Source organism: Pteropus medius, unplaced genomic scaffold, assembly GCF_902729225.1.
Source record: "Pteropus medius unplaced genomic scaffold, Ma_sr-lr_union100, whole genome shotgun sequence".
Taxonomy (NCBI): Eukaryota; Metazoa; Chordata; class Mammalia; order Chiroptera; family Pteropodidae; genus Pteropus; species Pteropus medius.
In genome coordinates, this window is record NW_024350397.1 from 3,219,964 (window position 1) to 3,490,979 (window position 271,016).

At 35.7% G+C, this 271,016-nt stretch overlaps 2 protein-coding genes, 2 long non-coding RNA genes, 1 other non-coding gene and 1 pseudogene across 12 annotated transcripts; 3 read left to right on the top strand and 3 right to left on the bottom strand.

Annotated features, from left to right (window-relative positions):
• Positions 1-3,407: 3,407 nt before the first annotated feature.
• On the bottom strand, positions 3,408-118,757 carry ARHGAP12 (Rho GTPase activating protein 12). Of its 7 annotated transcripts, XM_039839748.1 has the most exons (19): positions 118,562-118,757; positions 106,441-106,479; positions 104,471-105,225; positions 57,038-57,301; positions 50,705-50,845; positions 49,191-49,271; positions 40,222-40,347; positions 36,894-36,968; positions 29,999-30,060; positions 21,636-21,717; positions 17,600-17,701; positions 14,611-14,709; positions 12,616-12,718; positions 11,102-11,218; positions 9,229-9,327; positions 7,195-7,272; positions 6,958-7,092; positions 6,618-6,720; positions 3,408-5,778 (listed from the first exon to the last, which is right to left on the bottom strand). In XM_039839748.1, the coding sequence occupies exons 3-19, from the start codon at positions 105,146-105,148 to the stop codon at positions 5,604-5,606; spliced, it is 2,520 nt and encodes an 839-aa protein (XP_039695682.1). In that variant the 5' UTR covers positions 105,149-105,225; positions 106,441-106,479; positions 118,562-118,757; the 3' UTR covers positions 3,408-5,603. The 7 variants fall into 7 exon arrangements, with proteins under 7 accessions (XP_039695682.1, XP_039695683.1, XP_039695684.1 ...); XM_039839749.1 differs by lacking the exon at positions 36,894-36,968 and having other exon boundaries at positions 3,413-5,778; positions 118,562-118,717; XM_039839750.1 differs by lacking the exon at positions 50,705-50,845 and having other exon boundaries at positions 3,413-5,778; positions 118,562-118,695.
• A 72-nt stretch (positions 118,758-118,829) lies between these two features.
• On the top strand, positions 118,830-120,838 carry LOC120584119 (uncharacterized). Its single transcript, XR_005647972.1, has 2 exons — positions 118,830-118,946; positions 119,517-120,838. It is a non-coding gene; the product is annotated as an uncharacterized LOC120584119 (long non-coding RNA).
• Positions 120,839-162,129: 41,291 nt separating this feature from the next.
• Positions 162,130-162,238, bottom strand: LOC120584137 (U6 spliceosomal RNA). Its single transcript, XR_005647981.1, has one exon. It is a non-coding gene; the product is annotated as a U6 spliceosomal RNA (small nuclear RNA).
• A 6,172-nt stretch (positions 162,239-168,410) lies between these two features.
• KIF5B (kinesin family member 5B) lies at positions 168,411-205,482 on the bottom strand. Of its 2 annotated transcripts, none has more exons than XM_039839755.1 (26): positions 204,935-205,482; positions 198,114-198,201; positions 192,600-192,673; positions 192,179-192,283; positions 191,617-191,665; positions 191,004-191,059; positions 190,823-190,910; positions 190,535-190,659; positions 189,480-189,584; positions 189,043-189,188; positions 188,190-188,338; positions 187,554-187,747; positions 186,639-186,707; positions 184,769-184,975; positions 184,018-184,161; positions 179,892-180,080; positions 179,147-179,264; positions 178,503-178,564; positions 178,297-178,406; positions 177,399-177,500; positions 176,280-176,340; positions 176,096-176,167; positions 175,821-175,925; positions 174,703-174,919; positions 174,098-174,248; positions 168,411-170,855 (listed from the first exon to the last, which is right to left on the bottom strand). In XM_039839755.1, the coding sequence occupies exons 1-25, from the start codon at positions 205,058-205,060 to the stop codon at positions 174,118-174,120; spliced, it is 2,892 nt and encodes a 963-aa protein (XP_039695689.1). In that variant the 5' UTR covers positions 205,061-205,482; the 3' UTR covers positions 168,411-170,855; positions 174,098-174,117. The 2 variants fall into 2 exon arrangements, with proteins under 2 accessions (XP_039695689.1, XP_039695691.1); XM_039839757.1 differs by having other exon boundaries at positions 179,892-180,077; positions 204,935-205,466.
• LOC120584171 (uncharacterized) lies at positions 184,218-184,336 on the top strand (annotated as a pseudogene).
• On the top strand, positions 205,470-209,086 carry LOC120584121 (uncharacterized). Its single transcript, XR_005647973.1, has 3 exons — positions 205,470-205,786; positions 205,870-207,622; positions 208,944-209,086. It is a non-coding gene; the product is annotated as an uncharacterized LOC120584121 (long non-coding RNA).
• Positions 209,087-271,016: the final 61,930 nt, after the last annotated feature.

Sequence of the window (271,016 nt, forward strand, 5' to 3'; positions counted from 1 at the left end):
AATCTTAAGATATTAATAGAAAGCAATTGCTATCAGTAGCATCTTCTTTAACCAGAACATATGTGTCAACTATGCATCGAAGTACCAACTGTGAAAGAATTTGGCCTGGGACCCTTAACACAAACAATTCTGATGAAATGCTAATTATCGTCTAGTCTATGGATCTATATACTGTGTCCCTACCCACACTTTAGCAAGCAGCTGGTGAAATCATGTGCAGACCTGCTGACATGCTTTGAAAACTACCACCAGCTTTTCTGTATCTTTGGCTAGATTTCAGTTCCCATTTAAAGAATAATTTTGTATGTAGGTTCTTCAAGGTCTCCACTACTTCACATAGGGCATTATTAAAACCAAGATAAATACAACATTGAGCAGCTTGGATCTCAAGGGAAAGCTCTAATAAGAAATGTTTCTTTGTTTAGTTTCTAAAATTAAAGATTTCAGAAAACCTTTCCCACCAGACTGAAAATTTATAAAATCTTGATGTAAAAATACTGTGACATAAACCTCAGAAGTGTTATAGTACAACATTCCTAAATTTCCCAGAGAACAATGTCCACCAAGGCATTTTTAAGCCACAGTTTCGAAGTCATTTCACCAAACTGCAAGCATGTCGATGGAGTGGTACTAAAAGTCAATCACATTTACCACCCTTCTAGCCCCTACAATGGGACAAACATTCAAAGTTTGACAGACCTGTTACAAAAACGTACCTCTCACTTTGCTTTTAAACTCTTCTAGTGTCATGAGCTTGAGATAAGCATGAGAGAGAATTAGCAAATATTATTTAAGGCTTTTGTAGGTCATGTTTTTTTTTAAAGAATTTTGCATTTTATAATTGTTTATTCCTCACAACCAACCTCCTAGAACACTAACTGTCCAGCAGAATTTTCTGTGAGGATGGAAATGTTCTATATCTGCACTATGCAGTATGCTGACCAATAACTCCATGCCACTATTCAACGTATGAAACATGACTATTGTGACTAACAATTCTTAAGTTTTATTTAATCTTAATGAAATTTAAATTGCCACAAGGTTGCTGGCTAGAGTAATGACAGCACAGTTCTAGAACACAAGTGAAAGCAGATATCTATACTAGAGATTAACGTACACAATGGCCTGCTCAGGAATGTTAGTGGGTAGAAATAGAACCACTGAACTCTGATTATTTGCCAGGGGAGGGAGAGGAATGTTGGCTTACTATCTATACAACTACAACTAGGAAAGACCATCAGAAAGCAATACCTATCCCCTCCCAACCTCTGTATTCACAATAGATGTACATGATACATAAAAGAAAATATTTCAATATGCCACATAAAAATTAACTTAGCTTGAAAACAGATGCCCACAATGTTTTTCCTTAAATGATATTATTTGGACATGCCAGAATATGCTTTAAATTGATCACAAACTTTAATTAGAAATAACTAATCAAGATATTTCTTCCTTCAGCTTATCAATCTGTGCCACTAATTGGCCACATGGTCTTAGGCACTCACAATCATTCTGGGCCTCCATAAAGCAGGACTGAGAATGTGAGGGTCCCGAATGGTCCTGTCTTGTTTATCTATCAATGACACTAATTTTACTTGAGTGTCTAAGATTCCCATTTCCCTTGCCTAAATATAAACAACTTCTCAAAATGTGCAAGAGAAAGGAGGCCTTGCATGCTATGCCGAATCTCCACTGGGTACTCTCCATCATGACGTCACAGTAGTTTTGCTATCTCCCTCTGCAAAGGCCCTGCTGATAAGAGCTGCTACAGCATCATTTGTCATTCTGATGTCACTATAGATTTCATCAACATTACAAGGTTCATCACAAGTTTCAATGCTACTTGCAGTGTGAGCCACAACTATTAGAACTATGTGAGAGATTTGGATACCAGCATTAATAATTAAAAATCTTAACCAAAAACTCTCTTTCTGAAAACACCAGGAGAGGGAGTAAAATAAAGAGAGGGGAGGGGTGATGAAAAAAAGTGAGGAACCAGACTTTCTTAAATCCACATCATTGTGGTTAAACGGTTACCTTGTTCTACAAGTGCTATTTATGAGAGCACCATGAAAGTGCTTTTCTCTTTCCTTTTTTTTTTTTTCCTGTGGGAGAAGAGAAGCAATGAAGGAAATGAAAGAGTTCATTTAAGTGCCATATTCACATAAGGCTAATTTGTAAAAGCTCAATCCAGCTGAATATATTTACAGCCACCATTGGTCCACAAAACTTCAGTTGAGAAGACTAATTGAGATTCTCCAGGAGAACTGCCTGTCTTTAGTCGTTACAGAATGTCTCATTAGGCATTCTGTACCTCCTCCTTTTCTAGAATACGAAGTCTGACTCTGCTTGGCCTGGGTTTACAGCTTGTGAATTTCCAATAGATTCTAATACAGCATTATTGTAAGACTTGATTTTGTTTTGTAGCATGCTTTGCCTTTTTTGTTTGTTTCAAACTAAAGTTGCATTTAACAGGACTGTATTAGTTATATTAGAATGCTGTTTTTTAAAAAAACTAAAACTAAAACTTTGTCCACCTCCAGGATTCTACATATACAGGCTAAGGTCCCTATTTAGCATCTTCTCTGGCCTTGGACTAGAGAAGTGCTCTCTATAAAAGAGGATCATTAGAGCTGATGGCTAGAGTTCAGAAACTAGTAAACTCCACAAAATCTTAATTTCTGCCCACTTTCAATTCTCTCTTTAGATGCAATATTTAAGCATCTGACTTTTATTAGACCAGTGAGAGTGTGATGCCTATTTGACTATTTTTATTTTCTTTTTCACTAAAATGACATGTGGTAGGCTCCTCTGTGTTTTTTAAATGCCTAAAGATGTTGGAGAAATTAGTGTCATGGGAAACTACATGTTTACTTTATTTAATTAGAAGCCTCTCCCATGAGCTGGGAAAAATTTCTTGGCACAATTACGGAATAACATTTTTCCTTCTCACTGCTATCTAATGTCTAATATTACAGGCTTACAAAAAAACAAGGGATGAAACTAAAATAGCATAAAAGCCTCCAGGTCTCTGTCCTTACTATCATTGATGAATTTTCATTTGTTTGTAAGCAATAGCGCACATACACTCATTTACATACATATATATGTGTGTCTGTGTATATAACACATCTGCATAAGCCTAAAGTGTGGCTGAATTATTTCATTTGTGCTTTTCTTATGGAAAAAATATCCATAGATATGCATCTATCTAAAAGGTAACATTTTTTCAGAGATATTTCAAAATTAAGCTTTTTCCAGAGTAAAGGGTAAAATTTCTTACTGCTATAAAATTTAAAATAAGTATTTTCCTTCTAATGGAATGTAATAACATATTTGAATATATTTTTTCTTTCGATGTCCAACTACTTTTTTTAATGACTTGTTGAAGTAAATTTAGTAAATGAAATTCCACTGACAATTTATTTCAGCCTTTAATATATTTTCTACTAAAACTCAAGCTGTTGAGACAGGAAAGTATTACTGGTTCTGTTATTACAAAAAACAAGTGAGAAATTTTAATTCACAAAGAATGAAAACACAAGACACTGATCTCACTTTACATACAATATTACAATAAATCGATTAGCTGTAGGCTAATAAAACATTTAAAACTTCACATACACACATATGTACTTTGAAACAAGAAACACAGGACAATTTTAACCTCTGATATGTCCACAACTACTGAGAGAAAGAACATCAGTGATTTGAGTCTGTTTTCCTGGCACATGATCACAATGTAGGCCAGTCCTAAAGCATACTGTATTGCTAAGGATATCTTTAGGCAAATATAAACATTCTCATTTGGGGGCTTTTTCTCCTTGCCAAAATCAATCTGCTTTCCCACAGCTATCGAGTAGCTTGGTTTGTCATCAATTTAACAAGATCACAAGAACAAACAATAGTTTTACCAAAACTCAGCTGCAAGGTTTTTAGACAGATCACACAAAAAAACACTTGTCCCCAAGGAAGGCAACTGTAAATCATAAACGCAATTCTATGAAAAGGAGTCTTGGTTACAGATCATTCGCTTTTGAATGTTGATGAAGAACTAAAAGGGTGGGTGAGGAGGTATTGAAATGGTGGGGAATAGAAATGGTGTGAAATGAGAAAAATATATGTGCCACAGAAAACATTAGATTCAGTTGATTTCTTTAAAAAATGAGGTATAAGACTATGCCAGTAAATGCAAAAACGAAAAATATTAAAAACCAAAATGCACATTTCTAATGGAAAATCTCTAAACCGCTTATAGTTTTCTTTATTCAGATTAGACAATTTCATATACAGCAGTTAATCTAGAAAAATACATTTAAAAAAATCTTCCAACAGACCATGCTCTCTGTAACAAAACCTTCCAAACCCTTTTTTATTATACAAATCAATCTACATTAGTAATGTAAAAAGAAATTCTCAAATTTAGCAATGTCATTTTCCATCTGACATCCATCTAATTTACATAAGGGTTTCCACTATTCATATTGCAGTTAGAATTCTGTAATAAATTTTTTCTAATGTATTCTGTACATATTAAATAATCTAAAAGGCTCCTCTTGTAGTGCATTTACCATTTAGCAAGTCTATTCGGTATTTTTCCAGTACCATTTGCATTACAGTGGTTTGCCTGTAAATGTAATTAAAATCTAAAAGTGCACACAGTTAACTTTCTCAAATAACGACCTATTTCGGGAGGAAACCTAATATTCACGGAAAAGATTACCAATATCATGATTAGAAATGTAGGGTTAGAATGTACTCTGAGGCTATACAACACAATTATATACAAAGCTAAAGGACATTAAGTCTTCGGCCTATATTTACATAAAATAACGTCTGTTTCCACAGGGTCATACCAAGAACTCAGTATGGCACTAGATATAATTAGGATTGTTAGCTAAATCAGTGTAGCACAGACAGCCCCAAAATACCCTGAACTGACCTATGCTAAATTAAACTCCAGTACATCACAGTGTTTTAAGTAATATTAGTGTGCTGCCCAAAAAAGCAACTGAAATATCCAATAAGGATGCTGTGCAACACGGTAAAAGACAGCAAGCCTCCATCAAGGAATTATATGTGAGTTATAAGGAACTTTAGCATTTAGACTGCACTGCATGCAAAAACTCTGAAAAAGAAATAACAGGTTTCAAAATGGATATACTTCATTTTGTTTAAAATGCCCAAGAACGTTTCAAAATAACTAATGGTAAGTAATGTTCTATCAAGTGATGAATCTAACAAATCATGAGAACAAATTCTACATTATCCAGTTTGAGAAAAATGAAGTTTTCTTACCAAATTATCCAGTGTATATGACTGGTTAGAATTGCAAGTTTTGATTTTTACTGAAATTCAGAGTATGAAATGCAAACATTCGGGATAAAATTAATTCAAAATCACACAGTTATATCAACTTGCAACAAAGCAGCAAATATGAGGGCCTAATACACATCTTGACTCTCCCATTTCCAACTGACCCCTCAAAAAAGTGCAAAATCAGAGTCACTGATTGGTCCAAAAATAAAGTACATCATGTATAAAGATTTGAAATCTGATGGAATCCGGCTTCTATTCCATGGTCTTCAGAAAGAAGTCTATCAGCGTCCGAAGATAGAATTTATTTCCAGAAGAATTAATTCTACAATCTGATTTTGGTAGACAGTATGAACTGCGATATTACCAGTTTCTTTCTCTGGCTTTAACAGAGTGGGACCAAAAACAATTGCTATACTCTGATAGGTCATTCGGTTTTTTTCTCCATTTTCTATAACTCTAAGGGGAAAGAACACATTGTTAAAAGAAGAAGTAAAAAATAGGGAAAATTCTTCAAATCGTATTACAAACATAAACAGTTTGCATTTAAAAATGAGAAATAATCCTCATTTTCTGAAGGTACATATGAACTATTTAGCCAAGTAGAATTCAGTTCAAACTCCATATGACACTTTGTTCTGGATAAACACAGCTGGAATGTATAATCACACATACTCTAATAAACTTAAATGTGTGATATTTTAGCTTAGCTTCCAAAATACGACATAGATTTAAATATGAGGTACAATTCAGGTAACAATGATTACTAGATTGTCACTAGATTGACAAGGAAAAAAAAATTCATTAGAGTACAGAGACTGAACTTTCAGTTTTACTCACTCTATTTTTTTTTTTTTAATTTCTTTCATTAGGATCATTTTAGTATTATAGTGATCCTTCTTTCAGGTGGGAAAAAATCAGTTTTTAAGGAGGTTATGTAGTAACCTAGAGCAATGATGGCTTTATTTGAAGGTGATTTAGTAGTCCTCATTTAATAATCAATCTCATGTTCAGATTAATTAACTTTAGCAACAATTTTTGAATATCTACTACATGCTTCCTAGGCATTATATAATTGCTTCACATATAATATTTAATGTATTCTTTGAACTGAGGCTCAAAGGAACTAGCTTTTTAAAGTTACAAAGACAGTAAGTAGCATAGCTGGATCTGAATCTGGGTCTGAGAGACCTGGCCCCATGGGTACTATACGACATCTCATAACTGTGCAGTTCTTTCACTGGGTTTTGTTTTTGTTTTTCCTAATTATTATTTCTCTTTTGTGGTGAGACTCTTACCTTTTGAGATGTCTAAAAAGGATCTGCATTGTATCTTGATTTGGCTTTGGCAACTGTTTGATTAGGTCCTTAACAGCAACAACTCGCTGTCTTGGTTCTTGTTCTGGAAAAAAAAAAAAAGACAATAAATAGAGATTTGCATGAACTGAAAGCAGCGACATATTTTGGAACCCGGTATTTGGTAATATACAGTGACATCTGGTGGTCACATTTATAATTTCTGGAGTAAAACAATCCTTTGGAAAAAAAACTTTAAAAAGATAAAACAGAATGCAGTGACTTAATTTGTACAGAGGATTTTCAACATCTAGAAAAAAACAAAGGAGAATTACATACTTACTGATTGCATTCACAAAATCATTAAAATGATTAAATGTAAAAAGAGGTTCTGGTAATTCTCGAAAGAACATTTTGAGTGCTCCAGTGATGACATGAATATCTTCCCATTTACTATCATTCAAGTCCAGTTTCTCATCTGAAAAACGCCAGGAAGAGGAAATTTTTAAAAATTACTTTAAACAAATTTTAACAGTTATGAGTGATTATTTGGACATAACAATAGGAAATATCATCTTACCATGATTGACTGCAAATCTGAGTTTCTGGATCACTGCAAGGTTGCCACTTACTCTGTATATCCCATCAACATCTAAACCTAGGAGACAAATAATATTATATGTTTAAAGTATTTGTTTCCCTCTTCTAAAGATGCTCATGTTTCAGAATTCTTATTCATTAACTGACTAAATCAAATGGACAAATACCCTTTTCTTCTAAATTGCTTTTTATACATGCTTGGCAGAGAGATACAGGGAGAGGTTCACTCTGAATCTGGTTTAATAAACAGCAACAATTCTACTTTGGTTATCATGTAGACTGCGAATCATCTCAAGGAAATCATCTCATTAAACTTGAAATACTAACAATTTAAGATGAAATTCTGCAAACGCCTGGGGAAAGCTCAAAAAGAAGCCAGTAGATAAAATCAGCCCACCCATTTTTATATGCCATTTTATAAAGTAAATGCATATATTAAAGCACTCCCTTAAAAATGTTTGTCATAAGGAAGGACCCAGTAACCTCATTTCTGGGTATTTATCTGAAGAAACCCAAAACACTACTTCAAAGGGACACGTTCATTGCAGCATTATTTACAACAGCCAAGATATGGAGGCAACTTGGGTGTCCAACAATGGATGAATGGATAAAGACGTGGTACATATATACAATGGAATATTGCTCAGACATAAAAAAATGGAATCTTGCATTTTGCAACAACACGAGTGGACCTACTGGGTACTGTGCTGAGTGAAGTAAGTCGGATAAAGACAAATGCCAAATGATTTCACTTACACATGAAAGCTAAAGAACAAAATAAACAAATAAAACAGAAACAAACTTATAGATACAGAGAACAATCTGATGGTATCCAGATGGGAGGGAGGTTGGGGAGTGGGTAAAAAAGGGGAAAGGATTAAGAAGTACAAATTGGTAGTTACAAAATACTCACGGGGATATAAAGTATAGCATAAGGAATATAGTCAATAATACTGTAATAACTATTTATAGAGTCAGATGGGTACTAGGTATCTCAAAGTGAGCAGTTCATAAGTTATATAAATGTCTAATCACCACGCTGTATACCTGAAACTAATATTGTATGCCAACTGTAACTGAAAAATTGAAAAATTATTTTTAAAAAATAGAACAAAATTATAATAAAATGACAAAACTTTCCAAGGGGGAGGGATGCTTATCATATTAAGTGCTTGTAATAAACAATATAAGCTAGCAACTAAATAATGGTTCTACAAAAATCAATTGATAATTCGATAGTTTATCAGTTTCTTTTATATGTGAAATAGAATCATTTGAAATTCACAAAATTAAGCCTAAAAAATTCAAATATTCATTAAATGATAATGCTATGTACACTTAACAAAGCACATTATCAAATGTGCTACTCATTTAACTTCACATGGTGTCTATTCTCATATTGACAAGAAGAGATGAGAGATCTGTAACTGGCAGAAATTATAAATTATGCAAATATTTTAATGGTATGTTTTTGACTAAATACAGATCAGTTAATGTGATTAATCGAGATGTTAATTTATATAAATCTAGTACAAATATTATAAACGTTTAAATTAACCAAAATAGAAATTAGGTTGTCTTATTTTATAGGAAATGACAGTAGAAGTACTTGATATTTTATAGGTGATTTAATAGTTTTAAAATGTCATCTCATTTATTATAAACAGAAACTACATCTTAGTAAGTTGATACAATTTCCTATTTTCTATACTGTCAAATCATTTCTTAATAAACTCAGTTTCATAATCACCTCCTTCGTTTCAAGCAGATGCCAACTCCAAACGGCTTCAAAGAATACCATATGCTAATCAACCATAAACACTGAACACTTAATAAATAGCTGCAAAGGTCTTCAACTTACAAACGTGTAAGTTTTTTGAAAACAAGATGCTTTTCTTAACATGATGATAAAAAATTTTTGGTTGCATCACTCAAAATCATAAAAATCCTAGGGATGTTGATGGTGAAACAATGGGTCGGTGTACTTAACATTTTTAAAAAATCATTTTCTTACCGTATTCTTCAACATGTTCAATGCATAATTTCACAAATTTTGGCACTGTGCCATTCTCTCTCTGACACAAATTAGCAAGATTGGCTCCAAATACCTGATCTGAAAGAGATTTAGTTTTTAAAATGAACCACGCTGCTAAAATAGAGTTCACAAAATGGCTAAACCATTCATAGTGCAACAGAAAATACTCAGTGCATCCAGAATCACTTACCATGACTTAGCTTTATATGATCTGCACTCTGCCTATCCCTCTAATTTCATTTCAAACAATTTTCCTTCTTTACTAAATTCTATGAACATCCTAACTTACTCTTGTCTGAGAACATTTTTACTTTCTATCCCATTTGCAGAGATCAATATTCCTCTCAAAATTTAGTTCCTTCTCATCACTCCTGGTCTCAGTTAAATGTCCTCTCCATAGAAAAACCTTCTGACCATCCTATCTATGGTAACCCAATTCCAATCACACTATTTTATTACTATGTTAGGTTCTCCATAGTAGTCATCACTCTTTTCAATTAATTTGTCCATGTCTCATTTTTATATAGAAGTTTTATGAGGGCAGGGAGAGACCTTGAAATTCTTGAACACCGGTAGATATTCACAGCACCTAGGCTCAGGCCTAGCACTTAGTAAATACTCAAGTATTTTTTAAACTTATCAAAATAAGCATGTACATGCCCATCAGAGGCAAAGAGCTGATTTCACAAAATATATTTCAAAGGTTGTTCTATTAATCTTTCAACCCAAAAGTTTTGAAATGCCACATTCATGCTAAATATTCAGGAAAACAAGCAAAAATATTTGAAGTGGTAAATAACATCATGAAGTTGCAACAGTTTCTATTTCTCAATGAAAAAGGCTTGTGAATAAATTAGTAGCAGTTTCTAGTCATTTATTTGTTAGGTTTTTTTTTTAAGGTTCTAAACTCAAAATGCTAAATCCACATATATTATCTGGGAGTACTTATTTGTCTATAATTCCTAAGGTTGCTTACTTGACTCAGTTAGCTGAACTCTTCCAAGAAGTTTTAAATATCTTTTTAATGAAACCCATTTAATGAAAACCATTAGATGCTTTGCAAACAGATTTTCTCGGGATCATCTTTGTCAGAAACTTCATAATCACATAGATATATATTTTATATATATAATGAACTTTACCTATATTTTTCCTTACAAACAACTACCATCATTCTGAGTCATGTATTAGAAAATTTTACCTTTGGAATTAAACATGCTTGTAAGAACTAAATGTATATACAAACTGGGAATACCAGGTGCTGTAAGCTTAAAAAAAACAAAAAACAAAAAAACCCCCCCAAAAACGGTATATACAAGTATATGTGATTTTAAAGAATCCTTTCTTATTAAAAAAGATTCTGTTAGTGCATTATGGTGCTTTTATTGAACAAATGTATACACCTTATACTAATTTTCAAATTACTTTAAATGAGAACAGAAGTCAAACAATCAAGGATAAAATTGCTTGTTAAATATTTTTCTTTGTTCTGTTAGTGACTGTTTATTAAAGTTTTTTTCTGATCTGTGCATCTGAAAACTAAAAATCTTTATTGTCATGTTTTCTAAAGATCTGCCACCCATCACATCACATTCATGTAGTTTCTCTGATACAGGGTTTCTAAAAACTTAGTTTGATATTTATGTCTGTTTTAATGCTTTAGAATAAACTCTTCATGTGCATTTTCAAAAAAAATCTATTTTAATTACTGAATTGTAGTTTAATCACTGAACCTGATAACTTTATGAATAATAAATGAGAACATTTTCACTGTTTGAAAATTTTTCAGTTTTTAATTTAAGATGTCCTGCTTCTCTCAAAGCTCGTTATTATATACATCAGGCCCGCCTACCTTTAATGTAACCTTTTTCACGAACAGCTTGCAAAGTGGGGCGCCGTGTAAGAAACTTCTTCAAGTTTTTCTTGGTTTTCTTCTGTTCTGAAGAATCTATGCTAGATACTTTCATGGCTTAAAACAAACAGATAATGAGCATTTCATAACATAAAAACTTTTGAAAAAAGTTTTTCCACTTAGCACTCAAAATATAGTAATCCCATATGTAAAAATCACAGTATAAATTCTAACTTTAATATGGTTTAAGGGTAACATGAGAAGAATCAAACTAACACAGACCCAATTTCAAACTGATAAACCAAACAAAACATTTCATTTTGTCACTAAATACTGACCACAAATTGTACCTTCTTTGATATATGCTCCAAAACATTCTTAAATTATCCTTATAGTAATTATTTCATAAGTGATAGAACTTATTTTGACATCAGTTTTAGAAGGTAAAATGACCACCCAAGGAAAAAAATCATAAAACATAAACTAAAAAATTCCTATCCTTACTGAACTAGGAGTCCGCTGGGGGAATCCACATATATTTATATATCTCCATCAGAATTATTTGTAGTTTAGGCTGTCTCATCATAATTATCTGTACTCTGAGCTAAGAATACTCTCGAATATGTTCTACATTGCCATTAATCCTGATTTTTTTCGATTACAGCAACAAAAATTCAAAAAGTAAATTTCTTGAAAATAACTGTATTTGAAGAAACAATACATTAGTAAAAATTAAATAATAAAATTTTCCAGTGTTTACATTGTTATATGGTGGCAACATCAGTAATAGGCCTAAACTTCACTAGAATACAGGAAAACAAAATAAATGATTTTCTAATCATTCAGTTAATTTGAAGCCAAAAAAATTCTCAGTTGTATGTGGATTTGTTAAAATAGATTTAACAAAATTCAGAGTCATAGCTAATGGCCTATTTAAACAATGTAATTCACAAAGGGCCTGCATTAGACAATACTACTCTTAAATTTGCTAGCTTTAGCTCTGGTCCTATATGTATAAAGGAGATATAAATGGAGATATGAATGCATACAGCTGCACTTGAACAGACATATCCTAGTCCAGAGATGCTGCCTGCTGTCCAGTATGGAACTATGGTACTTATCCCATGACTTCTAACTTCCTAAAGAGTAAGATTCTATCTAGATTCTTAAACAGTAATTATGTATTTTTAAATCAATAAATTTCAGCTTTCTAGAGACCTCAAGAGAAGGGCATTCTAACTTATTTTTGTCTCTTGAAGTATCAAAATATCTCAAAATTAATATGATGTCATAAGGATGCATACAATGAGGTTGAAAAATGACAATGAGTTAACAAAGACAGAGTACTGAAACAATGGGAATGCAAGATTTTATAATTTTCTGTAACATTGGAGATTTCACTCAGGTTTTACATAGTTATTTAAAAGCTAAGAGAATAAGCCCATTCAAACCACTAGCAAAACAGAGAAAGAATAACTTACAACAACTAGCAAAACTGAGAAAGAATAACTTACAACGAAGTTTTTTAGTATCCTTATGGTCCTTTTCTTTATCATGCTTTTCTATTCCTGGTGAATCTGGTATCTCCTCTTCAATTGCTTCGTCAGTTTCTACTGTCTATAATTAGAGATTTCCCAAACATATTATTTTTGATATTACTTTAGATATAAAGCATAATTCTCAGAATGATCAGTAATTGACTCTTCTAAATGATTTTAAGGAACCGATTAGTATACAGTATGTATTATTTAGATATGTGATAAATCACTGAAAATATTCTTTTTTCCCCTTAGGTGGCGTTAATTCTAAATTTACAAAAAGAAAAAATTTCTGATAATTCATAGGATAATAGGTTCACACTGATGATGAGGCAATCTTGCCTCATTCTGATTAACTGCATATGTGACAAGAACATCAGGCTGTAATCTGTGATGACAGAACAGGATGAACCTACATTCTGTGAAACAGTACAAGATAAAGCTAACTAGCTAATGACACATTGGTTTTTCACACCAATGATCTTTTCAAATTATACTTTATGTTTAAAGTTAATCATTACTCACAGACTCATGGATATTAGGAATTGAAAGAAATCCTAGAGCTCATCTACCTAATCATGGTCCCTTTTCCAAATTAGAAAACTGCAGTAAGTTCTCAAGCCAAAAGCGATGCTTTGCCTTTCACATTAAGGTCTTTACTCCACTGAGAATTTATTTTTGTGTATAGTGTAGGGAAAGGTCTATTTTCTTCTTGGCTATCCAGTTGACCCAGCACCATTTACTGAAAAGTTTATTCTTCTTCACTTTTCCACAGTGCTAAATCTGGCATAATGTATTCAAAGGTATGAAGATCTGTTCCACAGGTCTTTGTACCTATCCCGTTAGGGTTACCGCATTATATTAATAGAGCTTTATGAAGTCCTGACATATGATAGAGCAAGTCCTTCCACTTTCTTCTTCAAGACTGTCTTAGATATTCTTAGCCCTTTGCATTTCTATATGAATTTTAGAATAAGCTTCTTAAGTTCCACAAGAAAACCTACCAGGATCCTGAAAGAGAGTTAAAGATCTCAAATCTATAAATTTATAAATCATTTAGGAGAAGATTCTATTTTTACATTATCGAATCTTTTAATCCATGAACATGATATACTTATTTAATTAGGTTTTCTCCCTTGTCTCTCTAAATAAAGTTTTGTAATTTTCTCTGTAAAAGTCTTACACCTCTTGCTACGTTTATTCTTCAGTATCTTTTGCCGCTTTGAAAGTGGTACATATTTTTAAATTTCGTAGTCAATAATAAGTTCCTCTCTTTAATAATAAGCTCCATATAGAAAGGTGTAGCACCTGGCTACATGGTACTATATCTCTAGTGCATAAGCCATGCACCCCTCCTCATATGGTGAGGGGGTAAGAATATAGCCTAAGAAAGTATAGCCCCTAGTTGTTTATCACTCCTCTTGCTAAAACAGCTTCAGAATATAAATCTAAAGTTCTTTTTGGTTGTTATATATACAAGAGGAAATTTACCAGGAATATGAGGGCATGGAAACATCTACCTGACTGGGGAAGAAAGGGGAGCTAGAACACCTGAGAACACCTTGGGAGAGGTTAGAGAGGTGTGGCCAGGAAAGAAAAAGTGCTAATAAAGAAACTATAGCTTCATTCATTTCACGATTTTGCCTAGGACTAGTTTCCATCAAATAGTACTATTTCTAACTCATTCGGTCATCGAATCACTACTACATACTAGGCATAGTTTTACCGTCTCTTCTTCTTGAACCAATGCCTTCTTTTTGGACCAATGCCTCATGTGAAAATTATTTAAAATAATTTAAATATTTACACAGTTAAACATTACTAAATTGACCACTGCCCTTCCTACCTGTCAAAAAATATATTTAAAAATTTTTAAATATAAATTGGAAACTAGATATGCAATAACCAATTAGAAAGCCAAAAACAAAAACCACTCAGAAATAAAAAAAACAACCAAAGTCAAAGACATACCTGATTATTGATAGTAGTACTAAGAACTTTAAACCAATCATTAATAACTGTGTCATTATCAGACTGAATTAGCAATTCTGTTCCTTGACGGGTTTTCAGCTTTAGAGAAAAGGAGGAGGAAAAAGTATGGTTAATCCTTTCAACCAAATAAATGAATATATTTAATTCATAGTCTACAAAACCACCTTCAGAAGATTAGATGCCATATATTATACTGTGTGATAAATGGTTTAAGTACTACACAGCAATGACATAACTTTTATTTTAGTATAAAATAATACCAGCTGAATTATTTTACAAAATATTGTTTTTCTCATAATAAATTCTCAGTGAAAAATCTAATAATTGAAGGTCCCAAACTGCACACGAATGCCATAAAACTTGCTGAAATGTAGCATACATTATCATTAAAAAATATGTTCAAGCATCAAAACAGTATATTTTAAATTAGAATTGAAATATAATTCATCAGTAAGGAAATGAAATTTATGATATTTTTACAGAAATCTGAGAAAGTTTTTTCTCTCTCTGGTTAAAAAATAAATGTAGAAAAAGAATATACAAAGAGTTATTAGACTTTCATTATTTCTTATTTAACAGGCAAATATAATGGCTTAGTACAAAGAGTACAGACAATATATGCCACATTCCTTTGGGGCAGAAATATCACTAAATTTACTAAACATTATTAAAGTGTCAAATCATGAACTAACTCAACAATACTATGCATTATACTATATAGTCTAGGATACTATGCTATACATGTAAGGATACTATACACTACACTATATGAAGGCAATAACCAATTTATGTATAATCTCTGGTTTAAAGTTTCTTACACTTAACTGAGGAAGAATTTTAAAGTAGTTGAAGAAAGGATTCTTCTTATTTTTCTGATTGATAATTGTTTAGAGGAACATATGGCAATGTAACTCAAACAACATTCGGAGACATATGCCTCAAGCATAGTTCCTGAAGTAATGTTTAAAAAAGGTATTCCTCAAAAAATAAATAATCAGTTACGTGATATTAATTTGGGAAATAGTGAATTGAATAAAGTTAAACAAGATTCTCCCCTTCAAGATTTCTCACCGCTTTGATATTCTGGAGTGTGCTGTGATTTTCTAAGAGAGAAATAAAACAGATACTTCTCAGGTGTGTTTGACCACAGAATCCTTTCATTCTGGAATGTTATTGAGACTGCAAGACTAATTCAAGAAACAGTGACTTCCTTTCTTGCATTTCTTTCTAGAGAATGGGTCAAGCCAGTCAACCAACACTGAAGTCAGTGCACATAGACATTCTGTAAAAGGTTCTTAAAGATAAGGAAAAATAGTTTCTCTGCTTGAAAAAAACAAAACAAAACAAAATATGTTAATCATCTAGAGGGGGGAATAATTTATAGATGATGATAACCCAAGGTACACTAAAATAAATGCTATTTTAAAAGCCATGGACGTGGTTTCATAGTGTAGCGGTTAGCACATCTGCTTTACATGCAGAAGGTCCTAGGTTTGCGCCCCAGTGTAGCCACGGTCCATGGTCTACATGCATGCCACTCTGAACAAGCCCGATGTCTGATCTCAGAAACTAAGCAGAGTCGGGCCTGGTTAGTGGAGACCACTTAGGAAGACCAAGTGCTGTAGGCATAAATAAAAATAATTAAAAAAAAATTTTTTTTAATAATAAAAGCCAAAGAAGAAGCATCAGTGTTGTGATAATATTTCTCATGGGTTTTGAACGATAGGTAACATCTGAAAAGCAGAGACTGGCATGGGTCAGTACCCAAGGCAGAATAATAAAGAATGAAAATCATAGAGGGAGGAAAACAACAACTAATCCAATCTGCCTAGACAACAAGATAGGAGACAGGAAAGGACTGAAACAGGCTATAAAGGAAGGTTAGGATCTGGAAGATTGTTTACAATGATAGCCTCAAAAATTCCTCCTATCTCTGTATACACACTCCTCTCCAATGCGACTTTGCTGCTCCTCAATCAACAGGTAGAATCTAGTTCCCCACAACCTTCGATACTTGGCTGGCCTTCTGACTTGCTTTCACCAGCACAATACTGATGTGTGACTTCTAAATCTAGGCCTCAAGAAGTCTTACAGCTTCCACTCTCATCCTCTTGGAACCCTGACACCATCATGTTAAGAAGCCTGGGGCAGCCTCCTTGAAAATAAGAGATCTTGTGCAGAAAGAGGCCTAGCAAACAGCTGGCACCAATACCAGACATATGAACTAGACCATCCAGCCCCAGTCAAGCCACTAGATCAGTGGTCCCCAACCTTTTGGCACCAGGGACTGGTGCTCCTATGTGAATCTAATGCCTGATGATCTGAGGTGAAGCTGAAGTAGTGATGCTAGCTCTGGGGAGTGGCTGCAAATACAGACAAAGCTTTGCTCGCTGGCCCACAGCTCATCTCCCACTGTGCAGCCTGGTTCCTAACAGACCACAGACCGGTACCAGTCCATAGCCTGGGCGTTGGAGACTCCTGCACTAGATGACTGAAGCCTCAAGAATGGTCCCAAGTGAGACCAGAAGAATCACTCAGCTTAGTAAAGGTCAAATTGAGCAAACAAAATGATTCCTTTCTTAAGTTGCTAAATTTTGGGACGGTGTGATATGCAGCAATAAATAACTGATACAAAAGCCCACATGACTATGGAGGGTTTTTAATGACAAAATGAAAGTACTTTTTAACATTAGATTTTGTAGGTAAAGGAAACCACATCCTTTTTGTTGCTGGGGAAAGACAAGATTTGTGGAACAAAGGCTCATATATACAGTTAGAGATCCAATAATTTATACAAATAAAGCCCAGATCTTTATACCAGCTTTTTTCTTAAATTATGATACAAACTGACTTAATGACCAACTTTGCCTTAGTCACACTGAAAGACTATTTCTCAAAATAACTAAAAAAAGAAGATCCAATTACTACAGTTAAGAATATGATTTAAACTTAGAAAAAATTTTATTACCTCAAATACATTCTTTTTGCTGGATTTATCCTTTGGAGCCATCTCAATTGTCGCCCCCTTAAGGTCCACTGTGAACTCTGGTTTGGACTGATTGCTCCCAAACTTCATTTCAGAAAAAAAGGAAAAACCTTTATGTGATATTCATGTCCATGTGTGCATTCAGAAAGAATTAAGACCACTTTATATTATTAACAATAAATCGAACAGATGATTATCTCAAATTCTTCTTCTCTTTCCACATTATAACAATTCCTACTTTAAAACCGAAAAATGTCTTTAAAACATGTATAGTTCATAAATAAGGAAATAAAATGGTTCAACTTCTATCATGAGAAAAATGCAAAATAAAGCCACACTAAAATCTTTTTTCACCCAATATTGTGGCAAAAAACAAAGAAAAGAAAATCGAAAAGTTTGATAAAAAAATGTTGGCAAGGCTATAGAAATAGGCCCTCATATGCAAGTGGGGTATAAACTGTAACTACTCCTAGAGAGGGAAAATTGGTAACTCTACATTTGCAAGTATACAAACACATGTATTCTTTAGCTTAGCAATTCCATTTCTTGGCATTTATCCTAGACTAATATGACTACATAAAATGATGTGTTCAAAAAAAACAGGCAATATTCTTATGTATGTATAAATAGTATCTGTCAGATATCAAGTGCTTTTCTATCTAATAAACATTCCCTAAACCTGATTTTTTGATTTCAAGAATGATTTCCTTATTGACTATTTATGTTGTTAACAACTACCAATAACCTGTAAAACCAGAAAAGTATAAGCCTCATATTCTTTTATTGAGACTTTGTTAGAAATTATAACTAGAACCAGATGCTAGAAAGCCATAGCAATTTAATAAAGAATTGTGAAGAGAATAGGAAGACAGTTAACACGGACGGTTTGAGAAGAGAAAGCACTTAACTAGCTATTATTTTTGTTAACCAGATAAAGATTAGCAAAAAGCAAAAAAATTATGTTAAATGTAGATATGTAGATTTACACTATATCTTGCTATCATTAACTTAAATTTCTGTTTAGTCTGTTAACTAAGAATAGAAAATAGCGTTCCTATGTTACTAACAGATTTAGAGGTTTTAAAATCTTTAAGGGCTGATGAATTATAATCTTAAAAGTCATTAAGATTTGTTATAGGAAATTTCATTTGCTAAAATATTTTCAAGTGAAATTGGGATTGTCACTGGAAATGGATCTTATCACCAACTTTATGATAACTTATTCATAATGTCAGTGACTCTACTAGTAGCTTCACATTTAATAAATGGTCCAACTTCGCCTTTTTTCCATTTCCTTCATCTCTGCAGCTAGCAATGTGGACTTAAATAACGTACTTGTTATAACAAAACAAAATTTAAGATATCATATGGACTTTTTATTAGTAGAAACAAAATTATAAAAATCACAATAAAAATTTTAACTATTCTACAAATTCTTGGCCTTCTTAAGTACTTTTTGTCATTGAAAATACATTTAATTAACCATCAAGCTAGGATGGGCATAGATAAACTTTCTGAGCAAAAATGATGTATCTCAAGTTTTAAAATGTGTACATTATAAAACAAATGCACACATTTAACAAAATGATAAAAATCAATTTGACTTGTTATTATATGCTCTCTATATGGTTCATTATAATCTAAGATACAAATAACCAAATAAGATACAGCAACCAAGTATAAATAGAATAACAAGGCACAGAATGCTAGAAAGATGCATTCAATATAATTGGCAAAATTTTGTTTGTTATTCATTCTTTTTCCAAATCCAGCCTCACTTTTCTCTACCGTAATCATCCCTCCAATGCATTCATGGTAAAGAAAACAGAGTTATTATGGCAAGGGGCATGCAACAAGAACACATACAGTGACAGTTGAAACAGGATCAGATTTTACATATGCGACAGCAGGCCGATGACTGACAGAATTTTTCCAAGAAGAAAGCAGCGAATGCAAGAGCTCAGAGACTGAGCCCTGTTGGCAGAATGACTTGATGGAAAAAGGGAAGAAAATGACGATGTCATAACAATGCACAATGGCAAAATAACACACAAGATAAAAGCATAATGGAACCAAATAAGTCAAAAATATAATTCTACAAGCAGACAGAATGCAAGCAAAGCTACACTTCTAAATACTTTTTTGCTAAGGCCCTAAATTTATCTCAGAATTATCTTCTGACTCTGTTATTACATAAATTTATATTTTATTTCTAAGATGAATGCTTGATAGAACATTATGTATTAAACAGACTTGTCTTAGCCTATACTCACAACAGAAGATGTGGGGGTAATAGAAAGAAGTTACTTCTGGTGCTCTGCCATCTTACTCAGCCTTACTCAGAAATCTCTGCGTTTCCTTGCTTGTGACTTGCTAGGCAATATCCTCTGGTATCCCTTTCTAAGTCCTCTTAGATGTATGGACCTACCATCATCAGCTTGTCTTCCCTTTCTCTTAGGACATTTTTCAAACAGAAACACCCAGGGGGACGACATTCAGCAAAGTCTAGGGACATTTAGTTGTCACAGAGGAGGGATGAATGCTACTACCATCTGCTAAACACCCCGCAATGCATAGGGACAGCCCCTGCACCAAAGAATTATCTGGCCCAAAAAAGTGACTATTTTTAGAAATCTGAAATCATGTACAAATGAATCTGAATAGCTACCAATATTTGTGTGATAATTTAAAAAACTCAAGGAATATGACGAATGTTATCTGAGGAGCATATAATATGTTGTGTTATAACTATGTACATGTTGATCTTCTCCCATTATAAAGTATGCAGACAGGAACCATGTTATTTACCTCTAACCCCCCTCAAGCTTAACACAATGCCCAGAACAAAGCAGGCTTTTTATGTCTGTTGAACAAATGAGGTAAAGTAAGGTAAGAAAAAAGCAAGTACAATTTACATTACTCATATAACAAACCAGCAGATAATATTTTCCAGAAAACTAGCAGAATGTATCTATCCTTAAGGAGGAAAAAAAACGGTTCTCTGGATTTTTGGATAATATCATATCTATGCAAAATTTATTTTATACAATGGAGCTACATGCCACATGTATACATTTCATTTACTCAATTTTAGCTGTCCATGGAATCACAAAATAAACACAAAGCGTGAATGATTTTAAAAAAATAGAACTGTAAATAGTATGGGTGATTTTGTTCAGCATTCCATCAATAAGTATATGCCCTAGAATGAGTATAAAATTTGAACCACTTCATCAAGTAGATCTTTGTATGGGTTTCTGTGCTAAGTGTCAATCTAACTGTTAAAAAACCATACTTTTGTAACATGATCCCTTAACCCATGAACCATCTGAACTCGACTAAAGGAAAAGCAATCTCTTCTAATATCAAAGGAAAAAAAACTGGCTCTGCTAGAGACTGAATTCTAACATAGCATCTCCTAAAGAGATATGCAAGGGCAATTTTTACTATAGAGGATATTTGTCTTTTTGGTTTATAGGACTGCATTAGAATCTCATCCTCAGGTAGGATATATAAGACATATAAACAAGACATATTTTAGCTTCAATAGATCTAGTTGGTGACTAAGCAGAGAAACAAAGCTAGGATTCTTTCAAATCCTATTACAAAGTTAATTAAGAAGTATCTTAATTGGCAATTCTGGAATAGAAAAATTAGGAAACAATCTAAATGTCTATCCTTAGAAGACTGACTGAATAAATTATGGAACATCCATATAATGAAATATTATATGCCCTAAAAAAAATTGAAGAAGACTGTTATGGGTTGAGTGGAGTGATTGCTTCAGTTCAATGGATAAAAAAGAATTTGCTGATTTTAATAATACAATTAATCAAACTTTTATAATTAGCCCTCTTATTTCTCTGATGAGTTGAAAATGCATCTTTTACTAAGAAAATTTCATATATTTTTATTGGCACACTAGCTAGAAGGACTCTGGAATACTTCATAGAATTCAGGCATAATATCATCCACATAATTTAACTGTATAAAGCCTCCAAAGAGAAGAAATACTTACCCAACTTGTGCTACTTCCTTGAGTTTTGGTAAAGAGTAAAGATGAACCCTGCAACACAGCCCAAGAAGACAGCCAGTTCTTTCTATAATGATAAAGATGACAAATGTAAGTTCTATCCAGTTTTTCCAATCAAATTTTAAGGAATAAAAAAGACTTAGTTGTTATCAGTGTTGTCCATAATTTACAGTCATTATTGACATTTAATTGTTTTTATTGGAGAGAGAATGCTAATGGAAATTACAACCATTTTATGGTCCCGACCTGATCATAAAGGCCCCCAAACAAATGAAGTTAGAAATACAAGTTACTGGAATAACTATATACCTAATTATATAGTCAGTTCCATGTTCACATGGGACTAATCCATCACATTTGTGATTGACGGCACTAAAATTTATTTTAAAGTCACAAGAATTGAACACCATAATTGGCAAAGATTCTTACTCACAATTAAAAACTAGACAAACATGCTTATCTTATCCAATTCTTTATAGATACCAATCGTTTTATATTTCTTGGTTATCCTCCGTCCCCTAATGAGTCTAAATCAGGTAAACAGTATATGACCAGGTACATTAGTATATGATTAATTATATATTGATTGACCACTGAAGTTATTAAGATGAGAATTTTATTTTCCTAAATTATAAAATCAACTATTTTATTTTCCTAAATTATAAAAACTCGGAATACAGAAATGTATGAAGGAAAGACCCTATTTCTTCTCCTTCAACCCATAATCCAGAGGTAACTAATGTTTACCATATAAGGGAAGTCAATCGCTGGCAGGCTAAAATGAATGTCAATTATATCTTCTATAGGATTGTATTAAGGCTTACCTTACACCCAAACATGTAGCCAGTTTTATGAAAACTCTATAGGCACTCAAAAGAAAGTTTATTCTCCATTTTCAGAATGTATAATTTAATATTTATCAATCAGACCTACATTATTATATTATTTTTCATGTTTACTTAAACTTCAAGAATTAAGAAAAGTGGAATAAAGTTTACTACTACTCTGTCAACTAATATTTGACAAGAATACTCAATAAATGGTGCTGGAATAATTGAATATTCACACTTAAAATAATAAAACTAGAAGCAATATACATATTTAATGCAATTCCCATTAAAATTACAATGGCATTTTTTTAAAGAAATAGAACAAAAAATTATCAGATTTGTATGGCACTACAGAAGACCCTGAAAAACCAATTCTAAGAAAAAATAACAAAGCTGGAAGTATCACACTCCCTGACTTCAAATTATACTAGAAAGCAACAATAACCAAAACAGCATGGTAATGGCAGAAAAAGACACACAGACCAATGGAACAGGATTGAGAGCCCAGAAATAAACCCACATATATATGGGCAAATAATTTTCAATGGAGCCAAAATCATACAATGGAAAAGAGAAAGCCTCTTCAATAAATGATGCAGGGAAAACTGGAAAGCCACATGCAAAAGAATGAAACCAGACTATTTGTCACCATAAACAAAAATTAACTCAAAATGGATCAAAAGACCTGAAACAATAAAATATCTAGAAGAAAACACGGGCACCAAACTTATGGACCTTGCTCTTAGGATTTTTATGAATTTGACCCAAAGGTAAGGGAAGTAAAAGCAAAAATAAATGAACAGGACTATATCAAACTAAAAAGCTCTGCTCAGCAAAAGAAACCATCAACAAAACAAAAAGGCAACCAAATGGGAGAAGATATCTGCAAACAATACCTCCAATAAGGGGCTAATATGCAAAATATCTTTAAAAAAACTCATAAATCAACAACAAAAATAAACAATCCAATTAAAAACTGGGCAGAGGACCTGGACAGACTCTTCTCCTAAGAAGACATATGTATGGCCGATAGACATTTAAAAAGAAGCTCAACTTCACTAGCCATTAGGGAAATGCAAATTGAAAGCACAAGATACCACCTCATACCTGTCAGAATGGCTATCATCAACAAGACAAGTAATAACAAGTGTTGGAGAGGCTGTGAGGAAAAAAGAATCTTCATACACTACTGGTGGGCATGTAAATTGATACAGCCACTATGGAAAATGGTATAAAGGTCCCTCAAAAAATTAAGAATAGACCTACCATATGACCCAGCAATCCCTCTTCTGGGTATCTAACCGAATATTTTGGAAACATTTATTTGTAAAAATATATGTACTCCTATGTTCACTGCAGCATTATTCACGGTGGCCAAGACATGGAACAACCAAAATGCCCTTCTATAGATGATTAGAAAAAGAGATGGTATATATATACAATGGACTACTACTCAGCCTTAAGAAAAAGAAGAGATACTGTCACTTGCAACGACATGGATGCATCTAGAGAATATCATGCTAAGCAAAAGAAGTCAGGTGAAAAAAAAAACAAGAATCACATGATTTCACTCATATGTGGGATATAAAACAGAAAACAACAAATTAATGAATAAAAAACATCACAGACACAGACAATACTATGGTGGTTACCAGAGGGAAAAGGGGGAAGGGGAAGTATAAGAGAGTAAAGGGGATGAAATATATGGTGATGGAAGGAGACTTGACTTTGGGTGATGAACGCACAATGCAATATACAATTGACGTATTACAGAATTTTATACTTGAAACTTATATAATTTTTATGAACCAATGTCACCCCAATAAATTTAATAAAATTGAATGAAACCAAAATAAATAAACTAAAGAATGAAACTGGATCTTATACCACTCAAAAAAAATTAACTAAAAATAGATTAAAGACTCAAATGTAAGACCTGAAATCATGAAACTCCTAGACGAAAACATATGAATAAAGCTCCCTGATATGGGTCTTGGTAATAATTTTTTGGATATGACACCTAAAGCTCAAGAAACAAAATCGAAAATAAACAAGTGGGACTACATCAAACTAAAAAGCTTCTCTACAGTTAAACAAACCATCAACAGAGTGAAAGGAGAAGCTACAGAATGGGAAAAAATTGCAAACCATATAGATGATACAGTTAATATCCAAAATACAGAAAGAACTCACACAACAGCAAAAAAAAAAAAAACCCAAATAACCCAATTAAAAACTGGACAAAAGACTCAAATAGACATTTCTCCAAAGAAGATACAGGAAAGGCCAAAAGGAACATGAAAAGATGTTCAACATCACTAGCCACTAGAGAAATGCAAATTAAAATCACAATGAGATATCACCTCATACATGTTTGATTGGCCATCATCGATAAGATGACATAACAAATGATGATGAGAAAGAAAAACCTTGCACACTACTGGTGGTACTGTTAACTGGTACAGCCACTACAGAAAACAGTATGGAAGTTCTTCAAAAAATTAAGAATAGAGTTACCATATGACCCAGCAATTCCAATTCTGAGAATAAAGGAAACAAAAACACTAACTCGAAAAGATATCTGAACCCCTATGTTCATACAGCATTATTTACAATAGCTCAGACACGAAAGTAACCTAAGTGTCCACTGATGGATGAATGAATAAAGAAGCTGTGGTATATATATACATAATAGAGTATTACTCCACCATAAAAAATGAGGAAATCCTGCCATTTGTGACAACATGGATGAACCATGAAGGTATTATGCTAAGTGAAATAAGTCAGACATAGAAGGAAAAATACTGTATGATCTCTTATGTGTGGAATCTTAAAAACAAAACAAAACCTCATAGAAAGAGAATAGACTTGAGGTTACCAGAGGCAGAGGGTGGGGAAGGGGAAACTGGATGAAGATGGTCAAAAGGTACAAACTTCCAGTTATAAGTAAGTACTAGGCATGTAATGTACAACATAATGACTGTAGCTAACATGGCTATATGCTATATAAGAAAATTGTTGAGAGTAAATCCCATGAGTTCTCATCACAAAAAGAAAAATTTTTCCATTTTTTCATTCTTTTTTTATTTTATCTGTACAAGATAGATGTTAGCTGAACCTATTATGGTAATCATTTCATAATATATGTAAATCAAACCATCATGCTGTTCACTTATTACAGTGATGTATGTCAATTACTTCCCAATAAAACGGGAATAAAATTTTAAATAAAAAAAAAAATTTACTACTATTTTCTATTTTTCCTTTCATTTCCTGTTGTTTTTGCTTATGGTTGTTCATGCTTACTTATTTGATGAAAGGCTATTCTTAATGACTAATATTCATACTGGATTTATTCTCAGTGCTCCATCATTTTAAAGTACCTATCTTTGTGATGCTTAATGCTTTTATCCTGAATTGAACATGTCTATTAAGATCTCTATTCTTGCTTTACTTTCTAGACCTGTGACATGACTTTTTTTTTTTTAACATTTCTGATCATTTTTTAGATGTCACTTTTGTATTTAGTGGGGTTTTGTTTTGTGCTTCAGTCTGAGCACTTTTTTCTTTCAGTAAATGAGTATGATCCATATACATTTGTTGATACTGATATGACAGATGTTTGGTGCTTGCTCTGTCATTGTCTTGTTATATCTTCGTTTTATTATTTTATTTTGTGTGAATTTCTTAAAATATTTTGGAAGGATTTATTTTTATTTGTAAATTTATTTTATACTCAATGTTCTATTTCTTTAGATAATATCTACTCATTGCCTACACTGAAAAATGCTAAAATACATTTCCACTTTAAGTAAACTTTTAAGTTTAATTTTCAAAATCAAAAAACTATAGAATAAATATATGTGTGAGAACAAGTACTGAATCTTTGAACATTCAATTAATGATAGTTGTCTCAAGAACTGAAGCATTTGTGTCAATGAGCTACAAGCAAAATTAGTCACATTTTTTTCATGGAACCCATTTTTTTTCCTGAAAAAAATACTGATGGGCATACTTTGATTATTTAGACTTGATTATCAGGCAAGTAGACATTTTCTCTGAAATAAGTGAAGATCTCAAAAATAAATCTCTGTCATTCCAAAGAAAATAAATGATAGTAATTGCTGACATTTGATATGCTGGCTATGCAAGCTGGATTCAGAAAAGAAAGATGCATTTCAGATTTAATTGCAAGCATTTGCTGAATGCTGGAGTGCTCCAAAGAATTTCAGGTTAGTCTATGTTTTATAGACTACAGTAAAGCCTTTTGACAGCATAGATCATGGAAAGCTCTGGGTTGCTCTGAAAGGAATGAATGTGCCTCAGCACTGGAATGTCCTGATGTATGACCTGTACTGTGGACAGCAAGCCACTGTCAGGATAGAATATGGAGAGACGAAATGGCTTCTACAGGCAAAGGTGCCTATAGAGGGTGCATTTTATTTCTCTGTTTAATCTGCATGCAGAACATATTATACAAGAAACTGGGCTAGACTCAGAGGAAAGAGTGAAAATTGTTGGAAGAAATATCAATAACAAGATATGCAGATGATGCCATCTTACTGAAGGAAAGTAGCGATGATGTGAAATGACTTCAGATGAAAGTGAAAGAAGAAAGTGCCAAGGCAGGACTGCATTTGAACATCAAGACAAAAACCGTGACTACAGAATACACAACTTTTTAACATAGACAATGAGGACACTAAAATTGTTAAAGATTTTGCTTACCTTGGTTTAGTCATCAATTCAAATGGAGACTGCAGCCAAGAAATCAAGAGAAGGCTGAGACTCAGAAGGGCAGCAACGGAAGAATTAGGACAGATCACTGAGCGCGAAGATGTGTCATTAGAGACCAAGGCTAAAGTCATTCACACCCTCATATTCCCAGTTACTACATACAGATATGAAGGCTGGACGACGATACAGAAGTCTGATAGGAAGAAAATTAATTCATTTGAAATCCTGTGTTGGAGGAGAGCTCTAGGTACCATAAAGTGCCAGAAAGATGAACAAGTGGGTCCTAGAGCAAATTAAGCTTGAAACATCGCTGGAGGCAAAATGACAAAACTGACTCTGTCCTACTTTGGGCACATCATGAGAAGGCAGGGTTCTTTGGAAAAGACAATAATGCTGGGGAAAATAGAAGGCAATAGGAAAAGGGGAAGACTAAATATGAGATGAACTGACTCCATAAAAGAAACACACAGGCAGGAGTCTACAGGAGCTGAGGAGTGCTGTTGAGGACAGGATGTTGTGGACATCCCTCATTCTTGGGGTGGTCAGGAATCAAAGCTGACTCGACAGCACATAACATGCATTTGTTGACAATAAAAGTTAAAGTTTTTAAAAAGAAAGTAAAGTTTGAAAAACGTGGTATAACTGCCACTGTAAGGTTGACAATTTTCCCATACTCAACAACTTTTCTGGTATTACTGATTTGTGATTCTTTGGTATAAAATAAAATGTGTGCACATGACAATCAGCAAACTTAGTAAACCAATATTTTCCAAATGACCTACAAGATGCTATAAAATTATGCCTGGGTAAAGACTCATTCAAAGTGCAACAGAGAACCATGGATTTTAATGTAACAGTAATGAAAGTTCATTGATGGTTTTAAGTCTTCATTGCAACTGAGTTTTGGTGCAGCAGAAACATTCACAGTTACCTGAGAAGGCTATTAAAATATTCTTCCCTTTTCCAAATATATGTAATAGAGGATTTTCTTCACATACTTCAATTAAAATAATATGTCACAACAGACTGCAAGCAGAGATGAGAATCTAGCTATTTTTCATTAAGCCAGATATTAAAGGTTTGTGAAAATGTAAAACAATGCCATGCTTCTCATAGAAAATACAGGAGTATTTCTTCATAAAAATGCTATCTATGTTAACATGTAACAGGTTATTCGTTTTAAAAGTTAATAAATATTCTTAAAAATGAACAAGTTCTTTGCCGTAATCAATGATTTTTAAGAGTTTTTAAAAGGGTCCTCACATCAAAATATTTGAACCACTAATATACTGGAAATTAAGACGATTTTGCTCAACTCTAGCAAATAAATTTGAAGATGATGAATTGGATAGTCTTAAGAAAACATATATCACCAAAAGAAGTAGAAAATCTAAAAGACTAAGTATCATAGTTAAAACAACACTGAAAATAAAATAGCCAAAGAATTATCTGCACTACATTCGTCAAAAGAGAGAAAGAGAAAAATAAGGCCCAACTTTACAAGTAACTTCTACCAAAGAACAGTTTAAAGAACAGATAATTGCAGTATCTGTAAAGCTATTTCAGAGTACTTAAACCTCTTAAGTACTAAAACCTGACAAAGACGGTTCAATTAAAGCAAATCTAAAAAGCTCAACTACATGCATATTTTAAACTTTCTTAAACAATGGACTGATCTCACTTCGACCATAAAAATCATAGCATTTTAGCAGTTTTTAAAAACTGGGGGAAATGTACTTATCTTACAAAGAAAATTTCTTTAATTCATTAGGAGGTACTACACATGAACCAAAAAAGCCAACAACTCAATAGAAAAACAAAGGGTATGAACTGACAATTCAAAAACAACAAGAAATACAAATAGCTTATGATACTCTACCCCCACCCACCACCACACACACACAAAGAAAAGCAAATGAAAATACCATTTTTTCTCTAATCTTTAATAGCAAAGAATGTGACGACATATTGAACTGGCAAAGGCATGGAGAAATCCACTGTTACTGGGAGGTATGGACTGATACAATGCCTTAACGAACATTATGGAAACATAAAATGACCATTGCATCTGCCCTAGCAGTTCTGCTTTTGTAATATTTATTCTACAAGCATATATACATACCTGCAAAATGAGCTATGCAAGGTACTAGGTATAATACTGTTTGTAATAGCAAAAAAAAAAAAAGTAAACATCTTCAATGTCAACAAATAGACAAGCATATTCACATATTAGCAAATAAATAATAAAACTGTGATATAGCAACATGATACGTAACTATGCAGCAGTTAGTTAGAAACAATGTGGCAGCTTTACATGCAATGAAATAGAACCACCTCCAAGTTAAACTGTCAAAAGACTTTAAAAAAATTAATCTACGGACATACAAATATATTGTCTCTAGAGGAAAACATTACATCTCATTAGATTTAACTGGTTACCTCTGGGGAGAGAAACTGGTGGCTGGGTGACTAACTTTTGACTAAATATTTTATGTACCTTTGTTTTTTGCCATGTGCATTTATTACTTATTGAAAAAAAATTTTAATAAAGCTAATGCTTGCTGAAAATCCTCTGCCTTATAACCTAAGTTTAATATCACCTTAATATGTTAAGACAAAGGAAAATTTTCATACATTTCATGACAATCTTACATACATTAGAAAATATAGTTTGAAATTATTATGAACCTTTAAACATTTCTACTAGAATATAATTATATTCAGTTTTTATTTATTTCAATCAATGATACACATCAGAATATTTATAATTTGTGTACTTACCGAACCTTTTTTCCATTTTCAGTAATTTTTGTTACATTTAGTAATCCATATTTCTCTTGACCCTATGGAACAGAGTAATACTAAATATATATCATTCATATAGATAATGAAGTCCAAATTCTTACATGACTGAATCAAAAATGATCTGATACTCTAAAAATTAGCTTAAAAGATTAGTTTATATGTAATGTGTTTAGTTCTTTGGCACATTAAGAAAATAACTTCCTCATACTTCTGTAACTTTTTTTCAGTAATTTTAAAATTAAACACTTCCTCTTCTCCAATCATAGCAGCCCTAAGGTATTTTGCTATCAAAATAGATTTCCATATAAATGCTACAAGTCAGCACTGGAAAAATGATTTATGACTTCCTATTCAGAGAAACTGATACAATGCTACAATGATAAAAACCACAAAAAAATGAATTTACTTTGCTTTTACTTTACAACAATATAGTCTGAAAATTATTTAAGATATTAACCCACTTTGTCAGAATGTAAACATAACTAAGTAGAACAAATGCAGTTACTGGTACATAATAAACTACTTAAAAGTTACAGTACTATGCATGGAACTGGCCTCAATGTGGCATAAAAAATTCAGTATGTGCTTATTAAACATATTATCAGATAGTAAATTGGGCTCTGGACAAACTAGATATATTAGTCAGTTAATGTCAAAAATAGTGACATAGCTTTATCATCAAACCCTATGAATGCAAAAGCCACTGTGCTCAAGTTACATACTACTATCTTATTAAAATCCTTCTAGGTGGAATTAAGGAAACATTTTCTTATTGTTTTAGCTTCCTATATTCAAATGAATTTAATCAAAATGAGTTGGTGCCTATAGTTATCATCAACATTAGTAAGCATTGTATGTACATGACAGAGCAGTCAATTTTACTTCAAACGAAACACACAAACACACAGAAAAAATTATTACCAATTCAGAATTTATTTCTGGTTATTTAACTCACATCTCAGCTATTTTCTCTATGTACTTTAATTACAAAAAAAAAAAAATCTTTCTTGTATGGAATTTAAACATAATATTAAATACCCTCTCATTAATGTCTAAAAGATAATGTTTGAAAGTTTTGTCTGGTCTGATAAAAACACATCTATGGACAAAGCTGACAAACTATTGCTGATCTACATTTTTGGTATACTGGGAACCTGTGACATACTCACATTAAGTTTTACTATAGTTTTTCATAAAGCATAAGTTAGACCTCCTTAGATATGCAAGTCTGATACATCTTATAAGAGCCTTTGTTGCCTCTCAACACAAGCATTAACTACACAATTATAAGTATGTATATGCTGTTCAGTAACAACATTATCCATTTACTATCTTAATTTACTATTCCAAGCAGGGAAGAAAAAAACTTTCAATGATATAGGAACTAAGTAATAACCATACTCTGGGAGGACGGGCACTGATATGTGAGCACAAGAACAGAAAGGTCCAAAAGGAAGAATCAAGCCTACAAAAAATCCCGAGGCTGGAACTGTGTGAGGCAACAAAGCAGAGGCAGGAAGGAAATACAGGTGTCCAAATATAAAGAGATGGCCATAGTGACAAAGAGCCTAAGCCTAAGGATGAGAGAGACACTCTAAATCAGGGATTCTTACCTGAATCAATGGATGGACTGAAACTGGTACGAAATTGTGCATGTATATGCATCATTCAAGGAAAGGGTCCAAAATGTTCACGAAATTCTCACAGAGATCAAGACCCAAGTACTAATGCTCTAAGTATTAAGCAATCTAACTTGAACATAAAATAAGAACAAAATTTGCCATATCAGAAATGTACAAAAAAAAATTACTATACAATGTGATAAGTGCTATGAGAAAGGTAAATCTAACTCGATGGGGAAAAGGAGTACAAGAAGACTTTGGAGACTGACACTTGAGCTAAGAAGAGTTAGCTACATGGAAATAGGCGATGAAAATAACAGACAGCACAAAGGCACAGAAGCGAGAGAGAGCATATCATATATGAAGGCCTTTAACTTCCTCAGAATGTTGGGTGAGGTGAAGAGCAAGTAATGAGGCAGTAGAAAGAATGAAATAAGAAAGGGTATCAGATTGGGATCCACCTAGAATACTATTCTAACAATCATCATAAGTGACGCTGAAGACCTGAGCTAGGGCAATGACAATGAGAATAAAGAGGGCCCAAATTTGAGATTCAGAAGACAGAATGAACAGGGACAAGATGCGAGGGTGAGAGGGAAGATTTGAGGGAAACTCCCAAGTTTGAGCAAATGGGTAATGGTGGTATCTCAGCAAGTTTTTTAGAGAAGCTTTCCTTGACCACTCTTAAGTAGGAGCTTCCCCACCACTCTCATTATTTACTACTACCCCCAGTTTGTTTCCTTCATTGCATTTAATGCAAAGTAAAACTATATATCCATTATTTATTCACTGTCTACTCCATCAGGCTGTACGCTGGGACCATATCTGTTGGGTTCATCAATGTATGACCACAGCATCTAGTATGTAGTTCAATATATATTTGTTGAAGTAATTAACCAACGAATTAGCAGTGCTATCACAAGAAAAAATGTTTTAAAAGCTTTAACTTTCAAACACTAAAGTTTCTGAACCTGACATAACAATGTCAAGTAGGCAGATGAATAATATAGGTTTGGCTCTGCAGGTGAGAGATCTGGGGATAAATTTTAGACAGATCTTTATTTCAAATTACTGGTATACTTTCTCTACTTAATGAAATTCAAAATCAATTAATGTTTTTGTGTTGCTTACTAAAATAACTTCATAAAAATATCTTGTTAAGTCTCGTAAAAAATGCCCACATTCACACATGAATATATCAGTCCAAACATAGTGGATATGCAAAGAAAATTTCATATTGAAAATAAGCAGAGGCCATGCCACCCTGAACACGCCTGATCCCATCTGATCTCGGAAGCTAAGAAGGGTCAGGCCTGGTTAGTACTTGGATGGGAGACCACGTAGGCGCTGTTGGTGTACAAAAAGAAAAAAAAAAGCAGAAATGTTTTAATAAGGATTAGCAAAATATGATTAAAATCTTAATCAAAAAGACTGTAGTAAGATTATCCTATCCTAACAAGGCAAGAAAATAATAAAATGTCATTTCTATGAAGTAATTTCAGAAAACTTCCACAAGTTCATAATCACTTTGCAGGCTCCAGAACTTCTAATCAATTGTGGCATCCACTTAGTAAAACAGGCATTTCCCAATTTAGGCTAACAAATATTATGCATCAAAATCAATACAGTCCATCAAAATCCTATCTTCAGTTAATCATAATTGTTTAATACTAAGATTCCTTTTATACAGAAAAAGTAAACTTGCACAATGATACAGTGTTGAAAAAGAACCAGAAGCTTCCAAAACAGGTAAATCCACAGAGACAGAAGGTAAACTAGTGGTTGACAGTGGAGAGAAGGAAAGAAGATGTGTAGTGATTGCTCAAGGGGTCTGAGTTTCCCTTAAAGGTGATGAGAATGTCCTAAAACTAGGAAGAAAGGGTAGTTGCAAACACTGTAAATATGTTAAATGCCACTGAACTGTGTAGGTTAATTCTATGTTATGTGAATTTTGCAATAAAAATTTAAAAAATCAATTGTTATTAAAAAAATATTAAAATTACATTTAAAAAAAAAAGCTTCAGCATTATTCAACAAAAAAAACTACCAAATTTGTCTACTAATACTTTTGTTAAAGAAAGTGGTAACACGTCCTTTTCTCCAAAATGAGTAATGCATTTTTATACTGTAATTGGAAATACAGGTTGAAAAGTTCAAGTTTCCAAACTGTATATTCTAAAATTTTATTCAGTAATCTGGAACTTTAAAATGCATATTCTCAGAGGCACATTGGGACGAATGGAGAGTAGGTTCTTAAATCGGCCCACAAATTCCTATCTAATCCATACTGCAGTCATACTATAGAGGAATATATTTTAAAAAATGTTTAAATGTATACACTGCCTATTTCCAAAAATGATTTGAAGGGACTATGAAAAATAGCAATAATGTATTTGGAAATGAAACAAAAATGAACATGTTTAAAATTTATATTAAGAAATGGATTTTAAATCTGCTTTGATTAGAAGAGATAGAATGAAAAGATCATGCTAAGTGAACAAGGCCTGTCAAAAGAGACCACATATTTTACATGATTCTATTCATAAGAAATGTTCAGAATAGGAAAATCCAGTGAGACAGAAGGAAGATTACCAGTTGCTTAGGGCTTGGGGGGATCTAGAAATGGGCGATAGCAAATGAGTACAGGGGTTTCTTTCTGAGGCGAGGAAAATATTCTAAAACTGACTGCGATGATGGTTGCACATGCCTGAATATATCAAAAACAACTGAACTGTACACTTTTAAGGGGTGAACTGCATGGTATGTGAGTTACATTTCAAGAAAGCTTTTATAAAAACAAAACAAAGAAGAATTTGGAAAGGTAGATGGTTAATTTGCAGAGATTTTAAGATGACGTCAACAGCTAACACTGATTATCATATCATTTTCATTTCTAAATGTGTGGCTTCCTTTTTCTTACCACTAAGGCTTTATACCAACCAGATTTTAACTCATAAAGAAGGACAAAATATCTCCTTGTCCTGACTGAGTAAGAGTGGGAAAGACAGGCAATACTCAGTGGAACTAGGACAGGAGAGACAAGGGAGCCAAGAGCCAGGGAGGGAGAAGCAGTCAATGGGGGCAAAAACCTCAGTGAGGAGGGCAAGACAGCATGGAAAAGGCGTGTTCCCAGCGGTCCCCATTCCGAGGGAAAGGGGCAGCTGAGTGAAAACAAACTGGTCTCGGGTGGAATTAACAGAGCCGTTTTTTCTTTTTTTCCCACCTGAAGATACATAAAGCATGAAACAGAATGTTGGTGAGGCAGTTCCCTGTTATGGCCATCAGAGGGTACCATGAGTCCAAGATGGTCTACTGCTTCCAAACTCGTCAGAAAATGGCTACTACATGGGGAAAAAATTAGCCAGCAGTCCTTTGTAACTCCATGTGGAACACTTACAAATTCCTAATTCTAAGATTACCTAGTAATTCCCTTTTACCAAAATATACATAATTTATAAAAAGTTTCCTTAGGAATTGTGTATTATCTATACTTAAAATAACTTTAAAAGGCTTTCTGCCTTTTTCTAGATAAACTGATATTGTAGTAACAGCACCTTAGATACATACTCTTGACAAAACCGTTAAAATCATGTTCACTTTTATCTTTACTTAATGTTTATGTACCCAGGACTGTGTTAAATAATGCAAAGATAAAAAGTAGAAATATAGCCCCTATCTACCACTTAGAAGTTTAAAATCTTAGTAGGGAGACGAGGGGTAAATGAGGTAGCTTTCACGCCATTCAATGAAGTAAGTGACCTAGGAGTTCAGAAAAAAAAGATCATTATCATGCTGAGGTTAGTCTGGCAAAGCCTCCTAAAGAGTCAGCATAAGATTTAACTGTAAAGTGTAACTAAGAAAAGCCAAGGACCACTGCAGGGAGGGGAACTGCCTGAGCAATGTCAGAAGGAAATGTGTACAACATGTGACATGAACCATGAAAGACCTGACTAGGTTAGGAAATAGAGAAAGAGTTAGAAAAGTGAATTGCCACATCTGTGGAAATCCTTGGTTCTAAAAAATCGGAAGTATCCTAAATAACAATCTATTATAGTTTTATAAAATAAGGAAAGTTCCTTTTAAAAAGCTTTAAATGCTTCATGTATTCGTTCGACATTTACTGAACAGCTACTATCTGGCACTGCAATAGGTATTGGAGTGAATCTGTTCCTGCTCTAATGAAGCTTTTGTCTTGTGAGGAAGACAAACATTAATAGAGAGTTCAAGGTTCCTAGAAGATATAAGAAATGAAAAGAGTAACTCTATCTTATGTAATCAGATAACATATAATTAAATGCTATGAAGAGGACTGATTATAGGGAAACCTGACCAAACATAAGATTTGAGTAAAATTCTCTGGAAAAGCCAAGTTTGAACTGAGCTCTAATGAACAAAGAGACGTTAATCATGCAAAGATGTGGGAGAGAAATGTTTCAGTGGGCAGAGGAACGACAGTGCAAGGACTTGAAGCTGAAAAGCAGGCTCCTCTGAGGAATGAAAAGAAAGGCAGTGTAGCCAGAGGAAAACAAGCCAGGAGAAAAAGAGTAGGACCAGCAAGTATGAGGTGAGGCTGGAGAAGCAGTCAAGAGCCAGAGCATGCACAATCTCAGAATCCTCATTAAAAATTTCAGTCTTCAGTCTAAAACAAACGGGAAGCCAGTAAAAAAGAAGAGCAAGATAAACAAATTACAAGAAAGACTGGGAGGGACATCAGATATAGAGATCAAGTAAAATTACATCCCAGTTAAGACAGTGTCTGAAGAGAAGTCACTCGAGGGGTTTTCGATTTAGGGGGAACTTAAAGATGAGTTACATTTCTCTAATATTCCTCTAGGATAGACTGGGCACTATTTTATAGCATAGAAAGACAACAGCATCTATGCTCATTAAGGAGGGAGACACTTCTTACCTTTGGATTGGTGTCCTGAGGAAAAAGGGTAAAGTATAATTTGATAGGATTCTGCAGGGATTTTTATATTTGATTTTTAAAACCAAACAAATTCATCATTTACAAATATGGTATAGAAATTAATTACGAAGATACCATATTTTGCACAAAAAGGGGCTTTAAATCAACAAAATCTGGTTTTTAACTTAAACCTATTTTAATTGTGATTATCTTTTTAAACCAATGAGATTTAATAGAAGCCCAAGAAATAATTAAACATTATACTTAGAGAAAATTAATTTATTTGAAATTGATTGAAATAGCTGGACTATATTATACTATTAGCTACTATCATACTAACTGTATCTTGGTGCTTTGATGCAGAGGGAGAAGACTCATTTTCAGGAAAGCAGGGTTTTGAGGCAGGTGGAGATTCCTATAAGAAATAAGTAATGAAAAATGTTACTCTATATAATTATATTTCTCCCTCTTTCTCAGTGGGAGAGCTTAAAAGGAGAGGCTAAGAAATTCCCTAGTTATTTTTCTTTAAGAGTCAGCTCTGAAACTAATAAGGTACTGATTTGAATACTACAGACGTCAGAAACTTTATGAAATATGGCCTATATTATTCCAATTAAATACCACACACAGAATTCCTCAAAGAAAATGATGCATGTTGACTTAAAATCATGATGTTACATCAGCTTGAAACAACCATATTTAAAATAGGTAAAATCTAAAACACTTGTAGATAAAAATGTAATAGTCACCATACTGATTGCTCTTGTTGTGTTAGGTATGAATACCTAGGATTACACAAGGAATAGCCACAGAAATTACTTGGCTACTGACAGAATGAGAACTTTATTTTAGTCAACAGCTATGTAGGAAATTATATTAAATTGCTATGAATATTTGATATTTAAAGTAATTTAAAGCTAACATTCCAATTATTAGAAATAAGCAAGATTTTTTTAAATGCAAAGAAGAAACCTCAAATTAAAAGATTAATATCTCACCAGAAAAAAAAGAGTTTTAATGTCTAATCCCACAAGAATAGGGATAAACCAATAAAGTGCTTTTTTAAAGCAGCTCTGCTTTGTCGATATTGAAGTATAGTGTGTGATTTCTACCACAGATGTTTATAATACATGGAAGATAAGCCTGAAAAAACTGTTTTTTGGTACCAACAGCCAAACTCCATTTAAATTTCTCCATTCCCCTAGATGTTTTGAATAATTTCAGGAAGAGAATTTAAAAAAACATATGCTAATACCTATTATTAAATTTTCCTATAAAACCATAATTTCTATGAACATTCATTTTCACATCTGTATCAGTCTACTTTTCTATGCTTATGAAACCTGAGAATTTATATGAAATCACAACACATAAACTGTTAACACCCATTTACTTAAAAAAAACTTCAGGTTTATATCCCATATAATTTGTAAACAAAGAAACTAATCAGCAGCAAAAGTTTACAGGATAACTCTTGAAGGGACAACCTTCTAAATCAAACATCCTAGGTCTACACTATTAATAGAGAAAATATTACAATCATATCAAACATATCTTTACAAAAAGAAATTACACTTAATGTCCAAATCTGTTTAGCCTCATTTAAGTATTTTTTCCTGACAGCTTCAGATGTTTCAATTTCTTTTCTTTCAACTTCTAAAAGTGTCTAATATTAAAACAGTCTGAGAAAAAAGAGGCACGATCTAATAACCCACAAACTAGAAAATAAGTAAATGAATGAAATGAATGGTAATAATTTATTTTTATAGCATTATCAATCCTACAGAAATAAAAAATACATCAAATTATAAATTATTATAAATGAAAAGCAATTTTACATTTATGCATTTATTTATATTTATAAATGTATATGCATATATAAATATGCATATCTTAAATGACTACAAACGGGGCTACGAATAGCAGGTTTTAGCAAAAATCACATATAGGCAGAAACAAACAGATGTATCATATATATACACACAGACATACACACATCTCCTTCCTCCAAGTTTGTCTGGCAATTCAATTAGGACTTATGTCATCATAACAACTTTTGCTACACAGTCGTGGGTTTCTGTGATTACATTTCAACTTATAAACAGTTTATACCTTCACATTAATAAGTCAGATAGTCTGCTTTTGTATAGTCCCTCTTTCATAGCCTCAAATCTGAAAAAGGTATATACTAGGTGGTGATAATAGAAAAGTTTACTTGGTAAAGCAATTATCTATGATTCCATTTGTAAAGGGTAAGATGTGGGGGTGAGGGGGCGGGAGAGTTCTACCCAAAATAAGTAAATCTCTGGTCTCAAGAAAATCATGTTTTACAACTCTGAAACAATTAGATGAAAAAAGGAAATGTAATAAGAACTTCCTGTGAGTTATTCTAATAATAGACTGAAAATGAATCTCAAGAAAGATTAAAAAGAAATTGTAAATCTACATCAGCAAAATAACAATCTTTTTTGCTTTAGTATGAAAGGCAATAGGGTTGGTTAAACAATGGCTTTTGCATTACAGCATTATATATGCTATTCAGGAGCTTTCTATATACATTGAATTGAAATCTGGTTCTCAAAGTAAAATGAATTTTTCTATTAAAATCTCTAGGAATCTTACCTACTCAGGTTAATCACAATGTTAATATATTTTCAAGCATTCTTCAGTAGCACAGACTGCAGAATTTCAACCTTTTAACATGCCCTCTACATTCAACCATATAATGTCCTTACAAAATCAGAAACCAGTCTACTACTTTCATTCATTGTTCTGTTGGTCCATCTTATAATGTGTGTAGACTGTCTCTACAGATCCACAAAGGTCCACATTTTAATTCAACAAAGACCAACTTTCTAGTCACTTGTAGTACTAAAAACAAACAAAAAACAAACAAAAAAATCTTATTTTGACTGATAGACTGAGGTAATTTATAAAAGAATTTAATCAAGTATCCAAATTTAGAGTTCATTCTGTTTTCACTAACACACCTAAAAATGTAGGAAGCCTGTTAATTATCCAAAAAAAGAAGGCTGAAAGTAAAATAAAAAGTCTCCAATGATGAATATCTTTTTAAAATAATTTATTTTTACCACCACCTTCACATTTTACCATTAGCATGCCTGATGTTCTGATTTCCTACTCCATCCCCCAAATGAAGGCACAATGAAAAGATGTAACTCACAAGAAAGTTAAAAAATGTATGGCTTTTCTATTCTGATGTTTGCATCAAAATCCATCCCCCATATGAAACTGAGAACTTTAATTCTCAGACTGATAAACGAAGCCCTTTGTGCAGAGAGCATCTAGGGAAACAGAGGAGTAGGATTCCAACCTTCCCTGGGAAAGGGACATTAACTGTCTCTACTAGAAAACCTCCTGGAGACTGAAGACAAACAATAACAGATATCTGATTTTAAAACAGGATTATAAAAAAAAAAAAATCTGGCAATTACTAGGCTCAAATGTATCAAGGTATATATACGTCATTAAGCTACAAATAAGCAGGTCCACTGTGCAAAAATCAAAACACTTCAAAACCAAAACCCACTCCAGAACAAACTGATGCCATGACAATAAAACAGGACTCACCAAGGTATGAGATTCAGCTAAGTAGAAAACAATAAAGAACTTGCCAAAACTCAACAGATTTTCTCAAACACTCCTACCTTGTCATTGGTGTCCAGCACAATGGTGCTATGTCTCCACTTTGTTAATACTATTGGTTCTTGCAGCCGCCTGTCCAGGCTCCTACTTTTAATTATTTCTCTTTGTTGTTGGGATGAAGCATTATACTAAAGAAAACAAAGTATACTTCATAAATAATAGAAATGAAACTAGAATCTAAACATGCTGGCTCCCAATGACATATGACGGTAGCAAAGTTCGTCATCTGACACTAACGTGAATTTTCTGGCCTCGGTTTTCTCGACTTTGAACAGCATTGTGGTACAACTGAGAAGATCATAGATTTGGTGTTATCCTTGGCAAAATATTAAATTTCCCTAAGTTTCATGAAATACCTCATTCACAAAGTTGATATAAGGATTAACGAAGCATAAAAATACCAAATATTGCCCTGATAGGTTCTCAATATAAATTATCATAATTTATAAATAGAGATCATTAGAAAATTAATTTTTTAAGGTTCCTAACACTTCTAAAATCCATGTGAATTCAATTTTTGGTTTAGATTTTAAAAGGAATGCTTGTATACACTGTACTAGTATTCTCACATTTAAAGGGTTCTTTTGTTTGTTTTCACTTATAGGCCAAGCCAAACATACTATAGTTTCTCTGAAATGATAAAATATAATCAGGTCAAAAGGTAGACGGCTCCTAGTTCTAAAGACCAACTCTGAATACACCAGTTGTGTACAAAGGATAGGTAATATCCACCAAAAAAATTGCATATAAAATTAAGAACACATTACCAATAAGGCATTAAATCATTTAAATGTTTGAAATGTCAAGCAGATCACCAAACATAAAAATTTGAGAAATGTGAGGTTCAAGAGCTATGCTGCTTTATACGGGCAATTTTAGTGAATTATAATAAAATAACATATCTGTTTTTTAAGGGATACATTCTTCTCCTAAAACCAAACGATACCTAATATATCTATTCTCCCCACCTCTAAAAAGCCCAGTAAATCTTAAAATTTAATGACTTTGATTGTAAGTTTAATAAAAGTACCTTTGGAGATGTTTTAATATTTAAAAAAATCTTCCAACATCTTTCTCCACAATATGCCATTTCTTTTCTCTAAAGTGAGTCCATACAGCACCCTCCTCCTGAAAAAACCTGTCTCCCAAAGCTACTACCTCATTCTTCACAAAAAAAAATTGCCAAAGCCAGGCAATCATATGTGGGTGTTTGTTTTTAATTCACTGTTGCTTAATCTTAAAATTTATCACAGATTAACAAAAGGATCATTTCTAGAAAAAACAAAGATGAAGCTTAAAGGGTACCAAAAGCTTCTATGCTAGAAATCTCTAAGTGAAAAGAGACCAAATTATAAATAGGGCTACTTTTTCCCTTTAATATAATCATTGCTAGCAATAATTAAAATGGATAGTTGTATGAAAGCTTGTATATGAACTTTAATGGATACCTAACCCTAGCCTTTGAGCTTTATAATGATATCTGTTTAAAAATCTTTTCTAAGTGGCAATAAAAATAATGTAAAATTAAACTGGGTAATAATCACAATTTTAACAGTATGTTCATAAAAGCCAATAAAGCATAAATAAAACATAAAATCTAGTGTAGGCAGCAGAAAAAAATAGTGTCGTAATTAAAGAAAGAGAAGAAGATTCTACAGTTGAAACATACACACGCATACCTAGAGTTAAACAAAATAGCTAAAACGTAACATTTTTCTAATCTCTTTAAAAACACCTTCTGTTTTAAAATTCTTAATTGGATTTTTATTTGAATTATTTCAAACATATACAAAAGAATAGAGACTATAATGAAAACCCACCATCAAGCTTTAGCATATCCAATTTAAGACATTTGCTTCAGGTACTTTTAAAAAAAAAAAAATTATAGACATATCAGAGGCCCTCTAAACACAGCTTCCAGATTCCATTCCTCTCCCTCTTCCTCGGCAGTACCAAGTCAATGTTCATCATTCTCATGTATTTTATAATTTGATACATACTTATACATCTATAAATATATATTGTTTTAAATTTTATGTAAATAGAATCATACCACATGCATCATTCTTCACTGCTTTTTTCACTCAACATGTTTTTATTTTAAAAATATATCCACATTGGTGGGTATGCAGCTCTAACCATTTACTTTCACTTCTACATAATACCACAATTTAATCATCTGCCTAATTCATTTAGACATTTCCAAGGTGGTAGTACTAATATGCTCTCCTACCAGAACATGGTGCTTTTCACTGCCCTACTTGGTACTGTTGCACTCACACACATCTGTATATATAAAATAAATGTAGTACACATGTACACTTTTTTTAAAAAATCTATCTGATGGGTAAAATGCTATCTCATTGTTTTAATTCACATTTTCGTGGTTACTTGTAAAACTGAGTATCTTTTCATGTATTTATTTCATGTATCTCCTCTTCTGTTTATTGCTAAGTCATACATTTTTCCTCTTTGCAACTGGGTCATCTTTCTCTTCCTGGTATGTACAGAAAGAACCAGGATGTTCTCTTTATGTTTTGGATTCTAAACCTTTGTAAGCTACGTGAGCTCAATAGACCTTTTCCTAGTCTGTAGCTCATCATTTCCCCTTTATGGTGGTATTTTTTACATTAGAAGACATTTTAATTTTGATATAGTTACATATGTCAATCTTTCCTTTCATAATTTTTTCTTATATAATCTTAAGAAATATTCCTACGCTGAAGTCACAGATATTCTTTGATATATCCTTCTATAGCTTTTAAATTTTTATTATATTTATGTTTCTAACCTACCTGGAATTAATCATTAAATGTGAGGTCAAGATTTGTATTTAGTTTTTTTTTCAAGTGAGTAACCAGTAACCTTAGCAACATTTATTGCACAGTCCATGCTTAACCCATTGATCTGTAATGCCACATCCTAGCTTTCTATTCTGCTCCGGTTTATTTCCCTATACATGTGCCCTTACAACTCTATCTTACTCACCATAGCAGCAACTCTGTCCCTCATATGCCCCTTCACACACAAACACATTCTCCCTACTCAAGAGTATTTTGCTTTTTCATAGACCTTTGTTTGCAAATAAAATTTAGCATGAGTTCCAAAAAGGTGGAGAGGAGAACAGTAAATGGAAATGCAGTAAATTTACAGACTAATGTGGACACATAAAATTAAGTCTCCCAATTCAAGATCATAATGATATACAGTGCCATTTATTAAGGTCTTCTTTTACACCCTTCAATTCTGCTCTGAAATTTTATTTAAGAGCTTACAAACTTTAATAGGCATCTTCTTACTTATAATTCTTACTGTAACTGCTGCTCCTGCTAATATAAAGATTTTTTTCCTATCACAGTATAAACTATTTACTAGAGAAATGAGTAGATTTTATGTTGATTTTATACCCAGCAACTCTGCTGAACTCTCATCAGTTTTGAGTTTATAGATTCTTTTGATTTTCTAATGAAAAAAGTGTTCTCAATTATATTACAGATATCCACTTTCCGAAAGTTCGTATTATGCCACTTCCCTTTTACAAAACACCTACCTTAGTAACTGTTTTCAGCAACCAAAAGAAATCCAAAGAGGATTTTTGCTTTTACAAAAAAAGCTGTCACATGCTCCACCTCATTTCGGCTTATGAAATGTTTCATACTTTCTGAGAGCAGGAGAAACCTGTTATTTCCTTTTCTTATTTTATTGTTGAATAGAAGCAGTGATAGAAAACTTCTAAGCTAGTTCCTAACTCTAATGAGAAAGCTTCTGTAATGAGATTTACTGTAGATTTGGTAACCTTTAGCATGACGTAACATATCGTTATACTTGAAGTGATCTTCTAGAAGCATATAGTTGAGTCATGGTTCTTTATCCATTCTGAAAATCTTAAGAGGTGGGATTAGAACATTTACATTTAATATAATTGTTTACATATTAGGATTAAGTCTGCCATTTTATTATTTGTTTTCTGTTCTGTTTACATTCCTGTTTCTCCTTTCTTGCCAGCCTATGGGCTACTTGAGTGGTTTTTACTACCATATTTTATCTGTACAGATGTTCCCTGACTTACAATGGGGTTAGGTCCCAAAAACACCATCATAAGTTAAATATATCATAAGTCAAAAATGCATTTAATACACTTAACCTGTCGAACATCATAGCTTAGCCCAGCCTACCATAAATGTTCTCAGAAAACACTATCCGAAAAACACTGGCAATACAGTATACTGTAGAATACCAGTTGTTCACCTCATGATTACGTGCATGACTGAGAGCTGTGGCTCACTGCCGCTGTCCAGCATCACGAAAGAGTACTGCATGCATAATCTTTAGCCCAGGAAAAGATCAAATTCAAAATCTGAAGTGTGGTTTTTATTGAATGCCAATCACTTCTGCACCATTGTAAAGTCAAAAAAATCCTAATTTGATTCACTGTAAAACAGTACTGTCTGTAGTCTTTAGTCTATCTCTTGTTACAGTTTTTTAGTGCTTGCTTTAGAGATTACAAGTTACATAATTTATCACAGTCTATCAGTATTTTTTTTGCAACTTCAAGTGACATGTAGAAATCTTACTGACAATTATATCACATTACTCTCCCCTCTTTATGGTATTGTCTTAAATATCTCTGCATACAATAAATGCTATGTTAGAAATGTTATAACTTTTGTTTTAAATGTCAACCATAAATTTTTAAATCCAGGACAAAAGTCTCAGATAATCACCCTTCCCATTATTTCCTCATTCCTGATGTTCCACGTTTTCTTCAGTTATCATTTCCCTTCTAAAGAACTTTCTACAGCAATTCTTTGAGAAAAGAACTGTTGTTGATAAATTTCTTAATTTACTTTCATCTGAAAATGACTTTATTTTACATTCATTCCTAAAGGATAGTTTTGCTGGAGGTATAATTAATTACAGGTTAACAGTTCTTTTCTTTCAGAATTTGAAAAGTGTTCTACCATTTGTCATTTTCACCTATTCATGTTTTGATTTTTCATAATTTCTTTTTCTTTTTAAATAAAAACCTTCATTTAACTCTCTGAACTACTTTATTAAGAAAATTAATTTCATCTGGAGTGAATACAATGAACTAATTCTTAGATTTTTCTCATATCTATAATAGCATTAGAGTCCTTCGAGTGTTTTATTTGGAATTTTGAACAGCACTCATTTTGAGTCAGAGATATTTTATTTGTTTTGTTTTCTCTTAATTCACCCTTTTTTTTCCCCTCCCAACTCTTCCTCCTGTCTAGCAGTTTTGTAATTCCCTTCACCTATATCCAACCGAGGACCAGATATTTATAAACATGTGTGTGTATATAACCTACCTTACTTAGCTATCACATGAACATGTTCCTTCTTTCCAAATTTATAACAAACTTCTTGAGGATAAAGATCATGCCCTAGGCATCTGTATCCATCACAACACCTATACAGTACTGAGCACCAAAAATGTATTCAGAAAATAGCAGTTAAGTTAAATTTCTAATCTGCATTGGGGGCTACAAATCTAACAGACATAAGTCTTATTTAAATCGCTTAAGGTACAGAATTTAATCTTCAATTTTCTTTCCTATACAATAATAATTCATAAAACAGTGGTTCTAGAACATCCTTACCTCCTTGTTCCCACTGTATACAACTCAAACCTCCTCTCCACATACAACTTCTTTGGAAGTACAAGAAACTGCCAAGACCTTCTGATACTTTATCCCAAGTGGCAAATAGTGGCAGAAAATGAGACAATATCACAATGCTGGTTACAGCAGCACCCACTTCCATTGCTGTAGAACTAACTACCCGTTAAGGTTTTGATACAACTCATTCCCTTGCCTCTCTTCTTTCTTTCACCCAGGCATTTCCAGAAGTAGGTTTCCTAATATCTAGCCTATACACCTTCTGACCAAGGAAAGTATAGAAGAAACTCAATAGGAATATTTAGCTATCAGTTAAGTAAAAGTTCCAAATTAGTCCCTACGTAAAGTCATTCTGGAAGCCTCTCCTTTCAGTGGACCCTGACCTAGCAAAAATCACTCAAAAGAAGTTTCATGTTTGATGTCATTACTCCAAAAAATCAAAGTGCTGTGAAGGAAGACAGTGAAACAAAAGATTCCTCTTAACTCAAATGATATTTGAGGTCCTAATAGAAGCTACAATTCAAATTTGTCAAATGGAAAAAGTGTAATACTATGTGTTTAAATTATTTAATTAATATTATAGTAATGAAATATTAGTCTTCTATAGTCTAGATCATTTTCAGTGAAATGAACTTTCAGATTTTTCTTGTTTTAACATCAAAATCATATCTCGTATTTTACAAGCCTACTAGAACCAATTACTGTTATATAATTATCAAAACTGAAAAGTTATATTCCCAAAATATATTCCTATCCTAGCACATAAGATATTACATATTTTGACCATCGCTATCCCTATGATTTTGCCTTTCCAATTTAATCACTAAATATGATTAAATTGTTTTTATACATGGTACCAGTTTTGAAAAGTAATACCTGATGTATTCTTCAACTTCTTTCTGGTACATTTACAAAATAAAAATATTGTTAATCTTACTATGACTACCTCTTTTCTCCTAAAAATTAAAAACAGCTATATTTAGCTTGGAATATTAATTTCTCACTTAAAAGTTTTAATGATACAATTAACTTTGGAAAAGTAAAGTTAGATCATTTCATATATATATATATATATATTTTTTTTTTTTTTTGGAAAATTTAACAAGCAAGCAAACAAAAGAACCCAAATTGCTATGCTATGATTCATAAAATAAGAATACTATAGGTCTCTGAGCACTTGGCACAACTTCAATGTTTAAAGGATAAATAAGGTTTTATCCTCAGAATCAGACCAAAAAGTACAAATTAATAATAATGGAAATTTTAAAAAAACACAAATGTTTTATTAAATTATATTTCATAATTTTAAAGAGCAATAATGTAGAACTTTCAATCCTGATATGTGCGAGGATCAATTTATAGCGTTTTTAAATATATTTTTATTTTGACCTTTCTTCATTCTTGGTACTATTTTATGGTTAACTTTAAATAAAAACACAATGTGACAGTCTACGGCCATGCCAGCCTGAACAAACCCAATCCCATCTGATCTCAGAACCTAAGCAGGGTCGGTCCTGGTTAGTACTTGGATGGGAGACGACCACCACCTAGGAAGACCAGGTGATATAAATTAAAAAAAAAAAAAAAAAAACACAATGTGACAAAACTATGGAAATGATAAAATGAGGAAGGGGGAGGGGGTGAACAGGCAGAGAACAGAGGATTTTTAGGGCAGTGGGTTTATGACATTACAATGATGGATGTAAATCATTACTCTTTTGTCCAAACTTATAGAATGTACAACACCAAGAGTGATCCTTAAGGTAAACTGGACTGGGATGATTATGTGGTGTCAATATTGGTTCATCCTTGGTAAAAATGTATCACTGTGGTGAGTGATGTTGAAAACAGGGAAGGCTACGCATGTGTGGGGGCAGGGGGCATATGAAAAATTTCTATACCTTCCTCTCAATTTTGTTGTAAACCTAAAGTTCTCTAAAAAGATAATCTTTTTAAAAAACCCACAATGTAATAATATCTTCACAATTTCTGCATGTAGAAGATTTTATCATTAAAATATAGAAATTATCTTCATTTACACCAATATGTTAGGCTGCAAATAGTATTTTAAAAAAAACAAACATGTTATCTAAATGTAAATTTTAATATGACTTCTAATCTAGAAAGTATTAATTTAAATAACAAAGTGGTTAAAGATAGAAATTTTTTTTTCCCCTGCTGGACAAAAAAGAAAGTATCAATGTAAAATGCATGATGAAGTGTCAAAATGCTTATTTGAAGATCTGACAAGGATTTTTTAACTACAAGAAACTTCTATGGTTGTACTATCTGATAGTCAAATTAACCAAAAGAACAATATTTCCTTTATCCCTTCTCCCCCTAACCCCCACCAAGTTTTCATTATAGCAACCTGCATTGTTCCTTGAGACCATAACATTTTAAAAGTTGTCAGTTATAACAGAGCTCTTTCATTACTGGCTCAACAGATTCACAAGGCGTGTTCTTAGAAATCAACTATAGGCCACATATCTTATTCTACTGCTATCGAGCCTTATAATTTCATAAAATAATTGGAGGCCAGATAATACTCACATAAAAAAAATCACTAAAAGCACTAGTTTACTAGTGTTTCCTAACCCTCAATTTAGTAACCTTTGATGATTTTTTTCTACATCCATGTATATTTATTTATACTAGTAATACTTTTCTTTAAAATGACTTATTTTGGGGAAAACAAATTTCTTTAAAAACTAAAGTCTGTCTGGTAATTAATATCACAGATATGTCTGCTAATCATAGCTGTTTTCTAAAATATTAAGATAATATACCAATTAAAATTTAAATGTTTGCTCACATATCATTTAAACTCAACCCTGGTATACTTGTCTAAAAATAGATACCCAGTGACAACCTAGAAGATCTTATCACATGCTGCCTATCTCAGCCAATAACCAACTGAATTATAACACATTTACATACAAGAATAAACTTGAATATTGAGATGCTTTTCTTTCTAAGATTAAATATAAGACCAACTTCATGTAGAAAACTCAATATATTCAGAATAAGTAGATATAAGATGGCATTATTGGCAATGAGGGGATGCTTATTTCCAGGAATAACAAAAACACCAATTTCGAGTTAAAGCAAAAGAATTTTTGGATAGGAATAATCAATACTATATAGCAAAGGAAATGCACATTTTAGAAAAATTTAGCCAGTCACAGGATTCTCAAAGGATTCTGAAAGAACGAGTCTTGCTGCTTTTTAGAAGTTGAATAAAATTTTAAAAATAAATCTACTGAAACCATTTTCATATTATTTCACCTACTATTTTTAAATGGTAATTGAGTGTTAAGGTTTATCATTACCTTTGGCAATTCCCATTCCGACCTAGATCCATCGGCACTGTAGTAATATTGTCTACCTTGATCGTCAACATGCTTGAGCCACTATAAAAACAGAACAGGTGTTACTTTTTAATTTAAGTAAAAGTGAGTTTAGGCTTATACAAACACAGATATTAATATTATTCTTATGAGTTTTATTCTACTTGCTCAAGAAAATGGCAAAAAAACAAAATTAGCAACCTTGCATTTTAAGTTTGGTAAGAGTAAATAAACTCATTATTAAATGTAAGTCTATTTTCTCTTTTCTCCAAAGTCAAGAAGCGGTTCAAGCACTACTTAGCATAACAAGAAATAGATAACATAAAGTATACACAGATACATATGCACTGAACTCGGGGTTGAGAAATTAACAAAAGAGGATTTTTCTTCAATCTTTAAGTATTAAAAACTACTGAAAAATTTAAATCAAATTTCATGCAGCCAACACAGCTTACTCAATATGATTTAAATAACAGTAACAACAAAATACTTTACATAACATAATACAGAAACTCTGAGGGGGAAAAAGACCAAATATTGCTCATACAAACATATCATCTTGATTGTAAAATATATGAATACTGCCGTTTCCTTATGTTATAGTATCAAAAAATTAAAGCAGAAATGAGGGATAGAAGCCTACCTCCATTCACTCCCAAGGGCCTATTCTTTAAACCAGCACAACCAACCAGTTACCTTCTCTGATGATACAAGATGTAATACACACATAAAATTTCAATATACATTCTCAAAGTAGTTAATTAATCATAAAATACTAGATTCATGGTTTGTTTGTTTTTTAAATAACCTGGTTATAAAAGGGAGTATAGGAAGTGAAGTGGTATATCATAATGGCATATTGAGAAAACTGTTCCCAAAAATCTATTCTCCAAGAAAAATACAGTCGGCCCTTTGTATCCATGGATTTCACATCCACATATTTAACCAACTGCAGATCAAAAATACTGCCCCCCCCCGCAAAAAAATCCCAGAAAATTCCAAGCAGCAAAACTTGATTTGCCACATACTGAGCACTACACTGATTCCATGAGAATGAAATGATGTGTAAGCACACCCTTCTGAAGCCTGTATGCAAATACTATGCTATTTTATATAAGTGACCATCCTTGGATTATGGTATCTGCAAGGGAAGAGTAGGGGCAGGGGCCTTGGACCAATCTCCCACGGATAGAGGGATGACTGTATAAAGAAGTATGTTTATTGAAGGAGTCTAAACAGAACGATACTCAACAGGTCTACTCTTAAAAAGGTCTGTGGTAAGCAGGTTCTGACACCGTAAAAATCACTGTAATTGTAAGCAGTTTAAAACCATGAATCAATAGTTAGACTGAGTTTTCATGTTGTCAACTGACATGATTACAGAATTACAATGAAGAATACTTCCATGAGTTTTAAAATACTACTAAAATTTCAGTACACAACAATTTTATGAGAGGATTTGGTCAAGAAAACTAGATGAGAAAAAAAGAAGGTACCTTTTCATTAGTATAGTCACTGGTATATAAGGTATGCCCACGGTCATCCAACTCTTCTGACCAACCCCTTGGAGGAGAACCACACTGACTATCTGACTGGCTGTGACAACTGCTGTGGTAGTTTTCTTCTGATGAAAGAAGCTATAAATAGTCAGAAACATAAGGATTTTTCTTCTTTGAATAATATAAATATGCAGCAGTTGAAAATCTAAGAGACTGGCTATAAGTACTAAAATATCTTGACTATATTTGAATATTTAATTTTCAAAACAAATTAGTCTTTTAAATGGTACACTGTAAATGCTGAGGTGAAATTAATAAGTTACTTTATCACATTAATGCAACTCTAGAAAAGTTCACCATAATAAAAATTGAAAACAATGTTTTCAAACTGAGAGATAGAATGCTACCTCTTATTTAATGCTGGTTTTGAACTGAAATCCAGTTTAAAAAGACAGAGGTGCGCATGTGTATACAAGTCTATGTGTAAGCAAAGAAAGTGATGAGGACACTCCAATAGACAGCATCTTTAAAGTTCTCACCTATGTATCACAAGTTCCTAGCCAAATGCCTAGCAAACAGTGCTCAATACAAATATCTTGAACTATTTTTAAAAAGTGTGTGGGAGGCAGCAGGGTAGAAAAGATACTTGCTTTGTAACACTATATTTTATGTTCTAATTTATTGGCAAGTTTCCCTAAAGCACCCAACCAAATGCTTATTAAAGAATTGGAAACTAAACTTCAAAACAAGAAAAAATGAGAAAATTCAGAAACAATACAGAGAGATTAAGAAATTCAGTAAAGAAATAATTTAGGCATGCCTTTACTTAAGAAAGCATGATAAACTTGACATATGAGAGAAACAAATAAAATATTTTTTTATTTAAGAAAATTTTTTATTTTTAAGAAAATTTAACAATTTCTGCTTTTTCAAATGAGAGGCACCATATGCGACTAAGTAGCAATTTGCTGGCAGTACTGGGACTTCATTCATTCCACAAATATTTACTGGGTTAACTCTCACATGCAAATGACCCTCCCAGGGTCACTTTCAGATGAAACAGTTTCTACAATTAAATCTTATTTGATCAGACTATTTTCTACCACCATAATTTGGTCTGAAACACTAAAATGGGTTAGATTCTAAATGTTGTAGAAGACATAAACAGCCTAATATTAATATGTTCACAAAGGCTGACAGAGACAACATTGCAGAAGCCCTGCACAAAGTGAGCTATATGTTTTATATCAGTAATATTTTTTAAAAATGAAAAGCCTAATTTAAAAATCAGGGGTTTGTTTTTATTTAATTGAGACCACTTAAAATGTAAGCTCAGATAAGAGAAGTGTAATAACATCTTTTAGAAATGGAATAAAAAAGGCACTCTAATTAGTTACATTAATTTAAGAAACACTAAATTATTTTCTCATAAATATGACTTTCTATTTGACAAAATGCTCACAATTTCTCAATTTTTGAGCAGTAAAGATGTTCCCTTGTGCCATGAAAAGTAACCTCCAGTATCCTGATATATTTTATTATTCTAATAAACCAGAAGTATCTTTAAGATCTTGATATTTACTGCCAGAAAAAAAAGCCATTTAAGGACAAGTAAATAAAAATTAAGATTATTTTCGGCACACGTTCTCCAAATGTTAACTGCTCTATACTTAGTAACTGCATTCAGCAGGGTATCTGGCTCAGTAACTTGGGGGTATATATTCTACAGCAAATGTAGCCTAGTAGACATATAAGGGGAGTATACAGATGTTCCATTTACAGAAGAATGACAGGCAGACACCAACTGATCATCTGGATAAAAACAGTTTAACATACTACATAAAAAAAATTTTTTTAATCATTAATGAGCAAGAGGTTAGTTAAGAAATACTCAGAGGTCAAAAACTAAGTAGAAGCAAGAATCCAGGAAAAAAAGCAGAATAAAAAGACCAGCTTTCTCCTTAAAAGTATTTGCCCAACTGCAAACTAGAACACTGTTTTCAAGGCCATGCAGTATCGGGGAACAGGACTCAGGACCACCAAAGGCAAGGAGTGTAAAAGGATACTCCACGATACAGAGCTGGGAAACCCAAAGAATTATACCTGAGATTAAACTAGAAAGAACTTTTGTCCCTTTACTCCACACTAAGGAAATCACAGGAATCTTCTCCAATTATCAGGGGTGGGGAAATTCCTATTCACAAGTCCATCTTCATGCAATACAAATTACTACTACCTAACTGACCTGTAAAAACTAAAGCTTAAAATTTAGTTTCAAATGTTCATAGAATACTAGTTTAGGAATTCCTAGGCACTTGGCAAAAACAAAAGCAAGCCCTCTGTGAAGGTGCAAACTTCCAATCCTAGCATTAAAGGCTTCCTTCCTATATATGAATGTTCAAAAGCTATAATCTCACATTAATACACACACACACACACACACACACACGAAATAACATACTAATGACAGTCAGCAGAAAAAGAGATGGCATAATCAGACTCTCAAAGACTTTACATGCTAGAATTATCAAAAATAAAATATAAGACTAAAGAAAGTTATGACAAATAAATGCAATAAACAAGTGGTCCTTCACCGGATCTTTCATTGCAGGAAAAAAACTATAAAGAAGATTACTTGACAAGTAAAAAACACAGAATATTAACTTTATTAAATAATAGACCAGTATTAATTTGTGTGTGTGTAATAAATATATCTGTCACCAAAAATATATGTATTTATATTTACATATATTTATATGTGGTTTTGCTAGAAAACGTATACTTAAAAGAATAAAATAATTATGCTGTCTGCTCCAAATGGTTCAGAGAAAAATTACTGGAGAGTAGAGAGAATGAAGAAAGAAATAAAGCACATGTGGCAAAGTATTAACAATTGGTAGATCTAGATGAAAGGTATCTAGTATATGGATGCTTACTATACTATTCTTTCTAGTTTTTTTGTAGGTTTAAAACATCTCAAATTCATAAGATGAGGAAGTTCCCCTAAACGAAAAATAACACCTTTTTTTAAAATTCAAGGATTGGTTTAATATCAAATAAAAAAAGTAGATGAAGAGAAAAATAGTGAACAGAAGCTACATCTGGAAATTGCTGAGAATAAGCAGAGTGACAGAGATAAAAATTTTAAATATAAGAGAAATCAAGAGACATGACAAAAGAGTGAACGGATTAAACATTCATCTACTCAAAGTTCCAGAATGAGATGCAAGAGAAAATGAGACAGCAGCTATATATAGATAATGGCTAAGAATTTCTCAGAACTGATCAAAGACAGGACTCCTCAAATTCAGGGTTCCCAACAAAGCTCTGGCAGGAAACAGAAACATACCTTCATCTAATCACATCATAGTGAAATTACTGATAGATCTTAAAAGCTACCAGCAAGAAGAGCCAAGCTACCCTTTAAGGAAAGACAATCAGACTGCAAGCTGAATTTTCATCATCAATAATGGAAGCTTGAAAACATGAGAATAAAATCTTCAATAAACTAGGAAAAAAGCAAACAAGTAAACATTCAACTTAGATCTGTATACGTAGTAAAGATATTCTTCAAATCACTCAAAGAATGAAATAAATTTCCAGATGAACAAAAAACTAAGATTCTATCACTAACAGAACCTCACTAAGGAAATTCAAAAGTACTTAAGACAGTAAAGTTAACCAAGATAATCTAATTTGCATAAGAAATGTGATAGAAGGAAGTAGTAAATAGGATTAAAGAGTTACCATATAAAACAACAATATGGGAGCTAAAAACAGAAATAAAAGATAACAATGGTACAACAGCATGCATCGTTCTTGTAGGGCTTTAAGGAGCAAGAAGATACCGATTAACTTTAGACTTTGATAGTATGCATGTTAAAATTTCTAAGGTAGGGTTTCTACACAGCAGCACTATTGACATTTAGGACCAGATAATTTTTTGTTGGGGGAGCTGCCCTGTGTATCACAGGATGCTCACCAGCATCTCTGGCCTCCAACCACTATATGCCAGTGGCACTCTCCCAGCTGTAACAACCAAAAATGTCTCCATATTGTCTAACACCAGGAGGCAAAACTGTCCCCAGTTGAAAACCTTTGTTCTAGGGTAACCATCAAAATAATAAACTTCTAAGTTAAAATGGAAGACTCCACTAAAATAAAAACATTGAGATATGCTTTAAAAGACCTAAACCCACAAGAATAGGAAGAACACAAAAAGAGACAACAGTCACAAAACTCAAGAAGCTTTTTCCAAAGCAGATGAACAAGAAAGCAGAAGCTAAACTGGTAGGGTAAGGAGTAGAGTTGTGGAGGAAAGATGAAATCCAACAAATTTATAGAGCAGATTCTTCAAGTGGCTCAGGAACTGACAGTATTACGTATTCCTGAAACTGGGGGGTGAAGGCAGAGGTATAAAATGAGGACCACAATTGCCAGAAAGCCCTTCCTTCATACCTGGCTGCTAGGTATGCACCCCTGCCTTATCTTAGCAGAAGTACAGGGATTTTTCCCTCTGAAGAGGGATCAGTTAAGACTCTGAGTTAGAAGATAACAAGCACAACTGAGACATGGGTAGCAAACAGAAAGAGGGAAGACTGAGGAATTATGTACAAACTAAATGCCAACTACCAAAACCTTGGCAGCCCTTACTTTGTAGACAGAAGATTTTAAGACTTCTGTGGAAACTCGATTAGTCCAAAAGACCTAATGGTTCTAACATTGGGGACTCCCCAAAAATCAGCAGACCCAGATGCCATAAAGTGAAATTCAAAGTGCCTTGCAATTGTGAGAAAAAAATGATTTCCAACCTAGAATTCTATACTCAGGCAACTAGCAATTAAATATAAGAGCAGAATATAGACATTTTCAAACATGATGTCTCAAGTTACTGGAAGTTGTGCTCCACCCACTTTGGAAACATGTTTTTACACAATTTGTGCAGAGACTAGATACATAAATCTGAGGATCTGATATACAAATCACTCTCATTCATTTATTGAAATTGAAAGCTAAGAAACCTGTCGCTAAAAGTTCCTGTGTCTACTTTAAATTCCTTTATCCTATAATTTAGCCCTTTCCCTAGTTTCCCCAAATTATAACATTTTACTTTATTGTTAATATGCAGGATAATTTATTTTCAAATCTTTCTAAATCTATAATTCAAGTAATTTTCTTAATATTTTTCTTCTAATAGTAACCAGAATCAATTTCTCTCACTATTCAAAATCTTATTCTTAACACTAAAGGTACAAGTTATCACCAACCAAAGCTATAAATAATCAACTGAAAAAGAGGACAAGAAGAGGGGTTATTAACTATGAAAATCTTTTAGATTCTACTAAATACGGGATGTGTTATCTGATTTTTTCATCTCCTCCCTAATTAGAATTGTTTTTATTGTACAAGTCAGCTGCTTTTTATAAGAGCAGGGTATCCTGTGCAGGTGCAGGGCCCCAGTCTATTAAACAGTAGGATTTAAGAGTATTCTAGCAATCCTATCCAAGATTCTCCTGCATATCTAAACAGACCCAAGGAACCTCTACTGAACTCTGAGATGAGTGTTTCTCAAAATATAGCTGGACAATTCACTGCACCACTCTTTAAGAAGTGTGGAAAAAGGTGAAATCAAGGGGGCTGAGGAGAGATACTACGAACACTTGTTAGAGAACAGAATGACATTAAAGCAAAATGTCAGACTTAAGGATGGTCCATGTGTAGCAAAGGAATTATACTTATTTCCCCTACATAAAAATAAAAAGCATGTGATGACATTAAAGAATTAAAAATTAATTAATTAAAATAAATAAATAAGACCAAGATCTCCCCCCCGCAAAAAAGAAAAAACTTAAAATAAAAAGTGATCTTGTACTAACAAAAAATTAAGAAGTATCTTGATGGCTATACCAAACCAATAGAGAAGAGTGCCTGTTTTAATTAGTTAAATGATTTTGTTTTTATGTATCTGGCTAAGTCATATCATATTTTTTTTTCCTTCTTTTTCTAAAAAATGTCACTGCTTGGGCAATAACAACGATTGAATTAGTATTGACTAGCACATTAGCACGTGGGGGAAACCACTGGCACAAAGCAACTTTAATCCAGTTAATTCTGGAGCTGGTAAGCATACTACAAGGTGAGCTATTGTCTACTAGTTATAGAGATTAGGAAGTAACTAGCATTAATATAATAAAACTTAGAAAGAAGATTTTTTCCAAATGTTCTACCATTTCTATACCAAGATACAAACCTATTCATTCCTTTTGTCTTTGAATAACGAAAAGAGAGAATGTTTGGTAACTCACTGGTCGATTCCTTGATTACTCATACCTCTTGATCTCCTGGACTTTGGAAATCTCCTTTGCTGAAGCTTGTATCCCGAGTCCACCGAGGGGGTTTCCAGGTTCTTTCCTGTGTTCCTCTGTTATAGTAATAACAACGCCCTGAACTATCTTTATGAGTTTCCCATTCTCCATTAATCTGAATTGCTGGGCTCCCAGGAAGCGGGGGGAGAGCAGACTGGGATATTTTCAGTTCTTGTAGATTAGCATAGACGGGAGAATCTGGACGTCCTTGATTCGGAGGTGTCGTTGCCTGTGAAAAATTTTGAAGATTCATGTATAAACTGGCATAATCTTTATAAATTAAAATTAAACAAAACATGAAATTTATAAACATAGATACTAACATTCATTTTAAAATACATACAGGTATACGTATCCTTTCTAATGAAGTAACAATTTAAGTTTTAATATTCATATTTTTACTGAAAAAACTTAAAGATTCAAATATACTCCAAAGTGTGATTAATAACTTTCCCTCATCCTGAAAGAATACGTGACTAGAAATAAGGAGTTATGAGTTCTACTCCAAGATCTGGCACTAACAATTTGTATTATATCACTTCATCTCTTTGAAATTAAATTTTTAAATCTCTGTAAATGAGAAAATTAGATTAAACAACCATAGGTCTTCTCTGGCTCTAAAATTCTATGATTTTAGAGAATTTTTAAAATATAAAAAATCTTAGAGGACCTCAGCATTTATACAGAGAATTATCAACTTTTATGTTAGAAGTTCTAATATTAAACTAGAAATATAAATGAAAGATAAAAAAGATATATTACTTCAACTAAGAATTTACTACACCCTATTCCTTCTCAGCAGTCATAAACAAATCATTTAATCTCTTCCTAGTTTTCATATTTGTGAATTTCCTAACAGGGGAAAAATAAGAATGAGCAGTAACTCTGAAATGCATGCTTAATCTTAAACTGCCTTTTTTTTTTTTAATGTCTCACTAGATGTCAGTCAAGAGCAGAACACTCTCCACACAATTTGTATAAAGACACTGTAAACTGTAATAAGTTAGAAGTCTAGTTACTGGGGGGGAAAGCACACATCTGAGAACACCGCTTTATCCTGTGTATTCATATCTGTGTATTTTTCCTTTTACAACAGGGTTTCTCAACCTCAGCACCATTAGCCTTTTGGGACACATCACTCCTTGCTGTGGGAGGCTACCCTGTGCACTGCAGAATGTTTATTAGCTTCTCTGGCCTCTGCTCACTAGACAATAGTGGCATTCCCCTGACTGTGACAACTAAAAAGTCTCCCCACATTGCCAAATGTCCCCTAGGGACAAAACTGTCCCTGATATAGAACCACTGCTTTGCCATATAAAACCTCAGCGTTAATCTATTAAGTCTACAAATTCAATGTAATCTTCAGCATGTAGTATAGTCAGTACACCGTAGTACTTAATGAAATTTGTTGAATGAATGAACAAACATGTGAATCCTTAAAGACTACAAACATATATGCCCAATTAAAAGTAAAATTCAAGGACTTGGAACTGGATACACATGATAAAGTGAGAGGAAACTAGAAAACATCCACATTTCTAGTTTGGAGAAAAAGATGGACAGTTGTATCACCACCCAAGACAGAAATTATCTAAAAATGAATTGAGTGTCAAGTACTCAGTGAGGTGATAATATTACAATTATGAATTTAAAAAGTCTTGAATTCTCAGACCTCATAATATAGTAAAAGTGTAACAAAAAATCATTTCAATGCATAATAGACACAATGCTAGAGCTACACATGAGCTACTATGGGAGCAAAAAAGTAGAGAACTTGAAACAAGTGACTAAGCCTTAGAAATTATATAAAAGTTAGCCAGGTAAAAGCTGGGGATGCAGGAGGCAGCAAGAACAAAAGTTTGGAGAAGAAGAAGAAGAAAAAAGGCATGGTATAGTCAGAGAATGAAGCTGACTCACAGAATAGGTAAAAGGAGCAGCAGGATAAAGATTAAAGGAGAAGCAAAGGACAGAAAGAGACGTTTGCCATGTTAAAAAAGCATAGACTTTACTTAGTACCATTTAGGGAACTAGTGAAGACTTTAAGACAGAAAGTACATTCTGATTTAAAATTTAAAAATAGTACAGATTTTAAAGGGACATAACTAGAGGCCGAGATCAGTTAGGTTAGTACAGACGGTAAAGAAAGCTGCAATAAAATAACAGTAGGAATGGAGAAGCAGGACTGGATTCAAGAAATAATTATAAGGTTAAATTAACATGCAGATTGTATCTTTGTTTATGTGAAGCATATTTTTTGTATGTGTTTTTAATCATACATTAAGTAATGTCAAGATGAAGAATAAGATAAAAAGAGGAGCAAAAAGGAGACCATTTAGAGTGTATTAAGTTAATGGGTCTTTAAAATATTCAGATGAAGATGCTTAGACTGTTATATAGACTGGGAGCTCAGTACAGAAATCAGGGCTAAAAATTAAGTGTAAAAGTCATCACCATATAGGTGGAGCCAGTAACTTACGACAGTACACAATGAGAGGAGGAGAAAAACAGAACCCTGGAGAATACTAAGCAGTTGCTTTACAAATTAAAACTAGAATACAGATACACGATTAGCACAGGGTCTGGTATGGTGATCACTACTGTTGTTATTAAGTATTACTGCAATTAATTAAGGTGCCAGACAAAGTAAGAGAGGATCTAGTAAAGGAGAAGAAAGAAAAGTCAGAAGTAGATGGTGTAACAGGAAAAGACAGTCTTTAAAAGTCAACAAGGAAAATTTCAAAAAAGAGGAAACTTGACGGTACTAACTCAAAGACTTCAATATAAGGACTCTGAAACCAATCACTAGATTCAGCAATTAATAAATAATTAAAAGACTTCAGCTTCTAGCCATGAAGATCCAAAATTACCTTCCTTCTATAAACAACCAGAAAAGTGAATAAAATACAGAAAACAGGTATTTTCAGGCATTGTCCAACAAGCAGCATAGGACTGTGATCCCTGAGAGAAGAAACGAAGGCAGTGGGCCCTGCCACTCCCAGGCTTTTTCCCTAGAGGTAGTTTCCAGAAAGCAGCCCAGGGAGGGGAAGCCCAAGCACAGTCTCGCAAGCTCAGTGAGTGAACAGGACAGAGAAACAGACTTATAGTTATTACTTAAGGAACAAAGTAAACAATACGAGAAATGAAATTAGGTAAATATCAAACATGCAAAAAGGAAAAGGAGAGGGAATGGTCTCTAATTTTTTAAATCAGGGAATCTTCAAACTTTGTTGGTATTCTTCAAAACTGATGTATCAAGAAATCGTGGTGAAAGTATATGCGAAAAAAAGAGATATAACAGTAATTCTAAGAACAATATATAATTTGAAGAAATGTATTGACAATGAATGAATGGGAAAACTTTAATATTTCACATTTTCACTTTCCACTAGTTAAATTTTTCAGTGGATGGTCATTTAAAATGTTGTTCATTTGTTTTTTAGAAACACTTTCTAGTAGACATAACAACTTTCTTTTCAAGTTCCAGTCAAGATGAAGAAGAAATTGCTGTGCTTGCCTCCTCTCATGACCACATCAAAATTACAACTAACTATAGGCAACCATCAAGGAGAACTGCCTGAAGTCTAGCTGAACAGAAAGAAGTCTTATAACTATAGATATATACAAAAGTAGCCACATGAATTTAAAAAGTCTTGAATTCTCAGACCTCATAATATAGTAAAAGTGAGACTGAGACTGGTCCCATGCCCACAAGTGGCAGTTAAAAATCGGGAGGAACACCTCAACTGTAGAAGTCTCCACTGAAAAGCAAGGGTGCCCAGCTTAACATCAGTGCCAAGGAGAGAAGTCCCCATAACTTTTGGCTGTGAAAACCAGCAGAGACTGTGGCTGAGTGAGAAAGAGGGCTGCAGAAGTCCCAGAAAGTCCTCTTAAAGGCAAACACAAACTTATTTACTAACTCACTTGCTCTGAGCTCCAGCACTGAGGCAGCAGACTGAAAGGTGCCAAAAAAGGAAGAGAACTGCCTCGCTTCAGGGCAAAGGCTGGAAGGCTGCTTTCTCCCAGACAGAAATGCTGGCAGAACCCATTGTTCCTTTGTCGCCATTGTTCCTTTGTCAAGTCCGCCCCACTCCCAGGGTACAGACACAGGCAGGCGCCATATCTGAGTCTCAATCAACCTGGGCAACACCATTTGCCCCGCTCTGGTGATTCCCTGAGACCCCGCCCCACCCAACTTGCAGGCCCACCCAAGCCTCTTGGTTCATGCGGCAGACTTTCCTAAAATCTATCAAAGCTTCACAAAACCAAAACAAGCAGCATCTGGCTCAGCATGCTCCATACCTCTTGCCAAGCAGCCCTAAGCCCAGCATTAGCGGCAGCTGGCCTTGGTTTGCAACTTCACCTCCTCCAGGCACCTCCAAGCCCAGCACAAGCGGCAAGATCACTCTGTCACTCATACCAAGTGGCCCTGGGCAGGGCACAGGCAGTGGCTGACCTTGGCCTGGAAGAGAGCCCCTCCCAAGAGGCCCCAGAACTAATATATCTGGTAGCCAAATTCAGATAACATGAGAGCACCACCCAACCACCTCTACAAACGACACACACAAAGGGCAGACTGGGCACTATCAGAATCACACGAAAGTAAATCCTGCTCCCTAGGGTCATCAACTGTATAACAGCTCCTTCACTGTAGACACAGCCACCCTCAGCCTGAGAGTCAACCCCCCCACCCACGCACTGATCTGCAAACAGCAACCAAGGCTCAACCACCATAGGAGGGCACACACAATGCACACAAGGGACACACCTGAAGAGCTGGCTCAGGTAACTGGGGAGACTGCACCACTGGGCCCCACAAGACAACAACTATATAAGTCTACTCTACTAAGACCAGGAAACATAACAGTTTAACCTAATACATAGAAACAAACACAGGGAGCAGCCAAAATGGGAAGACAAAGAAACATGTTCCAAATAAAAGAAAACAAAGTGCCACAAAACAAACAACAACAACAAAAAACTAAATAGACAAGCAATCTACCAGATGCAGAGTTCAAAACACTGGTCATAAGAATGCTCAATGATCTCAGTGAGTACTTCAACAAAAAGATAAAAAACAAAAATGGAGACAGAAAACATAAAGAATCAGTCAGAAATGAAAGATTCAATAAGTGAAATAAAAAAGTACATTAGAAGGAATCAACAGTACATGAGATGAAGCAGAGAACCAAATCGGCAATTTGGAAGATAAGGTAGCAGAAAACACCCAATCAGAATAGAATCTAAAAAATTAAGAACAGTTTAAGGGGCCTCTGGGACAACATCAAGTGTAACAACATTCGCATCATAGCGGTACCAGGAGGAGAAGAGAGCAAGAAATTAAAAACCTACTGGGAGAAATAATGAGAGAAAACTTCCTTAACCTGCCGAAGGAAAAAGACATAAAAGCCCAGGAAGCACAGACAGTCCCAAACAAGATGAATACAGAGACCCATATCTAGACACATCGTAATTAAAATGCCAAAGGTTAAAGACAAAGAGAGAATTTGAAAAGCAACAAGAGAAAAGTATCTAGTTACCTACAAGGGAGCTCCCATAAGATTGTCAGCTGATTTCTCCACAGAAACTTTGCAGGCCAGAAGAGATTGGCAGGAAATATTTGAAGTGATGAAAAAAAAGCAAGGACTTACAACCAAGATTACTCTACTCAGCAAAGCTATCATTTAGAATTGAAGGACAAATAAAGAGCTTTCCAGATAAGAAAAGTTCACCACCACCAAATCAGTATTACAAGAAATGTTAGAGTGACTTCTTTAAGAAAAACAAAAAGTTCAAATATATGAATAACAAAATCGCAATAACTACCTATCTATCAACAATTACTTTAAATGGAGTAAACAATCCAATCAAAGACATAGGGTGGCTGAATGAATAAGAACACAAGACCCTTACATATGATGCCTATAAAAGACTCACTTCAGATCCAAAGACACACAGAAAGTAAAGATATGGAAAAAGATATTTCATGAAAATGCAAACAAACGATAAGCTGGAGTAGCAATACATACTTATATAACACAAAATAACTTTAAAGCAAAGGCTATATCAATAGACAAAGAAGGACCCAGTAATCTCACTTCTGGGTACTTATTGAAACAAACCAAAAACACTACTTCGAAGGGACATGTGCATCCATAGGTTCATTGCAGCATTATTTATAATAGCCAAGATACGGAGGCAACCTGGCTGTCCACCAATGGATAAATGGATAAAGAAGAGGTGGTGTGTGTATATATATATATATATATATATATATATATATATATATATATATATATATATATATATATATATATAGTCAGAAGTACCGTAATATATGTATGATATCATCTGGGTACTGGGTTTACTGGGGTGATCACTTTGTAAGTTATATAAATGTCCAATCACCATGCTGTACAACTGAAACTAATAATATAATATTGTATTGATGCAGAAAAGATCCAAAATTAGACTGGCAAGAAACCAAGCAGCACTTGGAGAGTTGGAGAACTCAAGTTTATTACACCAGCGGTCTCAGAGGAGCTAGCGTTCTGAAGATCTGGGCCTGGAGCTCAGTTGCAACATTCCTTTATGGGCCCTTTCTGACAGGGCTGATTGTTTAATTTGTCCTCAGACCATTACAAAGTGGGAGAAGTTGCTATAGTTGCAGGTAGTTACACTGCGTTACAAAGGGTGGGAGTTGCTATGGGTTACCGGTAGTTACAAAGTGTTACAAAGCGCTGGAAGTTGCTAGGAGGTACAAACAGTTACATTTGTTGCTTAGATCAAACAAAAGGGAAAATGAGTCTTTAGTCAATTTCCAGTACAGCCCATGCAGAAAGCATATTTACAGAAGCAGAGGAGAGCTGATTAGCCTTTTGAATAAAAATTCCTCTTCAGTATGTCAACTGTAACTGAAAAAGGAAAAATAAGGTAATCCTCACAAAATATTTAACACGCACATACAGAACCTTTGTTTTCTTAATTTAACTCCACACTTAAAATCGGCCTAAACTTTCAGTTTCCAAAGTGTGTGGGAAGAGACAGAAGATGACTTGGCATCTCTGGCAAAAAGAAACTGTCTATATTTATTACCAATGGCTCAAATCACTGAGAAAAATTCAATGGAATTACCACTGATTGATCGCTAACAATTTTCCTCAAGAACTCTCGAAAATATAAATTCTTGGTAGGAAAACTACTTAGCATAAAATATCAATCTAATTTTTACATACTTACAAAATATGTTAACTACAATAAGGGATGGTTAAGTGATTAAATACCACTTTCTCTAGTGAACCAAAATGTGTTTAACAAACACTCAATGCTGGTGAAAGTATAATGTAACAACTTTAGTTTACTGTTGGTAATTTTAATTAGTTGAACCTTTTTGGAAAATGGTTTGGCAGTATGTTTCAAAAGCTTTTAGGATCTTGATCAAAGGAGGCAGAGGAATCTCAGATGTAGAAAAAATTTTCCCAGCAAAAATATTCATTCAAATGTTATTTATCAGAAATAGATTAGGAACAATCTAAATATCCAGCAGAGAAATAGTTAATAATGATACACTACTACACAAGCACTGAAAATGCTAATGATTTTTTACTAACACGATAAATTATGAGATTTATGAGAAAAGCAGAATATAAAACTGCTTCTAACTTCCAATTAAATTCCAACTAAAAATTTATAAGTATAAAGAAAAACAAACTAAAACATTATCAGTGTCTTCTGGATAATGGGATTATGTATGATTTTTTTTCTATGTGCTTTATTTTCCAATTTTATTACAATGAGAATTATTACCTTTAGAGTTTGATTAGGATAAGAATCTCGGGCAACTGCCTAGTCCACTGACTCATAAAAGTGACAACAATAGTATTGACGCTATTTAAAATAGTGTTTTTTAAGGGGTGGTAAATGGATCATCTATATCAGATTCATCTAGGGGTGCTTTTAAAATTCTTGGGTCGTATCCCAGAGTTACTGGGAGTGGATGGTAGTGGGGGGTAGTAGGCAAGAATCTGTATTTTTAAGTACCCTATGTAATTTTTATATATACTATTGTTCGGAAGATACTAATAGAACTCTATCTTCCTGGCTGAATAAGTTTGTATTATAAAAAAATACAAACACTTAAAGACCATTCTGAAGTCAATACCACCAGTTGCTTCTTACTCTGCAGATAAGTCAAAGGAAGAAGAGTTAAAATAATCATCCACAAAAAGAAGTATTTCTAATATATAAATCAAATAAAAATGTTTTCTAATATTTATAGGACTTAAGTATTATGCACTTAAATGAACAATCTTGTGCATGAACTGTAACCAACAAAAATAACTAGATTTTTCATACCAAAAAGAAATCTTTAAAAAGAGAAAAAAAAGTTAATTTTATAGGCCATATCTGTCATTAATTAATAACTGAATTGGGACCAGTACCTTTGTACATGACCCAATTTTATATTTAAAAAAAGACTTGGCCTGTTCCACTTTATCTATACATAGACTAAAATAGTCCTCCCACTATCCACAGAAAGGAAAAATTAGGGAATCATATATAAAGAAGGTAGCTTTAAACTTAGCTTGTACTTGAATCCATGCTTTTTCAATATCCAAGATATTAAGATTTGTTTTCTTTTTACTTTTGACATTATGTAGTTCAAAAATTGCTGGCGAAATAAACTTTAGAGAAGGCAGAATACACATTAACTAAAGAGCTACATCTTGTTTCTCAATGAGCATATGCTACACAATACTAATACTTAGGTATCCGCCTTACTATAAATAAAGAATTATATTACTGAATAATTACAGCCAATAATCATACCTTTGATTTAGATTTATGGAAACAAACAGGGGAAAAAAAAAAAAACATTTACCAAAGTATCAAACTCCAAATCAAAATTTAAATTATTTTTAAAGTTCTATTTTAATTCATGCAGGAAAAAGACATTTCTGTGCCTTTGGTAATTTACATGTTTAAATTCTGCCTTACCATAATTGCTAATTATTATAACATTGAGCCAGTTAACAGAATAGAGAAAAAAAGAAGAAAAAACTGTCAATAAGCCAATATTCAGTTGAAAGAGGACTAAAATTTGTTTTATTTTCACTACTGCAAAATTACATATCAATCTTAACTGAAAAGTGTAAGTTTCCAAAAAGCAGTCTTTTCACTTAAAGCCAAATTTTAGGGTAGAAAAACATATGAACCTGGGTTTAATAGTTTTAAGATAGAAAAACTTATAAATTCTAATGTTAACATCTTAATGCATGACTGCATTGAGATTTCAAGCTCTATACCTTAAAGAATACTGATATTTTTCTATAATTTACTTATTTAGCTAATATTTTAGAACTATGAGCTAGGTGGGAGATAAAAAAATAAAAAAGGCAGTTCCTTAAAAAGCTTCTGCACAGCAAAAGAAACCATCAACAAGACAAAGCAGCAACCTTCTGAATGGGAGAAGGCATGTGCAGAGAACACCTCCAATAAGGAATTAATATTCAAAATATACAAAGAACTCATACTACTCAACAATAAAAAAACAAACAATTCAATTAAAAAATGGGCAGAGGATCTGAACAGATTCTTCTCCCAAAAAGACATACAAATGGCCCGCAGACAGATGAAAAGATATTCAACTTCACTCACTGTTAGGGAAATGCAAAGCAAAATCACAATGAGATACACTATCTCACACTCATTAGAATATCTATAATCAGCAGGACAAATAATAACAAGTGTTGAGAGGATATGGGAGAAAAGGCACCCTTACACACTGTTGGTGGGAATGTAAATTGGTACAGTCACTATGGAAAATAGTATGGAGGCTCCTCAAAACACTAAGAAAACAACTACCACATGACCCAGCAATCTTTCTTCTGGGTATCTACTCCAAAAATTTGAAAACATTTATCTGTAAAGATATATGCACACCAGTGTTCACAGAAGCATTATTCATGGTGATAAAGATATGGAAACAACTGAAGTGTCCTTATATAGATGATTGGATAAAAAGATGTAGTACATATATACAATGGAGTATTACTCAGCAATAAGATAAAATACTGTCATTTGTGACAACATGAATCTTAAGATTATCACACTAAGTGAAATAAGCCAGAGAGAAAAAGTTGAGAACCATATGATTTCACTTATATATGAGATATAAAACTGAAAGCAACAAATGAACAAGACAAAGAGAGACTCATGGACAAGAGTTTAGTGGTTATCAGAGGAGAGTGGGGGAGAGAGGGAGGTAGAGAATTGGGTAAAAGGGGTCAAATATATGGTGACGGAAAGAAATTTAACATTGGGTAGTGAACACAATGCAATACACAAATGATGTATTATAGAATTATACATGCAAAACCTGTAATTTTATTAACCAATGTCACCTCCAATAAATTTAACAAAAATAAAGGTAAAAAAAAAAAAGAAAATAGGGCAGTCCTTAAGAGCCAGCAGCCTAGTATAAAGAGGAAGAGACAGGTTAAAAAAAAAAAATTCCAATGGCATGAGCTAAGTGCTACGGAGAGGTGTGAGTGCAGGATGCTCTGGAAGCACAAAAAATGGCACTAAACTGAAAGAAGAGAGTGAGACATATTCAGAAAACGTTCACAGCACAGGTTTAACTGGATCTGTAAAGGAAAGCAGGAGGAAGCCCAGTGAGCCAAGAGAGGTAGTGAAGGGCATTCCAAGCACACTCAAAATCTGTTTTTAGCTGATATAATAAAAGAAATGAAAAGCAGCCTTTCAATAATGAAACATAACTGGTAGCTAAGTGAAGTGAGTATTGCAAAAAGCTTTAACAGATATTATCTTCATGGTAATAAATTCTTTTCCTTACTGGTTTTTTTTTTCCAGGTGATTTTTTATCATTGCAACTCAAGGTTGCTCAACTCCTATAAGATTTGATACCTTTTATTTATATACTGAAACTGCTTTAGCCCTTCATCTTTCATCCTGTTTCTGTCCTCCTCCCCTCCTTTGATCACCCTAGCCAATAACCTGAACATCTCCTTCACACCATCACAGGTCTGTCTGCCTGCTCCCCTGACACAGACAAAAATAAAGCAGGATCCTAGGAAAGCTGTGAGGCCTGCCAAATCCTTATTTGTAGAAAGCCATACACAAGCAGACTATGAAGTCATTTGTGTTACCAACCTGCAATAATAACTGCCAAATGACAGCAATCATTCTAGGTTATATACCAAAATCACTGGTAGCTAAGACTATCTGTACGTAAGAGCTGACAGACACCATAGTGAAAAGCCCTGGGTAAAAGGGTCCAAAACATACATAGTATATACAGTGAAGAAGTTTATCATAGGTTAAAGATTTGCCAACAAAGGAACAAAAGACATTATTATTTCCCCTTCAAAATCAAGCCCATACTTCCCCAGTGTCGTTTTCTATTATAACCTCACAGGCGTGTTCTCCTACAGCCTTACTACTCTGTAGTTCATCGTGGTACTTATAACCCTAGATTTACTTGTCTCCTTTTCCCTCTAGAACTTGATTATCTTTAAGGCATGAATGTTTGCTTTGTTAACTCTTCATATTCAATGCTTAGCATAGCACCTGCACACAGTAATCATTCAATATGTTCCTGAATGAGAATTGCTTTTAGAAGCAATCATGAAATCCATACACTAAAATGAATTCCCTACTCCTGTTTTCACAGTCTCCTTGGGAAATCTTACCTAATTCCACTGCTAAAATAAATTCAATCTTCTCCTCCTCTCCCGCCTCTCCCTCTCTTTCTAACATCGACCTTTCCCTTCTGAATGACAGACACGTATTTTAAAAGACCTACTAGCATGGATCCTCCACTGATATATATACTCTGGCTCAACTTTTTTCTGCAGCACATCATCCTTGCATATTCACAAATTCAAATAACAGCATCATAAGCTACTCAATCAGAACTCAGTCGTCTTGTGTCTCTTCTTTTTACTAAGTTTTACTAATCTTTCTCCTAATATATCTTGAATTTTTTCTGCTCTTATCCCACAATAACCACCTTAGTCTAGGTCCTCTTGCTGAATGATCACTGCCTCCATATCTTCACCTTGTCCAACTGATCCTTCACAGTAACAATAGTTAGTCTCTAAAATCTGATCTTGTTGCTCACCTGCTTAAAAACACCAGCAAACATTTCACTGAATAGAGATAGAAGTTATTCAAATATAACAGCACAGACGTTAAGGCTCTTGATCACTCCAGTCCCAAATAATCTTTTCTACCTCATCTTATTCCCCTTCTCTTTACATTCTTCACTCCAAAACTCCATTATTCACACTTCTACTATTAATGTCATGCTATCCATTCCTCCCAATTACTTTCAAATCTTTTCTTTATCCTTCTATTTGGGATATCCTGCCCCCAAGCAATGACCAGTAATTCACATATAAAACCATAAAGAGCTGGTTCAAAGGTCACTTTCTCCTTAAGATACTCCTCAATTCCTCAACAAAGTCATAGGTTTCCTATGCATCTAGAGCAGCACTAGCAGATATAATGTGAGCCAGGTAACTGCTTTCCCAATCTACAAAATATTTTAATGAAATATAAAGATAAAAAAAGACAGCTGCTAGAAACTAACATTTATTGATGAAACCTCAATTTGTGTTACAAGTATTCAACCAGATATATGTTTGTCCTTGGTCAGTTAAGCTAACAAAATTCTTCAGTAGGACATTATGCTGAGATAGCAAGACTTAGTTACGATTTTATGCTGATGAAGCAACACACAAAGGCCTGGTACACTGCCATTCATTATTACAAATCTCCCTCCCTCGGGACCTGAATGGTAACTGTATGATCAGCATTCAGAGGATGACTAAAGATTACTCTGTCGCTGAAATTTCTAGAGAGTAAAAAGTTTTTGGTACAATTAATTACAAATGGAAAAAAAACAAATGAATCTGTGTATGTTAAAGGCATATACATGCGTAAGTCTAAGGTTAGAAGTTGAGGTTTCTGGCAACAGCAAAAAAATAATAAATTTCAAAAAAGATACAAAATTAATCCATAGTTATGATACACAATTAAACAGTTAATATGCCACCCTTCCTCTCATTTTCTGATAATTATTCCTTTTTTGTTTGTTTCAAAAAAAAATAAGATTCTGAAATAAAACATTTTGAAAAACTTTTATCTAAGGAAAAGAATTTATAAATTGTCACTTCAAATGAACACAACCAAATAAATGGGTTTCTAATTAACCGCATGTACCAATTCATTAACAAGTTTGCATGAGAACACTGTAAAAAGTTGCTTGGATAACCCATTACTGGGTTCATAGGTTTAAAGCATTATTTTCTTAAAGCTATATTGAAAACTTTATACAAAGTACATAAAAAGTATATAATTTTCCATCATTTTAACGGCCACTTTACACTAACAACAAATTCTTAAGCCATGAATTCCTTAAAAGATATTCAAAATAGGTATTTAGACCCATATAGTATGAATCAAATATAAAAATATATCCATACATACATACGAATGAAAAAAAAAATCAAGATTTTATGTAAGTCTCTGTAATTTATTTCATGGAATTACGGCTGGCTGTTTTGTTTTTGTTTGTATGTATTTTCTAACTTATTCTTCAATGAGTATATTTATTCTGAAGTGAGATTATAAAGAAAAAATTTGTGGAGGAGAAAAAACCATTAGTTTTAAACCCAAGTAACAATTCTGAATGCTCTTTACAAACTTCTGCAGCATAAGCTATGGAGACAAGAACACATGATACTCATGGAGGTCAATACTCAAACTTAAGTTTACCCAGGAAATAGAGTAGGCAAGGAGGAAGGGCTGGTTCACGGTCATACATATTTTGGGTTCACTTTAAGTCAGAAATATAATCACTGTGCTTAGAATTGTAATCCTCATGATAAGCCACAATGAGAGTACTAGCTCTCAGTTTCCATTAGCAAGTTCTCCAAATTCCTGATGGATAAAACAGAGTAGAGTAAGGAAAGATCAGATGGGTGAGGTAGAGTAGGAATGTTCTATTATGACAGTCAAAAGTCTAGCACCATTTTGAATGAGCAGCTCATCCTAAAGTTTCATACGCTGATGCTTGTCTAGACACTAGGTAATCATTCTCAGCCCTTCTTTCTTTGCAACCATCACCACCGTCCATCTCCAGAACATTTTCATCTTGCAAAACTGAAACTTTGTACACATCACCCTATAACTCTCCATCTCCCCACTCCCTAGCCCCTGAGGCAACCAACATTCTATTTTCTGATGATATGAACTTGACTCTAGGTGCCTCATATAAGTAAATCATACAATGTTTGTCTTTTTGAGATTGGCTTATTTCATTTAGCATAATGTCCTCAATATTCATCCGTGTTGTAGCATGTATCGGAATGTCCTTCCTTTTTAAGGCTGAAGACGATCCCATTGTACACATCACATTTTGATTATTCATCCTTTGATGGAAACTTAGGATGCTTCCACTTTTTGGCTATTAGAAAGAATGCTGCTATAAACGTGAGCATACAATCGATCTGAGTCCCTACTTTCAATTCTTTCAGGTACTCTGATGATTAATTTTATGTATCAATTTAACTGGGCTAAGGGGATGCCCAGATAGATGGTAAAATATTATTTCTGGGTGTATTTTAAGGCTGTCTCCTGAAGAGATTAGCAAACTGAGTAAAGGAGATTGTCCTTACCAAGAGGGATGGGCACTCTCGAACCCATTAAGGGCCTAAACAGAATAAAAAGGCAGAGGAAGGATGAGTTCACTCTCTCGACCTGAGCTGAGACAGCCATGGTCTCCTGCCCTCAAACATTGGCTCTCCTGGTTCTTAGGTCTTATGACTCAGAGATTTACACCATCGGATCCCCACTCTCCACAGTTCTTAGACCTTTGGACTTGGACTGAATGATGCTACTGGCTGTCCTGGTTCCACAGCTTACAGACAGCAGATTGTGGGATTTCTCAGCTTCCATAACTGCATAAGGCAATTCCTGTAAGTCTCCTCTTACATAAACATCTACATATACCCTATTGGTTCTATGTCTCTGGAGAACCCTGACTAATACAACTCTATAGATAGAATTCTAGTCTTTTGAAACTCCACAAATAAAACTTTACTGTTAGCTCTGAAGGGCATCATTAAAAAAGAACATTGATATTTTACACATTTTTCACTTCTCAACATCATACATGTGCACTGAAGATCATTAATCCAAAAGAAGGGAGAAAACCAGCAGCAATTTAATTTTGTTCCTCTCGATCTCCTCATATATCCCTAATTCCCATGGAGAAAAATATAAAACATCTACTTATATTTCAAAGTGCAGAAAAGAAAATCATCTAATAAACATGCTCCAATTCTATGAAAACTTAGTGCTAGTCAAACTGTAGTCTGTTTTCCAAGATCCTGAGTCTCCTTTTAGGGCCCTTCCAAATTCTCCTTCTCATCAAAACTAGCTCTCGGTTCAGAACTTTTAGAAAAGATTCTTAAATCCAAAAGATGTTTCTCATAAGCCAAATTAACTCCTGACCCTTCTCTAAAGACTCAGAATTTACTCTACCCTGTTGCAAGGCTCAGTTGAGACATGTCAGCTCCCTATGGTTCCAAATTAGTTATTTATATACTTGTTTCTTTTCATCAGGTATCTGAACATTCACAAGAAAAAAAAAAAGGTTTCATTCAGGCATCAGAAATCTCTACATATAAAGCAGACAGATGAGAAAATCTGTGGCACAGATCTAAATTCAGTTAAGATGTATTAACTTCTTGTCTAGGGTGTCCTTTTGAGATACTGCTGCTCTTCAGAATGAGACATATTGAAAGTGGCATAAAGATGCCTGGTTCCTTTTAACAGAAGAAAGTGCTAGCCATAGGAACAAACAAGTCTGGTTATCAGTTTTCTGTCTTCAGATTCTATTTTAGTAAAGACACTAAGAGAAAAACTATTATATTTTAATAACGACATACCACAGAAAGTAACTATTATAAGAGTAGCCATACCACTTTTCTAATTACATTTACTTACTAGAGGAACACTGAGATTTATTAATTCCCATTTAAATCTTTAAATCTGTAGCTGAAAAATTAAAAAGATCACACTCCCACTTTATTATGCCTAAATAATAGCTGGCTATAAAGTTATTATAACTGATAAACAGATTTTTTCCATAACATTTAAATTATGGTAACTAAACTGTCAAAAAATTGACTTTAACTGAAATATGAAATAGATGGTTCTTCTATAAAAACAAAAAGTTCTAATCTCCATATATATGTTAGTAATATACCATCCATATGACATGGGTCCTAACAATGCTTTTCGATAATAAGCATGACAAATCAAGTGAAGGAAAATCTAACATACCAAAGGGAGATGTTTAGCAGATAATAAAAATTTTAAATTATATTTCACTGGCTAGAAAACGGATGTATCAAGCTGCACAAAATGTTAGTATTTAGAAAATGTTTAGTTATATTTCAAAATAAGCTATTTTTCTTTAGTTTACCCATTAATTTTTTGATTTTTTTTAGGGTGACATTGGTTAATAAAATTATGTTTCAAAGTGTACAATTCTATAATACATCATATGTATATTGTACTGTGTGTTCACCACCCAAAGTCAAATCTCCTTCCATCACCATATATTTGACCCTTCTTGACTTTCCACCCTCCCCCTACCCCCGCGCCCACACTTTCTTCTGGTAACCACTAAACTGTTGTCCTTGTCCATAAGTCTGTTTTTTTGTCTTGTTCATTTGTTGCTTTCAGTTTTACATCCCACATATAAGTGAAATCATATGATTCTCAACTTTTTCTGACTTATTTCGCTTAGCTTGATAATCTCCAAGACCCATGTTGTCGCAAATGACAGTATTTCATCTTTTCCTATTGCTGGGTAATATTCCATTGTATATATGTAGCACATCTTTAGCCAATCGTCTATGGAAGGACACTTCAGTTGTCTCCATGTCTTGACCACCATGAATAATGCTGCTATGAACACTCAGGTGCATATACCTTTACAGATAAATGGTTTTAAATTTTGGAGGAAGATACCCAGAAGAGAGATTGCTGGGTCATGTGGTAGTTCTATTCTTAGTGTTTTGAGGAACCTCCATACTATTTTCCATAGTGGCTGTACCAATTTACATTCCCACCAGCAGTGTACAAGGGTTCACCACCTCTCAACACTTGTTATTACTTGTTCTGTTGATGATATTCTAACATGTGAGGTGGTATCTCATTGTGATTTTGCTTTGCATTTCCCTAAGAGCTAGTCAGTGAAATTGAGCATCTTTTCATCTGTCTGTGGGCCATTTGTATGTCTTTTGGGGAGAGAGTCTGTTCAGATCCTCTGCCCATTTTTTAATTGAATTATTTAGTTTTTTACTGTTGAGTAGTATGAGTTCTTTGTATATTTTGGGTATTAATTCCTTATTGGAAGCACTGTCTGCAAATACCTTCTCTCATTCAGATGGCTCCTTCTTTGTCTTGTTGATGGTTTCTTTTGTTGTACAGAAGCTTTTTATTGATATAGTCTCATTCATTTATTTTTGCTTTTACTTCCCTTGCTTTTGAGGTCAAATTCATAAAATCCTCTCTAAAATACTGAAAGTTAAAAATTCTAATTGAAGTAAGGAAATAGAATTTTTAACTTTCGAATATCTTGCAATTCTATAATTTCACAATGAAACTCCTGAGCTTCTTTTAATACAAAAATGTGAACTGTCTTATACCAGCTGATGAACTTTTTGAGCAATCAAATAATAGCAACAGTTCTGTTTCAGAAGCCTCAGATACTATCTACATGGTAATGCTTCTGCAGTTTTGTATTTGAGCATTGTATTGTATTTTACATTTATTAAAATAAGGCAAGAAATGAAAATTGAAAAAAAAATAGTGCAGCATTTCCCTACATTTCCTTTTAGTTACAGGGATAGGTAAACTCTGGTCCAAATCTAAGCTGTGGCCTGTTTTTGTAAATAAAATTTTACTGAAACACAGCCGTACTCCTTTTGTTGCATATTGTCTATGGCTGCTTTTATGCTACCATGGTGAAGTTGAAAACTTGGGACAGAAACTGTGTAGCTCACAAAACCTAAAATATTTACTATCTGGTTCTTCACAGAAAGTCTGCCAACTCCTGTGAAAATGCCCACCCCATTTTAAGCCAGATTTTATTAAAACGAAGTACATAAGAATTAGATGAATCTGTATTATACTGTATTCTTCCAAAGAAATCACTTTAAATAATTACAAAATTTAGATCCCTTAAACATTGGCATTCTCCTCCTACAAACATCAGAAAGGATGAAGAGAAAATGCAATCTTCAGCTATGTAAAAATGTCACTTTCATGTTAATGGTGAGTTTCAACTGATTTTCTTAATTAACATGTAAGTTTCAATACTTATTTAAAAGACAAGACTATTTCTCTTGCTTAACTATTAAGAGAGTTATCAGAAAGAACTTTAATGGTTTCCTTTAAAAAAGGAAATTTTTATTTTAAAAATAAAACTTTCTTAGAACCCGGCCCAAATAAAAGACTCAAAAATTAAATGCAGAATCTCTACCTTTAATAATTGTTCAACTTATTTAACTTACTCTTCCCAACACATTTTTCCTCTGACCTCATATATTATCCTATTCACGTCTTTATCATACTCATTACCTGCTTCCCAATGAATCACTTAAAATGCTCATACTTGGCTCTAGTTGTTTGGTTTTTTGTTTTGTTTTGTTTTGTTTTTTAAGTCAATATAGATTAACAGACTGACACTAGTCTGGCAGATTCTATTTTCAAATAAATCCCATAACTAAAAGCATCATTGCCTACACTTACAGAATATTAGCATATCCTATATAGTTCCTTGATGGTTACAATAATGGCTCCTACACACTTCTACAAGGTTTCTGGTCATTCTTTGCATGTACTTTTAACAACTCCCAGCAGCCAGGGGATGACCAGTTAAATTTTTTCTTATGGAAGATAAAAGGGAAGCAACAGAAATAATCTACTATTCTACATAAGTATCTAGTATTCATCCATAAAGAATGGTTCTATTACAAGATATACTCTTTGTCATCACCCTATCCCCAGAACCCTGTATAACACACGGTATAGAGCTGGTTCTCAATAAGTATTTATTTAGTGAATGCACAAATGAATTACTCCAGTAAATCCAAAGTCATAATTTTCGTTTTATTTTATTCTTCTCCACTGGTGTTTTCTCTTCCATTTCAAATAAAAAAAAATGATTAAAATACTTAACAAATATGCATGAAAAAAATCCCCTAGTTCACAATGGATATTAAAAAACTATTGTTTGAGGGATTCAAACTTCTCTGAAACACAGAAAGACATTGCAGATTCTATTTTCATATACCCTGCCTTGTTATGGTCTCAGAAAAATGCTTATCTAGAAGATAGCCTCACATCACATAAGCATCTATATCAAAGTATCTCTAGTAATTAACTAAGTTCCACCTTTAATTCTTTAATTCTTTCATAGTTGACTTTTATAAGTCATACGTTTTCTTGCTAAGTAAATTTTAATTCCTAAGTAAATATTACAACAGGCTGAAGCTATTTTTCCTTCTATTTTTAGTTAAAATGTCAAAAATATATAGTTCTATCTGCATGTCTGAGATCAAAGTAACAAAAGTACATCTATACATAATAATAGAAACCATTTATATAGTATATTTTGTGAACCAGGCACTATTCTAAGTATTTATATTAATTCATTTAACTTTAATAATAACTTATGACACAGGTACTACTATCACTCCCATTTTACAGATGGGGAAATAGGTCCAAAAAAACTGAGTACTTGTCCAGAGTCAGACAAATAGAAAGTGACCGATCTGGACTTTGAACACAGGCAACCTGGCTCCAGAATCCATGATCTTTGCCTCTCTTATACTATGCTGCCTTTACACTTTATTAATGAGTAAAAACTTTATTAAAGTTATAACTATAACAATATTAAATTTTTAGGGTTAATAGTTAAAAGATACAGAAAGTAAACCATACCAAAATTCAATTCCTTTTTGGAAGTATATTACTGACTAAATTAGAAAAACAAAAAAAGGATTTGTGCCAATGGAAAAAATATTTGTTTGACAATGTATACTATGTTAATTAGGAAATAGAACTGTAAAGTCATACTCTTTAATGTCCAGGTCTCTCAATTTCACTAGTAGCTTTTTATGTTCTCTTTCATTCACTTTTACATTCAAAAAATGTTCAATATATCCCTAATTTAAGAGAGAAAAAAGTAACAGACAAATCTCTCTTTGAGAAGCTTTGCAACTCAGGTATGGGAAGCAAGACTCAAAGCAGTAAAAGTGTACTTCCCAGACTTTACACCGTAAGTTCTCCCAAACCTGTTGTCATATCAGTTTTCCATAAGAATATTAAAGTTGACAAAGGATTATCAAATGTATCATAAATGTAGTAAGTAATGGTATGTTGAAAAATTAAAAACTTGCCTAAACTATTATCAATAAGACAAGACATAAGTAAGTGTTGGAGAGGATGTGAAGAAAAAGGAACCATGTAAGCTGGTGCAGCCATTATGGAAAACATGGAGGTTCCTCAAAAAATTAAAACTAGAACTACCATATGAACCTGCAATCCTTCTTGTGGGTATCTACGACCCAGATTTGAAAACACTTATTCATAAAGATGTATGTATCCCTATGTTCACTGCAGCATTATTCATTGTGGCCAAGACATGAAAACAACCCAAGTGTCCTATGACTGATAATTGGATAAAGAAGATGTAGTACAGATATACAATGGAATACTATTCAGCCATAAAAAAAAGATAAAAGATTGTCATTTGCGACAACATGAGTGGATCCTGAAAGTATCACATTAACTGAAATAAATCACAGAGAAAAGGACAATAACCAGATGATTTCACTCACACGTGGGATATAAAACAAAATGCTACAAACAAACTCATAGATACACACAACAGTACAGTGGTCACCAGAAAAAAGGGAAGTGGGGGACAGAATAAGAAGGTAAAGGGGGTCAAATATATGGTGACAAAAAGAGACCAGGCTCTGAGTGGTAAACACACAATGGAGTACACATATGTTGTATTTTAAAATTGTACATCCAAAACTTATGTTATTAACCAATGTTACACCAATAAATTCAATTAAAAATAAAAAATCTTGCCTAAAGCAGTAACATTATCCATATAGGCAAAAAAACAAGAACCAATGTCCTAGGTCCACAAATATATATACAATACATAAAATAAAGCACACACGTTCCCCTTAAAAAAATCGATTCTAAATCAATATGCTGCTCGTACATTTAAAACTTTTTGCTTACCTTCTTGTAAGTTAGAAAAGCTCTTTTGAGGGTCTCAAATAGAAATCCACAAAGTTTCAAACTGTCTTTTTTTCTCAATAAAATTTTCCTTTAGCAATTAATATTTATTAAGCATATATTCTGAGGCACTTCACTTATTTATCTCATTAATCTTCTCAACACTCAGGAGTTAATTATTCCTCCTCATGAGGAAGTTGCTCAACCAAGATTCAGAACTAGGTCTATTTGATTTCAAAGTCCAGGCTATTACTCACCCCTATGGTGTCTCAACCAAGTAGAAGTAATAGTAATAATCTCCTAAAACGGTGTTTAATAAATACTTTTGTTAACACAGTGTAAAATATTTTCACATTTAAGAACTTGCACATTCTCTCTCCCTGAAGCTACAAACAGAAAAACACTAACAAAAAATATTAAGTGTTAAGTTCCTCAACTTTAATTTCAGTTTGCCTACCTTTTAGTAAAAGATTTGAAAATACTGTTCTGCTTCCTAAAACGTGCTTGGCACAGCATAAGTAATCAGTAAATATTTTAAATAATTATATAATGCTATCCTCTCTATGAGCATGCAACTATCCAGCTCAGTTCATATTTCAAACACTGTCTCCCACTGTCCCCAGAAGTACATTCTCATTTCTCATACTTATCAGAACAAATGTTCTGATTTTTGGTTTGGAAAGTGTAGTCGCCACATCCACAACACTACCCAAAATCCACACTCAAAATGTTTCTAACTCTCCAGCTAATTTTACTATGCAAAATTAAAGCAAGATAATTAACAGTGTAAATGTCTGATCTACAAGGAAACAGATTACTTGATCCAGTACACAGTCAGCCAACCTACTGAGCACCTGTAAGTATGAGGCACTAGGTAGTTTTAAGCAGAAAAAAAAAAATTCTCAAGATTAATTTTCATGGTTCTTCACTACTTTGTAGTAAAAATATATATATATTATATATTTTTATATATATATATATCACTCGGATATTATAAAATAACTCCCAAGACACACCCACCAATTTCTTTTTTAAATGCGTTTCAAATACATTTCTGACTAGAGCATTACACTTCTGTCTGCTTTCAATTAGTTTCTCAGAGAGGAAAAGGCAGAACTTCCCCACTGTGAACCAGTCCACTAGATTATGTGCTTAGGAACTAATGAGATTTTAACTAACATTTCCTATCATCTTCATTTGTGAAGAAGCTACTAAATCGAAAGATAAAGGCGGCCAGCTGTATGCTCTGGGCGCTAACTAAAAAGTCAAGAGTGGTAAGTAAAATTCAAAGAGTGGAGTCACTAAAATAAGACTGAATCTACATCTATAGGGTTTTAAATGAATGTCGGAAATAATAAACACTATAAGAGTTCACAGAGGAGGAGAAACAAGTGTTTCTAACTTAGAAAGTAATGGAAACAAGTGTTTGTTTTTTTGTTTTTTGGTTCAAACATATTTTCTTTTATCGGATTTAAAAAAGAAGTGAACATCTACATTTAACAAATTATCATAGTCAAAGCCTATCTAACCAAAACTATTACCTGGAATTTTTCAACATCTTCATTTAGGCAAATTAGGCAATAATATCTGATAGTACAATTTTTTTTTATCTCCAAAAGTAACACTGAGTATGTCCCAGAGACACTACAAACAAACAAATATACTACTCTAAAGACAACTCATAGTAACAATACTAACTACAGAAGTCTGGTTCTTTAAAAAAAAAAAAAAAAGGTCCAATAATCTTTCAAATGTTACTCTTACTAATGCTAGAGGGTGGACTAAAACACACTAAACTATAAGATCTTTAAAGGCAGAAACTAGGTAAGTCTTTGCATTTTATCTAGCAAACAGAAAGCTTTCAATAAGTGGATATCTCAGTAACTATTAATAAGAAAATTTCAAAAGGCAAAACCTTTTGTCCCCCAGGAAAACTGAGTGAGGTTTCATTGCATTAAGAAATATTTACTCTGTGAGATTTATTATCCCCCTGCTTAAACGTGCTTCATATTTTAGTTCAACAAGCTAAACAGATGAAAGGAGATTGTTTTCATTCATTTTATATCAAAATATTGAAAATCACTAATTAAGAATCTCTCACACTGCATATTATGCTTAAGGAAGAACCAATATAGTAAGAAGTTTTCTTCTTGCTAAGCTTTCCATTTTCTTAATTCAGCACAAAAAAATATTTAAAATAGTCTGACTACAGCAAATCTTTCCTTCCTCTTTCCCAATCTAACTAGAGACACGTCTTTCACTTGTCATTTCTATTTTTGCAAATTCAAGGTTTTCAGATCTTGAAACTGAGTAATTTCACATTGTACCTTCATTGTGGGAATGTGACTTTATGTATAATAATTCTTGATATAAGTGCAAACTCTTTCTAAGGCAAGACATTTCCAACATTTTACATTACTATAGTTCATAATATATGTTTACCAAAAAAATTCAATTTAGTTCTATGCATTGTTAAAACACCACTGACTATATGCTTTCCAAATTAACTGATACAGACTTTAACAAAATACTCATCTAGCAGTTGCCTCTCAACTCAGACAGTTTAGCCAAAAAGTATTTAGCCAAATTTTAAAACATTTTCTCAAAAAATTTTTATCAACCACTAACGTAGACCCTGTATGTATATAAAGAGATTTGATGCTAAGGAGAAGAATCTTGTTAGTCCTCAATTAAATACCACTTTCCATTAGACAAATGTAGACCATTTTGCTAAAACAGCAATCCTCAAACTTTTTGGTTCCATAGCCACATTTACACTCTTAAAAATTACTTGAGACACCAAAGAGCTTTTGTTCATGTAGGTTTTAATATCGTTTACTGATATTTAGTATTTAAAATTAAAACTAAGAAATTTAAAAATTATTTCTGAAATTCATTTAAAAATAAACACATTACATGTTAACTTAAATATATATTTATGAAAAACGATAGTCTCCCCCCAAAAAAATTTGTGAGAAAAATGGCATTAGTGTACATTTATTTACATTCTATTCTAATCTCTACATTGTCTGGATTCTCACGTCTGCTTCTACATTAAATCTGTTTGCACTTTGTTGTTTTGGTTTAAATATATAAAGAAAAACTGGCCTTATACAGATATATAGATGGAAAAGGAGAAGGCTCTTTAGATAATTGTGTACATTCTTCTTTGACATTCCACCAAAACCCAAGTGGCAGTTTCTTAAAAGACCAGGTGCAATGCAGAACCTAAAATCACATCAATTAATTATTTCTAGTTTGTCACATTAAATTCATTGGTCTATCTTGTCTTTGAATGACTCTGTACCCATCATGCACTGGTCATCTGAAAAATATCAGTTCACTGCGTTATGCTTATCCTATCTCCTAAATGTCAAAACATTTCATTATACAATATCAAAAAAAAAAACAAAACCCTAAATATCATCAGAAAAGTCTTGAGTTTGAGCGGCTGTAAGCTCATGGTAGCAGATACAAGTTTTCAAAATTCTAACTTGTATCTGAAAGCTTGAATTTTATCACTGGCCACAAAAAAAATCAATTGTTTTCCTAAAAATGGTGAGCAAATTACTTTGTTCATTTTTGACAAAATGTCTAAGGAATGCCCCAGTATGAATAGTTTGTCAGTCATTCTTTCAAGTAAAATGGGCATTCCATGAAAAGGACTAGATCAACTCAACTTAAAAAAAAAGAATGTCTAAACTTTTATATAATTATCTTAAGTATTTTTTAAATGCAAAGTACTCCCCTGACTTTGTGAACTGAGACTATGAAATTGTTTCTTCAATGTAAAAAGAAAGTTCTCTCTACCTACCTTACAAAGCAGTTGTGAGGCAACCACATATGTAAGCTTCTATTCTAGTGCTTGACACATTAAAGATGCTCAACAATGCTCAGTTCCTTGTCCTCTCCTCTCTCTCACTATAATATTGGTTATTTTAATGAATCCCTTCTGGCTTTTTATTTTTCTACCTCATTAAAAACCAAGTTGTCACTCACCTCCTTTCCAATCACTTTTAAGTTACTCAATTCCACTTTGCTATGAGACAGAAAAACAAGTAGTATTCGACCATAGGTTACAAAAACAGGGCTTCAGAAGTCAAGTATTTGTAGAAAGGCTCTGAGAAACAAATTTCTCTGGTTTAGAAGTCTATTCCTGCACTTCTTTAATGTATCAAGTTACATTCATGATTTTCCAGAAATCTGAGCTCAAGTGTTATACCACACTTCAAAATAACTGTTGTGATAAAATTATTTGAGTAGTCATTCTGAGTTTAAACCATCTGTCTAACATTTACTGAAGCAATTGCTAAAGATATTCTATGCATACAAATGAGATTTTTCTCAACAAAAATGCAAAAATATTTCCACATCTGTTGTTTTTGTTGATATGTCACCTAGATTAGCAAATTCTTTCCTAGGACAAAAACAGAGTGAAAACACAGAACATTTTTAATGTACACATTTTTTAATGACTCTATTAAGATTCTGTCATCTTTTCAACCATCTTTTCCATTGCTACTTTACTACAGTCACACCAAATTATATGCGCATATGTATACACATACGTACACATGCCAAAAGACAAACATTTCCAATACCTCAAGTCAACAGACGCTGTGACTTTAAATTTTAAACATAATGTCTAACACTTTTTGAAATCATAGACAGAAATATTTATACAGTTAAGTCTATCAGAATCCAGCTACGAATATGAAGTCTTTATATGCAACTGACCTTACACAGTATCCACAAATTCTAAAACATAAAGAATACATTCAAAAGACAGATATACCCCAATGTATAGCAAATAATATGAACATTTATTGTTTTTGACTGTGTAGTATTCCTCCTTTTCAGGTACCAGCACCACCACCATTCCTGTCCTAGGTTATCTGCCCTCCCGTGAATTATGTAATTCTGATGGGGACTGCCACTCATACTACCCTACACACTTCACACCTTTGTGAGAGGACTGGCACAAAATGCAGTTCTGAAAAATCAGAGTGCTCAAGCTATCTACCAGAGTAATTGGCCCAGAGATGAGCATAAGACTTAATTAAGCCAAGTAGAGATGTCCCTGCAAAGGATTTTAAATATGAACTTCAAGCCCTTCTTTTGGATCTAATCGTGATGATAAAAGCCTGGAGCAGTCAGTGGCTACCCCCTGTGTATTAGTAAGGGTTCTCCAGATGAACAGACACTGTGTGTGTGTGTGTGTGTGTGTGTGTGTGTGTGTAGAATAAAGAGATTATTTTAAGAAATTGGCTCATGTAACTGTGGAGGCTGCATGTATGTATGTATGTACATGTATGTACATGTATGTATATATGTGCATGTATGTAGAGTGAGAGAGGGAGATTATTTTAAGGAAGTGGCTCATGTAACTGTAGAGGCTTGGCAAGCCCAAAATCTAAAGGGTAGGCTGGCAGGCTGTAGACCAAGGGAAGCATTGAAGTTTAAGTTCAAAAAAAGTCTGCTGGCAGAATTCCTTCTACTGAGGGGAGGTTTTATTTCCTGTTATAGTCTCAGAATATATTTATAAATACATACAGACATACACACACACACACACACACACACACACACAAATCAGTCTTCACTATACAGATTATTTACTACATTATTTGTAGTCAAAAATTTGCTGGCAGAAATAGGATACAATCTTTGGCTTTAAAGACTACAACCTGAAGAGAACAGACATGCACAAAGGGACTATTACTTTGCTGTTCCAGTACACATAGAACTCCTCTCTGCTTGAAATCTGGATCTTGAAAGCCTCCTATGCCAAACTGGAATCAGTCTGGGAATACATTCTTGCTGCTCTCTCCCTGGCCTTGGTAGCACCTGGTGTCAATGACTGACCTGGTAAAGAACAGGTGTACTGTGGGAAGACCTAGAGGCTCCATCTCAGAAAACAAGGAAATGGTAGGCAACTATTACTTTGTCTGCCTGGCATCTGTCCCCATTCTGGGAACAGAGTATCTACTATTTCTTTTTGGGAATTGTTTGTCACCAAATTTTAACTATGCAGTTTGCGCAGGGTCCAATCATGCCCCTGGCCATAGTATAAGTATATCCCAAACCAAGCCATACAGTCTTTCTGCAAGATTTTCTTAATTAGAACTAAAGGAAGAAAAATAAATACTCTAACAGAAAAACTAAGGATATGGTTATAGTAGTTGCCAGCAACTTGTCTACAGCCATATGGAAGAAGTCTGTTTTGCAGAATGACAAAATAATGGAAAGAAAATTAGAGATGAGAGATAGAAGAAATAAAAAGAATCCTGACAGCAAATCAGGCCCTATTTCCAGTCACCCATAAGGCCCAGATGAATAAATCCTTCCCGTAGTTTGGTTACATGAGACAATAAATTCCCTTTTGCCTAAACTACTCATGACTGGGTTTCTACCTCTTTAAGTTCTGACTAATACACAGGGATTAAAGCAGAAAATGGTAATAAATGTAAAATAAAGCCAAAGGTATCTAGGAATCATGAGCTAGAGATGAGGTAAAACTGAGAAGGTAAAAAAAGAGACCAACTTGTCTCAGAAAAAAAAAGGTAAGAAAAGGGTCAGAAAAGAAGTGAAAGGGAGGTGGCCATAAGGAGTTCTATGTGGACAGGTAGCCCAGTGAAACTGTATTCATGAGTATACAAGTAGTCGTTTCTCAGAAAGATGTTCTATGACATTCACCAGATCGTCGAAAAGGGCATAACCACACAATTGAGGAGGCAGCCTGATAAGAAGATCTATGCTAAAATATAGCAGACTCTTTGTTTCAGAAGCAAAGTAGGGATAGATAATAAAGTATTTGCTAACATCAACAGTTTGAAAAAACAGCCCCAGCAGTTATAATCACGTGTTCTTTTCCTGGAGAATAGGTGTGCCATAAGACCAGTCATCCTAAAAGATCTCAATCAATTTTGCCTTCAGGTTTGACACAAGTGTAATTTCAAGTTGATCTAGCTCCTCTCCCAAATTTCCATCTTCCTACACATTTATGCCTAAGTTTCCTTTTAAAAGATTTATTGTTGTAGCCGCCAGCCTCCGATAGACACATGGACCACCAGAAATCACTAAGTTATAGGAAACACACTCTTTATTCAGCCAGTTGGGTCTGCCAGGGGTACGCAGATCTCAAATTAAGCAGCCCCGAAATGTAGAGGTACAGGGTTTTTAAGCCCTAAACCCCATTCTTCATCCTGTGTGAACACACAAATCTATTTTTCTTCTTTGTACTGTCAACCCACAGGTCGGTTGTGCAAGCGGGGGGTACAGAAGCAGAAAGCTTATTGTTAGAGCGTTATGTTCCCATGGGCAATAGCCAAACAGTAATTTTCCAGCCAGCACATTATCAATTTTTACTCCACAGTTCCTTTGCCCAAGAATCTGGGTTTCTGAATATCTTGAAATTATAGCAAAATTCAGTGTAAATGTGCATTTCTTAAGAAAAGAGTTTGCATTTTCATCAAATTCTAACAGATCTGTAACTTTCTGAATATGTAGGTAGCCAATCAAATAAAACCAAATTTAAAAAAACTATTATTCATTCCAGTTTTGATTTAGTAGAAAGATCTGACAAGAAGATGATCTTAACGAGCAGTAACAGAAGATGGAATTTCCCAGATATTACTCAGAGGAGTAAAATACAAAGAAAGGAAAGTTTAAGGGCACTGAAATAGTTTAAAAACTTCACAATTTTGCCTAAATGTGGCTCTCTTTATTTACAGTTGTGTTTAGGTTGATTATAAAACAAAAACATCAAATTAACATCACAAAAAAAGCATTGTTGATTTTGTCACTCCCAGAGATTTCACTAATCAAAATATTACCAAACTAAGATTCAATTTCAATACAACCAACTCCCTATTATGCGAAGACAATGATCATTTTTGTAGATTATTACCTTCCTTCCACCCTTCTAGCATTTTATAGGCTCAAAGCAAAGGATAGTCAAGAAAATGGAATGGAACTAAAATGCCAATCAATCCATATTACTACTTTCTAGGCTAAATAAAAAAGATTAATGAGGGGAAGATAAAACTAACAGCTATTTCCTTATTCCACCTACAGATTTCACATTAATAAATTACCTGTTCAACACAGGCAGAGATTATTAAGGGCTTACTATAAATGCCTTCAATTTCATATAACTATTCTTATATTGAGTCTTTTTTTCCTTTTAGTTAAATTAAATGTCAGTTTTATTTTCTAAAGGTTAAGTCACTAGATATACCTACCTTGGCTGTCTCAAAATAGTTAATTCTTTTAAATAATTTATCAAGAGTTAGGTACTGTTAATACCAGACTACACATTCTGGGCTGAGGGACTTAGAAAACCCAGAATGTGGCAGTAATTTCACTAGCCAGTACTCTAAAGCAAAGCCACTGACTATTACTTCAGCTGCTTTAAGTAGTTCTCTCTGCCAGCCATGAGATCGTCTTTCTGAAATCAGGCAGTACTACTACTCCAGTTTCTGTGCAAAAAAATATATCACACTATAAATTCTACTAGTAATTATTATCAAGAGTAATACAAAGCTTACCTTTACACTCAAATAATTAAAAGTATAGTTTTCTACTTTCTAAAAGCATTTTTCAATAATTTTGAAAACTGTATAAAAATCCAGGAACCACTTAAAATTTTTATCTCCTATGATTAAAGGTCTAAGAAAGATTTTAGTGATTTTTAACATATATAAATTTAAAACATCAAATTTTAAAAAACTATGTGATCTTAAAGAGCCTGTGATTGGTCATTCTGATCTGAAAGACTGACTGTACCTGTATTACTAAGCATGAGTAGAACTAACATTGTGCCAGGGGCCTCCATTTGTGCCAGGTACGCAGGTAATTGCATGCACGGGATTTCATTTAAATTTAACAACAATTCTCAGTTCCATTTCTAGAGGTGAGGAAATTAAGGCTCAAAGATTGAGTGACTTGTCCATGGTCACACAACTAAGCAGCAGCAGAGCTCAAATCTCAAAAATTACATGTCTCCTAACTCTGGTTCAGCAGCACCACACTGTCCTAAATTTTAAAAAAGTAAATAAAACAATAAAAAAGTAAAACAAGCAATAATACCAGTGCTCAAGAAACAAGTCCAACTGTTCTCTATGTAAGACATTGGAACATCAACCGTATTCTACAGAAAAAAAAAAAAAAAGTATGTTATAAATATTAGGGATTAGGTTTTCAAACAAATTCATCAAAACTTATTCAAGCCATGATATAACAGAAAACCCATGATATAACAGAAAACATCCGTACTGAAGGAAGATTAAGTCCCCAAATCGTCTTAGATTCCTAATTTCAGAACTGCTCTAGACAATAAAGGACTTAAACGAGAAGTTTGTAGTGAGTCTGAGCAAATGACAAAGCAGCATTTCCGAAAATGTTAAGATAAGCTGAGTAAGGACTCCACTGGGTCCAGCAGTGCAGCAGGGGGAGGACTTAAAAAGATCAACGGTGAGCAAGGATCTGGATGAAAGGGGATATTATTAGTTGTTGCTATACAAAGTTAATTTATATGTTTGTAGATTCACCTTCTATGTGGAAGCAGATTTAGAAAATCTCTAATAAATACTGAAATCTTTTATTCCTAATCCTGAATTAACTGGAAAATCCAATTAGCCTGAAAATTCACATGCCTCAAGAATTCTTCTTTGTATAATATTCTATAAGATATCTTTTTAAATGTTCCCTATAGAAATTGCACATACAGTATGATTCTTAATTTCTAAATATATATGTATGCATGTATAGTTAAAATTTATATTTTTAAATACAATAAAGACTTATATTATATTTATTTATTCCCAATTTGGGAATAAAGACTAAAAGGAAATATTTAAATGCTTTTTAATCAGAAACAAAGCTTAACTCTATAACAAATTAGAGAAGTGGTTCTTTGAACCCAATATACTATGATCACACCTCAAAATGTTGGTTGATCAATATACAAAATTTTACAGATTAATTTAAGATTAGGCTTCAAATGCTAGAAATGCATTAGTTTCTTATTGTCAATAAAGAAACTTTCTATAAACATCTGCCAACATAAAAAAACTAATATAGAACATAATTTAAACATATCTAGATTTATGATCATCATAAATATTCATATTTTATTTTTAAAATAACATGATTCTTTTATAGTTTTTTGGCCTTCTTTCTAAATATCAGGTTGTCAGTCATCATTTCTCCTTCTAGCATCTTGTCAGCCTTGATGACAAAGGTCTACACCATTTCTATTCCCCAGTTTTAGACCACACTTGCTAACTACAGGGAATTGGGAAACTTGATACTCAAGACTAGTAAGTCACATACACTAAAGGAATATTAACAAGATTATGAGGGAAAAACAGGGCATCAGGAGTGTATGATTTGGTTTTTAATGCTGTTTCAGAGTCTGGAGCTCTGAACTAACATATTAATATTAATAGTTTTATCTTCATATCAACCATTAGTATAAACTTTGAAAAAAGACCTAAACTTGTTGTTCTAAGGAAGACACTGAATATAATGTGTCCATTTTACTGGCAGTGGAGGACCAAATTGAATTTTATAATTTCTGACTCAAATTTTGGAATCTCTGTGTTGCATTACGACTTTTTACCTCCAACCCCATTTCTCTAATAACATTCTTCATTAAAGCCTATGTTGTATCAAGAGTCATAACACTTCTAAATAACTGTTTTTCAAACAGAAACAAGGATGTCTGAAAGGACATTAATCTAGGTTTCCCCTTCCCCTTCCATTTATTTGTGGCTAAACACTGGTCAACTTTCCAGGAGCATTTAGTATATCTACTATATATCAAGTATCATCAAGTACTTGATGCAGAAATAAAGAAGACATGGTCACTAGCATGGCCTTGGAAATTACAGACTAGCGAGAAAAAAACAATTATAAATGTGATGAGTACAACAAAGGAAAGGTAGAGTGCAATGTAAGCTTATGAGAGCATATCCCATAGAAGCCAAGACTAACAGGACTGTTAAGAGGTCAAGAAAATTAATACTTAAAAACTACCATTAAAAACTTACCAATTACTTCCAGTTCTGGGAGAAAGAAGTAAATGTACTTTTCCCTATTCTTCACACTAACTACAAATAAAAATGCTGGATATATAAAACACACACAGGACAACTCTGAAAGGTAGAGAGAGGGTTAAACCAACTAGTGACCTCAGGATCCAATGAACAACATGCTGGTGAGTTCCCTGGGTTTACTTTTGGCTTCGTCTATCCCGGATTTAAAGAGGGAAGTCAGTAACCTAGAAATACTAGCAGGCACAGACCAAAAAAGCCCCAACAAATCTCTGTTCTATCTAGCAAAAGGACCAGAAAAGGGGAAGACTAGCAAGACTGAAAACTTTTAGATATTACCACTCTACTCCAGCCAAATGCCACAAAAACACCAACAATTCAACCCATACACCACCAGCAACAGTGAACAGGGAACCTAGGTTTCCATACGTGCCAGACTATAATACGGCACCCCAAACCCCCACCAGACTGGTATCAGAGAAGACCGAAGGAGGAGCAAGAGCAGTCACTGCCGGACAGTAACAAGACACCAAACACACACACACACGGCATAGTGGAAAGTCAAAACTTCCACCACTGCCAAGTGGCAAGGAGTAGTGGAGGTCACATGGGCCAAGAAATGCAGCACTTCAACCTCTTCCAGCCAGAGAGGTAGCAAGAGAGATTTAATGGGGAGCCAGACACATGAGAAACCCTTAGAGAAGGCCAAAAACACAGATCCTTGAGGAATTTTAAGCCTCTGGTACCTACAACTACAGCAACATTAAACACATTTCAATTTCTAACCAGATTAACCTAACGCCTCACACTAGAGGCCCATTTACTTCGGTTCCTATTACCCAATACGACATGTTTGGCTTCCCACCAAAAATTACAAGGCATGGCAAAAGGCAAGAAAAAAATTATATGAAGAGACAAAGCAAGGATCAGGGTCAAACTCAGATACGGCGTACATGTTGGAATTATCAGAAAATTTTAAATAACTTTTATTAATACCTGAAGGGCTTTTAAAGGAAAAGTAGACAACATATAAAAACAAATGAGCAATATAAGCAAAGAGAAAGAAAATCTAAGAAAGAATCAAAAAGAAATGCCACAAATTAAAACACCATAACAGAAATAGAAAATGTCTTTGCTGTGATGATCAGTAGACTGGATACAGCTGGGAAAAGAATCAATGACCTTGAAGATATGTCAACAGAAATGTCCCAAACTGAAAGCAGGATATATATCAAAAATACCTATACAAAGACATATCATAAGCCAACTGCAGAAAAACAAAGATGAAGAGAAAATCTCAAAAGAAACCAGAGGAGAAAAACACCTTAACTACTACTGAAGAATTAGACCAACAGTTTATGTCTCACCAGAAACCATGCAAACGAAACCAGGCAAACAAAAAATATTTACTCACTTTGGATAAAATATTTAAGGTGTTGAGAGAAAAAAAAAATCAACAAGAACTATATATCCAAAGAAATTATGAATCAAAATGAAGCAGAAATAAACACTTTCTTGAACAAACAAAACTGAGAGAATTCAGCACTACCAGTCTTGTCCTGAAAAATAGGAATAGTTAAGATGGCATTACGTCTCAAATCGGCATAGAGACTTAAGACAGTCCCCATCAGAATCCCAGCTGGTTTCTTTGTAGAAACTGACAAGATGATTCTAAAATTCATATGGAATTACAAAGGAACCAGAATAGGCAAAACACTCTTGAAAAAGAAAAAAGTAGAAGGAATAATATTTCTAAACTTACTTCAAAGCAACAGTAATCTTGACAGTTTAGTACAAGCATAAGGATAGGCATATAGGCTAACAGAATAGACTAAGAGTCCAGAAATAACCCCATATATCTATGATCGAGTGATTTTCAATGAAGGTGCCAAAACCATTCAATGAGGGAAAGAAATAGTGTTTTCAACAAATGGTCCTGAGACAACTTTAATAGCTACATGCAAAAACAAACAAACAAACAAACAAACAACGAGTTGGCATTTACAAAATAGTCACAAGCTTAGGGAATATAGGCAATAATATTGTAATAACTGTGCATGGTGTCAGGAGGGTGCAAGACTTATTGGGGGGAATCACTTTGTCACACTAAAGTTTAACCACTATGTATACACTTGGAACTAATATAACATTGAATATCAGCTGTAATTGAAAAAAAATGAAGTTGGATCCTTACTTCACACCATACATAAAAATTAATTCAAAAGGGATTACAATTAAATGTTAAGAGCTAAAACTATAAAACTGTTAGGAGAAAATATAGGACGAAATCTTCATGACCTCGGATTTGGCAATGGAGTCTTAGAAATGACACCAAAAACATGAGCAACAAAACAAAAAATTAGATCAACTGGACATCAAAATTAACTTGTGCTTAAAAAGACATTGTCAAGAAAATGAGAAGACAACCCACAGAATGAGAGAAAATATTTGCAAACCATATGTCTGATAAGAGACCGCTATCTGGGCTACATAAAAAACTCTTACAACTCAATAATAAAACAACAAATAACCCAACTTAAAATAGGCAAAAGATCTGAAAAGACATTTCTCAATGAACACATGAAAAGATACTCAACATCACTAGTCACAAAGGAAATGCAAATCAAAGCCACAATGTGATACTACTCCATACCCACTAAGATAGCTATAATCAAAAAGTCAGATACTAACAAGTATTGATGAGAATGTGGAGAAACGAACCCTTGTGCATTGCTAGTGGGAATATAAAATGGTGTGGCCACTTTGGAAAACAGTCTGGCAGTTCCTCAAACAGTCAAAACATAGTTACCCTATGACCCAGCAATTCCACTCCTAGGTATGTACCCAACAGAAAAAGAAAAGCATATTCCACACAAAAACTTGTACACAAGTGTTTATTAGCAGTTTTATTCATAAAAGCAAAAACACAGAAACAACCAAAATGTCCAACAAATATTGGAAGGATGAACAATAATCATTCTGCTATAAAAAAGGAATGAAGTGATACAAGTCACAAATGGATGAACCTTGAAAAGTGAAAGAAGCCAGTCACAAAAGACCACGTATTATGATTCCACTAAAATGTCCTGAATAGGAAAACTTTTTGGAACAGAAATTAGATTAATGGTTGCTTGGAGCTAGGGAGAATATAGGGAGAGTGGAGTGATTATTAAAGGATACAGAAAACTACAAAGCTCTGATGAAAGAAATCAAAAGCAAATCTAAATAAACGAAGACATTCCTTAGCTATGAAGGACTCAATAGTGTTAAGATGTTAATTCTTCCCAAGCTGATTTATTGTTTCAACACAATTCCAATCAAGACCTCAACAAACTGTTTTGCAGATTTCAACAAACTGAATCTAAACTTTATATGGAAAGGCAAAAGACCCAGAATAGCCAACATAATGCTGAAGAACAAAGTTGGAAGACACTACCTAGTGTGCACGCTTACTATCAAACCACATTAATCTACACAGCATAGTATTTGCAAAAAGAATGACACACGGATCAATGGAAGAGAATGGAGAGCCCAGAAATATACCCACACAAATAGCCAACTAATTGCTGACAAAGGAAAAAGTCAATTCAATAGAGGAGTGTCTTTTCAACAAATGGCAAGGAACAATTGGACATACATATGCAAATATTAATAAATAAACCTAAAGAACTTTCACAAAATTAACTCAAAATGGATCAAAGACATAAATGTAAAATGCAAAACTATAAAAACTCTAGAACTAAAACACAGACAAAATCTAGGTGATACTAAATTTGGCAATGAGTTTTTAGATATAATAGTAAAAACATGATCCATAAGAAAAGTAATTAAGTTTTGGACTTTATTCAAATTAAAAACTTCAGCTCTGTGAAAGTCATTCTTTAAGAGAATAAAAAGGTGAGCCACAGACTGGGAGAAAGTGTTTGTAAAACATATATAAAATAAAGGATTTGTATCTAAAACACACGAAGAACTTTTAAAGCTCAACAATAAGAAAGTATACCCAATTTAAAAATGAGCAAAAGATTCAGGCATCTCATCAAAGATACAAACACACAAAATAAGCATCTGAAAAGATCCTCAATATCATTAGTCATTAGAAAATGCAAATTACAAGATACTAAGTATCTATTAAATGGCTAAAAATAAAAACTGACAATATAAAATAATGGCGAAGATGCAGGAAAACAGGAATTCTCATTAACTGCTAATGGGAATGCAAATAGTACAGCCACTTGGACCGTTTGACAGTTTCTTACAAAGGTAAATATAACCTTACCATACTATTCAGCAACCTTATTTACCCAAGGTATTACCCAACTGATCTTAGGTATCTACCCACCTGATCTGAAATGTATGTCTACACAAAAACCCGCACGTAGAACAAGTGTTAGTGAGATATGGAGAGAAGGGAACCTTCATACACTGTTGGTGGGAGTGCAAACTGGTACAACCACTATGGAAAATAGTCTGGAGGTTCCTCAAAAAATTAAAAATAGATATATCTTCTGACCCAGCAACTGCACTTCTGGGTATTCACCCAAAGAAAATCAAAACGATAATTCGTAAAGATCTGTGCATCCCTATGTTCATGGCAGCACTATTTACAATAGCCAAGATATGGAAGCAACCTAAATGCCCATCAACAGATGATTGGATAAAGTCATGGTTCATATATACAATGGAATATTACTCACCCATAAAAAAAAAATGAAATCCTATCATTTACAATGACATGGATGGACCTAGAGGTTATTAGTCTGAGTGAAATAAGTCAGAGAAAGAGATATACCACACGAATTCACTTATATGCAGAATCTAAGGAACAAAAAGAACAAACTAATCAAAAACAGACTCATAAATACAGAGGATAATCTTGTGACAGCCAGAGGGAAAGGGGTTGGGTGGCTGGGAAAAAGTAGTGAAGAGCTAAAGAAGTACAAATTAGTAGTTAATAGATGGTCTCAGGAATGGGGAGTATGGCATAGGGAATACTGTCGGCAGTAAGGTTATGGCTATGTGTACAGCCAGAGGGAAGATAATCAGGTAGATAATTTCACAAACTATATAAATGTCTAACCAATGCACTGTATACTTAAAACTAATGATTAAAAAAAAATGATGGAAGGAAAAAAACCTGCATGCAAAGATTTATAGCAGTTTTATAACTGCCAAAACCTGGAAGAAACCAAGATGTCCCTCAATAGATGAATGGATAAGCAAACTGTGGCACATCACTGTATTGGGTTATTCAGCAATAAAAGAAATTAGTTAAGAAGCCATGAAAAGATATGGATGAATCTTAAACACATATTGCTAAGTGAAAGGAGCCAACCTGAAAAAGCTACCTACTGTATGATTCCAATTAAAAGACATTCTGGAAAAGACAAAACTACAGTGTAAAAGGATGAGTGGTTGCCAAGAGCTGGAGGAGAGAGTAGGGGAGGGAGGGTGAATAGGTGAAGCACAGGAGATTAGGGCAGTGAAACTTCTGTATGATATTATAATTGTACATAAACAATACTATGCATTTGTCAAAATCCACTGAACTCTATGGCAAAGAACAAACCTCGATGTATGCAATATTTTTTTAATTCAAGGTGGAGTAGGGAATCCCAGGATAGAATGGAGTGCATGACCAAAAAAAAAAACAAAACAAAACAAAACAAAAAACCTAACTTTGTTACAAATGTACAAAACAACCTCACTAAACCAGGTGGGGAGAAAAGGTGCTAATCAAAGAAACTTTGAAAATCAGTGGAATCCATAAAACTAAAAAAACTGCACATGACATACTCTATTATACCTAATAAAGTTGTAATCCACAAGGGTACGATTAACATTTCTTATATTCCTATACATGTACACTGGAACTAAACAATGATGCAAATGATAGTGAAAAGTGGGAGCTACATTTCTCAATGCTGGAAGTGAAAGTTTATAGATAAGCAATGAAAACATCATTATGAACTCATGTTTATCTTAACGTAGGTGTACACAGCTGGGTTAGCATACCAATGTATATTTCCCTGCTCTGTCCTCTGAGAGGGCCTGCAAGCAATGACACTGCAGTAGCAATGAGCATACCTAGCACCCAGATCTTGGTTTCCAATACCATTCCCCAATTAAGGGAACCAGGACTCCTTGGAGAAACGGCTGATTCTAAGACTGGGGCAGAAAATATAAGAGAAGCATGCAGCACCTTGTAGAGCCAGAAACTAAGGCAATGCTAACAGACAACACCTGAAAGAATTCCCAATGGCCAAAGCTGAAATATCTGAGCAGCATTAATCCATGGTATACATATACTAAAAAAAACAAAAACAAAAACAAAAACCTATGAGTCCATACAGATATAAATAAATGACTGAATAAATGGTGTAAAAGATACAAATCTCCCATACAAAATAATTCCAAATCATTTATGTAGAAATTACACCCTTGGTGAGGTGGGGTATAACTCCTCACTTCTTCAATATGGACCAAATATAGGGACTTCCTTCCAAAGACTATGGGTGGAAAGGGGATAAAAAGTAACTTTACATTCGAAAAACCTGACAACAAATATCTCGTCAGGTGATCAAGGTCAACATCAATAGTGATAAATCATGTTGATAGTATTTACCCTTGCTCTGATGTAACAAAAACGATTCTGCCTTTGTGGTCTTCCTCCCTAAAGTCTATAACCACAGTCTAATCATGAGAAAAACATCAGGCAAATTCCAGGACAAGGCCATTCCTCAATACCCGATCCATATGCCTCCAAACTGTCAAGGCCATTGAAAAACAAAGACAATGTGAGAAACTATCAAAGCCAAGAGGAGCCTAAGGAGACACGACTACTAAATATAATATGGTATCTTGCAAGAGACCCTTAAAAAAAGACATTAGGCAAAAACTAAGGAAATTTGAATAAAGTATGGACTTAGTTAATAATGATATATCAATATTGGTACATTAATTGTCACAACTGGGTTTGGGGTATATAGAAACTCTCTGTACTTTCTTCACAAGATTTCTCTAAGAATAAAAGTGTTCGAAAAAGAAAGTTCACTAAAAATGAGAAAAATAAATCAATTGTATTTCTACATGCCAGCAATGAATACCTGAATGCCAAAGTTAAAAACACAATTGCACCAAAAAATTTAAATACTTAGGTATAAATCTAAGAAAACTATACAGGACTTAAGCTGATAACTACAAAATGCTGATAACAAAAACCGAAGATCTAAATAATTTAAATTGAGAAATACGCAATATACACAGATTAGAAGACTCAACATAGTAAAGTCATCTATTTTCTCCAAAATGATATACAGGTTAATGTGATTCCTATCAAAATCCCAGAAGGATGTCTTGTGATTCCATACAAATCTGATAATTTATTGTTCTATTTCTCAAAATAAAAAAAAAAAAATGCCATTGGGATTTTGATGGGGATTGCATTAAATGTGTATGTTGCTTTGGGTAATATGGCCATTTTAACTACATTGATTCTCCAATCCATGAACATGGAATACCTTCCCATTTCTTCATGTTTTCTTCAATTTCTTTTAATAATGTCTTGTAGTTTCCAGTGTATAGGTCCTTCAGATCCTTTAAGTTTATTTCTAGGCATTTTATTCCTTTTGTTGTAATTGCAAAAGGAATTGGTTTTTTTTTTCATTTCTTTTTCTGAAATTTCTTTGTTGGTATAAACACAACGAATTTTTGTACATTGATTTTGTATGGAATCACCAAAGACCCTGAATAGCCAAAGCAATCCTAAGAAAAAAAGAACAAGGCTGAAAGTATCACTCTGCCTAACTTCAAATTATACTACAAAATGATAATAATCAAAACATGGTATTCATTATCAAAGCATAATCAAAGCATGGTATTGGCAGAAAAACAGACACATAGATTAATGGAACAGAACTGAGAATCCAGGAATAAACCCTCATGTATATGGGCAAATAATTTTCGACAAAGGAGCCAAAACATACAATGGCGAAAGGAATGCCTCTTCAAAAAATGGTGCTGGGAAAATTAGAATGTCACATGCAAAAGAATGAAACAAGACTGCTATCTGTCAGCATACACTAAAATTAACTCAAAATCAATCAAAGACCTAAATATAAGACTTGAAACAATAAATTGCATAGAAGAAAACATAGGTACTAAACTCATGGACTTTTGTCTTAAAGAGGATTTTATGAATTTGACCTCAAAGGCAAGGGAAGTAAAACCGAAAATAAATTAATGGGATATCAAACTACAAAGCTTCTGCACAGCAAAAGAAACCATCCACAAAACAAAGAGGCAACCAATAAGGGGCTAATATCCAAAATATGTAAATTTAATTTTTTAAAAAAAGATGTTTTGTGGATATAAATCAGATTATTCTAAAATTTATGAGGAAAAGCAAAGGAACCAGAGTGGCTGTATTAGTTTCCTATGGCTGTTATACCACAAACAGTGGCTTAAAACAACAAAAATTTATTCCCTCAAAGTTCTGGAGGCCAGAAATCCAAAATCAGTATCACTGGGCTGAAATCAAGGTGCTGGCAGGGCTGTACTCCCTCCAGGGACTCTAGGAGAGAATTCTTTCTTTGCCTCTTCCAGTTTCTGGTGGCTGCCGACATTCCTTGGCTTGTGGGCACATCACTCCTATCTTCAAGGCCAGCATCCTCAACTCTCTCTCTGCTCCATCTTCACACAGCCCTCTTCTATGTGTGCGGTACCTCCTCTGCTGCTCTAAGACACTTGTGATTACATTAGGGTCCAGAATAATGGCCTCATCTCAAAATCCTTAACTTAATCATATCTGCAAAGATCATCTTCCTCAGGGATTAAGACCTGATTCCTTAGGTGGATATCGTTCAGCCTACTACGATGAAACAATTCTGAAAAAAAGAAAAAAGTGGGAGGAAACAGTCTAGCCAATTTCATGCCTTATTATATAGCTACATTAATCAAGGCTGTGTAGTATTAGAGAAGGTGTGGACACATATGAATGAAACAGAAGAGAGAGCCCAGCAATAGACCCACAAAATATGACCAAAAGATTTCTGACAAAGGTATAAAAGCAATTTATTGTAGGAAAGAGCCTTTTCAACAAATGGTACAATAATTAGATAACCATAGGCCAAAAAAATAAACCTTGATTTAATCTCATATTATACAAAAATTAAACTCAAAATGGATCACAGATTCATATGTAAAATGTAAAACTATAAACTTTGGAGAAAAAAACATGGGGCAAATATTTAGCATAGAGGCATACTTTGATGGCTAATTTTATGTGTCAACTCAGCTGAGCCAGATATGTGGTGGAACATTATTCTGGATGTTTTTGTGAGGGTGTTTCTAGATATAATTAATATCTAAATCAGTGGACTTTGAGTAAATCAGATTGTTCTCCCAACCCCCCACTCCAATGTCGGCGGGCCTCATCCAATCAATTGGAAGGCCTGAATAGAACAAAAGACTGAACTCCCCCATGCACGAATAAATTCTTCCCACAGACAACCTTCGGATTTGAACTTCGACATTAGCTCTTCTCTGAGTCTGCAGTATACATCCTACCCTGCAGATTTTGGACTTGCCAGCCTTTCTACTTACATAAACCAATTCCTTAACTCTCTTCTCTTCATACATGTACACACACACACACACACACACACGCACACCCTTTCGGTTCTGTTTCCCTGGAGAACTCTGACTAATAGAACTGTGCAATGAGTTCTTAGACCTGACACAAAGCATGATCCATAAGAAAAATTTAATAAATTGGACTTTATCAAAATTAAAAACTTTCGCTCTGCAAAAGAACCTTTTAAGAGGACATAAAAATAAACTACACATTAGGAGAAAATATCTATAAACCATGTATCTGACAGGTAACTAGTGTCTGGACTATATAAAGAACTTTCCAAACTCAAGTATACAAAATCAAACAATCCAATTAGAAAATCAGCAAAAGAATTGAAGAGACATTTCAATGAAAAAAATCTATTGATGGCAAGCACATAAAAAGATGTTCAACATCATTAGCCATTAGAAAAATGCAAATTAAAATCACTAGATATTACACACCTATCAGAATGGCTCAAATAAAAAATAGTGACAACACCAAATGCTGGTGAGTATTCAGAGAAACTGGATCACAAACACTGTTGTTAAGAATGTAGAATGGTACAGCCACTCTGGAAAAGTTTGGCTGCTTCTTGAAAAATTAAACATGCAACTACCATTACCATCAGCAATTATACTCATGAGCATTTATGCCAGAGAAATATAGAGTTTTATTTGCACAAAAACCTGTGCGGAAATGTTTATATACAGCAGCTTTGTTTGCAATAGACAAAAACCGAAAACCCAAATGTTTTTCCCTGGGTGAAGTATGGTGCATCCATACCAAAAAATACTAGTCCACAAAAAAAGAACACTGATTCATATGACAACCTAGATCAATTATAAAGAATTATGCTGAATGAAAAAGCCAATCTCAAAAGGTTATATAGCATATGATTCCATTTAGATAACATTCTTAAGATGACAAAATTTTTTAAATGGGGAATATTAATGGTGACCAGGGGTTAAAGAGGAGTTGAGGTGATAAAATTAACTCAAAATGGATTAAGGACATGAATATAAGATCTAAAACAATAAAATGCATGGGAAAAAAACATAGGAATGAAACTCAAGGACTTTGGACTTAAAGAGGATTTTATGAATTTGACCTCAAAGGCAAGGGAAGTAAAAGCTTAAATAAATGAATGGGACTACATCAAACTAAAAACCTTCTGCTCAGCAAAGAAACCGTCAACAAGGTAAAGAGACAACCATCTGAATGGGAAAATATATTTGCAAGCAATGCCTCTGATAAGGGCCTCATATCCAAAATATACAAAGAACTTATACGACTCAATAACAACAACAAAAAAAAAAAACAAATAGTCAATCTCAAAAAAGAAATAAGGCAGAGGACCTGAACAGACACTTCTCCCTAGAGGACATACAAATAGCCAACAAATATATGAAAAGATGCTCAACATCGCTAGCTATTAGGGAAATGCAAATCAAAACCATAATGAGATACCATCTCACATCTGTCAGAATGGCTATAATCAACAGGACAGTAATAACAAATGTTGGAGAGGATGTGGAGCAAAAGGAGCCCTTACACACTGCTGATGGGACTGCAAATCGGTATAGCCACTGTGGAAAACAGTATGGAGGTTCCTCATAAAACTAAGAATTGATCTACCAGATGATCCAGCAATCCCTCTACTGGGTATTTACCCCAAAGACTTGAAAACCCATCTCTGAAAAGATATTTGCACACTGATGTTCGTAGCAGCAATATTCACAGTGGCCAGGACATGGAAGCAACCAAAGTGTCCTACGATAGATGATTGGCTAAAGAAGCTGTGGTACATATGCACGATGGAATATTACTCAGCTGTAAGAAGAGATGAAATACTGCCATTTGCAACAACATGGATGGACCCTGAGATAATCATGCTAAGTGAAATAACCCAGACTAAAAAAGTAGAAAATCACATGAAATCACTTATATGTGGGATATAAACCTAAAAGGAACAAATGAACAAGACAAACAAACACACATGGACATTGACAATGGACGAATGGTTACCAAAGGGTAGGGGAGGAAGGGAGAGGTAGACAAGGTAAAGGGGGTCAAATATAGGGGGTAGGGGTAGGGTGAAGTGGGTAAAGGGGATCAAATATATGGTAGCTGAAGGAAACTGGACTTTGGGTGGTAATCGCACAATAGAATACATAGATGTCAAATTATAATGTACACCTGAAAATTATATAATTGTATTAACCAATGTTACCCTAATAAACTAAAAGAAAAAAAAAGAGGAGTGGAGGTGGGAAGGAAGTGGCTGTGGCTATAAAAGGTAACCATAAAGGATCCTGTGGTGATGAAAATACTCAGTATCTTGATTGTACCAATGCCAACATTCTGATAATAATACAGTTTTGCAAGATATTACCACTGGAGGTAAATGGATAGAGGGCACAGGGGATCGATCACTTCATATTATTTCCTACTACTTATGAATCTACAATTACCTCAAAATAAAAAGTTTAATTAAAGAAGATTGATCAATGGTAACATGTTAGAAAAATGAAAATCTCCAAGCAGAGACACAGGAGAATGGGGTGGATATTGACTGGGAAGGGGCTCACAGTTGGTTACAGAGGTGTATACATAAGTACAAATCTATCAGGCTATACATTTAAGATAAGTGCAATTTATACACTTGATTATATGCTATGCTTCAATAAAAAATGATTTTAAATTGCCTTTTGATTAATCTTGTTCACTGTGATAATGATATTATGTATAAATTTTTTTGAATTTATCAACAATGAAACCACAGGCACATTTTAGCAGAAGCCATTTCAAGGCACAGTAAAGCCAGAAGACACACTAGAATAAGTTAAGGAATGGGTGGGAAATGAGCCAATGCAGAGAGGTAAATACATATAACATAACTCTTTCCAGGAGTTGCCAGTAAAGGGAAAGGGTGATTGATAAGTGATACTCAAAGGGAAAGGTATTATTGAAGAGCTTTACTAGAATGGGGAAAAAATGAGTAAATTTAAATGCTGATGAAAAAACTTGGTAAACAATGAGTCTAAAGCCATATGAGCACAGTGCTATCTAACCTTTAGTAAAATGTTTGTGGAAGTAAGAGAAAAGCAAATATTAAGACTGACCTTTGATAGGACAGATAACGCTTGCATTGCACTGGGAAGAAAAATTATTAATAGAGGTGTACTTATAGATTGGATGGTAGAAATAATAGAAACAACAATAATAATAATGACAACTATAATTTATTAAATACTTACTGTGATAGCCAGCCCCCAAGATGGTCTCCAGTGTCCCTGCATCCTGATATTAATCCCAGTGTAGTCTCCTCCCACACAAAATAGGGCTGCACTGTATAATCAGTAAGATAAGACAGTGTGCAACTTCCAGATTAGGGCAAAAAAGACAATGCAGCTTCTACCTTTTTCTCTCTTCGACTGCTCCTTCTCGGGGAAAGGTAGTCACAACACGCAAGCATCTGCAGAAGGCCAACTGGCACCATGTGAGTGAGCCATTTTAGAAGCAGCTCCTCCAGCCTCAGCCAACCCTTCATAGGACCACTACCTCATGAGAGACCCTAAGTCTTTAAAATTACCCAACTAAGCTGCTTCTGAATTACTGACCCACGAAAACAGTGAGATAGTTAATATTTACTGTTTTAAGCCACTAGGTTTGGGAGTAATTTATTAAGCTGCAACAGATACCTAAAGTATTTATGTGCCAGGTATAGTTTTAAGCATATTAGATGTAGTAGCCCACTTAATCCTCAACAACCCTGTGGTCCCCATTTTAAGATGAGAAAACAGACATACAGAAGTAATTTGCCCTGATTCTCACACAGCTGGTTAAGTGATGAAAATATGGAAACCATAAAGTGAACTTTTATAAACTCCAGATTCAAATCTAAAGCCAGTGCTACTAACATCTGAGCAATACATCCTCCCCAAAGCTGAAGCAGTGTCCAGTCCCATGGCTTACATTTCTGCTGTGAAATAGAAGGTAAAGTTATCCGATGAGAGAGCAAGGAAAAGCAGATGAATCGGAGAACTAAAGAAAATGGCAAAGGTTTGAAAAGTTGCCATGAAGAATGAAAAAGAGGGCTGGCTAGAGAAATAGGATTTCCAAACAGTGTTAAGGGCTGAAGAGAGGTTAACAGCCATGAACTTGCACACCATGAATTTAAGTTGACCATGAAGATGACCATAATGAAGAGGACACAGGCTGGCTAGTGTACCTACATAAAAAAGTAATTTGAAGTATGAAACAGTAGTGAAGGCTAGATGGAAGAGAAAGCACATGTCTTTCCCAAGTCCCGCCAGCTCAATAAGGAGCCATGCATAAAAAAAATTCCAAGAAACACCAGATATTCTATGTCAAAGTATCGCATAAAGATTGAAGAAAGGCGACTAAGACAAATGATAAACTGACAGTGCTACTTCTCATGACTGTCTTTATCTCAAACAGCTCAAGTTTTCTAGAGAATCTTCCCTTTTTCCTATTTCCATTCAAAATGTCACAAAAAAATTAAAACCAATAAAAAGAATATACTAATTCCATTACAATCAGACCACACCTAAAAGCAACCTCACAATTATTTACTGACTTAATGAACAAATCTCACAACAGAGCTTTAGGCCAAAAATTTATCAATTTTCAAATTCACTTAAAAACAGGCTTTTCCAAATACATTTAAGTTTCAATTTCATGCGTGCTTCTAAAATTACTTCACTTTAAATTTAAAAATTACCTCACTTTACCTGACTAATAAATTGGCATAAACTAATCTCAAAATAAAGTAGGTAGGGAAAATCAAAAACCAAATCACAGACACAAAATTTTTTCCAGGCAATGCAAATTAAATGTGGATACTAAGACACTTAAGACACAAACGTACATAAATAAAGGTAAAGGTCTGTGAGCTGTATATTTTTCTTAATATTTAAGATTAATAAAAAGTTTCAAAGAACAAGAGTTAGTAGTTAATATTTCAGTGAAATCTTTTCTCATACACCTATTATTACCTGAAGACTTATTGGAAACAAGTCAAAATGAGTACCACTAGAAAAGAAAATTTTTCTAGTATATGTCACTGGGTAAATTAAGTCATTTTTACCTTATGCATAATCAATAGAGGGGAAAAAAAATTTTCCGCACCTAAAGTAGTGCTAGTCTAATAAAGGTACAAGGATTATAGAAACTATAGAGTGAACCTTAATGTCTTCCACAAGTAATTTCATATATTCTCTCTTTAAATTGGGATAGAAGCCATATATTCTGAAAACATAAAACAATTCCTAACTCTTACAAAGATTTTTTTAATTAAAATAAAATTCGTAATTAATACTGTTCTACTTTTAATCTTAAATCTTACCCTTATCTGTTCGGTGGAGCTGCTGCTGAGTTCATCGCCAGACTCAGAATCCTGATGTATTCTTTCTGAGCCTTCTCCTGCTGAATCGCAAGACTGTTCCTGGGAGAAGCTAGTTTTCTCTACGTCCAAGAACTCAGGACCGGGAAAGTGACCAAATAAGCGTGTCCTATTCTGGCCGGAAACTTTAGGAGAATGTGAGTCACTGTTAAACTTTCCATTATTATGGGTCAGATCCAGGCTTAGGTTGAGAGTCTGAGTTGAATTATAACTGGGTCCAAAATTCTGATTGGCATCACGAATAAGACCTGTTCCTTGAACAGATGACGATGACTTTCCAAAACTTGAAAGCTCAGGCAATTTGTTCACATTTTCTGTCGATCTCTGAAGATGCAGACTCTGTATCATTTTCATAGAATTATTTGGCAGTCCAACTGCCTGTTTAACAGGCGGCATCAGAGCTTTGCGGGTGACTTCCTTAACGTACTGGGCTGGCACATAAAATGCTTTTGAATTCTCATCTGGTTTGACTTGCCACCAGTCATCATTGGTCTTTTTCACCAAGATGTATCGTTCCCCTTGTTTTATCACAATCTTTCTGTCCTTTGTTTCATATTCATAATCATATTCCACTTCAATATACACTTGTCCTGGAACAATCTTGCCACTTCTGTCAGCCATTTTTATTCAATAATATTCACCTCTCAAAAAGGATGGTATGCCACATTATGGCTTTATGGTTTGTTGGATTAATATAGCTATTTTTATTCAAATGGAGGAATAGAATAAAGAAAAAATTAACAGTCTGGATTTTTTATATTTACTCACAAGCAGCACATACAAGCCATTTAAATCACAAACTAAGAAAGTAAATGTGTGTCTAATGTTCTGTACTGTCCTACATTAAAAACACTCTCATAATAGTGTAATTTACATTTGTCAATTATTTATGACCAATACCAAACCAACAACTAGAATAGTAAGTATACTAACTAGCCAGACACAAGACTATCAAAAATAAGAGGTGAAAAGAACTTTCTTTCTTTTCATGACTACCTCAAACTTCCTTCACTTTCTTAGAGAGTGATGTGTATTAGGTACTTCCCAAGGGCCAGGCACAGATCTAGGTTCACTGTATGACTTATCTAAGATCTTCTTTGAAGTTGGAATTGAATTTCAATGACCCTGAATTTCAATGACCTTGAACTCAAGTCAAGCCCCAACCACTGTGGAATGAATAGTGTTCCCCACCTAACTCCAGAATCTATGAATGTGACCTGATTTGGAAATAGGTTCTTTGCAGATGTAATCATTTAAGATGAAGTTATATTTGATTAGCGTAGGGCCTGAAATCCAATGACTGGTTTCTTTATAAGGAAATGGAGATTTAAAAATGAGGAGAGGAAACACAGAGGGAAGAAGCCCACAGAAGACAGAGGCAAAAACTACCAGCCAAGGAACACCAAGGATGCTGGCACCACCTGAAGACAGGAAGAGGAAAGGAAAGATTCTCCCCTAGAGCCTTTAGAGGGAGCACAACCCTGCTGACACCTCTGTTTTGGACATATAGCCTCCAGACCTGAGAGATAATAAATTTTTGTTGTTTTAAGCCACCCGGTTTATGGCACTTTGTTACAGCAGCCCAAAGAAACTAACGAAGTCAACCCAATGCTTAAGGAGCCTATGGCAAACCTAAGCAATTCTGAATACTCGTGTACCAAAAATGTGTATCCAAGGTCCCATGACAACATGCCAATTTTCCTCAGCATCCAAGTACTGGGCATGACGCTACTATTCGCTATATGTGCAGTAATAATCATTCCCCTAAGGACAATATTCTTCATTGTAACAGATAAACCCATAGCTCAGGCAATAAGTGACATAATTTCAGTAACTAATATTTACTTTTTAGACAAACCACTTGAAGAACAAATTTAATACAATAGTGTTGTTTCAAACAAAATAAAACTTACCTTAGAAGGAGATATAAATATCCAGTATTACATTTAAACCTATAAAAAAAAAATATATACATTAACTTTAGCCAGGATTGCTTAAAGAAACTAAGAATACAATGTTGGTCACGAATTAGAAGCATAACTTTATAACTATAAGGGACAGAATACAATTTTATATATAACCATTGTGTTCAGCACCACCCTCCAAACATGGACACAGATACACTTTACCACTGCTCCCTCCTACTTCATTTCCACATTGTTTCAAATTCATTGCTGCCTCTTATTTTTATTCTGACAGAAATATCTTTTTAAATTTCTAATAATATGAGAAACAACTGTTACAAAATTGTTAAAATGACAAAACTATTTTCAAATTTATGGATTGAGCGAGTAAAGAGAATGAAAACAAATGTTAAAAGTTGTTGGGAGCCCTAAAACATTACCCCACAGATGACTAATTATAAATACGGAAATATACTTTTACGGTGGAGAGATCTGTCAGTCATGAGCTTAACAAAGTGGTCAAATTTAGCAATACCAACAGTGGGACAGACAACCTGATTACATATGCCTCCTAATGTGATGCAATAAGATGTTACAATGTTACCTATGCTGTACTCTTGTCAAAAAAAAAAAGTTTAACCTTAAGCTCATTATTAGGAAACAAATCCATTCTATTAGACAACAGACATGAACTCTTCAAAAAAAATCAACTTCATGAAAAATGAAAAAGGGAGGGAGATTTTTCTAAATTAAAATACACTACAGACACACAACAACCAAATCTTTGTGGTATTTAATAAATGCCTAAACCCTACCATATCAAAAATCCACTTGCTATCTCTACCCCACACCAGCCCTGGCAAATATGCACCATCTTTCTCCTCACAGTCAATAGAAATTCTAACCTTCCAAATGTTCAGCTTTTTATTTAATGCATAATCAGGACATTAGTCACTATGTGCTTTAATCCTTTTACCTACATAAGTTTTTTGCTACAACATTTCAAAATCCCATACTGAAATATTTATCATCAGGTGGTTCATTTTTTTCTTTCCAGAAAGTAATAAAATAACTTAAGAAATACCTCTGAAGATAATGAAACAAGTAAAGGAATCCACAGAAGGTTATAGTAGCTCAGACATAATATAACTGGCCAGACATTTGTCCAAAGGAATGGAGAAAAGAAAAGTGTGAAGAATAACAAGTACACTGGATAATTTCATGCTAGCCAAAGCAGGACTGTGAGATGGGAAACAACGGGTTAAAGACCAGTACATGTTATGTTAGTCTCTTTCATTGCCAGGCTTTATGACTGACTACACCTTCACCAGTGACTACAAAGATAAGTATGAAGGAGGAGTTAGGAAGAAAGATAAAGAAGTCAGTTTCACCACTTTCAACATAAAACAGCCAATCTAAAGTTTTAGTCAAAGGCAATGAGAACTGGGAAGACAATAAAGAGAAGTAATCAAAAGACATCCATATAGAAAAGGTAGTTAGCTATCAAGGCAGATAACATGAGCAAGAATGGACACAATGAGATAAGAGAACAGGAGCTGAGACAGATTTCTAAGTAATATTGGGGTGGAGGATTAAAAGCCCCTAAGAGAGACTAATAAAATTATAAACCATGTATTACAATCCAAGGACTAGGAAAAGTTAGGTAAAATAAAAATGAAAAAAGCCTTACTGTACACTGCAGAGTGAAAAAAATTAAAATAATTATGGGGTAGCTCTAAAAACGTAGATCTAAGTGAAAATTATCTGCAAATGTGTGAATAACTTATGCTGCCTATTTTTATTCAAAAACATAAGCTGTATTAAAATAAATACTTATAGTTTTAATTTTGGCTTGTTTCGTCCTCTATTCCCCAAACTGGTGGATTCTTCTCTTTAGATGTTTGTTCTGGTAATCTATCTTCTCAAGTATTTCAGTTAAAATCTTACCCATTCAACTACAACAACCACTGAGCACAACACTCCCCTAACTGACATATATTCCCTACTCATGGTATCACACTCCTGCATCCATGTTCATCACATACACACACTTAGAATTACTCAGTACCCAACCACCAGTATACATAAAGTTTTTTCACATTTACTGCCCAGTAACCACCGCTTTTTTTGCAGTTTCAACAATAACCATGTAGGCTTTTCATGCCTCTTGCCAGTCTTGTTTTCCTCATGTTTCAACAAGAACAGACTCCAACATGGACACGCACAGACACACACTGCTTACAACTTTTACTTCTCTTCCCGCAAGTCAGGTTCAAAATTCTATCATGTCATTTTAAAATCTAATAACCTCCTCCTGTCTGCCGATTTTTCTCATTTTCTTTCCTACCACAAATTACACAGCTCAGCAAATGTTATCTTCCTCCCCCAGGACATCTGCTTTAATCAAATACATCTCTCAGCATGACAGCCTTACTAGGTATATCAAAAAGGTACACAAGTAAACAAAATCTTAAGAGAAATATAGTAAATGTGTCCATAATTAATGAGTTTATAATTTAAGTTTAATACATATATGGACAACCTATTTAGCAATTCTAATACCATGAACGAAATGTTAACAGAGCTTCAGACACGTAAATGTTAACTGACTTAAAAATACCACAATTTAAGCATTAATTCTTTTTTTTATTTTTCAGTTAGAGTTGACATTCAATATTATTTTATATTTGTTTCAGATGTACAGCATAGTGGTTAGACATTTACATAATTTATGAATGATTCTGATTAGTTTAGTACCCTATACAGATATCACAATATTATTGACTACATTTCCTATGCTGTACTTCACATCCCCATGACTATTTTGTAACTACCAATCTGTACTTCTTAATCCCTTCACCATTTTCACCCAGCCCCCCAGCGCCCCTTCCATCTGGCAATCGCCAGTTTGTTTTCTGTATGAGTCTGTTTCCATTGCTTATTATTCTTTAGATTCTACATATAAGTAAAATTATTTGTCTTTCTCTAACTTATTTCACTTAGCATAATACCCTCTATGTTCATCCAGATTGTTGTAAATGGTAAAATTTCATTGTTTATAGTTGAGTAATATTCCACTGTATATATGTACCACTTCTTTATCCAATTGTCTATTGAATGGGCACTTAGGCTACTTCCATATCTTGACTATTATAATTCGAAAAAATACAAGCACTAATTCTTGATACGATGTCCTCCAGTTTTTAAATTACTTATTTAAAATTAACAATCCCTAAACAGACCTCTATTAAAGAAATTAATTAAACTTAATGAGCACAACAAAAATGTTAAGAACAATTGCAGCATAAGAAATTACTCCACCAAGTAATTCTGTAAACTGTACACGTAACAAGAACTCATAGGCCCCTACAGTTTTTTCTTAATGCATGACCTCTGTTTTCTAAGAATAAAAAGATATGTAAGACATTTTTTTAGGCTTAAAGAAGAAAAAAATATATAGTGATTAATATTATAAACGATTCTGGCCATAAAGAAATAGCAAAAATAGAAACAGCAGAAAGGATACAGGAAATAATCAGGTAACTGGAAAGCAGCAGAGAACACAGTCAAGTGTGAACTAGTAAAGGAAACTCAAAACCAGATTTAAATCTGAAACAAAAATGAGGAAACCACCGAAGTGTTTGGGGAAGCAAGCATATTTCAATAAAAATGGCATATGCATGAAGTGTTTTAGGAAGATTTGTGCCATGAAGACTTTCTTAGTCAGAAATGAGTGGACGTGATTTTTTCTTGGATTGTTACAAGAATGGAGAAAATATTTCAATTTAAAAAGGAAAAAATATGACCTTGAAATTGGCAATGAATTTTTAGATCCACCCACCAAATGCATGATCCATAAAAGAAAAGGTTAAGTAGAACTTTATTAAAGTTTAAAGCTTCTGCTCTGTGAAAGATCTGCTAAAAGAATGAAAACACGAACCACAGACAAGGAGAAAATATTTGCAAAACACATCTGATGAAGGACTTGTATCCAAAATATACTAAGAACTCTTAAAACTCAACAAAATGAACCAAATTTTCTACATGGAAAAAGGACCTGAGAACACATCATGAAAGAAAATATGGCAAATAAGCACATGAAAAACTTATCAATATAATGTCATCAGGGAATTTCAAATTTAAAAAGATACTACTGCACACCTATCAGAATAGCTAAAATCCAAAAAACTGACAATACCAAATGCTGATGAGGATGTAGAGCGAAAGGAATTTTCATTCACTGCTTGTAGGAATGCAAAATGGTACAGCCACTTTGGAAGATAGTTTAGCAATTTCTTACTGCTAAAAGTAAGATCATCATCTTACCATATGATCTAGCAAACACACTACTAGGTATTTACCCAAATGAGCTGAAAACTTATTTCCACAAATAAGTCCTGCAGCAAATGTTTACAGCAGCTTTAAAACTCAGCAAATGTTTACAGCAGCTTTAAAACTGTCAAAAACTGAAAGCAACCAAAATGCCCTAAGAGAAAGGATAAACAAAATGTAAGACATCATACAATGGAATATTCAATGATTAAAAGAAATGAGCCATTAAGCTAAAAGAAGACACAAAGCTTAGATATTTTGCTAAGTGAAGTCAGTTTGGAAAGGCCACATACTGAATGATTTCAATTATAAGGTATTCTAGAAAAGCAAAAACAGAGTGATTGCTAAGGGAGGGAGGGTCCCACAAGTGAAGCACAGGAGATTCTTTTAGGCCAATAAAAGTATTTTGTATGATGCTACAATGGTGGATTATGACACAAGCACTAGTCACAACTCGTTAATCTTAACAACACAAAGATTTGTGTTGCAAATTTTAAAAAATCAGTTAGGAGGTCAGGGGAATCCAAGGATGGAAAAAGATGTGACAAGACAGTCTAACAGGATTACAAATATATGGAACGACCTCACTGAAGGGGTGGGGAGTAGAAGCTGACCTAATTCCAGAAATAAGTGAGGTCTATAATATAGGCAAAGTAACTGTACTTAAGTACCGTGTCCTAGTAAATAAAAACATTCCCATAGGAGTGTGAGTTAAAAATTCTGCTATATATGTAACCTGGAATTGAATAACTAAGTAAATGGAATGTGGATGGTTTCTCAATGTTGGAATGGAAATCTAAAGATAAGAAAGGGGAGGGAGAAGGCTCTAATGATCCATGTGATAATGACTCAGACTTGGAGATATCAAGTTTAAATAAGTCTAACATCTACTATGAACTAAATGAACTCATTTTTAGCTTACCACAGATATCAGTGATTACCTTTAAAAATTTACAGATACATGTCTATATGCTATTTAGTACACAAACACATTTCCTTGCAATCAGTAAAAATGACACTCTAGCAGCAACAAGCATACTGGTACCCAGGTTTGGTTTTTAATATCATTCTCCAAATAAAGAAACCGAGGCTCTTTGGAGAAATATTGATTCTAGGACTGGCATAAGAAATATACAAGATGAGCCTAGAGCATTTTATAGTGCCATGCTGACCCTTCCACCTCTACCGTCTGGATTTTAAGTACTTGATTTAAATGCTTCTTATTATTAGAAAACTATGAAACTTATCAAAAGTAGTATCATGCATATTTGATATTCAAATTAACATATATTATGCTGTCTTACACTTAAACGATTTAAATAAACTCACATTTCTTTTGTTCTTTACTTTTAAACACTATTTATGGAAAAACAAGCACAGTGCTTGTTTTTCTCATCGAAACACAAATTACAATTATTTAAGAGGTACTAGGAGTCTCCATTATAAGTGGCTGTTATACCTTCAAAACATTCTAAAATAATCTCTTGTACACAAAGATGCAAATACTGACCCAGTTAATATACGACAGAGTAGAAAGAAGCCTATTATATTCAATAAACTTTTCACAAACTCAGAAGTTTAATAAAGAACTCTGATCAAGCCCTTTCAGGCCAAAAAAAAGTAAAAAGTAAAGAAGATTAAACTGGGTTTTAATCCCTTGAGATCCACTTGTACACACTGAGTTTTAATGTGATGATGTAGATACCAAGAAGATAGCCTGTGAAATCAAAACTCAAAATCAGTAAAAAGTCTAAGGAGCAAAGAGAATTTTTTCTTGAGCCAATAGGTCAACTTCCTTTTCCTTAAGATTCTATTTCATCGAAAGTTACCTATATGGATAATAGCTTCAGATTAACCTTTAAAATCACCTTTCTATGATGATCATTCTGCTTCTACATTTTTCAGCTCTTTACTCCCTACCAAATGCACTATAATCAATAGGTTCTTCCTTCTACACCCCCAACACCTGTCTTCTATTCTAATTTCTTAATTAGAACTTTCTAAAATAATCAACTTAAAAAAAACTAACTTTTTTTTTTACAGTTCATATAAGTTTGATCTTGCCTCTGTGGCATCTGATGTGCCCCTTGTAATAACAACACGTTGATTTTCCTTTGGGGAATCACCATGCCCACAGTTCCTCAGGCATAACTGCTCCCCACCCGCGCCAAACACATTCTGATTTCCCACCAAAACTACACATATTACCCTCTTAAAGAAAAATCTTTGAAATAAGTACTTACATTCAACCGCTTTCAAATGTTTACCAAATCCCATGCTTTAAAAAAAGATAGAACCCACAAAACAAAGGCAAATACAAGTGTGGTGATTATTGTCTGGCAGTTGCAAAGTACTAGTCAGACATCAGAAACTTACTTTAAAAAAATATTCTTTATAATGCTTAAATTATGCCAATCTACTTCAAATTAACATTGTGATAAGAAGCGTCATTGTATACAAAGGATCCCAACATCCATTTTTCCAAAGAAGATATACAAATGGCCAATAAGAACATGATAAGATGCTCAACGTCACTAATAGAGAAATGTAAATCAAAACCCCAAAAAGACTTCACACCCATTAAGATAGCTATTGTAAAATAACAAATGTTGGTGAGAATGTGGAAAAAATTCTTGTGCACTGCTGGTGCGAATGTAAAATGGTACAACCACTAGGAAAACAGTGTAAAATTTTTTTCAAGACATTAAAAATAAAATTTCCATATGATCCAGCAATTCCACTTTCGGATATACATCCAAAAGAACTGAAAGCAAGGACCTGAACGGATGTCTAATCATAGTAACATTATTCACAATAGTCAAAAAGGTGAAAGCAAATCTAGAACTGTACAAGTCAGTAAGACGAATAACCCAATAAAAATGGGTAAAAGATATAAAGGCACTTGTCCAAAAAAGACAGACAGATAGTAAATAAGCTAATGAAAAGATGCCCAACAATTTTACCAATTAAGAAAAATGCAAATGAAAACCAAAAAGAAATAACGCTACACCACTATTAGAATGGAAAATTTAAAAGACTGGGCATACCAGTGTTTTTGAGAATGTGGAGCTACTAGAACTCTCACACACTGCCGGCAGAGATGTAAAATGGTAAAACCACTGTGGAAAAAGTTTGGCAAGTTCTTAAATTTTTTAATATACATATCTAGTATACGACCCCAGGGATTCTACTCCTAGGTATTTATCCAAAAGAAATGAAAGCACATGACAACACAAAGATCTGTATGTGATTGTTCACAGCAGCTTTATTTGTAATAGTCCCAAACTGGAAACAACCCTAATGTCCATCAACAGGTGAATGGATAAACTAACTGCAGTACATCCACATAATGGAATATCACTCGACAATAAAAAGGAACAAACTACTGATACACACAAGAAACTGGATGAATCTCGAAATAATTTTGCTGAGTGAAAAAAATTCAAACAAGAAGATTGCTTACTATAATGATTCCATCTGCATAAAATTCTAGAAAATACAAACTAATGTACAGTGACAGAAAGCAGAGCAAAAGCCACCAGGAAACAAGGGCAATGAATTACAGAGGGGCTCAAGAAAAAGTTTTTTTTTTGGGGGGGTGGGGGGGAGGTGAGAAATATATTCATTATCTTGATAATGGTGATAATGGTACATACTTCACAGGTAAATACATATGAGAAAACTCATCAAATTGCACACTGAAAATGGATAGTTTATTATACAGCAATTAAACTTCGATAAAGCTGTTAAACAAAACCCTAATACTGCAAATTAAAATTCCCAGATGTCACTATCCCCCTGCTAGAATGGCTTTAAACATATATATTTGTTTTTGGTAAGGATACCACCAACTGGAACTCTCGTTCATTACTGGTGGAAATGTAGACTGGTACTGCCACTTTGGAAAACATTTTGACAGCTTCTTATAAAGTTAAACATACATTTACTATATGATCTAGCAATTCCTCTTCTATCCAAGAGAAATAAAAACATAAGTCCATGCAAAGACCTTACATGAACATTCATAACAGCTTTATTCATAAGAACCATTAACTGGAAACAACCCAAAGGCCTATCATTTGGTGAATTCCTAAACAAACTGTGATACGACCATCTGTAAAACAGGAAACAATACAAATCTCAAAAGATCCTTGTAAGAATAGAAGAAAATGTGAAAAAGTACTTGGTAAACTATAAAGCATGATAAAGAGCATCACTAAACAGTGCTTATAAAAGTACGCAAAGTTGTGATAGACAAGTAATCACAAATCATACAGTATATAGCCTTCTGTATTTGGCTTATTTCACTTAGAATAATGCTTTTGAGACTCATCCATGTTGGTGTATGTATCTATTTCATTCCTCTTTATTGCTGAGTGTTAGCATATTTTAGTGTATGTATATATTATAGCTCAGTAAAATTGAATTTTTATACAAACCACTAATATATAGCAAAATATAGGTAATTTTCAGCAAACTTTTAAAGACCTTCCTCTAACTTCAAAATGTATTCTAAATTTTCCTGTAGTAAAGAAAAGGCACAGGACTTAGTGTCACAAGCCTGAAATTTAAATCTAGTATTTGCCATTTATCAGCTCTCAGACCCCGAGCACTTCATATTTATCTCAAAAACAAAGAAAACAATAAACCTCAAAAGATCCTTGTAAGAATGAAAAGAGAAAAAAGTACTTTATAAACTACAAGGAATGACAGATTATCCACATTAATCATTGCTTACTCAAAGAAGCAAAAGTTGTGAGAGCAGAAAAATACAAATGAACTGATCACTTATAAAATATATACATACACATACACCTTTGTAGGCATATCCAGCAGCTTTTAAAACAACTTTCTGAAACCCCAGATATTCTAATGAGAGTAGGTATGAGGTAGGGCCTCAAAATTTACATTTCCAACAAATTCCCAAAGATCGCTGATGAAGCCAAACTAAAAATACACTTACAATGGCACTAATCTAGATTCTAGACTCCAGGCCAGTGCTGTTCAATACAGCAGCCACCAGCCAAATGTCGCTATTGAGCATTTGACGTATGGCTAATCCAAACTGAGATGTGCTGTTACACAGGGGATTTCAAAGATTTAGTCCAAAGAAAAGAATGTAAAACATGTAAAATTATTAATAATTTCATACTGATTATATGATAAAATTTATTTCACCGGGTTTTTTTTTTTCACTTTTTTCCTTTTATCATTGATGTAGGTACTTAAAACTTCAAAATTACACAGGTGACTGGCGTTTATTGGACAGCAGTGGCCTGTGTTCTGGGCAGAAGGGCAGCATCAGTATCACCAATGGGCCTGTTAGAGTCCAGGTGATTCCCACGCACATTAAAATTTGAGAAGCACTAGATTACCAATAGGGGAGGGGCACTTAGTGATGTCAGCATTTGGCAGTTTAGTTCAAATAAAAAGCTAATCAACAGCAAACTGAAACTGTAGGATATTTATTTAGTCAATAAAAGTCATAGGAAAATGGATGAATCACAGCAAAGCCATCCACAAATGAGGATGTGGCACAATTAGACTAGTTAACAATCGAAGAAAAACCACAAAGATAATGGCCCAAAGGGTTCCTCAAAAGAGCATAATTAAAACTTCAAAATTACACAGGTGACTGGCATTTATTGAAAAGCACGATGTGAATACAATGATGCTATGTGACACCGTCATACCTTTTCACATCTGATTCATTGTACAAAATAGGGCATATCTGCAATTTTTGCAACATAAAACTAAAATTGTTATAAAAGTTTAATTTCACTTTTCTCTCTCACTATTTATTATAAAATTATAATACCTGTTTTAGGTAGATTTACCTTAAGCTTTTTCCTAGTAACAATTTTCTCAGATAAGCAAAATGTTAGTACCACCATTTAATAATTTTACACATCACCATATTCAGTTTTATTTTAGGCAACGTAAAATTTTTATTACCCCTTTATTCTCAGAAATATCAACTACATAACTCAAAGTATTTAAATCTGTAAAGCCCACTTTCCATTCACTTATTTAAGAAAAGCACTCAACAGATACATTCTCATTAATGAAAGGAAACCCAAATGATTAACTACAAATAATACGCTTTTTTCTACAGCATTTACATATGTTCACTTGTGACTGACAACTAGTATAGTAGGTAAAAAATCTAAATTACATAAGATATTGACTATATATAGACAAGTAATATATACAGATAGCATTAAGAATCACTGACTTAGCAATCTTTTCCAATTTCTATGGTTGATAAAGTACAAACAGGAATCTCTCAACATACTAATCCATCAACAAAGACTGGGACATACACACACTCTATTATATTACACTTCGTTTAGTTAATTTATTTTTCCACAGAGAAACACCTCCAGAGGAGCGGAACTGCATATGTACCCAGCCTGTCTGGCTCTTGAGGTTGCACAGCTCAGGGTCAAGTCTTCACAGCCTGCTCAGGGCTCCCTATTTCCTGCTCTGAAACATTTCTAGGAGCATTTTTTAAACAAAAAGAAAAAATACTGACAAGAGCCAGACCAGAAAAGGTACAGAAAGATGACCTATTCTGTAATACACCCTCCAGTAAATTAGGTAAGGTGCATGGATATGGACAAATACATCTCCAACACACCATTTCCCAACTTTTAAGAATGAAAGAGGCATGGCTAAAGCTACTTTTTAACGACCTTTCACTGTAACATTTAGTCTTCGAAGTCTCCACCTTTATAAATGGGTGGGAGAATCTGAACCAAGACCTGAGCGACTCCTCATTCAATGCTCCTTTCTCCACATTACTTCCCCTTAGCATTCATACACAAATGATCAATAAAATCTACTTCCATGTCGTAATTACCCATAAAGCAATATGTGTTAACAGCCTTTACTCATAACACACACTTCACTTGGAATGACATTAGAACTTTCATAAAGGTATGCTTTAAACATTTTGCTTTTTTAGCCTTTGCCAATGCATTTAAAACCACTGCTGTATCCAGAAGGAAAACTAAAGGTCGTTCCTATTTCTCTAATGATGATCCTGTGGACATTTCTTCTCAGAGGGTCTGCAATAACAACATACAACACATACAGGATAGTTGGTTGTCTTGTCTTGGAAAACAATCAACTACCCTAAGATGGGAGGAGGACAGCACGCCTGTGAAGAGGATTTTCTAAATTCAAGGACTTTGAGGAGATTCCTCCCAGAAGTTGTAGAGTAGCAAATGTTCACTCAGCAGGGACGGGCACCTCTAAAGAATGCAGAGACGAAAGTGCCCAGTTTAAGGTCAACAGCCTCAGGGGAGGCCCCAGGTGGGCTCCCAAGGTGGACGGAGGCTTAAACACCCTACAGCAGTTAGGGAGCGGGCACACGCAGCGGCAGGAGGCGAGGAAGAAGGGAGGTACCAGCCAGTCTGTTACTTACACACACGCACACACACACTCCACACACACACACACCCCGACACCCTCCTTCCTGGGGGCGGGGCGGGCGGGCGCTGCCCTCACACAGGAAGTCAGGAAACCCGGGGGTCAGAGGAGCCACAACTTCGAGCCATTTAAACCCTCTCGCCCACATCAGTCCCTGGGCTGGCAACAGCCTCCCTTTCCCCCACGCCCCCAACCCTCCGGCGTTGCTCCCGGCCTCACCTCGAGCGCACCTCGGCGCCGACGCGCCTCCTGCAAACGTCTCCCCCTAATTCCGTCGCCCCCATCGGGCACAGCCCCGAAGCGCCTTTGTGCAGCACGCACCAACCTGCCCTCTGTCCGCGGATACCCGCGCCCGCCACCTTACCAAGAGCCCGGCAGCCTCGCCGCAGGCAGCGCACTCCTCACCCAGTACGGGGGCTGCGGGACGCCGAGGCGAGCCTTGAAGGGCGCTCACACGGCGGCGGCCGCGGCCGGCAGGTCCCCGCAGGCGGGTCTCCGCGGGAGGGTAAGTTCCAGGGCACGTCGGAGCGCGCCGGCGCGGGGGCGGAGTGGCGGCTCACGTGACGGGGGCGTGGTTCGGGTCACGTGACGGCGGGGCGCGGCTCAAGTGACGACCCGTGAGGCCGCGAGGTGAATCGGCCTCTTTGGATTCGGGAGTGGGAGGGGGAAGCCGAGAGAGGCCGTTGGAAGGGCCGCGCGACGGGCGGGAGCTGCCGGCCAATTGGGTGTCAGCACTTTGTCAACATGAAGTGGGGAACGCTGAGAAAACGCTCTTGGGGAAAACGAGGGAAGGGCTAACGGGAAACGGACTGAGCGCAAGGGTGGCAGAAATAGAGCCCAGGGAAAGACAGCGGGGCGGTGGGCCCTGCGCGCTCCCGTCCTCGGCCCACTGGCCTGCTGGGAGCTGCTGCTGGCCATAGATCAGTTGTTCGCGGGCCTTGAAATCCCCTGGATACTCGGAAAAAGTGTCACACGCTACCGCAGGGTGACAAACTGGAACTCTAGAGATACTGAGGCTATTACCCGGCCCATGTGGAGCTGTCCTTTGCCCGAGCCACCAGAGTGGAGTGCTGGACCAGCCCTTCTCAGGGCTGAGGAGGCCCCTGGGGACTTGGAGCGGCCGCTCCAGGGTCAGGTGGCTTCAGAGCAGCATTGACCACTCATTCAGCATTCAGCCACCCACGGGGCCAGCTGTGTGCAGGCCCCGCAGAGGCCACAATGTCATTGCACAAAGTCATCCCAGTTTACAGCGTTTACAGTACGGCAGCACAGCATCCAGAAGTCAAAGGCATTAAAGGTTTTTCATAGTGATTCTATAGCAGGAGTTCTGACCAGGAAGGAGACCTAGCTTCTGCCATTATCACTCCACCCTTCGCGACTTCAGCTATCAAAAGAGCATGTTGACAGAACTCACAGTCTCCTTCTACCTCTAAAATTCAATGACTGAAAAACGTACCTGATAAGGACTTCAGAAACGACTCATTCAGTAACTAATTGTTGATTGTGGCTATTATGGTGCTGGGATAAAATTTTAATAATGGTGAGGGTTGCAGGGGAAGGACGGGGAGCGCCAAGATACGGTTCAAGAGCCATTCTCTGGGATTAGCTCTTTTCACTTCATACTTGAAGATGCCTTTGTGTCTGGCTTCCTTATCACAAGCTGAACTCTCAATTGTTCTGTAAAGGCTGCAAAGAACCCAGTGGGATGCTGGCAAGACTTTAATAGCTGTTGTTTACCACTTTCTTATAAAATTAAATCTAATGCGGGGGGGGGCTAAAGTTTTAAAATAATCTTTTATAAATTAAATGTCCTTAAAATAAGCTTGAGACCATACTATCTATATCATTGCACTTGCTACTACCCTTTCCTTGGCACCGATGATCTTTTCTGTCTTCTGCAGATTCTATCATGTTGCCTTTTCCATGCCTTTGTTCAGAGTACTGAATATTGCTGCATATATGCTTCGAAAACTATTTTGTGTAGAATCTTTTGTGTTCTCTTTCTAGAACCAAAACAAGGACTACAAAAAGGAAACTATGCCTTGATTGGAATGTGCTGATAACCTTATCTTACCTACTCTCCAAACCTGAATTGGACACCTTTGGTTTCAGCAAGAGATAGAACAGTTTGCATATACTTGCTGATCTGCCTGTAACTCCACTTCCTATTTCACAACCTAATCTCAGATGATACCACAATGCCCGCAGTATGCTGATCACTACCAACAGCAGATGGAGTCAGATAAAAAGAGCTCTCACCCAAGTGTCTTGTTTTAAGGGGACTTGATGGGAGCACTGTGAAATCATATGCAACATTGATTCTAGTTAGTTTTTAAATAACAGTGATAGCATATGTCTGGCGCCTGTGCTCAGGATCTCAACAGTTCATTTTCATGATATTGACATTTAACTGGCTTCTTATGAAATAACACAGAGTTCCAAAATGTAGACTTCGATATAAGCTCCACAAAGGAAGAGATTTGAGTTTGATCTGTGTGTGTGTGTGTGTGTGTATGTATCTTCCAAGTGCCTAAAAGCACTTGGCATGCAGTAGTTACACGACGAATTTCCGTTGAATGTATATTTGAGGGAAAATATACTCTGTAAATTGCTGAATAAATTTCTCTTGCTTTCTTCCTAATTCTTTAATAGGTAACCCACTTTTCATTGTGCATTTCTAAATAGAAAAGCATAAAATTATATCTGGCATCCCTGCTTTGGCTAGGCTATAGAGAAACAGGAATTTGGCAGTATCTATCAAAATTACTAATGCATACGTATGGTCAGTCTCCAATTTCACTTCTAGGGATTTATCCTGCAGATATATTTCCACACATGAGAAATGATAAGGTATTTCTTGTGTTGCTGAAAATAGCAAATGATTGGGAACAACCTAAATATCCATCAACAGTACACTAAATTATAATATGTCCATACATTTAAATATGTACTATGTACTTGTTAACAAAAAAAGATAAGCTTCTTTATGTTTTAGTATTCAGATCTCCAAGATTATTTTTTGTTAAATGAAAAAAAGCAGGAAAATGGTGCAGAATAATGTATGAGCATGTATATACATTAAACTAGGACAAACTGTTAAGGTATGAGAAATCAACGGATGGAAGACATAGGAAAGACATTTTACTCTATTCGTATTTAAACTTTTCATATTCAGACCATAAGAGTGATTTGCCTCTTCAAAAAGTTAAACAAAAATGTTTAATTTAAAATTTTTCTGTTATCTTTATTTTATTAAAACATTCAGGTTTCATCTATTTTATCAAATAATTTACCGATCAGAATAAGAATACCAAGTTAGCCAGCATATACATCAGGTAAACTTTCTAAAAATTTAGTTATTTTCATTAAGTTCAAGTCGAACAATCTCTGTTCCTTACTGTAATAAATTAAGATCCAGGTACTACATTTGAGGCTTAGTATACATCATATCAAATGTATGTAAATTTTCAAAAGTATTTTTCTTTTAAGTAGAGCCTTAATTAAACAAGTTTTAACTTGGGTCCTCTGTTTTAAATAATAGAATTTCATGGACCATTTGTTCATCTCCTAATTAAGGTCAAGAAAAATATATTTGAGAAAAAACACTGAAGGCATGTCTTTCTGTGAGTATCTGTTCACTCGCCTACTTTGTAATGTCAACTGCTGCTTGTTTCCATGAGTTACACAAATGCCCTGAAAATTATTTTGCCTAATATGTTTCAGTATTTGATTATATTTACTTGTGGGTAATTTCCAGAAATCTCAAATGGAATTATAATCATAGACTAAAATTGCATTCAAATTTACATAACACCATCTCTTTAAGAGCTTTGTTTTCTTGTGAAATCTCACCATTTTCTTGTGAAATCTCACCATTTTCACTGTATAAACTTACATGGCCAGGTTTTTTTTACACTGTTATTAAAGCTAGGTGCAGGCATAAATAATTAAGACTAAAGGACAAATTGCCATTTGGAGCTTTTTTCCAATTACCTAGCCAGGGCTGCCTAATACAAGAAAATTAGTAATTGGCCTTACATTTAAACTATGTAATCAGCCAATTAATAATTCAGATATATTTTAATTGATAATTTGTTCTGCTTATATCCTTTAAATATGTATTCATTTTAGTTTTATATATAACTCAGACTTTGATATAGGCACTAAGGAAATGACCCTAGAATTAATAAAAATCAATAATCGATAATTCATTATTTAAGCCTATTTACATTGCATGAAAAACCTTTATATTTTTCACAATTAGGCAGTAGCACAATGTTTCAATATGAAAAAAGTAAAATAGAAATAATATGTCTTGAATAAAAATAAAGATACTTCCTTAACTTTTGGAATAAAGCAAGGTTATCTGTTTTCACCAGTTCTAGTCAACATTTTCCTAGTGGTTCTAGCAGGTGTCTGGCAATAAGTAGATGTGTAGATAAAACTTTATGTAAATTTATGTAATTTTGTACTACAGATAAAACATCCAAACAAATAACATTACTAAATCACATTACTAATATACCATGATTGGTATATCATGGTGGGTGGGATAATTGAGAGAAAAGCAAACCTGGCATTTGGTAGATGGTCAGTAAATAATGAAGTTTTGTGGAGTTTTTTCAACTCTTGGTAAAAGAGTAATTTGTTATAGACCTTTCCAGATTTAGGCAGGTAGGAGATGAAAATATACCTCTTTCTTAGTTTGTATTCTAGAAGCTGATGTTGAGGCAAGGAGGTAAGTGCAAGAAGTTTATTTGAGAGGAGATGGAAGCACCAGTAATGAAAGTGAGGAAATGAGATAGGGAAGAAAGTATTGATAGATGATGTTTAATCAAGCCACTGTGGGCAGGTGGAGGTTAATCCCACTAGGGAAATTCTGGGAGCAAAGAAAGCATAACCTCTCTTCTATTTTCAAACAAAATTGAGCAGCCGTCAGCTCAAATACTAACTTGACTTTGTGGGATTTTCAAAATATATATGTACAGGATGGATCTGTCCATCATAATCATATTTTCCTGAAGATGGTGGACGAGTCCTCCAGCTCCACAGTAACAGGGGCCTATAAGACTTTTAAGTCAAGCATGTGAAATTTACATTTTTGCAGTGCATGTACTTCCGACTCACCTTTATAACTGTGTATAATAATAGCTTGAGGAAGAAATCCTGAAATTTTTCTCTATTCCATACTTAGGAAGAAACTTTTTTTGTGTCTGTGGTTATAATTATGTTAAAAATATTAGAATAGTCAATGTACATTGTCATCTTTATTGCTACATAACCTATAACTTTATCATTTCCCAGTAGCAATCCAAATGTGATAATATAACTAGAAAACTATAAGTCAGTTCAACTACAAATCAGTAGTTGAATAGAGACTATTCAAATAACTAAGAACCAAGAAATAAGAAAAAAAAAGGAGGGGGAGTTGGTGCTCAGATGGCACAGAGTTCACGCACAAAACTTTTACTGGATCCAAAGTTCTAATGCATTCAGTAGTCTAGTTATTCTCCATTTGCCCAACCACATCCCCAGGTACAATTCTCCATCCTTCCCTGTCGTGCTTCCTGCCTTGGATGACAGAAGACAGGATGGGAAGAAAAAAGTCGGAGTATTCATTCTCCACTCCCTGCCTTGCTAAGGTTCTAATGGAAAGGTAGCTGCTCACCTCCACAAACGCATTTCCCTTTAACAGCTCTTCTTTTACGGTCCTTGCTCTCTCCAGGCCCTGGAATACTGGTCTTTCATCATCCATTTGGAGGCCTAGAGGTGGGAATGGCCCTGACTGTACTCATCTCTGAGCACCCGCCACCCCCTTATTGGTTCCCTCATCCCTGCCCACACCCTGTGAATAGTCCCATCATTAAATTTACTTCCATTAAATTCATTTAAGTGGACCTTTTCCTGATAAGACCTTGGCTGGTACATGCAGTTAACTGTTTTTCTCACCAGGAGCTATTTAGAATATAACAGGCCTTTGATAATTTTTATGCCACTGAAATTAGAAGAATTCCAAAGAACACCTCAGCAAAAGAATAATACCAACATCCTGAGGGCAAGTAAAACAAAAGAAGAAAAACACTATATAAAAAGCAGCAACAAATGCTCCAGCCCAGTTTTGAAAACATTTAGTAAAGGCATTTCAACAACCCTGGAAGTTCTTACAAACTGTTTTGCATGAACACTGGCACATGTAAAACTAGCCATTAACACAGGATGCTGGCTAATACTTAAAGTATTCAGATTTGTTTCCTCAAATTTTAGTTTCTCTAACTTTAAGAAAATTGATTAAACTCTTCATTGTTTTTTCTATTTTGATATTATTCATTTTAATTCCTAAAAATATAATAAGCAGCATCATTTGTCAATCATCATCCAGTAGAAGGAATAAATTTTAAGTAAAAAAATAAATGAGTTTTATCTTAACGTGGCAATCTATCTAGTTAAGAAAAGGACAGTACCAATTCTTTAGAGCAACTTTGCATAGTTATTGAATAACTTCAAAGATTAAAATTATTGAGATTTTGGAACAGGAAAAAATTCAACTTTCAGGGAGTGCTGTACTACAGCTGTTGATATTATCATGATAGCATTTAGGTAGTTGTCATGGCAACCATAATGTAATCCTTCATTAGTGTCTTGGAACACCCAGGCACTCCAGGAAGCAAAGAGGATGATTCAGCAGGCGGCATGCTCCTGTCTTCTGAGTCAAGAAAATACCAATGCTTTCACTCAGCATTTTAGAGGCATCATTATATGAAATACAAAATACAGCCACTATGTGATCTGTGAAAGTTTCCACAAGAGCAAGGTGCTGTCTTCCTTAAATATTCCTGTAAAGTCTATTTTTATTGATTTTGACACGAATTTTCACTTTGTGCTATTGCGCAGCCTTTATTTTTCTTCTTTTCATATTTTAAGCAGTTTACAATATATTCTTCACTTTCATCTATTGGGTGCAAGGTCAGTGAGAAAGTAAAACTGTCTTTCTGCTGCTTTACTAGTTTCATTGAAAGCAAGAGAAGAGATTGAAATCAGCGGCTAAAACAAGATAGTTTTTGTCTTTATTCCCTGGTATAACATCACACAGAATCTAAAATTGTCAAGAGTACTGAATTCAAACCCAGAGCTGTGGTTAAGCACCTGTGCTTTGCATATTTTGTAAAATCTGTGAAATCAGAATGAACCATCTAATGAATCTGAAAACAAGGAGTATCCACGGTATGCTAATTCAAAGATTTATTTTAATAAAAGAAATAAAAATAGGCAAATAATACAGCTACTTTGAAAATGCACCAAAACAATTCTTGCCATGTAGAACTTTCTCACCATTTTCTTCTGTTCGATAAACTCTTTCTTACTATTTCATGTATGTGTGTGTGTGTGTGTGTGTGTGTGTGTGTGTGTGTATGCGCTCGCGCGCAGAATGAAAGAGGAGAGAATTTTGCATATCTAAATATATATTAAATTCTATTCAGGCTGGGAAAAATATATGAAAGAAAGCAAAAATTCTTTAATAGTTTTAAAAAATGGAGGGAAAGGAAAAATTCTCTCCCTTTGATTTGACAAAGTTAGTCTCAGCTCTTCACCTGAGTGTGCAGCTTCGCTATCACCACTTATACTTACATGTTTGAACTCTTGACCATTTGAAGGTATCTACTGATACAGTTTCCCATAGCTTCACAAATAAACCAACTTGCTCTCTGTTTTCTCTGTCTTTGATGAAGATTCCCTGATGTATTGACATTCAATTTCCGTATTGCAATCCAATATTTCTATAGAGAGTTTACACACTTTCACTTAGCTGAAAAGAAGGATGTTTTCTCTAAAATCACAAAGATTCCAGAGCCTTCTTTCTTAGTGGCTAACAGATTTATTTATTCTCATATTAATCAATCTGTTGTAACGAGACTGCCAACTCTCTGTCAAACTGGTTCCACTTCATTTCAGTGACCTTCGTTCTCCTGTGTGTTTGCAGTACTACATGGCCTGATAGAGAATGGCATTGTGTTCCAAATGGTATTAAGTCTAAAATAAGACTTCAGTTTGATTAAAACCTTCTCTTTGATGCTTAATTCTTAAACTTTTATATATAATGTTTTACATATAAGTTCACATTCTGTTACAAAACTTTATATACACATTTCAGCCTATTTAACATAATTATTTTTACTGTGAACAAAATTTTAACTCATAGAATAAAAGGGGCATTGGAAACAGTTTCTGTTAAAGATGATAAGGAAATAAAATGGAATTCTTTACTTGATGGTGCGTGGTGACTTTCTACCCACTGCATGTGGGGAGGGAGGCGGCAGCATGATTTCTTGAGAGAATTCGGGAGTCCTAGATCAGGATTCTCGCTCTGTCATTAATTAGCAGTATCATCTTGTACAAGTGTCATCTTAGATGATACCTCTCATAACCTCAGTTTCTTCCTCTGTCAAATGAGAGAGTTGGCTTGGATGACTCTAAGATCTTTTTTGTTCCCAATATTCCTTGATTTTCTTTGTGACCTCTAGATAGATATTTGACAAAGTAAGTCATTTTTGGATTTTGACTTATATTTTACAATAACATTTACTGCAATGTAATAATACTTAACACTCTTCCTTTCAACCTCGAAGTATTTTTTTAATAATGTAATCTATTAAATATCCCTTATATAAGAGGTGGAACTGGAATAGGGAGGAAGCATGAGAACTGGATATTAAACCAAGCTGTTTACAGAGCCTGCAATTTGCTGTCAGACCACAGGAACCTACAGAACAAAGGAAGATTCCTGCGAGGATTATTAACAAACCATTTACTCAAATGTGGAGGAAAAACAGTCTTTAAATTGTACCCTACACAAATTAAACTGGACCATTCATTCCCCAAGGCCAAAACCATGGGAAATCTGTGGAACAAAGGCCAAGATTGCTAGCAACCTTTCACACTGTATACCCATACCATCAAAGTAAAATAGGCAAACAAAGCCTTTGAACTGTACAGGTATAAAATAAATTCCCTGAACATCCAGGGTCTCACTCTCTCCCTGTCTCTCTCCCTCTGTCTTTTTTCTCTGTCTCTCTGTCCCTTTCAGTCCTTCTCAGCTCTCTCATTCTTTGTCTCTGAGAAGAGACCACACTCTGTGGAGCGTTATTTCTTTTCTAATAAATGTTCCTTTTGTTTCTAACCTTGGCCTGTGCTCGCATTCTATCTCACCACAGGCAAGAACCCTCACCAAAACTCTCTCAGTGCAAAATCCCACTTGGGGGGATTTGCCTTGTCCTGCATCAAACTACTGTTATCCCCATTTTTCACATAGAGAAATATATGAAGTTTCCTTATTTGACCAAATGGAACAAAGGTAGAGAATCATTATTAGCCATTGACTCCTACTTACTGGTCTTAAGCCCTGCCATTGCCAGTAAGAGGCAAGTTATTTGATCCTGAGTCTGAATAGTCACCAGCTCAGAGGGAGGACAGTTTGACTCATGTACCTTTACTTCAAAGCCAGAGAGTCTGTATTTAAGCCCCCTTCTGATACTTGCTCTAGTTATATCCATAAGAAAAATTGTACATGAAGTGCCAGGCTTTCAGGATGTGGCTACAGAATAAAGGATGACATTCCAAGTTAAATTAAAATAAATTAAGTGACATGTAATTAAATCGTTTTAAAAGATGACCCTGGAATGGCAACTTTTTGTGGAAGCACCATGGCTGCTCAGTGACTCGTGCTGAGACATATTCCTGGTATTATTATGTATACAACGTGTTGTTTGAAAAGTGGTCAAAAAGTACTGAATGCAGTATTAAAATGAGTAGTGGGTTAAGTAAAGGAACAGTGTGCTATATTACCATGGTAACGTGAACTTTTATTTCACTTGTACAGCAGAGAGAAATATATCATTTATCTTTCCTACTCTTCCTGGTTGCCCCTTCAAGTTGCTGTTCAAATGCTCTCTGGAATGACCTAACAGGGACGAATTGCATACAGAAGGCCTTTCTCTGGGCTGTGCTTGCTAGTCCTCTTAGTGAATAGGGGTAACAAAGACCCCAAAAGATGAACAAAGAACATAAAAGTAAACAATTCACAAAAGAGGAAATTCAACTATTTAACAAACAATGGAAAAAGTAATCAAAGATATGCAAGTTAATTTAACAAAGTGTTAGGTTGTTTGCTTTTATGTTAACACTCAGCAATGGCGTCAATGTGAAAGCCACTTTCTTGCAAATTGCTTGTGGCACTGAAAACCAATTCAGCTCAGTTAAAAAGAAAAATGGCAGTGATGCAAATCAAAATTAAAGAATTAAAATATTTTATGCTTTTTGAACTAGTAATTTCAACCTTGGGAATTTTTTCTAAGAAAGTCTAAATATGAAAAATATTTCGTATACAGCAACATTTTCATCACAGGAATATTTTAATATCAAAAAGGAGAAACTAAATAAATGTCCAACAAACAGTTAAAGTATAGTTCATTCTTACCAAAATGTTATTTTGGCAAGTAATTACAGACATTTTTTAAACTGTTTCTAATTACATAGGAAAATACACGTTATCATGTAAAGTGAGAAATCAGGCCACAAAAACCGTGAAAGAACCAAGAAAATAGATTTTTTTAAGATGGAAAAAAACTTATTTCTAGGGAAAAAACACTATAAGAAATTACACTAAAATGTTAATAGTAGTTGTCTTTAGATTGGTAACTCTTTACTTTTCTGTATTTTCAATATTTTTATATTGACCACTTGAGACTTTTATAATAAAGACAAATATGTAAAAAAAAAAAAAAGATTAACATTTTTCATTATAGCTTCTTTAAAAAAATATTACCTAAAGAAAAAACTGAATTCCCTGAATTCTGTCTTTCATCACTGTTATCTTTGCCATTCTGGTTTATATATCGTCTTTACCAATACTAAATAGATAATCAATCTGTTTACCAAGGCAAAAAGAAATGCTCTTAACAGCTTCCTTAGAAGTATTGTATGACTATGCCCATTTACTATGGACATATAATATTATATGAGCATTTTGTATGAATATGCCCTAATACAAAATTATTCTTTCCAGTTTACCATAACTCTTATTTAAAATTCACTTCTCTATCTGACACACTAAAAGTTCTTTTTCTAAGTTTCATTGAGTTATATTGTTATTTTTTAAGAAAAAAAAGGAAAATGGTAAAAACAATGATAAAAGTTGGTACTATTTAGTCTTCAAAAAGAACAGCACAGCTTTCATCAAAGGACTATCTCGTACTTAAACGAAGGAATCAGAAAAGGAGAAAATGACAGATAATCGGTGGGAGGAAAATTTTTTCACATAAAACCTGTCAAGGAATAGAATTGTACAATAATTTTGGACTATCGCACACTGCAAATTATTTGCATGGGATAGCATAACATTGGATTGGCTTTGTTTACTACCACCTAAAATCAAAACCAGGTAGGTACACTCAGACAGGTTTTGAAAGACCAATGAAGAACTGTCAGCAGGATTCCTCATCAAGTCATGCTGGAGGGAAAGAGACATGGCCTCCAGCTTCCGTCAGCAGTTCCTACTGGTTTCTTTCCCCCTCCTTTTTCTTAAAATACTCTGAATTTGTGACTTCTGTTAGGAACATACAATATCTCTTTGATGGTGAATTTGATTAATTCTACTTGAATATCAACAACTTTTCCACTCTGTCAGCTGTTCTTTAATATGCGATTCTAAAAACAAAAAATGTCACATATGGTGCAACTTGTTTTATTCTTAAAATTTACACTAATAAAGATGAATTTTGGATACCTTTTATGATGGCTGTTGTTAGGTGCCAACGTGTCAGATTTAGCAACCCATTATTTATCCTCTGCTCTTGGGACTCATCATTTTTCCTGCATTGCCACTTGAGAGGTCACAGCCCTCTGAATGCTCACGCCCTGTGTGCATTCCATTCATCCTGCTCACCCATTATGGATTATTGCCATCTTGTGGAAAAACAGGGTTGACTACCAGATGGTAGTTTTGCAATTTCCGGAAGTAAAGTGAAATAGTTTTCATCAGGGGAAAAACGCATTTTTTTTTTTCTCATGCATATTCTGGAGTTCTAAAATAACAAGCATTTTTCTATTCTATTTCACTTGGGGGAATGTACAAGTCCAGTTGCTGAATAGATGCAAGAGTTGGCTTTCCACAGATCACACAAGAATAGGGCTTGTGAAAAAGTTGGGCCACGTTCTTAAGTAACCCTGTAACTATAAAACAAAACAACAAAACAAAACAGAGCCAAAACATTCAATTGCCTTTCCTTTCACCAAAGAGAAATGCAGTATTAGATATTTTCCATTTCTAAGTTCTGTAATGGCACACTTGAATCATTGAGCAATTTTCAGGTATATTCTTAAAATGAGATTTATTCATATTTAAAATTTAGTACAGTCTTCAAAGTGACAGGATGATTATAATTCCAAAATAATGAGGCATTTCTCTTTCTCGAGTTGTCATAAAATTTACTAACACTATTACAATTTTTTTAAAAATCTAAATTAAGCAAGATAACAGGCCTGAGTTCCTCAAAACTACCAATATTATAAAAGACAAAAATGGCACTAAGGGGAGCAGTTGAGATCTTGTTCCCCAGCATATGTCATCGATTTGGCTCAGAAAAACTCTTATCAAAATTTTCTACAGTTTTGGATGTTTCCTATGTCAACATTTACTTGGTGTAGTCAGTAGGATTCCCGAGAAGCCCACCCAGGACCATCCCGTGGCCCCAGACCTGGTGCCAGGTACAAGCAAAGGCCCATTGTGCCCATTTCATACCCCGCTTCCCATGGGGTGTACTTTGTTGAGGTTCCCTTGAAATTCTGGACTTCTTTGTTCAAGTAGCAGGCTATGACTTTTATTTGAGCTGTTCTTAGAAAATCCTCAAGATGATTAAGGTTTGAGATAACCCAAGGATAGGGGAAGTGGGGGTCGAGAGAAAAGTTGCTGCTTTTAATTTCAGCTTTTTAGTTGAATTGCTAACTGAAAGTCTGAACAAAATTTTTGCTGGTTAAATGAGAGACTGAACTCTTTTTAGCTCCAAAAGAGAAAGGACACTTGCTTCCTCAACCCGAATAGCCAATGGGGTGACGACAGTTGTTCAGATCCCGGAATCTGGCGTGGGGGAGATGGGTGCTCAGAGGTGTCCAGTACAGTAGCACAGCAGATCTCAGAGAAGCTGATGAGGGCCCCAGGGAGAATGGCAGGGTGCCCTGGAACAGGGGCCGAGAGAGGGGTCTGTGCCTTGGAAAGCATCACAGTTAGAGTGGTGTCCAGTAAACTCTCGCTGACCCTTGTTCAGGTATTCTTAGGTTACTAAAAATCTTTGTGGGATTGTCTGAGGATAAATTTCTTCTAGGGCATAAAGCAGTCCTACATGCAGGGATCCCCAACCCCCAGGCTGCAGACTGGTACCAATCTGTGGACTGTTAGGAACCAGGCCACATAGCAGGAGGAGAGTGGCAGGCAAGCGAGCAAAGCTTCATCTATGTTTGCAGCCACTCCCCAGCACTAGCATCACCGCCTCAGCTCCACCTCAGATCATCTGGCATTAGATTCTCATAAGAGCATGGGTCCCTGGTGCCACAAAAGTTAGAGACTGCTGCAAGAATATCTACCATATTTGGCTCATCTGGAGACATGCATATAGGGCTGGTTTTCCCTAGAAGTTGGTTTAAATTCTACAGATCTCAAAATTAACAACAAGGCCCACTACAGTCAGTCTCCCCCAAGATGAGGGAGGATCCTTTGATACTTATAAATCTTATTATGTGCACCATTAGAAAAGACCGGCTATGAAATTAGGCAAAATGAATGGAGAGCATATTTAATTGGTCTCTCGAAGCTTTAAAAAGAAGATTTATATAAATAGATCAACTTATAATGCTGTTTAGGGGTCAACACAATTCTTTGAGGTATTAAAAATGGCTGTCCTTATTTTAAAAGGAGGAAGATCATTTAGAACTTGATCTGTCAAAGACAGATATAAATTGTAAATACCTCCAAAACAAAAATTGGATTCGTTTATCTATCTGTGTATGTCTATATACATATGTTTTAAGTGTGAGATAATTTTCTACCTTTGGATGGTATTGTTAAAATTGAAGGCAAATGCTTGTAAGAATTGGGTATTCTAAAATTCTCAGACTTATTGAAACTAACAAAAATGCTTTTCAGGTTTACATTATCTAAGATTAATCCTTAGTGAATAAAAGGTAGCTTCAGTTTATTGCTTTAAGTAAAACAGACATGTCTTTATTTTACCTGGGTTTTACAAAATTAAGTTTATGTTGATAATTGACTTTTATGTCTATGAAAAATGTTTCTAGATGTTACAAAATGTCCAAGCGAAAGAATCGATTATATCTTAGTTTTCATTAGACATTGAGGTTTTAAGTGTTTATCATCTCAAACTAAGCAGGAAAACTGATGGGGTATATTGTATGGGTAAACAATGGTTGTAAATAATGAATAGTCAGGACTATCGGAAAGCCAAGATGGCTGCTTGGTTCTTTCCTGTTCCCTGACTCCCCATTTTTAATTTTTTGCATTCTCTCATGCACCACATTGCATTTAAGGTGGACTTAGGTAAAGGAACTTATGAGCTGACATTATTGAAGAGACATCTTGCACTACCGCCAAGGTTCGATAGTCACTTCAAGAAAATGCCAAGTTGTTAACCTCTTCCTTTTACAGCAAGCTCCCAGGAGACAGATTTTAGATATTGTTTTTTTGGAAAGGACATCAAGTAAAAGACACTCTCACACCTCGTTGGAAGGTTTCTTATCAGGCACCTAACTGCTAATGGACATCAACCCTATCTATAGACATCAAAGACTCCTTGAGGATGAGAAGCCACTGACATCAGAGGTAAACAGCTATCTTAAGACATTGACAAGGCTTGTCTATCTATGGATTGATATTGAACTCAGAAGCCATTTTGTTTGATTTTTTACCTGTCTGTTAATGATATTAGTCATAATAGTGGTTATGCTTGTTCTTTAGGGTTTTTTTTTTTCATCCAACTGTTTATGATCACTGAAGATGTATAATTGTTAATACTCTTTTCATAGCTTATATAAATATTATACTAGATGCCAAATACAGAAAAATGAGACAGAAGGCAAAACTCAGGTCATGATAGTTCACAAGATAGAAATGATCCAGAGCATTTTTTTGTAGTGAAGGCCATAAGACCTGATTGCCTTCCATTTATCTGCCCTTCTAGTTTTGGGAAAATTTGCCCTCAACTCAGATCCCATGGTGTTAAGGGTGGAAAATTTTCAAGTGAGCCAACTAGCTAAGTCAGCTACAGGGAAGAAATATCTTTAGATACCAGAAGTTGTCCTACTTGCTTGTGTGTGGTTTAGGAAGTGTATTGTATAAGATATGAAGATGGCCAATGTCTACTTCTGTAATCCATTTACTTGTTAACTAAGGGTGTTGTTCCGGGCAAAGATATGCTAACAGCCAACTTCCACTTCTGTAATCTGCTTGCTTGTTCAGGAGACCACCAGGATATGGTCTTAAGCTTTATCAGCTGCCTCCTCTGAAAGCTTGGGGCTGATCTCCTCTAACCCTGCGTGGTAGAGAGTCAGTCGAGTCAGTCGCCAGGCCGGCTAATAAAGGCTCATAATTAATCTCAATTGGCTCTGTGGGTCTCAGAATCATTCGTGCCATAACAATGGTTTTGGTATTGCCCCACCCCAAATGGCAAGACAATGTTGATACTGAGACTTCCTAGGAATGAGACTTCTTAGCACTGTGAGACCACACTATCTGACCAAAAGGTTGATTATCAACACATCTTTTGATTTATGACCAAAAGAGGAAACTGTGGATGAAAAAAAAGGTGGGGGGGGTGCTATGAAAAGTAAACTCACAGGGTGATCTGATCATAAATTTTTAACTAGGCAGTCATGGTGGTTAGTCATGCCCCAGACATACAACTTTTTAGCAAAAAGTTTATTTCTTTTTAAGTAAGCCCTGTCCATTGTTTTGTGTATCTAGGTTAATACACCTTTGAAATAAGCCGTAACCACCCTCAAGAAAGCATATTTTGTTTACCATCTTGTAATCCAGTCCCCACCTTGCTCTTGCCCACCTCCATGTAATCTTCCTGAAGTTTCCTCCTTAATTTCAAATGCATAAAAGAAACTGCAAAACTGTTATTATCCCCATCATTTGAGATCATGCTCCCTGGCATATATTATTAGTTTGTCTCAAACTCTTATAAAAATTCTCAAAAAAAAAAAAAAAAAATGGCAGGGGGATTGTTTCATATAAAAAAAGATTATTGAGACATAAACACCAAATGCAGTGATTGATTCCTGAGTGGATCGTGATTCTGGAAAAGAAAAAAAAGGATAATTAGAGAAATTTGAATACGAGCTATATTAACTAATATTATTGTATTCATATTGAATTTCTTAGGTAGGATAATGCTATTGGGGTTATGTAAGAGAATTTTTTTTTCTTGTAAGACACAAGATAAATATTTAAGTATAAAATTTACTTTTGATTGGTTGAAAAATAGAGAGAGAGATAAAGCACATGTAGCAAAATATTAGTAATTTGTGAATCTGGATGAAGGGCTTATGGAGTTTCATTTTTCATTTTTTCAAATTTTCTATAGGCTTCATATTTAAAAAAATAAAAAGTTGGAAGGAAAAAAACACAAACTGAAGAAAATAATCTTTTTAAAAACCTTAAAGGGAGGTTTTTAGCACTAATACAAAATGTCACTGATAAACGGTGGCTGGGGGACAGAGTGTATTACTCTAATTGTAAGCCTATTTGTCTTATTGCTAGATGTCAGGCTATGAGTAAGGTCATTTAGTAGAATCAAAAATCATCAAGTAGTTTCTGCTTCTAGCCATAATGGAACATAAATTGGATTTACCATCTTATCTTAACTAAGAAATTAGATAAAATAGTTGAGACACTGGTTCACAGACATTAGACAACAGGAAGCTCAGGATATTGTTCCTTAAGAGAAGGAAAACAAATGAAGAGAGCCCTATTGTTGTCCCAGCTTACAGTTTCCAGGCTCAAGGAGGGGAAAACATAAACAGAGCCCAGTGGGTTCTCTGAGTCGAAGAAACAGAGATGAAAATGACAAAATTGAGGTGAAGGGGGGTAGAATTTAATTTGTTGGGTGGAGTACTATACAGAAGGAGAGCTTCAGATTGCTTCAGAGGGTTCCCTTGAGATCTTCAGCTGAGTATTGATTTGCAAATACCTGTGAGTAAACTACTAGAGTCTAGAGAAAGTATCGCCCAAAGGGAAGAGGTAGAACAATCCTTAGAGATCAAACAGGGCTGGGAAGAGTTTGTGTTCTCATCAGAGAGAATGAAAATCTCATAACTATTAAACATCAAATAGAGTATTCAGAAGGATATTGCCTCAGGAGAGAGGTCAAATTAACTGTAGACTAAAGGCTGTTTTGATTCCACCTCAGAAAGTATAAAAGTGAGACTTGAAAGAATCAAATTGCTTCCAAGTTACTTAATTGTATCCCAGGACAAAGCACAAAAGATATTTATAGGAAAAAAAATCCAGCATCCAACAATGGAAAATTCACAAAATCTGTCATCTAAAAACTATAGCATAAACAGAAACAGGAAAATACAACACATAGTGAGAAGAAAAATCAATAGAAACGGACTTACGTATGCAACATATGATAGAATGGTAGATGAGGACATTAAAACATTTATTATAAATGTAATCTATGTGTTAAAGAAGCACAACAAAGAGATACATAAAATATATAATTCATATTAAACTTCTGGAAAATACAAAAATTACACCGGATGGGTTTAATAGTGGATCAGACACCACAGAAGAAAAGATTAGTGAATTTGAAGACACAACAGTACAAGCTGTCCAATGAAACACAAAGAGAAGAAAGGTTGAAGATAAAAATGAACACAGTTCAGTGAGCTGGGTGGCAATATCAAGCAACCTAATATATGTGTTATTAGAGTCCCAGAAGGAGAGGAATGTGGGATATGAGGATAGAAGCAGAGACTACAGAATAACCAAAAATTTTCCATATTTGATGAAAATAATACATTCACAAGATTCTTGCAGCTCAGTAGACCCCAAGAACATGAAACATGATGAAATTTGAAGTCTTTTAAACCAAATTAATTAAAACAAGTGATAAAGAGGAAAAAAATCTTAAAAGCAGTAAAAGAAAAAAGACATATTAAGTACACAAACATCTCATTGGAAACAATGCAAACCAGAAAAGAGTAAAAGAATAGCCTTAAAGTAATGAAAGTTAAAAACAACAAAAAAAAAAGCCAACCTAGAATTCCTTACTTAGTAAACATATCTTTCACAAAAGAAGGTAAAATAAAGACATTTTGAGACCTATAATGCTGAAAGAATTTACCACCAGCTGATCAACATCTCAAGAAATGTGAAAGTCTTTTAGCCAGAGGAAAGTAAAACCAAATGGAAATCTAGATGTACACAAAGGAATGAAGAGCATAAGAAATGGTAAATATGTGCATAAATGTTTTAATTTTTCTAGTTTATATGTTTTACTCTTTAAAGAAAAAAATAATAAAGAATTTTGGTGTTTATAATATACTTACATATTAAATGAATAACCACAATTGTGGAAAGATTGAGAAAAAAGATGAAGATAAATTGCTGTAAAATGTTTAAATTCATGTGGAATTTAAAAAAAAAATTTGTTCCTTAAATTCATGTGAAATTCTATTTGAATGTAGATATGTTAAATATGTAAATTGTAAACCATAATAGAAAACACTGAAAGTACCAAAGAAAATGTTATGCCAATAAACCCATGAGGGAGATAATAATGGAATAAAGCAATAATGAAATGATAAAATGTTCAATTAATTTAAAAAGTGGAAAAGGGGAACCAAGAACAGATGAGTTAAATTAGAAACAAATAATGCAAAAGTAACTTTAAACCCAAAATATTTTTTAAATTTTATTAAATGTAAGTATCCTAAACACCCAAAATAAAAGAGTTTTTAATATGAAGGCTTTATATACAATTTAAATATAAAGCTACAAATAGATTAAAAATAAAAAGATTGGGGAAATAGTATTAACATTAATCAAAAGAAATCTGGAGTAGCTATGTTAATGTCAGACCAAGTAGATTTCAGAGCCATAGAAGGTCATTTCATAATGATAAATAGGTCAATTAATCAAAAGGACATAAAACCCTAAATGTGAGATAATATCAGAACTTCAAAATGTATGAAGCAACAAAATGATAGACTGCCAGAAGAAATAAACAAATTTACAAATATAGTCCAACATCTATAACCAACAGTTATCTCTCACTAATTGATAGAACAAGTAAAGAGAATATCAGTAAAGATATAGTATAATTAAACAACACTTTCAATGAACTTAATCTGTCATAAAACAGTACACCAAACAATGGCAGAAAACATAGGCTTTAAAAAAGCACAGGAACCATTTTTCAAGAGTGACTATATCATAACAATAAAACAAATCTCAATGAATTTAAAAGAATTCAAATTAGAAGTTCCTGCCAAGATGGCAGAGTAGGTAAACACTGTGCTCCTCTCCCGCTATGACCACATCAAAATTACAACTAAACTACAGAGCAACTATCATTGAGAATCACCTGAAGTCTGGTTAAATAGAAGTCCTATAACTAAGGATATGCAAATAAGCCACATTGAGAGATTGGTAGGAGGATTGCAGAAGTGGAAGGAGCTGGTCACACACCCACTTGTGACGATTAAAAATAGGGAGGGATATCTTGGCTGTGGAGGTCCCCCCTGAGGAGCGAGGGGTCCCAGCCCCATACCATTCTCCCCAACCCAGGTTCCCAGTGCTAGAGAGAGAAGTCCCCACAACTTCTGGCTGTGAAAACCAGTGGAGATTAAGGCCGAACAAGACAGAAGGCTGCTGGAGTCCCAGGTATTATTCTCAAAGGGCCCACACACTGCCTTACTTGCTTACAGATTCACTTACTCAGAGCTCCAGTGCTGGGGCAGCAAGGCAAAAGTTACCAGGAACATGAAGAAGAACGGAATTGTCTGGCTTCAGGTTAAGGGCTAGAAGGGCAGCTTCTTCCCAGTCAGAACTGCTGGCAGAAGCTGTTGTTCCTTTGTTGAGCCTGTTCCAAAACCCAGAGTGCAGACTCAGGTGGGCACCATACCTGATTCTCCATCAACCTGGCTAACACCAACCTAGCTAATGACCCCACCCTTGTGATTCCCTGAGACTCTGTCCCACCCAACCTCAGATCCACCAAAGCCACTTCCAGGGGCTTTTCCACACAAATGACCTACCTGTCTTGGCTCATGCTGTAGATTTTCCTAAAATCTCTCGAAGGTTCACAAAACCCAAACAAGCAGCATCTGTTTTCAGTGTGGCCGTGCTTCTTGCTAAGGAGCCTCAAACCCAGCTCTTGAGGCAACTGGCTTCAGTTCACAGCTTAGCCTCTACCAGGAGGCCTCAAGCCCCGCTCAAGTGGAAATCATCTACAGATCACTTCGTAGCTCATACCAAGTGGCTCCAGGTGGGGCAGAGGCAGTGGCTGATCTTGGCCTGCAACAGAGCCCTCTCAAGAGGCCCCAGAACCAACACATCTGGTGGCCAGCTTCACGCCATTCCAGAGCACCACCCAACTACCTCTACAAAAGACATATCCAAAGGACAGATTGTGCAGACATCAGAGCCCGGCTAAATCAAATTCTGCTACCTAGGGTCAGCCCTTGCACTACAGTTCTCTACTGTAGTCTTGGTCAGTTTTCACAACAATCAGCCTGAGGGTCAATCCCTCCCACTGACCTGCAAACAGCAACCAAGGCTCAACTACAACAGGAGGGCACACACAACCCACACAAGGGACACATCTGGAGCACCTGGCTCAGGTGACCATGGAGACTGTGCCACTGCACCCCACAGGATGCCTACTAGGTAAGACCACTCTACTGAGACTGGGAGACATAGCAACTCTACCTAATACATAGAAACAAACACAGGGAGGCAGACAGAATGGGGAGATAAAGAAACATGTCCCAGATAAAAGAACAGAACAAAGCTCCAGAAAAAGAATGAAACAAAATGGAGACAAGCAATCTACCAGATGCAGAATCCAAAACACTGGTTATAAGGATGCTCAATTATCTCAGTGAGAACTTCAACAAAAAGATTTAAAAAACACATTAAAATGGATATAGAATACACAAAAAAGATCCAGTCAGAAATAAAGAATGCAGTAACTGAAATCAAGAATACATTAGAGCAGTGGTCCTCAACCTTTTGGCTCCATGGACTGGTGCTCCTATGAGAATCTAATGCCTGATGATCTGAGGCAGAGCTGAGGTGGTGATGGTAGTGCTGAGGAGCGGCTGCAAATACAAATGGAGCTTTGCTCACTTGCCCGCCGCTCACCTCCTGCTGTGTGGCCCAGTGCCTAACAGGCTGCAGATCAGTACCACTCTGTGGCCCGGTGGTTGCAGACCCCTGCATTAGAGGGAATCAACAGTACATTAGATGAAGCAGAGAACCAAATGAGTGATTTGGAAAATAAGGTAGCAGAAAACACCCAATCAGAACAGCAAAAAGAAAAAATCCAAAAAGAAGAGGATAGTTTCAGGGGCTTCTGGGACGATATCAAGCATTCCAACATTCACATCACAGGGGTACCAGAAGGAGAAGAGAGAGAGCAGGAATTAAAACCTATTTCATGAAATACTGACCAAAAAAAACCCCAAACAAACAAAAAACAAAAAAAACCTTTCCTAACCTGTCAAAGGAAAGAGACATACAAGCCCGGGAAGCTCAGAGAGTCCCAGACAAGATGAAACCAAAAAAGGCCCACTCCAAGACATATCATCATTAAATTCCAAAGGTTAAAGATAAAGAATTTTAAAAGCAGCAAGAGAAAACATCTAGTTACCTATAAGGGAGCTCCTATAAGACTATTAGCTGATTTCTCCACAGAAGCTTTGCAGGCCAGAAGAGATTGGCAGGAAATATTCAAAGTGATGAAAAGCAAGGACCTACAACCAAGATTACTCTACCCAGCAAAGCTATTATTTATTTATTTATTTAGCCTATAGCACAAAGCTATCATTTAGAATCAAAAGACAGACAAAGAGCCTCCCAGAGAAGAAAAAGCTAAAAGAGTTCATCACCACCAAGCCAGTATTACAGGAAATGTTGGAGGGACTTCTTTAAGAAGAAGAAAAAGAAAAAAAAGATTAAAAATATAAATAATAAAATGGCGATAACTACATATCTACCAACTATTACTTCAAATGAAAAAAAATTAAATGCTCCAATCAAAAGATAGGGTGACTTAATGGATAAGAAAACAAGACCCTTACATATATCACTTATAAGAGACTCACTTCAGATCAAAACACAGACAGACTGAAAGTAAAGGGATGGAAAAAGATATTTCATGAAAATGGAAATGGAAAAAAAAACCTAGGGCAGCAATACTTATACCAGACAAAATAGACTTTAAAACAAAAGCTATAACAAGAGACAAAGAAGGATCCAGTAATCCCACTTCTGAGTATTTATTTTAAAAAACTCAAAATACTTCTTTGAATGGACATGTGCATCCATATGTTCATTGCAGCATTATTTACAGTTGCCAAGATATGGAGGCAACCTGGGTGTCCATCAATGGATGAATGGATAAAGAAGTGGTACACATTTACAATGGAATATTACTCAGCCATGAAAAAGAATGAAATCTTGCCATCTGCAGCAACATGGATGGACCTAGGCGGTATTGTGTTGCGTGGAGTAAGTCAGGCAGAGGAAGACAAATGCCATATAATTTCACTTACATATGGAATCTAAGGAACAAAATATACAAACAAAACAGAAACAGACTCATAGTTACAGAGAACATTTTGATGGTTGCTAGGTGGGAGGGGTTTGCGGAGTGGGCTAAAAAGGGGAAAGAATTAAGTACAAATTGGTAGTTACAAAATAGTCATGGGAATGTAAAGTATAGCATAAGAAATATAGTCAATAATGTTGAAATAACTATGTACAGTGTCAAATGGATACTAGACTTATCGGGGTGATCACTTCATAAATTATATAAATGTTTAATCACTATATTGTACACCTGAAACTAATATAATGTTTGCCAACTATAACTGAAAAATAAAAAGTATTAAAAATAAAAATAAAATAAAAAATGACTTGTCACAAACTTTTTCAATAAAAAAAATATATAATTAAATTACATCAATGAAATTCGTCATTGTATGCTTGAGTAGGTTGTTGGAAAGTGTTAGAGATGGCAAACCAGTGATTTTTCTTTTCTCTTTTAGAGAGTAAAGTTTCAGAGATATGATTGCTGTTACTAGAAGTAGCTGTCTCTTAAGACATAGTGGAACATTACATTTGGAATTTTAATAATGACTTCTTTTAGTCCTACTCTTCCTATTTAGTGATATCGTTATTGTTATTCATAATATGTTATTCATAATGCATGAATAAAATGAGTGTAGCAACTTAAAAGCACTCAAAGTATTTATCCCCATTATCCCTAAAATTCTAGCACTTAAGCGAATTCCTTCAGGTTAAACATTATGCCTTCAGGAGTTTTATTATTATTATTATTATTATTATTATTATTAAAATGCAGATATTGCAGAAAGAGAGAGAGAGGAAATATTTTTAAAAAGTAATATTTATGAAAGATTTCATTTTAAGTGTTACTGCTTTAGGGAATTAGAAAAGGTATTAGTTGACTTGGAAACATATGCGTGGGGTAGTAAGCAGATTACCATTTACAAAACAGTTGTACAATATAAAATATACGTTATCGACTTTCTGTATAATATGTGATATGTAATACACTCTGAGTGGTATGATCGTAGGTGATATTTATTAATTACTGCTTATATACACATTTTGTTTCTATTACAGACAATGCATCCTATTTATATCAGTTTTTTATAAAGTCGAATTTTTATTTTGGTCAAAAAACAAAATACTGAGGACTCAAGTATACTTAAGCTCAAGTTATACAAAGTGTTCCAGAGATCTGGGAAGGGGGAAATGGTGGGGGGCGCACTTAAGCATAAGAGAATATGTGTAGTCCACAAAAGACCCGTGATGGAATTCAGAGATCTAACTCTTGACAAATCTAATGTAAAAGTTTACCAACTATTTCCACTTGACAGGCTATGAAACGTACGTAGGATATAATGCACTGCTAGAGACTGTGGTATGACTTTGAGTCAGGAAAAGATTTTACCACATGAGAAGTAAATGATGAGGTTGTTTGGCAGCTTACAATTGCATTCTGCTCAGCATGAGCTGTAAATATAAAAGCCCTTTTTCAAAATCTATGACACAGTAAAATGGTTTCATGCTCAACATAAGCAACCAAACCAAATGCACAGACATGTGCCAAACAATCTGTCACCCTTCTCAAAGGAAGGCTACAAACAGACACACTTCTAACTAAACCATTTTTGTTGATAATGAACTCAGTTTAATGGCTGAGGATTTTGCTAATGACATACTTAATTCAAAGAAATGCCATATTAGCACTTTAGAATGTAGAAATGTTTAAGTTACAGCTCATTTTTGCAGTAGCAACTTGTAAAATACTCTGAAATAAACAATGGAGATTGTTTTCTGTTTCAGTGTAATTATATACAATATTGATTCATTTCACCAAGCATATGTTGAGTATCTGCTATGTTTTAGCCTGGCTAGATTTGGAGGTACAAAGATCTGTGCATACAGGACTTAGCGTTCATTGAGGGGAACCAACCTGTATGATGTGTGTATGATGCCATGAGCACAGAGGACAGGGCTGGTGTGGGCATAGGGGAAGGTTTGGGAGGAGATTATGCTGGAATTGAGTCTTACCATGAGGGTACGGTGGAAGGGAAGGGCATTTCAAATTGACATAAAAACACAGAGTCATACAAGAGCCCAGAGTTTTAAAAATTGCTAGTAGTTCCAAAAGATTGAATTGTACTTCCATTTTTGCTCAAAATAGAGTGACAGGGACTGGATGAACCTTCCCATCTGAAATAACTTAAAAAAACAGGCAAACTATAGAAAACAACTGTTTTCATGGACTGCACACTAGGCAGCAAAGGTCAGTGATCCCTGAGAGAGGGGAGACAAATGAGGTGAGCCCTCTGATTTCCCAGCTTACTGTTCGGAGAGAAAATGGGAGCCTGGATGTCAAGCGAAGCCATGGCATGTTGAGTTCTTAGGCAGAGTACCAGGGAGGGGAACACTGTATAGGGAGAGAGCTCCAGAGATCTTCAGAGGATTCTGGAGAGTATTCAGCTGAGCATTGATCAGCACCTGAGCGTGAGTGTGGGGAAACTACTTAAGGCTTGAGAAAGAACCGCTGGTTAGGAGCAGAGGGAATAGTCCTTGAATAAAAAACCTTGTAACTCATAGGGAACCGGGCAGAGTATTCCAAACAGCACTGCCCTCAGCAGTGTGGCAAAATTAGCTCTAGAATAAAGGCTCCTCTCATCCCGTCTAACAGAGATTGAAAGAAGCTTTGAAAAGATCAAACTGTTTCTAAGTGATTTAACTGCTTCCCAGAATAAAACACAAGAAAATATTTATAGGAATAGAAAAATATCTAGCACCTAAAAAGGTAAAATCTACAATGTCTGGCATCCAGTGAAAAATGAGTAGGCATGAAAATAAGCAGAAAAATACAATGTATAATGAGAAAGATCAATCAATCAATGGAAACAAACCTATGAATGACACAAATATTAAATTAGATAAAGATAGAATTAGTAAACAATTACAAGAGTTATTATACCTACATTCCTATGTTTAAGAATCTAAAGAAAATATTGAACATGTTAAGTAGAGACATGGAAGGTTATGAAAAACAACCTGAGATTTTAGATTTGAAAAATACAATAGCTATGGTGAAAAATACACTAGATGAGTTTAATAGCAGAAAGACACAACAGAAGAAAGGAATAGTAAAGTTAAATACATAGCAATAGCAACTATCCAAAATGAAACATGTGGAAGAAAAAAGGTTAAAAGCAATAAGAATCTAAAGCACCAGTGAGCTATGAGACAACTTCAAGTTTTATACATCATAACCCTGTATGTGAGGTCGAAGTCGATTACTTTATGGGTAGACAACTTGACTATGGCTGGGCTGGTGACTTTCTTCCTTGGATTTTGAATGTAGGACCCAGAGAAAATCAAGCCAGTCTCACTCTGTGTGACTGAAGCGGGAACATAGAAATCTTTATTGTTTCCCACCAGATATCACTGAGTTTTCTACATCCTAGTTCAAGTTATTTTTAAGCCTAATTGTACCCCTATCCTATTCAGCTTCTCTTTGGATTCCATGAAATGTTTTTTGTTTTTTGTCGCATACAATGAAAAGGCCTTAAATTATATGGAGATGATGAATTTTATTTTAGACATATTAAGATGTTATTTGATTTTAGACACGTCTGGAGTGTCCATGGGATATCAACATGAAAATGTCCTCTAGGCAGGTGAACAGACTCATTCTCCTGAAGCTCAGAGAACAAGTATGTTTACCAAATTTACATTTTATTCTCTCCACCTGTAGAATCAACTATCTAAATCCATAGGAGTAAATGAAATTGACCATGGAGAATATATAGAGGGAGGCAAAAATAAAGCCAAGGATGGGACCTGGAAAACAACCACATTAAAGAGGCAAAAAGAACATCCAGGGGAAGATTCTGAGAAAGAATATTTAACAGGATTGGATGAGAACATGTTGAAGAAATCAAAAGAAGAGAGAATCTGAAGAAAAGAAAAATTGATAATGTTGTCAAATTCCTAAAAGACCTAAGATATTCCTGACCTTTGATTGGCAACCACCAACTTCTTATATTTCTAAACTTACTTCCTTTTTTTCTGCCCATATGTACCACAGCTGAGTCCATTTTTTCCTGTTTCTGACCTCAACATGCTAATATAACAAGAGTTATTAATCTCTTTTAGGATCGTTCAATTTTGTCAATCTTAACCCTACAATACATGATAAGGATTAAAGACCCAATCAATGCAGATAAACAGAGGAGAGCTTAGTCTTTCTCTCCAACCTGCCCCCCCCCCCCAAAAAAAAACAATTGTATGCCAATATGATTGGGAGAGGTCAAGAAGCAGCTGGAGGAGAATGTATGGTTTCCACAAGAGAAAATCAGGCCTCACCCATTTATTAGGAGTCACATATGCATATGAGCAAAAGCTCATGAATGATGTCTATTTGGATTTCCAGAAAGCCTCTCACAAAGTTCCACACAAAGGGCTATTTTAAAATTTGAGTCATTATGGTATGATGGAGACTACTGTAATGTACAGGAACGTTGCTTAGAGACAAGAAACAATGGTTTAGGAGAAAAGGACACTTCTTGGAAGAAGAAGTGTCAACGCTGGCATTCCCCTATGACTAGCCTTGTTTGATGTCTTTATAAATTATTTGGAGGAGTGAAGGTACAACGACACTAACTTTTCCTGATTGTGAAAAGCCCAGTTAAATGGGAAAAACCGGAAGTTAGTATAATGTAATAGGCAGAAAATACTGAATTGGTCTTACACGGGCAAAAATAAAGTATCGAACTTAGAAAAATCAATCTAAAGTACGTTTAGAAGATTAATTTATTCATTCACTCATTAAGCAGTTTTTAAGAATTTGCTGTATGGCTAGATATTGTACTACAAGTTGAGGAGGAAATAATAATTAAAAAGGCATTTCTCCCTGCTCTTAGAGAACTTAAATGGAACAAGAAGATATTTCCTGAATCTTGAAAAAAAGAAAATTTAAAGTGAATAAAAGGAAATAGTTCGCATAATAGGAAGTACATGGAGCTTAAGAGTTAAGCTGATAAGGTTGAAAAAATGTAAATATACTCAAAATATTTAGATAATTTCATAATGGGCACTGCTACGATAGTTTTGTTAAGGGAAGCTAGACTATTTGAGGCTACATCCTTAACATCTGAATATGTTAGAACCTTTTTTTTTTGCAAGTGACAAAAACGCAATTTAAAACTAAATTAGGGGAAAAAATTAAAAATAAAACTAACTTAAAAGGAAAAAAGAAAAAAGGTAAGCCTGGCTTCAGGCATATCTAGCTAGGTATAGAGATATGGAGAGATGTTATAAGAACATCTAGTGTGACTGTCACTCCACCTCTCAGCTCTGTTTTATTCTGTTTTGACCTAATTTTAAGAATTTTTCACATGGAACAAAGGTGCCCTAAATATAGGTATGGAAGATGGGAGAAATTCCAGTTTTCTATGTTCCACAACATCTGAGGGAGTCCTTTTTTTCCCAGAACCCATGTCAATTCCTGGAAAAGAACACTGAATGGCCCACTCTCTGTGACCAGAAAGTTGAAGTATTGTTACTGACCAAGCTAGGGACACCACAGATGCCTACCCCAGGAGCCAGAATGAGGGGAAGCAGAGAGCCTGCTGGAGCCAGACAGACTGAGAATGAGGAAACAGTGACTTCCCAAATAGGTGATAGACAGATGAAAATAAGAGAAGAGTTATTTACTTCCTCTCTAAGATCATCATAGACTGATTACAGTTGTGGTAGGAGCCTCTGAAATAAGCCCCCTCTGATCTCTACCTCCTCGTATTGACTTCCTTGTGTAATCCCCTCTTTTCAATGTGGGCTAGATTTAGTGAGTCACTTCTAAAGAAAAGATTATGGCAGAAGCAATGGTATGTCACTTCTGAGCTGAGGTTATAAAAGATTGCAGATGCCATCTTGGATGTTCTGACTCTTTCTACCTGTCTTGGATTGTTCACTTGGGGGGAAGGCAGCTACCATGTTGTGAGTCAGTCCTGTGGTGTGGCCAGTGTAAGTGAACTTGAAGTGGATTTTCTGAGACCGATAATAACCAGGGTATAAACTTGGAAGTGGATCCTCCCCCAGTCTAGTCTTTAGGTGAGATGCAGACCTGGCTGATAGCTCAGCTGAAACCTCATTAGAGGCCCAAAGCCATAGGCACCGAGATAAGCTATGCCCAGATCTCTGACCCACAAAAACTGGTATATCATTCATTTTTGTTGTTATAAACCACTAAGTTTGGGGACAAATTGTTAAATAGCAATAGATAACTAATACACGGGTTGGTAAAATAAGGTATTATTTATGTTCTAATGTACACATGACTAAAAATAGATAAATACCTATAGAGACAGACAAATCTATTAAAATGTCATGTCATTTCTGTCATATCTTTCAGTATTTTCTGTGTTGAATGTGAAAAAAATAACCCTCCTCCCCGCCTGATGAACTATTAGGTATTATTTTTATCTATTAATAGACTGAATATATAGTAACTGCATTGCATCTTACTTATTAGATGCAAATCTTAAATAAAGATACAGAAATTATAGCATCCCATAGCTAGGGAAAGTCTAGACTACATTATTTGGCAATGTTCTGGATTGTTTCTTAAATTTTTTTGTGGTTCAAATGAGGTTTTCAATTGAAATTTGAGATAAAAAGAATCAGTTTGCCAAGTTTCCTTTGACTCGTTTAAAAGATCTGAAATGGATCACCATGAAGTAGATGTCCATATAAGGTCTATATAACTTTACCTTTGAGATCTGTTTATGTCCTTGTGTTTGTAGGTTACCTAAGTACCTCTCACTGATGCAATGTCTAAAAAATTCTCCAAGGAAAAAAAGAAAGAAGACTGAGTCCAATATCAAAATAATGCTTATTGGAGCCAATTTTCTTTAGCAGCAGCTTTATAATAAAATAGAAGATACTTTAAAAATTATAAATCCATAAACCTGGATATAAACACCAGACCAATGTAGCTCTATAAAAAATATCATGTTGTAACCTCTGAAAACTAAGTAGGTAATAGAAATGTTGACTAACCATGACTTTAGTGCTTATATCTGCTACTATTTTCAGAAGTTAATAGCAATCCTGGGACATTTTTAACTTACATGTGATCTTCAGTGGGATTTTTCTGTGATGATTGCCTTAATATGTTGAAAAATTCTAATTAGCAACTAATTACCATTTCACCCTGTCATCACACAATCCTCACACTGCTGTTATAACTTTATTTCTTCAAATATGACAGAGGGAGGCTCCCAAGAGGTCTAAAGGTGGTTTTGATAATTATATAGCACAGGGAACAACACTATATTTGCTATTATTTCTGTAAGATGTAACTGTATACAGACAATTGATGTGCTCAGTGTAGAACCAAAACAAAGTTGATTTGTTTGTGTATTTCGAGAAACCAGTGTCTCAAAGTGAGCTTATAATATGCCTCTCAGCTTCTTATAGGCTCCAGGTTTTCTTGTAAGGGACTAGAAGCAGGGCCCTTTACTTGGAATTCAGCGAATATTTAGAACATGTTACTCATGTTAAAAAAAATTCAACTGAGTAAATTTTAAGATATTACTGGCTTTATTCAATGATTTATGAGTTGGGCAGCATCCCACCTGGTAAATAAAAAGGAGCACTAAAGAGCTGTACAAAATGAAAGGCTTTTATAAGCAGAAGAAGTCAGGGAAAGAAGTGTATTGTTCCAGGCAAGGTCACCTTCCTATGGGGGATGGAAAAGTTTTATCAGGTGGAATAACTCACTAGTGCTGACCAGGTAATTCCAGATTGACTAGTTAAAGGTTATATTCCTGAGAGAGGCTGAAACTGCGATTAGATTAGGTATTAAGTCTTGGTTTGGTGGCGTGGGCTTAGCACAAGTGACTCTATTTTGGACTTGTTTCTTTTTCTTTCTTTCTCTCTCTTTCTTTCTTCTCTTTCTTTCTTTCTTTCTTTCTTTCTTTCTTTCTTTCTTTCTTTCTTTCTTTCTTTCTTTCTTTCTCTTTCATTTCTTTTCTTATCTTTCAACACTCGTTACCAGTTAAGTCATTGTATGATGCAAATTCCTTCATCCTAAACAATTCTCACTCATGTGCATAGAAAATTTCATGTTTTAACATATATTATATTTGGTCGATGGTTTTTCTTTTCTTTCCTTAGATAACTTTCTAATACTGTAGAGGACTGTTTAGCTTCAATTTCTTTTATTGTTATTATTCAGTTCTTTGAAGCTTTAATGAGGAAAATTGTATAAATATACATATGTTCATGCAAACATACCTCCTTATTGCCTACAGTGCTAGGTAAAACCCAAAGTTACTGATCCCAAGGAACTGAAGTAGTATTTGTGATGATGGATGCTTTACAGAGGACATATTACCTATCTATAGGACCTAGATAAGAAACAGAAATGATACTCCCATCTCTCCCAGATTCCAGAACTTTGACACTCTGAGCCCCTGAGTGGTTTAGATCTCCCTGGAGCAGTTACAAAGCTAATCTGGTACTGTTGTGTGGAAATAGGTGACTCTGTGCACCACCACCTTAATTTTACATTGGACAGCCAAGATCTTTATTCCAAGTTCATATAATTCCATAGAGAAGTGGTTATTACGTGTAATTATTAGCCTACTTAAAGTAGAAAAGATCTTTATATATAATAACAAAAAAAGAAACAAAGGAGAGATTGATAGATTTTGCTACAAGAAAGGGAAAATATTTGCAAGTTAAAAGATACCATAAATAAAACCAAAATGATGGAAGATATTTGCAAGTATATGACAACAGATTGATTAGAGCTAATGTTTTTAATACACAGAGGATTCTTTCCAACCTCTATAAATAAAATTAAGTTTCTGTTTCTTTTCTTCTTTTGGAGATAGTGTCTAGAGGCATTCAAAATAGTCCAACATGACATACTGTTGTAGGCTATCTTAAAACACAGAATCTAACAAAACTAGACTGTCCTGAGCCCCAGTATTATAATTGTTAATACTTAAAAGAGTGGAGACAGCACCAAAATCTATATGTGGTATGTTCTCAGGTCTATTTCAAAGGGTTCATGTCATGAAGTCTAATGAGATTGTCTAAAACAAAAAACCATTTCATCTAGGCTTATGGTGCTTCCATGGCTGCTAAACATGTCTATGACAGGATCGAGTGAACTTTCCCTGTTGAGGAGTGGAAAATCATTAGGAAAGTATTGAAGACACAAGCATGGAGCCAGAAGGCTAGTTTTTTTAAGTGGAGCTTTTTTGAATAATAATAATAATAGTAATAAGCAAAAGTCTTCTAAAAAATTAAGTTTCTTTTGTTACTACATCATGGGAAAAAGGATGGGCATATTTTCACCAAATTTGGAAATATACTTGGGGTGATCGACTTAAAAGATAGCCTGTGTGTTGTATAAGGAATCCACAGGGGCTGGGGATGGGGAAAACCAAGTGAGATGGGCAGTCCTGCTTTATAGCAGCTAAAGTCCTTGGGAATGTCCATTGGGTCAGACATACTAGCTAAAGTATTAATAGTATTAATACTAGCTAAAGCATAGAGTGTTGTGAGGACTAAATAAGATGAGCCATTTAAAGTACTGAACTCATTTACTTGTTCATTTATTTATTTAGCATGTTTTTATTGAGAGACTACTGCTATATGCTGAGGACACAGCAGTGAACACAGCAGACAGAAATTTCTACTCTTTTGGGGCTTACATTCTCCTGACACATCACAAGAAACAATCATAAAAGGTAGCTAGTATTATAACACGAAACATGTAACATTTAAAAATGAAAATACTTTTTTCACCAGCCAGATTAGCAAAGATTTCTGATAAAAATAATACTCAGCAGGGTTGGCCTAAGGGTGTTGGAAAACAAATACTTTAATCTATTTCTGGGAGCAGTATAAATTGTGCAAACTGTAGAACAGTTGACAGTATGTATCAAAAGCATTTATGCCCTCAATTCCATTTCTGATTTATTCTTATCCTTATTATTTCATTTCTCCTGACTTCCTAAGGAAATATTTATGGGTTAACCAACGATTTCTACATAAGAAAGAAGAGGTTCAGAGCCTGAGCTTTTAAGTTGGATAAACCTGGGTTTACAGGCTGGTGCTGCCATCTGCTAGCTGTATGATCCACAGGTTTTTTAATGACTGTCAGCAGTTGTGTGCTCTTAGGCAAGTTATTTACGGTCTCCATGAAGTACATTCCTCATCTGTAAAATGGTGATAATAATAGCATTTACCGCACGGGGCATTGAGAGGAGTAAATCAGAAATTGCACATGAAGCACTTAGCATAGTTCCTGATACACGGTAAGGCTTCAATATATTCAAGCAAAAGAGGGAAATAAAGTATATGTTCAGCTCGGTGTTAATTACAATGGTTCAAAGTAAAATATAAATGACCTAAATGATTTAAAATAAATAAAGAGAAGAAATACCATACCAACATTGAAAATCATGTTGCAGATGAATAGTTAATGACATAGAAGATGATCATAATATATTTTAGGTGAAAAAAAGTTGGTTATAAATAGTACATTCAGTATAATTGTGATTTTAGAAAAAAGTGTAGAAAGACAGTACTACATATTTTCCACAATGTACATGCATTGTTTTTATAATTTCAGCAAACTACACATTATTTATAGCAGACATATATAAGGTTTTGAATGTTCACCTTTCCATCCACTTCCTTATAACATCCCAGCTTTCTTATGGAGAGTAATCTCTCTCCCTCTATAAGAAATCTTGGCAGGAGGTCAGTTTTTAGCTTCCATATCTCATATCCACCTCTCACTTATGGAAGTCACTAGGGCTTTGACCTGGGAGGCAGTGCTACAAGAATGATGTGTCTTTTGCAGGATCGTTTTAGTGTGGTATGGCACTGTTGGTAGGGAAGTGGTTGGGTCTGGGACTTCCTTGGTTCCTGTCCTTTCCCAAACCTGATCTTCCTCCGATTGTGATTGTGAGCCACTGTTAGCTTTCCAAGAAATCCTTTTCTGCTTAAGTTACCCAAAATCTATTTCTGTGGCTTATAATCAAGAACTCTTACTGATGTTATTTTTAATAACTGGAAAATGAATAAAGCAAGCTGTGCTTAATGTAACAGCAGCTATAGGGCCATTCTTTGCAGGAATAGTCAACACCTAGGTGAGGCTGAGAAGGTTAAAAGAAAATGCTAAGTGACCTGGCTGTGGCCACAGGGTGCCAAACATCTGATTGGAAATTGGAAAAATTCATTAAAAATTTATATGTTCTCAAATATTTAGTTGTTTGACATCATGTGACAGCTGATGATTATTATTTATTGATCTTTGTGATTTGGACTGATTTAAAATTTAGAACACTATGAAAGTAATGTTAAACTAAAATGAACAAAAACCCTAAGCATGGTGCTAATTAACCACATATACTATTAGGTATGAAAGCTATCGCTATATAATTGCATTACGAGACCACAGACCTTTACCTAAGGTACTTCTAAAACCTGACCCCAGGAGAATGATATGAATTATAGCTTATTGTTTTGCTCTAACAATAGCAAACACCCTTCTCTCTCCCATACCTCCACCTGTGAGTCTATCCCAAGATTTGTACAAGTTCTAACACCCAGAGAACACAGAACATGTAACAGCTTTCCAAAAGTTGGATATTGAGGGTGATTTAATGGCTAGGAGCTGAAATTATCTGAAGGCTCTCTCATTCACAGTCTGGTGGTAGATACTGACTGTTGACTGAAATCTCAAGTGGGGCTCTTGACCAAAACTCCCACACATATCCCTTCCATGTAGATGCTTGGCTTCCTTATAGCATGGAGCGTGGGTTTCATATACCAACAGACCAAGGTGAAAATGCATGGCATTTTTATGACTGAGCATCAGAAGTCACATAGCTTAACTTCTGCCATACTCTATCAGTCAAGGAAGTCATAAAGGTTTTCCAAGGTTTAAGGGAAGAGATATTGCCCTCTCTCAATGGGAGGAGGCTCAACTTCACAGCCCGTGGGAAGGAACATATTGTAGTGGCTGTATTTGGAAAATATCACCTGCACAGTAGGTTTGCTGGGGCCTGAGTCTCTTTATTTCTATTTACCAGATGATACTCAAGCTGCTGATGCTGAGCCCACACTTTGAGTAGAAAAGGTCTAGACCGCTTAATGAAGCCAAACTTTATTATATAGATACTGTGGATTGTTTTAGAAGTAGACAGAAGACACATACATGTATACATGAATATTATGGATATTCTTGAAAGATGCCATGTAATTTTTCCTTCTTACTTTTTGGATTTCATCTTTTCTTTTCTTTTTCTTTAAAAAATAAAAACACAACATTCCTTCAGTCTAATCTCATTTATTCTTCTTTCTCCATATAATATCCTTAAAGAAAGAAGAATTGCTTCATAAAGCTTTGGTTAGATAGATCTGTTCCTCACATATAGAATTTTGTACCACATATTTCATAAAAGGCACTTGACATTGTGTTAAAGTATATTTTATTGAATGTTTTTGGAAATAAATATCATTGAAAGTCACAATCTGTTTCTTAAAAGAAAATTTTGTAAATTTTAAAGCTAGATAGTTTTAAGTTAATTTAGCTTTATGACATCGATTTTTTAAATCCTGGGGAAATAAGTTAATGTAAGTCTCGAGATCATGTAGAACCACGAACCATGCCGATGAAGTGATAAGATGACTTTATGGGCTGCCTCTCATAGAATGGCTGAGGCTGAGTATTGAGACCCATCAATGAGCTAGGCCCAGTTATAAGTTCAGGGATGCAAAATAAAGATCTCTACTCCCATGAAGCTTACTTTCCAGAGGATAGGGTTGGGAGGAGAAAATTATAAACAAGTAGATAAATAAATCGTCACTTCTCAAAGTGTGGTCATGGGCCTTTGGGGATCCCAGAAACACTTTCATGGGTCTGTAAGCTCAACATTTTTAGTACAAATGAACAATGGATTTGAATATAACAGAGTACAAAGAGTTCATTGATAAGGTTTCAGATTCCACATTGCAATTAGCCTTTTAGAAACTACTACTTGCCAAGTTCAGTATAGTATCACAGAAGAATATCCAGTTATCTGAAAAAGCTGTCTCCCTTTTCTAACTACACATCTGTATGAGGCCAAATTATCTTCATAAATGTAAACCAAAACAAGATACTATAAGAGACTGAATGCAGAAGCAGATATGAGAATTGAGTTTACTGTTATGCCAGATATTGAAGAGACCTGGAAAAGTATAAAACAATACCACTCTTCTTGCTCTATTTTTTTGTTTTGGAAAATATATTTGTTTTTATATAAAATATGTCATTTGTCACTTATGTTTTCATATCATGAGTTTTATTGTTTTAAAAAAAATTGTTAGTAAATACTTTAATGTTTCCTCAGTTTTAATATCTAATATGATAAATCTGGACAGATGTAAACCACATCAAGAAAGTACTCAATAAAGGCAAAACTTCCCATGGGGTGTTAACCCCCTACACTTCCAAGTTGCATCACGTATCCTCTTAGATGGCCATTTGTGATGTCAAAATCTATGCCTGCAAACATACAGCAGCAAAATCTATGCTGTATGTTCCATCCAGTTCCAATAGTAGCAGGAAGAGGTAGAAACTCTCGGTATATGGCTGGCCTGGCTGTCTAATGGCAACAGGAGGTGACAGTCTTGCTGTTCCAGACCAAGTGATAATTTGGGCACAGACTGTAGAACCATGCACTGAGGTAGAGCAAGAAGGTGAGGGTCTGAGAGGTGGCCAGTGCCAAAGGTTATATGAGAGACATATATTCTTGCGTCTAATACAAGCATGTCTTGGTCGTCTTTCCATGGCAGGACATAGAGGCTCACCTCATTCCTCAAAACAGAAGGAGTAACCATAGTTTTACGAAACTAACCCCTACTGTTGGGCATTTGCGTGATTTCTAACTCTTTTGTTTTACAAACAAAGCTAAAATGACCAGCCAATGAAATAAACATTGAGAAAATGAACAAGATAATTGCAGTAGTGATTAATGAACTGAAGACAATGACTAAAATGTAAACCCCACAGAACTAGTGATTTTAGTCTGTTTTATTCATCTCTAAATCCCCAATACCTAATATAGGGCCTCTCCTACAGTATGTGCTCACACAATCTTTGTCAGAAGTCTAAAACAAGATATGATAGTCATTGGGAGGAGCACTCAGGAAGCATCTGCAGTTAAGCTCATACCTGAGTGCGGGGAGAGAGCCCGCACTGGGAAATTGTAGACTGGGGAAGACGATGTGCAAAGGCCTAGAAGTGGAAACCCCTTGGCATGTTTGAAAATGAGAAAGGTTCATGTTCTGGAGAGTCATGATAAGGGGAGGGGTAGGAGTCGAGTTTAGAGGGGAGGGCAGGGCCCGATCGGTAAGGCCTGTCAGCTCTAATATTGAGTTTTAATTTTACAAAGCAGTTGAGAGCTATTATAATTTTACCAGAAAATAACACGAACTGATTTATGCTTTTAAAAGCTTACTCTGACCATTTCACCATTATTAGAATAGCCACTATCAAACAAAACAAAACAAAACAAAACAAAACAAATAAAACATAACAAGTCTTGATGAGGTTGTGGCGAAATTGGAAGCTTTGTGCACTGTTAGTGGAAATGTAAAATAGTGCAGCCAAAAAAAAAAAAAAAATGGTGCAGCCACTATGGAAAACAATATGACAGTTCCTCAGAAAGTTCTAAAAATAGAACTACCATATGATCCAGCAATTCCGCTTCTGTGTATATACTCAAAAGAGTTGAAATCAAGAACGTGAACAGCCATATTGATAGCAATATTCACAATAGACGAAAGGTGAAAACAACTCATATACTCCTTAACAGGATAGATAAACAAAAAGTGGTATATACAGATAACAGAATATTCTTCAGTCTTAAAAAGGAAGGAAGTTCTGACACATGCTACAACACGAATGAAATTTAAGGACCTTATGCTAAGTGGAATAAGCCAGTCACAAAAAGACAAATTCTGTATGATTCCTTGTATGCTTAAAGTAGTCAAATTCATAGAGTCAGAAAGTAGAATGCCGGCTGCCAGGAGCTAGAGGCAGGGAAAACGGGCAGTTGTTTAATGGGTAAAGAGTTTCATTTCTGCAAGATGAAAAGTGTTCTGTGGATCTATGGCGCTGATGGTAGCACAACTGTGTGACTACACTTAATGTTACTGAACTATACATTTAAAACTGCTTAAAAAGATAAATTTTACATTACGTGTATTTTACCACAATTAAATAAAAAAAATAAAAATAAAAATATAAACCAACTTTACTCTGAATGCATTCTAGAGAAAAGTTTCAAGAAGGGCATAGCTGTTTGTCCAGTCAGTATCCTCCCTTCTTCAATATACATTTTATATTGTATTCCTCCTTCCTAGTAGAGCATGATTTGGTTCAGGTATCCACTCCTTCCCCAAACAGTCTTATGCTTCAGGAGAAGATGATCCCAGATCTGCTCCATGTGTTCTTACAATGAGGTGGAGAACCCCTGGGGTCTTTGAGACCATTTTCAGGAGTCTGTGAGTTTCTCTCTTTTCCAACTACATATCTTAGTGAGGCTGGATTTGATTTTTCTAAATATATACTTCTAACAGAGTCCAACAGATTGAATTCATGCAAAAGCATATGAAAATTTGGATGTCTTATATTAAGCCAAATATTAAAGTGATTTACAAAAATGTAAAGCAATGCCACTGTTCTCATTAAATGCTTTCACTATGGCTAAAAATAGATCTACCATATGATCCAGTTATCCCTCTTCTGGGTACATAACCAGAGAAAATGAAATCAGTAACTCGAAGTGGTCTCTACACTCCCATGCAGCATTGTTCACAAGAGCCAAGATATGGAAACAACCTAAGTGTCTATTGATGGATGATTGAATAAACATACACACACACACACACACACACACACACACACACAATGGAATATTATTCAGCCTTTGAAAAGGAGATCCTGACATTTAAAACAACATGGATGAATCTGGAGATAATTATGCTAAGTGATAATTATGCTAAGACACAGAAAAAAACAAACAAACAAACACATAATCTCACTAATATGTAGAATCTAAACAAGTTGAACACATAAAAGCAGAGTAGAATGGTGGTTACCAGGGGCAGGGAGGTGGGGAAGACAGGGAAATGTTGGTCGAAGGGTAAAAAGTGGCAATTATATAGGATGAATAATCTAGAGAGCTAATGGATAGAATGATGACTATAGATAATGATCCTGTATTGAACACTAGAAATTTGCTGAGAGTGCCCTCAACACACACAAAAAGTGGTAACTGCGTGAGAAGATATGTTAATTAGTTTGACCATAGTAATATTTCACTATGTATATCTTTAGCAAATCATGTTGTACACCTTATGTAGATACAATTTTTATTTTAAGAAATGCTTTTGCTTTGCAAAAGCTAACTACTTTTCATGAAAATGTTACTTATGTTAACATGCAATGGGTTTATTGTAGTTATTTTTAATTAATAAATGATTATTTAGGAATTTTAGTGATAGACGTAACTCGTATGAACAAAAGCCCTTTGGGATCCTTAATACTTTTTAAGCATCTAAATGGGTCCCGAGATCAAAAATTTGAGAACCACAAGCCTAGAGTAAAGCCATTTCCTTAGTTGGCCGTTGCCTTGGATCTGCTGATGAACCCTAGATCTGTCAGGGAGAAAGGAAGGGAAGTCTACCGGGAGGCTTCCAGGAAGTTTTTCCATTCCCAAAAGAGAGCCACAGGAAGTCTCTCTCTCTTCTTCTTCTGGTCGTTAATGTATCTGAATGGGCTGCCTGGAATGGCTGCAACCTGAGGAAGATGGCAGTGTTGTTTCCGGAGTTCATTATTACAATGATTCAGTGAACATCTTTCTATACAGCATATCTTTGCTTATCAGTGTGAGTATTTTGGTAGAATAAATTCTTAGAATCAGGAGTGCTGGATAACAGGATATATACATTAAAAATTTAATAGATACCAATATTGATAAGTTGTCCTCCCAAAAGTTTGTGCCAATATTAACTTCCATCAATATTTATTTAACAAGCACTTATATAAAGCTTACTATGTGCTTTCTAGGCAACTGTTTGAAGGTTTTTATAAATGTGAACTCACTAATGGTATATTTCAGTGCCTTTAAATGGTCTAGTCATGTCTTTGGTTCATTTTCCTTCTGGGTTTTCATCTTTCTTTTTATCATTTCTAAGAGCTCTGTGTATGTTAGGGATATTAGCTCATTAGTTCCATATTATATGGCAAATAAAATTCAATAATCATTTATTCACAATTTCAATATCTAAAAAGCTCTGAAATGTAAGTTTTTTGTAAATTTAGTGTAAAATCATTTGCTAACCAAACATGAATTCAAATGACATGAAACTATTTTTAGCCTTTGTATATTCCAGTTAATGTGAATAGTGCTACATTTTGCTGAAGAAACAAAAATTGTGTTTGATTATAAGGTACTGGCCTAGACCTCACTGGTAGTGTTATTTATATACAGTGTATTATATTTTCTAAATTCTGAAAAACTCAAAATTACATAAAACACTTGTCCCCAAGGATTTCAAGTAAGAGATTGTGGATTTTTTTTTACATACATGTTGGTTTTTTTAGTTCACTTTTAGATATGTTGAATTGCAGCCGCCATCAAGCCTTCAAGTATAGCCTGAATGCAGTTGGGTATATGAGTTAGAAATTTATGGGAGAGATTAGGCATGGAGAAGCAGATTTTGGATTTTTCATTATATAGACAATTGTTAAATAGAAATCATAAGAGTACATGTCAGAAAACATGCATTGTCAGAACAGCAGTGGGAACATCAGTGTGTAAGGGGTAGATAAGTGACAAAGGTAAGTGTGGCAAAGAAAGTATGAATTGGCCTGAGCAGAGGTGCAATAATTCTGGGCTATGACGAATGACCACAGGCCTGGAGTCTGCTGGCTGCAGTTCTCAATAGAGTTATTGTCAGATACCAGAGTGAACTCAGTCTTCTGGAGTGTATATGCAGAGGGAGGGGTAAGAAAAGTCTTTGATGGTGGCCTCTGTGTCCAGGCTCAGGAATCTAGACCTCAACATTCCTTAATAACCAAGCATCTTTTCATCAGTCCTCCTAAGAATGGGTGTTCAGGCTGCCTCTCCTGGAAGAGTTCTGTTAAAGGGTCTGCACAGTTTCCTAGCCCCATCACATCTCTGTGGGCCCAATCTTCTAGCAAGTGCGCCACACCTTAAAATTAACAAGCTACTACAGTAGTGCAGTTTGCAGGAAGTTGGTCCTCATCATCATACTAGGCCAGAGGAGACCAGAAAGAGGTGTTGATATCTTCCTATTTATTCCTTCAGATAGGCTGTGTTGCAATCCTTGACAGGAGCATTTAGAAAATACCTGCCAGTGGACGGCCACTTTCAAAGAGGGGGTAATGGAAAGACTTCAGGTCCACCTCCAACCTGCCCACTGCAAAACTTTTACATCTGCTCCCCTGTATAACGGAAGAAGAATCCTTTTTTCATTTTCAGTTGAATGTTCTCAGCCTTAAAATGTGTGCCTTTTGTTCATTCTAATTCGCCTACATCTGCATAAAACAAAAGTTCATTTTTAGAGCAGTGTGGAGGGAGACTGTGCACAATTCCAGTTATTGTATGGAAAAGCTGTGTGCCTAACGTTTTATTCAGCAAGAAAATAATATATCCAAGATGTTAATGTGGGTGTTTTCTGTAGTTCATACTGGTGATGTCTTGTCTATCGCTCAAGAAACAATGGGCACTTATTTGGGAGTGCTTAGATTTAGTTACACTACTTTATTTTTTATTTCAAATGGCTCTCAACTGTTAAGTGGGTGAAAAAAAACAAGTTAATTTCATAAATGTTTTAAATAATTGTCGTAAGTTCTAATTTTACCTACAGCAGAAACATTTGAAAGTTTATAATGTTAATATTATATCTTAGCAAGCAGATATGAAGAATATTAAATAAATATTTTGGTGTTTATTATGACACAAGTATATCTAGTCTTCGGCTAATTCTGTGCACATTTTCTTTTCAAAATCACTTCTCTTCCAAGATGCAAATAAATGGAAGCATATACCATGCTCATGGATAGGAAGAATCAACATTGTTAAAATGGTCTTATTACCCAAAGCAATCTATAGATTTAATGCAATCCCTATCAAAATACCAATGCCATTTTCAGAGTGCTAGAATAATCCTAAAATTTATATGAAACCATAAAAGACACTAAATAGCCATGACAATCATGAGAAAGAAGAACTAAGTTGGAGGCATCGCACTATATGATATCAAATTATACTACAAGGATATAGTAATCAAAACAGCACAGCACTGGCATAAAAACAAACACAGAGATCAGTGAAACAGAATAAAGAGCCCAGAAATAAATCGATGCCTATATGGTCATTTAATCTATGACAGAGGAGGCAAGAAATACAATGGGGTAAAGATGGTCTCTTCGACAAATAGTATTGGGAAAACTGGACAGATAACATGCAAAAATAGTGAAACTGAATCACCTTCTTACACCATATACAAGAATAAACTCAATGGGTTAGACTTAAATGTAAGACCCCAAACCAAAAACTCTAGAAGAAAATATAGACAGTAAACTCTCTGATATTGCTATTAAGTAATCTTTTCCTGATATATCTCCTTGGGCAAGGGGGGAAAAAAGAAAAAAATAAACAAATGAGAATACATCAAACTAAAAAGTTTTTGCACAGCAAAGGAAAACATCAACAAAATGAAAAGACAACCTATTGAATGGGAGAAGATATTCACTTATGATACAACAGATAAGGGGTTAATATCCAAAATATGTAAAGAACTTATGCAACTCAACAACAAACAATCCAATTTTTAAAAAGGGCAGAAAACCTGAACAGTTATTTCTCCAAAGAGGACATGAAAAGATGCTCAAGATCACTAAACATCAGAGAAATGCAAATTTAAACCACAATAAGATATCACCTCACACATGTCAGAATGGCCATCATCAATAAATCAAAAGACAAGTGTTGGTTAGGACGTGAATAAAAGGGAACCCTCATGTATTGTTGGTGGGACTGCAAATTGGTACATCCACTGTGGGAAACAGTTTGGAGGTTCCTCACAAAATTAAAAATAGAACTACCTTTTGACCCAGCAATTGCACTTCTGGGTATTTATCCAAAGAAAACCAAAACACTAACTCAAAAAGATAAGTGAACCCCTATGTTCACTGCAGTGTTATTCACAATAGCCAAGATATGGAAGCAACTTTAGTGCCCATTCAATGATTGGGTAAAGAAGTTATGGTACATATATACAAGGGAATATTACTCAGTCACAAAAAATGAAATTTTACCATTTGCAATAACATGGATGTACCTAGAGGGTGTTATGCTGAGTGAAATAAGTCAGACAGAGAAAGATAAATATCATATGATTTCACTTATATGAGGAATCTAAGGAAAAAAAGGAACAAATTAAACAAAAACAGACTCATAGATGCAGAGAACAAACTGATGATTGCCAGAGGGGAGGGGATTGGGAGGCTGCATGAAACAAGTGAAGGGATGAAGTACAAATTAGTAGTTACAAAACAGTCATGGGGACATAGAGTACAGCGTAGGGAATATAGTCAATATTATTGTAACGGCTATGTGTAGAGCCAAATGAGTGATAATCAGGGGGATCGCTTCAAAAATTATATAAATGTCTAACCATTGTACTGTATACCTGAAACTAGTATAAAAATCAATTCTCTTCCAACACTACTGAACTGTACACTTAAAAATGGTTAAGATGGTAAATTTTATTTTATGTATATTTTACCACAATTAAAAACACTTCTAAATCTTCAAAATTTGGAAGCATTCACTTAAATGAAGAAAGAAGTACTTTCAATTACTGCTTATTTCAGTTTGAGAGACCTCATGGATTTGTTTTCATATAAAGTGATTATGAAGTTTGATTTTCAGATGTTTTATGCATATACTCAGAGAAACATTTTACTTAAAAATATGGAACATTTCATGAATTTGTGTGTCATCCTTGTTCAGGGGCTGTGTTAAATCTTCTCTGTATTGTTCCAGTTTTTAGAACATGTGCTACCAAAGTGAGCACCACATGTTATATTTATAACTCTAGAAAAGATTACTCTGCATCACAGATTTATAGAGCAATAAAAGACTATGAGTCACATCGAGGTTTTCAAATGACAGTTCTTTGTTCTACAAATGAGCAAGTTGAGTTCTAGATTAGCTCAAGAACCTGGGACTAGCATGTAAAGCCTTCTTCAAAGGGGTACCACTTGGTGACAGAATAGAAAGCTGAGCCCTGAAAAGTCAAACATACTGTAGATAACATTTCAAAAAACAAACGACACAGAAAAAGTAATTACCTGCTCCACTTCACTCCCTCATATCCACTCTGCAGAAGCAGCCACTTTTATTCATTTTAATCTCCAAATCTCTACTACTCCATGATTGTTCATGTTTAAGCATTATCAGTTGTTTTATCATTACTGAAGATGAGGATTGAACCCTCTTCTACCACCATCAACACACACACATAAACAACTTCTCTCAATAAGGTCATATCATGAGTTTAGTTAATCCATGTTTACGCTGCTATGACAATGAAATATGCCAATGAAATATGCCAATCACAGTTGAGTCATCTAATATACTATGGCAATTTTTCCTTTCTTGCTTATCTTTTTGAATTGGTACTTTTTTTTCTTTCGTAGTGTTTTATGTACTATTTAGTCAACCCTAAATCCTCTCCAGTTATATAGATCTCCTCTCAAAATATTTAAACACAGTAATTACTCTATTTTGTCTTGGAAACATATCTCTGGTAGCCTTCTGACTGTCTCTAATCTGGGGTCTTTACACTGTCACCTTGGTGATTTCCTTCTTTTGTACAACCAACATCTTTCCCTTTGTAGCATAATCCTTCATTTTGGTCGAGCAATAGCTTCTCGATAAAAGGTACATAAGTAAAATTTTTGAGAATTTATGTATCTGGAAACCTTTTTATTCTACCCACCTTTATACCAATTGAGGCTGGAGATGATTTTCCCTCAGAATGTTGAAGGTATTGATCCATTTTCTTACTGCCAATGTTATTTGATAGATTCTCAGTCCTTTGCATGAAATCTAGTTACTTGTACTGAAATTTCACAATGATGTACTTTAGTGTGGGTCTATTCTTATTCATTGTGCTAGGCATTGGAAACTGATGGCTTTCAGTTAAACTTTCTTGACTTATTTCACTGATGATTTCCTCTGTTCTGTTTCCTCTGTTCCCTTTTATGAGATGCTTATTTCTCAGATCCAAGACCTTCTCTTCTGGTCTCCTAATTTTTCTTTCCTATTTTCCAACTTTTTGCGGGGGGCGGGGGGGTGTTGGCTACTGCTTTGTGGACAATTTCTTCAACTTCATCTTCTAAGTCTTCTATTGAGTTTTTCATTTCTATTTTCATTTATAAGACTTTTTGTTTTCTGAATATTCCTTTCCTATGGCCCTTTGGTTTTTTATTTTTTATTTTTATTGGAGTCAAACTTTTTACTATTTCAGAACCTGAGGATATCAGTGGTTCTTTAAAATGTCTTTTTCTTGCCTCATAGTCCCACTTTCTTCCATCGTCCGTCCTTCCTTCCTTCCTTCCTTCCTTCCTTCCTTCCTTCCTTCCTTCCTTCCTTCCTTCCTTCCTTCCTTTATTCCTTAGTTCTCTTTCTTTCTCTCTCTCTCTCTCTCTCTCTCTCTCTCTCTCTCTCTCTTTCCGTTTTAATCCTTTCACCTTAAAGCCTTCCTCAAATGCCTGGTTATCCCTGGCTGTTTGTACACGTTTTGGTTGGGGCCACAAAGTAGCTGACTGGAAGCAATTGGAAGATTTGTTGACTGTAGTGTTTCTGAAGTTGTACTCCTTCCTGGGGTATTTCCAGTGTCAGCTGTCAGATTTTTCACAAAGGAATCTTCTAATCTCCTGGCTGGAGAGCATGAGCTTGACTGCCAGCATTAGGTAGCTAAGTGAGGAAAAAGGGCATAGGTTCTACATATTCTGATTATAAACTTTCATATTATCCTCTGCATCAGTCAAGGTCCAAGAGGTTAACTATAAACTGGTATAGAGAAATTTAAAGAATACCTGTCAAGGGGTAAGGGAGAATATCAAAAGAAGGCACAAACTTAGAAGGGGGTTCTTTTCCCCATGTCTGGGATTCAGATCTTGTTGGCCAAGGCATGGCTGTAGCCACTGGTTAGCAGAGTTTACTAGGTTGTCTGGGGTCCCAGGGAAGCAGAAAGCATCCCCCTAGGGAGCAGTCCGACCGAGGCTGGCAGCAGGGAACCATGGCTGGGACTGGGAAAAAGAAAACACTTCACTGAGATACAGGTGGGCCAAGGCTGGAACGCCCCTACAGAAGATGGGCAGGAAGTGCCTCACCACAAGGCTGAAGGGCAGGCTCATCGAGGGAGTCAGGACTTCAGGAGCCTACTTGCCAGCCAGAGAAGTGGTCACAAGGCCAGGGCCAGGGCTGTAAGCTCACTATGGGACTGTGTATGCTGGGGCTGAGTGCCACTGGATGTCCTCTCCCCTTCCACACACCACTGACAACTGGATGGTAATAATAAACAAAATGAAACATTCCAGAGGTAAGGAAAAAGATATGCTTAGAGGGTCCAGCTCATTATTATCACAGTGTAGGCAACTGTATTAGTTTGCTAGGGCTGTGGTAATGAAGTACCACAGGGTGACTTACAGAAATTTAGTCTCACAGTTCTGGAGGCCAGATGTCCAAAAGCAGGGTGTTGGCAGAGTTGGTTCCTTCTGAGGGCTGTGAGGGAAGGATCTGTTCCAGGCCTCTCTTCTTGCCTTGTAGATGACGGTCTTCTCCTTTTGTCTCTTCATGTATCTTCTGTGTCTATGTCCAAATCTTTTATATCTGTCATAATGGATTAGGGCCACCCTGATGACCTTCAGTTTATTTCTGAAAAGGCCCTGTCTCCAAGTAAGGTCACATTCTGAGGTATTAGGGGTTAGGATTTTAACATGAATTTTGGAGGACCACAACTCAACTTATAATTGCAATGAAATGTAGATTTGAAGATGAGATGTAATAAATTGAAAACTGGCACACTCCTTGTTTTCAGTATGGAATCCCACCCTCAACTGTTCCTGGTGTTTCCCTGTCTAGAGATCCTCTATTTTACTCTTTCTAGAGAATAAACACACAGGCATATGCTGGGATGTTGGAGGCGCAGCTGCCAAGCTGTGCAGCACTGAAGGTTGTTTGGAGGTTAAACTGAGGTCCTAGACTGTCAACTAATCCTATTTTCAGCCTACTTTCACTCCAACATCCAGAGGTACCTGTCACACTCATGAACATTAGGGGATTCTACAGGGGGTGGTGGGTGGGTTGCTTCTTGGCTTCCCCACTGTTGGCTTAGGAGTCAGGTTTCTCGGGTCTGCTGTTTTGCTTTCATTTCCAAAATGTTATTGCTGTTGTCTCCTGTTCTGACTTTATAAGTTTATCATTACTTTATTTTGGAATTTAGATTTACAGAAAAATTGCAGATAATATCCTTATACTGTTAACATCTTAATTGTCACTGACCTTTGTCAAAACTAAGAAATTAACTGGTAAATTACTAGTAACAGATTTCACTAGTTTTTCCACTGATGTCTTCATTGTTCCAGGATTCCACACTGCATTTAGTTGTCCCATCTTAGTATCCAATTTGTGACTGTCTTTCCTTGTTTTTCATGACCTTGATACTTTGGAAAGAATACTGGCTAGGCATTTTGCACAATATCCTATTTGTACATGTTCCTCATTAGACTGAGGTTACGGATTTGCGGGATTAACAGTGGCAATATGCCCTCATCACATATTTGGGGTACATGATATCCACATATATCACTGATGTTAACCTTGAACACTTGGGTAACATAAAAAGTTCAGCGGTAGCTCTCTTCTGTAAGGCTGATGGTAGATAAGGCTGTTCTAGAACTAGATTTGCTGGTAGCAGTGGAGATTAAATTCTACCCCCTTCAACAATAAAGGTTAGGTGGACACCATTATCTAATGTGCAACAGGGCTGGAAAGGCAGCCAAGGAGACTGGACCCACAGTATGGATATGGCTAACAGAACAAGCACATCTAGGGAAAACAGATAGGCAGCCAACTACACTATGCAGTATTTATCATCAGAGTATCAATGATGGAAAACAAAAAAGCTGAGAGCAGTTGCCTTAATCTAAAAAATAACGATTCCTTGCCATTACCTGAGCCAGTTTTCCAACCCAAAACACACTGACACTGAAGAGGTTGGGTTCCCAGGAGGAAATTCCTTGCAACACAGCAAGTACTGACTTTAACAAGTCCCCTGGTCCTGCCCCAGGAATAATTATGGGTTTATACTCAGGTAACTGTACACTGAAGGGGGATACTCAAGTATTTTGAGGGAGGGCTGTGGGAAACAGGGTCTAAGTAGACACTGATGCCCAGAGATCTGAAGCACCATCATGGGGAGTACAGGAATAAAAGGAATGCTGGTCAAGTTATAAATGTGTATGTACTAAGTGCTCACATTAAAACTGCACGTGCTCTATGGACCCTTCTGGTGGCCACTCCCATCTCTGTATTTATAACTAGAACTGACACTTAGTAACTGTCATGGCTCCCCACATACACCTTTAGCCTGTGGGATATAGGCTGAGGTCAAACAGAAGCCTCTGCAACTGCTACGCTCTCCCCTTTCACACTGCCAGCCAAAATAGTAAATAATGTGCTCTTTTCAGATTATAAGACCAAAAGCAATTCATTCACATATAACAGACAACACACATGTACAGTTTTGCCCCAGGGCCATGTTAACTCTCCTGCCATCCTAAGTGTGAAGAGATCTGGACATCTGGTCATTCCATAGGATGTCACATTGACTCACTTGAACTTACTGAACTGGATAAACCAGAAATGGCTAACACACTGGAGGCCCTGATTATGTTACCACAGTGTGGGAGATAAATAAACCTTAAGATTGTTTCCATTCAATCTTTTCCAGGAAAGAAAAAAACGACTTGGAAGCTCAAAGAGCACACTTAAAATAGCCAAATAATAAAGAAGAAAAACAATAAAGAAAAACAATGCACAACTGGTTGCCACTGGAAAATAGGAGGGAAGCAACTCACTTTGAAACTCACAAACAATGGGAAAGAATCAAGCATTTATACTGTTTTTCCTATATGTAACCAAATAGTGAATGAGGGCGTTTTTCTATTGCAGCTAACAAATGAAGAAATGATACAACTGGAATACTGCCGATCCATAATTAATTGATAGATCTGGGCCTTCTCTAACATCAATGACAGCTCATAATCCAGTAAGAGACAGCTAGACATTGTGTCATCTATGGGGTAATACTGCCCCCCCCTTCAAAATGAAACAAAAATCTGAATCTGATTAACTCTGTGGACCAAAAACAAATTTACAATACCAAAAGGACAGAGGAGTATGTTAAATTATATCAAAGGAATGCATAATCAGCAAAATCTGGGAAACCTGACAACCTGTTTTCTTCATAAATTAATTGCAGGGGAAACAAGAGATGGGGGGACACTAATGTAATACATAGATTTTAATTAGATCGTGATTCAAACAAATTATTCACAAAAAATTTTTTTTCTGGTGATAATGGTATTTTTGTGTGTGTGTTTTAAGGAGTATATTTACATACTGAAATCTTTATGAATAAAAGCATATCTAGGATTGTTTCAAAATAATATGAAGGGGGTGCACACAAATGGGGTTACGGATGAAACAAGATTAGCCATGAGTTGATAATTGTTGAAATTGAGTGGTACTTGGAGATTCATTATTTTCTCTGCTTTTATATATGATTGAAAATTTCTATAATAATTTAAAAATATAAAAACAAAAAAAATCCAATCACCACTAGTATTTAGTAAGTCTTTAGTTTTCTCCAGCTAGACTTGAATGACCACTGAGAAAGTAGTGAAAAACAAACTTTAACACATCTTACACAGGCTAATAATTCAGGTTCAGATGAACAGAACCATGTAAATCACACTAATATGTTGAGACTGATAATTCATTTCTAGCTCTTAATCCTTCAGCCTACATATTTAATACTGTCAAAAGAATACACAATACATTAGCAACAAAACATTCATGAATGACATATTAGTCAATATTTTGTCAAAACAGAAGGCCACTGAATCATATAAAATCACTCTAATACTTCATTAAATAAGTTTAAAGAAAGTTAATTCATTTCAAAAAAATTTTCTTCTTTATTTAAACATAAAACACATTTACAGCATGCAGGTTAAAGTAAAACTTAAAATTATATGGCGTCTTCCAAAACCAATTATCTTTGAATGTATCTTCAAGCACTGAAAACAAACCAACAGATTCCACAGGTAGACTCAGACTCTTATCACTTCATGTCAAATTGAGTTATGCACAGTAGTATTCTTAAGTTAGGCAAATAATTTAATTGATCACTGTGAATAAATATTACTTTTATTTCACCGTTTCTTTTCTGAACCATTTATCAATACCAGTCAAAGGAACATTTATATATTCGTTCAAAAAAAAAAAGACACTGCAAATTGAAATAAGTGCCAATGTTCTAGATGATCAGAAATTTTCACTTATAAGAGTAAATGCTGTGTTTAATGACCTACCATAGCAAAGAGTTCACTGAAAACATATTTATGAAATTCTTTGTACACTTTGTGAAAGTTCGAAATTATAAATAGAATCACTGAGAAATTTTAAAAAACCTAACATTGTGTATTCTGAACTACATGCTAGTTACAATTCATTGTTATACAGCACCAATACCCGTGATACAGCTAATAAGAATGAAACTACCATATTTAGATGAGAAAAAAAATTCTGCTTCATTTATGAATATTGCCAAAGCAGCAAGTTTTCATTTGAAAACAAAATATAAACATTTACGTGTATGTAGCCAAATATTTCTCCATTTAGAAAACTATCATAATAGGCTGGAGCACTGTTTTTTAGTTAATTGCATTATTTCAATCTTGCTGCGCCAAAGTTTCATCCTAATTCTTGGAGTGTTTCCTTTGATCAATCCTAAAAGCAACACAATCATTTTAAAGGTTGCAGACTACAACAGCAAAAATTTTTGACTGTTAAAAAAATAAATAAATAAGTTTATCTTTTAAATGGAAATTATATAAAAGTGGAAATTACAATAGTTAAGGAAATAGAAAAATAAGCCAATTATGATCTGAGTCTTCTGACTATGGCTCCAAATTTATTACAAATATCTGTATATAAAACTTTTTCAAAAAGTTAATTCTGCCAGCCAGATCCTAACACAGAACTTACCAAATTTCTTTCTCTACTGACTGAATAACCTTAAATCCCCATTTTCCCCAAATTTCTGCTAACACAGTTGCAGTCACCCTCCCCCCACTGATGAAGCAAATATTGAAATCTCTTTCTCTATTACTTTTAGAGATTCCTAAAACAAACTGTTGATTTAGTTTAATCATCTGAGGAAGAGGTGGCAAAAAAACAAGTACTCTTAGCACTAACTACAAAATTAAGGGCTATAGCCAAAAAAAATAATTTGAAGATTACTAGTGACTTGCAAACGATGACCTATTTCTAGGTTAAACAAGAAATAAATTATATTGTATAACAGTGTAGCAAGTTAAAAATACCTCAGGGATTTCAGACCAAAATTTACCTGCATATTTATAAATTCTCCATATTATTTTTCCTGTTCTTCCACTTTTCCCCCCATAGGCTATAAATTTAGATCAACCAATACAGTACTAACAATATAAAATTGTTTTATCCTATAATTTATTTCACTATATTAAGAGGACAAATATCTGTCCAATTCTTATGTTAACTAGTAGGCTCACCAGAATGAAGCAGGGTATTTTTATTCCATCAAGCTATGCTGATTATAGAACAGGGAAAAAGAGAAATACAATTCCTTTTCAAACTCTTTCTTAAACTGAGATTTACTTTTGACGTCAAATATTTCTATTCAAGAAAATTCAGCAACATGCATTTCACGAGATAATTATGTAGCCTTACTCAGTCTCAAATGCCTATTTAGGCAGTTTTAAGGTTTCAGTGCACATACAGTAGTAGTTTTCAGAAGCAAACTTCAGAGACGATACAAATAATTTTGACTCTGAAATCATTTCAAGGGATATTGAAGTACAGTACTGACTTGATACATTTTGTGGGCATGTAGTGTTTAAGTGGTAAAATTTAAGACATTTAACCTAAGTGTTCCATTTTCCCTAACATAAGGAAGACACTTTAATAAGAAAAACAAGAAGCGGTAGCAGCTAGGTAATTTAAACTGGGATTAAAAAATAAACACAAACAAAAAAAGTACAAAAAGCACAATCCTATACGGTACAGTTAGCTTGGCACAGTGAAAACTAAATTTAAGACACAAAAGACAAACTGTGTAATAAATAGGGCCACAGTTGTAAACTGTAATTTTTCCCTCCTAAGACGCCAAAATTGCACTCTAGTTGTGTTGGGAAGCAGCAGAGTTTATAAGAGTGGGTAGGAAACAGCTGTACAGGCCAAATATAATTTATACATTAAAAAAGTTATAATTCTACAATTCCCAGGGGGTAAAGGTTATAGTCATTGAATGACTGTTTGATATTAAGTCCTCTTCATACTCCTATTATTTTCAACACCTGAAAATGGGAGAAAGAAGAGAGAAAATATTTTTATTTGCATAAAACTTGTGTCTGAGATAAATGTGAAAGGAATAAAATATACCAATAGTTTATAAACATTTTGGCCAACAGTTTTGACCACTTCCCCCAAAATTAAAAAAAGGCAGCATTAAATGATCTGATTTCTTTTCCTTTAAACTTATCTCTTACATAGAGCTATTATGAGCAGTACTATGTTTAAAAGGCCATTCATTTTTTATTTCTCCCCGAGAGCTACGAGTAAGTTGATGTATGAATTATATCTTTTCTTTTTTTTTAAAGATGGAAACCAGTAGACAGTGTCAGTGACATTCTTAAGCCAAGGACCACTAACTAGGAATGTTATATATTTTGCAATTAAAAAAAAGAGAGAAGAGGTTAAGAGGGGTGGAGAAATAGGAATACCCAAGAGGTGCATATGGTAGAAAAATGACAATGAAAATAAATATCAGTAACTGTTACCTGGAGGCATCCCCATATTAAACCGTCTACTCACCAATGTGTTTAGAAAAACTCAACATTCATAGTATGCAAGCTAGAAGACCAGCCATGTAAAACTGGGTACTAAGAGTGTCGGTATTAATATGTTGCCATCTTCCCCCAAAGTGAAATGCTTTTCTTAATAATTAAAAGAATTTAAAAATTCTTCTATAAAGTATTTAAGTTTTTAGTAATTTATAACTTAAGATCATATGCTCCTCTCCACCACGGTTTAAGATTGATTGATGCAATAATTAAAAAAAAAAAACAAAAAAACCAAAAAAAACCCTACTATCCTTCGGACTAGCAACGAGACAAACCTGTAAATGTTTATACATTTATAATTACTTCAAGTCTCAAAAATCTCGTTTAGCTAAGTTAGCTATCTCTCTCTCATGTGCTAATAAACTGCTGTCGTTACACTGGGATCAGCATTCTACTTTCAAGCTAAAACCTGGCTACATCTAACAAAGGTCATGATCTATGTTCTCTGCAAATGATGTTATCAGTTCAAAGTTTACATAGGAATTTTAATCTGAGCACAATATACACAAAGGATAAACTTTCACCTATATCCAGTTATGCTTTCAAATGCCCTTGCCCACCTTCAACTTGCAGAAAAGAATCCGTTTTGTAATAGGTAATAACATCTTAACTTGTGTAATTCTCAAGAATGACTTCCATTTTACTAATAAAGGGGCTCAAAAGTAAATACAGTAGGTCCTCAAATTGCATCATTTTGTTCATTGGTGTTTCGTTGTAACATTGATGTTTATATCAATTAGCCTATGATCAAACTGGCTTCATTATATATCATTTTGCTTAAAGTTGCAGAACTTAGCAATGACATTTAGTGAGAACTTATAGTACTCCAAAGGAGAGAAATAGAGGCCTTCCCTAACAGGCAGGAAAACTAGCTATTTTATGTCTACTAATGTGACACGATATTAAGCACATATAACTTACCATATAGTCTTGGTAAAAATGTTTATGCTAAATCTAAAATTGCTTTTAATACATAGGGAATAGAGGAATAAGGCAACTACAAACAGAAACAATCAAACAGACCTAGAAAGTGGCATATGCCCAAGATAACTTGCTTAGTCTCTCTTTAGTAAGTCAATGTCATTATAAAAGGGGGTTATTTTAGATTAAAAGAAACTTAAGGAATATAAGCAAGTGCAAACAGTGGTCTTGAATTGTACCTTGGTTTTAGATAAATCAGCTGTGAAGGACTTAAAATGAAGAAATCTGAATAGAGACTGGTATTAGGTAATATTAAAAATATTTTTAGTTGCTAATTGTTAGCTATATTTTGTTGATAATGTTATTGTGGCTATGAAGAAAAATGTTTTAGAGATATTAAACAGGTCATGAATGGTTAGAGTCGAAATGAAAAAGAAACTGTTAAAAAAGTCACTTGCTCAAGTTCATAAAGTAGGATTCAAATTTAAAACTTCGAAGTCTGTGCTCTTTTCACTTTATTGCTGCCTTTTAAATCCTATACTATGTGACAAAAAATATTAAATTATTTGTAATGTGAATACTCCAGAATACTGCTTCATTCTCTAAACTGAGAACCAATGTTATGCAAAACATCAAAGTAAAAACAAGATTAAAACAAACTGACTTTAGTATTTGTCAGAAACAACAGTTAACCATCTCATAATTATCTAGTATTTTTAGTTTCTAAAGCATCTACACATTTGAGACTTCTGAAAGAATTAAAATATTAGGCAGCTATTAACCAATCATGTTGTAGAAGAAAATGTACAGGATATATTACTAAGATAAAGAAGTAGGTTACAAAGTAGCGTAAGTAGAATAGGAGTAGTATGTTATTGGAATATTTATTAACAGCTTAAACCTTTTAATTTAAAAGTTATAATATGTAAAGAAAGCTATAGAAAAATACAACATATTGGGTGGTATCTCTAGATCATTTTTATCTTCAACTTTGTGATATTTTTTAATCTCCTACAAGGGAACAGATATTACTTATAAATTAAAAACAAATTAATAAATATAAGAACTTATAAATCTGTTCAAAAAATCACTTGCAATAGGTAAACAGAAAAGGACACAGAAATAACTCAAAAAATAAGTGGGCAAATAAAAATGTGAGAAATTCAATTTCATTAATAATAAGATGTTTATTTTGGCCTATTATGTTCAAAGCTTAAAAACTACTAATACTCAATGCTGGCAAAGATGCAACAAAATGGGGAGCATCTTTGGCTAATATGCCATTTGGTGCAGTCTTTCTGGAGAGCAATGTGTTAATATGTATCAAGAGCCTTAAAAATGTTCACATTTTCTTATCATTTCACTTTTGGGAATCTTCTGGAAATAATAGATAAGCGAGTATAAAAAATTTTTCACACTTCAAGTTTCATCTATAGAAATTTCAATTTTGGAAAATTTCAAATATAGAAAAATTAATATACTTAATTACATGCCCAGTAAAAGGGAATATTTATAAACTATAGTATATCTATTAGAATACCAAGATCTTCTAAAATGATCCAATGTTAGGTTGAAAACAATAACATAAATTTGAATAATATGATCTGAATTATGAAAAATAGACTAGAAGGAATTATGCCGTTACATTCACAATTACATACATTTAAAAAATCATGACATTAATGTGAGAATCCAAAAAAAATGTTTAACATTTTTCTTTAGTTTAACATTTCCATTTACAGCTATGATTCAAAAGCCAGATACAGACTACAAACCTGTGGGTACGGTGTAACCCTTACACTTGCTTGCCGCCTCCACCTCGTACTGCCACTGGCTGGCTGTTCTGAGTAAACGCACCTCCTCCGCGAATTGCACTTGGATGAGTTGGAGAAGCTGCTGGATGTTGCCCAGGACGAATAGGTTTAGCTAAAACAAAAACCAAAAACTGGCTTTAGAATAAATCTTAATACACTATAATGATTTTTTAGACCTCTTTGTTTACAATAAATACCCAAGTGTTTTGTTTTTCTCTGCTTTTTTGTTTCTTAGAAAATTCCTCTAGCTCTCTTTTTAGTTATATCCTTTCTTCCAGGACCTATAAAATCTAGCCTCTTATACCTATTCCTATATCAATGGTTATTCTGAAGAATGAAATATTGCTCAACATAGTTTTCTCTATCCCTGACCACTCTTGCTTGCTTGTCTAGTTCCTATTTATCTTCTTGTCCTGTTAATGTGGTTATTCCTCAACTTCTTTGTCTCTATGGTAAAAACAAATACCACCATTACAGCACATAATTAATGAATCAGAATATGTTTTCAACTAAATGAAAGCATTCAAACTAAGCAAGGTTTAAAGGTTTTAATGTGTTCAACTAACCAATTTGTGCTGAATGTCCTCTTCTGGCCATATTCTTTGACCTGACTGCTTCCTTTATACGATCTACTTCTTGCTGATACCGTTTGCGATCACGAGATGCATTTTCTTTGGCTTCTTTCAGTGCTGACTCCAGAGCTTTCACTCTCTCAGCTGTAGCTCTAAGTCTCTTTTCCAACTTGGGAAGTTCACAGCGAAGATCTGCATTATCACGTACCAACTAAAAGTATATGAAGAAAATTAGGATTCTAGCTTTAATAAGATGATTGGATAAAGTATGAACATTGTATAATTTCTCTTTAGAAAAAAAGTAAAACTACATTTTATACTAAGGTTTTCCAATTAGCTAACTTAATTTAGGCAGCAACAAGCAAGGAATACATACATCCATACATATCACACATATGTATTATAAAAATTTTATTTAATTTTTTTTGGAGGGAGTTGTTCCTACCCTCTACTAGGCAATGACAATAAGTTAGAACATAATATTAGGTCTCTTCATTAAGATATTAATCTTTTAGAAATGAATACCCTTTTAAACATACTAAGATCCACAAGCACACATAAATTTAGCAATCCCCTCAGGAAGTTCTGAAAGCAAAAAAGGCTAATAAAACTTCTTTAACCTTACTCTAGGTGCAAACATCTAGTATAAGCATCAGGTTTACAACAACAAAGATATGCAATAATTTTGGAGCAAAAAAATATTTTTGTAATTAAATCATTTATCAAGCCATAAGTAAAAATAAGACATAATAAACACTTTTTTAAAAATATGAGCTGCCTCATGATATTATATATTTCATACGTGGGGCATTAAATGTAAAAGGACCAAAAAAGTTGTATTTTAGTTGCAAAGACCTAACAGATATTTTAATTATCGTGAGCAAATTAAGAAAACTGACCTGAATTTTCAGAAAGTAAGAATACTTACTTCATTGGCTTCTTTTGATAAAAGGGTTGTTAAAAACATTAATTTCCCTAAAAATGTGTAGTGGTTTCTTTATATAAATGCTTGATAAATGGAATGGCTCAGGGTATGAAAATTCAAATAAATACTTGCCACTCCTTAAAATTCTTACAATGCTGCAGCTACCACAAAATATATTCTTTATTACCTGCTTGTGCACTTTAGTGAGTTGTTCGAGATTATTTTCAAGAAATGAGATCTTTTGCTTTTGAGCAGCACTGCCTCCAGTGTCATCAGAATCGATTTCTGCACTCTGAGAAAAAGTCAATGAATACTATTAAAAATTCAAAGCTCAAAGAAACCCCTAAACTTAACCAAACAAAAACTGTTATGTTATAAAATGATTTCACTTATGAATACAAAGCATTACACATAGAAGGCACCATTTATATAGATACCCACATCTAAGTATAGTTATATTACCTTTTTAACTCTGGTGGCCAGGTCCTGAACAAAGAGCTTCCGCAGGTTATGTAAAGTCTGAAGTTCTTTTGCCTTAAATTAAGAACAGCAGTGTTTTTGGAGTTCAGACTTCAATTTTAATACAACCAAGAAGAAAAAACCCATTAACATTCCCCAATCCTATTTATCTTCAGGTTTTTCTTACCACTGTCTCTTCCAAACCCTTTAAGTCTTGTCTTGCTTGTTCTCGTCTATCTTGCATAACCCTAGACAGAGGAAAAACATACATACATATTTTTGACTTCTGATTCTATAAAATTCTAGTTTTATTTAACTCAAGAGTTGAATCAAATTTTTTTTATCTGAAAGAATCAATTCTTGAGTTCAAATAAATGAAAAATGCTTATTTTAAAAAAGTTTACTCATGTTGTCTTTCAAAGAAATTCTTATGCCTTAAAATCTCCTGAATCTATAACTTATTAGAAATAACTCTCCTCGTATAGCAGTAGAAGAGATAAAATGTGGCAGAATTCAAATAATAATAAATCACTTATTTATATTTAGAATATGTCACATACAGTATCCTGTTATTCATCCAAAATAATTCTGATTACCTGGAAATTACAGAGACAATAAATTATCTAAGAACAAAGTATTTTACGTATTTTACTTAAAATTACTTCCAAAAAATCATGATTGAGATTCAGCAGAATATTTATAAAATCAACTCTGAGCTGGTCCTGATGGTGTTATCATTCTAACAATAGCGGTTCATTTACAAACTTTCTCTCATAAATTCAAGGCATGTGAAAAATTATAATTCTGAGTCTTCTATCTGCTCAGATTCTAAAAACCTGAGTACTGACTGACTATAGTCTTAGTAAATTAGAAAAAATAAGTGGTGAAAAACCTCTGTTCAAAAGGCAAGGCTAACATACCAATGTCCCTTTATGCAAGATCAATTTTGACAAAAATTCTGTTTTTTTAGCAGATCCTAAATCTTTTAAATTACTTCATGCCATATTTTAGGTTCATTCTTTTGACAGATCTTGACATAAAATGTTGGCTCAGAAATAGGAAACAGTCTGATAAATATGAATCTGAATCTTAACCATCACTGAAATATCAGACCTTGTTTCATTAAAGCACAAGGCTGATTTATACTGCAAATTTTTAGGTATAAATCAAACCAATGCAGAAGGTTTAAGAAAAACACTCTCTAACCTATACAAAGTGAAAAATGTATCTACTGGATACATCCAATAGCAATGCCTGCAATCCTCTTAGTTTTCAATTTTCAGTTTAAATTAAAACATTTACTTACGTGAGTTCATGTAATTTTTTGCTCTTTTCCTGATCTGTAACTTTCAACTTCTCATGTTCTACTCTCAGACGTTCCTGCTCTAACATCATTTTCTGGTTTTGGCTGAGAAAAAAGGGGCGGGGGGAAACCCCAAACAATATCAACACCACTGCTTTCTAAATGTTATCATTAAAATTTTTCAAAATCTTAAATTCTATAATCTCACCACTACAAATAACCAAAGGTCTCCTGTGATCCTGTCTGCCATGGGTGCCATAGGTGCCATGGGGCTGGGGGGAAGGACGGGGAGAAGAGGACCTGGCTACTTCCAGCTATACAATATTTTCCAATTTTGGTTTGAAACCATGATTTTATTGTATATCTTTCATCTCTCTGAATCCCTGTCCCTGAATCCATTAGGTATTACTAGTAAGACCCACATCCCAAATTGTTATCATTTTTTCTTACATACCTCTGATTTAGTTGTAGACTTCCTATTTTTACACATTCTATGCTATACAAATATGGTTATGGAAGTAGGAAAACTGTCTTACGAAGAGAACTTATATATATATATATATATATATAAAAAAAAAAACTTAAACCACGACTTCCAATAAAGTTTTTCTCAATAAAGAATAATTTTTAAAAGGAAATTAAGAAAGTGATTTAGAGGAGGTTTCTATTTGTAACAATGGTTGAAGTTTGTTTTTCCTTTTTACTGAATAGTTACATCAAAAGATCTAAAAAGTACTTCACCTGGAACTCATAAGTTATAAATGAAAAAGTTATAATTTCAATGAAAAGGGCAGATATCTAAAAAGAATATATTGTCCACCAGTAACCAATTATTCCCTCTTGTCTAAATAGTCAATCTTTCTTAGCTTTTAATATTTAGAGGAAAGAAAAGTATACTTACTCTTGAAGATCAGTAATAAGTTTTTCTTTTGCCTCAACTTCATCTCTCAAGCTACTAATTTGTTTCTGATGAGTTTCTCTGTGGCTTTGGATCTGCTGTTCAACAGCTTGCTAAAATTATTGGTGGGAAAGGACATTAAGTCAGACTAATAAAGATTAATAATGATGGACTAAAGCCATTAGAATCCAATGTTACATCAAACTTGCCTTAACTTCATTTGCAGTCTGAACCTTATTTAAGTGCTCCTTTTCCATTTCATGGACTTTCTCTGTTTGGGTAGGAAGAGAAAACAAGAGAGAAAATAAGCCTTAAAGTTCTTCCTAGAAACCAAGGAACAAATGGGTTTTATGAGGAATATGTATGTTCCTTAGCAATACTTGACTTTAAAATATCCAAATGACAGATAGTAAATCTTGCTTTCCAAGCTCAATGATATGTTGACTGGTACATTTTAGCTATTTCCTTTGTATTGACATTAAGGTTTCTTTTATTTTCTTTGCCTAATCCCAGAACAGATGGGTTAGCGCATGGTAGGGAAACGAAACAGCTTTCTTAAGTTTCTATGTCAAGATTTATGTGTGTATATATACACACATACACACTTCACATATGCACATGCATATATGTATTAACTTTATAACTTTGTGGGAAATTCCCAGATTGACTACTTCCATATTCAAACCCAACTTTGAAAAGTTTCAAAGCCACATTAAAGGCCATATTTGTTTACTATGCCAAGTTATCAGTATTCCTACGATTCTCTATCAGTGTGAATTATGTTTACTACAATTACACTAAAGTAAGCACAAATTAATATAAACATAACTCGGAAATAATTGAAAGTTAATACCTTGTGCTCGAAGCTGAACTAGTTCTTCACTGAGGGAATCAACAGATTCCTCTAGCTGTCTTTTCTTTTGTTCCACATTTTGAAGGTATTCAGTCAATGACTTGATTTTGGCTTCATGCTTTTGGGAAAAATATAATGATGTGAAATGGAAAAATTCTCATGCACATATTTTACTGTTAAAAATATTTGAAAATAAGCAAGTTTTATCAACATACATAAACATGTAATATACTTAACGAAGATACTTAAACCTAAAATGTTCAGGGGCCAAATTTACAATGATGAAGAACTTCATTAATGAAAAGGTCATCTATATAGCTTATAACACTTATAACAAAGCTACTGAAAGCTGAAAAATGAAACATTCTTATTGTTATCACCATATGACATAACCCTCTTCCTTTCTACAATTCCTAACTTGACAAATGGCCTGATCCACTCAGCTGCCAAAGGCAGAAAACTGGCCCTGCAGTTTTGTCTACCCTAGAATTCAACTGGATTCTTGAATAGTCCCATCAATCACATCTCTCTAGTAAATCTGTATGTTTAACATATACATGTTAATATAACCTGGTTATATCATTCATGTTATTATAAAGCAGCTAGACGAGGAAAAACTGATTAAATTAACCTATTTTGGTGCTCAAAATAACCTATGGAAGTTCATTTTTCTTAAAACTTTTACAATAAATAAAAGTTATGAGACTATTCAAAGCATGAAGAAACTCTGCTCTGTAATACATACTTGAGAGATACGAAGCTGGCATGCTGCTAACTCCTTTTCATTTTCTTCCATTTTTTTGTTGCTCTCAGTTTGTGTGCTCTCCAACTGTTTGCAGCGTTTTACCATTGTTTTTACTTCTGACTTCATTTTGCTAATATAGAGCCTTGCAACAGTGAATTCTTCATCTATCATGCCAGTTCCCTCAGGCTGCTATGAGAAAAAAGTGAAATAAAAAACAAAGGACAAAAATATCCAGTGTGTGTTTAACCAATTAGATTCTAAAACCAAACAAAATTAAATATATTTTAATATTACTCAGTATTCAAAAGAAGTCAGGGGCTTTTATCTTTTATTAAATACTGGGTGATAAAGAATAAGTAAAACAGAGCTAAATTTTTGCTTTCCTTTCTAAAAGTTAACACTAATACATGCCTACAGGGATGTATTAGTAGGCATGTAAAAGTTAACACTAATACATGCCTACAGGGAAAAAAATAATGTAAACCGAAAAAACAAACCAAAAAACCTCTGATGAATTGTGCCTCTTTCAGTATTTGGATTTCTTCTTCATAGGCCCTCTTTAGGAAGTTTACTGTTAATCATGTGTAAGTCCCATTTAAAACTTAACAAATAAGGCTATTCAGGTGGCAGGGAAAGGATGACTTTAACCTCACAAAGGAGAAATTGTGGTCACTGTACTATCCAAAACTTTCATGGGTTTCACTATAAAATTTCAGTACAATAATCTATGTCAAAATTAAGTGGAGCTTTACGTGATAAATAACTGTGTTTAAGGATAGTCAAGTTCTCTATGACAGCTTTAATGGAGATAGGGTTATACTGGAATAGTGACTGTAATTATATCACCAATAATTATATTGGTGACATGATTAGTTTTGTTCTGATTCTTTTAATCCCTTTAAGAATGCTACCCAAAATTACAGCATTCAAAAGTATGATTTAAATCCAGAGTTTAAGAATCACTGACTTGGAACTCAAAGGTCTATAAGACATCACCAAGTGTGCATTTTTCTGTTAGCTTAATTTCTGGATCCCTCATGCCCCAGTCAACTTATTTCTTTGTTGTATTATTCTCAGTTTTAATTTATGTTATTTTGCGATTTTTGTGTAGTTTTTTAAAACATCTTGTGGTAGGCCATAATAAGGGTTCCCCAAAATGTCCACATCATAATCCCTGGAATCTCTGAATATATTATATTTCACGGCAAGGGGGGATTAAAGGTTGTAAATGGAATGAAGACTGCTAATCAGCTGACCCTGAGCTGGGCTGATTATCTTAAATTATCCAGGTAGGCCCAAAGTAATCACAAGGGTCCCCATAAGTGAAAGAGTGAGGCAGAAGAGTCAGACTGAGAGTGATTTATTGTGAAAATTCAATCTGTCGTTGCTGATTTGGAAGATGGAGGAAAAGAGACCCTAAGTTAAAGGAAAACTGACAACTTCTAAAACCTGGAAAAAGAAATGGATTCTCCTCTATAGTCTCCAAAAGGAAAAGCCTTACTTCTTGATTTAACCCAGTAAAACCCATTTCTGACTTCTGACCTCCAGAACTATAAGATAATAAATTTTTATTGTTTAGAAAAAATTAAGTGGAGCTTGAGAATAAAACTGTGTACATGACATGATTATTAAAAAATTCCAAGAATAAACCATTATAGTGACAATGCAAGATACAAGGTTAACATACGAAAGTCAATCACTTTCCTATATACCAGCACTAAACAAGTGGAATTTGAAATTCCAAACAGTGCCATTTACATTAGCACCAAAGAGGAAAAAAAAAAACAAAACAACACTATGGCATAAATGTTATGAGGAAACTATAAAATACTGATGAAAGACATTAAAAAAAAGGAAATATTCCATATTCATGGAAAGACAATATTGTTAAAATGTCGATTCTTCCCAACTTGATCTATGTATTTAATATAATCTCAATAAAAATCCCAGCAAGTTATTTTGTGAGTGCTGACAAACTGATTCTAAAGTTTATATGGAAAGGCGAAAGACCCTGAATAGCCAACACAATACTAAAGAGCAAAGTTGGAAGACTAATGCTACCCAACTACACGATCTACTATAAAGCTACCGTTATCAAAATGATGTGATATTGGCAGAATAAACAAACAGGTCACTGGAACAGAAGAGAGCCCAGGAATAGACATGCACAACTACAGTCAACTGATCTCTGAAAGGGGCAAAGGCAATTCAACAGAGATAGTCTTTCAACAAATGTGCTGGAACAACTGGCCATCCCCATGTAAAACAATGAATTATGACAGACTTTTCATACCTTTCATAGCAGCTTTATTTATAACTGCTAAAAACTGAGAAAGTAACCAAAATGTTCCTCAATAGGTAAATAAAAAAAAAAGCTGCTACATCCACACCATAAACTATTAAGTGATTTTAAAAAATGAGCTATCAAGCCACAATAAAATATGGAAGAAACTTAAATGCACACTGCTAAATGAAAGAAGCCAGTCAGAAAAGGCTATATACTGTATGAGTCCAACAGTATGAAATTTTGGGCAATGCAACACTACAGAGATCTTCTTAAGGGTTCAAGGAGAGGGATGAATACGTAAAGCACAGGATATTTGTTAAGGCAGTAAAACTATTATATGATACTGTAACTATATTATGCATTAGTCAAAATCCATACAACTGTACATGCTAAGAGTGAACCATAATGCAAAAAACACAAAACAAGTGGAGCTCAAGCAGTGCTTAACTGATGATGTGAACAGGAAAAGAATTATGTGCAAATGGTAATACTGAGGATCCATAGATTTCTTTTCAAAGAAACCTATCGGCAAGGTTGACTCGCTTTCAAAATGCTACAATAGTATATACAGTAAAAAAGCAGTCTAAGAGTCAGGGAACTTGTATTGTGACACTCGGCCACTAAACACAAGCCATTTCCACTTTATTTTCTCTATCTTTACCACAGGTGAAAAAGTGGTATATTATTTGAATATGAAATACAAAGATTTTTTTCTAAAAAGAAGCTGCATATCTACAAAGCAAATTTTGAACACCATTCTAATGTTCAGTGATATGAAGTAAATCTACTTTTCCATCCCAAGAGTCTCATATAAGCTCTAAGCATTTCCTATTACTTCACCATAAAAACAGGACAGAATGTTCAGAATGTTGATTAAATATTGGAACAATATTTAACAATAACATTTCCTTTCTTTCAATGAGGTGAGCTGACATTAAGAAATGACATTAGAGAAGTTACAAGAATCCTTGCCTTCATCAACAAATAGTTCTGAGTAACATTTAAGAGAAAGAATGTGTGCTCCAAACCAAAAACCTTTATTTCATTTCCAATTCTTGTTAAACATGGCTTCTTAGTATGCTCTCATTATAAACCTAAGTATAAATTTGTTCTGTATCTATAACAAATACCTACTACAATATAGAAATCTTTCATGCTATATACATGTTTTTGTAGTTGAGTCTTACTTTGCTTTTTTGGTCTTTTATTTATTTTTAACAATTGTAGCATTTATTTGGATTTGAATGGTCTAACTTTAAAAATCTACCACGTCACTATGGTAAATTTTTTTACCACATGCCTAGCGATAATTAATATTATTATCCTTAATAAGATTAAGATTATTAGAAAAGAAAAAAGGCATAAGTGTGGCCAATTTTGATAACTGATAACTCTGAGGTTCACGGTATTCTCTTATCTCTTTGAAATTTTTCATAAAATTTAAAGAATAAAGGATTATTTAGCAGTGCTCATCTTTTATCTTTTTAAAGCAACTACAGACCAATTTATTAATAAGTTTACTTCCTGAGCTAATCTTCACTGTTGTTCCAATTATGAAATATCATGTATAGTAATTTATTAACATAATTTCTAAGTGCAAAATCTTTACATAGTAGAGGAAAAAAACCAAACATGGATTCCAAATAAATGCTACTTACTGAACATTCATCTACCTGAGTACCCCATTCTCTTCTTTTTTCTATTTAAAATAAAAATAGCATCTACTACATGTGACTATTGTGAAGATAATGTGTATGAAAAGACCTTTGAAAAAAATAATAAGCAAAAGTAAAGGCTATATACAGATAATTACACTTAATAACTAGTTATTATATTTACCTTTACGTCATTATTTCCTACAGCAATTCCTATTTCTGCAAGGTCTTTTAGTAAAGATGCCATCATCTCAGTTGCTCGTTTTTTCTGGTGGTTGGTCATTTCCTTAAGTTTCTGAAGCTCAGCATCTATACTTGCTAAAGTTGCCTAGTAGATCCAAAAATAAAAGGTAGTTAAATCTATTAAACAAAAGATCAATTTTAGTCTATGGCCATGCCACCCTGAACAAGCCCAATCCCATCTGATCTTGGAAGCTAAGCAGGGTTGGACCTGGTTAGTACTTGGATGGGAGACCACCTAGAAAGACCAGGTGCTGTTGGTGTAAAAAAAAAGATCAATTTTAATACTGACAGCTATATCAAGTTTTCACCTAACAGTCACAAAACCATTATTTTCTGCTTTTATTTTCTTGACTATTATCTACTAAGTTCTAAGTTACCTTCCAGTTCAAACCTAAAAATATCTTAGACCTAATAAACAATGTAATCATACTGTGCTCCATTAAGAGCAGGTAGTTAGCATTATTTCACTAAATTTTTGAGATTGGGTAATGTTTTCTGCCTAGAAATGAGAAACTTCCTAATTAATAAATTTGATTTTTCATTTATTGCCATAAGTTTCAGCAAATTTATGTTAGAATGGAACTGACAGTTTTCTAGATGGCTGGCATTTTTTTTTTACCCACCTACATACTTTTTAATATTTCAATTAAGAATATGTGTACTAAAGTATTAAAGAAAAACTTGTATCCTACCGATTTCTGATTCAGTTCATCACTAAGTAATTCATATTCCTTAGTTTTGTCTTCAACTTCTTGAGACTTCTGATCATAATTAACAGCAAGTTCCTCCAAGGCTTGTAAAACTTCTTTTACTTCTTCTTTTGAGGCATCGTTTTCTGCTTGAAGGCGATTCAGCTCAGCTTGCATATTATCTTGATCTCTTCTGGTAGATGCCAGAAGCTAGGTAAAAAAGTATATTTTTACCAATTCTATTTGCTAAATTTAAAATTCTATTTGCTAAGCACAAAGGGAAGAAATGTAGATGCTATTAAGTGTGGTAACATTAATTCATTCAACCAATTTACTGAATGTCTATGTACAGGCACTGTGAAAGACACTGTGGGAGACAGAAAGGAAATCAAATAAAAACTTTGCTATTGAGGAATCTAGACAAGAAGATAGGTACATAAAAAAATGTAATACAAGAGCTATAAAGCAGGGACAGGACATGACAAAAAAAGTGCTTGGTAGTATAGGAAAAAGAGAGATATTTCTATAAACAAAGATGATGAAATGGAGAAGTGGCTAGGAAAGGTAGATTTTAGTCATATGCAAATTAAAGTAACAGAAAGACAAAGGCATTCTAGGTTCATGAACAGTGTGCACAGAAAAAGAAATTAGTAGATGTTTAGAAGATTTGCTTTAAAATTTAGATTTTCTTTGGGCAACAGGGGGTGGCTTCTGAGCTATGCCTCAGGAAAATTTAGTATCAGCATATAAAATTTGAGCTGGAGAGAAGCTAAGAGAAGACTACTTAGGAAGATACTGCAATCATCCAGGGTCAGTGGCTTTTAAGTAGTGGTACATGGAAATGCGTGGGAATACTAATGGTGCAGAATGCTAGTGGCACTTAGAAGCAGGAGCCAGGGATGCTAAATGTCCTATAATGCAAAGGACAGAATAAAATAATAAAGAATTATATGCAATGTTACTAGCTCCCTTTTGAGAAACAATGCTATAGTTGAAATAAGCATAAAAATAATCTGACCAGGATTAATTTGACTGATGGTGGGTATCCCTTTCTTATTGAAACTATGCAGTCTTTGCCACCCTTCCCCAAAACAAACCTTAAATGAAGGACCATTTTTCAATGATCCGCCCTGCTTTGCAGGTGAGATAAATGAGGCTCCAAACTAGGTGACAAACTAAAGAGACACTTGAAAGAACTAAGATAAAAGTAAAGATGACAGAAATGAACAATAGGGTTAGATGAGGGTAGAAATGTAAAGAGTAAAACATGATTTTATTCATTGATATTCTCCTTCTCACAATAAGTCATACCTCAACTTACCTAATTATTAAAGACAAAGTCAATGGAATTCAGAAATCAGTATTTCTTTAATAATCCCTTTAGAATGAACTTATACCTGTATGTTGACGTGAATGAGTGAGAATAAAACATGTGTTTTCTTATATTACTTCCTTCATTTCCATATGTAAATACTGTACTTTTCATTAATGGAGGAGGAGTCTAAATACTCCAAACCAGTGTAAGTTTTCCCCAAGGTCAATTAAGAAATGTTCTGGGGAGAATCAGGAGACAAAACAGCACTGTACTTCAAAAAGCAGAAGGGAGTTTCAAAAAACCAGATGTATGTTAAAAAAAGTAAATCCTAAAAAGAGTTATTCTCTCCTCTCCAGTAGAGAGAACTCAAATCGTAAGATAAAGTCAATCTTTGCTTCAATCCATATGATGCATCAATCAGGATACCCACAGTGAAGCATGCACATATTCAAAAAGTTTAAAGATGCACTCTAATATACTCAGAGCTCTGTAGATTGCTTCATCGTTTGTGTTTAAATGATAATGACAAAGCTTTTCCGGAAACAGTATTCAACTTACTTCTTCCTGATCCAACATCTGTGTCTTCAATTTCTCTACCAACTGGCTCTGCTGATTAATTTCCTCATCCTAAAATTTTAAAGTAACAAGTTAAAAGTAGCTCACAACCTGGTCATCTAATTGTTTCCTAACACAAAATATAAGATTACTATCCCCCGCCCCCCAAAAATATTTCAAAATCATTTCTCCAAAACTATTTCAACATAGCTTATTTTAATCTTAAGTAGAAACAGATGGAATCTTTTAATTGTTAACTGTAACAGCTTTTTCATGCAAGATGAAAAAAGGCTTATAGATTTATCATGCAATAAGAAAAAAAGCTATCATTAAATACTTTAAATGCTAAAAAATAATTAACACGTTTGAAGCTATTATTGAAAATAATGGCCATATAGCCACATCAAACCTGCCTGCCATCTCTGCTTAAAATAAAACAAAAACAATACCAGAACTAGTTTCTTCTAGTCTCTTTCCTGCCTGTTTTCCTTTTCCTATTTGGTTCATAATTTGATTTTTCACACTGCTGACTGATATAATCGAAGCAGGAAGATAGCATTCTCACTCCATTCTGTTCCCCGCTATCTCATCTCTTACATCATTTTTTATTAGTTTTCAGATCCCTGATTTTAAGAGGCCATTTCATTAAGGCTCTCCAATGACTTAATGCCAAATTTCCTTTAGAAAGTTCTTTCAGCTTAAAAATGAGGGGGGAAAAAAGATATGCCTCGTACATAGTTTCTGCATAGAAACGGAAATTGTGATTTTCTATTTTTTGTTAATATAACCATTTCGAAAGGTTAACAGAAAACAAAGATGATGTGTATTTCGTCACGGGGACCAATAATATTGACATTAGAAAATAAACACCTTTACAAATAACGTTCTAGAACAAAATAGAACATAAACAATACTTACCTTGTCATCTAGTTGTTTGTACAATTTAGCAATTTCTTCTTCACACTTTCTTCTTTCAGCATCAGTAAAGTTTCCAGTAACTCCAATCGTGGTTGCTGGTTTATCATTGGTAATAGTAACATCCTTATCCACTGCGAAAGCTTCCAAGTTGGCTTTCTCTTTGTCAAACTGTTCATCAATAGGCACTGTCTCTCCTACAATAAGACAATAGAATGGTTAATAAAAATTGAACTGTCTAAAGCTAATTTCAATTTTAATTTTGGCTGCTCTTACCAACTTTATCTGCTCAGTCCTTGAGATCTGTAAAGTTGGAATTAACTTTGACTCTCCCCATCTTCTAAATCCAGCCACCAAATCTTATTTTTATTGCTGACATCCTAAATCCAGGCACCTTGCCATTTTATAACTTTTATAGCTTCCTAGTTGGCCTTTGTACTTCTATTTATTATTTCAGGTAATATAAGAATTTAATGTAAAAGGCTTTATTCATTTTTATTTAATGATCCCTAATGCCTAAAAAGTGAAAATGGATATGCTTTGCTATTTTTATTTATATTCACATCTGAACCTCAAATTTAGAAAATAGCTCTAAATCTGTATTCAACAACTGAAAATGAAAAATTTTTAAGTCATTACCATTACGCCACCGGTTGAGTTCATTTTCAAGCCACTGAATGGTGTTCCGTAGGGTCTTATTTTTTTCCTTTTCTCTTTCATACTTCTTTTTCCATTGTTCTGCAGTTAACTCTACATTGACACAAACTGTGTTCTTAATTGTTTTGGCCCTAAAGAAGTGATTGAGGAAAAGAAAATGTGACTAAAATTACTTTCAATTGATAACTAATCGTTCTATGTAATATATGCATATATGGCTAAGTAATTTAACTTAACTATTCTTGTCCGGTTAACTGACTAAATACTAAGAGCTGTAATTAGTTTAGTATAGTGTTTATTTAAACCTCAACTAAATTTGAGTCAGGCCTAATATTTGTGAAGAGCTTTAAAAAAAAAACCAAGCTGATGAGGATAAAACACAGGGGCCTATATTTTTACAATTCATTTGCAAGGCTGAATTAAGAAAAGAAATTATCAATGGAAGTCAGAGATAAAGCCATCATTATTTTCCTAGGCTAACCTCTCACATCGATTATTTGAACTCTGTTATACCAACAGTTTTAACATAGGATTATATTTGTCAGACTTGTACTGTATTACCTGATGCAATGCTTATTTTCTTTAATGCTGAATTAAAACTTCTTACATAAATTTAACTAAAGTTAACATTAGACTTTAAGGTATACAAAAACTTAATTCAAACCCAAGCAGTCTAAAAGATAACTTACTTGTTTTATCTGTCCCTCAATTAAAAAGTTGTGTCTATAACACTAACAATATGCATTGATTGAAATAATATGCACCTGATATTTCCCCTAGATTTAATCAACAAAAAGGCCTAGCTACATTCCAACTTTGAATTTTCTTAACAAACCTTTGGCCAAACAGGAGTGTAGATTTTGTTTCAGATTCATTGTATGATGATGGAGAGCAGCAAATTACAATAGTGGTTCTACAGTTCCCGCCTAATGAATCTTGAAGGATTCTTGTCATTTTACTATCTCGGTATGGAACATATGTCTACATACAAAAACAAAAAACAGAGAAGACCAATGGGTTTCTACATAATAAAATCTGTTATAGAAATATGCTATTTTAAATAAACCACAAAGTGATTTGTTATTTTGTTTAATATTAAGATGGGAACTAAGATATACATACTAATAGTACAAAATAAATTCCTACGAGACAATGAATTCACACATATTGATTCAAAAACAGTGAACCTCTCACACACTCAAATACAGGTGCATATATATATATATAAGCATATATTTAAGTAATTCCCCATAAGAAGACATGTATACTTACACTACCCTCAGCCAAAGCAGAAATGACATTCCCAAGAGCAGAAAGTGACTTGTTGATGTTCTTAGCTTCATCCAGCACAGCACCTTCAGCTCCAGTTTTACTAACCTATACATAAGATTACAAAAAAAGAAAGAAAGAAAGAAAAAAGGAAAGAGGAAAGCTTCATGACTTTATTTGCCAAGTGTTTACTCTCAGGCACAACTATTTCTAAGGTATTACTCTTTTGAGAACATAAAGTAACTATATGCATGACAAGAATGTGATGGAGACACAAAATTTTATTTTAATTTGTGCCCTTCAAAATAAGTTGTGTCTAGCACACTAACAATGTTAAATATCTTCAAAATAACCAATTTACATGTACATTTATAGTTTACTAATTTGCTATTCCTCTTTGCTACATTAAAAAGAGGAACTTTTAAAAATTTTCTAAAGCATAATGTTGTTAATGGAACCACAGAAGCAGCAAACTTGCTTCTTTTATAAAATGCATATATTTACAATATGTTAGCAATGTTGGCTGAAGAAATGACCTCTCAATTTGCAAAATTAGAGACAGACTTTAAAGGATGTATGTAAGATGTTCGAGTAGAAGGCAGTATTCTAATCGGCAGAAACAAGATTAGGAGAAAAGTTAAAATGGTCATAATAGTCAATATTAAAACATTTGAACTTATTTTGACATAGAGTCAGATTATATAAGACTATAATAATAAAATAACCATCTAAACAAAAGAAATAAGTACAATCAAATCAGAAAGGACTAATGGATAAGTTACCATTTTTCACAGGGAGCTCTTTGCCAACATGGAGAAAGAGATACTAAAAATTAGGAAAAGGATACCTAATTAAATTCATAATGACATAAGCTGAAGAAGTTCTCAATAAAAACATGCATCTTATGTCAAAGGTAATATCTATTGGTTGAACTGGACTATGGTCCAAGTAATAGTGATTTGGAACTGATTATTGAGCTTATGTAATCATAAAGCACTGGCTTCAATGCTTTAACTCACAAAAATGCTTAGATATCTAACAGAATATAAAGATTTTACCTTTTCACTACCAGCTAAATCAACCAGATAAAGTTTTCCACTCAGCTTTTGTTCCGTTTGCGTGTTCTCTTGTTTTACATTAATAAGAAAAATACTGTGACTCCTAGAGCTATGTTCATTCATATCTGCAATGAAATTACACAAACAACTGTAAACAAACATAGCTTTCCTTTTCTAATAATTTCTAAAGCATTATTTGATAAGAAAAATCTTAAAATTAATTGACTTGATAAAGGTATTTTAAAACAGTTTTGTACTTTAATTAGTGTTAATAAATATTCTACTTACTTGTAACTGCTACATGTCTGTTGGATTTTCCTTCATCTATGGTATCCATAACTTCATCTGGACTACATACAAAACGTTCTGTGCATCCCTGTAAAATAATTTTTTAAAGTATGTCAATATCCTGAAAAATTTTTATTAGAGGACTTTTCCAAACATTCTTTCAATATTATTTTATAAGTACCTTTACATATGGTACTCGGTTTTTATCTTCATGAACTGAAAGGTTGGTCTTTGAAACTGAAAAAGAAAAAGGAGTATTAGCAACTCTCCTAAACTCCAACACTGGCTGTGAAATTCAACTGACTGTTTCTTTCCCAAAGTAGCTTAATAAGATAAACTTTAAAAACATGAAAACATCACCATTAAAACCCTGTAGAATAGTAGGAAATTTACATAGAAACCAATGCAGCAATATAGAACCTTAAAGCCAATTCAACCTCTACCATCCACATTTTGGAAATAAAAGCATTAAGCCAGAGTGATGTGATGGTTCGTCCATAAACAATATATCTAATTGACAGCTGATAGAAGACCAGATAATCAGGACTCTGGTTCTCTAACTCAGTTCAATGCTCTAATTACTACTTAAGGAGCATTCATAAATATCTGCTTTAAATAAGTCATTCTATGTGTCAAAAGGCATTCTTCCAAAACTTTAAAGATGAATTTTTAAGTGTCTGTTTCCCACAACTTGTCAATTTCATATTGGTTACTAAGAAATGGTCTCACATTTACTACTAAAAACAGTAACACATGCTATATTAAAATGATCAAAGAGCAAGCATTTAACTTACCATCTAATAGGTCCCTTATCTTATCCAAATAAATTTCAAAATATGAAACCTAAAGGGCAAAAAAATAAAGGAAAAAGGATTAACCAATTAAAATTATAATAATTTATTCATTTATTCATTAAATATTTACTGGGGTCTAAGTGCCAAGTATCATCTAGATTAGGGGGACAGAGTTACCAACAATTCAGCCATAGCTCATATTCTAACAGGAAGACCTAAATTCATCAAATTGCTTTTATAATTAAAAACCAATTTCCATTACATATCTTCATCTGAAATTAGACTAGTTAGCATAGTAAGAACCTTTGAATTCTACAGTAAAACAAACTCCTTTACAAAGAAGGAAGATAAGACAAAAGAGACAGCTAACTTGTTTAATTTGGTATTCTAATGTCAGATGAGGAATCCAAGTTTACTAACTCTAATGATCTTTATACCTGTCCATAAAATAATTTTCAAAATATCTTAAAATACTTTTGAAAAGGAAATTAGCATTTATTATTTTTTTTTTGAAATCGACTTATTCTAGGCATAAAATACAATCTTTCCCCAAGGATTTTACCTTAATATGAAATTCCAAATTTTCATCCATGGAGTAAATATAATTAAAAATATCTTGCACTATTCTTGGAATAATTCCCATGCCTTCCGGATCATGAAGTTTACCCTAAACAGAAAACAAAACTAGACTTTTTAAATTGATGTATGAATTAAAACTCAAAACTTTCAATGTACAATTTATAGTCAATAGAGGACAGGAATTTTAATTGTTGTTATTTTTTGATGAAAATGGCTCTACAAATATCTAAAATTCTGTATATATACACACATAAAACCTGTGGTAAATTACATATAAATACTGTAGTTTCACAAATAATGACTAATGTGGTAAATTACATATAAATACTGTAGTTTCACAAATAATGACTAAATGTACTGTCTGTACTGCAAATTACATCCAAGTACAGATTATAAAATATTACCTCCATTGTGTGTGTCTTCCCAGAGGATGTCTGTCCATATGCAAATATTGTTCCATTATATCCCTCAAGTACATCTGCAAGAAAATAAGAGATTTTATATTCAGGGGCTTTTTTCCCTTATGAGTCTTAGGAAATTACTTCAGAATGTTAGAAAACACTAAATAATTCTCACATACATTAATCTTGTTCCTATCCATGCATAATCAAATCTAATAAAATATTTGTGGGAAGAACAGTGAGAAAGATTCAGACTGTCTTTACACTAATATGAAAGAGTGTCAAAGTTTAGTACATGAAAGATTTATAAACACGTTAAAGGAAATAAATAACAGTAATTTTCTTAGTGATGTTCCATCATAGCAATTACTTTCTCTCCAGCCCAGATTACTTTCTGTGGTCAATAAGAAACAAATTTTAAATTCTGTTGTTTATAATCACCACATATGTCAGTATACATCTCAAATGCAATTTACATCTGTATGCCAAAGCTTTATGTTGACTTAAAAGAAAAAAATGCTCTGCCAATTTACATACAAATATTAAGTAGCATTTAGAAATAGGACTATTGATTGGTGGTTAACAAGAGGTTAAATCTCAAAAATCCACATACTCCTCCTTATCCAAATTATAACAAGTCCAGTTATACCTCAAAATCAATTATCAGAAAGTTTCCTGTGAAATTAAAAATATCTTTTCTAGCCCTTTGTGTACTCCCAAATCTACCGTTAACATTTAAGTATCTACCTTTACTAAGTTAAAGGGACAAAAAAAGAGAATATGAGTGAGCGAGGTGATCTTTTGATTTCCAGTTTTCGGGGATTCCTTATGTTCTGTTTTGGTGACAAGAAAACTATTATGAAACTATTTTCTACTCTAGAGAAACTCTAAAAAGAGAGAAGCCTCTGTTAGAAACAGCAGATGGTAATAGTGAAAAATAAATTAGTAAGCAAGCCAATTCTTGTTTTCTCAATTGATTATTTAAAAAAAAAAGGATCCCCTCATTGGGCAGAAATATTTGTTAATGAGAAAAAGAAGGCATCAGTACTTCCCTGGGAAAATTGTGAGAATTCAAACATTTTTAACTTTTTCAAAATCTTTTTTGGTTTTAAGGAGGAAAGCAAAATAATTTCAAGAATCACATTTAAAATAATTTGGGATGGTAGTACTTCTGTCAGCAACTCTGAAGAAGAAATAATCTGGAGAAAAAAAACACTAGACCCTTTCAATTCGCTCCCTTTATACCTAACAGTTCTCAGTATGTCTATGTCATACCCTCTGCTTAAGATCTTTTATCAATCACACAAAATCTAAGCATAAATTCTAAAATTTGTTAGATCTATAAAAGATTCATTCATGATATGAGCCAATTACCTGACTACCACCACAAGAGGAACTTAATATTTGTAGGTGAATGAGTGACTCTCTCAAGATCACATTATTAGCCTATGTCTATATATCATCACAGTAATTTATGTTACATGAAACTATTACATGAAGGCTCCTAGGATAATAAATGTATGTAACACATTCAGATTTGGAACTTTAAGCATAACTTTAAAATTTTTATGATTACAGACCTTATGGATATTCAACAGTCTCAAATATTTACTGAGCACCTGTGATGATCCAGGCTCTGCTCTGGGTGGAGGGGACATAGCAATGACTGATTAGGTGATTTCTAGATAATGTCTTGTGTCACCAAAGCAATAACATTTTTATCAATTAGGAAAATATTTTCTTGCCTAGTCTATTTCTTGCAAAGTCTATTCCCGACTTTGCTTTCTACAGTGATTTAACTCCCAATATTTTATTTTTAAAAAAATCTAAACATATAGAAAAACTTAATAAGCTTTAATGAACACCCTTACAACCACCACCAAGATTTCACCATAAACATTTTAGTCTACTGTCTGCTAGCCATCCATCTTATTTTTTAAATGTATTTCAAAGTAAACTACAGACTTCAATACATTTTCACCTAAATACTTCGCCTTGCATAGACCATTAACTAGTATTCAGTATTCTGCAGTTTTATTCCCGAGTTAAAATGTACAATGAAACATATATATCTTAAATACGGATCTTTAAAAAAATACAAATATTTATCTATTTGAGAATCCTAGAAGGGACACATCTGTAATCAGATAAAATCAGGCACTTTTTGACCTGGTTTGTTTCTTTTTTCAGCTTTATCTCCCACCATCCTCCCCCTCACAATGCCATTTTTATTTGTAAAAATGGTCAAATCTGACCATTTCATATGGTTAAACTTCACAGTTACACTGTAAGTTGTTCTCCACACATGTAGTACTCATCTCATATGGGGCATGCACTATTAGTCCATGTGTCATCTCTTTACCTGGAAGGCATCCCTCCCTCTCCCTATTCTTTGTTTATATTTTAAGACCAGCTCAGGCTTTATTTCTTCCTTCAGCTGAAACTCCACAACCCACCTCCAAATAAATCTAGGTAAAAGCCTCATCCTAAGTGTTCTTATAGCATCTACATTTAATCATAATACTTATCAGTGTATATTGCAAGGGTCAATTTACCTGTTTGTCTTCCTAACCAGACTGTAAAGTAGAGGCTGGGCTGTGTTTAACTCTTAGCACAGTGCCTGGCACTTAGTAGGAACTCAAATGTTTGCTGAATGACTATCACCATCACTAACACACAGAGCCTTTCCAAAGCCTCCCTCCCCTTTTGAAATACACTTTTTGCCATTCTTGTCAGAAACAGGCATAGGCGGACAACTATGGACAAATAGTACTTCTTTCATTATTTGTAAACAATTTAGGAAGTGAGACAACAGCATATTACTTTCTAAAAGTCGCTTAGTCTCTCTGAACTTCAGCATCCTTACTTGCAAAATGTGTGCTTAGGGGAAAACAATTAGAAGTCATCATATAAATTATTATTGTTAACATCTGAGAACGTACGAAGTGTCAGACTCTAGTAATTTTTCATATATTAATGTATTTCTCACAACACTCTATGCAAGGTACTATTTTTAGTCCCATTACTGAGGAATGGACAAGAAATAACTTGCCTATAGTTCCATAGCTAATAAGATGGAGCTGGGATACAAACCCAGTCTTGGCTTCACAGACATTCCCCTAACCACTACACTACCCATGAACACAAGAACTAATATAAATATATGGCAGGCTATGTCTGGAAAAATTAAATGTCGATTCGGTGGCAGACAGTCCAAGTCAGGTAGCCATGGTAGGAAACTGAGGAATTTATGAAGGCCTGGTATTATGCCTGCCATAAGGCAAGTACTAAATAACTGACAATTACTTCATACAGGGGAAACAAACTTTCAGACATCACTCTGATTCAGAATTAAGAGAATACAAGTGGTAAGCCTGTTCAAAAAAAAAAAAAAATCTATCTAATGAATCTGCAGAAAGTTATAGATTTGCATAGAAATGTACGAAAGAATGCAACCTTGGTGGACTACCAGGGCCCCCAGAGAGTACTAGCTGCTTTCAGGTCACTCCTGGTAGCTTCTCATCAAATCTACAACTCAGAAGAAATACCAGCTGGCCCATCATTTTGCCAATCCTTGCCTACCACCAGTTTCTAACCATGGCCTTCCACTTGATGTGTTTGCCAATGACTATCGCAAGTTCAACCTGCCATGTATTTATTCCTCACACCTCACCAGACACCCACCACCTACCCTCACCCCATCTCTCTCCCTAAATCTGTTATTTAATTGTTATTGGTTAGCTCTGCCACATTCATACCCTTAGCTAGTCAAGACTTACTAGCCACTAACTACATCTAGGCTCCTCTAAAATGGTAAAGAGCATATGGGTGAAGATAAAAAGAAAAAGTCACAGCCAGGTGATACCTTTCTAATATAAATTACAAAGCTGGCATAGAAGCAGGAAATAGTGACAGCCCCTATTCTAACAACTGCTTGAAGTCTAATTTTGTAGAGTGAAAATATCCTAGGCTATGAATTACCCCAAGTACAATTATGGATGATTAAGAAAATAACTTCCCTTCACAGAATCACACATTCTCATTTTATGAAGAGAAGATTTCAGCATCCAGAACATTGTCTCTCATCAATACCATTCCTGTTTTAATACTTGGTGGTTTCAATGACCATATAGTAGCTGTTCACACTAAAATTCCCTGGTCTCAGATCCTTGACCTAACTTTTTCCATGATCTTATCTTTTACTCCTTCAGATGCCAACTCCATGGTCATACTCTAGTATCGACTGCAACAAATCTTCGACTCCAGTGAGACTATAACACACTAATCTTACCATCTTTTTTCACTGTTCCTCAAATCCACGCCTCTCCATTTCCTCCTTCCCTTTACCCACCTTAGATCCCATGGTTCACCACTATCATCGCTCCCTTGACAACACCCTCAATTCTCTTGCCCTTCTTTCTCTCTTTTGTACTCGCCTGGAAAAATCCCAAATGGGTACATTTGACTCTTCAGGCAGCTAACCTCAAGTGGGCCCTTAATGCTGCCTGGCGCTATTGCCACATTTTCCTAAGCCATTCACTTCTATACTGCTTGACAGCTGACTTAATATCTTTTCCTAGAACCACCTCCTGCATCTTCTCTGTGATAACTCTGCTTCCTATATCATAGACAAAACGGAATTAATATGAAGAGAACATCTACATTTTCCTTTCATCACATCTTTAAACCTATTTCTATCCATAAACTCTACCCTCCCTCTTGTTACTAGATAAACTGTCTATGCTCCTACCTAATCCTAACCAGTCCACTTTTATACTGAATACCAACCTTCCCAGCCTGGTGAATGCTACAAGAGGATAGATTTTGCCTCAATCTAAGAAGCACTTTTCAACAACTAGAGTTGTCAAAATATGGAATAAATCATAAAGTAATGGCTATTTAATTGTAAAATCCCTTTGAGAAAAGAGATTTCTATAACTGGAAGTCCAGATATGATTTCTATGATTTTAGAAAATATAAAATTGAAAAATATCCTAGTACAAGTCAATAGTATTAACTGGAATGCACATACTTTTCTTATCCTGGACAACCTCTGTTAAATTCCTCAAAGGTTCCTCTGCCGATACAAGATAACTCTTTGAGAAAGGAGTAACAATGAAATGGAAGAATGACATACTGCCATTTTCTACTACTTTTTAGAAACCTGTTTAGCAATTTTATTTTAATTCTTATGATACTATATTTCTAATATTGCTACTTTAGAAACTCCTGGGAATATCTCATAGAAATGCATCTTCCAATCACACTATAGTGTAACACTATAATTCTTAAAAAGTTCCTTCATCAGGTACTGTATATAAATTAGGTCACGGAATTTGAGTAATAGTATGTTTACTAACAGTATTTGACCTTTTATTAATTAAATGCTGGAGAAAGTTGTTTAAATAAGAAGAATGGGGCATTAAAATAAAAAAAAAGAATCTTGGGTTAATGGGAAAGATTATAAACAAAATTTCACTTATTGCTGGGAAAACTTAACAGATGAAATATGTTTACCTTTAACAATCTTCTTTGCACAGTCATTATACACTTGCTCTTGAGATGTGTTTGACTGGAACACCCTATCAAATGCATAAGGCTTGGTCTGAAAAAACAGAAACAAAGGTTTCAACGAATTAAAGATGAATGCATTTCTAAGCTCCTTTAAAGATATATATTTAACCTTCACAATAGGATACCTTTTATGCATCACTTCATGTCATAGAATCTTTGTGGAAGGGATCTTAGGGATCACTAAGTACAAATCAACTAAAATAAACTCCACAAAAACAAGAATGTCTGTTTTAGTCTTTGTTGTATTTCTAGGGACTAGCACAGTAATTATAATTTGCACTACTATGGTAGGCACGCAAATATTGCTGAGTGAATTTTTATTTAATGAGTGTCTACTCTGGCAGGTGTTGAGACAATATTTTCAAACTAATATAATACTGCAGGTAAACTAAAATCCTGAAAGGTACAAAAGTTGTTAATGACAATATTAAAATTAAAACCCATATTTCCTGTCTTTTAGTTCAGGGCTCCTTCAGCTTTACTACAACAGCTTTTCAATCATTCATTCATTTAACAAACATGTATGGAATGTCTATTGTGCTAGACGCCATGCTAGAATGATAAGCGAGACAGGTTCATTCTCTGTTTTAGTGAAGCATAAGTTAACGGTGGGGCAGACATCATATAAATAATTAAGTGACTAGAATTCTGAGTCAAACAACAGTGTTATGAAAGTACTATGAGAACATCTAACAGGAGAACCTGAGTCTGGGGGAAGGTGAAGAATGTCAGGAAAACACTGGAGAAGGGATGTTTAAGAACTTCAGAATAAGTAGTATCTGGCCCATTGTCGCTTTCTTCATTATTAGTTATGAGGGAGAGTGAGTGTGGCTAAGTAGTCTAGGCACTGGGAATAGGATGCTTAAAATCCTAACGCAGAAAGGAGCTTGTAGCATTCAAAAAATCCAAAGGATGTAAAATTTAAAGTATAAAGAACAAAGATCAATGCAATTGTCACCACAGTAAAAAGGAAGGAGAGGGGCAAATAACATCTTACTGTTATTTTGAAAATAGTTTTGACTTTGTGAAACCCCTAAAAGGATCTTGGGGACTCCACCTTGGGGACACATTTAGAGAACTGCTGACATCTGAGGAGTCAGAGGCACAGAATGAAAAATCAGAGTATAGTGTCCATGCAAATCAAGGACGGAGTGATTGTGTCAAATATAGATTTAAGTCAAATATAGGAAGTGGTTGTTTCAAATACAGCTGTGTCAAATATAGAAGTCAAGGCAAAACTGAAAAGTAGCCAATGACAAAGGTCAGATTGGAATGGGTTAAAAAAAAAAAAGGAAGGTAACCAAGTAGAGCAGAAATCTGGCTGTGGGTCTAAGAAAGACATTTTTTTAAGGTGGGCAAGACCTGAGCAAGTTTTAATGCTCACATAAACAATTTAGTAATCTAGGCGAGAAAAGTGAGCATCTAAAGGCGAAAGGAGAGGGGGCAAGGAAGCTCTGGGTATTTGGAGGTAAGTGTGTGCCTATTCTTTAAAGTCTCTTCTAAAGGAAAGAAAGCTGAGCCCTAAAGTACAAAACAATCATGACTCCAGAAAAAATTCTTAACATTATGGAAGACTTTCTAAATCTTAGCTAAAAACAACAACAAAAAAGAAACAAAAAAGACCTTACTTTTACCTGTTATCCCACAATCCTCCTCCCCCAAAGCTTGGAATAAGAGTAACAATGAAGCAGATACTTCCAAAAGGGCTATCAAAAACCATTCCCAATTCCCCTATTCTCTTGCAACCTCCCAGTGGAAAGCCAACCAACTGCTAGCCTAGTCTTCTTGCAAGTAGTGGCCACATGACCCAGTTCTGGATACTACGAAGTAAGTGATGGTCTGCTGGGAGGCCTTGGAGAAGGGTTTTGTTTTCCTGATGATAAAAAGGACCAACTCAACTGAAGCTGCCTTTTCTCCTTTCTGGAGCTGTAACATCCACCTTGCAAAAATAACACAAGTGATGATACAGAGGATAACATATCAGTAAGTAGTAGCAGTAGAGCTTGTCTCCAGTTTTTTTCTTTACAAGAAAAATAACCTTTCATTTACTTAAACCACTATCAGTTATTTGTTTTCACCCCACAGTTGAAAGCATTTCTGACGGCTATACTAAAATGACCTCACTTTGGCGTCAATTAAAAGTAGGCATCTCAATGACTGATTATTCTTTGGCTAAGACAACATAAAAGTGTCCTTTTGTTAAAATGCCACTAAGACAATAACATTTAAAATCTGTAAATGTGGCTAAAAAAGACAACCTACTGTTTTACTTTTCAAGATGCATTCATGAGAAACAATTTTGAAAACACAAATACAATCAAAATAATAACCACTCAGAGATAAATCATGCTAATATTTTTCTATGCATAAAGGAAATAATTTTCCCTCTTCATTATCTAACAAAGCATATATAAGGTATCAGATACTGTAAATGAGGAACACTTTTAGAAATAACATTTAAATAATACAGAAGGTAGTGTTCAAAGAATAGAAGGTAGTGTTCAAAGAATAACAGAGAATAAGCCTGGGTACTCTTGAATACCAAGCTAAGAAGCTATGTACATGGATCTAATGTAAGTAGATCAAGTAATGTTAACCGAATTGAAATGGACACAGCCTCTAGTCTTAACTCACAACCTGGTGAAGAGATTGCAACTAGTTAAAATATACATTCAATAACCGATATGTAAAAAACCTGTATGAAAGCAAAAATTAAACAATGATTAATTCCAATTTTGCTTGCAACAAATAGAAAAAAGATAAATGAAGACAAATGCATCCTTCGAAAATAAGCCAAATAGTAAAATTTTATTAAAACACTTACTGAAAGAACACTACTGAGTTTTAAGTCCTTATCTCCATCATTACATCTATAAAAAAATAAGTACTTGTAGACCATATAGAAAGAGATATGCCGAAAATAACGGGTAATTGTAAAGCCTGCCTCAGAAGTACATTATGCAGCTGTTTACTATAGACAAATTTGCAAACTATCTCTAACCTTATTAAAGTATGACTATAAAGACACAAACAAAAATAATTAAGCTGGGATTCAATGATTTCTTTTAGAAGTTATATCATTGTTAAATAAAAAATGAACTTAAGTGCTTAGTATTAAGTTGATAAAATAGACTTTTTGAATTCCAAAACTAAATTATAATTTTATTAAGTAAGGCAAATTTTTGATTAGAGATCTAGCCATAAAGTTACTAACTGACCCTGGCTTCCTGGGATGAAAAACAAGACCTGTAAAATATAAAACCTATTTCGAATGGTCTATAATTAAGGCACATCTCTGACCTAACAATCTTTCAAATAAATTAAACAAAGGAAACTTCAATATCTAGACATCTGTATTTTAAAACCTGGTTCCTGGCCTTGAAATGCATATTATGCACTCTTTATTTCTATGTATCTTCAAAGACATTTCCAAACCACAAGATGCACTGACATTTGACTTAGGCTTCAAGGGAACAGACTAAATAAGAATAAGTTTATTTGAACTGCAATCATACTGTAGATTTGTTAAGTGAAGTGGTTCCTGTTTGAGTCTGCACAGACCAGGCTGAACACCAAATTAGGATATGAGACCCTTCTGGCAAGGATTCTGAATAGTAACCATCAGATAACAGGGGTTTATATGATACTAGATTTTCATTAGACATTGTGGGCTAACATTCCATAATTGTATGTAACGATGGCTGCTTAAATTTTTAATTTTCTCCAGTAAAGGTAATCAGGATCAAACATCAAATCACCACCATTCACTTGAAAAGGGAAACTGTTGTGCTGTAGTCAAAGAACTGGGGATGACAATCTAATTATGTTTATTCTCTAATTTCAACGAACTACAACAGCCTGTTTTTGGTTCTGGCAGCCTCTATAGCATTCTATGTAAGGAACAATGATTAGTAAAAATACTTAATGCAAATAGATATGTTCTACTTTTATGATGCATAGATACAGGAATAATTTTTTCTATGGATTTTTCTGTTTTCGGTAGACTTAATTGAACTACATATGGAGTTTCCCTTGTCCTTCCTTTTTTGTGGATATCAAGTTCTCTTAAAGCAAATAGATTCTATTTGTGTCATTTTTCATAAAGTAATTCATTTATTTCACTCCATATGTGATATGTAAAGCACTTCACCAAGCTATTACAAAAAAGAAACTATTAAAGATCACAGAACACAAACAAGATTACAAGATTTGCCTGCAATGGGATCGCATGATATTAAAATAACTGATTACACAAGTAAAAGGAAAAAAATGTGGACAAAATATTAGAACTCGAATTTAGATGAAAATCAGAATCCTTAAAAATTATTTTCTACGTAAGTATTGATTATACTTACCATTCAGTAACATTATAAACCAAAATAGTTATTCTTTAAATTTTGATTAACTAGAAGACTGTGTACAAACTTTTAAAATCATGTTTAAATAATTTTATTTTAAATTCTGCATTACAGCAATTCCTTCTTAAACTATTTTGAATCAGGATCGAGATCCAGCAAAAACAAAACAAACCAAGATTTTACCTAGAGACTTTCTAACTTCATTTCTCCCAGTAGCCCTTATAAATTACCAACCTTTAAAAAATAATTCATTTTAAACACTGAAAAAAAGACCTCAGAGTAATTAATGATGCACTATATGCAAAAGATTAGTTCCTGAAAATAATGGACATATTGCCTTACATTTCTTAAAGCTTTGTCACTCAGCTGTAATGTATTTTTGCTTATTCATTAAAAAAAAAAAGACTAAAATGCTTGCCAGTTTACCTAAAGGCCAACTTAACTGCTATCACTGATTCATAAGCTCAATCATCTTTCCATTATTTCTAATAATATCATTTAAATGTATTTATAGTACTAAGGAAACATGGAAGGAACTTATAACTTTATCCAAAGAAAACAACCTAACATAAATATGTGCTTCCTGTGGTAATTATTTGTTTTAACTCTTTCTTTGTATTTTGTCATGTTTGCACTGTATCAGAAGGCTGCCTTCTTCTAACCTAACCTTAACACATTTTGTGAATCCTAAATTCTATCATTCCAAAAAACAAATCTAGGTGATATTTAGATTTGTGTAAACACACACAAAAAAATCTGAAGAAATGATATAGTCTTAATAAAAATCTAAAAGAAAAATAGCTTTCACGTGTCAACCACTGCTGAGGCAGAGTCATCACAAAAACTGAGAAAACTAGTAGCCTCAAGTTTGCCAAGTAACGACCAAGGCCTTGCAAGTCTCCTCTGGTCACACATAAAACACATCATCCTAAAGGAAAAGGATGACAACTTCTGTGCTTAACTTCTTCGCCTCACTATGATGTCATTTACATCAAGTTTTTCTTGTGCACTTAACAAAGCACCAGCTTGACAGTCTTCACACTGTAGTAGCTAGCTAGTAACCTCATGACTTGTTTGCCAAAAGCCTAACAAGCAGCGTGGAACAACTTTTAGACCTGAAATTTGGAAACTTTAACATAAAAACTAAAGAACTTTAGTCCCGTCTTAATAGGTCCAATGCTTTTAATCATCAAATGGTATCTCCTGTGACTCCTTTGTCCTATTTACAAATTAAACTGTCCAAACAATATGTTAAAGATGGAATATGCCATTAGATAAAAATTAACATTAAAATTTTGTACCATGATAACAATGTAGGAAAAAGTTCTGTCACATGGAATTATCAAGAAAGATTTTAATTTTTAGTTACAGTTCACTATTCTGTATGCAGTATCTTATTATCCATTTTAATCTCCTTGAACTCAAAAAAAATCAGCCTTACATTCTGGCCTCCTTGGTACTCTTTTAGCCACTTCTGGTTATGTTATGTTTTTATACTACAAAAAGGGACAATATATCACCATCCTTTGGATTATCAAAATCAAAGTTCTTCAAGGTTGGTCTTAATTGTAGAAATGAGAATCTAATACTAACATGAACTCTAGTTTACTGGTAAAATTTTATCTTTTTTATAATATTCTGCCTGACATACACACAAAAAATTAACACTCTTACCTAGACTGTTACCCGACAAAACCTGGCCTTTCTGAGCACTTATATGACCCAATCTGAATTGGCTCCATCTGTAAACAAAATCGATCACTCTGATTTCAAAGAAAACTCACCTATTTCTTTTTATAGCCCTCTATTTGTCTTTTTCAATTGTTAACAAAAAGCGGGTGGTTAAACATTTGAGGTACATTTGTAGTTTGGTAGTTCTTCCTCCCCCGCGAGAGATAAACACTATGGTTCAACACGCAGTTGTATACGTTTCTACAAAACTAAGTATCTTTACTATTTAACATACAGTAGGGCTGATCTCATAACTAAACGTCTCTAGCTTAACTTTAATCTTACTTATTTTAAGAATGATAAATTGGGGTTAGTCTATAACCCCAATAGCCATCAACAACAGACAGTAATTGCACACACACAAACAGGCAAGTGAATATACACTAAACTTGCTCCCCGACAGTTCCTGCAGCGCCCCAGGTGGGGGAGTGTCCCAGACTGAGACTAAGGCGCCTCCCGTCTCCCGGTACTGAAGACCAGGGTGGGGGCGAGCCAGGGAACAACCGCGGAGATGTGCAATCTCCCTGCTCTGGGTTATCTGAACCGGCAAACTCCACCAGGGACGGTTAGAGCACCACTGCACCCTCTACATTCGGCACGCCGCCACTTCCCTGAACTCCAGCCCAGCCAGGACCGAAGGAGAGGGACCGAGGGGTGGGGGCGGAGGTCACTCACCGCGATCATGACCGTGTCTTCTCCCTGAAACTTGGCGATGTATTTATCGCCGCGGTTCACTTCAGAATCGTTGAGAGGTCTGAAGCGACACATCACTTTGATGTTGCACTCGGCCGGGTCCGCCATCTTTCTCGCTGCCGGGGCCGGAGGCCGGGAGCCACTCCCCGCCGCTCAGTCTTGAAAGAAGCGGGCCTGAGCTGAAGGTACACGGTCGCGAAGCCGAGAGAATCAGGGGTCCGCCGCGTCGCGCTTCCCCAGGCGGGGGCGACCGGGGAACCAAAACACCAAGGGCCGGCACCGGCAGCCGTCGCCCTGAGGCTCACTTCCGATCTATCATGGCAGCCATGGCGGCGGCGGCACCGGGTGGAGCGTTGGCGGCTCCTCGGCTTCTCCCTCGCCGGCCTGAGCGGGCTGCGAGGGTTGGAGGGACTCTGGATACCGGGAGGGTGGCCCAGTCCTCCCTCGAGAAAGCAGGCTAGGCCCACTGTTCCCTCACCCGTCCGCTTGCCGGTTTGCCGGCTGCCGCGCGGTCACTGCTAAGGCCGCCGCGGACCCACGACGGGACAGCGAGATGGGCGGTGCGCAAGGACCACTGCGCAGGCGCGGAGGTCCGGACGCCCCAGCGACCAATCGGTGCCCGCGCCCGGACGCTCCGCCGCCCGGCAGCCGCTGTCCGCCCGGCGGTCGCAGATTCAAGTTTTTCTAGCCGCTTTCTTGCAGAAGTACCTTTGGTCACCCGGCGGCTGCTCACACTACAATCCCGCTGCAGAATTTCCCAGAGCTGAGGCAGACGCACCTAGCTTTCTTTAGGGAAGAATGGATTTGTTCAAACTATTTTATGTTGTCGTTCGGGTAAATAAACTATATTCCAATAAGGAAGTATTTGCTTTCTATTTGGTCTGGAGAGAAAACTGATTCTTAGTCTGTTTTTTCAGAGCTCTTTGCCGGAAAAAGGAAGATTTGAATGAAGGGTGGAACATGGCTCTGGCTTAAGAGGTTGCTCTTTGAGGGAGCGGATTGGGGAGACCGGAATATGAAAGAAAAAGGAAATTTCTAACTAAGAAATGAAGAAGGTTGTTGAAAAAATGTGGAAGAATAGAGTGAGGTGGAAGAAGGCCCTCAGTCAATGGGAGGTCTCTCTTCCCCGGTAATAAATATATGAAGCTCATCAGGCTCAACACCGGAGGAGTGACTGACCTGGAGTGTAAAGATGATTTTAAAGGGCCTGGATAAATTTGTGGATTTATCTGTAAACCACAGCTGATTTTGCCTCCTACTTTTAGAAAATGGTTACCATTATGGTTCTTCATATGGAAGTTGCTCTGAAGTGCTGTGGAAGAGAACTACAAAGATAATTAGGAACTCTTCCTCTGGTTCCCAGTTTTTGTTTGTAAAATGCCCTCCAATGCCCTCTGTCTTTGCCAAATCACCTAAAACCTCCAGAACCGAGTTCTTCATTCAACAAATTCAGGTTTATTGATCCACTGCAATGAGGGAGAGCTCACACCAGAGGAACTGTGGGGCATCTCACCAAACAAAGGAAAAGATGTAGTTACAGGGTGTTGGGGGGAGGGTGGAGTTCAGGTAAAATTTAAATGAAGTTGTGTTTTGATAGTGTTAAAGAAAAAAAACACAGGTATAACTGTAGAACCAGCTCGAACTGGCTGTATCCTGTTCCTAACAAGATAATTGAGTTGTTTTTCTGGGACAACAGAACAAAACTGCAAGTTATTCAGCCAAGCATAAGCAGAGGAGAGAATTTTGACTTCCCATTACATCTTGAACCAAAGTTTCACCTCACCCCCAACCCTGCCTCCCACAGAAGCAAAAGACAGGAGGGGACCGGAACCTGAACACCAGGAACCCTTTCAGAAGTGGAGGATTCACCGTATAAGAAGATCTAGTGCTGAAGCCCCTTACCATGTCTAACCATAAATGGCCAAGTTCCAAAGCTCTCCAATTGCGACTTGCCCTGCCAGTGCTTCTGCATAGCAGCCTGTTCCCCTTGACCCCCCTTAAATACCTCTCTAAACTCTGGGTCAAGGAGACAGATTTGAGCTCTGCTTCCTGTCCTCTTACTGTCACCCTCACAATAAAGCTTTTCCTTTTTTCAAAAGCCAGTGCCACAGTGTTAGCTTCTATGAGCATGGGGCAGCAAGCTCTTGCTCCAGAACACAGGCCCGAAATGGTGTTACTAGTGCTGAAAGCACAGGATACCAAACCTAGATTTAATACCTGATCTAATTGCAGTTTTAACTTCTCCCAGAAACATAATCTTAACCAGTATGGAATTTTCTGATCAAGCACCAGTAAGATAGTCACATAGGCTCTCTTCATCCCCCATAGAAAGAAGAGGCAATCTACACAATATAAACACTTTCCCTTCTCTTCCCTCTAAGAAAAGATGTCTTGGCCCAAAAATAATCCTTTCTTTTCTTTCGCTAATAGCTCCCTTGCCCACCCTTCTTTTAAAATACTTTTATTTTGTACAACTCCGAGCACCCTTCTAATTGCTAGATGGGATGTTGCCTGACTCATGAATTGCTTAATAAAGTCATTTAGATCTTCGCATCTACTTGGTTGAATTTTGTTTTTTAACAATAGCCTCCAAGCAAAGAAGAGCTGTGATATCAGGTCTGGACTACAAATGGCCCCAAGATCCTGTTTCCCTGGGACTACAAAGTTAAGGTAAATGTGTTATCTTCAGAAACCCCTGTCCCAAAGCTCTGTCCCTGGCTTGAAAATCAAGGCTGCTTCTGTATGACTTGGATCTTCCAGACAAGTGTGAAATGTTTTATTCTTACTGATATAACTTCGAACAGTTTCTGATAGTCTATGATTTTAGAGAACAAAGTTTTCAGTGTGCAAGGAAGCAGCTGTAAAGTCAAAAAAGAGGTTGTGCGAGATAGCCACCAGTTTTCAGCCTTTGCAGCAAGATCTCCTGAAGGCTCTGCCCTCAGCCTTCTGCTCTTTTCTTTCTGAACTCTTTCAATAATTGCTGGAATCTCTTATCTGCAACTCTGACCTTTTTGCCAATGTAACATTCCCGTCTCTTCAGCTGCTTATATAGGCCACTTTGTTTATGATGCTCTACCTATAGACAAAAAAAAAAGGAGTTTTATAAAAATAACCTCACATTTTTTATGATCTGATCATAAATTCCTAACTGGGCATGTCGTGGTGGGTAGTCGTCATTCCCCATGTCTATAACTTCTTTAGTGAAAGGTTTTAAGCCAGCCCTGTCCACTGTTCTTGTGCATCTAGGTTAGCATACCTTTAAAATACCAAAAGTAATTCCCCTCGAAGGAGATTTTAAACCTCAAGAGAGCACAGGGTCTTGTTAACTATCCTGTAATCCAATCCTCAGCTTGCTTTCTCCAATTTTTCCTATGTCCTATCCTTAATCTCAAATGCATAAAAGAAGTTATAACACTGTTATTCTCTGGAGCATTTGAGACTTTATTCCCTAGCATATGTCATCAGGTTAGCTCAAATAAACTCTTGTCAAAATTCTCTACAGGTTTGGACATTTCTTAAGTTGACAACCTTAACCTCAAATTTAGCATTCCAGAGATGAACTTAATTATCCTCTACTCCCTGCCAATACTTAATTCAAATACTCAACTTTCCAGTTTTTATAACTAGAATCAGCATTCTTTCATACTTTCAGGCTAAAAAAGTTTCAGTCACCTATAACTCCACTATGTCTTTCATCCCCTATACATGCAAAAGAGGAACATGGTAGTCTGTATCTGAGGTTCCACAACTTCCATCCCACCGTTCCTGTTTGTTCTCTGACTCAGAAGATCTGGGGAATGATTGCTCTAGAGCAGTTATTTTCAAATTCTACTCCATGGAGTAGAGGTTCGAAAGAAGTGGCTTAGGAGATTTCTTGGGTATGAGGAGAAAAAGGAGGTAGATGGAAGAATACAGGAGTGAAGCTCTGGGACCCCCTGCTGCTCAAGGCACTTTGGTAGCTTTTCAACTCTTGTTTCTTCCTGCTCAACAGATTCTGGAGGCTCAGATTTATGAAAACAAAATCCAGAAAGGGAAGTATCTGCAAGAGCCTTCTGCTTTCAGATCTGATATGGGCAAGGGAACACAAAGAGCCTGACTGCACAGCACCAGGAAGGAGAACAATGCTATGTGAAAAACAAAATATTTCTAAAAATTGTCTGTCACGCTGGCAAGGAATAGAGGTATGAGACAATATGATTGAAGAAATATGTTATAGGGAAACGAAAATTGATTTAAAAAAATCCAACTGGCTAATCCCAGTTTTTCTTCCAAATATAGAAAAAACTGTGATTATTCAACACTAGCAGTGACACAGTAGGTTTCCTTGAGAATAAAGTTTGAGACTCAACATAATTTTTGACAAAAAATATAAGTGGTGCTTGCACCTATACAGATTTGGAACATTTAAGCTCCACTGTGGAAGTTAGTCACCAAGGATGGTCCTCCAATGAACCACCCATACTTGAATTCACCCTGTTGTGTGAAGTCTTTCCTTGAAGGTTGGGCTTTGACTCACTTGTAACCAGTATAATGTGGCAGAAGTGTGACACTGCATGCTATCTGAGACTAGGTGAGAAAAAGCCTGTAGCTTCCACTTGGTCTCTGAGAACACTCTTTCAAGGAGCTCTGAACAACCGCCAAAGACCAACAGCCCTAAGAACACCATGCTTGAGAGGCCAGATATGTAGGCACTCTAGTTAATGGTCCCAGCTGATCCCAGCCTTTTAGCTACGCCGGCATAAGCACCAGACTTGTGAAGGAAGCCACCTTCAGCTGTCCAGACCGGCGTACCCACCAGTTGAATACCAATGAACAATCTCAAGTGACACTCTTGAAGCAGAAGAATCACCCAGCTGAGGCCTGCTCAAATTCCTGACTCATGAAATTATGAGATGTAATAAAATGATTATTGTTTTAAGGTACTCACTTTCAAAAATTAGTTACAAAGCAATAGATAACTGGAATAATAACCCACTACTTAGAACTTAAAATTTACCTCATGAAAATCATCCTGTAAAATGCTACTACTTATAGACAACAGATGTACTTAAATTGGACTGTATTTTAGATGAATTATAGTTGCAGGAGGGTCTAAGAACATAATCATTGTTTACAACATTATTGCTATAAGAAAATTTGCTTTATATTTAATATGGAATAATATTTTTAAAACAGGCATTTCAAATAGAAAAATTAGAATATTTCTCTTTTTCAAATGTGTACAAGAGACACCTGTTTCTTTCCATTTCCATTACTCCTTCCTAGCTCAACGCTTTACTACTTCATGCTTGGATTACTACTATAGCTCTCAGCCTTTATCATTCAATAAATACAGGTTGAGCTCTTACCATGAGCTGGGCACTGTGATAGGTGCTGGGGATATGATGGTGAAAAAGACAAACGATTTCCTCCTATATCCACTATTTTGCATACGATTTTCATATTAAAGTTTCTAAAACATTGCTTTTATAAAAAAAAATTATTTAATTGCTCAGGAATCTACAATTTTCTTCTTATTCAAACAAGTTCAAATTCCTCTACTTAGATGCAGAGACCTATCATCATCTGACTTCCCCTTATGTAGGTAGAATTTTCCCACTCTTTCACAGCATACTTTCTTGTCTCTTGGCAACTGGCTTTTTCACCATTCCCCCTACCCTTATAATTTGCTAATTCCAAGATCATGTGGTCCTACCCTGTGTATCTCTACCTTATGCCTATCTAAATCTTATCCATCTTTCCTTATGTCTCACCTTTTGCAAACAGATTTTCAGAATAGAATTATTTCACAGGTTAGAAAGAAAACACCTGTACTCCACTTAATACCATATATTTATTCTTTAGGACATATTTTTAAATGTTTTTGTCAGAGTAACATATTCATAGTTTAGAAATAAAATTACAGTACTGTTGAATTGTACATTTGAAACTGATTTTATTAATCGATGTCACCCCCAATAATTTTTAATAAAAAAATAAAAAATAAAAGTAAAATTACAAAAATAAAAGTAATTCTTGCTCCACCCACTCCAATCTTCATTTCTATTTTTCAGGGCAATCATTTTAACTTTTTTTTATCAATTTCTTCTGATATTTACCTTCATGTCTTAAATAACATTCTTTTAGTGCTTCTCTTTTTTTAAATGAGAATTCAAGGTTTTTATTTCAAATAAACGGATACTATAGCTATAGTTATCACAGAAAACTGAAGGCAGCTAGGATAGGATGTGATCAATTCCCTTTGGACTACGTCAAATTTAAGATGTTTGCCTCATGTAGGTAAAAATATCCGGGAAGCAACTGAATAACCTAAATGTGCTCAAACTATACAAAGTAGCTTTAAAATGCTCCCATTCGTATGAGGTAATATGACACTAGTGACTGAGAACCAATTACGGAACCATACTGCCTGGGCTTGAATCTTTACACACCTGTAACCTTGCACAAGTTAATTGTGCCGCAGCTTCCTTATGTAAAGTGGGCAATACAGTACTTAACTCTAAGATTTTTGAGTAAATTATATAAAGTGCTTAGAATGTCATGCAACACATTAACTGCTTTACAAATGTCTACCCTTGGTCGAGATAAAAGATACTCTAGTTTCAAATTATCACAAACGCTACTATTTTCTGAGTCGGGTTCCATGAAAGATGGAAGCAAATATAAGTCACAAAGAACAGGGTACTTTAAACAATCTATTTTTAAGCAGCAGGCTTCAAAGGCAATTTCCTGATCTTTTAAATACAGCTATTAATGATGCAATTATGAGTATTAAACTTTCCTAACCAATGGACTATACTCTTTGTTGCACAGTAAATCACCTCACATCTTTCAGCAAGAGAAAAGGAGACACCTACTCAATCAGTGTTTTTTTGTTTTTGTTTTTGTTTTTGGGTTTTTTTTTTTTTAAACCTACCATGCCATGAATTCACAGGGAATGGATTCCAGCAGCACAGGCTCCTTTTCACTGGTTCTCACAAAGTGTGCTCCTCTGGGTAGAACAGGCGCTTCAGTTGAACCCAAGTAACTTTCTCTTTGGCTTCCTTCTTTTTTTGATTATTTTCCTTCATATGTTTCTGGAAGCTGTCCCGGCTCGTAGAGTGCTTAATATGGTCAATACTACGTTAATTTTCTTGGCAAGAATCTTGCCCTTAACTTGTCTGTTTACAGCAATGCCAACCACATGCTGGGTAACATTGTAAATTCTTCCGGTTTGCCATGGTAACATTTATGGGGTATCCTTTTTGAATAGTGCCCATTCCCTTGATGTCTACAATATCACTTTTCTTGCAGATTCGCGTGTATGTGGCCAAAGGAACAACTACATGTTTTCTAAAAGGCCTGGAGAACTTACAGCGATTGCCTCTTCTTTCTCCCTTTGTGTTGGTCATTTTGGCGAGTTACTAGAAGATGGTGGTTCTGGTTGAAAGGCTACTGCCGCTTCTTGATTTCTTAATTATTGTCTTAATAAATGAAGTTATAAGTCTTTTACTCTGCCTCTCATATTAATGAACACATACGTTTTCTTCTCCTTATTTTCCCAATATATTTCTATCACCATTTTTAGTTAAATTAGTATACGGTGTTTACATTCTAAGTAATTATTGTTATTCTCAGCTTAGCCAAATAGTGCACTATAATTACACTGCTTATCTTTTACAACTTCTTTTGTTTTTTCTGGAGTTAATAATTGCCTCACTTTTCCCCAGTTGTTTACTGCTAACACATTCCAAATCTCCACTAGAAGACTATAAATCTACTCTTGATATTTTTGAAGGCATTTTGTCCACTGTCTTCTAATTTCTGTTGTTACTGAGAATTCTGATTCCTTTTGAGTCCTGATCGTTTGTATGTGATCTGCATTTTTCCTCGAAGTAGCTTTTAGTATCTTTCTATCTATGTGTACCTCTCTTCTCTTTCCTAGTTTCCATCGCCTTGTTTTTTTGTTCTACTTTTGGGGAGATTCAACTTTCTTTCCAGCTCTTCTGTTGGTTATTCTCTCTATATAAATACACACATGCATATATACACATACATATGTATATATAACACATTAAAAATATGTTCTAAATAATTAATGTATGGTATTAAGTGGAGTACAGGTGTTTAATATATATATGATATGCTGATGCTACCTTGATATAGATACATTTAATTTTTTGAAATATTCTCTAAATAAATGTTTTTAATAAAGTTTATTCTTGCTTCATAGAGTAATACCTTCTATTATCATTCTGATAAGAGAATGATGCAAAACTAAGACACAAAACATCTGTTGTGCTCTGTGTCTTAGTTTTCTAGATTTTCTCTGTGGTTCGTTTTGGTCTCTGTCACTCATGTTAGAGGATTTCCTCAAATGGTGGTGTCCCTTGGTGTTCTAATGTATTTGAGCAAGAGGCTAAAACACTTATTGGAGGAAGCTCTGTGCATGTGAATTGGATTTGTAGATTGATGGGAACTAGCAATTTCATTAGGGGCATTCTAAATGTCCTTTAACATAGACATCTCTTTTCGACTGGTTACTTTCTAGTTGTAATTCTTTAATTTTTTTGTCAGGTGAACAGAATTCTGGTGGCCAGTTTTCTTTGCAGTGAGGAGGATTGGGTGATCTCAACATTTCAGTTTGTGGACTTCATCTTCCTGTTTTCAGTAAGGCAACTCACCCCTCTTTTTAGCTGTGTCTGGTGTCCCTGAATCCACAGCCCCTCTGGTTCACTTCTCCAGAGTGAGTTTTCTTCCTTCTGTTGTGCTGGGAGAGGGGACGATCTTCTGGCACTTAAGTGTGTAGGGTGGGGGATTGCATTTAACAGCTCCCGTCATAAACTTTCAACTAAATCTTCCTATTTTCAGCTCTACCCTTTGTCCCTGCCTCCTGGTATCTGCAATTCCTGAGGCTACCTGATATCCTCTGCGAAGAATTGACTTGGCTTTCTGCTGGGCAAACATAGGTTTTTGCATTCTCCAGGCTATTTAGGCAGTTACATATTTCCAACATTTTGCTGAAATTTTGTTTGCCGATGATCTTCTTTCAAGTTTTCTTTACACTGTGGCTATTATATTTCTTTGCTTTTATTTTAGTAGAATGTCAGGGATGTCAAAGATAAATGAATATTCAGTCATACGTAGTTGGCCACCATTAAATTATCTTTAGCTGTTAAAGTATATTATAACCATCAAAATATAAGTTCTTTGAGGGCAGTAACTGTGACTGATTTTCTCCAACAATGTTTAGCTCAGTGCTCAGGATCTCGTAAGTGCTTATAAATTTTGTACTGATTGAAATTAGAATTCAATGAGTACCTATTAATTATAGTGCTCTACTCAAGAGGTGGTAGGATACAAATGTGGATAATTTCCCACTGAAGAAGGCCTATTCTAGTGGGGGAGTTATAATAAATATAAATCACAGGGATTGGTTCTGTAAAAGCAGTGCCATGAAGCACAAAGAATGGATATTTGGGGGAAACTTCCCGATATTTCGAAGTTAACATCAGGGGTGACAGTCAAGATCTTCCAAAAAATCTGCCTCTCACATAAAGAACATTGGGCTGGACATACCATAGGTTGACCAAGTACATCCTGGTTGTTTCTTTAATGCCCAAGATTTAATGCTTATTTAGCATTCATCCACTATTAACAATTATAAGGAGAATGTACGTAATTGAGAAAGTATGAACTAAAGAGTCTCTCCTATTTACTCAGGTATTTACTCTGATTTGGCAAGCTTGTTACTTCTATTTTTAAAAAAACTAGACTCGTATATTTTCAATTTTTAATTTTTCCAAACTCCTTTTTTTTAAAATTAACACACACACACACACACACACACACACACACAAAGTCTATAACTCTAGGACTAAGCGACTGATCCACAGGAAAACCAGCAGGAATTTTACCGAAGCCAGTCCATTTGCTCAAATCAAATTAACAGAGCAATAATTTACAATGACATAAAAATGTTTTTTTTTCAATCCTACCAAAGAATCTTGCCCTATGTCTTAGGTTGGGTCTGATGGAGAAAAGTCTCTGAGGCAGAAATTTGTTTACAGGAGGTTAATTGAGGTGTGCTCTTAACAATACTTCCTGCAAGAAAATGAGAGAGACAGTATTAAGCAGAGAAGTTAAACCATAATGCTGTTGAAAGAGAGGCCTCAGCTGATTTTATTGCAAAGCTCTGAGCAGGGATAGCCCATCAGATTTGTTCTAGTTGAGACAGAGGGCTAGTCATAGGATGTTGGCTGCCCCTAGGGGAGGAACATAACTTTAGGTAGGGCAGCTCCCTTCTGTGGAGGGCAATTTCCAGGGAGGCTGTGAACCACCGTCAGCCTTGGTCATAAATGGATTGGAGATTAGGTGGCACATCACAGTGTCCAGAACACCAACATTGCAGGGCACTTAAGAAGCCTTTACAGTTTCTATTTATGCAAAGACTTGATTTTTGATAAGTAAGAACTGTCAGGCCGTGCCCTTCCATCAGCTGCTCTTTTCTTCATCAGAAACAAAACACAAATCAAATGTCTGAAGAGCTGACTTGAAAGACAGACAACTTGAAATTCATTGTCAGTGAACACCTTCCCAGAGTTCAACTTTTCTAACTGGTAGACATAATAAACTCCTTCTAAGTATGTTTCTTAAAGTTGAAGAAATTTGAAACCTCGAACCTTGATGTGTCACCACTGCCCACCTGCCTTTCAGTTCTGTTCATTACTGTCATTCCATAAGAAGTCAGGACAAAGCCTATTTTGAAAAATAATGAAATTTTTCTCTCCTATTTTGGAGGGCCTAAAGTACAATAATTATTAATAATATAGTCTGATATTTTACCATAGGCATTTTAGTTATAGACGGGATTAAGGTAGGAGACTCTTTAAATCAGGAGGGTGAAGTTTCTCTTATCCTAATCCTAATCACGTTGTAACACGTTTATTCTAGGTAAGCCTTTTCCAGGAGCACACTAGCTTAATCAGGACAACTGTAGCCTCACCTTCGGGTTTACGCTATGCAAATACAGAAAGTAATCAAGTTATTTATCATGGCATCGCTTTATGAACACAATCTTTATAAGGGTTGTAGTCTTTTTTAAGACCCTGGAACTGTAAATATATCATATAAGGGTAGTAATTAAATAGTGCTGGCAGTGAAGTAGTGTTATAATAACTTGTTTGCCAGATGAAACTATTAGACCTAAGATCTTTATTCACAATATTAAAATGAATTGATGTTTCTAGGAGTTATTTGTACTCAGTACATTTGCAGTTCATGACCTCACATTCTCTGTGTTCCTTTGTTTACCTGCGTGACTATTGATGAATGAGGAAACCTCTAGAAGAAAAATGTGTCATTTCATTCAAATTGGCAATAAAAACAAAAATTTTAAGTAGAAGGGATCTTTGTTATTAAGCATTTCTTCTACTGGCAACACTTCAACATCTTTGAATCACTCTAACGGTTATTTAGATTTATGTATAAATAAAGGGAAGAGTGACTATGCTCAAATTTGGTTTGTCTGATCAAAGACAAAATGAGCTTCTCTTCTTTTTGTGAGAAGCATATATTTTTTATATTAGTTGTCTGTGAAATATACGATCTACATAATACACAGTAATACATAGAATATTTGCCAAGTTTCCATTTTACCTTATGTTGTAATTGAGGAAAACTAAATATCTGTTATGTAGAGTACTTTTATTTGGGTTATCTCTATGACTTTTAAGATTAAGTAGACATAAGAATGTTAGACTACACTAAAATGTCAATACTAATGTTTATGATAAAATGGAACAAAACACACTTTGATAGATTTAGCAAGTCAAATGGAAAGTCTAAGCAAGGTATCTATAATTCACATGCAGTGTTTCTATTTTATCATTGGCGTGCTGAGAATAAGCACATGACTTACCAACATCAGAGTACAATGTGTGTCCTGACTACAAAATCTTCAAATCAATAAGTGAAAGTAGTTCAAAGTATCTTTTGCCAAATTTGACTCACTGTGAAATAACTTGTTCTCATTTTTCAAGGTTATAAGGAAAATGTGTGTAAGGTCTGGTTAAGCTCATAATAGAATTCTTTGCTATCATTTTACACTCACACACTTGCACACAGATATATATGTAGCATAAATACATATATTATAATACACATCTGTGATATATATTTTATGTATATATAATCTGTAACTTGGGGTTCATCATTTATTTCTACATTATTTCCTCCTCACCCCCTTTACCCAAATCCTATACCTCTGCCCTCCATGTAATAGCAGTAAGAAGAGCAAACAGCCACAAAGTCCATTCCTGAAAGTCTTCAAGGGAGCTCTGTCAGCCACTGATTGATGTTAGGACAATCTCATAGCACTCATCATTGAGTCTGCTTATTTATAATCAGGAGTCAGTATGACCGTTACTTTAGGGTTCTCAGTTGACAAGGGACAGAAAAAAGGATGGGCTCAGGACTGAGATGCCCAGCTCTTACTTCCAACCCTTGGCAACAGCACAGATCACAGGAATCCCACAACCCACAGTGGATCTTCCATTTCTTTATTCTTCATTCAACAGCTACTTATTAATGACTTCATAGGTGCCAGGCCCTACAATAGAAAAAGTAGAGCTGAAACAGCTCAGTGGAAAAGACTAGACTATGGGGCTAATTGAGGTAGAAATCTAATTTTTTTATGGACAACTTCTTTTCCCACACCATTTATTAAATAGCTAATCATTCCCCACTACTTTATATTGCTACTGTTTATAAACCAAGGTCCCATATTCATGGGTATGTTTCTGGGATCTCTGTGAGTAAGGATTCTATTTATCTATTTGTATATTCTTTCACCTTTAATTTTGAAATTTACCACAAAATTTAAAAAATAAAAAATAAAAAATTTAAACTTATAGCAAAGTCAAAAGAAATGAACTCCTGAATAGCTACCATCTAGATTCTACATTCACTAACATGTTACTATACTTTCTTTATCATGTCTCTCTCCAGCTATCCATTACTCTATCCATCCACTGATCCATCTTCTTTTTGGTGCACTTTCAATTAAATTGCAGACATGAGTATACTTTTTCCTAAATACAATACTACACTTTAAAACTATTATAATTTTATACTGTTTATAATTTAACCATTATCACAACTGAACTTTTTCAATTATATTCTCAGAAAATTTGATGTTTAATGTTATTTGCTATTAAGACTATGAAAAGTGAAAAAAGGTGATACTTCAAAGACTCGCGTAGTCAAGGGTAAAGAGAGTTTATACACCTTTTGAATCTGAGCTCTAGCTTCTAGACCAACTTGAGAAAGGGGAACTTAGATAAATTTACCCTGATTATCTGGGCCTTGGGATATTTAAAATTGTGAGATACTTATAATTTAAACATTCAACTTTATGTTGCCAAAAGACAAGGCTTAAACTTATTTCCGAGGGCAGACTGTTTCCTTATTCCTCTGTTTTTGGAAAAACATGTTAATGGACTTTTCAGTAAAGAAAGATCCTATTTTGTAATAAAAGATCCAAGAAAACAAGACACTATGCTATGCTGTTCTAAGTAATATTTCCAACATTTGTCTTTATTGTGGAAATTATATCCCTACAAATTATGATGTTTTTAGGATAATGTTTCCTCCTTAAAAATGGTTTTGCTCTTTTCTGTCCTTGGAAATTATTGAGTTTTCATGCAGATATATTTGTGTGTGTGTGTTCTTGTTTAAACTAAGATCAAAGTACCTGGCACATAACAAGTACTCAATAAAAGTTTATTGTTATTAATAATAAAAATACTGGACTTCCATTGGTAATATAGGATGGAGACCCAGACTATTCATATTCTGGCAAAAAGAGAAGTGAGCCCTTGGAAGGTTGAGACATTAGGCATATCTGTGTTACCGATTATTATAGAACATTATTGCCTCAACCTCTAATTATTGTGGTTATTAATTTTCCAGGGAAATGAATGCTAACTAGTGAGAAATTATTGCTTAGGGATTCCTGCTTGAGAGTCAGGCAGGTAGACAAAGGAACACAGAGAATGTGAGGTCATGTCGAAAGTGGAGAGAAGTGAAGGTCTGGGGGGCTTTTTCCAGGAGCTGGTGATGCCCACATCAGGAGCCCAGGGTGGTGACGTAGCCAAGGTTACACATTTTCACTGCCGCACGTACCTTGGCAACCCTGGGGTTCCGTATTCGCTGCTGAAGTGTTATCGGTTTCGTGCTTCAGAGGATGGGTAGAGAGAGGCAGATCCCCACTTTTCCCTCTGATTCATCCCTTGGAGCCCCTTCCGGATTTTGCCTCAGGGCAACTATCCCAGGTGCCTCATGGGAATCTCATGCTGGCAAAGCCACTGGCCACTTTGACAGCACAAAGTTCATGTTAGACAGAAAGCTTTTCTCTTTAATTCATTTGTCCTTCAATCCATAAGCACCATCCCTTATTTACTTCTCATGCATTCATTTATGTAAGTATGCTTATCTGTACACATGTATAAAATATATGTACCTCTAAGTCTTCGGTGCAGTGATGTCCACAATTCAATATGTTGTTTAATTAGCTTAAGTTAATCTACCAATGGATAAATATTCTTAATGGTACATTATGCATGAGGAAAAAAGAGGAGTTTTAGAATTTGAGGAACCAGAAGACTAATTAGAAAAAAATAATTAAGTTAGGAGCTGGGTTTTAAGAATGAAGATATAAATTTTAGACATGTTAAGAATGAGGTGTCACGGGACTATCTAAGCTGGCGTAGTAAAGTTGGCCTGGTGAGCACTCAGAGTTGGAGATAAAATTTGAGAAGTCAGGTTCCACAGGAGGCGCAATGGCAGACAGAGAACATATGAGAGAAAACCAGAAAGATAAATGTTGCAACTGTCAAACTCAAGTTGTTTAAGAAACTATCGTCCTGACTGCATAGGATTTGTGGGGATTGAATGTAAATGTTAAACTTTGTTAGGAAAAAAAGGAATTGGAAATTTGACATAATACAGTAATTCTTACAATGATGATCGTGGTAAAATATATTCAAGAGTGACTTTTCTGATGCTCAATGAATAGTTATGTTTTTCTGTCAGACTTGGTTTGTGGTTTTGGTTTGCTCTCAAAAACATTTTAAAACAGATGCTACTTTGAATAGAAAGGTTCAAAATGACAGTTTGTAATTGGTAGAATGAAGTAGTATGTTTTAGTACAAGAGGAGACCATCAGTGGGCCATGAGTTTCTGTAATTTTGTTCCCTGACATTTTGACCCCTTTAAGTGTGGATAGGCAGTCTTCATTTTGCATGTTAGCACAGGACTGTAAAAATGACCTTGTAAGCAGAAACCATGCAAGGCCATCTTAATTAATAACAGGCAAAATTACGGTTGTGTCATGACCTTTAAAAATTTTATCAAAACATGAAAAACTCTCACTCTCTAAAGGTATAGGAAAACAGAAAAAATAGTAAAACTAACATTTAGTATATTATCATTTAACACATTAGAAACATTAAAAATGAAAGTGTTTTATTTCTTTATAACAAACTTATTAAAAATAAGTTTGGATAGTGCTTGCCTTCTTGTCATATAACTTGCAATGTGGAGCAAGCGACTTTTCTATACCTTAGTGAATCGTCACAGTCCTTTCTAAGGTTGAATCAAGTTCTGACATTGTATCCTGACATTTTATCTCAGTATTGTGCAGTGTCTCTATGAGTTTCTTTAGTTTGAATTTTTTGCCCGCCTCACTTACTCTGGGACATCTTCATTCGTTCTATCACATCCACTTTCCTCATTTATGTTGAGTTTTCTAAGTTGCTCTGGCTGCACATTTAGAGGCACTAAGGAGAGCAAGGTCACTATTCCCACTGTCAGCTATTTCTCCTATAACTCATACGTACTATATTCAAATTTCATTTATAGCACTTCACTGTTTGTTCCTTTGCTGCACTTTCATCTTTATTGGCCAATTCCCTCTTTCTATTACTCATTTCTGTAAACTGTCATTTGAGTTTATCACTGGGAGACAAAGAGGCTACACAATTCTACCCTTTGCTGTCTGTATATAAACTGAATAACAGCTGTGCAGTGACCAATAAGCTCTAGACTTTAAAAAGAGATATGATGGCCACTGATCACAGTGCCCATCTGTTATTTACATGGCGATTTGTGGACTGAAGACGTATCAGAAATTACTCCATATTGTAAGGTATGGTAACTGAAATTTGAACCATGTTGTTGGAGAACTGGTGTCATTTACCTGATAAGAGAAAATTTTGAGATGTCCTAAATTTAATTACAGCAGGCCAGAGAATAGGGGAGAGAGGCAAGGGACGTTAACCAGTTAATTTCTGTGGGTAGACACAAAAAACTGCTTACACTCTTTTTTTATTTTTTGTAATGCAATTATTTTTACTAATTAATGGAATTTTTAGTATAGTTTTAGGTCTACGGAGTTCCATATATCCACCCACTCCCACTTACATTTCTGAATGTGTGTTGAAACTTGAAATCAACTTTCGGGTGACTGTTTCAGCTTTTATCTAAAGGGAGTAGCTGAACATCAAATGCCACAGATTCTTGCTTATCATGGACTTAATAAACTTAATAAACCCTTTCTCTTAGAAAAGCTTTCGGCTATGAGAGTTTTTGTTTAATATATCTAAACTGTAATAACAAACACACACACACACACACACACACACACACACACGCAGGGCTGCCTGTATACACTTCTATGGGAAAGCCTTTCTCTTAGACACGTTACAGTTAGTTACTTTATAGAGTGCTTTGGAAACTTCAGATGGAAATATTAAACACTATGTCATCGGAGGGTAAGTAAATGCCCTGTGGAAAGGAAGCTCCAAAATGGCAAGGATTAGACAGCTCTTAATATGTTACTGGATGCTCAGGAAAAAACTGAAACAACAGTAAAGATCTAGTCTATGTAACTGTTAACCAGTAATTATTGTCATTGACACTGTCTAGGATCTGCCTGTGAGTCAATGACTATATGTGATGCATACAGAAATATCCAAGATATTAATAATAGACAGAATAATGAAAAATGCTTAATATCAGAACATTCTGTATTTAAGGAACCATTTCTAGAATCTTGGTTTTTTTTGTTAACTTAATGAATAAAAGATAAAACATCGCCATTGGAATGCTGTTCATTCTTCCTTCTCCATGAGTGAAGTGTTAATTATTAATTACAGGAAAAAATACTCCAAGATCTCAGAGATAATTGGTAGAATCTCTTTAGAAGATACAATTAACTTCAAAACCATTAATTTCTCAAGGTCATTTTCTATGGAAATTCTGATTATAACACAGGTAGAAAGAATCTATAAATAAAATCTAAGTTCTCTTTGAAAAATAACATCTATTTTGGCTTGAGGACTTATTAACAACTTAACTGAATCTTCCCTATACTGTGCAGTGGTCTAGATGCCTTCACCCAGCATTCTCTCTCTCTCCTTCAGTTCTGGTCAGATTTACCTGCCAGTTAACTGCTCTCCCAGATTTCCTCGGCTCCCTTCCCACTTTCCCTCACAGAGTTCTTTTCTTGCACATTTAATCCTATCTTGGCATCTGCTTCTCAGTGCATCTTCCAATGGCGTTTTTATTTCTCTTCTCTTAGTTTTCCACGGGCCTATGTCAGCCCATTAGAAGAAATAGAAAGAATGTGAAGATAATGGGATTTCAGCCACCTAAAAGAATTTTACTCTAATTATGAAGAAGTCAAAGCAAGTATTTCCATTAAAAAATACTCTACAAGCATAAAAAGATAACAGTTGAGTACTTGGAGATTTGGGAAACATAGAGATGAGTAATCCTTTTCTTAATGGCTCCTAAACTTTGTACTGAAATTACCATGTGTGTGTGTGTGTGTCTGTGTTTAATGAAAATAACTGGGTCCTCCTGCACTCTCTAAGACTTACTGAAACTATCTCCAGAGATGGAACCCAGGCATATGCACTTTTACAAATTATCTTCATGATTCTAATTTACACCAAAGTTTGAGAATCATATAACGCCACTGCCCTGTTGTTCCAGAAGATGTTTTCCTAGGAGTAATAATAATTTAAAGCTTCTGACTAGTTTTCCCCCTTCCTGTTACAGTTGTGCCTTTCTTACACTTGTGTTATCTGATTCTTTGTAACCTGAGATTTTTAAGATAGCTACAGTATGGAAACACTAGGCTTTTCATGATTCATTTGTTCCAGAAAAGTTATATATTCTTCTAATTGTCTTAAATGCAAAGGTAAGTGAAGACAAAGAAACACATCCTTGTTTAACTGTGTCTTCAGGTTTGTAGGTTCTACATCAGCATTTCTAAGGTAAGGCACATGTGTGCATTTTCAAATAGTCGATGGCACGTCACCAGTGTTTTACTTTGAACACATCATTTTCTGGAAAAATGGTTACTCTAGGTTCTAGAAATTGACCCACCTTGCATATCTCTTCCATAGAGATTGCCATATTTAGGGTCTCGATAGAAGTGGAGTAGAGCAGATGAATTTTAGTTGTTAGATCTAGGTGAATAAAATGGCAAGGCCTCCAGACCAAAGGTTGTCCTTCAGTAGTTGGAAGGGAAAAATCACCCACTACATAAACATAAAGCAACAATCTCCTACCAACTTTTCCTTCTAACTTGAGAAAATGCATATTCTATACAACGAATATTTCTAAATTCAAAGCTTTTAGATTACTCAAATATAATGCATAGTTCCTTTTTTTTTTTAAGTGTGGGATCTCACAATAGTATGGTCTTTTAATGAGGAATACAATTCTCAGTGTATTTGTGAGGGTTTTTTTTTTTTTTTTTTAGGTAATTCTCAGTGGCATTGTCTGTTTCAGATAGTAAACATGCATGATAGCATTACTACCAGAGTAACCTTCCTTATGCAGTCTCTATGCATGACACTCCTCAGCCCAACAACCTACAGCTTCTTGTTGCCTTAAATCAAGCACAAATCCCTCAGTGTGGTACTGTAGACTCTCTGCAATATATTCGCAATCATCTTTACAGGTTTTGTTCCCTCAGCTCCCCTGCATGTACCTTATTAAACCTACTTTTTGTTTCCAAATGTTCTATTTCCTTTGTGCTTCTTCGTTCTCCATGTGAAGTGCTCTCTCCCAAAACCTCAACCCACTGAGTCTTCAGCTACAAGTTATGTAACCACCATAATTTTTTATATGGCACTCTGTGGCACTTTATTGCAATAAGCCTTATATTAGTGTTAACCGAATATTTCACATACCCAATTACATTAGATGAACATTCTTTGACAGCAGGAATTGTTTCTTATTCATCCTTTAGTGTGCCAGGACCAGCACAATGTATTACCTACTTTGCTTAATTAAATTGGATAACTTCAAACAAAGCTTCTAACCAATGGCTCGCCAAGTACCTTGAGACCCTTCATTTAAGAAAGTATCAGTTCTTAAAAAGTATCTGGTCGTTGAGAGTGACAACCATAAATCTACCAAAAGAAAGGAAGACTGATACTTTTGAGTACCTACTATGTGCCATGCATTATTATGTCCTTTTATATAATTCATTTATTCAGTAATTAAACAAATATTTACTGAGTCCCACTAACATTGCAGTAGGAGATGAGAATACAAAGATAAAAAGTCATGATTCCTGCTCTTAAGGAGCTAACAGTCTGATATAGCGAGTATATCAATGAACTCAGTATAGCACAATGGACACAAGTGAGCTGAATAAAGAAGTGGGGAGGGCATTCCAGGGAGAGGGAGCAGCATGAGCAAAAGCATGGTAGCATGAAACAGCACAATGCATGTGGGAGGGAGAGCCCCATGTGGGCTATAGCAGGAAACGAGGCCACAAAACTAGGCAGCTGCCAGGATATGAAAGACTCGAAGAATAACCTTGGGTATTCTGATAGCTAGTGAACATTTTTGAAGGATTTAAAACAGGAGAGTGACATGATCTGATTTTCCATATAGGGAGATTCCACTGGCAATGATTTAGAGGATGCATTGCAGGGAAGACAGGTAGACTAGTTAGGGCTGACTAGCTAGGACTCCTGCAGTCATCTTGGAAGGAAGTAATGAGATGAATCAAAACGGCTGTGGGAATGGAGAGCAGAAGAGTGATAAGAGAAAGAGAGAGTAGATTCCATGAAGCTTGGAGGCTGTTTAGATGTGGGAGGGCTCTTACTAGGGTGAGGACAGTGAGACATTGGTCTCAAACATAAAATTAAGGGGGATCCAAAAAACTTGGTAATCAAGATAAATAATAATTTAATGCAAAATTTTAAAAATCAAAATTAATGCAAAATATCCATGATGAACCATATATCAAAAATTTTAGTAAAGAAAAAATCTGACTCTGTGCTTGTGCAACCCTGTCTCACTCATATCACCCTAATCATGGCCCTGAATAAAACGTCCCTAATAGAAAAGGTATTCAACATGAAGGAATTCATCTTCACTGAGAAAACTGCAGCCTCGAGAAGTAAAATAATCAGCTGAAGGTCACAGGCAGCAAGCACCAGGAGCCAGAGGCCCAATCCAGCAAGCATTGGGCTGTGCAGGCAGTGCTTCCTGGTACCACAGGACCCTTGCAGGAGTGAGACATCCTGTCTGCGGTGCTGTGAACACCTATGCCATATTTTCATTTACTTGCTTTTACTCTTAGCAAATAGTGACTGTGTCAATAAGTGGAGGTGTCCTCAAACCCCATTGTCTTAGAGGTGAGTTTAGCAAAAAGTTTTAGTAAAAGGAAAGGTAACTATTACAAGGTACAACAGAGAGGTAAGATTACAAGTTACAAAAGAAAGAAAATCTTTAAGAGCTAGTCTGGACTCAAGTAACGAATGTTAAAGCTTGAAGTTTCTGAAAGTGTAGAATCAGCAAATACAGAATTGATTAACTGAAACGTTGACCCAAAGTTCCAGTATACATGCACTAAGAATAGTCAATTGGAATCAATCCACCTAAAATGAGCAAAGAACTCTTTCAAGTTCCATCTGCTGCCAAACCTCAGGGGGCAACTGTGGGGAAAAAACTAACCTTTCCTCTAGCATGGTTAACTCCAGAGATTTTGAGTTCTTGGTTCAGACATGAGCTGTGCCAAAGCTTTCTAGACGGAGCTACCCCTCTGAAGATTGCTATGGAAGAATCCATTTTAAGTGGTTCTTCATAACAAAATTCCCAGTGTGACAATGGCCCAGTATGTGACTTCGACTGTACAATTTTCAGTCCATGTCATGATAGCTTTTGAACACTGCACAGGTGTGCATAAGGTACAGAACATCACTAGAGATACATTTTTCATATTTCTCTTCTCTCGTGAAGTTAATCCATTATATTGCACTAAGGGATTATTTATTTGTTACTGTGAATTTCATTTTTGTTTTCCATGATGGTTATTGCTTCCCAGAGTTAATATAAAAATAACTTACTATTGGTAACTTGCTCAGTTAACTCAACAAATAGAACATCGTTAGTTCATGAAATGTTTTCCCACATATACGTGTAGTTTGTGAAGGCACAGCACAAACCAAAATTCCACAGAGGAAATGAAACTTTATTTCTGGAAAATGTGTTAAACAGTTTCTTGAAAATCTAAGACGTAATAGATTAACATATATTTAATGGTTAATGTCATCAGAATCAAATATTAAGGCTAATTGCAATGTAGTTAACAATCTTGAGCAGTTGTTAAAATGGTGTTGAACTTGTAAAATTCTGTTTTAGAGGTAAGATTACAAGGTGCTGAAGTTTTTCAATATAACTTAAACAAATCTAGCCATTCATTTTGGACTAAGACCATCTTTTCCATCAGAGAGAGTTTCTCTTTCTTCAAGTACAACTGTGAATTCATTTTAATATGAAATATTTCAACACAGAAGAATGTATAAAGTATAATAATATGAACACCTATTTGTCCACAAGCCTATTTTAAATAATGAACTTGAAACAAAAGAGGCCTCCTAGTCCTCCCTCCCCCTCCTCTACCCACCTTCCCCTCTGAATACTATCATCAGTCCAGATTATTCCTGCCACATGTCATTCCTCCTAAATGTGGTTTATATTCTTTAATGTCCATGGGCTTTGGAACATGGAGAAGAATATTCATAACTATATGTACTTTGTTTAATGCCCAGATTGTTAAATTCATATATCTAATGAAGATCTGAAACTCAATTTTCTTGAGCATTTAAAAATCAAATTTAATTAATTACATTATCTTAATTTAAACTGTGGTTACAAACATATGTATTAGTAGTGCTGATTTTAAAAACACTTCAAATCCTTTCATTGTTAAAACATATACAAATATTATAAACTGTACTATTACACTTAAATTATTTCTGAAACATCAATCTCATGGGCTTACTCTGTTTCTTCATTATTTTTGTACTTGTTTTTATACCTTTTTTAGGTCATGACTATTTCTATTTTGATATAGGGTTTTCATAATGTTATTTGGATACTTTCCAAGGATTGCAGTAATCTTACCAGACCCAAAAGAATATCCCCTAGACCAGACCATTTATATGATATGGCTTATTGACTAATTCTTGGTCTGAGTACAGGACTTACCGTGAGTCAAACCTGAGCCCTTGGGCTTCCAGGCTGAACTTCTTGCTGACAGTCAACCAGCTCAGTAAAACTTTTCAAGATCATTGATATTTTTGCAACTTGGTATCTTGCTTCAAAAGAGTTTATTTTTAAAGTTCTATGTGGCTAGTGGTAGACAACATGTTTTTCCATTATGATATATTCACTTTGTCTGTGACCAGTAGAATGAGTAATCCTTCCTAGCCTTTGTATAATCTCTACAATCCCTTGAACTTTTCACAGTATCTTGTAGTCACCATTTTTACTCATACAGATAGAAGCAAGTATATATCCTTACTTTATAAATAGGTATAAACTTAATGAAAGAAAATACACACACTCTCTTATTTATTAAGATCAATACAAATAAAACATACCTTTTTTGTTACTTTTTTTTACTACAATTACTTTTTGTATAATTTATGTTAATATTTCCTTTGGGGTATCTTAAACTCATGTTTTTTCATAGATTCAACTTGTCCTGATTATATTAACAATACCATTTACTGTTCTCTGAGGCTCTCTTTCACAGTGGGAGACTGTTTAAGCAAGTAGCTTTGCCCTTTAGCCCTGCTTCTGGCATCTTTAAAGGCATTCTTGCTTTTTTGGCAAGACATGATGTCCCAGAACCACTCTTATTTTTCGTGCCCCAAGACATGGAATCAGGTACCCTCAAGGAGTTCTTTCTCCTTTTGGTAGAGAATAGTGTTAGGGATCAAAAGATGTGATGAGTAAATACGCCACTGTTGCAGTGGTACCAAATTTAATAGTGATAGAGCTAAAAATATATGTGTTATTTAAAGCCAAAAGTTCATGCCGATTTTTCCATTTTAATATATCATGTTACTATATTTTTCATATAATAAGGAGTGTCATCATTGTCTAGATGAGAAAAGCACTCCTTACAATAAGAGGAAAAATCTCATTCTAACTGCTGAAAATTCAGTTCACCAGATCCGCCCCCAGGAAATATTAGCTTCTTCGAATGACATGTTTTAATTTATTATTCTATTTCATTAAACCAGAATATAACTGGAGCATTCTGAACTCTCTGGAGCTGAAGATCAGTCTCCAAAATCATGAGCACTGTCAGTGTTACAATAACCATGCTTTAATTATTTTCACTCTGTTTTCTAGGGACCCTGGGAGCACAGTAATAAAGATTTTAATTTGCTCAAAGATTTTGCAGAGGATTCTCAATTCTCATTTAAAAGCTTAGTGTCATAATAATTTTGGGTTTCTTAATCCCCCTAAAGGCAGAATGGTCCAAGTCATTCACTTGTTTCTTTCATGACATTAAAAATTGAACACTGCCATTTTTAGAGCAAGCAATTTACTTTTATTGGACTTTCTTGGGTCCTCTCCAATATCCAGGCTAAGTGGCTTGTCTGGAAGAGCACAGTCACATTCTGAACTTGTGAGCTCTCAATTTCCATGAGCTGACCAGAGTGGGGGCTCCGCCCAGCTTGTCAACACATGTTTACTGTCTTTATTACACACCTGGCCCAAATATATATAAGAAATAGAAGTCTGGAAATGAAAACCATTTGTTTCTTTCCTTTGAGCCATCTCCAAAAGCTAGCCTAGATCTTGCTAAATATTTGCTGAATAAATGAATTAATGAATGAATAGATGAAAGGAAGAGATCATAGTCTGGAAATACCAATGCTGAACCTTGTTTATGATCATCTAGAATGATTTCTTGGATGTCAGAAATAATAGTTCTCCTAGCTGCTACCTAAAGACTTCAGGCACAGGGAAACGCAAGTACTTGATCCCAGGAAAGATGCAGTCCTAGTGAGAGTGGCTGCTGGGGCAGATATGGAACAGAAGGGACTAGGAGAAGCCACTTTCAGAGCCAAGAATGTAGGTTCACGCTTGCTTCCTCTAAGAGGACCAGGTCCATGGGAATGGGAACAGTTTAAGAGATGATGCATGGTATGGATCTGGCCTCGAATAGATAACAGTGGCCCTGATTGTGTGGTTGTTATACGGTAGAGGGAAGAAGAGGGGGAGCTGTAGCGTAAGGAGGAAAGTCAGGAAGTGAAAAAAACACAGATTCCAGACTGGCCCTTCCTCAGATGGTCGTGCACCTAGATCTGGCCCTGGGGTGCCCTTTGACCTCATTCAAGCAGACTCAGAACCCAAGGCTGGCATGCTTTTCTCAGCCAAGAAAGGTCAATGTGTGTGGGCTGATCAGTGGCTTCTCCTAGTCCCTTCTGTTCCATATCTGCCCCAGCAGCCACTCTCACTAGGACTGCATCTTTCCTGGGATCAAGTACTTGCGTTTCCCTGTGCTTGAAGTCTTTAGGTAGCAGCTAGGAGAACTATTATTTCTGACATCCAAGAAATCATTCTAGATGATCATAAACAAGGTTCAGCATTGGTATTTCCAGACTATGATCTCTTCCTTTCATTTATTCATTCACTAATTCATTTATTCAGCAAACATTTAGCAAGATCTTTATGTGCTCAGAGCAGTAGTTAAGAAGCTGAAGGATTAACAAGATCAGAATGTATTTTGCACATAATAGATGACTGCAGATACATATGATCTACAATTTAGGGACGAACTTTGAAAATGACATTCTCTGAATTTGTATTAGAACAAAACATGAAGTATGGAATATTAACCATCCATAGAAGTTATTCAATCTGGATGATGTGAAGGTATCAGTCTCCCCTGAAATATCAATTATAACTGTAACTGTATTTTGTGACTTGGGGAAACATGAGGTTATGTTATAATGCTGTAAAGACAGAAGCATTAGCATCTTAGGGAAAAGGTGAAAAAGAAATGTATCTGCAGGGTGTCTCCAGTACTATCCAAGGAAGAGGAAATAATAGACCAGTATTCGTTATCTAGATGGAAATATCTCTTGAGAGAAGGCTAATAACACTTGCATAGTACTGTAGTTTAGTTTGGGTACATTATCTCTTTCAATATTTACAGTTGTCCCCATAAACTCAGTTACATTATCATTCCTGTTTCATTGAGGAAGATATGGAGTCTGAGGGGCTAAGTAACTTTCCAAGGTCACACTGACAGTAAGGGGCTGAACTAGGAGTCTAACCTTAAGGCGAGCACACTTGTCACTCCCCTTAGCTAACAGTCTAACATGTACTGGTGGAAAACCCACACACTAAATTAATAGGGCACAAACAGCTTCTCGGCAACACGCAATTTCCTTCATCTGACTCTAATTTCACCAAGTCATCTTTTGATCAATAATTTGTTTTTTTGGGAGAAGCAAACCTTCAGAAGATAATTATTGCACTCAGGACTGGCTTCACGGGTGTGCAAACTGAGTCCCAAAGCACTCTGTGCTAGGTCTCCCTCTTGATTTAATGCTATGCTGCACTGTCTTGAAATTCCTAATAATTTTTGAACCAGGGGCCCGATATTTTTAGTTTTCGCCAGACCCTACAAATTAGGTAGCTGATCCTGACTGCACAAATGATGGCTACCAATTGGGCATGGATCCCTAGGTAATCAACCAATGCCTTGGGAGTTTGAAGGGCATATAGGATTTGGAAATGAGGACGGGAGAGAAAGTGGAAGACGGTCCTGCTAGGGAAGAAACTGGGAAAGGAAGTTTTGGAGCATACCAGGCATTCTCTCAGGAGTAATACCATCTTGTAAGCCTGCTCCCTTTGGTTCAGCACAAAATATCGTTGATGAAAGAGTCATCACATCAGGTCTGTATTCCTTACATGTCTCCAAAGGAACCATGGTTGATCCTTGGCCTGTATCTAGGAATGTGTTCCCTGGTATCTTCTTTATGAGTAATTTTGTTATGTACACTTGGAGCAATGGTCCATTCTGTACACTGTACTGGCTTGTCAGGTTGGTTTGAACAAATCTCAAGAGTGATGATGTGTATCTGTGTTTTTGCACAGTCTTGATTTGGGTTGTCATGGCTGGTTGTGTAACAGAATGAACCTATGTGACCTGCCCCCTATAAAGGCCTTGGATTCTGAGACTCAGATGGACTTTCCTGCACAAGACATTCCACATATATCTAGACTGATCTGCCAGAGAGAAAGTGCTCCTGTGTGACCTGAAATGAGGAAGGACATGAGAAGTCTGTGCTGAATCTTTCTGGCCTTCATTGATGCACATCCATTTTCTGCTGCTTTTGCTCAGTATCTTTTGCTATAATAAATCTTTGCCCTAAGTATAATCTGCCGCTGAGTCTTTGAGTTCTTCTGGCAAACCACCAAACAAAACACAGTTGTTCCTTAACTTCAAATATAGTCTGTGTGATATTTTCTGCTTTTTAATTAATCTGAACCATGTGTTTTGTGGCATATCCTCATTTAATAATACTAAACACAGATACTGACAATATTTTCATAATAAACTCTAGTCTCAACACAGCTTTTTTCTTAGATTCCTTTCTAAATTTTAAAAATTGTTTCTCTTACTGAATATTTGAGAGTCTAATTAGTTTTGGGATGATTTCAAAAGACTTAAAAAAAAAAACCCTATATGATCCAGGTGCCATTTGACCATTTAGAAAGTATCTTTCACTTTGGAGACATGTGCACTTGCTAAAATAGACTTGGAATAGCTCACAGAGGACATGCCTTTGTGTCACTCTTGGATTGATTACTGCCATTCTTTCTTCTCCAACATTCCAGACATATGACTCATAGATTACAAGTGTTTCAAAATTCTATCACATGTGTCCCTGCCAACCATAGCTCAATTTTTATATCTTTGCAAAAACTTGACCTCTAATGAGGTCTTAGGTTTATTTTATAATCCAGTTAGCTAAAAATAACTAGAGTTAAATTTCCTTTATACTGTATAACATTTGTCTGTACACTTAGCTATTATAGTATTGGTTAAGACTTATACAATTAAAAAACTTAAATGCATTTTTAGAAAATATAAGAAAAACATATTTTTTAAGTCTTTGAAGTTAATTTCTTTCACTCCTGGCCATCACAGATGCTCTTATTTATATTATGCATATTGTTATTTTACCATTTAAAAACTTTTAATTAAAATTTCTTATTGAATATTGAAATATATATATCATATTGAATATCTATCATCTATTTATCTATATATATCTCCCCGTTTGCAGGATATTTGTACTATAATCAGTTGACTATAAAGGTGGGTTTCTATAAACTAAATAATCTTTATCCTTTCATCATCACAATTTAGGTTTGTATAGAATGTTCATTATTTTACTTGATCTTTCAACAAATCTAGGAGACAAACATTATGAAAGGTAAAGGAAATTGCCAGGACATGTGCTCATCCACTGTAGAAAATGAAGTTCATCTTGCCACCTCAAACATAAAAAATCTTCAACGGTTGTTTATTTCCAACCAAATCAAGTTTAAACTTTTCTGCTATAACTTTTAATGTTCTCTGTTATCTGGCCCCATCCTACCTACTTGACCTCATTGCTTATCATTTTCCTACATGGGCACTTAGATCCTCATTGTGCTTAGAACAATGCCAAGTACATAGTATATGTTCAATAAATGTACACTTATCGATGAATTTTTAAAGATAAAAACAAGATATTCTCATTGGTTGTCAATAAGATAAAAATTTGAAGCTATTATAAAAATATTTATAAAACGATTGGGGGAAGTTGAACTTTGACTAAATATTTGATATTTAGAGATTATTGTTACTATTTTTAGGTGTGATAATAGTATTGTGTTTATGTTTAAAAAAATCTTTATGTTTTGGACTGAATTGTTTTCCCCCAAAATCCATATGTTGAAGCTCTAACTTCCATAAGAGTGTATCTGAAGGTAGGACCTTTAAGGATGTAATTAACATTAAATGAGGTCATAGGGTGGAGTCCTAATTCACTAGGACTGTTTTCCTTATAGGAAGAGGAAGAGGTACCAGGAATGCAGGAGCACAGAAGAAAGGCCATATGAGGACACAGTGAGAAGGCAGCCATCTGTAAGTCAGAAAGAAAGGTCTCAGCAGAACCCAACCCTGACGGCAACTTGATCTTAGACTTTCAGTCTCCAGAACTGTGAGACCATAAATTTCTTTTGCTTGAGACATCCAGTCTGTCTGTGGTATTCTGTATGGCAGCCTGAGCATACAAATATATATCTTGTTTTTAAGATATATTTCCCGATCTATCTATCTATCTATCTATCTATCATCTATCTGTCTGTCTGTCTATCATCTATCTATCTATCTATCTATCTATCTATCTATCTATCTATCTATCTATCTATCTAACTGATACGATGTCTAGGATTTGCTCCAAAAAATTGTTGAAACATCATTGATAATTCTCGAACCTCAGTAATGATTACTTGAGAGTTAATTATACTTAGTTCTTTCTACTTTTGTTTATCTTTGAAAGTTTTCATTTAAATTTTTTTTTGATTTCAGCAAAAATGAAAAACTTAAAACAAAACTTTGCGACTAAGAAAAGGCTCAATAGTTACCAGGCCAGTGGCACATGGCAGAGGGTGGGAAGTTGGGCTGGAAATACTTTGGGGCTTTGTGGCTTTGGGAACTTTCAGCACTTAACTGACTCCAGGAGTTCCTTTTTCTCAGTAATTCTTCTTGCTCCTTCCCAGATCTTTTTGTAGGCTTTTCTCTTGATTCTAGCCAACCAATTATGAGATGAAATGGAACTGGCCTGACATTGGCGAAATGGACTTCCTGAATTAGGTCAGGAAGTCCATTTCGCCAAAAAATAAAATCAAATCTTTGCTTTGCACTGTCATCCATGCCTGAAGTTATCTGAACTAAAGCGATGAGCACCAATTAATGTGCCGCCCTCAATAAAAATTAAACACAAAAATACAGTCACAATCATCCATAGTATAACTTGCTTCTATCCTTTGGGGCACAAATAGAACCTTGTCACATTTGTATAATGGATTGCTTCAACATCTACATCTCCACTTCCAGGCAGACTGATAACTTCTTAAGGACTCTTTTCATCTCCCAATGTTCAAATTCCCCAACTAACTAATCTACCAACCATCCCCTACCACACACACACACACACACACACACACACACACACACACCGTTCCGGAGACAGGAAGAGAGGGATTTAGAGACTTAACAGTTCCTCTCCCCACTCCACCCTCTGCCCCACTACTTCTTGTAGCCTCACCATGTCATAGCTGAAAGCCCACTTACTATCGTTTGGCAAAAAATGTTATCTACTATTATTGGGATTACTCGGTCCAGATTACTGCTCAAGCCTCAAATATATCTCACATTGGATGCTAACAGTTCTTAACACTCTTCTGCTCAGCCATTGCTCCTCAAAGCACACTCACTGTGCTGAGGTGACTAGACCTGGAGCTGCTTCAAATAACAACCACATGCTGGGTTACATATGGTTTTCCCACAATTCCTATGTGTTAAGCTTGAATTTCCAACCTGGACTTTCATCCTCCTCAAGTTTATTTATTTAAGCAATCTCCTTGCTCTTCTCTACTCCTGGTTCTTGTCTGGGGCCACCTTGGTCTACTCCAACTAGTCTCTCTAACATTGACCTTCAAGGCTTACTGAATGGATTGCCAAGTCATTCTAAACCCAAGAATACCAGGCTCCTTACTTGGTTTACCACCGTCCCTAAACTTTACATACTACTATAAATAGGGAAGAGTTTGAGAGGGAGGGTCAGTGTTGCTAGATCAAAGAAGAGACCCCTTTACACTCTGAACTCAGGTCCAAGTGTTCCTACCTAACCTGATTATTGCAAATCTAAAAGGGCCACTGAAGTGATATTCACACAACAAATTAACCTGCTTCGAGGTTAATTTCTGTCTCTGTACAAAAGGTATTTGATACCTTTATTCAGGAAAATAAGCAAACAAAGCTCACTATTTATAAATATGAAGAATTTACATCATCCTATCTGGAGAGTGGGTTTATAGATGATTTTTATTTTGCTTGTCTGTATTTTCGAATTTTTTTCTTTAATAAGCATACATTTATTATATAACAAAAAGTTAGCATAAAATAAATTTGAAACAACTAAACATAAAAGTCACAGATTCTAATGGCCCTGGGTGGGTCCAAAGAGGTGCCCAGGTAAAGAGTCCTTGGCAGAATTGGGCATCAGGAGACCAAAGTTTATAAAATATGGTAGGAAGACAACAAAGGCAAATTTCATTTATGTTACCACATGTCACCTAAACTTTTCCCTCTTTTGCAGTAATTCTACAGGTAAAAAATAATAACCACCTTAAACTGAATCTGGGGATGATGGAATTTTGTAGAGACATTCAAATCTAGTTAAATTCAGCGAATATTTAATTTCTTTTTTGATGTGTCAGCCACAATGGTAGGTATAGTGGAAAATTCAAAACAAAAGAGTAAGACATAGTCTTGCTCTCAAAGAGCAAGGTGACTTGGAATTGTACACAGAAGATTACATTACTGTAATAGGATAAAATAATCAGTCTTTCTGACTCCTTCTTGCTCAAGCCCAGTTTCCATAACATGTTGGTTAGCAACTTCTGCTTAGTCCTGCACATAGATATGCTAATCATTAAAGGAATCTAACATTCAGTAGCCTGGGAATTACCGATACGACCTCCTTGCTCAAAACTACCAAGGAGAAAAGGAAGTTATGTACAAAAGTAATAATTGTTTATCAAAAGACTTATAGGAACATCATGACTGCAACCACAGTAACAGGAGTTTGTTGATCAAAAGTAGAGAAGTTCCACCATCCCCTGGGACCCTTGCTGGCATCCAGATGTCTGCACTCATCAATCACCTCCTGACCTTAAACCTCTGCTGTTTTTCCCTTCCCCTGACATAAAGAAGACTGAATTCTGTACTTGCTCAAGATGGTTCTTTAGGATGCTGGTCTGCTATCTCAGCTTGCTGGATTTCCAAATAAAGTTGCTATCCTTACCTCAACTCCTTGTCACTAGATTTATTGGCTGTCATGCAGTGAGCAGTACAAGCCTTCACTTGAAGACTGACTGCCATACACAGCATATAGAGGGGGCTGCTGTGTTTAGAGATCTCATACTTGTATGCATGGGGGAAGGGGCATCAGGAGGGATGTAATAGAGGAGCATTTTAATCGGATTTTCAGAACTTTGAAGGTGGATATTGTTGGGCCGGGTATAGACGAGTGAATCCACTACTATTTATAGACAGGCTGGTACCTGTTATCAAAGATTTCCTCATGTTCATGTGATATTTGATCTTTTTAAAACTATAATTTCCTTTGAAATATTTAAGATAATTTTGATGTGAAATGGTCACTCCAATAGAAAGTTCTTTTTCTTGCTTCGTGTCCATGCTGTTCTTTTTTCTCATTAAAGTAATGAACTATATGAAGAAGTGTAAAATCTTTCACACCTCTATCAATGTAGCTTTCTTAGGCAGGTCTTAAAAGACGAGAAGATTCCAGAAATACAGTGTGAAGTATTCTCAAGCAACATTTGATAAGCAAAGGCCTCTACAAAACTTCTCTAGATAAATAAGTTTGTTTATTGATAATGAAAGAATAAAAAGTTTAACTACTAATGGCATCAAAATTCATATTCGGAAGAGAAATATGGATTGCTTCTTGCTCAAAACAAAAATATAACAGAATAAAAATTCTTCAGGCAACTACACATAGAATCTCTTTCAAGTCTAATTTTCAGATTTCGTTTTTTAAAAATAGAATCTTGCTTTGCCTTTTTTCAATGCATTCTTTTCTATTTAAATATAATGTTTTGCCTCTTAAATTCAGTGCCATGGACCATGAAAGAGAATGGAGGCCCAGAATTTGTTATCAAATAGATCAAGAAACTGCACCTTTTATTCCTTTCTAAACAGGTGAAGGTTGTGATCCAATCAAACAAGCAAGAACAACAAAAGCCACCCCAAATTAAAACGTAACTCTCTCTTCACTGCAGTTTGTTTACGTTGTGCTTACTTACTATGTGCAAAGCACCATAATGGTGAAAATGCTGTCTTAGGGATAAAATGCAATTTAACTTGAGTTGTTTGACACAAAGGCAAACCAGATGCTCTGGGCACTGGTCAAAGTGATGACTTTTGCTTCCACCACAAAGGTACCCCCTTTATACGTGAGGCATTCTGTGCCACTGGTGTGCACTAGCGAGGGAAAGGAAGTCTTCCAGCACAATGGCTTTGGGTGGGGGGACCACCGGTCCCTGCCTGCAGTACTGTCCTCAGTACAGGGAACAATAGTGATTGTAGCTCAGTGTGGAAGGTGACACGCCCCTAGGCAGTCCTGGCCAGAGAAAAGTGTCCACGCCCCCACACACACACCAAGGGAAGACAGTATACAACTGTGTTTGTTCATTAATCTTTTACATTTGTGGGGCAACGGCTGACTCTGTGGGAAGCTAGTCTCTGGGGAGGAACCGGTAGAAGGTTGCACAGAAAGAAGAGGACAGAACACAGCACTTTTGGAGTGAGCGATGCAAAAGCACAGATGATGAGGGGATTTTGAAGGTTAAAGCTGGAGCTGGATTATTGTATTGTTTCTTACTAGAAACTTTCGGACATCACAGAAAAACTAATTTCAAAGAAAGAACAGTTAAAAAAAAAGGTGCTTTTTCCTACATCCTTTGAAGCTTAACAAAGAGGAAGGTGGGCATTGATCAAGTTAGGTTCAAACAGTGCCTTGAGGTCATTAAGCTGGGAGCCAGAACAAGGCTTGAAGGGCAAAACTTGGTGCTGAGGTGTTTAACATAAATGAGAACATTGAAAAGAAGGCAAGACACTGCTGTGCCTTTTCAATGTTACTTTGAGTCATTATTTTATCGCTTGTTCTATCCAGAAAGATGAATTTACATGTTGTCATAGCTGCCTCCTTGCATGACTTAAAATAATGATTTTAGCACAAGCTCTTGGGGCAACCCTTGGACCGGTCAATGGCATGGGAATTTGTGTGAGGTGTCCTGAGGGGTCTGGCTGTCCACCTCTTGAACAACTGACCTTCCGGGTCAGATGTTCTGGTTTGGTCCAATTTGGTACATATTAAGCCTCTATTAGATACCAAGACTGTCTGTTCCCAGCACTGTGGAGAGAAATATAAAGGATTAATAGCATACTTAGCAGTGTAGACAAAGTGCTAGGGACACAGAAAAAGGGAAGAGTTAATTTTGGGTAGAAAAATTTGGCAAGATTTTATAGGTTTGAACTGGACACTGAAGAGCGACTAGGATTTCAGTAGGCAGAGGAACACAAGCATTGAGATTCCTTAAATGGTACTGTCAGAAGCCTTGTAACTTCCTGGGATTCCTGGTAAGAATTAATGTAGGGAGAAGGCTAGAGAATTAAAAATATTAATGAAACCATAATCAGAGACTGCAATATGCTGATCAACCCTGCGGCCAGGACAGGGCACCTTCAGAACAAAGGAAGGTTTCTGCTGGATTACTAACAACCCATTCTCCACACCTGTGAAGGGGAAACAGGAATCAAGAGTCATTCCCTATGCCTAAAACCATGGGAAACCTATGGATTAAAGGCTGGTAACTGCCAGCAGGACTTTCACTCTACATATTCTTAACTTTTCACGTTACATACTCTTCCCCTTCCCCTTCTTCACTGTTTATCCATATTAAAGAAAATGGGAACTAAAGAAAGATATAGGAACTGAATTCCAGGAACACTTAGGGTCCCTCTCACTGTCTCTCTTACTGTCCCTCTCTCTCTTTCTGCCTCTGAGAGGAGACCACACTCTGTCTATGGAGTGTTACCCCTTTATGAATAAAATTTCCTTTTGACTCTAACTTTGGCGTGTGTGTTGAATTCTTTCTACACTCTTCGCCAAAGGCCCCTCTTCTTCTCTTGGTGTAGAGCTTGGTCTCTGCCCCCAACTCAGGGACATTTGCCCTGACCTGCATCAGAGTGAAGGCAGCCTCCTGGGAAGATTAGTAATGAACACGCTTCCAGTATCTCAAGGCTTTGGAAGAAATTAAACAGCAGCCTCACCTCTGTTGGTGACCTCTGTGCTCATGAGCAATAACCTGGCAATGAGTGCGATGGGATTCAGGGAAGGAATAAGTAGATGTGCATCAGGCAGGAACAAGATAGAGCGTTGATAGGATGTGAACCTGGATCCACTCCTTCCTGAGACTCAGCATCGTTTCTCTCCTTGGGCTCCATAAGACACCCTAGTATCCTTGAATAACTTCCTCTTTTTGCTTTAGCTAGTTCAAGTTGGGGAAGATCACTCCAACCAAAAAAATCCTTACTAATTCAGTACCATTGTGTTCTCTCATTAACCAACAATTAAATCTAAGTGGTGATGACTTTTTATTTCCTTTTTTCTTTTTAATCATATTTCAAATATATTAAGGTTGCTAGAGAATCACAATTTCACTCAACTCCTTGGGCAAAGTTAATGCATAATGATAAAGAGCCCCAAAAGGGAAGGGTGGGCGGTACAAAGGAGAGCTCTTCACTTTGGGGTTCACACAAAGGCAGGAACGCTTTCTGAAAAATGTGCTACATAATTTGGGACTTAACCTGGGACTCTAAGGAACTATCCTGTCTTCTAGATTATTTTACAGTACCCTCCCCCTCTCCCACTGGCTCCTCCAAATCCTCCAGGGATCCTCAATAAAGGCTGTGTCTCAAGGACACTTGAAACAAGGCTCTATTCACCAATTTAGTAGAAAAGGCAACAATCTAGGCCTTTGTATTGGTAAAGAAAATAATTGTGTGCATTTTTAACATTTCAAATCTGTTGCCCTGCAGACACAATGTCACTTGTGTCCCTTAGTTCTCAAACTTAAAGAATGTATGTATGTATGTATGTATGTATGTATGTATGTATTTTTATTTTTTAAATTTTTAAAAAATTTTCATTAAGTTTATTGGGGTAACATTGGTTAATACAATTATATAATTTTCAGGTGTACATTATAATTTGACATCTATATATTCTATTGTGTGTTTACCACCCAAAGTCCAGTTTCCTCCAGCTACCATATATTTGATCCCCTTTACCCACTTCACACTCTCCCTAAACCCTATATTTGACCCCCTTTACCCCATCTATCACCCTACTCCTCCCCCACTCCACTAGTAACCACTAGTCTATGGTCATCCAGTAACCACTAGTCTATAGTTCATGTCCATGAGTCTCTGTCAAACTTAAAAAATTTAAGAAAATGTTTTTTGTATCTTCTTCTCTCTGCTATTGTATATTTTGACATCTGTCATTTTCAGTTTGATCTCACTGATTTATAGCAGTGAATTTTTTAAAATTCCTAAGTAATCATAATATATTTCCTCTTGTTTATTCTCTAAGGTTTCATTATTTATCAAGACCATACTCTTGTTTCTTATTCCTCAGTTCCTATTTCCCCAGGATCTCAGTTATTTATCTGCTTTTATTTGTGGCCTTTTCTTAACCTCAACAACATGCTTTATGAATATGCTTTATTTATTAAGAATGCAACTCATTAGTGGGGCAGGGGGAGAAATGGGTGAAGTTAGTCAAAAGGTATAAACTTCCAGTTGTAAAATTAATAAGTCTTGGAGACTTTAGTTAATAATACTGTATTGTATATTTAAAAGTTGCCAAGAGAGTAAATTTTAATGGTTCTCATCACAAGAAAAAAAATTGTAACTGTGTAGTGATGGATGTTAACTAGACTTACTGTGGTGACATTTAACAACATATGCAAATATTGAATCATATATTGTACAACTGAAGTGAATGTTATATGTCAATTCTATCTCGATAAAAGTTTTTTTAATAAAAATGCCACTCACGATGCAAAGATACTACTCAAATATATAAAAAACCATAGGTTTAGACCAACTTTTTTCCCAAGGCTAATAGTCAAACTAGAATTTTTACATAGGCACGACCAAACATTATCCAGCATTTTCTCTGAAAGGCAATTAATAAAATTAAAGGAAAGTACAGCTTTAAATGACCCAGAAGCTCTTGGTTGAGATCCTAATGACCCAGCTCTGTCTGATTCAGATCCCAAATCCTGCATTACTCCTGCATTTGTGACCCATATATGTACTTCTCTTTCTATTCTAAGCAGAAGATGTCCAGCTGAGGGTGTTGTCATTTGTGGGTCCAGGTACCACTAAAGAGCCAGGCCTAGCTTGTCCGTGCCCAATAGGTATACAATACAAGTTTTGTTCGGGGCTCTCTTTTACCTTCGTGGCTTTGTATGCCCAGACTCCCTTTGCCTAAATGAGCTATCATTGAAAAATAGACTCTTAGCCCTAGAGGTTTAGTTCAACCTTTCCCCGGACACTCGTTAGTATTGGCCTGGTTTTCTGCAGTTATTTCCCAGCCATCAACCTTACATCATGAATCTTCACTGAGATTTTTTTTTTTTTTTTTTTGGTCTTCAGGACCATCCCAGCTTTTCTATGTGATTGGTGAGTGGCTTTCAATAACTTGTGTTTCTGATATGTCATTGCTTCATATATGCAGGGTTACCTTCCAGGATACATTCTAAATTGCCTGTGGGAGGGAATCCCACATGTGTTCTTTCTATCTTTCTATCGGATCTTGCACAGTGCTGGGTACATTTGATGACCAGTTAAGGGAACACATCTTTCCAGTGGAAGAAGACATGGGGTAGGACATGGGGTAGGACAAAGGAATAAAGACAAACTTTCTAATAGCTAAAAAGACAGAGATAGCTAGAAAGGGAAATTGGGGAGTGGTGAGGCAATGATGAGAGGAAATAAAAGAGAAGAATACTCCTTTATTCTTTGGACCACTAGAATTCTTGCTCATTTGAGAGTTAATCTTCACTGTAAAGTGCTACATCATAATCAACAGAATGTCCAATATTTGTGTATTTTGTAGTCCATTGTCAAAGGGTTTAATGTTCAAACCCACTTTAATTTCTGCATGAATGCTGATTGTTAACATTCTCCTTTCGCTATTCACTATGGCAGGAACCTCAGCTTTGTCCTTGAATAAGAATTGAATCATCCTCATTCTACTCATGTTCTTTTCAGCACACACATCTTGGTAGCACGGTATGGGAGCATATATTTGGTTGTCTCTCAATAAAGCTCAGATCTATAATACTTCTAATCAAAGCAATGTGGATATAGAATGCACTTTCTACTATTATGAACTAAAAGGTAAGCATTAAAGCACTAAAAGTTATTAAATTCAATTTGATATTCTTTGTTGAAGTAGAGATTTCTCAAAACTATAGCTATATATAATCCATAACTATAGCTAATATAATATTTCTTTACTTTGTATTTATTGTTAAAGAAGATATAGCAGGTTTCAAATGGAGTCACTTGTGCTAAGCCTCATGTCAGCAAATCAAGTCTTAATACCTAACTTAATTGCAATTTTTGCTTCTCCTGGGAATGTGAAATTTCCTGGTCAGCACTAGGAGGTAATCTGCTGATAGATTCCTTCCATTTCTCTTAGGAGGGCGCTTTTGCCTGAAACAGTGCATTCTTTGCTAATAATTTCCTTCTTTCTACCCTCTCTCTACCTTTAAAAACCTTTCTTTTTATGCATCTTGACAGAGCTTTATATTTGCTGGATGGAATGCTTCCCAATTCATAAATCATTTAATAAATCCAATTAGATCTTTAAAATTTACTCAGTTGAATTTTTGTTATTCAACTTATTTGTTATTTAAACTTATGTATAAAATGTTATCTATGGTTCCAAATATTCATGTGCTAAAAATGCAAAATGTTGAAAAAAAATGCCATGTCATTTCTAAAATCAGTACAGTATCTTGGAGATTATTGAAATTGATCTTTTACATATAACATCAATAGCAGGTAAGAGCATTGACACATTTCTCACAAAGATGTAGTGAGAAATAGGGCTGACTTCCTCTTTACATCAATTTTAAAACACTAGGCCCTGGCATCTCTTCAGAATCCAGCTCTGCACTCTGGATCAGAGTCAGATATTTGTCACTGATATGGGTGTAAGACTCATCCGTATTTATCCAGGATGTTTGACATGTCTGCCACAACCAAGAAAGCTCTGGCAGAAATCAAAGATTATTTGGAACAACATAGAAGCTAAAGACTTGCATATTTTCAACCTAAGAAAACTTCCTCTCTATCAAACATTTCAAATTCTTATATTATTTTTGTTGATACAGTCTTTATACAAATATTTTTTCATCTATTTTTTCCATTCAACTTTCCTTTTTAAAAATTAATTTTATTGGGGTGACATTGCTTAATAAAAGTATGTAGGTTTCAAGTGTACAATTCAATAATACATCATCTGAATACTGCACTGTGTGTTTACCACTCTTTATTTTTGAGTTCAGAGGATGTCTATTTCTATGATGCGTCTGGATATCAAGGGTACACACTAAAAACATACAAGGCAAACAACTAAAAAGTGAAGATTATGGAGCTGAGGGTATCACTAAATTAATGTTAATAAAATACTTTCTTTTTATTTTTTCCTTACCAACACACAGAAAGTAAACAGTAGTTCAAGACCCAGGTTCAGGAGTGAGGGAAGGAACTCGATCAGACAGCTCTATTCAGAAGTTTATTTGCAAACAGGAAGATTATTTTACTAACATTTGAAACATAAGACCATATACTTTGACTGTATTTTCTGGATGCATAGATGAACTGGGTAGAGCTATACACCTCTTTTGCTCAGTCTCTGTAGTAATCTAAGATATAACATGTAGTTCTGAACATAGTTCTGTCTGTATTCCTAACAAGGATCCAACTCATGACCTTGACTTCCTGGACACAAATGTCTAGAACTGTGCTGTCCAATACTGGAATCACTAACCACATGTGGTTAGTTATGCTTTGATTAAATAAAATTAAAACTTTAGTTTTTGACAGCCACATTTTAAGTGTTCCCTAGTCACATATGATCAGTGGTTAGTGATCATATATGCACAGTGGACAGTGCAGATATAGAAGATTTCCATCATCACAGGAGGTTCTATTGGACTGTGCCAGCTAGATCCTTGTTACCCAAAGTTTATGAACCAGCAGCAGTGGCATCATCTGGGGTCTTGTTAGAAATGCAGAATCACAGTTACCCCCATACGCGCTGAGTCATATCTGCATTTTACTAAGATCTCCCAAGTGATTTATATACCATTCAATTTTGACACATACAGAACTGGACCATGGAGGAAACACACGCCCCCAGACTTAGAAGGAGAGAACTTTATGAAATGCAGAGTCACTTCCTGTGGGAATATGTCTTTACTAGGACTTGTTAAAACTAAGAAAAACATAAGGTTACTTCTAGTCATAATTTAACACTTAGTGTCTACATAATTGCTGATGTTGATCCATACCTTCCTCTTGACCTACTCAAAAATAGCTAAACATATATTAAGTCTTTACTCTGAACCATGCTTTATTCTAGGTGCTTCTGTGTTTTGACTTATTAATCTCAACAAATACCCCAATAGGTGACTTCTATTATTGATCTTATTTTACAAATGAGGATTCTGCAGTGCAAAGAATGGAAGTAAGCTATGGTCATCATGGCCGAACCGAGGTTCAACCCAGCAGAGCCCATACAAGAGGATCTCTCCTGGCTACTGGTAGTTCTCGGAGAACTACAACTTTGGGGTTTCTTGCCAGGAGCACTGAGCTCCAAAGCCAATAGTGTGGACAGGATTACTTGTTTGTCAAGTGCTCCTCCTGGTTCCACTTACTGCCCAAAGAGTCTACACAGTTCAGATTTGTTGTGACCTACTTTGAGGGGACGGCCTGGCAGAGCACGATGTTTCCTTCCTATTTGTCTGGTTTAGCTCATCCTATTGCTCAGTTCTCTTCCCAAATGCCCAGGAAGCATCCAAGAAAGAGAGAGCTGCAGTTAAACTCACATCCAAATCCTAATGCAACCTGTCCACCAGGGAAGTGCAGCCCCACCTGGAACAGCAACAAAAGAATCAGCTGTTTCCTGCCCAACCTAAGTAGCTCAGGGTGAGTCATCACTTTCCCTGCCCCAACTAAGGCGTGGCTCCTCCAATCCCTCACAAAATGCTTCCACCCCAAAATGTTCAGGCCAGCCTATTAAGGCTGGAGAGAGCCAACTATTTCAGTGTCTCCTTTGAATCTCATGAATTAACAATGACTGCACTTAAAGCCCCATAGTGCCCACTAACCGACCTGAAATTAACTCTGTTGGCCTTTGGCAAACACCAAACCACCCATGTGCATTAAGCCCAATGAGAGGACTGAGGACTTGGCAGGGCCTTGCCTCTCAGATGGCTCAAAGAGGCACGTGAGTGAAGGCAGCTATGTCAGCATCAGCCTTGTTTGGTCATTCGAAATGTCAAATTCTGTGACACATTGCTCAGAACCAACATGACACATCACCAAGGACACCTTTTAGTTCCTCTTCTCCAGTGTAGTCTACTTTGCTTGTTTTAAATAGTAAATGCTAAATTCCGGAAAGACAGAGATCGTGTGTCTGTAAACCCATGGTTGTTCAGCAGAGGGCTCTACATGCAGTGGTACTCAGTAGATGATTATTAAGAGAAGAAATGCAAATCAATGGAGATTCCAACTATTGCTATTACTACTCAATAGCCAATAAGAATAGCATGATGCTTTGTAGCTCTCTGGGATCCTTCTCCAATAAGCTTAAAGTATTTTATAAAATTTCACATAATAAATGCATATACTAGTCCTATTTGATAACTGGGAAGACTGAAGTTGAGTGAGGTTATGACTTAGCTACCATCAAACCATAAAATTCATTCTTCTTTTTTTGCAACTTGAAGCTCTATCACTAGGAAGAACCAAGATTTAAGGAGAAAAAGAGTGTCATAACCAGTCAGTGGGGCCAGGTGATTTACGTCCGTCTGAGGGTGACCTGGGATAAGAAAATTGGATTTGCTCTGTGGCTGCAGAATGTTTCAGGAGGCAAATGCAAAGCCAAGAAGCAGGGCCTCCAGGGTCTGTATAGATTGCTTTTCACGAAGAACCTGAGAGGAAAGAAGCATTGAGAAGTGGGGGGTGAAATAAACAAATGAGAGTAAGAAGCTGCCTTCTGTGGGGCACATGCCAGAGTGGGGTTCCATAACGTTCGTCTCTGTCTGGACACAGCGCCAGAGCACCAGAGACTGGATCTCGACAAGAGCACTTATGTTAAATATTTGCAGACAACCTCACACCCATGGACACTGAGAGGAAATATTTCAGGGAGGAGACGATTACATCATGCTCACTTCTGCTCTCCTCCCAGCTCTGAGCGCTGAGCCTTTTATTGTTACCCAGCATTCTGCAAACACCCACGTTTGGCTTTTTCTTTCAAGCAAGCGAGATGGAATAAATGGATTCCTTTATGTCCAGATAGGATTCTGATCCTAAAATGGCCTCATTAAAGAGCCAGCAGTTTTTGAGAGTCATTGTGTTTAATGGGTCATCATGTAAAGACAGACTCTCAAAACTCTCTCGGAGAAGACCATCTGCACCTGTCTCGAGCGTCTGTGTCATCAGCACAGGGTCAGCTGAGCTGGCTGTGAATGAGGCCTTTGCATGATGGCCTACAGATGACTTGGAACTTTTATCTCATTTACTAAAAGTAGTAAAAGTATAAATTGTGGTGATGATAGTGATAGTAACCATCATACAAAGTATTTTACTTTTTCAAAGACCTGAGGTATAACGTCATTCCTCTCTTTCTTTAACCCCAGGAAGAATGATTCATATTCTCTGGGTCCTTACAGAATTTATTTCTAGCTGGGATGAAGGAGAGAGAGCACTGAATTTAAAACAGAAGTCCTGAGTTTGAATCTTGATCTATCACTTACTGGCTATGGGGCCTTGAGCAAAATATTTTATTCTCTGAGTCTTGGTTTACTTATCTCTAAAAATAATTGTAAAATTTATCTCAAAGGAACACTGAGAGGGTTATATGAGATCTTGAGCAAGAAGTTAGGCTTTCAACAAATACTTGATGAGAGAATTCATTATGCTGTGTCATAATTAATGACGCATGCCCCAGCTGGAATGTAACCTTCCTGTCAGTGATGGAACAGGTCTTACTCATCTTTGTATCCCGGGCACTTAGCAAGTGCCCAACCCATTATAGGGGCTGAATAAATGTTACTGAATAAATGAATGAATGAGCCATGTAGCTCGTGTCACTACTAGGGAAACTAGGCAGTCCAGTGTTGTCAAGCGCTCTGCCGAGCTGGAGAAAGCTGGACTGCCAGGTGTCAGAGTAACCAATTAAGACAACAAGCCAAAATGAAAGTAACAGTCACACCTTTAATCACTTACTGCTTATGGTATAAGCAAGATGCTAGATGGGAAAACGCACTGGTGACTCCTGCTCCATTTTCCTCATGAAAAAGTATTAAGTAAGGGTCAGATGGATCAGCACAAACCGGCGAATCGTCTCACTCCTGAGGGAGCCCTGAGCAAAAGACTCTGGCAGTCTTATTAACCCAGGGCCCAGATGGGTGTGGGGGAACCGATGGAAGGACTACTCGGAGTGGAAAAGTACTGAATACTAAGTCAGTATAGAGAAAAAGTGTCGTCCAGGTTCCTACTTCTTTCCTGTATAAGGAGATCCTGGCAGAGTCTCCTGAGGAAAGCTCCCCAATAAATCAGCCTCCGAATGGAGGTGCCTGGGTGAGGAATGCAGATCTGTGTGAGACCAAGGCTGGCCAGAAGGCCTGAGTCCTTGACCGCTCCTCCCTGCTGAGACCACAGTGCAGCTAGAAGCCCAGAGTTTAAACACCTTGTCTAAGTTTGCTTGGTTTGGTAGATGCAGGGCTGGGATCAGAACAGAGTTCTTTTGATTCTACCCTGATTATTTTGCACTGGACCAGACATGGATAAGTGAACACATGCCATCCCTGATATAATGGAAAGTTGCTCTTCTGCTTTGGAAGGTTATGTGGCCCTGGCCAGAATGAGTTGTCAACTTTCAAAGCCTCTTGAGTTAGGCAGAACTTTGACCCTATGATCTTTGCCCCCAGTTTTATACCTGTAGATATACTATATTACATAGCAAATGGGACTTCGCAGATGTAATTGTGGTTATTAATCACTTGACATTAAAAAGAAAGAGATTATCCTGTATTAGCTGGATGGGCCCAATGTATTCCCAGGAGCTTTTAGCATGAGAAGAAAACAGAAAGTCAGAAAAATGTAGCAGAGGGGAAGCTAGAGAGACATGAGGCTTGAAAAAGATTTATGCACTAGTGCTAGCTTTGAGGATGGAGAGGGCCACGAGCCACTGAAGTGGGTGGTCTCTAGAAGTTGGGAATGATCCCCGGCTGACAGTCAACAGAGACACAGGGACGTCAGTCCTACAACTGCATGAGAAGGAACTAAATTCTGCCAACAATCTGAATGAACCTAGAAGCAAATTCTCCCCTAGATCCTCCAGATACCTACCCAAGCCGGCTGATTTCAGCCACGTGACACTCTAAGCAGAGTACCCGGTTAAGTCCACCTGGACATGTGACCTACGGAAACTGTGAGATAATAAATGAGTATTGTGTTAAGCCACTCGGTTTGTGGTAATTTGTTACAGCAGCAATAGAAAGCTAATACATGGGTTGGAAAGCACAGCGTGAGGACCCATCCTGCCCACTCCTTCTCATCCCGTCTCCACTACTCTCAGACCTGGTTAACCACTCCCTCAGTAAATCAGTCCTCTTTGGTTGTCTGTGGCCAATGTTATTGCTAAGCCCCATCCAGACATTTGTAATTCAAAGTTCATTTTAAGCTCATGGGTTAGGAAGGTATTGGGACTATTTCTCTGATGTAAATGCTCAGTGATGGTGTCTTTATCCCTTCTGTCTGTCTGTGACATACCTAGTGGAAAACTTTCAGGTCAAGGAACTAGGGTTGCCAGGTAAAATACAAGATACCCTGTTAAATTTAAATTTCAGATTAAAAAAACAAATGTTTTTTAGTACGTGCCAAATATTTTATGAGACATACTTATACTAAAAATATATGTGTATGTATATATGTATACACACACACACAAACATACAGGGAACAGGAATTCAAAATTAGAGTTTTTTAGGGCAAGTAAAACTGACCAGGAAGGAATAAGTCATGGCCTAAATTTGACCTAGCCTCCCTTTTCTGGGACCAGTGCCCTCTTGTTTCTGCCACAACCAAACCTGATATCAGGAAAGGATCTTATATCAGATGCTTACGCTTCAGTGGGAATTTTTGTCAGCAGAGGGTGTTTGCATCTTTAAACTTACATTGTAAGGTAGAATAAAATACCTTGCATCCCATTGAAAGTAAGGTTGGATTTCCTTGAGAAGGTGGGGTGACATAGCCCCAATCTGAGTTCCTTCCCAAGGCAGGAGGAAAGGTGGAGATGTGGGCTTTTATAGTCAGACAGATCCATCTTCAGATTCTGGCTTTGTTCTTCCCTGCTTTGTGATTTGGAGTAAATTAATATTTCTCAGCACATTTATTCTCACTACATTTACCTTCAAGGTTATTGCTAAGATTAAATTAATCTATACGTGTAAAGTATTTGGCTCAGTAAATATTATTTATCTTCCTCTTCCTGAGTGTAGACCTAGTAGCTATATGCTTATCCTGCGTATTGGCAAAAAATGACCATTTCTATCTCAGGCCATCTATAGACATCTAAAAGTAGCCTACAGGGCTAAGGAAGGAAAGCCTGCATACAGAGGTACATAAAAGGAATAGCTGTGCACTAATAATACATCATACACACCATTTATTGAACACTTCTATAATAATGGTAGAACACACTTATAAAGGACATATTATATGTTAAAGATGCTTCTAGATAACTTACACATATTGATTCACACTCCTTGGACACCCACAACAGTCTTATGAGGAGACACTATTATTATTTCTATCCCCATTTAGGATGAGGAAATGGAGGCTCTGAAAAGTCAGCTCACTTACTCTGGTTCACCTGGCTAGTAAACGGCAGTAACATTTGACCCAGGTGATCGGGAACCAGAGTCTGCGCCATTAACTCCCTCAGTCTGCTACGTCCATGTGCCAAGTCTCTGATATACACCCCTTAGCTCACTTAATCCTGACAAAAACCCATGAGGTAAGGATTCCTACCGTCTTTCCCATCGTACAATTTGACCATCTCTGAGAACAAGAAGATGGTATTTCATTACTCAAAAAGTGTTTTGAATTTTAACATTGTTGTATTTTATATGATTAAATTGTGGGTTTCATTCTAGAGAAAGTGAATCTCCCAGGACTGACACATTTGGCACTCTCATTTGTCAGGACATCGTCTGTTTAAGAACGTCCCCTGGGGTGTCAGAGAAGCTCCCTCTAACCCCTTGGGAGGAGCTGTCTTTCCGGTCTTTCTCTGAAGCCCTCTTTCCAACGTGCAGGGTGATCATCCCTGAAATAGGATCCCAGTAGAGAGATTTGGCCCAACTTTTCTGAGGCAACACTGTTTTTTTAGTGACAAGTGGATCAGGTTTCCATTAAAAAGACTGATGCCAAAAGGGAGGGAAAAAAATAAAAGCTCCAGCAATCACTTTGGAGGGCGATTCTTTGTCTTAATTCTGGAGCCGGGAATGGAAAGTTGGCAGCTCAGCTTGAAAGATGAGAATATATCAGGCAGTTGCGTGGGTAGGAGATAAAAACCATAAAATGGAGAGCAGCTCACTTAGTCTAAACTGTGGATGGGTGTGTGCGTGTGCATGTGTGTGTGTGTGTGTGTGTGTGTGTGTGTGTGTGTCAAGAGGCAAACAATAATCTTGAATCAAGATCTCACTTCCCAGGGTGGGAATCATGTTGCCTAATCATGACGTCACTCAAGCCATTCCCACGCCGTTGGCCCACTTTTGAAATTACTTAGCAATGGGAAGCCAAATTCGAATTAAATTACTCTATGACTCAGACTGTTAATCTCTGTTTTGATAACCAATGGCAAGTCATCGGTGGAACTTTGGCTTATATCTGGTATGAAAATATTCTAATGTATTGTGAAGGTCTTTGTTTACCCCTGCCTCAAGAAAGTGCCAACTATATATAGGTGAAAATGCAGAGTCACTCGCATTGGGGGAAAATAGCGAGAATTCCTCTTCAGCAGAAGGCCTTGGTAAAGAAGAGAAGTTTGGAATGCAGACTCTGGAGGCAGACCCATGTTTGGATTCTGGCTGAACACCCCAGTGCCCTGCTCTGCAGGTGGCAACAGTAATATCACCCACGTCACCCACTTCGCGGGGTTGTGGTAGTGATCCAATGTGATAAAAAGTTCTAATGGTGCTCCGTAGGTACAAAAATGCAGGCAATTGTTCTTTATGCTTGTATTTGAAAACACATAGTTTAGAGAGAGAGAGAAAGAGGAAGTCATTGATCTTGCTAGTTATTATTTCATACAGATAAGGTGTTTTATAGCTACCTGGTTGGTTTGAGGAAGCATGTAGAACTCTTCAACCAAGGCATGTAACAGGAGCGCTACAGCTAGAAACAGCCTTCCCGGCCTTCCCACAGAGCACTATGGGATCTACAGTCCAGGAGCATCTTCTTTTTCTGATATAAGTTACTGTGAGATGCAAGAATTAAATATGAATGAACTAAACAAGAAATTAAAGGGGTCGGGGGCCTGAGTGAAAAAGATGAAGGGATTAAGAATACAAATTGGTAATTACAAGTTAGTCATAGGGATGTGAAGTACAGCATAGGGAATATAGTCGATAATATTTTAATACCTATGTATGGTGCTAGGTGGGTACTAGACTAATCGGAGAAATCGTTTTGTAAATTATATAAATATCTAACCACTATGCTATACACCTGAAACTAATAAAATAATATAAAATGTGAACTCTAATTGAAGAATAAAGATTAAAAAAAAGAAAATAAGCAATAACTAAACTCAAACTAACACCAGATGGCCTTCAAAATGTTCCTTCGATGACAAAAGGCTTGTATTACACCACAACCTCCTATTCAGTTTCTTCCTTTTGTTGTCATTTTTCCTGCCTGTTTATCTGTCTGAATTCTGAGCTGGCTCTCTCATTCAGCTTTGTATTATCAGAAAATTGGTCCATGATTTTCACTTTGTTTTTCCCCTTTGTTTTTCCCCTAACTAGAAAATAAATCATTCACTTTGTTTTTCCCCTAACTAGAAAATAAATCATTCATATTTACCATCTACTCCATCTTTCTGTAAGTAGAAGTCCTGCATTTGGTTTTGAAACTGCATTAACTCCTTTTGGAACGTGAAAGGATATACATAAATAAATGGGAACTGTCCTTCAAGCCCCAACTGGAATGCCATCCTCGCTGTGGAGTCTTTCCTTAAGACCTTCTGCTTCTGAGTGATCACCGAACTCTATCTGTGCTTCCACTACAGCAGTGATGTTTTTGTGGTGTTTGTGCCTGTCTGTTTGCCTTCACAGAAAACAGGCTGCACTCAGATTTGCTGATGCATTTTTAGATGAGTGGACTCAAAGAAAGGGTGCAATTACAAGCTTTTATACAAATTAACAAGCTGGAACTCAAATCACAAGCTGTGCCCATTTAAGGGTTAAGATTTTTATACAAATTTTTCCAGATACCTATGCCAGATTTTATTGCTTTGCCTTTTAGACATTTTCGATCATGAGATTCAAATTTATCCTTGGATCTGGCCGAACAGGTTACACTCTAAGTCTTATCTAAATATTAATATAATATACACAGCTTGAGTAAAAAAAAAAATCTCTTTCCTAATGTCCAAATACCCAAAGTTCAAAGACTTGATGCTCTGGAGACCATGCTTTTTCATATTCGTATCACCAGCTTCTGGTACAGTAGAGGATTTATGGAAGATAAAGGAACTCTTACTGGGGAGTTTTAATTTTCTCTGTGAAGTAAGAGGCAAGGTCATTTATTGAGAGAGAAGTCATATGAGATGAGCATCTTGAAAGAGAGGTGATGATTTGGAATACCTCATTTAAAAAATAGATTAGTGTGTGTAGGATTGGGGAAATGAGGGAGAAAGGAGGGGTCTTAGGCCATTTACAGGTTTTTGACTTACACAACTGGGTGTTAGGTCATTGTCTAAAATAGTGAATATGGAAGGAAGAACAAGCACTTAGAGAAATATAGTGAGATCAGCTGGAGGCATGTTGATTTTGAAGAATACGTAGGATCTCCAGGTGAAGCTGTCTGGTGGGCAGTTGTTTACTAGGCTGGTGCTATCACCTGGAGGCACATGGTTGGAACTGTAAGCTGTGTGTGCATTTGATACTACCCAGGAGTGTATGTTAAATGAGAATAGAAGATGAAAGAAGGAATTCTGGGAAACGCTAATATTTAAAAGACAGGTATATGAAGAGAAACCTTAAAAAGAGACTGAGAAGCAGTGGCCAGATAAAAAGGATCAGAAACAGGAGTGTCACAGAATCCAGGCAGGTTAGAATTTCAAGGAGATAATAGATAATGGCATTGATGCTGCACAGAAGTGGAAGAAGTTGTGAATAGCAAAGGAATACTGAATTTGCAGCTTGAGTGGCAGGGAGGTGTTGCTGTGAGAATGCCAAGGACTGAGAAGAGACAGGAAGAAGGAGGATGTGGACGCAGGAGGGAAGGCTACTCTTTGGAGAAACTTCTCCCTGAAAGAAGAAAAGTGAGTGATATGTAGGAACAAAGGAAGAATATAAAAATAAATTTATTTGTCATTACTAAACCATATATCATCGTAATATAAAAAATTTAGAATATGTAGTATAAACTATTTTATATAATCTCCTCTCCTAGATAATCATTATTAAAATTTTAGTATATACAATGTGCTTATAGTCCTTGCAGAAAAATACTTTTTAAATGATATTATGGTTTTCATATTTTATAGACTTTTGTATTTATATATATGATGAAAAATTTTTATGTCCTAACTTTTTTTCTATAACATCATCTTTAAGGGCAGCAAATAGTGTTCCATTATATATCTATATCATATTTTATTTAAGTAATCTCTCTTATTATTGGACATTATGGCTTTATAAATTTAAATATTATAAACAGCACTACAGCGATTCTCTTTGTCACTATGACTTTGAGCACATCTATGATAAATTCTAGAAGTGGAATTACTGAATAAAAATTTATACAGAAATCTAAAGTCTTTGAAATATATTGCAAAATGCTTGTTGAATTTATTATCGTTATATTTATTTTAACTAACTTACATGGCCATCAGCAGTTTATGAGAATGAAGAAATAGTATTTATGCTAAAAAAGAGAATGATATGAGCATTTCTTTTACATTAAATGAAAGAAGCCAGTATAGAACAAGAGGTTGAAATAAAAGATGGGATCCAGAACATATGAATATAGACGGGGAGGGACATATCTTTTGAGATGAGAAGGAAGGAGAAAAATATAGGTTCAGAGGAGTAGTAGCTACAGGTACAAAGAAGTAGTAAGTTGAAGAAGATCTCCCTTGAAACTCTGTTTCCTCTGTGAAGTAAAAGGCAAACTCAGTTGTTGAGAGAAAGCAGGAAAGGGTATGATCCTGAAGAAGGCGAAAACGATTTTGAATGTCTAATGAGCAATTCAGATAAGGAAGCTGTCCAGCATACATTTAAAAATTGTCAGAATTTTCCAAGGGCATATCTAAGGTTGGAGATTACAAACTGATAGTGTTTCCAATCTATAGAGTTGGAACTTCACCTTGGAACTGCCCCACGGCTGAGTTCTTCTCGTCATTCAGACCTTTCCCAAATGTCACATTCATAGATAGGCTTTCTGCAATCATATCATCTAAAGAGGTGCCTTTTCTGCACCTTCAGTCACACTATTCCATTATCAAGATATTTATCACCGTCTGAAAGCATCTCATGTATTTATTTACAGGCTCGTTCACTTGTTTTTTAAATTGCCCCTCACTAGAGAGTAAACACCATGAGCAGACACCTATTTATCTTATTCACCACTGTGTTTTGAACACATAGAACAATATCTGAAACATTATAAACGCTTTTTAAAAATATTGTCTGATCGAATAAATGGATTAATAGTCAAGAACACGAGAGAATTTGTTTATGAGGGAATAAGATTTCCAGAAGAAACAAAGGTAGGGCGAGGGTCACTGGGAGGAAATACAGAGCAGAATAGGGGTGAGAATCCGTGAGAAGAGAGAGGAGGCAGAGAATTGCATCTAAGGTGGTCAAAGACGGAATGGTGAAAGACATGGAAAGTTAGACTGGCCTCATGATTCCGGGGCAGTGGGGTTTGGGTCCCAGTGGTGCTGGGGGCCTGGACACATTGGGAAATAGCTATCTGGTGCTCAGTGAGCAGTGACTGAGGAGGAGATTTCAGTACTGGTATGGGTGGTTGATGGGATGGGCCCCTGGGATATACCTTTGAAAGGCCACACAAGGGCCTCCTCTTCTTATGCATGCCAGAGCAAGAACATATACTCTCTGTGAAAGGGTGATCGAGCTGCCCCTTGATACTGTCAGGAAGATTCCATCTGGAAGCCAGCGAGAAATGCAACAGGACTTTTTGAGCTGGCCGAGCTAAGGCATGGCTACCCTCCTATGAATACACTAATGTGCACAAGAGATTTTGTAAACATGAGAGGAAGAAGTTTTGCATAAGTCCAGGGGATGGTAGAAAGTAGAGGAGGAAGGAGAGACAGGTATTGCTGTCATTCCATTTTTGGCCTCTTGGACTGTGCTCAGAGTGTTATAAATGGATAGAGTTATTTCTTACGAGATTTGGAGCAAAAGGCAATGGCCAGAAGATGGTGAAATTAGATTTAAGGACTTTATAAGATCCCTGGCATAAGCACAGCTGCTTTTGAACACAAGAAAAAATAAGGGCAACTGATGATGTCAAGTTCTGCAGCCTTTGTGATGGGGTGGGAAAGGGAGGTCAACCTTCCTACCCAGCTAGCTCAGTTCTCCATTTGCCTCACCACAGAAAGTCCAGCCTGCATAGGCCCTTCTCTCAATATTTCTGAGGAGTCCATACATGTTGCTAACATTCCTTTTTGCTTGTTGCTTCCACCTTGGAGCCCTCCTCCCTGCTCCTCTGCACTGCCCTCTGCCAACTTGTAACAGTGCAGTCGCCATGCTCTCAAGCATTGAACAAGCAAGACTTCAAAGTATAACTAACTCCACACTGTCATGATAACTGACATAAAGGCTTGAGATCAAAGGGATTACAATGCAGAAAACAAACCTTAAAATTCAGTATTGAGAGAAAAAAATGGCGTAGATGATAGAGGCTCTGTTCATCCCTCTGGTGACCAAATCAAAGTTGTGATGGAAACAAGGAGCAACAGCAAGGAAAAATCGCCTGGGATGAACAAGCCAAACAACTAGGGAGAAATTCAGGAAATCACCCTGCAATGGCAGAAGGTAGGATGGGGCGAAGACATGAGGCTGCCTGGTCTCCAGCGGCTGAGCGAGATGGAGGCTGCGGCAGTGGCAGAAGCCTCTTAAAGGAGCTGTGTCCACGAGCAGATTTTCGCGGTGACGGAACTGCTCGCTCTGAGCATCAGTGCTGATTTGGCTGCGCACAGGGGGCACCAGAGACTTACAAGGAGGTATTGTCAGAGTGAGGGCCTAGGCGAGACTCAGTCGGTACAGAAGTGCCGGTGGTATCCGTTGTTCTCTGTTGAGCCCTCCTCACTCCCAGTGCGTGGACACAGAGCTGCCATAGCTGCGATGTCATCAAACTGGATAACAGAGGTCACTCTGCCCAGAGGATTCCCTGAAACCCCACCTCCTCCAATTCATGGCCCCACCCAAGCCATATCCAGGTGTATCTACAGCGAGTCAGGTGCTCCTTGCTGAGACTCACACGGGAGGAGAGAGCTGGCCTTGGTTTTTGGTGTGGCCTTTCGAGGTAACTTTTGAGGTGTGGATTGCTTGCTGAATCTTAACAGGTGGCTCCAGAGAAGTAGAGGCTTGGACTAAGTTTGGCCTGCAGCTGAAACCCTCTCAGGACTGTGCCACTGGACACCTACTTCACAAATACACACTAATAAGACCAGGAGACTTAGGAGCTTTGCTTAGTACATAGAAGAAGACACAGAAAGGCAGCCAAAATGGGAAGGCAAAGAAACAGAAACCACATGAGAGAAGAGAACAGAGATCCAGATATAACGAAGTCAAGTAATCTAACAGATGCAGAGTTCAAAACACTGGTTATAAAGATGCTCAATGAACTTTTGGGAAGTGTAGATAAATTCACCGAGAACTTCAACAAAGAGATAAAAACATAAAAATGGAAATGGAAATTGTAAAAGGGAACCAGTCTGAAATGAAGAACACATTATCTGAGATGAGAAGTATATTACATGGAATAAACAAAGTGAATAAAGAAAAGGATCAAATGCCCTATCTAGAGGATGGGAAAGTCAAGAACACTCAATCAGAATGACAAGAAAAAAGATGCCAAGACTATACAAATGACTTAAGGAGGCCATGGGACACTATTAAGGGTCCAAATATCCATCTGATTGGCATAACTGAAGAAAATCAAGATGTTGAACAGCTGTTTGAAGAAATAATGATGGAGAACTTCCCTAATGTGGTGAAGAAAATGGACATAAAACCCCAGGAAGCAAGAGAATTCCAAAATTCAGGGATCCAAAGAGGCCCACGCCAAGACACATCATAATTAAAATGCCAAAGGTTCAATACAAAGAAAGAATATTAAAAGCAGCAAGAGAAAAACAGGTAGTTACTTATAAGGGAACACCCATAAGACTGGCAGTTGATTTCTCAAAAGAAACTATGCAGAACAGAAAGGCTTAGCAAAAGATATTCGACAGGATGAAGACCCAGGATCTACAACCAAGAATAATTTATTCCACAAAGCTATCATTTAGAGTTGAAGGACAGATAAAGAGCTTCTCAGACAAAAATAAGCTAAAGGAATTTATCACCACCAAGCCGGTATTATAGGAAATGTTGGAGGGACTTCTTTAAGAAAAAAAAACATGTATCAAAAACAGGAATAAAGAATGGTAACAATTACACTCCTATCAATAAATACCTTAAATGGAAAAAAAATTAAGTGCTCCAACCAAAAGATAGAGTGGCTGAAAGGATAAGAAAACAAGACCCCTACATATGAAAAGGAAGGGGATGGAAAAAGATATTGCTTTGATGGACCCAGAAGGTATTTAAGTCAGACAGAGAAAGATAAACACTATATGATTTCACTTATATGTGGAATCTAAGGAACAAAAAGAACGAACTAATCAAAAAAACAGACTCACAAATATAGTGGACAATTTGGTGCCGGACAGAGTGGAGGGGTAATTGGGGGGCTGGGAGAATGGGGTGAAGAGCTAAAGAAGTACAAATTAGTAGCTGACGGATGGACACGAGGATAGGGAGCATGGCATAGGGAATGCAGTTGCATTAATACGTTGGCTAGGTGGAGGGTCAGGAGAGGGAGGGAGGGATCATTTTATGAACTATATAGATGTCTAACCAATGTACTGTGTACTTGAAACTAATAAAAAAGTAGAGAGAGAAACTTTAAACATTTTTTCAGTATGGAATATCACTGCTCCTACAGCCTATTAGTCATGTTTTCTCACAGGAAGTCTCCAATAGGCCACTTCTTTCCTTAGCCCTCCAGCCTCCAAGAATCCACAGTATCACTCTTCTCAGAATGCAAGCCCCTGCTACAGACCTGGAACCTACCTTCCTTCCTTCCAGGACGACCTCTTTTTTCCACTGTGGGACAGCAAAGGTGGGGAATAACCCACCCTCAGCACAGGGCGTCAGGTGGTTCTATGGGGCTCAAGTGAGGCAGACTTAAGAGCTGATTATCTATCTCTGTCTGAGTTATTAGCCTTAGGTAGCACTGTGTGTGGGATTACAGCAGTCCAAGGTAGGCAACTTGGCCCTAAGCCCAGTCCAGTCTCATTCTTGCACATTCTTTCTTTTTCCTCCAGTTGAGATGAAGTGAATGAAGTGAAAAACATGCCTGGTTTGTTTGGTCTTATGACTTCCTGAAAGAGAAATACTTGAGCAAAAATCATACACAAACGCTGCTTTAAAAAAAAAAAAATTCAATAATCTTCAAGGACGGTCCAATCAAACTATATACTTTACAAAATATCTGAAAAATTACAGTGCTGCTAAAGATACATCCAACTTACATAAATGAAAAATATTTTAACATCTCAGTCTGAAGCATCTTTGTTTGATTTTCTTCCCTGGTTCAAGGCTTCCACGTGGGACAAGAGTGGTCCTTATTCAGAATGAAAGGAAGGCCTCCCTGAAGCCCAGAAAGAGCGTCTACTCCAGAAAGCAAGAACTAGTTGCTCGTAGAGCACTTTTCCAGCTTCAACAAGGGTAAGGTACAGACTCTACCTCCAATTGTGGGAAGAAGCTCCTTGTGCTTCTAAGTAGCAGTTGTGCCACGAAAAGTATGGTCTAGGATGGGAAAGGGGGCGTTTTCTCCATCTCTGCATAAAATCCAAGTCAAACCTAACACTCCTAAGGTCTGGAAATTTGGCAGCACACAGAGATCCTGCAAATGGCTCATGGCCTTCTTAGGAGGGCAAGGGACAGTGGCCAGGTTTCTCCCAGAAACTGTGTGGGCAGCAGCTATGAACCTGAGGGAACCAGGAAAGGAAGGACAGAGCGAATGCTCTGTGGTGCTTCCAGAACATTTGTGGATGCTTGGGAAACGCCCTGGCCCCCAGAAATCCCGGGGAGAGGGAGGAGTGGATCTGAGATAAAATCATTTCCTGTGATCAAGCCAGTGGGGAATTGTGATGTCTGAAGTCAAGCATCAGGATAGAATTTTATTTCTGTGTATAGTCATATAGGGCATTTGGGTTACACAAAGGTTCTACAAAATTCAGTCCTCAGAGGAATTTTTAATGTCATGGGTAGTCAAATGTCTTATCAAGAATACACTTCTTCCATTAGCTCTGGTAAATATTTAAACTATCTTTCTTAATATGTTTGTGATAAAACAGGCAATGAACAGAAATAGCTTCCCAAAGCCTTCCAGAGTGAGATTCCATGTCTGCGTGAGATTCTTCATCATGGCCACAAGAAAAGGAAAGAACAGTAGTGGTAAGCGTGAAAGTTCTCATTGAAATTCCCTGTGATTATTAGAACTAAAAACAGGGAACTACAATTTGATGTTTGTGGTCCTACTACAGCTTGCTGAATCTTCACAATATCACCAGGCAGAGGGCAAAACTAGGACATCCTAGCTACACATTTCAGGTCAGAGACTGTAAATGTGGGAAGCAGACCCAACAAAGTCTCGTAAGTTACTTACTTAGGCATACACATTTTAAAAAATTCTTTATTTAAATTAGTTTCAAGTATACAGTACATTGGTTAGACATCTATATAGTTCATAAAACGATCTCCCCAATTGCTCTTTCCCACCGCTGGCCCTCCACCTAGCTAACATGTTAATGTTGACTGCATTCCCTATGCCGTGCTCCCCATTCCCGTGACCGTCTATCAACTACCAATTTATACTTCTTTAACTCTTTACCCCATTCTCCCAGCCCCACAAACCCTCTCTCCTCTGTCCGGCATCAAATTATCTACTATATTTATGAGTCTGTTTTTGATTAGTTTGTTCTTTTTGTTCCTTAGATTCTGCATATAAGTGAAATCATATGGTATTTATCTTTCTCTGTCTTATTTCACTCAGCATAATAACCTCTAGGCATACACATTTTAACTAATAGACTTTGAAGTGTAGAATGCAAAAGTCATCAAGCCAAGCAAAGTACCATACCAGTGAATGCAAGGGAATAGTGGCCACGGTAAGTAGTAATGTCAGAGGCCCTTGAGGTGGAAAGAACTTCAGAGATCATCTCGTCCAACCCTTCTCAAATTTATACTGCATATCTCAGCAACATCATAGAAATTCAGGTTTCTGGGCCTCTGCTTTAAAGCGAAGACCTGCTTCAATAGGTCTGGCAGGGGGCCCAGAAATCTGCCTTTCAAAATAAGCATCCTTTGCTAGATAATTTCCATCTGCCTTGTCAGATCCATTCTCCACCCTCTCCATCCAGCCATGAGTCCAGGAGACTGACATTTATAGACTACATCAACTGGGCTCCCTTGTGCTCTGGAATCCAGTTGAGTTCCACGAATGAGAAGCACTGGCAGTAAGTGAGAGGGTGGCAGGAGATGGAGGCTCAAATATGAATTCCCCTGTAGCTACTTCTCACAAGGTTATGGGGTGGCAGTGGCTGTGCCTCTCCACCAAAGGCTGAGTCCTTCCCCACAGCCCCTCTCTCCAGGTTCCTCTAGCTCTCCTTTCCTCACCCATTCAAGCCCAGGCTATACCCCCAGAATGATTAAATTAGAATCTCTAGGAGGGGCAGCCAGGTACCCCTACTTTAAAGCTCCCCTAGGAGATTCTAAAGTGCCACCAAGGTTGAGAACAGCTGCTCTAGAGCAAGAGATTTTGTTAAACAGCAGATGCTGATTCACTATGTCCAGGGTGGGACCCAAAGTGCTGCATTTCTCTCAAGATCCAGATGATTCGTATGCACGTTAAACTTTGAGAAGCACTGTTCTTGACCAGCTCCTTCAACCAACGGATTAAAAAAGTGAAGTCCAGAGATGTGATGTGACTTGCCTGAGAACACACAGGACTAGAACTCAGTCTTCTAAGTCTGAGGTCAAAGGCTGGAGACCTGCGGTGACCCTGATAGATGGCAATGCGGAGTCAGAAAAATAACCCCAGTAGAAGCCTGGTGTTCTACTAAGGGCTTTCCACAGGATGTGTACATAGAATCTCTGGACATGTGAGACTCAAGGAAAAAGAAGCTTTCTCTGCACAGTAGCAGGTGCAGAGAGCAGCTGCTGGGAGAACTCCCCATGGGGAGCATTTGTAGAAGGAAGGAGACCAGACCTGATGGTGTCAGCTCTTCCAGAGACCATGTCCCATGAGTCCGGCAACACTTAGATCATTAGAAATGTACTAATTTTGTCACGTCATTTAAACCAATCCTTAAGCAGGAAATGACAGGTTCTTTTCTTCTACTTCACAAAGTTCCACAGACTTTAGGTTTCAAATTAAACATTGAGAACCTCTTAACAGATGTCTCCTATGGTAAGTTGTTTGCAAGAATGGCCAGCATAATTTCCCTACCTTTATTTATGCTCTTGGATAATGTAGAAAAGAAAAAACAATTTTCCTTTCTACCTTTCCAGGTTCTCAGCTGGTGCTCTGTAATGAAATACTGATTAACAAGAAAAACAAACAAAAGTTTATTAACATGTATATCTCATATATACATGGAGGAAACTCAGGGATGAGTAACTCAGAGAAGGTGGTTAGAATGTGGGCTTATGTAGCATCTTAACAAAAAAAATAATAATAATAAATTTTCAGAGAAGCGACAGGACAAATGAAAAGGTTGTGTTTGGAGGGCGGCAAATTATAAGAAGGTAAGTCTACGGGGGACTAATGGGATAAAATCTAGTCAGTAGAGTTCAATAGCAGAAACAACCCTAAACCCTAATGCAGGTGCCCTCTCTGGCTGATAGGCGTTTAGGGTTGTCAGTTATTAACTTCTGTACAAATATATGTTCTGGTTTTAGGCAAACCTAAAGGGGAAGGGCAGAGAGGTTTTCTCGTATCTACTTCCTCTCAACTGCCTTGAGCTCAAAACAATCCTTAGGCCAAAGTGGCCAATGCTGCTTCCCTTCATTTCTCATTCCTCATGTCTCATACTGACTCTGGGTTTGGCTACGTGCCTTGCCTTGGCCAGTGAGATAAAAACAAACAACACAGGCAGAGATGTGAAAAGGGCCTGCACATCGGGCCTTGCCCTCTCTCGCTGCTCTTTGGAACCCTGTGAACACCCTGAGATACAGCCAGGGCCAGTCCACTAGAGATAAGAGCCCATGCAAAGCGGAGACAAAACCTCCCAGCTAAGACGCTCCTGCCACCTAACCAACCAGCCTGCCAAGCCCTGGACCTGAGAGTGAGGCCATGCAGCGGCCAGCCAAGCTGCTGGCTGACCAGAAATGCACTGGGAGCCCAGTAGAGATCAGCTGAACCAGCCGGGGCAGGAGCACCATCCAGCTGACCCCGCTCTAAAGCGAATGATTATTAGTTAAAGCCACTAAGTTTTGGTGTGGTTTATTACACACTAAAAGCTGATGATCCACCTCCAAATATAACAGTTTAGCCTAAGATACTATAAACAACTTGAGGGCAAGGTGTGTCTCTTGCAGCACTGTTTGTGGTAAGAAAATACTACAGTGAATGCTCGTGTTGTGTGATACCATTGAGTATCATGCAGCCACGAAAAGGCGTCGTTAAATACTGTATATATAATGAAAACCAAAAAACCCCGCATTTTTGTCAAACAATGACAAAATCTCATACACATATTTTTATGTGATTATGTGATTATTTTCAGGGAGAAAAATATGAAAGGACACATACCTATAAGTGGTGAAGATGCTTATAGGAGTGCATGTGTGTGGGGATAAGCAGGAGTGAGGGGATGGTACCCAAAGAGAAAGAAAGAAAGAAAAGAGTGCATTTAAGTATCCCCAAATATGTACGATCCCACTTACACGAACATATACATATTTATTCATGCTTAAACATTTCCTGAAGTGATAGTTTATAAATGTTAATAAGACAACCAAATATCTCAGGTGATAGGACTTCAGCTGGTTCATTTTTTCTTTACACTCCTATGAATTGTTCAAATTTATATTGAGTATGTGGTATTTGAATAATTAATAAAGCTTTTTCCTTGAGGCAGAAAAATGCAAATTTCTGGGTCTCCTTCAAATTTCTGAAGGAGAACCTCCGCACATGGGGCCCTGGAATCTGCATTCCAAATAAGTACCCCAGGAGAAAACTGAAGAATGAGAACCACCGCCCGAGGTTCTCCTAGCGAATAATCAGCAGTGCTTGTTGAAAAGTCACCCGCACTTGCGGTGGCTAATCTGAAAAGCCATGACTAGCAAAGGCGGCTGATGGACACTGAAGCTGTAAGCATGCTCCAGATCTGAAGTAGTCAACACCTCCTTGCACTTCTCCTTTCTAATTTGTTTCCGCTGTTCCACCCACATCCAGGAGTCCAGCCTCCTCTTTTCATTCATGACCCCTTCATGACCAGGGACTGTCTCCACTTGGGCTCCTTTTTCAGAGCCACCTCCCCTACAGCACCTTCCCATGAGCCACTTGCAGTGGATGCTCAGGGCCACAAACCCTACCTTTTAAGAGACCCTAGTTATCCACATCATGATGAGTGGGGACCCTCCCAGATGCCTTGGGCTCCTGACAGAAGGATAAATTTGGAGAGATGTAGGGTGCGGAGACTTAGAGATGAGGGTTATTATGTATGTGGCCAGCTACATAAATATTGAGCACAAAACTGAGCCCAGGTGTGACCTTCATTCTATGACTTCGTGGCTGGCTAGTTTTTAAAATCGGTGGCTAAGTGTAAGCAGTGCCATTTTTTCTAACTTGGGTAACACAAAAAAGGAATCAAAGGGCTATAAGTTGTTACAGTGTCTATACTTTTAAATGCTTCAGCAAAGGGGTGCGCTGCGTGTGTGCGCGTGTGTGTGTGTGTGTGTGTGTGTGTGTCTGTGAATTTTGATCTTCACCATTCTTAACTGGGAAAACACAATTTAGGAGTTTTAGTTAGCATTGAAAAGACTAAGCAGAAGCCCACATTCCAGAGAGGAAAACTCTAGGCTCTTTAGTTAACTTTCTCTCCAGATTGTCTCCTCACAGGGGATTTGATAATTAGCACAATGGGTTTTGTAACTGACTTCACATTAGTGGAAATGACTTGGGGCTGTGCCCTGTGCACTGGCTTCAAACACTGGACGTGGCTGGGATCCTCCTGCCGTGTCAGCCCCGTTGCCTGTATACTTTGGAATGGTGCCTAAGGTTTCAGGCACAGCCCTGTGTCCTGGGCTTTCAGAGGCATCTCTCACACAGTCCTGTCCATGTCTGCTGAACTCTGCTGCTAGGACATTCCTGAGTCCACCTTAGGCAAACTTTTCACGCGAGGTCCTTGATAGAGTGCCTGAAAGAAAGAGCAGAGAGCCGTCATTTCATGGAACTTACAAAACAGGCTCTGTGACTTGCTAGTAAATATTTGTAGGTGTGACAGAGTCCTCTGAGACTTGCTTTTATAGTAGCAAATTACCTGATGAGAGGTGATTTCCTGTAACAAGCTCATCCACCTCTTTTTATTGTGACCCATATTCATTAATTTTTAAAAGGGCCTTATAATGTGAATGACCAAATTGCCTTAGGTAAACCACTACACAAACAATCTCAAAAATGTTTCTTAGAGACCTGCCCAACCTCCATCAGAGTGGAATCGGCCCTGAGGGAACCTCCTGGAACAGCAGGGTGGTGCAGCAAGCATCAGCTCTGCACCCCATCCCCACCCTTCCACTCCCGCCCCCAAGAACCTAAACCTACACCTGCAACACTAGCCCCTGAGCCTTTTGGGAGAGAATATGAAGCCTCCTGTGCATGGTCATTTATCTTAATGACCAAAACAAAGTGGACACGAACAAAATTTCAAAACAGTCCCACATCACACTTCTGCGACATGTGAGGTCATAGAAACTAAATTGAGCTAAAAAGCAATTGTCGAGTTTTCATGGTGGGGCCAGGGGTTTGGATGGGTGGAAGGATAATAGGATGAAAATGGTTTCATGCAATTTCAAGAGTAAAATGTGGGCCAACCCTCTTAGCTAAACAACGTAATTACCAAGATATTGTATGTGCTTACTATGTGCCAGGAATAGTGCCACACACTTTAAATGGATTATTTAAATCTCCCAGCAAATGAATGAGGTATGTACTATTATCATCCCTTTTAACAGAGGAGGAAACTGAGTAAGTCAGTTGCCCAAAGTCACAGAGAAAGCAAGTGAAGGAATAAGGATGCAGACCCAGCAGGGTCTGGGGCCAGAGCCCAAGCTCTCAACCACTGTTCCCGAAAGGACTAAGTCGTACGTTCCTGGAGGGCTGAAGTAAGCTGGTCCATGGAGACGCTCATCAGCAAAACCATCATGGAAACTTGCTTGAACCCAGTTTCTGTGGTGCTCTTTCCAGTATCTGAGTCATGGTGATGCTGGAGAGCTCGACAGGGTGGGAGTCCAAAGAACGACCCGACCCCAGAGCTCCTGTGACCAGGTTCTTGTCTTATGCCGGGAGAAAGAATTCAAGGACACGACAAACAGCAAGCAGGAAAGCCAAGTTTTATTAAAGCAGAAGTGCACACTTAAAAGTGCGGGCAGCTCAGAGAAACAGAGTCTGCCTGGAGCTATCTGAGTTACAGGGTTTTGTTTTCTTGGTGGCAGGGGTGTCCCAAGGCTACCTCCTGGTCTTGGCTTGTTTCTCATGCCACCTGGAGGGGTCTCATGCTTGAAATCAAAACAGGGAGAGGACTAAGTAAGAGGAGGGGGAAATTCCAGAGCTGCTGGGAGAGGGCTGAGTAAGGGACTGAGGAAAAATTCCAGAGCTGCATCCTGGAGTGGGGAGAGGTCTTCCCTAGGTTAACTATCCTGCCTCAATGGGAGGTGAGGCCATGGCGGGGGTTCCTAGCTGTTGATGAAACTATGGCTGATTCATTTGTCCTCTTCTCTTTTTGATGTGTTTGTTGGGGGTGAGGTGAGGGGTGTTGAGGCTCTTCCTTTGATACTGGGAAGGTGGGTATGTAGGTGCCTCAGGTATGTTTGCTCATCCTTTCCAGGTGGGAAGAGAAAACTTCCAGGCTGGAAGCCAATTCCCAGGACAGAAGCAGAGGAAGAGGAAGACCAGAGGGAGAGCTCCTGAGGGAAAGGAACTGTTACGAAAAGGATGTTAAGGAAGAAAGAGCTTTGCCCAGCACGGTGGAGGCCCCTCTTGTCCTGCTTTAACTGTCCTGAGTTGATACTTGGTTTCATTTTGGTCTTCCCCAAACTGGCCTTTGCAGCACTTCATTCTGACCCCCTGTGCTTTTATTCAGTTACGCCCTTGCTAAAGCCAGCCAGGAAACACTACGGCCAGGGGCTGCCTGAGACAAGGTCAGCAAAGATTGAGTCGGTACCCCAGATGCTTTGCCCGGTCTTCGTCTGCATTCAGTCATTCGCAGTGTAGTATTAGCTTGCAGATGTGGCTTGGACGGTTTTGCTGGTATTTTAAATATCATCTCCAATTATGGAATGAAATGCCTTAAGTTTTTATTGTCAGTAAAATAGCTGGACGGGAGACACTTGGGGAGAGGAGATGGGATTCCTTCCCAGGTGAGAGATAGTCCAGGTCACGAAGCAGGGGAAACCTGCTGGCAGAAGCAGGGATGTGTTCGGCAGTCACACAGCTGTGCCTGGTGGGTGCACAGGAACTAGAGAGGAAAGCTGCCAGCCAACTCAAGGTTGGAGAACATCTCCTTAGAGACCCCATCTCCAAACATCAACACAGCTCTAAGCCCCAGGGTGTCTTGGATGATGTAAGCAAACTGAACGTTGCCTAGCCACACCTCTGGGCACCTCTCACCCCAGGGGACCAGCCAGATCTCTGGGGCCAGGGAACTGATGAGGGAAAGGAGCCACCGAGAGGGGCACCTAAAGGTTCAGAGGTGGTGGTGGGACATTCCCATTTGGGTCCCAGAGGATAGGGATAGCCCTTAACCTTGGGCACAGTGCTGCCTCTTTTGAATGCAGTAGGGAAGAATGAGAATGAAGCCAGGAGTTTGTTGAAGAGGAGAGAGAGAAGTTCATTTTAGTTTGAGTTTCCTCCCAAACAGACCCTGAGACAAGGATCTAGGTACAATTACTGTATTTGGGTGTGTGACTGAGCAGATTACCACCATGGGCAACAGGCTCAGTTCTACTGGGGACACGAGAGACTGTGGAATATGCCTGAGAACTCTCCTCTTGCCAGGAGCGAGAAAAGTGGAGTATTTGTCCACCAAACCACTTGCCCCTCACAGGCTGAGACTGGCTCCTGGGGTTTAACTCTGAGGATAAGCTCTCAGAGAAGCCCTACTGTAGGGGAATTTATCTGTAAATGGCCTCTGAGGTTAGTGGGGGGTGTGTGTGTGTGTGAGAGAGAGAGAGAGAGAGCGACAGAATCAGAGACAGAGATAGAGACAGAGAGAGACAGGGAGAGACAGGGGAGAGAGAGAGAGAGAGAGAGAGAGAGAGAGAGAGAGAGAGAGAGAGAGAGAGAGAGATGGGTGGAACATTGTCAGGGTTTGCTACAGGCTGAAGAGGCTCGAGAATTTGAGAGTTTGGTGTGTTGCCACATTCTGGGGGAGGGGGAGCGCACGGGCTTGGCACAGATCTGGCACCTGCTGGACTAATCTGTGAAAATGGTTCTTTCATGCACAGGGAACAAATCTGAAAATGTACCAACCAGGTGATGAGGAGAAGGGAGAGAGAAAAGGGAAAACAGGCAGGTTATCTATCATGATCACATTTTATTTCTGGCTCCAAAGAAGTCATGTGATTTGGGGGAAAATGGGAAGATTTTTTTTACTCTATTTTTTTTTAGAGCAGTGTTAAGTTCACAATGAAATTGAGAGGAAGGTACAGAGATCTCATATATCCCCTGCCCCTCCCCACATGCATAGCCTCCTCCATTATCAACATCGGTCACCAGAATACCTTTTTTTTTTTTCTTTTAGCAAGCAGGAACCTCCACTGATGCATCATAATCACCCACAGTTCATAGTCTACCTTAAGGTTCAGTCTTGGTGTTGTACATTCTATGGGTTTGGACAAACGTATGATGACGTGTATCCACCATTACCATATCATATAGAATAGTTTCACCGCCCTAAAAACCCTCTGTGCCCTGCCTATCCATCCCTCCCCTCCCTATCCCCACAATCTCTGGCAATCACTGAGCTTTTTACTGTCTCCACAGTTTTCTTTTTTCCAGAATTGTCATATAGTTGGAATCATACAGGATATAGCCTTTTCAGATTAACTTCTATCTCTTGGTAATATGCATTTAAAGTTCCTGAAGCCAATTTTCTTTTCTAGTTTGAAGTTACAAAAAGAAGATCCTGAGAAGAGTTAGGATGCAAAATTATATAGTTTCTGGAAAATGAAAACCTAAAAGTGCATAATTGAGTATTTTACCTATGTGACTTGGAAAGCAGAAAACGACACATTTTGCTTGTAAACAACATGCCCAGCTCAGCACTATATGCTTGACCTCTAACTGTTCCAGTGGCATTCTCTGCCAATCACATCAATAAAACCTTCACAACGTGGGGTGACTCATACCAGCCCATCAGGGAGCTGCAAGACAATGAGCCCACACTGTTGCTAGGAGAAAAGGCCCTGGTGAGTGGAAAGGTACCAGCTGGAAACTTCATCTCCACAGACACAGTGACGGCTCCGACGGCCCATACAGGTCTGGGGACAGGGGCATTAAAGGAATGACTTCTCCCACTGCATCTATGAGGCCGTGGACAGGGTGTTAATGGGGGCCCAGCCCTGAATTGAGATGGCCTCCTCATCTCTGCCGATCACTTATGAACCCAACACTGGGACAAGTATCCACCTGGCTGCAGTCGAAGGATTCTGAACACAAGCAATTCCTGTCTATGACTGAGTTGAGGTCCCCGGCTGAAATCTAGATGAAAAGACAAGAATCGCATTTGTTTCTCTTTAGATCCACCATGTACAGAAATACAATATCTAACATGGTATTCTCTGTGGCACATTCGTAATCTTATCAAAGAAATTTGGTTAATTTAACATGATTTATTGTCTAAGAGGGAAAATGCTACCTCCTTTATTTCATGATGTTTCCGATTATAGAATGACTTTTATTTTCTCAGTTCCCAATGTGAAACTAATTGACTTTAGTTTGCCCGAACGTTTTCCTCCTTCTTTCTTTCATTGGCCCTTCTCAAAAACCTATTTTAAAAAATCTATGCACCAAAAATTTAGTAAAATGAATCTATGATCTTAGCTCTCAGTCTTCCATTTTAGGTTTATACCTCAGGTCCATTATAATCTTGTATAAGATTTCAAATTGATCAATAAATAATCAAGAAGCAGTAGAACCCTGTTATTGCACAAGGGTTCCATCATAGGCCTCAGCATCCTCGGGGAGGCTGTGTGGTGCCCAGGGCTGGAGCTGGAGGCCAAGAGGCAGGTGACGCTGATAGGCTGTGGGACCTTGGATACGTGAGTTAGCCTTGGGGTTTCAATCTCTACTGTAAATGTAAGGAACAGATTTGATCATCTTAAATATCCACATGGTTGAAGTGGCTAAATATATAATTGGGAGATAGATAATGATGTAATTTATGTTTTTGATTTGGAAGAAGAAGGCTACAGTAATAGTGCGTTTAGGGAAAAGTTCTCAAAAAAAACTTTCCTGAAAAATAAATGCAATTCTCTCTGAGGAAAGGCACCTTGTTTAAGCATCAGCTGGAAGTGTGAGTTGGTCAGGGAGTGAATGACTTTCAGCTAAAGAGGGATCAGGAGAAAATCCACACCTGGCTTGCTTAGACTCGGGGAGGTGGGGATAGGGGTCAAAGCTTTCTGGTCCATGAACCACTCGCCAGAGAAAAGTAAATTAGAGATTCTTTTTGCACTATGCTAGGTTAATAACAGA

Bases quoted from the DNA above. Each gene is read 5' to 3' on its own strand.
- ARHGAP12 (XM_039839748.1), bottom strand. From the start codon at position 105,148: ATGGCTGACAGAAGTGGCAAGATTGTTCCAGGACAAGTGTATATTGAA. The intron at 21,718-29,998 runs GTAAGTACACAA...TTATCATTATAG, and splicing joins GAAAATGGAAAAAAGGTTCG to AAAGAACTGGCTGTCTTCTT. The intron at 11,219-12,615 runs GTAAGTTATTCT...GTTTGTTTTAAG, and splicing joins GGATACTAAAAAACTTCGTT to CCATGAAAGTATCTAGCATA.
- KIF5B (XM_039839755.1), bottom strand. From the start codon at position 205,060: ATGGCGGACCCGGCCGAGTGCAACATCAAAGTGATGTGTCGCTTCAGA. The intron at 191,060-191,616 runs GTAAGTTAAATG...TTTCTTTTTCAG, and splicing joins GATAAGGGACCTATTAGATG to TTTCAAAGACCAACCTTTCA. The intron at 189,189-189,479 runs GTAAGTATACAT...TTTTGTATGTAG, and splicing joins CTGCTTTGGCTGAGGGTAGT to ACATATGTTCCATACCGAGA.